This window comes from Gallinula chloropus (genome assembly GCF_964237585.1).
Source record: "Gallinula chloropus genome assembly, chromosome: 16".
Lineage (NCBI taxonomy): Eukaryota > Metazoa > Chordata > Aves > Gruiformes > Rallidae > Gallinula > Gallinula chloropus.
In genome coordinates, this window is record NC_140101.1 from 16,298,542 (window position 1) to 16,524,298 (window position 225,757).

Below are 225,757 nucleotides of genomic sequence, written 5' to 3' on the forward strand. Positions count from 1 at the left end.
GAGCCCCGGAGCTGCTCCCTGCTCCTCCTCCCCTCGCCCCGAACAGCCGCGGGAGTTGCTGCCGCCGCGCCGTGTCCCCGGCCTGGGCCCCGCGGGTGCTCCCTCGGCACACGGGTGGGTCCGGGTAGAGCGCTGCCCCGGGAGCCGGTGAAGGGGCTGGCTAATGACACGGCAAGGGAAGAAATCAGGGCAGGAAAGGTAGCTACCGGTTTGGATTTAGTTTTTAAGCTGGAAATCCCACATGAGGATTTAACATTTCATATCTCTAGAAGCAAGAGACCAAAACCACAGCATTAATACAGAAAGCAGCTAGGAAATAGCTCCAAAGTTTGGAGGGTATTTTTGTTTCCCTAAACATCAGCAGAGTGTTTCTGTCCTGGGGTTTTGGGGAGTACTGTGTTTCATTCAGGAGTTCTCATCATTTAAAAAACCCACAACCACCCAGCTCTTGGACTCAGACCATGAAAGATTCTGTCTGAAACATCTGCCATGGGAAGGCCAGTGTCAGAAAGCACTTCCTTCTCCACACAAATGGGTCTTTCTAGATCCCACTGGTTTTGAGATGTGAGAAACAATCCTTTGTTCCGCTGCTCTTGCTGAGAGCGCGCAGCCTTTGGCAGCCCAGGGATGTGGCTGTGCCAGTTTGTGATCTGTTTCCCCACGTGCATTGTCCAGGAATCCCATCCCCAAGGTCAGCGACCATGGGTAACGTTCTTGGGAGCCCTTGAATGTTAAGACATACCTGTCTGCTTTGGCTGGTGTCAGAGCAGCAGCCCTTCCCAGGGAGCAGTGTGCTGGCAGCCACAATAAACACCAGCACTGCCTCTGCCAGGTCTCGGCTGCATCTCAGATCCTTGCCCCTGACAAGTGGTTCTGCTTGCTCAGCTGGGTCAGGTGGGATCCAGTGTTTCCTCACACAGCAAGGAAACCAATACATTTGTCTGCAACTGTGGACTCGTGAAGCTTTGCAGCCTGGGAAGGGTCTGTGCCTTCTCCTCAGAGCAAGTCTGGGCTCAGCTGCGAGCCCTTTCTTTACGCTGAGCTCAAGCGGTGTCATGAACCCCCCACCCAGCTCACTGCCAGGGGTGGCAAGAGCGGGGTGCTGTACTGGGGCAGTGAGCCAGAGCTGAGCTGGCAGTGGGACAGGCAGGGCACTGACCCTCCCAGCACAGCATGGGCCGGGGTGCAGAGCAGGTCAGGGGCTGCCCAGAGGAGCACACGAGTCCCGCAGGGATGAGGCGGGGCTGAGGTCAAGGAAGCCGGTCCATGGGTTGGGGTCGGGGTCCAGATCGCTGGTGGGACTTAGACAGAGACCCGCGAATCTCTCCTGAGGAGCGGGGAGGAAGGTCCACCCCAGCCAGCTGTCCCCTGAGGGCTGGCTGTCGCAGAGCTGCCGCCGAGCACAGGCAGCCACAGGCTGCCGCGTCCCTTGCGGTTCGGGGAGCTGGGCCCGCGCCTCGGCCGGGAGACTGGGGCTCATGGCAGCGGCGATGCCGCCGGCCAGCCCGCGCTCCGCTCTGCTCAGAATCGCCTCTTGACTGTGAGCAGCAGCCGGAGCGGCCGTCTGCGCAGCCAGGCTGGAGGGTCCCGGCGCCGGCCACCCGGGAGCGAGCGGGAGAGGCGGCTGCGGGGCCCTGCGGCCTGCACAGGCCCGCTGCGGAGCGCCGAGGCCGCGGCTGCCTCCGCGCAGCCCACACGGGGTCAGTGCAGGCCGCGCCGCGCCGGGAGGGGCCGTGTGCGGCTCTGCGGGCCGCCGCCACGGCGGGGAGTAGACGGGACGGGCACGGGCCGGGGAACAGACTCATCGGCCGCAGTCCCCGGGCTCAGCACCCCAGTGCCTGCAGCCAGCCAGGGGTGGGGTTTCTGTGCCCGGCTCTCCCCACCCTTCGCCCTTGTCGTGGCTGCTTGCGGCTGCTGCAGCCGGGTGCAGCTCAGTCCCCGCGGGTCAGACTGACCCCCAGCCCCTCACAGCTGGGCAGCTTCGACCTTGGGAAGGATTCTTACCCCTTTGTTTGGCCAGAGCACCCAGAGCAGCTGGAAACTGGCTGCTGGTTTCCAGAGAAGGATGTCCACCCTCAGCCTGGGCCCTTGGGCAGGGCAGGCACAGCCCCATCCATGGAGCAGCATAGGAGAGATGTGCAATGAGCAGCCACTCCTGCCTCAATGCCCTGGCTGATTCAGAGGGGATGTGGCCCTCTTCACCCATCTCCTTGTCTTTTTTGGGGGTGTCTGCCTAGAGGTGATGGAGACCCTGCTCTATAGGGATCCCTGGGCTCTGGCTGTCCTGCACCCCTCTATATCCTCCCATGAGACAGCAAGGCAGCACACCTGGCAGGGAGATCCTGTCCCAGTGCGTGGGTGCTGAGGCCAGGTCACCTCAGGTTGCACCTTACTGCCCTCAAACAAGAGGGCCCCCCTCCTTCTCCATATTCCCCATGACCCACCAACTCTCCTGGTTACCTGTGATCTGACAGACAGGCTGGACCTGGCACAGATGGGATGGAGGAAATGGGGCTGTGAGTGGCAACAAGCTGACATAAACTGCTAGATCTCCTTTGGGAGAAGTGGTAGGTTGAAAGACTAGCCTTGGTCTTGGACTTCCAAAAACCTCCATGGATATGGGCCCTGAACCCTGCCAGCATCCAACCCCGGCAGCGGAGGTTGCGCAGTCCTCAGGTCCTTGGCCACAAGCTCCTGTTGCAGTATCACTAAACACAAAGCACTACAGATGTGGGATGGCTTTGACAGTGAGATAAGGAAGCTCCAGGTGGAGGTCGGGCAGGAGAAGTCCCAGGGAGATGCAGCTCCAAACCTGGGCAGTCTGCAGCTGGTGCCCCTGCTTTGAAAGGAGAAGTCTGATGGGACAGCCACTCCACCTGCTCCAAAAGTTCTCCTGCACAGCCACCTGGAAGCACTCAGCTCCACGAGGCCCATGTGTGATGCACCTCTGCATGCCTGGGCTGCTTTTCCCTGTGCTCTCTCCACGCCTGAGATGGTTCCCCAGTTCCCTCCACCCACACTCAGTCCCCTCCACCATTCACTGGGTTAACAAAGGCTACAGGACGCCAGGAGCTCTAAGAGCAGCAGGGCTCAGCAGCTCTATCAGCCTTCCCCATCTTATCGCTGATGGCTTGTCCCACAGACAGTGTGTGGGTGTGCTGCAGCCCAAGCCCTGCTCTGCAGAGTCCCAGCTCAGGGAAGTCTTCACAAGCCGGTTCTGCCAAACCCTCCAGTGCTTTGCTGCACCCACCCCAGACCTGCACTGGGGCAGCGTCAGGACAGGGACCCTCCCGTCTCTGTCTCCCTCAGTGCCACAGGGCTCCTGGTGCAGGCTTGCCTGTTCCTCTGGTCTCTCTCTTCCCACAGGGCTGATTTAGCACGAAGTTTGATGTGAAGATCAGGCCAAAACCCTACCCGAGGATTGTGCTACAAACTGCCCTGGATTTTTGGGGAGGTGGCACAACCTCTGGGCACCTGTGGCTTGAGGAAGAAACTGGGTATCATCTCCAGTGAGTCAGGAGGCAGAGCCCTCACATTTGCAAGGGAAGGAGACTGCATGAAGCTTCACCAGGAGGGGTGATGGGTGGGCCAGGCAGTTACCAAAGTTCAGTTCCACCTTCTTCCATCTCAAGTGGAATCTACAGAGAGGTCCAAAATCTACCTGTGATTTCCTAAACAGCTGCCCAGCCTCTTCAGCAGCTGGGCTGGGTCGTGAGCAGTAGAGCTGAGGGCACAGCCTCTACCAGCACCAGTCACTATCTGGGAGAATCACCTTCCCCATTTTTGGTTGCAGGTTCAGGACATGCTCACAAATGGCAAGAGGCTCACCCAGGTTCTGTGGAAAGGAGACTTCAGCTGGCCAGAAACTGAACAGCAGCAGAAGAGCACCCAGCACCTCAAGGATGCTGGCCCAGCAGGATGTTAACTTCCCCCAGGCAGGGCCAATCTCAGACAAGCTGCAGGTGCCTCCTCTCTACAAGGAGCCAAAGACAAGTGAGCTGCATGCCAGGCTGCTGGCTGGCACAGGGTCTCACCGTGCTGCTGGTGGAACCTGGGAACAACCCACAAGCTCATTACAAGCCCAGATGCTGATCTGAGTGTTGATTTTTCAAGTGCTCCAGGTACCAGTCCAAGGTGACTGAGGGGAAGAGCCCAAGTCTCTGAGCCTGAGCTGAAGCACTGGGCTTTTCTGATTTGCCCCAAGTCAGCTTATTTCACCACAAAGCCTTTGGGAACACACAAGACATCAGTCTGCAGACCCCCACCCAGGCAAGGGCTGCAGGAGGTCGCAATGCTATTGCTCTGTGTTCTGCTGTCCCTTGTCCTTGCCCCTCTCCTGCAGGCCATCTGCCAGCCCCCTGCCAGTAAGGCTGCTCTGAGCACCCAGTGACGTAGCCTGTACCAGTGATCTTGAACTGCTGGAGTGCTGGAGCAGCCCTTACCAGCTCTGCCTGAAGCCCACCGTCTTTTCCCAGTGTTGCCAGGACAGTAACTGTTCCTGGAGCTTCAGCAGCACCAGCCAGACCCCGGGGTGGCACAGCCAGCACTTTAGCCACAGCAGGCTAAACAGACTGGCTGCTCCCAGCTGCTCCCTGGAGTGGGGATGAAGGGAAGACCAGCAAATCCTCCAGTCAGAACATGAAACACCCCACAGCGTGTCCGTATGCGCAGCCCCCACAGCTGCTGGCTGAGGGACGTGGCGCAGTACATCCCTCTTACCCTCTGACTGCCCCTCTGGGGAGCTATTAAGAATCACTGCTTCCCAGAGAAGGTTGTTAGGGATTGGAACAGGCTGCCCAGGGAAGCGCTGGGGTCTCCATCCCCAGTGGTGTTTAAAGGACAGGTAGATGTGGTGCTGAGGGACATGGTTCAGTAGTGGATGGCAGGTTAGGGGGATGGTTGGACCGGATGACCTAAAGGATCCCTTCCAACAAAGTCAATTCTACAATTCTGTTTGCCCATAAACTTCTCTGATTCCTTTTGACCCTGAAAGTCTACAGGAGATTAAGCATTACTGTCCTGTATCAGCTTTAATCTGTTCTCTTCTGAGTTTCATTGAGTGTTCCATAGTTGCTGCCTGAGACTTCAGGGCACCAGAACCAGTCCCCAGCTTGGTTTCCAAATGCTTCTGTCATGCTGCTTCCCAAACATTATTCACACATGCTGACACCCAGGCCGAGACCTGCAGCTCCAGGCAGATGTGAACACGCTCCAGAAATTCACATGGAAGACAAAAGATACCCATGGAGATCGTATTTATTGTTATAACGAGAGGAGAGGCCCTTTAATGATTTATATTTACAAGTCTGTTGGCAAAGAAACCAAAGAAAGTGTCATTTCTCAGCCTACGTGACAGCCCTGGCAAGAAGCATCCCTGTGTGACAGCAGCAAACGTGGGTTTGATTGGCTGCAGCCTCGTGCAAGGACAGACACGGATCAGCACTACAGGCACCTGCAGCCCAGAGAGGGGGGTGGGCACCACAGGGCTGCCCCAGCCCCCAGGGGCAGGACGTGGCACCCTGAGCCCTGATCTGGCAGAGCTGGTGACCCCCTGCCCGTCTCTACAGTTCTGGGGAAGGAGCTCCACACCTGAGGTACAGGTTGATCAGCCCTTCAGAAGGCCAAACCGAGCTGAATGGCTCCAGAGCACTGAGAGGGGATGGGAGAGGGGATGGGAGAGGGGATGGGAGAGTGAAACAGATTCTGGTACGTTCTGGAGGTATGTTTGACAAAGCAAGGTTTCCTGGCCCACAGAAGTCTATGGTACAATTGGAAAGGAACTGTGCCCCTTGTTCAGCTGGGCACCAACCAAACTGCTGCAGGGCTCAGCAGAGCGTAAGAGTGCAGTGGGAACTGCACACACCCCCAGGATCTGAGCAGGCTCAGGGCACTCTGCACGCAGCACCTGATGCCCAAACTCTTGGTACAGATGCAGACACGAGCTTTAAACCTCACAGCTCCCCCTCCACAGCGCAAAGAACACTGAGCTGCCACCCAACACCAGCCCTGCGCAGCACCCACCACGCCTCAGCCACTCAGATTTGCCTCTTCCCTTCCTTGCCCTTCCCAACCCCTCTGCAATCCCTGTTGGAAGAGCATCAGTGCCACAGGGACTCCAGGCAGCACCAGTGTTCCCAGAGCTGCTGCTCTGCCTGGGAGGGCACAGCCAGGCACAGGAGCTGCTTACTGTAGGAGGCTTTCCCAGTGCTCTTTGGACCTGGGCTGAACCAGCAGGGTGGAAAAGACTGGTATTCAGTCCCCTGGTACCAGGAATGGGAGTGCTGGAGCCGTGGAGGCCAAGATGCTCTTCAGGAAAGCTGGTGTCAGCTCACAATGCCCATAGCAGAAGGAGCTGCACCCCCTCCAGAGGATACAGCCCTTGTCAGGAGGATGCCACAGAGATTGTTTGTCTGTCTGTCAGCAGCTGTGTGGCCTTCCTCCTATCCCCAGTCCCCACAGGGGGTGCAGGCTTTGGCTTAGCACAGGGCTGGTCCCACGTGCTGCCCACATGCTGCTGTGTGGCTCTGGGGCTGCCTGAAGGAGAATCTGAGGTGGATGCTGTGTGGATCTGGCCTGCCAGGGCTCTAGCTGGGGAGTATCTGCCCATCCAGCCACCCCAGAAGCAGCTCAAACACCTCCTCTCCCTGTGCTGCTCCATGCTTCCACTGACCAGGACAGTTCAAGGAACACCTCTGCCTCAGCAACCCCCCCCCACCTCCAATTTCCTCTACCCACAATGTCCTGGGGTGTCAGAACCAGGGAGAAACAGGCAGAGGGTTTATTACCAGTGATGCAGCACCTCCCACAGGACAAGCTCATGCGACAACACAGGAGTGATGTCCTCCTGCCTGAAGCCAACTCTGCCACCAAAAGGGAGGTGGGGGTCTCGCTGCCCCTGGTAGCAGCTTCTCAGGGATGTCACAGCCCTTTCAATGAGCAACCAGCCCAGCGGCTCCACAGAGGACACGCTGCCACCCTCTGACACACACTGGAAGGTCAGGAGCCGCTGAATCTGGCCTGGCCTGGCCTAGAACATCCGAGTGCTGAGCAGCCCCAGCCTTCCCAGGAGCGTCTGGTCCTCGTCCTCGAGGTCGTGTGCTGGGAGATGCTCAGGGCCTAACACAGGGTGTGAAAACAAGGACAGTGGAGGAAACCTAAGCGAAGGGGAGAAGACTTCAGGCACTCAGCAGTTCCCCAGCATGATGTCTTGGACCCGCTGGCAGCAGCTCAGACCAGCCCCTGGATGCAGCTGGTGTCCAGGTGCACGATCAGCAGGCGCAGGAAGGACATTTCCTTGCGCGTGTTCTCGAAGATGACGCGGGGGTCGTCGGACTGGCAGCGCAGGCAGTTGGGGGCCATCACCATGGCCAGGTTATTCACATCCATCTTCGTCCTGCCCACGTTTGATGGCTGAGCAAAGATCTGCAGACAAGAAGACACCATTGAGACGGAGCAGTGGAACAGGGACAAACTCTATCCACGTGGCCTAAGCAGAGCAGTGACACGGCCTCCCTGAAGGACAGTGCCCCATCAGCCACACATCCATAAGGAAGACCTCTGTGCTCTGACAGCCCACACTGTGGGAGCCTCAGCAGCAGGGAGCATCTTGCAGTCTCAGCCTTTGGGACCAACCCCATGCTCTGCAAGATTGGAAACACGGTTTATTGCTCTCAGAAGGGACAGCAGACACCCTCCCCACCTAATCAATCCCACCTTATAGACAAGGTGAGAGGTCCTAACGCCCTGCTGATGGCTGTCCTTTCTATGCAGGGGCTGCCTACCTGCAGGAAGTGTATGAGGTAACACAGCACCAGTCTGTTGAGCTCTGGCAGAAGCTGCACCACGGCCACAGCGGCGTCAGGGTTCTCGTAGTTGCTGATACACTCTTTGTAGAACTGTTGGGGGATCACGGGCTCCTCCAGCTCCCGATACCAGAGCTTGAGAAGAGAGGCTGGGCAGAAAGCAGGGTACATGAGAAGAGCCCTGGTTACCTCCTCACCATCTCCAGAGGCAAACTTGACACCAAGATTCAATGCTTCAGGAAACAGAAGGCAGAGAAAGGATTCTGCACTTACACTGTTTCACCTCATTTCAGTCTCAGCTCTGAAATGTTCAGGCAGCCAAGCTGGAAGTTAGAGGGAAACACTGGCTCTTATTTCCCTACCTGCTCCTCCAGGAAGCAGTTCTGCAGCTGCCTAAAGCAGACAACAGTGAGACCTTGGGGTGAAAATGCTGCTCCTGTGTGAGCTCCAGCCACCCCGCACGCCGCTCCGCTTGCGCAGCCTCCCAGTGCCGGGAGAGGCTCCCCACCACCCCCAGTGCTCTTCCCACTGGCCGTACTGGGACAGGCACAGAAGGAGAGCCCAGCTGCTGAGGAGCCTGGTACAGGTCTGCAGGCTGCTCCCTCCACACCATACCACAGCTGAGGCTGCAGCACAGGTGCCTGCCACGCTCCCCTACCTGGGATGTTGGGGTCACTGAGGCTGCTTGGAATTCTCCACTGATCCACCTGCAGCTTCAGTGCATTGACTTCATCTATGTCACCAGGTACCCTGCAAGCAGAGACACAGCGAAGGTGCTTAGGGGCAACGTGCCTGAGGTGGCAGCTGGCCAGCAAAGCCTGGCTCCAAAGCTGCTTCTGGGCCGCTGGGAGAAGGAAGCACACACCAGCAGCAGCAACAGAAGCAGTTAGAAGCAACTACAGACCCCTCAGAGAACAGGTCACCTGTTTTTAGACACAGCATTAAAGCCAGGGTAGAACACTTGTCTCCTTTCCACTAGCTCAGGCATCAACCAGTCCCTTTCTGTAGCTGGGCATCTCTGCAGCTGCTCAGTCCACAGCTCCAGCTAAACGTTCCAGGGCACCAGAAACCCTCCCGAGGCAAATGGTGTCTTTGGCCAGCTACCTTGACTCAAACTTAGCTACTGAAAACCAACACAAACCTCAGTAAATCACAAAATAAACCAACCCAAACCTGAATCCCCTATGTTCACCATGAAGATTCTTTGTTTCTCTTGCCTCATGCCTTGTGTCTCATCAAGGCTGACGTGCTGCATCAATGAACTGCTCTGCTCAGGACACAAGAGCTTGTCCCCTCCCCACACTGGCCAGCTACAGCTGTTGGAGTTGATGGCAGTTCAATGCCTTGCCTGGACACGTGCTGTCCTACACCTTTAAATCACATCTATGCCATCTCCTCTGTGCCAACACAGGCAAATGGGCTACTTTCAGAGGCAATTCCTGAACCTGGGAAAGGCCAGGTCTTGTCCAACCCCCAGCAGAGCACTATTCTCAGGGAAGAGGAAACATGTGGAGGGCCTATCTTCACTTCTCAGTTTGGAGAACTGAGAGCTCACCTGAAAATCCCCTCTGTCTGTTCTCCTCCCAGAGCCAGGACCTGCTGTGAAAGCTGGGTCTGCACCCAGGGCAGTTTGTTGCCCGGGTACATGTCCTGCTGCCGCACCATGATCTCCTCCAGAGAGCTGCCGAAGAGCGAGGGGGTCACGATAGCATTCCTGGCGTGCGTGATCTCCTCCACTGTGGGTTTACGAAGGCCCTGAGGACAGAAAAGAGCTCAGTGCAGCTGTGGCACAGCCAGCCCCTGGAGAAACAGCGAGCAGCCAGGATGAGCACCTTGCTGGCCTCCTGGCAGCAGCAACGTTCTCGCTCTGCAGCCTCCACCGCCTAAAATCTGGGGGGGGGTTCAACTTATCAGGACCCAGAGGAGCAGAGAAGCTGCTGCCTGTTGGCAGGAGATGGCTTTGGAGAGTTTGGACTGGTTTTCCAGGGATTCTGTTGCAGTGTTTCCCACACTGGGGACACTGCTGGCATGGCAAGAGGAAGGATGGAGCCCAGCCTGTCTCTGGCCATGGTGAGGTCAGCAGAGGGCATGTGCACGCTGGCCCAACACCATGAGAGCGCTCAGCTACAGGACAGCTGAAAAACAGTCCTGTGGACCCCCAGGTATGTCCAACTCCAGGGAAAGCTCAGCTCTCAGACATGCTGAAGCTCTCTGAAGAGCAGGCACTGGGACCTGTTCCTTCTGAAAGACACTGATGCTCGAAAGGGGTTTTGGATCCCCCCTGGCAGAGATGTGGCCAAACAAGAGGCTGCCCAGCGCGGTGGCCGTTCAGCAGCGACCCCACGGCCAGGGGCAAAGCTCCAGGCTCCTCCTCCCTGGGAGGGCGGAAGCGGCTGGGGCTGCACCGTGCGCGGTGCCTGTCCGGATGCTCCCGTCCTGCCCCGCAGGGATGCTGGGAGCTCTCACCCCTCCTGAGGTATTTCAGCTATTTGCTCACTGTACCCCAGGGAGGCCCCTGAGCGATCAGAGCTGCAGGACAGACAGGCTGGGGCTGCCTGCCAGCTTCCACAGCCCTGTGCAGAGCTGTGAGCAGGAAAGGGAGGCCGGGGCTTTCCAGAGAACCCAGAGCAGGGGCTGCCCTCCACACCAGCTATCTCTGCCATGTGCTCTGAGCTGAGAGTGAACAACCCTGCAGCAAACCAGCTGCCACGCAGCCTGTGCAAACTCTCTGTGTCACAGGAGACTCTTCCCTCACAGGAAGAAACTGAACGATGGGCATCCCCTGCAGAGGCAGCACCTCTTACCAGGGAGACAGGGGAACATCAGGTTTGCCCCTCACATCCCCACAGGCAGGGAGCACCAGCCATGGCTGCCAGCACCTTAGGCACTGCTGGCTGCCAGGGGGATGGCAGGACCCAGGCAGCAGCTTTCTCCCACATGCTCAGGGGGAGACAGGCGCTGAGCAAACCTCACCCGCTCACTCCATCGCTGCCTGGCGACCTCTGAGAGCTCTGGGACCTGGGAAGCAGAGTGCCACGCTGGCAGCCTGCAGGCCCTGGAGCAGGGGCAGCCACTCACCTTCTTGCCTCCAGTGACAGCTACTTTCTGGAGCTTTCTGTAGCAGTATTTGGCGTAGGTGCTGATGGGCAGACCTGGGGGGAAGGAGAAATGGGCGGTCAGCCCGCAGAGCTGCACACCCACCACACTGCAGCCCTTCAGAGAGCACCAGTGCAGCAATTCATCACACACAGCCCACCCTGTGCAGGGGCAGGGCACAGAGACTGCCAAAACCTGGCGCCACACAGCCCTGCAGCCACCCAGCCAGCAGTGCCAGAGCAAGTCAGTGCTTAGGCTCAGAGGGATTCATCTCCCAAGTCAAGGTTCACAGCACTGCACCTCCCAGCACATCTCTGCTGCAGAGATCTGCACAGGGAATCTGCTCCTGACTCAGCACCAGGTGCCCTTTTGGCATCCAGAGCCTGGGCACACATGCAAGTGTGAGTCTTCCCTCTTGGTGGGTATTACGTGGCTTGCAGGTACAAGGCTGGGTGTTTACCTATTCCCAGATCCCAACCAAAGAGCATGCTGAGCCAGGCTCCTGCCAGGAAATCTTTCAAAGCATTTTACAATCAAATAAATTGTGATTCAAGAACTGCTGTCCTGAGCTGGTAAGAGGCAGTGGCAGTGAAAGGTGTGTGGCGCTGGAGAGGCACCGTTGGCACCACGAGCAAGCTCAGGACACAAGAAGAGGTGCAGGAAGCTGGCAGGGTCACTCTCATCTCCCCCAAGCCCTGCAGAAGGCTTCCCCTCTCTTTCCCCTGCCTACAGCCTCCTCCAACCCAACACTGTGCCGTGAGGCTCAGGGGTGCTCTGGGATAAGAGGAAAAGCAGATGTGCTGGAGCTTGGGAACCTCACCACAAGGGCTGCAGCCCTCCCCAGGAGCGGCTGCTCCGCTCCCCCTTGGTTCAGCAAACCAAGTGAGAGGAGACAGATTCACAGAGCTAATCCCCCTGTGACACCAAGAGAAATGTTTGCACTGACACAGCCCTGATTGCTGGGAGAGTTCTAAAGCCACTGGCCTTTTGTTCTTTCCCCAGTGCAGCCGAATGGCTTGCTGAAAGCAGGGAGCAGATCTGCCCTGTCTGATTTCCTGCCAGGCTCAGAGCTTGCAGCTCACTTCAAAATACTTGTGGCTTTTACAATCTGCACGCTGCTCAGATGCTGTGTGCTGCAGATCAGCCCTTCACACACCCTCCAGCTTCGGGGAGCTGGTTGGGAGCCTGGATTTCCTGAAGCTCTCTCAGTGTAGAAGGAGGACAAGGTCTTCCCAAGCAGAATGACAGCTCACAACAGTGAGGGATGTGTTTCTCTCCATTCTCAGCCAGCAGGCAAACCGCAGCCCTTGGCTCCCCAGGACAAAACAAGCACTCCCTGCCTCCATAGATCTTGCCTGACTGTGACAACTGGAGCAGAGCCTCTCTTGATGCTGGAGCAGTGCTGAAGGAGGTACAAAGCCTCCCCCTCTCCCACAGGCAACAGGAAGGGAAGTCAGTTTTCAGAATTTTTCTCTCCTGGGAATATCTAAAGCAAAATATTCCCTGTATGCAAAAATCTTGCTAATCCCAGGCATGATTTATACTGGAAATGTCCAAGGATTAAAGAAAACAAACCCAAAGAACTGTTTTGTGATGCTTCCCTATGTCAGGTTACGGCTTCCACGGTTACAGTGTGGGGGGAACACGACAAGGACCGGGCTGTGTCTCTGTGTCACAGTTACACAAGAGGCAGCACATTCAAAACTAATAATAGGAAATGGTTTTTCACCCTGTAATTAGACCATGAAACCCATAATCACACTGAGAGTTTAACAAGGGTTGCAGAGGAACTGGCTGCCTTGAAGAGGCTGCAGGGCTGATGCGTGGGCAGCAGCCAGACACGTTTGCTTGAAGCCTGTTTTGTACTTTCCCAGAAAGCTCCCGGAACCCGGGAACAGCCTAAACCTCACATCCTGCAGAGAGGCATCCTGCTCCCAGGCTGCAGCCAAACAGCAGCCCCCAGCCCAGAGGGGCTGGTGAGGCCACACGTGGAGCCCAGCGACCTTCACCCCGCACAGACCGCGTGCGGCATCCCTGCCACGCAGCAGGAGCCACCCATCCCAGCGGGAGCGCTCCTGGCTCCCAGGGCAGGTGCAGAGCAAGGAGGGTGAAGGAGGTGCAGGAAGGCTGGGAGGTGAGCAGTGAACTGCAGAGGGAAGCGGGAGCAGGACTCAGCTGGAGCCTCCACCCTGCCGATGCGCTGACTGGATGTGGCCATCTGGCTGCTCACACAACGCTCGGCTGGAGACCGGCTCCTGGTGCTCAGCTCAGTGTGCAGGGTCAGCCCTGCACCAGCAGGAAGGCTCTGACCCTGCTCCCCAGTTCTGGAAGGCTCTCTCCCTGTGCTCCCCAGCTCGGGAAGGCTCTCTCCCCGTGCTCCCCAGCTCAGGAAGGTTCTCCCTGTGCTCCCCAGCTCAGGAAGGCTCTCTCCCCGTGCTCCCCAGCTCGGGAAGGCTCTCTCCCTGTGCTCCCCAGCTCAGGAAGGCTCTCTCCCCGTGCTCCCCAGCTCGGGAAGGCTCTCTCCCTGTGCTCCCCAGCTCAGGAAGGCTCTCTCCCCATGCTCCCCAGCTCAGGAAGACTCTCTGCCTGTGCTCCCCAGCTCTGGAAGGCTCTCTCCCCGTGCTCCCCAGCTCTGGAAGGCTCTCTCCCCATGCTCCCCAGCTCGGGAAGGCTCTCTCCCCGTGCTCCCCAGCTCAGGAAGGCTCTCTCCCTGTGCTCCCCAGCTCAGGAAGACTCTCTGCCTGTGCTCCCCAGCTCTGGAAGGCTCTCTCCCCGTGCTCCCCAGCTCTGGAAGGCTCTCTCCCCGTGCTCCCCAGCTTGGGAAGGTTCTCCCCATGCTCCCCAGCTCATGCCCCTTGCACAGGGACGGGTGGTGTTACTGCATGGGCTGGGAATGACGGACACTGAGGGCACATTACAGATCCATGAAATCCAAGCTGATCTGTTATTTCCGGTCCTGCAGGAGCCCCAGGAGCTCAGGAACACAAGACTATAACCCACACAAAGAAGAACAGTTTGCAAAGGAAAATATTTTTTCACATACTGGCCTAGAAACACACGCAAAGAGCTTCTTACAGAACCTCTCCTTTTATAACAAGTTACAACCCAGGCAAGGCACACACAGGAACATACCTTCTCAAACTCTCCTGCCAAAAAATGTCTTAAAAAATGCAGCAAAAAATGTGGATGCAGGACTCAGCCACAGGATATGTACTTTAGCACAGCAGAAGCTGTGCTCTGGGTATTTCTCTGATCTACTGTGGCCTCTCAGGGACCCCAGCACAGCACGGTCAGAGCAGGGTCTCAGAGCAGGGCCCTGTCCTGCTGCATGCCTTTGCACAGGGCAGGCATCTCCCCAACAGCCTGGCTGGGCTTTACTGTGCTGCTGCTCTCCTGGCTTAGATCTGCCCAGGCATCCTGCTCTCTGGCAGCAGTGTAGTTCCTCTTCCTCACAACAGCCCCTCAACCCTTCTGCACCCCAGCAGCGCTGCTCCATCCCCACGGGAAACGCTGTGCTGTGCTTCTGCAGCCCAAAGAACCATACTCAGCAGCCTGCATCTGCCACAGGAGGGTAAGAGACAGGTACAGGATGTCTCACAAAGGCACATTCCCCCAGGGGAATCTCCAGCTCGCAGCAGGTGGGAGATGCCCCAAGGCAGTGCTGCACCTGGACCATTATCCAGCACCTCACAGCCCTCCCTCTGAACTCATCCCATTTCTGCTCTGCCAGCTCGGAAGGGTTTGTGCTTCAGGACTCTCCAGCCTGCCTCCACACCACAAAACCAGCCATCTCCAGCCCTGCCACAACAGATGAGGAGACATTTTCTTCCTCTTCCTCATTGTGGGTGACCTGTCCACACATCCTGCCCTCCCAATCCCACTCCATCAGGGTTTCCCCTGCCTCCTCAGCCATCAGCCCCAGGCTGCAGCCTGGGGATGCGGAGCGTAGACAACACCGTTCGCGCTGGTTTGCGCTGTGTGTACACTTCAGGAGATTCCTACACAGGCTGAAACCACGTCTGCCCCTCCTTGGGACAGGCATGGAGGAGCTCGTGCTGCACACACAGTTAGTGGTCTCCCCCAGGTACAACACTTGGCTGTCTCAAGTTGCTCTGCTGCAGGGTTGCTCAGTTACTGGCCCTTGTGAGATCCCTCTGCACCTTCAGTTTCCACAGTTCTGAATAACTCTGTGCAAACACTGACCTGCCAGCTCATTATCTGCCTCTTTGTACAGACCCCAAGCTCAGAGAGCTTCCTGCAGGATCAGAAGACAATCCCCTGCTGAAAACACACCATTTCCTTAGACCTGAGATCCCTCCAGTGGGTACTGAGCCAGGAAAAGCTCTCGCAGCACCTTCATATTGCATTTCCTCACAGCAGGTTGTGCTGGGCAGCAGAGACTAGGAGGGGAGTGTGGGAAGCTTCCACGTGCTTTCTCTGGGTGCATGGCAGATGAGAAACGTTTACTCACCCAAGTGTTTACTTACAAGCCTCTACACTGAAGGGAAGTGGGGGTGTCACTGCTTTAACTCCATTTTTCACTGGCAGACTTGCACACGTGCAGATAAGTGTTTCAGAGCTACTAACTCACTGCCAACGACAGGCTCTCAGCCTCAGGGAGCTGCACCCCACCCACACCTCACACCGCCATCCCAAGGAGAAGCCTGACCTTTCCAGCCAGGAAGACAGAACCTGGCACATTCCCACAGGATGTCCCCTTACTGCAGGTGCAGCTCCATGCTCAGGGCCCGGAAAGAGTTCTCAGTGTCACTGGGCACTTACAGAAGAGATGGTCCCAGTGTCCCTCCAGCCCTCCGGCCTCCTTTGCTGCAGCCCTTGCTGTCTTTGCAGAGGGAGCTGCAGCCCAGACTGCTGGATCTGCAGCCCCTCTGCAGCCCCTCTGCTGCCCCTCTGCAACCCCTCTACAGCCCCTCTGCTGCCCAGCCTGCTGGCTCTGCAGCCCCTCTGCTGCCCCTCTGCAGCCCCTCTGCAGCCACTCTGCTGCCCCTCTGCAGCCCCTCTGCTGCCCCTCTGCTGACCCTCTGCAACCTCTCTGCTGACCCTCTGCAGCCCCTCTGCAACCTCTCTGCTGCCCCTGTGCTGCCCCTCTGCAGCCCCTCTGCTGACCCTCTGCAGCCCCTGTGCTGCCCCTCTGCAGCCCCTCTGCTGACCCTCTGCAGCCCCTCTGCTGACCCTCTGCAACCCCTCTGCTGCCCCTGTGCTGCCCCTCTGCAGCCCCTCTGCTGCCCCTGTGCTGCCCCTCTGCTGCCCCTCTGCAGCCCCTCTGCAGCCCAGCCTGCTGGCTCTGCAGCCCCTGTGCTGCCCTCCACGAGCCTGACGGGCTCCTGCAAGACCAGAGCCCCAGCTGAGGCACTTCTGACTTTCCCGAGCTTCACTCTGGGGACTTTATAAAGCTTCCCTGGCATGCCTTCCTGGTAACATTTCACACAGATAACAATGTGTAAGTATTTTATTTTCAGTTTGGTTTTAGGTCAAAGCCTCTCTCTCCCTAAGCACAACTCCAGCACACACAGTACGGACAAGCGACTGTGCAAAGAGCCTGCTCAGCCCACAGAGCACACCCTGCACAGGGCAATCTCTGGGAGTTGTCCCATAAAGGTATCAAAGTCCCTCCAGGAACAAGCAGAATGACTTGTTGAAGGCTCAGAATGGGCTAAAGTCTCCAGGGCCTGAACAGGAATGGAGAAGAACATAACCCCACCAGAAAGACAATCCCTCTGTGCAATTCCAGGTCTCTGTCCCAAATCCCACTGGAGACAGGGAAGCAATAGATGCTTTTACCACAGGGGCTGAGACCAAGGGGCCCCCTCAGCCGTGTCCCAGGCTTGCAGCTGCCCCTGGAAGCAGCGACAAGCAGCCATGCAGTGCAGCACTGGCACTTCCCAGGCCTGCCTGCGGGCGTCAGGCAGGGCTCAGCAGCGCAGGGAACCGGCCTCCAGCTCTGCCAGATTAAAACCACCGAGGCCACATGATCCCAGCTGCTGCCTGACAGGAATTCACTGGGTTGGCTCCAGTTTCCTGAAAGCAATATTAAAAAAAAATAATCAAATTGCCTGGACTTTGTCTAGGAAGACTTTAGCCAGAGAAATGATTACCCTGCAGCCAGCAGTTACACACAGGCTGCAGCAATACAGGAGCTCTTGTTCATTAGGCAGAGATGCTGTTTGCAAGCCCTGGGCTGCTGAGTCCCAGAAGCACGGGCAAGGGGAAGGCAAAACCAGACAGAAGAAGGCAGAGCTCTTTTCCAGGTACTGGTGTCCTCCCAAGGTCCTCAGGCCAGGTGGTGGTTTACAAAACCCAGTCCTGCAACTGAGACAGGTCCTTCCCAAGGCACTGGCTTGTGCAGCTCTTAGCACTGGAAGGTGCTGTAGGAAACTCCATGGCATACACAGACAAGTTGAATTACAGCCCCAGGTCTGCCTCCAAATTACAAGCCCTGCTCAAACAAAACTGTGAGCGAAAGGGGTCCCCCCACTGCCACACTGCTACCCATGCCTTGTGCTGCCCACCTGCCACCCCCACAGCTGATCCACACTCCAGTCACATGCCTCATACCAGTTTCCTAAGCCTAAGCCTGTGGTCTGATCCCAGCAGAGCTTGGCCCCCCTGCCTGCCTGAGGCCAGCACAGTCCCCCCTCCAGGCTCCCTGCACGCTCTGCCTCCCTTTACCTTCATCTTCAGTGTTTTGTTTCCTCTTCTTCCTGGATTTTGAGTTCTTCTTGTTTTTCAGATCCACAAGCTCCTTGATGCGCTGGGCAACTGCAAATTCGAAAGAGGCTCTGGATTAATAAGGTGGACTGATAAAACACCACAGCCCAGAGCTGCCCTTAGCCCTGGCACCAACCCATCTCCAGCACGACGAGGTCTGCGTGGGGAAGGGTCCTATACCACAGCCAGTGCCAAACACACTCCAGTGAGAGGCCTACAACATCACTCAACTCTCTGCATGGCCAGGCAGTTAAGAAGGGGCTCCAGGCAGCATGCTCATACCTGGAGGAATTTACTCCCTAAGTGCTGGCAGATACAAACCCCACCCATAGAGTTCAGTTTACTCCTCCTTGCTGCTCCGACCCTGGTGCTGGAAGGGTGACTTTTCACTCCTGGGTCAAACGTAGCTGGAGGAAATGGTTTTGGGGAGAAATGGCAAGGGGTCAGGAGCTTTGTGAAAACCCAAACCAGTGCTGCACATCCAGCAGTTCACCAAAGGAACCCCACAGTAAGGCTGCCAGCATGAAACCATTAGGCAAAGGCTGGCATCACACTACTGCTGCCCACCTCCACCACTGCACTTACTAGCAGAGCAGTGTCAGGGCAGAACTTCTGCACCTGCCCCAGGCATCGGGGGGGGCTTTAACCTGCATTTGAAGCCCCCAGTGGAAGCAGGTGCTCTGGTTTCTCACCAGAGACAGGACAAGACATGGAAGGCAGTGCTGAAATAGTGACAAACCAGCCAATAAACACTCTCCAGGCTGGTGTGGGTTTGGGTTTGGGTTTGGTTTGGGGTGTTTTTGCACAGGATGCTAGAACAATTTAAAATTGGAGGAACAGCTGAACACATGCTGGGCTGGTCCCTAAGGCTTCTGAAAGATGGATAAATGGCATCTATTCACAAGAAAAGCCAGCATCCTTCAGTACCCCTGAACATTTGCCCAGCTGAGGCCTGCCCGTAGATGTTTGCAATGGTGCTCAAAATATTATTGTAACATTCCTGTCTTCTGAGAACCTAAAAATCCTGTGCCCTTGGCAGCCCTGCATCAGCTCTTTCCAGTGCTGATCCTGCTGTGCTGATGGGTGAGATGAGCACCAAGTGAAGAGAACTGCAAGGACATGAGCTGGTGGCAGCCCAGGGAGGACGTCCCTGCCCAGCACACGGTGCTCTCCCAGCACTGCCTGGTGACTTAAGTGTGTTTTTAAAAACCAGACAATTCTGAAGAAGTGGCTGAACCCAGCAGAACGCTGCTGGGGACACAGGGGTGTGTGTGAGGTACTCACTGTTTTCATCACTGTCAAGGTGGCGATAAATGTACCCTTCCAGGTAAGACTGAAACTTGGGGGATGGGGAGAAAAAAGCCAGGCTGATGGCCATCAGTTCCCAGCCCCAGGCCAGGCTTCGGTAGCAGGTGTTATCCGTTGTCTGCCGGATCAGCTGGATGTAGAGCTCATCCCGCAAGCCCTGCACGCTCCAGCACTTGGTGACCAGGACCAGGGCCACGTGGTTGCGGTCCAAGCGAGACTGGCGATCTCCCATGTAGCTCTGCACCAGTTTGAACATCTCACAGGCCTCTTTCTTGACGGCGCGGCTGCTGGTGATCAGCATCGGCTTCTTGATGGAGCCGCCGTTCCAGGACAGCATGTTGGAGATGGAGATCCTCCGGCGGAAGATGCCCTGGGTGTGCATGTTGAGGTTCTTGGAAGCCCAGTCTGCCATGCTGCTCGGAGAGATGGGCTTCCTCAAGGTGCTGTAAGGGAAATGATACCCCCCGCAGCTGCTGGGCTGCTCGCTGCTCTCCTGCTTGGGGTCCAGCTCTATCGTCCCAGGCTGCAACGGAGAACAGAGGTTGTCAGAAGCTCCTCGCCCTGGCCAGGGAAGTTACTGACAGCAAAGTCACAAAGCAACTGCACAGTGAGGAGTCTGTGCAGAGCGTGGTCTGTGTGGAATTGGGGCTGATGGTCCTGGTTCTGCACCAGCCTGGCTGGCACAGCCACACCCTGATGCTGTCCCAAAGGGATGTGGTGGGACACAGAGGAACAGGGCTGATGTCCAAGCTGTCCCAGAGGACAGCCCGAGCAGGACCAGCTCCCAGAGCTGCAGTAAGCTCTGCGGCACCAAACACACACTAAGGAGACAAGCTGCTCCCTGCTCATCACCTCTCAGTTCCTGTGGAGCCACAGGAGCCCAGGAGGTGGGTGGGGGACACCAGGAGGTGGCAGAAAATAGATAGCCACAGGGTTGTTTTCTTCTCAGAGAACTAGGAACAGCTGCTCCCCACCCACTGTCTGCAGTAACCAAACTCATTTGCTCCAAGGACAAGTCCACTGATCACAAGTGCAGAGAGATAAGCAGCAGAGACAGAGACCTTCCTTCTTTCCAGACTGTGTATGCAGGTTCCACACACAGCCCTTGTCCATCCTTCTACAACACCTATGTCACTGGAGCTTGGGTAGTACTGATCCCAAGAAAATGATGTGTATTAACTGCTCATGAGTACAACACTTCTTTTGCCCATCCACAGTTCTGCTCTGGGTGGAAGTGGCAGCCTGGGAGATGGACTGAACTCCATCCCAAGTTTCTTTAGGGAACAGACCTTTTTGTTACACTTGAAATTCCCACATCCAGCAGCTAAGAGCTAATCAGCCCACACTTCCCTCTGCATTCCCCAAGGAGCTCTCCAGCAAGTAGGAAAAAGCCAAACATGATAATCTTGAGGTTTTGGGGGTTTTAATGAAAGACAAAGAAACAGAGATCTTGTAAAAATCAAATAAAACATATTTTTTTCCTTCTTTGCAGCTCACCTGTACAGCACATGCTGTTCCAGCCCTGGCCTACAGCCCACTCCAGAACACACATCAGGTGTTTGGAGCAGGAGTTTTCTCCTTAGCCAAGGGGAACTGCTAGCTCAGGACAGAGGCTGGCACAGTCCAAGCCTTCTACCTCGTGCCCAATGTGAACCTACGTGTGCATGACAGGATTAGCACACATCACTACTGCCAGCCCAGGGCACTACCATTTCTCCTCTTTTTCTACTTTATTTTGGGGTTTTACCCCTCGAGTTACCCCTCTGCCTCCTCACCCACTCTGAAGTCACACAACATGCTGCCCAACACCCCCAGCCTGCAGTTCTTCCCTGCCACCCCCATCCTCCGCCTCCTTCAATCCACCTTCCAGGCTGGCTTTCCTCCTACCACCCTAACTGCTCCTTCAGTGTGTTACTTCTGAGGATCTACCTCCTCACACTCACTAGAGGTTCAGCAGGCTCTTGTTTCTCTCCTCTCTCTGGAGCTAATCTCCCCAGTCTCCTTCACACAGCTACACAGCTATTACGTGTGTGCTGACAGCATCCTCTTGGCTCAGCCTGTCCCAGAGCTTCTCCCCACCTTCCTCAGATCATGAATTTCTCTGTCTCTCACTCCTCCTCTCCACCACACAGGCCCAGCACAGGACACCACCAGTGACTCAAGCCATGAGCTGCCATTTTTGGGTGAGGGGCAATTCTGCAGTGGTATTCTCTGGAACCTCCCTCCATCCTTACCTGGACTCTCACATCTCAGACTATTCCTGCAAACAGTGTTTATTTATTGACTCGTTGCCTTTACCACAACATCCATCTCCTTGCATCTTCCACCATACCCTCCTCCTCCATCCTACCACACATTCATTATGTTTCTTAACTTTCAAGGCCATCACAGCCTGTCCCCAACCCACCATCTCTTGTACATCACCCAGGCATCGAGTCTCAGCTCTCCCCATCGATGCTACAAGTGTGACACATCCTTGAGGACCAGACTACAGTGTTCCAACCAGCCTGAAGAGGCTGTGCATTGATACCACTGAACTATCAGCTGAAATGTATGAACTGTGTAAACTCAGCCTGGCCCTGAGCCTGGCAAATGGAAACCCAGGAACACACCATGAGTTTGCCAAAGGGTTTCAGGTGAAAGCCAGGCGCTGTGGGGCAGCACACCTGTAAAGATGAGACAGCTGGGAGGTGTCAGCCTGGCTTTCCTGGGAAAAGGACACCTCACAGGTCTGCTGGAGGGACCTGAAACAGTCAAGGAGTGTCTTCATGCAAGGAGGAGGGAAAAAGACAGGAAAAAAAGGGTTAAAATAGTCACTTTCCAGGCTGGAGGATCGTAGTCAGCTGTGCCTCACAGGAGAGGGGCAGAGACTCAGGCTGCTCAGGAGGAGGGAAATAACTGCAAGAAGGAGCAAAGAGAAACAGGACAAAACCTTCACAGGATAGAAAATTACCTCCACTAAACCATGAAGCAGGAGGTTCCTCCAAATCCCAACAGGACAAAAGATGGCCAACTAAACTCTGCAGCAGTGCTGTGCTACAGACAAAAATGACTCCACTTGTGCAGGCACCCTAACAGGCTTTAAAATAGCTGTTCCCAACAAGAAGATGCTGGAGTCACTGGCATCAGTTTTCTGAGTATTCACATTCAATGCTCAGAGGATCAGATGGGAGAGCAGACTGTGAGGAACCAGCAGAAAAAGAAGAGATGAGGAAAGCACTGCCACGTGGCCATGGACACTGAGATGGCCACATCCTGCACTGCACCATGGACACTGAGATGCCCACATCCTGCACTGCACCATGGACATTGAGATGGCCACATCCTGCACTGCATCACGGACACTGAGATGCCCACATCCTGCACTGCACCATGGACATTGAGATGGCCACATCCTGCACTGCACCATGGACACTGAGATGGCCACATCCTGCACTGCACCAGCACTGCCCAGTGCAGCACAGAGAGGATGCATGAGGGCACAGGCCACCAAGGGGACACAAGTGTCAGTGAAAGGATTACCCAAACACCACAGCAGAGGTGTGTGCAGTGCTGAGGGCTTGCTGGACATCAGCCCCTCCACCATTCCCGCCCCTGCCACGCCACTGGCCAGGAATGGGGTCTCCATCTGCAGAGCGATGAAGCTTTGTGACCCGTTTGCTGTTCTGCAGGTGGGAAACACCTGTGCCTGCAGCACACAGACCAGACCCAGGCAGGAGCAGACAGGGTGCTCAGCCTTGCATCATCTCACCAGTCCAGCAAAGGCCCGCGAGTTCGCGCGCTGGGGACGGGAGGTACCTGTGAGGAGCGGCGTGTGGCGTCTGAGGAAGCCAAACTCATCTGGCTGGTCACATTCTTCTCTAAAGAATCTATTTTCTCAAAAGTCCTCTTCTGCCTCACTGTGTCCTGTGGAGCAGCCACGTTGCTGGGAAAGCTGCCCCTGCTCTCCACCAGACCCTGTCTATACAGAGACCTGTTACTGGTTGAGATGTCATCCTTTGAGCTGGGGTTGATACACTTCTTCAGGTGGTCAGACTGAAACCTGACCTTGCTGCTCTCTGAGGGGATGCTGCTCTCCAGGCTCTGAGCATCCAGGCTGGCTTTGCTTCCTCTGCAAGCTGCTGACCTGCCCACCACGGCACGCATCTCAGCAATCAGCTTATCATTCAAAGCTGTGAGCTCACTGCTGCTGCCCACAGAGCCAGGTCTTCCTTGAGCTGTTCCTTGCCTCCTTCCTTTCCTTTTCCTCAAGCTTGGAGAAGGGCCAGTGGAATAACCAGAATCCTGATGGCTTATACCAGTTGGGTACTCTTGAGTTGGCAGGCTGTTCTGCCGACTGTGGTGGGCTTCCATGTTCTTGAGGACACTGACTTCCAAGATCCTCCAAGACTGCTTGAAGCTGTCCTTTGAGGAAAGCTGACCAGGCAGGTTACTAGAGGCATCAGTTGTTGTAGCAGTAGAGTGGGAAAGCCTGGAAGACTGGTCAACATTGACCATGTGTTTTATATACTCTCTGCCAGCCAGGCTGTACTCTGTGGAGGAGGGATTTCTCACGTGCTTCTTTGCAGCATGCTGCTGCTGCTGCATACCTGGGTGCTGCAGGAATTTCAGTGGGTGCAGCTGCTTTTTTAAGCTATTGCTTGGAGACCTTGGTGGAGACATCCCACTCACATTGATGCTTTCAGTGTCCATGTCTACTGGTGGCTCATCATAAATGGGAGACTCTAAAGATGGCTCATCGTATATAGGTGCAGGGGAGGCATACTGAGGGGATGCAGGCTGGGGGGTTCCTGTCTGGCTCCTTGGAGGGGTTTGAGAGGTTGAGCCATTTGTCAGCACTACACAAAACCCACCATTCTCTGTCTTTTTGACCTGCATAGATGCCTTTGCTTCTCCTGCAGGGATTTGCTTTGTGGCTCCAGGGCTCGGGGTCACGGATCGAGGCTGAGCATATATGGCAGATTTGGGAAGAGATTTCTGGCTGCTGGCCTCTGAAGCACTCTGAAGCTGAAGAGAACTGTTGGAAGAGCTCTGAATCTGTCTCAAACTGTTCACTTTGACCAGCATGGCTGCCTTCGTGCCTGGCAGAGGCTGCCAGTGGGTAGGAGTCTCCCTGGAGGCAGAAAGATAGAAACACAGGGAATTATTTCACAATTATATTAACTGAATATCTTCTACCTCTACCCAGATACTGAGTCTCAAAGTGCCTGGAGGCTCTCCAAGCAGTTGTATCAGCTCATTGTTGTTTATTCCTGGAGATCCCCCTTCCCAAACAGCAACACATGGTTATTACACACATGATAAATGTCTGAGTCATAAACAGCAGAACGAGACCAAACAAGTTCATCACACTGCAAACGTCTGGTCCCAGCAGCACTGAGAAGGGAAACAACCTACACCTCCCAAGGCTGCTCAGCTAGCACAGTGCCCAGAACAACCATAGGAAGACAGGTAAACTATCCTGGACCACAGTGAGTTGCAAAATAATGCCAAGGGTTTGCCTTTGGATTGTCAAACTCTGATGACAGGCCTGCCAGACAGGGTTATTTTTTGGATCTAAGTTTATGAATGCATGTTTATTTTGCAGAAAACCCCATGAGGTCTGTGGGAGGGGTACAGGGCAGACCTCCTCTGCTCACAGGATGTGTTACACTCCCACACAATCCACCAAGCTTCTCTGCAGAGCACACTCCCAGTTCAGTCCAGATGCCATCAAGTCTGCTTTCCTTGGCCAAATGTACTGCCCTGCTCAGCTCTCAGGGCTCTGAAATCCTCTTCTGCTGGGAGGAGGCTCTAACCCATGGTGGTACTTGGGATTCCCCCCCAAGCCAACGTGCCAGCTCCTACACCCTGGTCCCAAAGGCACGCTCTGCACTGAAAGAACCACCTGCTGTCAGGCTGCAGCTACAGCTGGTCTGTATTTGTGAGCTCTGAGGAAAAGGGAATGGAAAGGCTGTTAAACCAGCCTGAGCTTCCAGGTCTTTGAAGGCACTGCTGTCCCCAGAGAGCTCCCCTTGAACCTGGCCCCATTTTGTGCCCTCCATGTATCTGCTGCCAGCCATCACTGGGTAGGACCTGAAGCTGTGCTGTGCACACCACCTGTGATGGGAGATGTTCCTGTAACACACTTTATTCTCTCTGCACACTGCTCCCTATGCCACGCTGCCAACCTGCCCTGCATGGCCCCTGCACTGGCAGGCAGACCCCCCTCCACTGCAGGCCCAGTGCTGCCTCTTGCTGATGCCACTCTCTGCTTGTGCCTTCCCTGCTGAGTCCCAAAACACACAGGCATCCCAAACCCCCCTGCCCTCTGCTCCTGCTCTCAAGACTTCTCCCTGCCAGGTCCCAGCTGCCTCCTTCAGCGTGGCTTCCCAAGGTGCTCTGCCTGTCCTGCCCACCATGGCTCTCACAGCCAGGGTGCACCCACACACACCCTGCCCTCCCCACACCCCACTCCAACAGGTCATGGCTGCCCCACAGCAGCACTCCCACATCACTGTGGGTGGCCTATTTCACCCGCCCCACCCCCTGTTACCCACCCCACACCCAACATCCCACATCTGCTCCCGCTTCCTCTGCTCCTGAGGGGGTGTGGCACCCCCTTCCACCTCTCCCCTCATTTTTGGCCAAACACGCTCCCTGGTGATGCTGTGTCACTACACATCCCACCTGGGCACAGCAGCACCAGGCAAGGCCAGGGCTGTGGGTGCAGTGGCTGGCTACCAGCCAGGGTCCAAAGGCCCCAGTGCCCTCCATCTGCACCACACTGCACTGCTGCCTTCACAGGCCTGGCTCCTTCCCCGTGTCACACACCCCACTCTGCCTCATGTGACTGCTCAGGTGAACGGAGACAGCCATCCTCTGCTCCCCATCCTGGGGTCTCCTTGCTCCAAGGATCTCCCCCAAAATCTCTGACTAAGGTACAGCAGGTTTTAATTTAAGGGACCTCCTGATGTTACCTTGAGAGAGAGATGCCACCATCGTGGAGAAGGACAGTCCCCCAGCCACCACCCCCTGCTCCCAGCGTTGCAGCCCAGGACTGGCACCAAGGGGGTTAGGACTTGCCTCCCTCCTCTGCCCAAGCTGCCATCAAGTGCAGCTCCTGTCCTCCCAGACCTGTTTTGCCACCAGTGCCTTGCCTGGATGCAAACAGGGAATGGCCAGCAGTGACAGCAGGATGAAGACGGTGTTTGTGAGGACACGTGACCCTGCAACCCACCAAGCATCCCTCCCTGTGAGCCACAGGGACCACTCCTTGCCTAAGTGCATCCTGCTCCTTCACGTGGCCAAGCCCCAATCCCAAGCACGGGTGCTGAAGACCCGGGTGTTCCTCGAAGAGCTCCTGGACTAACAGGAAGAACCAGAGCAGCAGCATTTGGTAGGCTTTTGAGCCGAGCGTTTTTGACACCCTTCCACCTACCCCTTCCTTGGCTGTACCAGTGAGGAGCCACACCAAGGACACACAGGGCAGAGCGAGTGATTTTAATTCAACACTACAGCTGGACCAGCACCATCCAGCTGCTGGGTGCCGGGGGGGAGCCACAGCCCTGGAGCCCCTGAGCTGCCTTAAGAGACCCCCCAGCTACAGCAAGGTTGGAAAACTGCTCTGCAGGAAGGAGCTGGACCCTGCTTCCTGAGGTTATTCCTCCTCCTGACCTACACCATCACACCTCCAGCTCCTCACGCAGCCGAACCACCCGTGCGGTGAGGCTTGGCAGACTCACCTCTGCCAGGCCCAGCAGGGCCAGGCACATCCCCTCGCGCAGACCCAGCCTGTGTCAGCGCTGCCCGGCAGCAACAGGGCTCTGGGCTGACCAAACCCCCTGGTCCAGCGTGGCAGGAACTCGGCCCCTGCCTGGCTCAGCCTCTCCCGACCTGCGCAGCTCACAGTGGCACCACCTCCTGCCCCATCACTCCTATCGGTGCCGCTCCCGATCCGCACCCACACGGCAGCGCCGGGCACGTCCCGATCTGTCCGGGTGTGGGGCCAGGCACCCGAGCGGGACTGCCAGCCTGGTCTCCCAAGAGAGTCCTGTAGGACCCCAGCTGGCAACGAACTGCACCCCTGCATGTGTGAAACACAGCGAGGCCCAGGCTCTGGCACCGAGGGATTCGGTATCAGGAAGAAAAGGGGGTGCTGTGCTCGTGGCCTCCCCCATAGGACACGCTGCCTGCCACCCTACCTGTGACCTGGCACCAGCCAGAGGGTGAGGAGCACTGCAAAGCATGCCAGCTCCTCACCACCCGAGTTACTCTGCTGGGGCGGGAGGCAGCATCCCACAGCCGGGCCCTGCCCGCAGCGCCAGGCCGGGCTGGGCCGTGGCACGGGCTGGGCGCGGCAGGGAGCGGCAGGAGCTCCACGCTGGCACGGGGCTCCGCAGCGCCCGGAGAGCAGCCAGCACCACAGCAGGCTGGGCAGGCAGATGGCCATGGCAAGGGTTTGTGGCTCGGGCAGCAAGCCTCCCTGCGGCAGGTTTCTGTCACTTGTGGTCTGTACCCTGATGGGCAACGGGGCCAGAGAAATGGGCCTCTATAAACTCACATTCCCTCCTTTAGGCTGAGGGGCAAAGTTTGCTCTGGGACCCAGCCTACACCCCAGCCCGCCTGCACCAACTGCTGGAACCCCGAAGCCAGCAGAGCCCAGCGCTGAGCCAGGGGAGGTTCTCAGGGGATGACAGAGGCACTGGGATCTTTTGCACAATGGGGTGGCTGAGCAGGGTGGGCTGCAAAGAGATGGGAGATGAACAAGGCCACCGTGCCCCAGCTCCTCCCCAGCTGCGATGCAAGGACTGAGCCAGGTACCCAAGCAGTTGCCAGGGGTCCACTGGGTATTGATCCTTCCCTGGGGGACCCAATTCCTGCTGTGGCACTTCTACTTCAGCAAGAAGGTACTGCACCCAGGAGCTCACAGTCAGGGATGGGGTGGGACTTGGGCATGTTCCTCATGCACCAACAGTACCCTTGCATGGGGTGGGGAGGTCTCACAGCATCGGAGGAGACAGGGGAGATGTGCTGCTGCACCATCACCAAGCACAGAGGGAGTCAAGCTTCAGCATGACCCCAGCCACTATGCTGCCCCTGACCAGGAGCTCTGCAAGTGAACACAAGGGAGCAGTGAAACCCCTAAACATGTACCACATTCCACTTCACCGCTCAGTCTCATCTTGGACAGTGTGCTGTCTATGGCCTCCCTGGCCATCCAAGACCAGAGGAAAGAGGCACCACAGTAGAGAATCACACAGAATCACAGAATCTTAGGGGTTGGATGGGACCTCAAGAGATCATCGGGTCCAACCCCCCTGCCAAAGCAGGCTCCCTATCTCACATTACACAGACAGGCATCCAGACGAGACTTGAATATCTCCAGAGAAGGAGACTCAACCACCTCCCTGGGCAGCCTATTCCACTGCTCCGAAGAAGACAAGGCTTTTTTGAAAGGACCATCCCCACAGCCATGGACAATGGCTATCATTTCCCTCAACCCCAGCCCAAGGTTGCTGAAAAGACCAAGCAGAGGAGACCAGGGACTTCCTGACTTCCCAGCATGGAAAAAAGCTCATTCTTGCCCTTCTGAGGAGCAAAAGTCCCGACAGAAAGCAAAGCCAGTGGCAGAGAAACGTCCTGCCACCTCTCAGACGTGCTCTTCAGCCACCAGCAGCAGAGACCCTGTGAATCCCAGGATCATTCAGTCCAGGAATGCTTTCAAGTAGCTCCAGTATAAACACTGCGACGCAGCGCTGGCTTTCCCAGCACGCACCCAGCTCCAGCAAGCCCAGTGTATCTGGCAGCTCTTCCCAGGCTCCAGAGCTCCATTGTTTGCTCTTCCCTCCCAGAAGCCTACAGAAAAGCACCTCAGCTCTGTCCTTTCCAGCAGTCGCTTTCCTGGTGCTTTGCCAGGGGGGTGTGGGGTGGACAGGGGTGTCTGTATTCGGGGCAGCAAGAGAGAGGGTGGGATTGGCTCACTGAGAGAGGCAGCGGGCAGCAAGCAGCAGCACCTGCTCATCCAGGGAGCATCCCCACTGCAGGCTGTCCAGAGGGGTCAGCAGCACTGCCCCAGGGCAGCAGGCACAGCAGGTTAAGCAGTGCTGACTGAAAGCAGCAGAGAGGAAAGGGGGGGAAAAGTCAGCTGAAAGAAGCAAAACCCAAACAACCCTCAGCAACAAAGTGTTACTGAAGAAAGGACCAAATGCCTTCCCCCAACAACCCGTGGCATGTGCTGGCAGGAGGCCCCTCCTGGGGACCACACTTGTCTCTTCTGGCCTCTCCTTCCAGCATGGGATGGGAAACACAATGGGAAGGAAAACCCATCTTTTGTGCTGCTGTTAGAGACAAAAGTGAAACTGTCTTGGGCACAGGTACCCATAAGGACAACAACTGCCACCAACAGCACTCAGTGTATTCACCCTCTGTTCAGACAGGTGTACCCCTGCCCTGGGGAGGAGGAGGACATGATGTTTGCCCCTGGGAGGGCAATGCAGGCAACAGAGATGACCAGCTTCCTGTGCTTTTGCTGTTACTAGATGAGACATCCCAGCAAGGGCATCAGATGCCACCCAGGAACACTGGGTTGGGCTCTTTGCTCCCCATTTTACGAGCTAGCAAAAAGCAAGAAACTTCTCATCAGGTGCCAGACTCAGGTTCTCACACTGTAACTGCAAATATAACCCCTGCTCATGAACAGTGACAACAACACAGGATGGATGTGCAAGCAAACAGTGCTCAGCCTCCTCCTCCCAAGGAAGCAGCTTCCAGAGGCAAATGCAGTTGGCTTGCTGGCATGGGAGAGCGCTGCACAGACAAGCAGGCTGTTAGCCTGCTGTGAGCTGCCATCACACTTTTTCCAGAGCTTGCTCTTCAGTGAGGTTTGTCACAGGCTCCAAATGCCCCCAGTTTCTGTAAAACGTGGATTCTGGTGGCCAAAGGCAGGACCCCTTCCCACTATCCATAGGAGAGCCCGCAGTGATGCCCAAAATTCTGCCTGGCACCACCCCTGTGGCATCAGTCCCCATTCTCCTACACAAGGGGGCTGGGTGGGGACCTCCCTGTGGAGAGGGCCAGAGAGCCACTGGCAGGTCAGAGCTGGCACAGCTTATCCCAGGGCACTGGGATTCCCAGGACTGAGGCAGAAGCAGCAACATTCCCCTCCTGAGAGTCAGAAACATTTGTGGACCCTGTGGAGCTCAGGATAGTGTCAGCCCTGTGCCAGGCTCTCAGGTAACACAGGGGTGTTGGTGCCTGTCCTGGCTGCTCCAGGCCACAGAGGGACATAATAAACAGGGAAAAGGTGTTCTGAGGAGCAGCCAGGAACTGGGTTGTTTAGTCTGGAGAAAAGGAGGTTAAGGGGAGACCTGATTGCTCTCTACAGCTATCTGAAAGGAGGGTGTGGAGAGGCGTGGGCTGACCTTTTCTCCCTAGTGAAAAGTGATAGGACAAGGGGAAATGGCATCAAGTTCTGCAGGGGAGGGTTGTTACATTGGATGTTAAGAAGAACTGCTTCCCAGAGAAGGCTGTTAGGGATTGGATGCTGAGGGACATGGTTTAGTAGTGGATGGCAGGTTAGGGGGATGGTTGGACCTGATGACCTAAAGGATCCCTTCCAACCAAGACAATTCTACGACTCCATGAGAAGGGGAAACCAGTCAGCTCACAGTAAATGCCACGTGACTGAGGCTCACCTGTGGTCCATGGGGGTGACTGGAGGGAACTGGAAGCTACTGGGATTCAGCTTACAGCATTTCTCACTGTTTGGGTTTCTCCTGGCAGCACAGGGATGGGCCTGAAGCTCAGAGGGGCTTGCTCATGGGGCAAGAGGCACTGGAAGCATCACAGGCACCAGTAAAGCTCTGGGCTCTTTCACTTTATGTGCATTGCCAGCGTCTCCCAGTCACACAGATCCCAACTGAACAGAGAAGCATCTTGCCAGAGGAAGCAGACAAGTGATAAACATCAGTTTAGAGTGCTTCAGAGCATACATTTTCCAGAACCACCACCCCATGTGGTTTTTGTAACCTTGGCTTTTTTCTTCTCTCCCTGTCAGCATCAGGCACACAGAGAAGCAGCCCTGACCCAAAAAGCCAGCTGTGAAAGCAGTCTGGCTTGCTGTACTGCCCAAAACCAGGGACAAGGAGCACTGGTGTGGATGGCAGGAGTGCCAGGCTCACCCCAACTTTGTTCTGGTCCTTGGGTGAGGCATTTCTCTGCATGACTCAGCTCCACTTGCTGCATGGTCCACCCAGCTGTTGGTACCACCTTCTCCAGGGCAGAATGATGCCCAGACAAGGCAGGAGTGAGGCAGGGCAGCCCCACACAGTATCCCAGGCAGAGGGGCACAGGCTGGAAAGGGGATGCTTTTGTGCAGCTGAAGCTGGCAAAGCTTCAACACAAAACAACCCCAACAATTGTTGTCAGACTGGTTTGAGTGTAAGGAAATCTCTCAGCCAAACAAAACACTGGTCTGTTATGTTTCTTCATTTCAGGCTTGATGTGAGTAAATAACTGCCCAGCAGCTCTGTCCCTACAACCTCACCTCCCACCCTGGCTGAAGCATCAAGAACATGTCAGCAGCCAAGCAAGTGGGGAGAGCAGCAAGACTCACCTGCACTCCCAGAGCCAAACTCCATGCGGGTACCTCAGCCAGCCTGGCTAACCCTGCCACGGAGCCCCTGCCACAGAGCCCTCCTGCCTTTCCCCTCTTATTTCACTCAGCACAAAGGGCTCTGGAGCAGTTCATGATCTTTTCCTGTGTGCTTTTACAGTGCCTCTCACAAACGAGGCCCAGCCCAGGGATGCTCCAGTGGTGAATGCCAAGGGCTGTACCGCAGGAAGAGCGGGGCACGTGGTGATGACCATGGCCTGGCAGTGCTTTGCCCTGGCACTGCACCTTCCTGGGGTAGTACCAGCTGAAACCACCCGTTAAAGAGAGAAGACTGAAGCTCTCCTTACCTGCCAAGGTCTTTCCTCCTCTCCCCGGCGCAGTCCCCCTTGCCCTTCTCCATCTCCTGCAGGAGGGCCATTTGGATGGGGGTGTTTCTGCCATCGCTGCTGGTGCTGCCCCGCTGCTGCTGGCCCCGGCAGTCGGGCTGGGAGCTGCGCTTCATGGCCTGGAGCTGTGCCAGGGGCACTATGTCACAGCCCTGGGGCCGGTGCCACACCGTCTGCCGCGTGATGGCATTGTAGTAGTAGAAGCGGTTGTTGTTCTGGTCGAAGAGCTCCCACCACTGCTTCTGGTCCGACTGGCGCACCTTCAGGTTGGGAGGGGGCTCCCAGCCACACTCCCCTGTGGTCAGGTTGACATACATCCGCTCCTGGGAGCGGGGCTCGATGATCTCCACCCAGTCTGAGCTGCAGGGACATGAGAGCTGTGTCAGTCTGGGCCAGGAGCTTGTGGCAAACTTGTGGCTCTCTGGGAGTCCTACGGAGCCGCTGCCTCTAGGCCAGGCAGCCGTGCTGCAGATCAAAGCACTGCTTGGGGTCCTTCAGCACTCTCCCAAGCAAGTGGAAGGCAAGGGGAAGGGGTTGAGATGGGGCTGAACCAAATCAGCAGCTCCCTGGCACTGGGAAGGGAAGGTCAGCCCCCAGGCCAGCCCGACATCAGCTCACTCCACTCACCACCCCAGGACAGGTGGCACAGGGCAGGCAAGCATTGTCTGCTGATGCTCCAGGGCTGGTGTGACCGTAGAGACATGCAGGGGTCTTGTTCTCAAGAGCAGGGAGGATCTGCAAAGGAGGATCTGCTCCTTATGGGAGCTGCACCCTCCTGTTAACACAGCCTTGGGAGACCAAACCCCTGGCTCCAAACTCTGCGGGCAGCCAGTCCCTGACTGAAAGGCTCATGCTGTGGGGCTGGAGGGGACCTCTGCATCATCCAGTCCCTGCTCTAAGCCCATACTTGCTTCCCCAAAACATAAATGTGGGAGCGACTGGTGAATGACACCATCTCCATTGCAAGCTCTTCCCCTCCTCCCTTGGCTGATGGGACACAGCCTTTGGTGGCCCTTTGGATGTAAGGTGACCCAAAGGACAGGCACAGCTTGCTGCTGACCCATAACCCCTCGGTCACCCCTGTTTAACCCAAATTATTTTTGTTATTAATAAAAGCCATAAGAAGAGGACAGGGCCAGGGCCACCCCTGAAACCCACTTGGTGCCACAGGGGCTCACCCCAGCACAACCTCCTACTTGTCCCCAGCAAAGGCACAGCACAGCAGGAGCTGTTCCCAGAGAGCAGCAGCAGACAGGAGGTCCTGCTGCATCCCCCTCACACACAGCATCTGACACAGCAGCCTGGGTTGCAGGTGCTCAGCCACGGGAGGGGTGTTGCTGGCACAGCCCTTGGCTTTTCTCCGGCTTTCTGGGGAAGGTCAGCACACCCCCTCCCACCAGGGAAGTCTGGGAGGGGGGTTAATTGCACATTGCTCATCCCTGCTAGGAAAGCTGCAGTGTATTCAGTGCTGAGCAGCCTGGCATGCTGGCAGCAGGGAGGCACACGTGTGGATGAGCTTGGGAGAGACAGGACACAGTTACAGAGGGTTTGCTTGGCAAGGTGAAGACCCCCAGAGCCCTGCCAGACCCAGCTGACTGATCAAGACACAGTGAGTGACCAACCCTTTTATGTTCAAGAGGTCTGGATCAGTTTTGCCAGCAGCTGGAGTAGGGAAGCTCTGAAACCCTGAGGCTCCCCCAGCGCTGTTCCTCCTCAGGAGAGGTCAGCTACGTTCTGTCAAGTGGGAGCTAGAGAACAAGCTGAATTCTTCTCCTGGCAGCTGGCAGCCATGCAGCACGCCTTGCTAACTACAGCCTTCTGCTTCAACAGGCTCACATTTATCTCTGCATGCAAAGACACCCAAGTGAATGACTTGGGTTGGTGACCTTGTGCTCCCCTTAAAATTGAGGGGCTGAGGATGACTGAGGTGGAGTTTAACCCGGGGAAAAAAAAGTCTGCACGTACACTGTACCAAAGAGTTTGGTACAATCACATTCATATGTGAAGAAATAAAAAGGAAAAGCAAGGAGCACATTCCTGGAGCAGGGCCAGCCCCAGGCTGCCACATGAGCCTCAAACATAACATCAGGAACTCTGGAAAGACGTGATAAACTCAGGATTGCAGAGAGATAAGGCTGTAACTTGGACATAAAAGCAAGTTAATTCCAACTCCATAGGGTTAAAGAAGTTGTTTCCTGGGAATGCTTTGAATAATGCTTTGCCCTGTCCTCCCAGCTCTAAGTGCTGGGCAAGGCATCCGCCATGGAGCTGGCACCCACTCCCACCACTCCCACCAGCAGGATCACCAGGGTGGTTTCAGTCCATCTCATCTCCTCCCCAGCTCACTGTCTGCAGGCACAGAGCTCCCTGCAGGCTCCAGCTACAAACCCAGACCAAACACCCACTGCAGCCCAGGCACAGGGACACCCAGCCTCTGCCTGACAGCTCTCCAGCCAGTCTCCCCCAGCCTGTAGCACTGCAGGGGGTTGTTCTGTCCCATGTGCAGCACTCTGCACTTGGCCTTGTTAAACTTCACCCCATTGGTCTCAGCCCATGGGTCCAGCCTGTTCAGATCCCTCTCAGGAGCCTCCCTACCCTCAGGCAGATCAACACTTCCTCCTAGTTTAGTGTCATCTGCAAACTCAATGAGGGAGCATCCAATCCCTTCATGCAGGTCATTGATAAAGATGTTGAACAGAACTGGACCCAGGCCTGAGCCCTGGGGGTGCCACTCATGACCGGCCTCCAGCTGGATTTGGCTCCGTTCACCCTTTGGGCCCGGCCATCCAGCCAGTTGTGAACCCAGCTGAGGGTCCCCCTGTCCAGGCCAGTGGCAGCCAGTTTCTCAGTCAGAATGCTGTGAGGAACCGTGTCAGAGGCTTTCCTGAAGTCCAGGGAGACACATCCACAGCCTTCCCCTCGTCCATTAAGCGGGTCACCTTGTCCTAGACCATGATCAGGTTGGTTTGGCAGGACCTGCCTTTCATAAACCCCTGTGTGCTGGGCCTGATCCCCTGGCCATCATACACGTGCTGTGTGATAGCTCCCAAGATGACCCTCTCCATGATCCTCCCTGGGACTGAGGTAAGACTGACAGGCCTGTAGCTCCCCGGAACCTCTTTTGACCCTTCTTGTCTGTGGGTGTCACATCTGCCAGCCTCCTGTGAGTGGAACCTGCCCAGTCTGCCAGGATTGCTGGGAGATCATGGAAAGGGGTTTGGCAAGCACATCACCAGCTCTCTCAGCACCCTGGAGTGGATCCCATCTGGTCCCATTGACCTGTGGGTGTCTAACTGGCCAAGTAGGTCACTAATCTTTTCCTCCTGAGCCATGGGAGCTTTGTTGTTCTTCCCCTCCCTGTCAGCCAGGGCCTGAGGATGAGCACTCAGGGAACACTCAACTTTACTAGTAAATAGTGGGGTAAAGAGAGAGTATGGAGATTGAAGCACAACTCTGAGACCAGCCATGCAGTGACACGGTCTGGGGGCAGAGACATGGGGTCCAGGGCTCCTTGCTACAGCAAGAGGCTGGGCTGATCATCGGAAATGATCCATCCTGCATGGACAGGGAGTTCAGAGCCTCCTGCATTTGCTGATAGAGCATATGCTGAGAGGCCCATGAGAGGAAGCAAGAGTAGCTTTATGGAGACAAAGCCATATTTACAACTCAGAGTGCTCCAAAGGGAGGTCCCAGCAGCAGTCCAAGGCAAACCAGTTAAGGAATGGGAAGCAGGTACCACACTTGAGGTACCACAGCTGCTGACATCACTGCTGCTCTGTGAGTCCAGAGCCCTGGCTGGCTAAAGAGCAGCCTGAGCTGTGCTCAAGCACCCCACCATCAGCACAGCTTTTTTTAAGAGATCATGTGTGCCCCTTCACCTTCTGCACGACAGGCAAAGCCACTCAAGCACAGCATCCCTGCACGCAGGGTGGGTTGTCAGACTCAAGGCCTTAGAAGAACTGTGCCAGTGCAGATGCTAAGCAGTGAAGTGCAACCCCTGGGTGGCTCAAAGTGGCTCAGATTTGCACATCAAAGCTAAGACAAGGCTGCAAAACTCATCTGTACCCTGGAGCTGCAAAGGGCCTCCAAGGTGGTCTCTAGCACCAGCTCCTTGCAGTGATGCTCCACCAGCTGACTCTGTCAATTCAGGCTTCATCCACTGCCTGCTCTCAGCCAAGCCCAGAAATGCTGTAATTTAGATCCTGGGAGGGAGAACCCAAACCAGCCCTGTCCATCCCAGTCCCCCCACCAATATATATATAGCTGAACTCCTTTGGAACACACACTCATCCTTCTAACAAAAATTATAGAGGAACTAAAATAAATACAATGTCAGCTTGTTCCTAAAACTCTCCTGCTTCCGAAAATAAGTGTTATGCAAACAAACCACCCTCTGCTTCCCAGGAGACAGACCAGACTGTGAAAATATAGAACAAATGGCTGCACTTGCTCACAGCCAGAGTGTGTATGCTCAGCCCCAGCCAGAGCACGGGGGGGCAGCCCAGCCTGGCGACACGAAGCCGCAAGGACCACAGGGCACGGCACCACAGCTTGGGTAGGTTAGAGGCAGGAGAGAGCCTGGATAAGGTCTTATCATGCCAAATGTCTCACCATCACTGTGGTAGCTTTAATTAAAACTAAAATCCCCAAACAACTGAAGCCCCCAGCCTCCTGCTAAGGGCTGTGTTCAAAGGTGGAGATGTCAGAGGAGCAACTGGCTGGTTGATTGCTCAGACTCTGCTGGTTCTGGCTTCTTCCTCAACCATTCCCAAACCTTCCCCCCCTACTCCGTGCCAGCACTGCTGGCTCCTGTCTCAGTGCTGCATGTCTCCTGAGAGACCCCAGCTCCAGAGCAAACTGAGAGCAATGGGCAGCTCATCCCATAGGAGCAGGGCAGGGCCAAAGTTAACAGCAGATTCCTCTCAAATTCTTTACTGAAGAGACAGCAAGAAAGAAACAAGGACTCTGGGCACAGCTGAGATTTCCAGGGCTCTCCACAAGAGGACATGAGGAGCAGAGGGGAATCCCCCCTAGGGCAGGACAGACACCATTCTGAGTCACACTACAAAGCTAATCAACTTATTTTAAGTCCAGAACAGCCCCAGAGGCACGTGGTCCCACAGCCTGATGCCAGCACCTGAACCTTGGCTGGCATGGATGCACAGGCATCTTGGAGCACTGTATCTCCAGGGGCAGAAGGGAGGGCAGCTCAGCAGCTCCCACCACACCAACCTTCACGCTCTCCATCATCTCCACAGAGCATCACTCATCAGGCTTTGCACAACCCCACCAGCAGCACCAGGCTAGTACTGACCTGGACCTGAAATGACCCCAGACAAGGTCCAGCATCAATCACACAGGGAGCACCCTACATGGAAGGGAAGACATAGGGACCTGCTCCCACTCCATCCTCCACAGGCTGGGGGCTCTGGGAGAGAGAAGAGCATCTGTTTCACAGCTCTGGGACAGAGCATGAAGCACCCCCTGGATGGGCACTAACCCAGCAGGAGGCATCAGGGCACTGGGGATGCAGGGACATCACTGGAGCACAGACCAACACCCCAGCAAATGGCACCTGAGGGCAGGAGTAAAATCCACCACCACTAAAACCAGTGTGAGGATGCAGACTGGGCACAGCTCTGCCTGTGCTGGCACAGCCAGGGTAAGCACAGGCTTCTGCTGCAGCCTCTACCAGAGGTACCAAGCAGGGCTGGCTGCTGTGCCCAGGGAAAGGACCTGCTGCTCCCTTGCAGACCAGGGTGTCTCATCCCTCTCTGTCCTCACCCTCTGTCTCACCAGTGAGGGTAAGTGCCTCAGACTGAGCTATGGCTGGAGACCAGCTGTGGCTGCTGCAGCCTGGGCAGGAGTTAAAGACTTAAAATGTCAGCAAGCATTCAGTGTCAAAAAGGGTGCAGGTGCTTCCCTCAGCTCTTTGTAAAGGTCCCCAAGCTGGCCAGGGACACAGCTCCAGCCAGCAGCCTCTACTGTGTATCTGGTTCAGCCAAGCCAGGGGTTTGACATGACTGGGGAACAGAATCCCTTGCAGAGCTTGAGCCCCAAGCCACAACAGAGCAGCAGGCCAGTTTCCCTGGGCTATAGGATCTGCCTGGGCAAGCTGCTCAGCTCCTTGAGCTGCCACCATGGTGTCCCTGGATGTCTCCTACCACCTTGGCTGCAGTTTCTGTTTTGTACCTCAGAGCACAGCCCAAACTCCCCATCCTCAAACAGCTTCCCTACAGCTCCACTTGCCCCAGACTCAGCGGCACCTCCTAAGCTCAGTGAAGGCTTCAGCAGAGTCATTTTTCCCTTTTAAGGGCTGAGCATCTGAGAATGAGTTTCAGAAGAAAAAAAAATAGTTATAAAAAAATACTGTGCTGGCAGCTTTCATCCCCACTCTCTCCTTACCACACATGCTGTATGGACCCCCAGGCCTCATCCAAATCCCAGCTCCTGGAGGGGAGGCAGCTACAGGAGAGTCCAGGTGCCATCCCGTCCCTGCCCAAGGCCACAGGGTGCCCTGGAGTGGTGCTGAGGCCTGGTGCAGCGTGGTGCTTTCCTCCCACCTGCACAGCCACAGGCTGCATCAATCCCAGGATACACGGTCAGGCCACTGCTGTCTGGACTCTGAGCACTGCAATCTGCTGGGGACCCACATGCCACCTCACCATTCATAACCAGACTGTACCCAAAAATAGGATTTACTTGGGAAAACCCTCAGGTTTAGTACTATCCTACAGAAGAAACACTTCCCAGCTGCTCAGGTCAAGGCATTAGAGGACAACCTGGGAGGTCAGTAAGTGCCCACCCTGACTGGGAGGCATCCTGCCTGCACTCAGATGGCAGAAGGATCAAGAGCACACACCAAGGGCTGTCCCTGCCCAAGGCCAGTAATGTGACAGAGATGACATCCCTGCTATTTCCAGGACACCGCAGCACCCGCTGCCCCCTCTGTCATTCTAGGAATTACTGAAAAAGATCCTGCTATATCTGGCTGGCTACCCAGCTGCTTCAGTGCTGAGATTTGCTCCTCACAGCCTCCTATACCACTGCTACCAGTTTCAGGGATTCCTCCCAGCCATGAAGTCCTTGCAGCCAGGGACCCTGCAGCTGCTGCCTTGGCCAGTCAATGCCAAGCAGAGCAACCCAGCAACAGAAAGCTCCACAATCAGCAGCAGTTCTGGAAAAGCTGCCCCACCACATAAACCCAGCAACTGCTCCACTGCCCCAGCAGCAGCCCACATCACTCATGCTGTGCAAGGAAGATGACCCTGCAGCCGACTGGTTTCCATCATTTCTGTGCATCACTCCACCCAGGATGCAACAGAGTGATCTGGGATTTGTTCCACAGCAGCTGCTGGAGCTGGTTGTTCCAGCACAAGGGGCAGAGCCCACAAGCAGGGTAAGGAAAAGCCCACAGTGGAAGAAGAAAAGACTCTCAAGAAGAAAAGAGACAGTGATGAGCAGTCAGACTTGATGAGATCTTGTGGGAAATCTGACAGAGGAACGTGGTTATCTTGGGCTCAGTGAAACCACACGTTGCATGGGCAGACGTGCTGCAGTGCTACAGGCCATGGAGTTTCCCCATATAGAAGGGAGAAAGGTCAGTAATTCTTGTATTGTTTTCATGGACCAGGAGAGAGAGCCCACAGCAGCCATGATGGAGCTGAGTGAACAGCCAAGTGCCAGAGGCTCATCTATACCAGGCACAGAGATGTTCGGTTGCTACACAAGGGATCACTGAGCAACAAGGAGAAAACATTTAGAGTTTTCTGAATGATGTTAGCAAGTGAAGACTGGGAAGACAGGAGCAGAAAAGAAACCTACAAACCCAGGGAAGGGAAACCCATCCACTGGTACCTCAGGGCCAAGGAACCATCTTGGCACAAGCACGCGGGGATAAGGACTGAAAGGATCGCTTGAGACACCCACCTCAGGTCTAAAATAACTCCACCAGACCACAAAGAACTCACCCCAAGGTCCCCCCCTTGAAGGAGGCCTTGGAGCTGGCAGCAGTGGGGAGAGCAGACCAAGGCTGCAGTCACCAGTCACAACACCCTTGACACAGTGGGTGCCAGCTGCTGGCTCCCTATGAACAGCCGGTGGTGGAGCATAAGGCTGTCAAGTAGCAGTCTGCAAAGCTACATATCTGCAGCATGGACATTCCTAAATGCATGGCATTAGCAAAATAATGACCCTCTGTCTCTCTTCATTTAAAGGGCTGCCAGTCATTTATTACCCAAAACACAGAGTCCCTTGAAAACCCACGCACAACGCAGACACAGTTTGCCAGGGACCGGGTTCCTTCTCAGCTAGCAGAGCCCACAAAGCACTGGTGGCTGGAAGGACAAAACAAAGATAACAGTGTTTCATCACAACTTTTTCAGGCCAGTTCATTCTTCCCCAGATCTGCAGCTGTCTCTGCCAACTCTGTTGAAAAAAAACTAAGCAGGAACAAATGCAGAGAAGCTCTTGAAAGTGTTCGCTGTCCAAGCTTGTTAAGCGTGACTCAAGTTAACCACCACAATGCCAGGATGGCTGAAGAGTCTGGCAGCAAGTCAAAGGCAATAGGAAACACAGAGTCCACAAACAAGTCTCTCCCCTGCACCCTGAGCTGCCGTCAGGAAACTCATCCCAACAGGCTGCTTCGGAGTCATCATTTTCCCCAGCTCAAAGCACACTAATTTCCTCTGGCAAGGGAAGAGAGGCAGCAAATAAATAGCTGAAATCCTCAGCCACAGAGTTCATAAACCCTTCATAAAGCAGTAAGCAAAAAAAACCCTCTTTTCCATGAGAAATTAATTTCTTAACATTTGTTTTGCCCACAGGAATAGCTGGATGAAAACACATTGGACAGGGCAGAGGACAGATGCTGTAAAGCTGATGAATCCAGCAGCACAGCATCATCCCCTCCTGTGGCCCCGGAGCTTCCCCCTCCAGCATGCTCACCCCACAGAGTGGAGCATGGTTCCCTGCTCCACACACACCTGCATCCCCAAAGAGCTCACCTATCGATGAGTGAATTACCACTCTGGGATGAAAAATACAGGCTGTGTTTGATTTTTTCCCATTGTTTTTCATTCTGATGTAATAAACCATGAAAAAAAGCGCTTTCTCTGAAAGGAAAGACGTGTTTAAGCACTGCCCCAAACTGACATTCTCTCTCTGGTGTCTCCAAAGTGTTACAGTGTGGACATGCAGCTCAGGGGATCTGACCCCTGCCAGCTCCTCCTTTGTGCACTACACACTTCTCTGGGTAGATCAGCAGTGACTGTAGTAACACCCTTGGGATCCAAATGAAACTACTTGTTATGTACAGTGCTGATGCTCGGCCATTAACAAGATCTGCCTTGATTTAATGAGAAGCAAGGACTGGATACCCAGTGCAGTCACAGCCTCTTTAAAACCAAATCTCTCTGCACCCTCACAGCACAAAGCGCTGGTAGTGAAAGCCCACAGCCTGCCTTTGCTCTCAAAGGTGGGATTAACCTTCCTGAGAGTCAGCAAGAAGCCAATTATTGGGGAATAATCATGTCAGTCACCAAAGGCTCTCCAAAAGTGTTTCCTGGAGATGTCCAAGGAAAAACCAAACCACCCAGGCTGTGTGAACCCGCACGGTGCCAGCCGGACACCTCAGGGGTGCTGCCTCCTTGGGGAGCCACAGCCCACAGGCCCCCAACAAACAGGCAGCACGGACACGGCCGGAGTGTTTCTTGCTGCAGACCAGGCTCATTTCTCCAGCCTCTCTGCGGGGCTGGCAGGGCAAACACTGTGTGTTTCCCCCTGGTTATGAGGGCAGGCTGTCAAAGCAGCCCCTCAGAGGTGTGGGGAAGGATCACATCAGTGACAGAAGAAGCTGCGAGACCTGAGAGTGCAGAGAAGGGAAACGCTGGTCACAGTGCCTTCAGCTCTGGAGCTGGCAAGGAAAGGGGGCAGGGAGGTTTTACCATTAATGGGGACTGAGGGAGGGGAGATGGGTCTGGCCATACAGCTTAGACAACTGCACAGCAGCACAGTTTGTGTACAACCAGAACCAGAGCTGGGCACAAACCATGCCCCAGGTCCTCAGCCACTGCAGGGCATCAGAGATGCTCAGGCTCAAGAGGATCCATTGGCATGAGCAAGAGCCCAAGTCCCACCTTTTCCACAGCTCCTCAGAAGGTGCCAGAGGACCCTGCAATGGTATTTCTGACACTCCAACTCCCAGGAAGATATAAATGGACACAGTAATGTGGCTGGGATAAGGTGGCTGTGCACTGGGGGTGTTTAGACATAGCTACATTTAACGACTGCCAAGAACAGCTGAGCTGCAGGTTTGAATTTAGCATCAGTTATCTTGCTTCACTGACCAACCAGGAGATAGGAAATCGTGCAGACTGTCCCAGGTCACATTTCACTGGCAGGAGCCTCTCCCCTTGACCAAGTCAGCCTGAAACAAACACTTCTGTGCATAGCTGGAAGAGTAAATATGTGTTATCCATTTGTCCTGGTTCAAGGGGAAGAAAAAAACCCACCCCACCATAAAAACCAGAAAGAATTAAAAAAAATCAGACTGGGCTTTCTTATAAATAGCACAGGAGAGACAGCTCAGCTCAGGAGGTGGCTGCAGAGCTGGCAGCACTAGACAGGATCTCCAGAACAAAAAAAAAATCCAGGAAATCCCCAGTGTCTCCCCACAATTGATTTAAAATGAGCTTATCCCTCACACTTGGTACATGAGGAAGAAGAAACTTCCTGGCTACGAGGGGGGAAACACAGTTATTAATAGCAGCACAATGAGCAAGTATCAGAAGTTACGTTACAGCCCTGGAAGATCTTGGCTGGATCTTGAAAGTCTCTGTTGCCATGGCAGTAACTGCTATACATGGCAACAGCCAACAGTGGTGGGAGAACAATTTACTTTTTGATTTGGTGCCCAAAACAAGTTTCTTTTGTTTCCTCTCACCACCCCCCCCCACCCCCCCCCGTGTTTATTAGCGCGTGTTCAGCCCAGACCCCAGCTCTTCCCTTTCAGCAGTGGCAAGGCAGCAGAGAGGGGGCAAAGTCAGGATGCTGCTGAAGCAGGCACTGCTCCATCTGTCCTTCTACAGGGGAACTGGTACACTGGGGCCAAGATCTGGATGGCATTCAGCTTCCCTTTGTATTTGATGTCCACCCAGACAACACTTTCCTGCCTCCACTAGACAGCGTTGGCTGCTAAGCAAAAAACCCCAAACCCAGAGCAAACCCAGCAGAGAGAGGTACTTATTCTGCTTCCTGCAGTTTCAAGCAAGGACTTTTCTGAGGGGATGGGGTGACAATGTGACCACTGCAGTGTCGTGGTATTTTCATGCTGCGCACTGCTCACAACCCCCCCGCCTCCCTTCCTGCTGAATGCTGGCCAATGTTTACACTGAAATACATGTTTCCACCACCTCACTCCTGAATTTCAGCACTCAGAGGTGTCCATACCTTGTCTGGTCAGTGCCCATCACTGTGCACACGGGCCATGGCACGCTGTGCCCCAGCCATCGCTTTCATCCCCTCTTCTAGGTCACACAGAGAGGGAGCGGCTGAGCCCAGCTCCCTGAGAGCCTTCCCTCCACAGTGAGGGAGGTCTGGCAGCCTGCTCCTCATCCCCACGGCCATCCTTTCACCATTCATCCACCCATGCATCCCACTGCATACCCTGACCTGAAACCTCCCAGAGAGGTCCATTGGACCACCCCCTGCACCACCCTGCCACACGCTTGCAAACGCCTTCCAAGCCCCAAAGAAGTCAAGTGGCACAATTTTGGGCTACAAAAGCCACGATGGCTCTTCCACACAGCAAGTCACATCTATGTTCCTACTTAACTTCCAACCACATCTTGGGTGACAGCAGACACCACTCCCACCCTGCCTAAAGCTGGATAACGGGAGAGGTTTGTTAGGCAGAGCACATGAGCCTGGTCACAGCCTCTCACCACCTTCTTCCACATTCCTTGAGGACTCACACTGGTGTTATGGATGCTGAAGGCACATCCCTGGCTGTTCTTCCCAGTATCTGTTCTGGACTGGCTGCCTGTCAGTTTACCCAAATGCTTTTTGAACCTGCTGATGACTTTTGCATCCACAGCCCCCAGGACAATGCAACCAGAAGTTCAGCCCACAGTAAAATAAAAGTACTTCTTTCTACCTGCTGTGAACCCACCTCTTACAGGTTGGACCAAATGCCCCTCACTCTAGCAGCACAAGACTTGGTAGGTAAGTTCAATTTAACCAGTGCTGTCCAGATTTTCTATAACTTAATCCTCTACTACCCCAGACTTCTATTCCAAACCAAGGAGTCACAATTTTTTCTCTCTCCTCAGAAGGCAGCTGCTCTCTCCCTTGGTTATTTTCTCTTCCCTGCAGCCTCTCCAACACTTCTGCCCTCCTCAAGATGCAGAAACCAGAACTGCATGCAGCCCCCAAGACATGCACCGAGGCACTGAAGAGGGTCAAAATGACACCTTCTGCTATGCCACCATCTCCTTTCTGAGGGTAACCAAAATTTATTGGCTTTTGTGGCTACCATTGCACACTGAGTTGCTACTTCAGAGAACTGCTCATCATGACTCTAAGCTCCTTCCTGAGCTGTAACTACCAGTTCCAGGTTGAGCACCACACAGGCCTGGTACAGACAGAATATTATCTATTACCAATACCCTACAGGTACCCCACAGGTCCCTACACTGAAATTCACCTGCCACTAACTTGTCCTTTTGCTCAGTTCTGCAAGGTCCCTCTGGATTTCCTCACCTTCCATGAGGTACCTAGCCACTTGAAGGAACTGAGGATCCTCTGCAAACCTTAGGGTTTCACCTCCACACTCATGGTCATGAAAACCTATGGCATGAAAACCAGTCTCAGCAACAGGCTCCAGGCCCTCACTGCTGACCCACACTGAAAAACAACCCTTTGTATCCTATGCTTTCACCAGCTCTTGATCCACAAGACCTCCAGTCCGTGCCCACCCTGACTTAAATTTCTTAATAAAAGCCTTTGGTGGTGAACCTTGTCAAAGGCTGTCTGAAAACCCAGGTGTGAAGCCAAATGGCCCTGCTCCCCTCCCATGTTCCCCCAGCTCCAGCAGGTCCAGGAGGCAGGGCTTGCTTTGACAGGAGTCCTGCTATCTCTTTTCTAAGAAGCCGTGCTTGGCTGTGCCTTCACTGACCCTGTTCTTCACTGCAGAGACATGAGACCCAGGCATGGAGGTGAGACCTACCAGCCTGTGGTCCCCAGGACCCCTCTGCAGCCCCTTCCCAGCAGCTCACCTCTGATGGGTACATCCCCAGTTTCCTCACGATCTCCCTCTTTAACAAAATGCCACCGCATTTGCCACCAGCAGTATGTGCAATGCCAAGGGCACTTCAGCAACAGGACACACAGAGAAGTATCTCAGCAATTTCACATTTCAGATCCTACAGTACTCTCCAGTCAGTGCTATCTGTTCCTTACTCTGCTACAGCGCTTCTTATCAGTTCCTCTGTTTGCTCTAAACCTACTTCTACTGACATTCAATGCAACACAACTTCTCAGACAGCACTTCTGTAGTGAGCTTGTAGTCTCCAAAGCTCCTCCACTGGAGTCAAGATGGACAAAAAATGGTTTACATTTTTCTGTGATGGTTTTATCCTCCACACTTCTCACACCTTGCTCTTTCCTGCTACCTGTCTCCAAAAGGTTTCTGATGCATTTGAAAAATCTATCTTATTTGGCAAATTACTCTTCCAAGGTCTTATTCTGACCACCTTATTTTGATTTTACATGTAATCTGCTGAAATATATAAAATATATACTTTGTTTTGTCATCTTGCCTGGATACAGCTTCCCCTTTCTGACCATCGCCCTTCTCGCTCAACCAGCCTTTTCTCAGAGCATTTCCTTTAGTTTTCTGTCTTTCTTTAAAAGAACAAAAGAAAAAGAAAGTCTTTTGATCTTTTCTTCATGGTGGAGGTACCCATTCCTTGTGAGCTGCCAACATCATCATGACTAATTTCCACACCACCTCTGGTCCTATCAGCTGCTCTTCAGCAGAGGGACAGAGCCACCCAAAAGAGACAAACACCAGGGCTCTTACAGCACTGCAAGGACAGCCAGCCCCTTTTTAAGAGGTTCAGGACTAAACACCAGCTCTGTGGCAGGCATTCATTTTATTAGTGCTGCCCATCATAACCACAGGCCCAGAAGTGGGGTGACTGTTCCTGCGCACACATCGACTCAACTGAGTCTTTCTGGTTTCCAGGTGCCCAGACTGAGACATGTTTCCAGCTGGAAGCACCTTACGTGACCAAGGCACCCACCAGACAGGAGGCAAAGCAGTCAAGGCTTCTCCTTCCTGCAGGAATGCAGGGCCACAGCAAAGGGCAGGGAAGATCCCAAGCACAGCATCCCCTGGGCAGCCGCAGCCCGGGCTGCTCCTTGTTGTCAACACTGCTGAGTGCACAAGCTGCAGCCAAGGCCTGCACAGCTCCTGCCAGAGGCAAGGGGAGGGCCCAACAGCAACAGCTTTTAACTTCAAAAATAAAACGTTCACTAATCAATCTTTGCCTGAAGCACAAGCAAAACAAGGGGCTGTATCTCCCGGCTGCTCATTACTCTTCCTGATGTCTTCTGCTGCAGCTCAGCAGGTGTGCAGGCCAAAGAGATGCACTGGAGCAGGGTGGAAAGCGCTGCTGGGGGCTGCTCCCCACAACAGGGCTGCACCCAGTTTCCACAGCCAGATGCACAACCACGAACTGCCTGTCCTAAGGAAATACTTCCACAGGGACCTGCAGCGCAGTCCAAGCTCTAAGACAGACACAGCAGCCATTCCTGGTCCCAGATGTCATTTCCCAGGGGAAACAGCCCCAACATCGGGAGGGTTTACAGCTCTATAGGCAAAGCAGCACAAGTTCCTACAGCAGGTAACTGCCCCAACGTGGTTATTTTGGGAAATACTGCTAATTCATGTAAAGCCCCTCAGGTCTTCTCTGCAGTCCACAGAAACTCCAGGTTGAACCCAGGTCTGGGTAAGTCACAGAGGGCGAGAAAGGAGCACCACAGGCAGCCCCATGAAAGACACAACTGCTCTCTGACCATTCCCACACACCCATTGAAGAAACAGCTACTGCTGCAAGCAGTAGATGTCTGAGCAAACAAACAGGAGTCAGACACATGCCCCCCCCTTGCCTGCACCAAGGGCCTGCAGCGTGCCATTTCCAGGGCCAAGCTCTGCTGGGAGCAGGTGCTACACGCGCTGCCAGGACGGCAGCAATGCAGCCACCACCAGCTGCACAGGCTATCTTATTTCAGCACCCAGAGTACAAGATGTACGTGGTATCAGGAGATGGACACTCTCAAATAGGAAACCCTGCTCTTCCCCAGAAAGCCTCCAGTCAGGATGCAGCCCTGAGCACAGCTCCCAGCCCAAGCCGTCCAGGCAGGAACGAGCACGTCAACCCCTGCAAGTTGTCTGGTTTTACATTTCAAGCTGAACTTTGAGCTGCTTCACCGAGCTGTTTGGTGATCACCACCCTGCTCACCCTTCTCTACCTGCAGTCTTTCCTTCCTGCAAAGAGAGACAGCAGCCCAAGGTGAAGTTTCCTTTAGCCCTGCAGCAAACACACCTTGCACTGAACATGCGGGGTTACCAAAGAGCTTCTCCTCCCCACAAAGACAGCGCTCACAGACCACAGATAAAAGTGAGGGTCTTCATCCCTCCAACACCAAAGGATGTTCCAGCATGCAAGTGTTCAGCCGTCACTGGGCAGCCAATGGGGGACTCTGCCATTGCACCCTGAGGCCACCCTGGCACAGAGGAGTTACAGGGAGGCACAGGCTCCAGTCACCAACATCTCCTTTCCCGGACTCATCCAGCCCTCATTTCAACAAGGGAGCTCTGCCTCACAGCACCTCTCTGACAGCCCCCCTCTCCCCTAGTGAGGTTTTGGCCCTCAAGGCCAAAGTCTCACAAACATGCCCAAAGTCACCCCCACAGCACAGCACCCAGACTGGCCCCATGGGCTGTGGGAGCAGGCACAGGGTGATAATGTCCACACATGTGGAAAGCAGACTCGATCCAATGACTTGCTGCTGCTGGAAGGAGCAGGTCCCTCTGTGTGTGTCCCCCAGCGCTTCTCCAGCACTGGAAGCAGCCTCAAATCCCACATGGCAATAACCCAGCTAGGTATCCAAAAAGCAGCCCATTTTCTCTTGCTTTAGTGAACTCAGCCCTTCTGGTTATGGGAGCCAAGGCCAGAAGAATTAAGGGTGACAGTGTACAGTTTCACCCTCAGAAGATCAATGCTGTCTTTCTTATATCCCATCTGTCTGTCTTATACCCCATGCTTATTGCCACCCAAACCAGAATTCTGCTTTGGAAAAGGCTTCAGCCTCCAGAACCTCAAACACATTTCTTAGACTAATTTCACCTTACAGCTTCAGTGAATTTAGGCTGAGGTGTCAGACCACCACCTACTCACCAAGCATTTCCTCAGCAGCTTCTAAACCCACAGTAGAGAAAGCACTTGCTTCTCACCATCATTTTCAGGGATTTTAAAACTAATTGAAGTATCCTCTTTCAGCAGAAAGCTTTCTAAGGACCCTCCAAGCTGAAACTCCTCCAACTCTTCTGCCACTTGTGCTCAAGTGCAGACTGCAGCTGAGAGCTCCAGGTCAGCACCAGGCCGAAGCACAAAGCTGCCCTCCAACACCAGCTGCTTCACACTCATTTTCCTGCACCAACTAAATGCAACTCAGCTGTATCCCAGCCAAACTATCCACTGTATTATGATGGTAAAAAGTGTCCCTCCACACCACATCCCACCTTGCATTTGTCCTTAGGCAGACACAAAGCGCTTCTCCTACTGGCCATGCTCCTTTGGCCTTCTCTTTGCTTCAGTTGATGTTCATTCATCATTCAACCACTCTGAGCTTCTCCTCTCACTGTAGCTTAGAGCAATGCTTGGAAGGCCCAAATAAAAACCTCAAACCTAATACTGTAGTTAGGGAGCAAAGAAGAACTAGACAGTGTGACTGGATATTTGTAGCTGTCAAATGACTATCAAAGAACCACGATATATGTGAGGAGAAAACAGTCACCAAACCAGAATGGGACCAAATACAGTTTTAGGACAAACTGGCCGTGTTGAAACCAAGAGCTGGACCTTGGATTACTGTTTGAACACATACAAGGGAGTCTCTGAGCCTGGAGAGTGTGTGAGCACCTGCAGCTTGCCCCCATCCAGAACCAACCCTGCAACTGTCACTTCCCACACAGCACCAAAAGCACATGGAGGACAAGCCTGAGTAGACAGGGCTGTGTGGGGGAGCACAACTGCACCAGCACATTACTGGGCAGATGAGGACCAGGCAGGCTGGGGTCTCAGCAATAAAACCAAGCCAGGCACCCAGAGGGGCTGGCAGCTGGAGTAGAGGCACCAAAACAGCAGCCAACATCCACTGCCCAGTCTGGCCCCTGCCTCTGGAGAGCCTCTGCTCATCCACTGCATCCCCTGGGTCTAGAATTATTATCCAGCTATAAAGCTTCCTATGATAACTTTTCCCCTGACTTCATTTTGCTACTGAAAATATTTGATGCTAATTGACCCCTCTCTGAAGCTGAGCACTGGCTGCTGCTACACACGAGCACCCACACACGAGACACTGACCTGCCTCCAAGTCAAAAAAAACCCCAAGCTGGCTGAAGTCCACATGGTTAAGGAGATTTGCTGTGCCCACCTTGTCCAGCTGCACTGTGCAGGGCTTTTCTTGGTATCACTGGTGATGGAGACAGTAAGCCTCTCTGTCACTCTTCTGGGGGAAAAAACCCCTAAACCAGATACACAGAACAAAGAACTTAGCCCTGTTGCAGTGCATCTGGCCCATGGCCACCAGTTCATGATGGCCAAAACGGGCACAAAACCCTGCTACACTGAGTCTTTTCTACCTCTGAAAGGGGTTTCCAGCCAGAAAGCAGCAACCTTGTTTGCTAGGGTAGGAAACAGACCCATCTGCCAAACAACGTGCCCCGTGGCAATGTCCCACACCTGCCAAGTTACACAAATGAGCCCAGTGCAGGTTTGGGTTCCCCCGCCTGGACTTGTTTGTGTTTGGTAGAGCCTAAACCCTGGGGCTAAGAAAAAGGTCAGCTTAGAGGGGCCTAGGGCTGCTCTGGTCCAGGCTGAAACAGGAATGCACAGCAAATCCAGGGAGCATGGGGCACTCGTCTTCCTTTTCATCCCCCATCAGAGCCACTTACCTTGAGGAAGGCAAAGTGCAGCAAGAGCTTGGCTTGGAGAGCTGGACACAAGGGTAAGAAAATACATCCTCTATGCACAGCCAGCCCTCTGTTTGCCTTTGGTGGCTGATAAAGATGCCAATGGAGAATTTTATTCAGCCCTCTCTATTTTAAAGTTCCCCCATGCTCTGCAGCAGAATTCCATACAAGACCTTCAGTCCAAACAGACAAAAGAGCCCCAAAAAAACTCAAACTCTTCAGCATCTCCAGTGCTTTCATCTTTCAACTTGTTTTATTCAGAAGGGATTTTCTAAAGCTGATGTTGTCCAACCTAAGTCCCTTCTTTGCATTCAAAGCATGGCACTGCAGGAGGCCAGGCACACCCCGACTCCTCCAGCTGCTACACAAGCAGTACCAACACTGTCCCTGGGGATCATGGAGTTCTTTCCATCTCCCATGCTTGCCTGCTGACAAGCAATCTGGATCTTCAGCATCCTTGTGATAAGCTCCCCAGAGCCTCTTCTGGCTCTCTACATTACAGAACCAAAAATGGCAGCTGACAACACACAAAGAAAAAACCTTGGGAGAGTAGCTGGAGGATGGTTGACAGCAGCTACACTGGAATTCACTGCTCAACATTCAACTGGAAATATAAAACACTTACTCCTTACATCTGTAACCTCAAACACTTGGAACAGCAATTTGGATGAGAGATTATATCCCAGATAATGGTATTTTTTTCCATTGTCCCATGAGGCAAAGACCAAGTGCAACAGATTTTTCTCTTGACCTGCAATGTCTTGTTGCAGCCGTTGGAGCCAGACACCCTCACGGCTGCTGCTTCAGTTAATCCCTGCCTGCTACTACTCCAAAACCTGACTGCTTTGGGAAACTGCCCAGAGCAGAAGGCTTCTGTTCCCATGAAAGCTATGAAACAAATCAGACCCAAAGTCACTTCACTGGACACCTCTGACTGAACTAAGAAATTGCTTGATCACGAAAGCTCTTCCCTCCAAGGGAGATGGCTTTCTGGCTGGAATTAACATCAGATGTGTAAGCAATGGCAGCAGAGCTCAGAACTCCTCTACAAATCCAGCTAAAACCAAATCCCAGTGTCTGCTCTGGAATTCAGTTTTATTACAAACAAGAGGCACTTCACTAACTGTTCAGATCTGCCCAGAGGGCTGTTTAAAGGCACACGAGCCTGTACATGTCACAACAAGGCCCCGAGAACCGCGCTCCACCTGGGAAGGACGGACAGCGCTGAAAGGGAGCATTTCAAATTCTGACGTATTTATTTGCTGGGAGTTTGCAAGCATCTCCTCCTAATTACACCACCCACCCAGAAAGCCAGCTGGGCAGCACGACAGGAATGGAAACACAAGGAACAGAGACCACAGGGAAGGAAGAAACACTACTTCTTTCCTTTGAACTTCTCATTAGTTTCCATCAGAGGACTCCGGTGCGTCTGAAGGTGTTTCCCAAGAAGCCAGGCTTTCCCTGCAGAGTCTAACACCAGACCTGAAGGTACAGCCCCAGGAGCCAGCTCCAGGCCATGCTGGGCCTGCTGATGGCAGCAGCTTAAGAAGGATGTGGCAGTAGTAGTGGACTAGATGACTACCTTGTCCTCTGAAGATTGTCACCCCTCTTTGGCCTCTGCCAGCAGAGCTACCACAGCAAGCACATGGACCTGATTTCACTCACAGCCAGCTGGTCTTTCACCCCTAAACCACTGCACCCAAGGAAACTGCCCTGGCAGGCTCACAGACAGCTCCAGAGCACTTTCAGAGAAGGACACCAGGAGCTGTGGCTGGGGTTAGGCTGCCAATAACCCCTCCCAACCTGCACTTATCTGCACTGCCATCAGAGAGCAGAGACCTGCACTACCCCAGCTCGCTTGTTTTACCACAATGCTCATCCAGAAACAGGCTCATCCAGCAGATGCAAGCAGGACAACCCGCTGGGAGCAGGAGCTTGTCCTGCAGCCACAGCTAGCTGCAGCAAGGACATTTATGTGTCGCCTTATTGAAGCCAATGAAGAAGCTGGTAAACCAGAACAGGGCACAGGGACCCAGTTCAGAGGATGTGGGAGCTCTGACAGGCAAGGAGCCCATCAGCAGCTGATGAAGTGCAAAAGCTTTCAGTCATTCCTTAACTAAAGCTGCTGCAAAAGCACAGAAACTCATATTCAAGGACAGATTAAAGCCTGAATTAACTTTATGCAACAAACTCATAATCAAGATACTGAGACTCAATAATAAATTAAAAGTCTTCACTATAATCAGAACATAAAGCATGTGAACCCTTTGTACTTGGTATGCATCACAGCCAGACCAGCAGGTTTCCCACCAAAGAACACCCAGTGCTGTGTCCCACACAGCTAGCAGGATGCCAGCAGTGCCCCAGCACAGGCACTGCTCACATGGCCTTGTTGCTTTCAGACACCCAAAACCAGGCTGCTAAAATGGCAAGTCCCAACCAAAAAGATTTCCTCTCCATAGGTAAAGTGGCAGCCAAGCAGTATTCTTACTAATGCATTTACCTATCAACAAGTACAGGTCTGAGACATGCTTTTGCAACTTCAAAGGAAGGGTTCAGGAGTATTTATGCATGTTCCTGTGCTGCCAGGAGAAACAAGCATAGGGCAAGAAGCTGGAACGCTATGTTAGCTTTTATTATGGATGTGATTCCATTAAAGCCAACTCAGATCTTACACTCCTTCCCATAGTCCAGCAACAAAAATAATAGTTCTTCCTCCGTGGCTGGGGAAAAGGACAGGGACACACACACAAAGCCAACAAACTGGTCCCTTGTTTACAAAACTTTACCTGCAGCTGCCCCGGTCCAACTGAAGCTGACCTCAAAAGAATGGCAGGATTGATTAAAAGCACCTCAAAACTCAGACAAACACATTCAAATCTGCATTATTTCCTTACCCATTGGGCCATTCACTAGAGGAGTCTGTCTCTCCTCCTTTCATCTTTGCACCATAGCACATGACATTTTTCTAGAGACCAAGTAAACCAGTTGAATGGGAGGCATTTGCCTTTTGTGCCCCTAAAGCAGGGCAGCATTCAGTGAACCAGATTCCCTGTGCAATGTCCAAGTCTCTCATGAGGTTTTCCGCTGCAGATCCAGCAATGTCAGCCTGAGAGAAGCCCTTTGCATCACAAGGACAACCATACAACTCTCCTGATTACAAAATGAACCAGCCCAGTGTGCTTAGATCTCCCTGCAGCTTATGTGCTCCCAGCTGAGGCCAAGACATCTGTTTCAGCTAAGCAAACCTGTTGTGAATACAGAAGGCATGTGAACTATCCAGCCAAAAACCTGGCTTCAAAACCTGCATTCCTGTAATCTGCTATGATCTCAGCATCACTCCAGACAGCCTCCATCCAACCAAGAAAGAGCTGTCTCATCAACCAGGCAAACACCAAACTCAAAAGCACTAGAGAGACACTCAGTGGGGATATGCTGGAAAAAAAATCCTCCTGAAATCCAGCACAAGAAGCCCTGAGCTTGCTCTGCACTGCCTAGCAAAACAATAGCCCCAAATCTACGAGGCTTTGTCAGGTTGTCCAGTTTGTGCCCTGAAGTGAGCAACCTGCAGCCCCCATCCCTGTGTGCCCTTGGCTGTCACAGGCAGGGAGGCAGAAGCAGTGGATACAAGTTGCTGCTACTGGCAGACTAAGAACGTGCTGCTGTGCTGATCACTTTGCTCTGGATGAATTCTGACAGTCTACATCCACTCTCAAGGGGATTTGCTATCCCCAAAATGCTTCTTCTTACAGACTAACTCAGTCTGCTGGAGAAAATGCAGAAGAGACAGGAAAAAAAAACAATGAAAAAAGAAAAAAACACAAACAACTTCAAATACAAGAGAATTAAAAATCATTCCAAACACCTTGCACCATCACTGAGGTACAGGGCAGAATGCCAGCACAGCCCTCCCTCCTCTCCCCAGACAAAGAGAATGTGAGAAGCCAGCTAAAATCTTGTGCCCCTGGGGAGAGCAGCACTCGCAGGAATGTTAAGTCATTCTGAGCTTTTCATGAACGAAAAAAAAAACATGCTGGCAAACAGCTCAAGAGCTCCTGGCATCAGCTGCTGGGAGGACAGTGCTTCTGCCAGGCTCCGTACCTTCCCCTCAGCGGAGCCAAGTTTAATTCAACCACTTCTGGCCGCTGAGACGAGGCAGAGCCACCAGGAGAACTTCTCCCTGAATGGGATTATTCAGAGCAAGCCATAAAATCTGCCCTCGTTTCTCAGAAGCAGGATGCAGCCTGGGAAACCGGCCTGCCTACCTGGCCCTCCATGTTCCCTGCCAACAGGTGATCCTGGCTCCCCAGCCAGGTGAGGAGCAAACCCTCCCCTGGCCACCCCCTCCCGCAAACCAAGGGCGCTGCCATTCCCGTGCCTGGCCAGGACGGCACTGCCGTTTGGTAGCTGCGTTTGCTTTTACCAGAAGCAGAGAGCAGCCCACCTGAGCGAGGCACCCCAGAGCCGGCGGGCCTGCTCTGAAAGCGGCACAGAACCGAGAGCTGCTGCCGAGCAGCCGCTCCGCTGCGGAGCTGCGACGGCAGCACCCGGCGCGGTGCCCAGCGCCAGGCGACGCTGCCAGCTGCGGCTCTGCCGGACCCGAGGCCAGGCAGGACCGGCAGCTCTGGGTCTGGCTCAGGCTGGGTGGCGCTCGGGGCCGCAGCTGGCGGCAGCCGGCGCGTCCCGGCGGGGGTCGGGGCCTTCTTGCAGGGAGCCGAGCGGGTGCGGGAGCTTCCCCCGCAGCCAGGCCAGCACAGGCGGGAGAGAAGCGGCCCGCAAAGCGGCTGCGGGAAGGGCAGCTCCGCGCACAAGTTGGCCGCCCGGCTCGGCCTGGCCCTGCTCTGCCGCCGCTACCGACACCGGTCCGGCCCGGCCGACCTTCACCTGCCCGCCGAGCCCCGCGGCTCACCCAGCCCCGCAGCCTCCCGCCCCGGGCCGCTCCCCGCGCCAGCCCGGCAGGCCCCGAGGGCGCGGCGGTGCCCCCGTCCCCCGCCGGCTCCCTGCCGCCTCAACAGGTGCCCAGCAGCCGCACTCACCTCTCCGCCATGACCCGCTCAGCCGCGCTGCCCGCGAGCGGGCAGGATGTGAAACCCGATCCCGGCCCCGCCCGGGGGCGGCCCGGCCCGGCCGCCGGGACTCCCGGCCGCTCCCCGGGTCCCTCTGCTGGGGGCCGCCGAGCCGAGTCGCGTCTGGCCGGGCCGGGCCGGGCAGGGCAGCGGCGCCCGGGACTGGCGGCTGCGGCGGGGCCCGCGGGCCGAGGGCAGCCCCTGGCGGCGGCAGCCGCCGCGTTGCCCTCCCGAGCCCCGGCACCGCGGAACTCCTGCCCGGCCCGAGGGGAGGAAACGCGGGGCGAAGCGGAGCCAAGTCCTCAGGCTTGGGGAAGCTGAGGCGTTATTCGGGCGACAGGTCGATGGCGGCGGGCAGCTGCCGCCGGCAGTTCTGTGAGGAAACTCGCGGCAGGAGCCGGACGGGCCGGTCAGGGGCGACGGGTGCTCTTGGGAGCGCGGGCGGACCACACGCCTGCTCTAGGGCCACGGATCGCCCGGGACTCTGGTCTCAGAGGCAGCCTGTTCTTGCTCCTGGATCATAGCGGCCCCAGTCAATCATTTGTCCCCATCATGGGGATCCCGACCCTGCGTGCTGCTGTGCCTGGAGCTGGCGGGGGTGCCCAAACAGGCAGTAGCCCCCCACGGTGCTTCAGCGGCTCTGGTCTGCTCTCTGTTGTACCTGACATCCTCCGAGAGCAGGGAGGGAAAGTGGCGCTTAGTCAAGTGGGACTTGAACCAGCCTGGACCATCGAGAGAGGAAAATGTCTCCATCTGGATGCCGGGCTGTCTCTGCAAGGTCACGCAGTGGGACAATAAGCCTTGGGTCAGCCCTTGTGTAAGGCTGCCACATACCTGGCTTGGCCCAGACGCACCCTCTTTTCTTGCCCTGGCAATTTGGGCAGACTTTGGGGACTTTCTGTACTCGTGTCCTGGGCACGTAGCAAGCAGCACGCACAGAGCTGTGTCTCCCCACGCATGCACGGATCAACTGTCAGCATACAGCATTCAGAGGCCCCTGGGAAAAGGAGAGCCCTGCTCCTCAACCAGCATTGCTCTGAATAAAGAAGCCATGGACTGAAGGTCAGCGCTGCTAGATCAACTGTCAGCCACCAGCCAAGGGTATGTCACTTGGCGTGGCAGCACAGCAGAGCCCTGTTATCTCAGCAACTGCTGCCATGTGGCACTGCTCCCAGCATACGGGGTCCTGTTACTGCAGAACAGGAACAACCCCATGTGGAGGCAAGTCCTGGGCACTGAGCTGCCTGGACATCTCAGACTCCTCTAACTGAGGATATAAGGTTTGGCAGGTACTTGGTGAATTTTGCCACTAGCAGAGTGATTTTTGGCCCGTATCACACCGTGCAGCAAATTTCTGCTACAGTCAGAAATGAGCCTGTTCAGCTTATTAATCACCCCAGGTGTGCCAGCGGATGGGGTCCCCGCACAGAGCAATACTGTGCTTGTGGAGCTCTCCTGCAGACAGAGTTTTGGCACTACTGAAGAAATTCAGAGTAATTTAATCTGAAGACATTCCCATGAAAGTCCCACTGCACTTTTAAATAACAAATAGAGAGACAGTGAGATCATGGCCGCTCTGCTCGCTGGCTGGACACGCAGATGCATTGAGCTTACTGGGGGGGTCTGTGCTGTGAGGGCTGGCGCAGAGCTGGGCCACCACGGGAGCTGTGAAGCTGCTGGAGATGCCCATGGTGCTATGGGAGAGTAGGTCAGGGAAGCAGAGTTTCACGGGGCCACAGTGTTCAGGGACTGGGGCACAGATTAGCAGGGAAGGGAAGGAAGAGTTAAACTAGGTCTGCATTGGAAACAAAAGTTTGCTGGTGTAGCTCTAATGTGGTTAAATTGGCAGCTTTCCTTGTGGAGATGCAGATATTGTTTGCCTTTGCCAGTAAAGGCTATACCTGTCCTCAGTGGGAAACAGCATGTGGTGGTTTGACCCTGGCTGGAGGCTGGACGCCCACCGAAGCTGCTCTGTCACTGCCCTTCTCAGCTGGACAGGGCAGAAAATATCTACTGAGAGGCTGAGGAGTGGAGATAAGGACAGGGAGAGATCATTCCACAATCCGCATTATGGGCAGAACAGGCTCAACACAGAACAAAGGAAAGAAACCCCTCTGGTTTATGACACTGCCCTGCACCCCCAGGGACACCAGAGTTGGGTGATGAGAAGTGTGACCAGAGCTTAAAGCACCTCCCCACACCCCCCTTCTTCACAGACTGCACTTGATCCATGATTTCACTCCCTTCCTCCCCCCATTGTGGCTGGGGAGGGGCAGGGAATGGGGGAATGGGGGTTTCGGGCAGTTCCTCACCAGATGTTTTCCTTCTTAGCTGGGGGTAGGGTGGGGGGGAGCACATTCCTCACCCCCTTCCCCTGCTGCACCGTGGGGTCCCACCCACAGCAAACAGTCCTCCAGAAAGGTCTCCAATGTGAGTCCTTTCCCACGGGGCTTCAGCTCTTCCCCAGCTGCCCCAGCGTGGGTCACTGCTATGGGTGCAGTCAGCAATCACAGGATGTCTCTCAGTCCCTCAGGCCCAGACTGCTCCAGCCTGGTCCTACATGGGGTCACAAGCCTGTGCCCCAGCAAACCTGCTCAGTGTGGATCTCTCTCTCCCCGCCCCCTCTCATCTCTCTGTCTCTCTCTCCATGGGCTGCAAGTGCTGGCAGGGGCTGGCTCCAGCGCAGGTCACAGGCCTTCTGTCTGTCTGCCCCTGCTCCAGCGTGGGGCCTCTCCACGGGCTGCAGGTGGGGTCTGGGCCTTTTCCCTGGGCTGCGGGGGACACCCGCTCCCCCACGGCTTTCTCCACGGGCTGCAGGGGCATCTTTCTCTCTGCTACCTGGGGCACCTCCTGCCCCCGCTTCCCTGGCCTTGGTGTCTGCAGAGTTTCTCACATCTTCCCTCTCCCTTCTCTGGGGGCACAAAGCCCCTGCGAGCGGGTTTTTTCCTCCTCAATGTGATTTCCAGAGGCGCTGTGGCCGTCGCTGATGGGCTCGGCCTCGCTCAACAAGGGCTCCGGCCTTGAGTCGGCTGGTGTTTGCTCTCGGGCCTGCAGAAAGCTTCTCGCTGCCTCTCACAGAAGCCGCCCCTGCAGAACCCCCTTCTCCACCAGAACCCAGCTACACAACACTACCACACAGCACTAGTGAGAAAATGGCTGTAGCACTCTACTGTGCCCGTGCAAGGACTCTCACAGACACACACTTGGCATACAAAAGCTTTGCCACCTGGCTGACACTGCTGCACGAGCAAGTGCTGTTTGAAAAGAGAAGCTGGGGAGATGAGAAGCTGCAGGAGCCCCAGCTCCAGTGGCCCCTTAAAATGGGTGACCCAACGCAGTACACGAGAAGTTGGCTGCAGGAGAGACCAGACAAATGCTCTTTTTTGCCTGTGATTTTCTCATTTTCTTTTGCATATTTGAGGGTTTGGTGATAATGTGATGGCTGTTGTTAGCTGACCCCTCTGGCAGGCTTTCTGGAGAACCTGTGATGTCATGGCTTGGCTGCTGCAGCTAAAACGCTTGGGACGTGACTGTGCACATATCACACTAAGGGATCGACTCTCTTGAGGCCAGAGCAGGTGAGCTGAAGGCACTCAAGGCCACAGATGGTATCTCGGATCCTATTTGTGGGTGAGCAGCCCTGTGCTACCTTGCACAAAGTCATGCCTGCTGCATGGGGCATGAGGGCATCAAAACAAAGCACAAGGAAACCACCATGAAAGCAGAACCTCTGCACCAGAGGATGGCCATGTCTCCTCTGGCACCAAGATCGCTACTGGGAGCAGAGATCCCTGCTGCTGAAAGAGGAAATCTGGGTGCAAGGGGGTTCAGTTACCAGGCACAGTGGGTAGTTGTGAGGCTGTGACTTGCATATGGGTGCAAAGCTGCCGGACCAGGGTCCACCTCTTTGGCAGTGGTGGACATGACCTGTGTCAACACCAGTGTCTCAGGGAGAGGGAGAGAAATCCTGGGGGGTGGGGAAATAAGCAGCTAAGTGAAAAGCTTATTTTGTGGGACGACTTTTTCAGAGGCTGTCACAGCTCAGGCAGTCATGGGCTGAGGAAAACATCTGCACAAGGAGGTTCTCCTCCAGAGATACAAGTAGGTCACTTGCTGGTAAATACATGGGAGGTCAAGCCCTCCAGTCATGATGCCTGCCATCAATACACCAAGGATGGCAGCAGGAGGTATGAAGGAAGTCTCTCAACAGTCTTTGAGAGCATGGCAAAGATATCAGTGTCTCTGAGAACTATAAACTCTGGCTTTTTTGCTCATAACGAAATGACACTGCCTACAAGAAGAAACAACCTTCATGAATTGTGAGGCTGTGGACACCAGGTCACTGTAAGAGCAATTGAGATGTATGATCAATGTTTCCAGGGCAAAGTATCCCTGTGCTGCCTGTTCTTTGCTGGAGGACGTTTCCTACGACCGTTGCTGAAGAACTGCGGAAGGAGCCAGCTCCCATGCTTGAACGTTTCTTCAGATGTTGCTTCCAGGTGGAAGAAGCTGTACCTGGAGATGTACCCACCCCCTTTTTGTGACACTACTCAGCTGGTGTATGTTCATACTTTTGCACACAACCTTGTCAGGAAGTGGCAGATGGAGGACCTGCCTGGGGAGCCTTCCTCAGCTGTGGGTGTGGAAGAACTGGTGATGCTGAAGGTGGGGAAATCTCAGCATTGCACTGCTGTTGGCCTACCTGCTTGTGCCGGGCTGGGGAGATGGGGCAATGCCCCAGCAGATGTGCTACAGCTGTGAGTGCTGCCAGCACGCTGCCCTGGAGGCTTGGGCCAACAGGCACTGCCCTTGCTCTGCTTTGGCTAACAAACTGGACTGCACAGCCCACAGCCAGCCTAGCGCCAACCCCACGGTAATTCCAGATCGAGCAAGTTGGGAGTAACAGCTCCAGTCAGGTGTGAACACACCCTATCTTGAGGGGAGACTGGTGATACTGGGAGTAGGTACCTCAAATGCTTGGCAAGGTTTGGGTGTCTGGGCTTACAGCCAGCATTGACCCAACGCTGCTACAACCTTGAATCAGCCTTCAGGGCACCAGTGACAGTGAGAGGACTGAGTTTCTGTTCTGGCTTTCCAAGGCATCAGCTGGGAGATGCTTCCCCAGGGGATCCCAGCTCCACCTGGAGCTGCATTTAAACTCGGGTCTTCAGCCCCTGCCCCAGCTGAGCTCCAACGGAGCTTGTGCCAGGCCCAAAGCTTGTGCCTGAAGCTTCTGCTGACCCTGACCCAACCAGCTTTACCTGGGACCTGCCTTGTCACCATGGACCTATCAGAAGTCACTTGAGTGTGGCAGACCCTGGTCACCATCACTGAAGCTGCTCTGCTCCGTGTGCATGGTGGGTATGGCACTGATGTGCCACCACCTTGTCTCCTGCATCACCTGTTGCCCCAGCACCACAAGCCCCCATGGCCAGGAGGGAGCAGGAGCAGCTCCCTGCACTCTTGTACTGGAGAAGCCAGTAACACCAGAAAATGTTCTGTACTGTGAAAGATGAGTAGTAAATAGGTCAAACTGCTACCAAACTACTACTGGGTGCCTACATGGGCAAGATTTCTTGCTGTGGCAGCTCTTTGTTGCAGCTGGAAACATGATAAAGTGCTAGTTTGACTGGGGTTATAGTTGTCCCTCATGGGGTGGTAGGATCTCCATCCTTGGAGACCTTCAAGGTTTGGCTCTGCAAAGCCATGGTTGAGCTGATCTAGTGTTGGTCTCACTTTGAGCAAGAGTTTGGCCCAACACCCTTGAAACTGTTGCTTCCAATCAGCACATCTGTAATTCTGTGTCGGGGGCTTGAGTTTTGATCTGGGCAGGTAGATGTGGTGAATCCTCCATGATTTCAGAGCACAGACATCTTGTATCAAATGTCCCAGGAACCTTATTGGAGGGGACTGGGCTGACTGGGATGCAGGAGTTGCTGGCTGAGGCTCCCTGCATTGTGTACAACCTCACTGACAAATGGTCTTGCAGTGTATAAGGCAAAAAAACCTCCATCCCTGTTCTTAATGAACCCTGACCGTGTTTTAAAGCTGACTGATGGTGTGGAATAGCCCAGCACTGTCTTTGGGAAAGAGCTAGCTGGAGGTATTTGGCCATTTGTGAAAATACAGGGGTTTAAGCAGCAATCAGAAGTGGTTTTTATAGTAGGCATGATGTACATCTATATAACAATCCAGATGTTCTGCAGTGGGGCTTTTTAAAAATCACCCTATCCCAATTTTTTTCCATCTTCCTGTCTTTAGCCCCTTGCAAAGGGGGGCTGTGCTGTCACATCACCAATTGGCAATGGCAGGAGCTGGCTGCAACCCAACTGGAGCAGCATGGGATGCGGAAACAGATGGAGCAGCAAATGCTCTTTGTTTCCTTTCCTGCTTTCTAAACCAGATTGTGACTGAAAACATACAGCAGAGGCTTCTGCCATCTTCCCTGCTATCGTGGCTTTCTGGCTGCTGACAGAGCTTTGGGATGAGCTCTTGCAGGGATCACTACTCCCTACAGCAAAGGAGAGCCCTGCCTTTTTGGAGGGGAGCTGCAAAGAGGGGAAGGGCATCGGATGCAACAAGCCCTCAGAGGGGAAAGAATGGTGCAATGGGTGAGATGGCTGAACTGAGCTGAGGGCTGCCCATGCATCAAGTCCTGCTCCTCTGAGTCTTGGTTCCTTGCTCACCTGAGCCTGGGTGACCCATGTCAGCTTGTGATGCTGACACAAACAAGAAGCGAGTGGTGTTTTGCCGGGTTACTAATCCAAACTGGGCCCATGGATGATCTGGTAAGCACTGGGATGAAGGTGAGGAGCAGATCCACACACCAGAACAGGTAGGAGGAGAGAAGAACAGTGAGGAAGGTGGAGGTGGTAATGTCCCTTGTGAACCAGGAGATTGACTCTGCTGTCCTGGATAGTCCTTGTCCCAGAGTTAGGCAGACATGGGAGGGGAAATCTATGTTCCCAGGTCACTTTGTGTGAGCTCAGTGCTGGGGCTGCTAGCAACAAAGGTCAGGAAAACGTCCACAGCAGAGGTTTCCCCTCAAAATTCCTGTGGGACAAAACCACAGCAAAATAAGGTCCCTGTTACTACATCAGTTCCATGTTCCCAGGTGATTTTTACTCTGTCATAGCCTCTCACAACACTTTGTGTCTGGTAAGAGTTCTGCTGCTTTCAGTCCATGTCCTGTAAGGATTTGCTGCCTGCCCCAAAGACAGGAGCTCAGCGCAGGGCCGCGCTCTCCTCCACAGCAGACACCATGGCAACCATGGCCCCCAGCGGGTCAGCTAGGCCAGTCCCACCACCAGCTGCCCCGAGCCGGGGGCAGCTGCCCAGAGCAGAGGGTGGCCAAGACTGGTGACACAAGACTGAGCTGGCACCGCCACGGGCACGCACCTGGCAGCGGGGTGGGTGGGGACACAGCTGTGTCATCTCACCACATCTGTTTCCTCTCCCATGGGGCTGCCTGGCCTGGCTGGCTCTGCCATGGCAGCTCAGCTGTCTGTGCCAGGCAGCGGGATGGTGCTGTGGGTACTTGCCAAGAAAGGAGTTTATTTCTCGGCCACAGACAGAACCTGTAATTCCTCAAGCTAATTCTTCAGCCTGGTGGCTTTTTCTTACCAGCCTTGACAAATGAACACCCATTCCTGTGAGAAACCTGGGAGGAAAGTCCTACCGTCAGGATTCCAGAGTGGCAGACAGACAGTGATTGGTGAAGGCATCAGCACCATTTCTCACCCCACCCAGGCTCTTCTAGGGCTATTTTTTCTGGCCTTGTCTCCTGGGTGATCATTCAGACATCTCTCTGAGACCCTGTCAGGGTGTTTTGCATTACAATCGTACTAAGTTCTCCCAGCTTCATCTCATTATTCCTTGATATTTCTTGGTGACTATCACAAGATCTGCTCCATTTTGCTGTTTGCAGGTATGCCCAATTGAGCTATCTGCAGATTGTTATTTCTCACCATTTCTTTTCAGTGAAATAATACAGATTGGATTTTTTCAAACTGACCCTGAACCCCATTTGCCCTCAGATAGTGTCAAGTTCTGCCTGCACACCGCCTGCTCACTAATACATACTGAGAACAAAACGTCCTGTAATGACCTCCAGAAGTGGTTTTATTCCTCTTTATCTCTTATCCTTTCTCACATGGCCAAGGGTTTGGGGGCCAGCCGTGCTCCAGCAGCAAGTTCTTTGCTCTACCAGAGAGAAGTTAAGTTTTTGAACCGGTGGTTGCCAGCATTGCAAAGCCAGATGTCCCTGCTTGCATTTGCTGACTGGTCAGGATCAGACCAGCGATGGTCAGCAGGGTCAGACACAGACCAATGACAGCTGTGCAGGTCCACAGTGAGGAGGTAAAGCTGAGGCCCAGCCAGGCAGTCATCTGAAGGTCAGGGTCAGAGACACCCAGGCCAGGGCTGGATACAGGCACACCTCCAGTACTCCTCCAGCATGGGCAGTGAGGGCCTGGGGCTGGTCTGAACTGGGGGTCGTGGGCAGCGCTGGAGTGCAGGCTGTTATAAGGACTTGTTAGCACCCTTGGGGCCCTGACCACAGCTTCACTGGCAGGTGTGAGAACAGCAAGAGCACGGTCAGTCTGAAGGAAGGCAAAAGTCTGCCTCCCCCTGTGCCCTCATCTCCAGCAGTGGTCAGTAAAGGGAGAGCCTCCCCCTTCCCTCAGTCACAGTCCCGAGTGTTGCAGTTTTGTGAGGCTGTGCTGCTGAGACAGGTTTTTTAACCAGCAGTTACAGTTTTCTGCCAGCCTAAACTATAAACAACGAGCAATTCAAGGCCAAAGTCACTGCTGAGAGATGGTCGAGCGCCTCTGAGAATCACACAGAGGAGAAAACAACCCGGAAGCAGCTGCATTTTGCCACCGGAGAAGGAGCAAGAAGATGTAACGAGCTGCGCAGACACCAAGGCCGGGACAGGGCCGGGGAGGAGGCGGCCCAGGTGCCGGAGAGAAAGATGCCCCTGCAGCCCCTGGAGAAACCCATGGAAAAGGCCCAGACCCCACCTGCAGCCCGTGGAGGGGCTCCAGGCTGGAGCAGGTGGAGACATAGAGAAGATGCTGTGACCCTACGCTGGGACAACCCCCTGCCAGCACTTGCAGCCATGAGGAGAAGCAGAGACACAGAGATGAGCCAGAGAGAGATTTGCACCGGAACAGGTTTGCTGGGAGAGGCTGGTGACCCCACAGAGGACTGGGACTGAGAGACATTGTGATAAAGAGATAAAGCCCTGTGGGAAAGGATTCAAGTTGGAGAAGTTTTTGGAGGACTATCTCCTGTGGGTGAGACCCCACGGTGCAGCAGGGGGAGGGTGTGGAATGAATGCCCCTCACCCCCCATCTGAGGGGGAAACCAACTTGCAAGGGACTGAGTGAAGCCCCCATCTTCCAGTCCCTGTCCCCCTGTGCTGCGAGCAGGGGGAAGAAGGGAGCAAGATCATGGCTAAAGGGAAGTCTGCTGAGAACGGAGGGGTGGGGGGAAGGTGCTACTGAGAACCCCATTTTCCCCAGTCCCTGCCCCCCTGTACTGCGTGCAGGGGAGGAGAAGGGAGCATAATCCTGACTGAAGTCTGCTAAGAAGGGAGTGGTGGGGGGAAAGTGTTTTAAGATCTGGTTGCGTTTGTTTTAAGATCTGGTCACGCTCCCAACTCCAGTTTTCACTGTTCTTTGTAGTGTAGTGTAATAAATTAGGTAGTTTTCCTTCTTCACTCTATGTTGAGTCTGTTTTGCCCATGCTGTGGACGACAGAATGATCTCTCCCTGTCCTTATTTTGACTCCTGAGACTCTTAATATATATTTTCTCCCCTGTCCAGTTGGACAGAAGAGGAGTAATTGACTTTGGTGGGCATCTGGCCTCCAGGGCTGAACCACCACACCTAGGCAAGCAGAGGCAGAGGGGTGCAGCGGGCACTGCTGCTCCTTCTGCTGACACCTCCCCAGAGCTGCATAACGAGCATCATCCAGCAGTGGGACTAGAGGAGAAGCTGAGGACAGGCAGACTGATGCCTGGGAGAAGCTCAACTCTCACCACCAGTGGTGCCAAGTCCTTGGGGAGCAAATGTCGCTGAGACAGACTACGATTATCTGCCAAAAAAGCAGGGACCTCTGACTGGCAGCCAGCCCTTCCCCATGTTCTTAGCACAGACCACAGCAGCTTCACACAGGCTGCAGCTCAGACCCACTCAAGGAAATGAGGTCTGCTCACATCTACCTTGTGCAGTTACCATCAGGTCCCTTTGACACCTTGGAACATTCAGGACCTTCCCTGTTGGCATATGGACATAGTCTGCACCAGCTTCACTTTTTGAAGGGTGTTTTGTTCTTAATTTAATATTTCAAGAGCTTTACTTGCTGCATTTGATAGCCATACAGGCCTGTTTTTAGGGTTTTTTTTTTTCTCCTGGTCATATAAACTGTTCTGGGCCATTTTTCCAATCAATCTCCATTCTTCTTACAAGCATGTTACCCTGTTGGCTTATCCATTCTTAATAAGCTCTTTTGGGAGGGGTTTCTTTGTTGCTGCTGTTCTTTTGATAGTACTAGACTGAATGTATTACACTCCCTCTTACATGTGGCTGTCGGGGTAGCAGGGTTCTGCATGAAGACCCCGTCTCAGCACTTAACCCAGGCATTTCTTTATGTTCTCCAGCCAGCTGCTCCAAACACCAAGCCCCTGTGGCATCTAAAATGGAGCAGCTATGGCACAGGCTGATGTGACATTTCCTCACCGGGCGTGGGGGTCGCTGGAGACTCTTCGTTACCACGGTGCTGTCACCCGCCTCAGCAGCCTCTCTGCTCTCCCCCACACACCCCCGGCACCAGCACGGCCTCGGAAGCCTCTTCACTTCCCCAGTGCTAATCCTGCCCTTTGCCTGTTTGGGTGTGAACTGCAGAACTGTCAGGCCGAGCGCCTGGTTATGGGAATCGTTTGGGCACACTGATGCCCAGGGTGCTTTGCCGAGGGGCCCCCAGCCTGTCCCCGCCCCCCCCCCAGGCACCCGCGGCGGCTCTGCCCGTGCGGCCGCAGCAGCCGCCTCGCACGGGCTCTCATCAGGATGCTCTCAGCGCAGCTCAGTGGCCCAAGCGCTTCCACCGCAGTGTTGTGGTTCCCGGCTCTTGCCCTGAGGCGCGTTTGTGGCCGTCGCCGTTCTGGGACCTTTCCCGCCCAGGGGCTTCGGTCCCGCGGGCCGTTCCCTCCCCCCTCCCTCTCCCCGCCCAGCTGGGTGTCAGCGCTGCGGGGCAGGGTGAACCCCACACCTGAAGCGGCTCTGCCCGTCAGCCTCCGTCCCCTCGCGCGGAGGGGTGGCCGGGTGACGTCTCGGCCGGCCGTGTGACGTCTGGGGCGGCCGTGTGACGCCTGGGGCGGCCGTGGCCGCGGCTCCGCCCCGGCCGGGCCGGGCAGCGCGGCGGCGGCGCGGGCAGGACGCGGCGCGGCAGGCAGCGCTACCATGCGGTCCCACATGGTCTAGCGGTTAGGATTCCTGGTTTTCACCCAGGCGGCCCGGGTTCGACTCCCGGTGTGGGAAAGCGCCGAGCTTTTTTAATCTCGTTTCATTCGCTTTTGGTTACTTTTGCCGGCTCACACTCACCCTCCGCGGTGCGGGGCAATGCGGACGACTCCCAGCCCAGCCCCTCCGCGTCTCACATGAAGTGGATGCCCCGGTGCTTGTAGCAGAGCTGGGGATGCTGAATGGGGACCAGCCGGGGCTGCCCCGCAGCCAGCCAGGAGCACCGGTGTCTGTGTTACTGAGGGGTTCCCTCCGCCTTCTCCAGCCCCACAGATGACCCCAGTCAAGGCTGTGGCAACTGTGCCGGCCTCACGGAGCTGAATGGCCGTGGCTGATCGGGCAGAGCAGCTGCACCGCACAGCGGGGCCAGGGCTGGGGCTGACACCAAGCTGGGCGGCCGCCTGCCAGCACAGGGCCTCTGCTGGACACCCCTGCCCCGTCTGCCAGCACCCAGCCCCTCATCCAGCTGGCTCCTCCTTCCTCACATACAGCCTGGGGAACCGGCCAAGGGCCTGTTAGCAGGGGAGAAAAACCAGGCACCCAGCGTCCTCCAGAGCCTGGCTGCACAGGGAAACAGTGGGAGAGGAAACCCTCAGGGAAATCCATTAACAGGAGCCGAAGCATGCAGGCCAGTCCCAGTCCTGTGAGGAGGCAGCGTGGAGATAATGAGCCCAGCCTTGGGGGTGGCTGCCTGGGAGCCGCAGAGGATGCAGCTCATTTTCTCTGCAGCAGCAGCTGGTGCAGTGCTGCATTTGGGTTTGGGGTGAGGGTGATGTTGGTGACATGCTGATGTGTGCCCACGAGAAAGTGGCAGGCCCAAGAGGCTGGGAGCAGCCATGGCCAGGAGGGCTGCCCCTGGCTGCCCAAAGGATCGTGTACCCTGTGACATCACACTCCAGATAGAACTGGTGGGTGGGCTGCGAGGTGTGGCAGCTGGGGGGGCTCTTGCACAGCATCAACTTTGGGCAATAAGAAACTGTGCTGCACATCACTTGCTCAGTCGTTATTATCTTCTTTTTGTTTTTCCTATGAAACCGTTTTTCACAGAATCACAGAGTCACAGGGGTTGGAAGGGACCTCCAGAGCTCATCGGGTCCAACCCCCTGCCAAAGCAGGGTCCCTGGGACAGGGCACACAGGTCAGTGTCCAGACAGGGCTGGAATCTCTCCAGAGATGGAGACTCCACACCCCCTGGGCAGACTGTCCCAGGGCTCCCTCACCCTCACTGGGGAAAAGTTCTTCCTCATGTTGATGTGGAACTTCCTGTGCTCCAACTTGCAGCCATTGCCCCTTGTCCTGTCCCCACAGACACTGAAAAGGGGCTGGACAATTCCCCCTGCATCCCCTGCCTCAGATATTTATAAACATTAATTAGGTCCCCCCTTAGTCTTCTTGTCTCCAGGCTGAACAGCCCCAGGTCACTCAGCCTTTCCTCACAGGGGAGATGCTCCAGGCCCTTCATCATCTCTGTAGCCCATCTTTGGACTCTCTCCAGGAGATTCCTGGCTGTTTTATCCCAGGGAGCCCAGAACTGGACACAACACTCCAGGTGGGGCCTGACCAGGGCAGAGTAGAGGGGGAGGATCCCCTCCTGTGACCTGCTGGCCACACTCCTCCTGATGCCCCCCAGGATCCCATTGTCTCTCTCAGCCCCCAGGGCACACTGCTGGCTCATGGCCACCCTGTCACCCACCAGCACCCCCAGGTTTTTCCCTGGGACTTTTCCCACTTTCACTCTTGTGATTCTCTCCCCCATCCCACCCTGGGGGAGCAAATGGGGCTGAGCCACGACAGAGGGGCATGGCAGCAGGGTGAGGGGGACAGAGGTGGCACGGTGCTATGGGAACAACCACAATAACCCTCATCATGGTGGTGAGAAAATCAACCAACCTGTACAGGAATGATCAGGCTGGAACACACTGGGGCATGCTTTAAAAAAAACAAAATCAGCTCATTTTTCCTAAATGTCCCAAATTCAAATGAGTTGACCAGTTTAGCTCAGAAAGACTTGAAAAGTCTGCAATAGCATCAGGATCTTTTCAAGCTATTAAAGTTTCAGGAACTTTGACAGAAATGATGCTAAATGATTTTTGGAATTTCACAAGAACAGGTTTTTATTTTGAAATAATTCAATGGGCTTGAGTTTTCTATCTTAATTAGCTGACTTTTTCTACATGCAATAGCAAAATCATAATTTCAGGAGGCAAAGTTGGTTTAGAATGTCTTTTTACATTGTTTCAGACAACAAAGGAATCACCTGAACCCACAGCCATTACTGCTTATCTTGTGCTGACTTGGCAGGAAACCTGCTCAATGTTATCTGCACTGCACTAATCAACTGGCCCAAACTTGCTGCAAATTATTAAATTTAAATATAAGTGAGTGATTTCGTAGGCTCCCAGGGGAAAAAAAAGCACTGTTAATGAGCCAACAGCAACTGTGTTTGTTTCACAGACCACTACTCACTTTCTGAGTTAAATCACTCAGCAGGAGCCTGGGCATGACTTCCACCCACAGTGTGTTTGTCACGCCAGTTCTGTCAGTGTGACCTGTCAGAAAGGCCCCCACAACACGATCCACATTTGGTGCCACCACCCAGGTTGGAAAAAAGCTTTGAGATCGAGTCCAACTGTCCCTGTCCTGTGCTGACCCAGATCCCTGAGCACCTCAACTCCCCTCTGTTAAACACACCCAGGGGGGTGACTCAGCCCCCTCCCTGGGCAGCCTGTGCCACAGTCCCACAGCTCTGCCAGGGAAGAACTTTTCCCTCCCATCTGCTCTGACCCTGCCCTGGGGCAGCTTGAGCCCATTGCCCCTGGTCCCATCTCCTGTCCCCTGGCTGAAGAGACCATTGCCCACCTCTCTGCACCCTCCTGGCAGGGCAGTGGAGGTGGGGAGAAGGTCTCCCCTCAACCTCCTCTTCTCCAGGCTGAACACCCCCAGCTCCCTCAGCTGCTCCTCAGAGGATTTGCCCTCCAGCCCCTTCCCCAGCCTGGTTGCCCTTCTCTGGACTCGCTCCAGGACCTCGATGTCCTTCTTATGGTGAGAGGCCCAGAACTGGACCCAGCACTGGAGGTGCAGCCTCACCAGTGCCCAGTACAGGGGCACAATCCCCTCCCTGGGCCTGACACAAGCCAGAACCCAGCCGGGGGAGAGGAGCGCGTTATGTCTGCTGAGGGGCGAGAGCCCACAGCAGGGCTGCGGCCCCGGGAGCGCCCGCAGGGCGCCGGCACTCGGCTGCTCCCGAGCCGAGAGGGCCCAGGCGCCCCAAGGCCCGCGGATCCGCCCTGACAGGCCCGCGGGCCGCGGGTGGCCTCGGGCGCTGCCGGGCGGCGCTCGGGCCCCCGCGGGCTCCATTCCCGCCGCCGGCCCCGCCCTTCCCGCCGCGCCGCAGGCAGGCGCGCGAGCTCTCGCGAGAGCGCGAACCACCTGGCAGCCCCGCCCGCCCAGCCGAGCCTCGCGAGGGTTTGAGCCGCCGTTTCCGGGCGCGGTGTCTCGCGAGAGGAGGTGGGTGCTGGTGCGGGGGGGGGGGGGGGGTTCTTGTCCGGAACGGAGTCTCGCGAGAACCCCTGCGCGGGGCGCTGGGCGCCCCCGTGCCGTGCGCGAGCCTGCCAGCAGCGAGACGCGGCGGGCGCCATTTCGGGGAGCAGCCGCCGGCGCCAGAGCCGGGGCCCAGTCCGGGTTCGGACAGTCTCCCGCTGCGGTCGCGCCGCCCCTCGCCGCCTGCCGAGCCGGGGCAGGCCGAGCGGAGCTGCCCGTTTGAGGTTTAGCCGCCTGCAGAGGGCTCCGGAGACCTCGGGCCCATCCCCCACCGTCAGCGCAGTCAGCGCCGCCGCCGGATCTCGGGCGCCCGAACGAGGACAGCAGCCGCCCGCGGCGCAGGTAACCGCCGGGCTGGCGGGCCCCGCGCTGGGCCACTCGCGGCCCGCCCCGCGGAGCGCCGTGGCCGGAGCCTGTTGGCCGCCGGAGAGGCCCTCGCCCCTCCCGCCGCCATGGCCGCCTCGTACGGGCGGCCCGGGCCCTCCCTTCGGCGGCAGCCGCTGACTTCCCAGCCGGTGTCCGCCCTGCGCTTTGTGTGGCCCGAGCGCCCGGCGGGCCGCCCTCGCCTCAAGGCCGCGGCTCGGGTGTGCGGGGTTTGGTTGTTCCTATGGCCACGTAACGGGCGGATCCGGCTGCCCCCGCCGCGGCGCTGTCCCTCCCCGAGTCCCCCCACGATGGCGCTGTGTGGAGTGACCGGCCATGACCGGCGTCGGGTTTTGGGCCTTTCCGTCGCTAAAAGCGGCCTGAGTCGCCGGGACCCGAACGGAGCGGCAGGGAGCGGCTCCGGGGCTGTTTACGTTGGGAGATGGGGCGGGGACTGGTGGGGAGGCGGGGAGCGCCGGGCCGCCGCGGGCGGGTGGCTCTCGGGGTTCGGCGGCAGAAGGCGTCAGGGGAGAGGTGTGGTGCTCGGGGCAGGTCTGGAGCCCCGCGGAACGGGGCGGGCTGGTTCTGGTGCCGCGGAGCTGGTGGGAGCTGAGCAGCGGTGCTGTGCTGCTTGGAGCCGAGGCCCCCCACCCCAGCCCCGGCCCAGAAGGGTCTGCGTGCTCCCTAAACTTCCCTGGTGCTTTGCCACGAGGTTCCTTGCAAAGCAAGACTGGAATTGTCATTTCTCAAGAGTTTTCAAAGCAAACAGGTTTGCGGAGGTGATCTTTTTAAACACCTTTTATGGAATGCAGCACGGCAAAAAGAGATTGAATCTGCCCTCAGAAGACGGCCTAGGTCACTAGCACTAAATTTCATCTACCCCAAAGTTTCAAATGTACTTCATTTATTAGGTTGGGGGCTTTTTATATGCATGCTTTTAGTATGTGGTGGGCTTTTTATTTTGCTTTTTTCTCCAGAGATGTCTGGCATGAGGTGGTTTTATTAGCAGGCCAAAACGATTTTATAAAAATTACTTTGACCTTGTTCAGTATTTAATGAAAGGTACATGAAAGTAATGGATTTTCTGTACGTTTGAAATTAATAAGAGCCCTTAGAATTTTTTTAAAGATGTGTTATTATTTGTAGCATTATAGTATGCATTCCATGAGTTACAAAGTCGAGTGGTCTGTGTTATGTGAGCAGAAGGTATTCTGATAAAAACATGGTATTATGCCAGTGAGAGCCTTTCCTGCAGAGTACAAAGGGCACGATTGCGATGGGTGAGACCAAAGGTTTGTGTCACTCAGGATCTTGGCTGTGATGGTGGCCAGTAAATGCTCGAGAACGAACAGAAACACAGGGCAGTCCTCTCTGTGTGCCCCTAGTCATTAGCTAGTTGTGGTTCAGGGTCACAAGGCATGTCTTTGTTTAATGAAAAGCTTTTTATGTAAACTTGTGGTGCTTTTTTGTTTTGGGGTTTTTTTTGAATACTCTGTGTAGGATTTTTTGCTGTGTTGTGGTGTTTGGTTTTTTGTTTCCCCATCTCTGGTGATCTGTGACAGTGAATTCCATGGCTTAATGCTGTGTGAATAAGGACCTTTGTTGTGAACCCACTGGATGATAGTTCACTCTCTTCATGTTTGGGTGACTGCAGTAATAGTCATTCCCTGCCCGCTTTCCATGCCACATGGAATTCTGCAGTCCCTATTATGACACTGCCCCACCCTCTTTTTGGCCACCCTTTTTCTGGATGAAGAATCTCCCACCCCCAGGTGTAGCTGGATATACCTGCTAGCTGAATTACCTGTAGGGTTGTGGGTGGGGGTTCTCACTGACGGGAATTTTCTAGTAAAGAGCTACATGTGGCCTTGTACTTTTTCACCCTCCTTAACCATAGTGATGTATTTGTTTAAACCAAGCGTTGATAGTGGTGGTGGATTGTCATGAGTGCATGTAGATAGGTTACTTGAAAAGCTGACTCTAGTAGAAATAAAATCGAGCTATTGCACATCAGCTGAGGATGGTTGTGTTTGTAAGTGATAGTGGCATAGCCCAGGAGCTGGTAACTTCTAAATGAGGTTAGCATGGCTTGGTGAGTAATTGAGTAGGAACTACAGTGTTCTTATGTTGCTAAAGGATTATGTGTTATTCTTGATTGTGTTAATGGCTCATGGTCAGATGTGGGTGGCTTGATTCTTACTTGTGGTGTGGCTCTGGTGTAATAGTCTCAGTTATGTGTGAGTGGCTTAAAGGATCTTGAAATGTTGGAGCAGCTTCATTATGCTGGCTGGGTCTCTGACAGCTCAGCAATGGCTGCATCCAAGGTGGAAGAGCTAACCTGCACGTTCAAAACTCCATTTTATGGCATGCATGCAGGAAAATCTTCACTCTTGGGCTGTCTGACTTCAATCCAGACACCTGTCTGGGTTTGAGTTTCATAAAGAAAAAAGGAGTGAAACTGTTTCATTAAGAGATTTGAGGAGGCTGAATCTCTATACTTTAGTGCAGCCTTGAGAGGTTCTTGATAGCGTACCTGGAAGGAAAGAGAAACGGAAAGTCAAACAGATTCAGAGTGTAATACACACAAAATTACCTTAGGGGGTTGAAGTTGAAAAATAAGAGGACTAACTTTAAAAGTTTGTGGTGACTAGTGTTACATGACATGGTAGAACATTTTTGTCTGAAACCAGAAGTTCAGGTGTATACTTCAGGAGCTTTAAGTGCTTGAATCAACACTGCATCTTCTGTGGCTGCCATTATGCAAGAGGCTGTGTTTCTTTAAGAGCCACAGTGTTCACTTTAAGCCTTGAGATGAATGAGTGTGATGGCAGTGAACACTAGGGACCTGTGCCCAGGCTCTCCTGAATGTTCTGTCGTTCTTCTATGTCTCTCTTGGGTCCTTTGGTCAAGCTGCAGGACTTCTCTCCAGATAGCCACCAGACCTCTGTTTCTGTATCTACAGTGAGCTGTGCTCTTCCCTTTGAAAGAAATAGGTGGAATACCTCTGGGGTTTCCCCTGGCTCATTGTGTTCATTAGCATTTTGTTGCCCACAGCTATAATTGCTTTGTGTCATGTTGTTTATCATATGGTTGGACACTGCTTCATTCAGCTCTCATTGGAAATGTCTTCTGAGACAGTGTGCTGTGAATCTGAGGCAACACAGCGACGGCCTCATAAGCAAAGGGCTTTGCAATGTAAAGCACAGAGGTGTTCTCTGTCTCAGGTGGGTTTTGCTTTTCTTTCAGGTGTCCTGAAAAATGGCTGATGATATTGATATTGAAGCAATGCTTGAAGCTCCGTACAAGAAGGTGAGAAAAACATGCCAGTGAAGTCCTGTTTACTTGAATTTAGCATTATTCATGAAACTACTGCTGAACTGTAAACTAACATCCCTGGAGCCCTCGTGATTTATCTTATTGGAGATGCATTACATGTAACTTACAAGTAAATATATACTGTTAATGTAATTATATTGTGCAGTAGTTTCACTTCAGCGTGATGAATAAATGCCCATCTATCTCTCTTTGTAGACTTGCCTAACGATATCTCACCTCTACTCCCATGAATTCACCTTTGATTCCAGTGTGAACTGTCAATCATAAGGTAGTAATTGAGTGACGTATCGCTGTACCGTGGTCCCCTAGGTTAAAAAAAAAAAAAACACACCAAAAAAACCAAAAAAGCCAAACAAAAAACCCCACCCAAAACCATCCAAACAAAAAAGCAAAAATAACATTAATAAAAATCTATGTATTTTAAAGAAAACCCCAAAACCAAACAGAAAAAATCCCCAACAAACCAAAAACCTCTCCTAAAATTGCCAGGGCCAGTTTGGTATAGCAACAAGGTGAATACAGTGGTTTGGGATAACAGCAGGGTTCCAAGAATAACCTTTTCACCAGTCCCATGGCAAGTAAATATTTGAACAGTCTGCTCAGTGCAAGAAGAGTGAGACTGGCTTTTATTGCGGAAGACTGGTGACGGTTAATCTTTTAACAGGGCAGATGGAAATCAATTGCTGAGTGAACGAATTTATGGGAATTCTTGGATCCCTGAATAGAATGTTCTTAGCAAGTAAAAGACAGTATCACAGTCTGCGGTGTCATTCTAAAATAAGCTCTTGTATTCTTCTGTCCTAGTTGTTTAATGAGGAAATGTCAATTTTGATGCGAAAATTTTTATCAATTAGTGTAGTGATGTCTCTTGCCTAAACCAGCAGCAAATGAATACTGTCTTTTTTTGTTTTTCACCAAATGGTGGTGAAGTGTTAACATGCATGCTTTAGCACTTGTTTCACAAGAAATGTGTATGAAGTCGCTTAGGTATTGTACTTCTGATGTAATCGATGTGATTAAACTGTAAAGCAAGTATATAAATTATACAGCAGCTACTGTTAGTCTATTCTGCAGTGTTTATTACAACCGTCATGAATTTTGGATGAGCATTTGTATGTTTTAAGTGGTATATACTTAGTTTATGTAATATTTAGCAGTTACGTTAAAATCTTGAAGAGAAATGTGTAAATTGTTATGTTAAAAATTCTTGTGTCCTGGTTTAACATGGATATTTTCCATGTAAACAGGTATGGAAATAGGGAATGTTTAGGCTGGACTGGTGGATTATTGCTGACTTTCTTGGGAGTCGACGTTACTAAAGCAGTGTGAATCCCTGTTTGCTTCAGGGCGAGATGTGTGACAGAGGTGACATCAAGCTCTTACAACCCTGCAACGAAAATGAGCGAAGAGGAATGGCATCGGTCACAGGAAATCCATAGTGGCTGGCTGCTAGCACAGCCACGGGGGCTTAGGCAGAGATGTAGCCTTGGTACTGATCAAAGGGGCACACAAACACAAACCTGAAACTTCCTCTTACATTTTATAGAAATAACAATTAACCACTTGAGTGCTGAATTCTACAGGATAACTTGCTCTCTAAACCATGTAAGGAAGTATCTACAATTTAATACACGCTTTTAAATGATGTAAGTCTTGTATTTTGTAATTGTATGACTTAAATTTAAGCAGCAAAGTGGTTAAACATGCCTACCTAAATTTTCTAAAACTTTCCACGTTAAACTGTAAACAAGTAATTTAGTATTAAAATTTTTGTTTTGTATTTTCTTATTCCTATTCCCATTACCCTTTGACCACTTGAAATGTTTCCGCTTCGTCCTCACGATGTTCTTCTATCAACCCTGCTTAGGATGAGAACAAATTGAGCAGTGCCAATGGCCATGAAGAACGCAGCAAGAAGTAAGTGTTTTCAGAGTTCTCTGGATTTGAGGGAAGGCTGATGATTTTTGTAAATTCACAACTGTGTGTCAGGAGTGTTTGGGACATCAAATAGAAAAGTTTGCTGTCTGCAGTTGTTGCAACTGCAATAATTATGAATTTATTTTGTTTACAAATGTGGTTATGCTCTTTGCCACTTGTGTCATCAAAGTCATGGAAAAGCTTAATTTTAGCAACAGATAAAAATACAGACTTGATAGGTTCAGCATATTTAATTTGGTTTTGTTGCTTTAGCTGTGCAATTCATTTTGAATTTAAAAAGTATACTTGGTGTAGAATTTTATGTGATTTGGAACAGTTCAAAGCATTTAAAGATGCCAGTGCTTTCTTGAAAAGCTTTAGAGCATCCATTCCTTCTATTTATGCCCCTGTTTGAAAATTTACAGATTTTTTTTTGTTTGTTTTGTTTTGAATATAAACTTTATAAACCAGAGAACAAGCCCACCTTCCTCAGGAAGTGTAATTCCAGGGCCTGAACATCTGGCTGATGACCCAAACAGTCTGGGCGCAGATCAGAAATTTGAAGAAAAATGCCTTGTGTAATAGTCTTTTCATGACCCCAGATAAATGGAAGGTTCTAAGTCTAAAATAAATTTCTTACCTTATGAGCATTATTTGGATGAGATGAGGGAGAAAGAATGGTTCTGAATTTGAGAGTTGAGTAAACGGTAACCAGTGCATTTTTTGCAATACTCAGCTTGTAGGCATGTATGCTGTTGTTATCTTCTGAAATGATGCAGATGCACTGCTGAAGGGACCCAAAGAACCAGCTCTATAAATACTTGGGAAATAAAAAGTGTAATTCCAATTACACATTATAATCTGAAATTGTTCACAATACTGGGAGTGCTCTTGTAAATGCTGAGACCAATAAAATCCCATCAAATCCAACTGCTGGCATTTTTAAGTTCTGAATTTTTATTGCTTTAAAATATGTAAAAATCAGTACTGCTTTTTCTTCGTTTTGGATGGCAAGTCTCAAAATATAAACTGGGATCTCAAAAAAAACCCCAAACCAAAAAAAAACCAAACCAAAAAACCCCCAACCAACCAACCAAAACCGAGCAGTGGCTTTCAAAATACTAGAAGGTATTTCAGTTCATTTCCTTGATCCCTGTAACCTGGCTGAGACTAAAGCAGTGGCAGTTGCATTACTGTCCTGCATGTGGAAAACAGCAAACTTAAGCTTAGGAAAAAAATGCTGTTTCACAGAAATGCCAGGAAACCAAGGTGTTTCACTGCTGCTGTTCTTGCAGTGTGGAGTTTCACCTCTTTCTGTGTTCCTAATTGCACTCTTGTGTTTGGTGACAAATATTGCTCCTGGGGTATCTCCCCGTTTATGTTGGAGTTAGTGCTTGCTAGCAGGTCAGTTATTCTTGCACTGAGGTAAAGTGTTTTGTCCTGGTATTTTGATTTGATACAGCTCTTGTTCCCCATAATCTTCAAAGAACAACTGACACTGTTTTGTATGTGACTTGTGACAGTGTACTCTGCTGAAGACTAGGGAGTACGTAGGCTCTGAGACGTCTTCCTTATCTAGTCAGTCGTTTGGAGTGTCAGTATCTAGAGGATGTTCTTTATCTGCTTGAGTTGGACGACACTGAAAGGGCATTCAAACTGTCAGGAAAACCAAAATCCACAGCAACCCACGACAGCTAAAAATAACATTACAGTGTGTGCAGCTTTTAATAGTTGTCAAATACTGAATTTCTGTTGTAGAAATGGAAAGGATTCTGAATCTGCAATTGTCCTGAAGTCTGTACTGTATGTCCATTTTAATCCTGGATGGAAGGCAGAACCTGGATCTTGACAGTTGGAGGGCTTTGCATGCAAAGAAGCTACAGCTCACAGTTAGGGAGTGAACAGGTCCTCACCTTCACTGCAGGCTTGCTGCGGTTAGTTACTGGCACTGGCCAGTCTGGCAAGCCACAGGTAGTAGTTATCAAGAGCTGTTGCAATAGTGTTTGGAGGTTTTAACTTCGGGAAATGTTGGTAAATGATGGATCCTAGGAAACTGCGTGCTGAACTCTGGCAAATTGCCAGTGGGAATTGTGGTCAAGGGATGATGCAGATAGTTGTGGTTTTCTGTGTGGTGTTATCAGAGGTTTTTGCAGTTTGCCCCAAACATGTAGCAGCTCCAGACTGGAAAAGCAAGTGACTTAGGAGTGGGAGTAGCAAATAGGAAACAAAACTCACAGGTAGTGTGTTAATCCTGATGGCAGGTGTATCAAGAGCAAACAACCTTTCCTTTCCTTCAGACTTGCCTCTTCCTTTCTGTTCTTATTGTGTTTTGTTTTACTTTGTGGTAAAAATATAATTTATTCTTAGCATCCAGCTGGTGTATTTAAAGTATGCTTAAAAGAGACTTGAAGTGCTGCATTTAGTATGTATTAGTATGTATCTCCATCTCTGGAGATATTTAAGACCCGTCTGGATGCCTATCTGAGTGATATGTCCTAGGGAGCTGCTTTGGCAGGGGGGTTGGACCCGATGATCTCTTGAGGTCCCTTCCAACCCCTACAATTCTATGATTCTATGATTCTATATTAATGCAGGAAATATTTTCTCAGTCCTTTTATTCTTCCTGGAAGCATTCTATTACAGAATTTAAAATAAATTGCTTTAGAGCACTTTATGTTGCTCAAGATAAATTGTCAGAGTTTGCTGTTAGGTTTGACCAGCCATTCAGCAAAAGAAAGATGTCAGTACCAACAGGTAGAGGCTTTTCCTGATCAGTGTCTGTGACCTCAGGTTAGAGGAATGGTGGAATGTGGGGTAAATAACAGTGTGAGGGAAATAATGTGTGTAACCAAAGCAATGTCTTTCTCAGGAGAAAAAAGAGTAAGAGCCGAAGTCGAAGCCATGACAGGAAGAGGAGCAGAAGCAAGGAACGCAAACGGAGCCGGGATCGGGACAGGAAGAAGAGCAGAAGCCGGGAGAGGAAACGGAGCCGAAGCAAAGAACGCAGACGCAGCCGTTCTAGAAGCAGAGATCGCAGATTCAGAGGCCGCTATAGGAGTCCTTAGTAGGTTATTTCTCTAGAGTTGGATGTGTGCTGCTTCAGTGTGTGATGTGGAAGCTTAAAGTTTCACTCTGTGTTTTCTAAATTGGTCAGTAGTCATCTCAGAAGTGGTGAGATTTCAAGGTTAAAGATTATCCTTCAATACATAGTGAAAAAGAGGACAGTAACATAGCTAGTTGTTCCTCCTAGTTTTAATTCTTAATCTAACACAGAAATATGAATAGGCAAGTGAAAGCATGCGTACAGCTGGCTGGAGAACAAAGTTTAGCACAAAATGAAATTAACAAACAAGCTTTCTACATGTCCTGTGTTCACTATATGAACTTGACCATTCAACTGTTAAAAAAGGAGCAGTAGTCTATGACTTTGGTTACAGGCTGTCATAACTTGATGCTTGTATTACTAAAGGCTTTTACTGGGTTGCTGCACTTCAACACTTCCTGCATAAACACTTCCTGTGTTCATGCATCCAAACTGGGAGTGTTTTGGTAATGCCTACTCGTTGCATGTTTGCCCTGCTTTTTCTCTAACTTGTTCAGAGGCTGTGGAAGAATTCTTCAGTTTTTCTTGGATCTTTGGCTTGGTAGAACTTCTGCTATATAGGTAGTTCCTGACAGTTGTAAATCACTTCTCAGGGAAAAAAAACCAAACATTTTTTCATTGGTATGTATTGGATGTTTCTGCTGCTTTGTATTCTTGCCTCCTTCCTTTGCTCCCTATCACGTCTTTTTGCCTTCAAAGCAGCAGAAAAACCGGAACTGGGCTGTACGCTTGGCTTTTTTTGATTACCTGAGGATGGTCTCTGTGTCTGGTTTTTTTCTGAGCCTCATCTCAAATGTTGTCAAATCTCAGAATGCAGGATTGTGTCAGAAGCAGGCATTTGAAAACGGTGGTGTTGTATTTTAATTTGACATGTAACATCATCCACGTTGGAGAAATCTCTCAGGATCCTTGAAAAGACAATGTTGGCCTTCTGATAACTTGCAAGCTTGTACAGTTTTCTGTCCACTAATGTTTTTCTAGGTGGCTGGGTCCCCATCCAGGGAACACATACCTGTCTGTACTTGCGGAATGCAAACAAATTTCCTGAGGTCTCGGGGTCTCATTTCACACTGAGTTGGCTGGATGCTGATGTTTTCCTAATGAAAACACTGCAGCTTCTAGCTCTGCTGAGATGCACCAGCTGATTCCACCAGCCCTGTGTACTCAGGGATCATAGATCAGATCAGCCCTGATTTTACTTTGAAACATCAGGCCTGTCAGAGCCTCTGTAAAGCTGCTCTGGGCTTCGGCTCTGAAGATTGCAGCTCTGCACAGTTGGCATATTTCCTCCAGCTCTTTGGCACCTGCAGGATGGCAGCAGCTCGTTGTGTTGTGCCAGTGGCACCGTTGTGGCTCCAGACTGCCTCATAAACAGAGGAGCCTTGAACGAGATGGTCAGTATGTGGAGCCTGCCAGGCTTCTCACATCCAGTGTATTGCTGTGTGGAGGGGATGCCCTTCAGCTCGTCCCTTGACTGGGAGCTCCTGCATTCTTGCAGCTGCGCTGCAGGGTTTGGATCTGTATTTTTCCTTTTGTCGCTGGATCAGAAGGAGAAATTTGAGTTTCAGTGTTTTGGTCTTTCAAAATAATTTTCTAAAGGAGAGGTAGAAAATGCAGATGTTGCTACAACAACCCACACCTTTTTTAATGCATCAGGATATGCTGTGCCAGGAAGGTAGATGATTGAGAAGGCTCTTTTTCATTGTTTATCTCTTCTGAGCGGTTTCTCTGGTATTGAGAGGCTGAACAAAAAGGCATGTAATCTAGTAACTCCTAAGGATACGATGTTCTGCATATTGGTTTAGTGGTGGTGTGTTCTTTGCTTCACTTGCTGAATTGTTGCTTTCATTTAACCAGCTAGAATTTCAGTGTGTTTTAAAAAAGTTCAGTGGAGAACTGGTATAGGGCAAATCTTTGCATCCCAGGTGCATGGGTACTGACTGACAGCCAGCAGTGGGCTGTCATTAACTTGTAGGTAATGTTGAAGGGATAGACATGCTAATGTGATTCAAAAACTCTGGTTTTGCTCAGAAGGTATGAAAGAGAAGGAGCTCAGAAGATACAGGGGACAACTCTTCCATTTCCTGTTCAGGACTCTCCATTGCAGGGACTCGCCTTTAAAAGCTGTTTTAGCAGATGCTGACTTTCTGGGAGACGTAAGTTCTGGAGATGAAACCTCCTGGATCACCAGACTGCTTTGAACCTACCTAAAACAGTGCTTCCCTGTGAAGAAATGTCTCTGTAGCAGTGCCATGAGCTCAGCGTTTCCAAAGTAGATACCAAAATGTTCTTGCCAGTTAGAGAATTTGAATTTGGGATCTCATCTTGTGGATCTGCTCACACAGTTCTGAGTTGATGTTGCTGCAGGTGGTGGTGTAACTTTGTTACCGTTTTGTTGTTGTTTTTTTTTTTTTTTTAAAACTTTGTTTCTCCTTGGGATCTTACTTGATTTATAAAGGCCCCTTTTTAAGCTGCTGCCTCTGGACTGTTGGGGTGATGTGGAAGTGTCTCTGCAGTAGTGAAGGAAGTGTGCCACAGAGAACCTGAGGACTTTGAATTTGTGATTGTTTTGTTTTAAAACTGGATGACTGTCTCGTATTGCTTACTGCTCACAGGTGGGGGTTTTTAATGGGGGTGTTGCTGCATGTCTTGCCCCTTAAATGCCTTAGTTAAGCAATTACGTCTTGTAGGAGAAAGACGTGACAAAGTATTCTTGCTTAGACATCAGTGACAACTTCCTGCTGCTACTAAACAGAATTTGGGCAAAGCTGCTGGGAATACAGGGTTATTACCCAAGGACTGAAAGTTCATTGTGATTCTTCTGGACTTTGTTAGCCAAAGCCTGCCTTGTCTGAGATGTTATTTGGAGTCTTGGGTGTGACTGAGCAGATGAAAGCTGCTATTTAACTGGCTTCTGGGCTGACCTGTTGGGCCATGTGGCATCACGTAGGTTTACAAAAACACTTGCCTGGTTGTGCTCTGGGTGTATGTGAGACAATGTGTTTGGCTTACAGTGGTAACCCCCATGGCATAAAGATAAAGTGCTTGTGACTCAGTGCTTCCATACATGATAGGAGGAACTGGGTGACGATTGCAAAGAGTTGGCAGGCAGGAGGAAAGAATGAATTCCTTTGACACAGCTTTACAAGCAGGTTTCCTTACCAAAACCCAAAGAAATGCATCCCACTGAATACTGTTTAAGAAGTCTTCAGCAGGTACCGTGGGCAGCATCGTGCTCCAGGTGCTTTCCTGCTTGCTCTGTGCTCTGTTCCAGCGGCCTGGTACCACATGTTTGCTGTGGCTTTTGAAATGTTTCTCTAGTGTGGTCATGTAAATAAGATACTTGACAAGAGTTAAAATAGAAAAGAGATTTTTGGGGGTGTGTTTTTTTGGGTTGGTTTTTTTTTTTTCCCTTTGGAAATATGTTTGAAAACTTCCTGTGTCTTCCCAGGTTCTTTTCATTAGCTTTAGACAAACAATTAAAACGTATGGTTGGTACGATTGGATTCGATCTCAAAGGTCTTTTCCAACCTAGTGATTCTGTGATTTATTTCACTGATTTGTTAAAAACTTAGTCTTGATTATTAGCCATCATTTAGTTGGCAAGCAGGTTAATATTCCAGAGTCACTGTATTGGGTTTGTCTTGCTGCATTTGAATTGAAATGGAGAGCACAAGAGTTCTGCATCAGGAGGTGAGAAGGTGCAAGGTAGTCCCATCTCTGGTAAGAAGCTGGCCTCTGGAATTAACAGCATTTCCAGGTGCAGCTTTTGGCAGTATGTGTCATAGACATTGGAGAACCTGAATGGATGCTCACAGCAGTCATTTGTCTGAACTCAAGTAGAAAATTATCCTAGGCAAATAAAAAAGTCCAGTGTTAGTCACTGGTGATGTCATTTAAAGATATGCCTGGTTTTTATATCTTATTTTCTCTTAATAAGTAGTTTCTAAATGGTCTTGTTCTGTTTTGTTTCCCCCAGTGTTGTACCAGGGCAGTATTTCCCTTGGTTTATTGTGGCTAGCATGGTGTTGGATCTTGGCCCACTACTTCCACCTGTGTCATGACAGGATTAAAAATGGGCATCCTTCTCCTTGTTGTGGATGCTGAGTTTAACTATAAGCATTGCTGCTACGTGGAGTAGCAAGAAGATGTTTATCAGACAAATTGGTTGTCTGAATGGATCTAGTGGCAGACTACTTAATGTCCTCAGGCTCCCATGTCTTTCACGGTGTTTTCACATCAATTTTTAGCCACAGCAGAAAGATCAGTTCTGTGCAGATGGAAAGACAAAGCCCCTATCATTCAGTCTGTGCAACAGTGCCTCTGCCGGTCAGGGGATATGCAGGAAGGACATGAACAGGTGCTGGTCTTTGCCTTGTATCTACAAGGAGATCAAGTTCAGGGAGAACATGATAGGATGAATCTTGCTATTCATGTCAGTCATTTACCCTGGGCCACAATAACTAGCAGGAGCACTGTCCTTAGCATGGAAGCAACAGGCAGATTGCCATTTGTTGTAAGCTTCTGTGAAGCCGGGAGAGGTAAAATTAGATTTAGCCAGGAGATTGGATTGCTTCTGTGGTGACATGATTGAATAAGGTTAACTGCTGGCTTAAATGATTCTGTGTCCACTATTAAAATGTCGTGGTTTAGCCCTGGCTGGAGGCCAGATGCCCACCAAATTCAGTCTGTTACTCCCCTTAGTTGGACAGGGGAGAAATTATATATTAAGATGCTCAGGAGTCAAAATAAGGACAGGGAGAGATCACTCTGTCAATGGCGTGGGCAAAACAGACTCAAAACAAAGTGTAGAGGAGAAAAGCTACTCTACTTTAGTATACTACACTACAACTACAAAGAACAGTGAAGAAACAGGAATTGAGAGCATGACCAGATATTAAAACACTTTCTCCCCACCATTCCCTTCTTCGCAGACTTTAGTCAGAATTATGCTGCCTTCTTCCCCCTGCTCGCCGTACAGTGGGGCAGGGACTGGGAGAAAATGGGGTTCTTGTTTGCTTCTTCATGAGCTGTTATCCTTTTCCAGATCTTAAGACACCTCTAACCTCCCTCCCCCCTCCCTTCTTAGCAGACTTCACTGTAATCATGATTTCACTCCCTTCATCCCTCTGCTTGCAGTACAGGGGGGCAGGGACTGGGAGATGGGGCTGTGGTCAGTCCCTTGCAAGTTGGTTTCCCTCTTGGCGGGTGGGGGGGGCGAAATTTATTCCATACCCTTCCCCTGCTGCACCGTGGGGTCTCACCCACAGGAGATAGTCCTCCAAAAACTTCTCCAACTTGAATCCTTTTCCCAGGGCTTTATCTATTCACAAGCTGCCCTGGCGTGGGTCACTGCTATGGGTGCAGTCATAAATCACAATGTCTCTCAGTCCCAGTCCTCTGTGGGGTCACCAGCCTCTCCCAGCAAACGTGTTCCAGTGCAAATCTCTCTCTCGCTCATCTCTGTGTCTCAGCTTCTCCTCATGGCTGCAAGTGCTGGCAGGGGGTTGTCCCAACGTAGGGTCACAGCATCTTCTCTATGTCTCCACCTGCTCCATCCAGCGTGGAGCCCCTCCACGGGCTGCAGGTGGGGTCTGGGCCTTTTCCATGGGTTTCTCCAGGGGCTGCAGGGGCATCTTTCTCTCCGGCACCTGGGCCGCCTCCTCCTCGCCCTGTCCCGGCCTTGGTGTCTGCGCAGCTCGTTACATCTTCTCGCTCCTTCTCCGGTGGCAAAATGCAGCTGCTTCCAGGTTGTTTTCTCCTCTGTGTGATTCTCAGAGGCGCTCGACCATCTCTCAGCAGCGACTTTGGCCTTGAATTGCTCGTTGTTTATAGTTTAGTCTGGCAGAAAACGGTAACTGCTGGTTAAAAATCCTGTCTCAGCAGCACAGCCTCACAAAACTGCAACATAAAGGAAACTGCATTTACACATTCGTAGCACTTCAGTGGTTAGAGCTGAGACAACATTGGTCAATGTGTCCCTTGCAGGTTTCTGCAGGGAGCTGCTTTGATTTACACTTGCATCTTAAATGTCATGAAACTTTCAGTTTTAAAATACTACACTTGAGTAAATACTCCTGCTAGCACCGCTTTGCTCGAAGCTCAGGCTGAGCTCCTGGCCGTGAAGGTACAGCTTTGCAGTCATCAGTGGCTACAACATATATGTAGACACACACACAAACCCCAGCCATGTAAAGAAGATCACAGCAGTAACTGTAGCTCACAGGAGTTTGTACAAGTGATTGTGCAGGTCTGGCTGACTTATGGTTCAGTTCTTCCTTGGAGTCCTGTGTATTCTGTGATTGTGTGATGCAGATGAAACTGAGGAGGGAGCACATTCTGTGCTTTGTGGTTTGGGATACTGCATGTATGCATGCTGTGGGTGCTGCTGGTGGGAAATGTGTACAGGGTCAGGCGCAAGTGGAGTGTGAGTACAGACAGGAAATCAGGTACTCTGAGTAATGTCTGGTTTTGCTTTTGCCGTAGTTCTGGTCCAAAATTCAACAGTGCCATCAGAGGGAAGATTGGTCTGCCTCACAGCATCAAATTAAGGTTTCTGAGTTTTTTCTTCTTCTTTTATTGCATTGTTAATAGGTTTTGTTTAAAATCAGACTGATATATTTGAAAGCTTTCTTACCTTGTTAATTTTTCTTTATAGCAGGCGACGTTCCAGAAGCAAAAGTCCCTTCAGAAAAGACAAGAGCCCTGTTAGGTACTAATTTTTACACACATTTTAGTTTGTGGGGTTATTTTTCTGATTGAAACTGGAAAGGTAATGTTAAAATAATGTGTGACTACTTGCTCTCCAGCTTACACTGAGAAGTAACGCTGGAATTAATTCAGAAGGTCTGTGAGTGGAAAGCATTAAGAACATGTTGCTTTCTTCCTGTGTTGAAGTATCCCTCCTCTTCAAAAACAGTCTACAGCTGTAAATCATGTCAGTTTGAAAACACCTTGCTTTGCTGCTTCTGTTTCTATACTCTCAGGTTTTCCTGTGGTGATTTTAAATTGGCTAGTTTATCTGGTAAATCATACTTAATAATCTTAAGTACAGAATGGAAAACTACTGTACAAATGCTTCTTGTTCCCATTCAGTATGCATTGATGTTATTTATAGAGAAGCCAGGTACCTTTGAAATCCAGGAGGTGCTTATCCATCTGAAGCTTCTCATTTAAGGCAATTGGATTTAGATAGCTGCTAATTAGATTGGTTAAACTTAACTGCATTAATTTAGAGAATAGTCTTGCTTTTTAAAAATTACTATCAAATTCCTTCTGAGATAATTAAAATTTTTCTTGTATATTTTCAGTGACTTTTCAAAGACTTGTACGAAAACATCTTACATGACTGGGAAACTCAGTCTAGGATCCAGAATGCTAACTCTATCCTGTACTGAAGTGCAAGTCAGATTCGTTTTAATATTTGAAGCTTTAACACCTTAAAAATGGTGCATCCAGTTACAGCTAGTGATTAGTATAGAAATAACATTAATCTAGTGCTTCAGATGTCAAGGACAGAGTAATTATTCACACTTCTTTAATGGGTCAACAAGCCGAAACGTCAAGTAAGGGGTGGGGATTTTGTTGTCTGGATGTCAGTGTTGCTTATTCAGCTGCTGGAGTGACTCTGACATCACTGGGGTGTAGGTGTCTGTCTGAGAGTTCAGGCAGCTAGCCTGTGCTGATTCTCCTTTCCTTTCCTGTCCTTTCATCTCTTCTTTTTGACTGCAGCCTGCCTAGTGGTACTATTACCTCTTCTGGACAGTGCCAAAATGGTGTCTTAGTTGGGACTTCTGTACTCCTATTACAATTTTGCAGTCATATTTAATGCTTACAGTTAAAACAGGATGTTTAGTTGGATAAATAAGTAAATACATGATTACGTTAATATTAGATAATTCCCTTCAGTTCTTGACACTTCATGTCAGGTGTGTTTTTTTCCCCCCATCAAACTTAGAAGTACAGGTTATTTTAAGTTTCATGCATGGTGCATAGATGAGTTATCTTAATTCAAATTATTTTTTAACTGACCTTTCCTTTGTCCAGAGAACCTATTGATAACCTTACTCCTGAGGAGAGGGATGCTCGAACAGTGTTCTGCATGCAGCTGGCTGCCAGAATTCGACCAAGAGACCTGGAAGAATTTTTCTCTACAGTAGGGAAGGTAATTAATAGAGAAGTTGAAATGATTCTGAATACTTCCTCAAGGGGTCCTAGTACAGGGTGGATGTAAGCAAGTGGCTTTCTGGTGCTTCCTATGCAGGTGAAAAGGGGATGAATGATGACCAACTAATTCTGAAAGGCTCTGAAGATGACAATGTAGTTTATCAGAGTACCTTGTTCAGCATGTGATGCAATACAGTTCAGATCCAAACAACTTCATTTTTCAGAAGTTTCAGTCTTTGGTAGCTAGGCCTCCTTTGTTCAGTCAGCTGTAAGCTGCTGACGTGACGTGTTACAGTGCTGCCTGCGTTCTGCTGCTCTGTTCCTATAGCATACTGCATTTGGTGGTGGGTGGCAGCTTCTAGTGCTAGCTTGCTTCTGGACAAGCTTGTTAAGATAGTTTTAGGCTACTCTAGATTTGTAGCATAATTAAAACACGTTGGCTAGGCAAATAGTCTCACTATTAATGTGTAATGGACTGCCTTAGTTTTTCTCCTTTACCAGCATTTCTGTACTTGCCTTTCAGGTTCGCGACGTGCGAATGATTTCGGATAGGAATTCCAGACGTTCAAAGGGAATTGCTTATGTAGAATTTGTTGATGTTAGTTCAGTGCCTCTGGCAATAGGACTAACTGGACAGAGAGTCTTGGGTGTACCAATCATTGTACAAGCGTCACAGGTAAGGAGTTGTAAACCTCATTTGAACTCATGTTGAGTGCTGCTGCTTTTATCTTGCTGGAAAGCTTTGTATTTGAAAATTTGATTACCATGGAGGATTTGGAAAACCTTAACAGGAATGATTACTGAAGGTAATTATCAGTGGAGCTTTGTTTCCCATAGTTGAGAGAAAAAATAAAGCTTAACAGGATTGTAGTGTATATAAATTATGCTTTCCAGCAAATGTTATAAGTGTTAATTTCCTAGGCCAGAATTTGGCATGAAGTTGTTCAGTTTGGAGGCTTTTGGAAGCTGTGTGTCCATTTTTGGACATGGTCTTAGATTTTGTACACTTAACGTTAAAAATACAGATGGTATATGGTAGATTTAATCTAACAGATGTATGCTGCTTATGTTAATGGTTTTTCTTAAACTTGTACAGAAAGTGAGCTTTTTGGTTTTCCTTCTCTTAGGCAGAGAAGAACAGAGCAGCAGCAATGGCAAATAATCTGCAGAAGGGCAGTGCTGGTCCTATGAGGCTCTATGTGGGATCATTACACTTCAACATAACTGAAGATATGCTTCGTGGGATTTTTGAGCCGTTTGGCAGGGTAAACTTTACTTTGTCATGTCGTGTTATGGTAGCTTATCTGAAAAAACTAGACTGGGTCTGGAGCACTCACAGCTTTTGGAAATCAGCCTCACACCTGTAAAACATCTGTTTCTTTTGCTCAGTCTTCTGTGCCTGTACATCCACGTGGCTTTAGGTACTTGGTGTTGGAGGACAAATGAGAACCTTGATTTGTGATGTGCTGCAGTGATTAAGAGTCTTACTGAAGGAAAGCTGAGAGTTCTGTGAGTGCCTGAGTTTAGAGCCACCAAAAATATTCCTGCGTTACTTCCTGTTTGTGCAGCTTGTGAATAGCCCTCCCTGCCCCATTGTGAACGGGGGCCCATTCACAGGCTACAGCACAAAGCACAGGATCAGGTCAGAGGGCTGTTCACTGTGAATTGAGTAATTTCATCTTTTTTTGAGGCTTTTTGCTTGAGTTGTAGCTCATGTTAGCACCATGAATTAGCAGGATGTCCTGTGTTGCTCTGACATGGGCCTCTTGTCGCTGCTGCCTGATCAGTGGTAATGTTTTTGTAGAGAGACTTGGGGAAGGGAGCCAGCTGAATCTGAGCTTGCCAGGGGAATCATCATAAATGTAAGCCCTGGTGGAGGTGGCACTGCTGTGTCACTGTTAGGTTGTAGTATACTTGTTTCCTCATTAAGCAGTCTATATTATGGCCATTGATGTCTTTGCATACCACGTCTGGATATTAACCCTACCCCACCCATGCTGTAACAGTGCTCTTCAGATGCTTTATTCAGTATGTGTATCCCTTTAATTCTGTTGTGCAAAACCCTGGAAAATTGCAGCAATGTATGAAATTTTAATCCACATGGCTGTTTCTTGTTTTGTTTTCTCTCCAAGTCTGGCAGCAGGATCAGTGCAGTTTAGGAGGCTTACATGTAGAGCCATGAGGGGGTTTCCTTCTCCTCATTTGATATACTCTAGTGTTAAACAGTTCCTTCTCCTTTGTATTGCTGTCTCTTCCCAGAGCAATGTTATGGCTTGTAAATGACGTACCTTTCAAATTCAGTGACTGTAAACGTGTAGGAGTTCTGATACCCCAATAATTACTTAAATTTAGCACCTTTTTCTTAAAGCTCCATGTCAAAGTCATGCAAACTGCTTTTCTTACCTTGCAGAATAGAATTTTGTGGCAGATGAGATGCTGCAACTGTAGAGTTTCAGTTAGGGTTTGATGATACCTGCATGCTCATTGTCTGCTAGAAGGTTACATCAAGACCAAGCCTCTGCCTACAGCTGGACTTGGATAAATTGTACATCACCCTTGTGTTTACCTGCTGCTGCTTTAGTGTCAGTGTGTGTGTCTTGCTGCCTGAACACTCGTTCTGATTTGAGGAAAGAATGAGAAACTGATTTAAAAAAAACCAAGAAAGGTAGTTCTCATTCATAGATACTTGGCAAGGCTGTATTGAGGTTTTGTTTTGATGTATCTTTCCACAAAGTTTGCTGGTAAGTAACTTGTATTTTTATTTTTAGATTGAAAGCATTCAGCTGATGATGGACAGTGAAACTGGCCGCTCAAAAGGATACGGATTTATCACGGTATGACTCCAGTTGCCAGACTGAGTTTTTGAAGGAAGCCTTCCCATGCAGTAGTGTAGCTTCCTCAGAGGTCTCTGCAGTCTCATCTGAGAAATGCCATGTTGCAGGACATGCCACAGTGGCCTTTGTCTTTGCTTCTGCCAGTTCTCTGTGGGTATTGCGGTTGAGCACTTTGTGTTTGGAGTAGAACAGCATGCTCTGGGCAGTGCCTGGGAAAGGAATGCCCTTTTCTGCAGGCAACGATGCTAGTAAAGACTGGTATTTTCAGAGAGCTCTGAAAATTAATGGATTTGGGATTTTTGACCTAATAAAACACTTGAGGCTAAACCTTTCAGTTGAAAACATACTTCCTGTTTACACTCAGATACCTAATTTTGTGAACTTGAGATTCTTGACTCACCCAGCAATTTGTCATGGAAAAAAAATTATCAGGACCTCTGTTGCTTGGAGACCAATGAAACCAAACCAATGATATAGCTAATATTGATGGGTTTAACACTGACCAAGTGTTATGTATTGAATTTGATCTTAAGCCACATAAAGTAGATCATCTGTTAGGATTAGCCAGAAAATGCAGGGCTTTTTGTAAGGTTACAAATGAAGTGACTGCTGCTCTTGGAGAGTGTTGAAAGATGTCTGCAGCTGTGACTTCTAGTGATTGCAGTGTCTAGATGCTCTAGTGTCAATAACAATGCACACTTAAATTATCTGAGCAAGAGAGAGTAAATATCCAAACTTGGGGATGTTTGGTTCAAATGGAGAATACAGAGCCCAGGTTAGCTTGTAGCTATTGTTAGCTTAAATTTAGTGCTTCTCATGTTTGTGTAACTGGATATTTCATATAACAGGAGTGTTGTGGAATCCTACAGACAGTATTACTGAACTTCTGTTTTTCCAATCTACAGTTCTCGGACTCTGAGTGTGCAAAAAAGGCCTTGGAGCAGCTCAATGGGTTTGAGCTGGCTGGTAGGCCAATGAAAGTTGGACATGTAACTGAGCGCACTGATGCTTCCAGTGCGAGTTCGTTTTTGGACAGTGATGAATTAGAACGGACTGGAATTGACCTGGGAACAACTGGTCGCCTTCAGTTGATGGCAAGGCTGGCAGAAGGTACGTGTAGTGTTAGTGAGGAATGTGTGGAAATACACAAGTCTGCAGAATTTGAATTAATGCAGCCCACAGAATATCGTGCTAGCTGCATGGAATGGTAACTTTAAGCTTTTGCCAAGAGTAGCTTTCTGATGCTTCTGTCCCTGGATCCCTGAGGGAGTGCAGAGTGCTGGCTACAGAGTCTGTTCCTGCTCTGTTGTAGGGACGGGCTTGCAGATTCCCCCTGCGGCGCAGCAGGCTCTGCAGATGAGCGGGTCCCTGGCCTTTGGAGCTGTGGCAGGTAAGACACAGTGATGTGTTTCTTGTCCAAACATACCCTACGCTTTGTAGCTTTGAGATGAGAGGTGCTTCATTTTGTGCTGGTTAAAAATGAGAACACATGTATTGCAGCATGTTTTACAAACTGAAATTCTGCAAATCCATGAGCAGATGAGCAGTGACAGTGTGTGACAGCTTTGGGCATGATTCACGTTGATATTTTTGGCAGCTCTGTTGTAGTTCACTTAATTCATCCCCAGCCTTCATCTCTTTATCTTTACTATTCCCTGCAGTAATGGGACTTTTAACTGCACTGTAAATATTGACTGTTAAACATGGCAGGCTCATGATCAGAATGGGATTGCCCCTTCTGAAAAAAAACCCCAGGGCTCTCCTGGAGCAAGAAGGTTATTAGAGCTTCATGGGTGACACAGCAACTAAGAGTAGAGCAGCATTAGGTTTGTACAGTGTGTGTCCTGGTGGAGTCAGAGGCTGCATGTCAGGGAGCTCGTCTGCTGCGAGGAGCTGGCTGTGGTTTTTGTGTTCTCTAAGTGGGTATGTAGGAAGTGCTGCTGCAGCTCCTGTTGTGGGGAGGAATGAGACCGGGGATATGATGGCTGCTGGTAGTTCATAGCTGGCCTGGACAGCGAATTGCTGTTCTGCATCCAGAGTGATGAGTAACCTCTCCCAGGAGAGCAGGAATTGAGAGGGGAATTTCTTGTTACTTTTCATTAATACAAGAACGAAGCCATGAACTGTCACAGCAGTAGAAAGGACTTGAATGTCCCAAATAACTAGATGCTGGAATGTGTGAGAAGTGTCAGAAAATCACCGTAGAAGAGCAGGTATTATTTTGTTTGTCTTCCAGCAGTTTGTGACAAAAGTGATTCAGACTTAAGATCCAAACAACTGAATCACGTTACTGAAGTTCACGTGCAGCTTTGAGAAGAGCATGCACATGAGGCACTTGCTAAAATGATACAATAGGGTCTTTCTATAGGTACACCCTTGGAAGGGAGAAGAACTGGCTAAAAAGAAGGTGTGTGGACAAGTAAGGTTTTTTCCTACTTGAGATGAAAAGAAGAAAATGACCCAGTGGCAGAGAAAAAGTATCTAGTTCAGAAAGGGAAGGCAAGGTAAACAATGCTATAAAGAAGTCACCTGTACTGTAGATGGTGAAGTGGTGTGACAGTCTTGATTGGAAACAGGCATGGTCAGTGAGAAATGGGAGAATTGTTTTGTTTTATTGTAAAATACCAATCATTTCCCCACCCCCATGTTTGAACCCAGACTCCCCAGGCCAGGAAGATGTGACACAGCTGAGCTGTTAGGATAGCATGGGCTCAGTGTGGCACAGCGTGGCTGTGCAGGAGTCAGTGGTGAGGCTCAATACAGGACTTTGAGGAATGTGCATGTTTAGTAGCTGTAGAATGATGTGGTGGGAGTCTCATTGTTTATTCCACTTGTACCAAAGGAGTAATGCAGACATGTGCAACTTAAGTAACATTGGGAAAAGATAAGCTTTTTATTTCCATAGAGTCATGAGCTATCCCCAAAGTGAGATTTGGTTATGGATTGAAGATCTCTTTACTCTTGTTAGAGAAAATTACTACCAGGAATTATGTCATTATGGGAGACTTTAACTTCCCTGATACAGATTGGAGAAGAATTGCTAGTAATAATGGTGGGGCCCAGATATTCCTGGATGTGATATCCGACAAATTTCTTCATCAAACACTCACTGACTCATGAAGAGGGGATGCTATTTTAAACTCAATTTGGTAAGTAATGAAGATGTTATGGATGAGACTAGAAATTACCATTGACTTGAGGGATCATGAGTTACTCCAGTGTAAACTTCCAAGGATAAACAAAACACGTCTGTATCTAAGGCTTCTGATTTCAATAGTGCTGGTTGAAGAAGCCAGGAAATCAAATCATCTGGTCTGAACAACTTGGGTGTTTGAGCAGACAGGATATACAATGTTTCTTCAGTTCCAAACTCTAATGGTGTGTTGGACCTGTATTCTGCAGGAAGGAGGCACAGTCGTGTTAGAAACAGGCTCCACACCGAGCTGGGTGATGAGCTCCCTCTAATGAAATAAGGAATAAGCACAGAACCTGTGAAGAACAGGCAAAAGTACTGATAATAAACCAGTATTTTTAGTTTTGCAAATAGACAACATGAGAACTGCTTGCCAACAGCCAGAATAAGTTAGACCTGATAAAAGATATGAAAGTGTAGATGGAGGAAGTGGGGCTGAGCTTGAATGAAAAAATATTCCCAAGATGTTCCAAAAGAATCTCATTGTCTCAGTTTGTAGTGATGACACTGGTCATAAGGTTTGGAATTTGAGGAAAATCAGGTACTGGAAATACAAGGTCTGCTAGCTGGTGTGTGGATAGGTACACTGAGTCTGTGATATAACACTGTGCAGCTGGAAGATCTCATTCTAAACACCTGAGGAAGGAAGAACGTGAACGTCTGGCAGGTTTCCAGACTTGTTACTCTGACTTCTGTCCTACAAAAGCCATGCTAAAGATGGGTATATATCAGAATATTATTGAAGTACAGTATGCTTTCAGAGAAAGTTGCATTTGAAAGGCAGCAATCTTTAATAACCCTGGCTTTCCTAGACACAAGAGCAGGAGTAGAACTCTCCTCTAGGAACTTCTGACTTGGGTCATTTGGAAGCTACTAAAGGAGAGAAGTAGGTAGGACAGGAGACCCAAGATCTGTGAAGCAGCTGGTCAAAGAAAGAACAATTTTATTTTCAGGTGAGAAGTGGGAAGGTTGGAGGCTGATCTTGTTTAGTACTTAACATGAATAGCAATGTTCAACAAGAGTAGGAGCAAGGTGAGTAAGTACAGAGGTGCTGTCAGTAAGGGATTCGTGGGGTGTTGTGCAGGATTGAAGCATCCTAGTTGCACAGCCTGAGAGCTTAGCAGCCAGAGGTGGCCAAGGAGGAGGAAAATTCCTAAATATTCCAGTTCACCTGAGAGCAAATACAAGCTGTCAGTGTGAGGCATTTTTGAAAGGGCAGCTCTGTGTGTGCTACGTCTAGGAACACCTGAGATGTGATGTGTGATGAGCAGTTCTGGTCACCTGTGTCAGGATGGGCTGACTCAAACTAAAATAGGGAAGCTAAGCACTCAGTTTTACAGAAGACCTGAGAACTTGGATGTTATTCCACAGAGAAGGTCCCAACAGGAAAAAGAAACAAAGCTAAACAGTTGTAGCTGTGTACTTTCTGTTCTCTAAACTCTTTCTGAAAATAACCCATGAGGCTGTAGAATGTTCTTCTGATGCTTGGTGGGATAAATCCTTCCTTTGGGGAAGGAACTATTTGATTATGAAAGAGATTGAGATTGTATGCTGCAATGGACTGATGAATAGCTGGACCTGTCTTTGACCTGCTGTTCTCATAATTCATTAGAAAACTGAGGAATACTTGGCAGGCTTTTGTTTGTTTATAGTTAGCTGTGTTTCCTCATAAACATGCAATTTCATTTTGTTTTAAGACAAAGTGCTTTGATAGATATTTCTGTATTTCTGCTGCCTCTCTACTAAGCATGTACTTTCTGGTCATGCTAAACTCTGTACTCTTTGAGGTTATATACACTGAGCAGACTGGGAAAGTGACTTTGATCTTGACAAGTGTATTCTAGTTTCCACACACTATTTAAAATGCAGGTAGGGAAGAATAGAACAATGAAATTCTAAATTGAGGAGTGTAGAAGTGAGAGGAGAGGACTGTTCTTCCATCATGAGCAACCAGAAGACCCAGTTGAAAGATTTGGTGGATGAGGTTATGTTTCAGAGATGGTAGGTAACTAACCTGTGACACGTGTAGCCACAGGATCCTATTAGCTGCTCTTCCTGTGTTGGATGAGTGTGACCCTGGGCTGGTGGTCTCTGTAGCCTTGCCACATGTGGTGCAGGCACCCCTGGGGCCTTTGAGCTTGCTCCTTCCATCTCTTATTTTTCAATATGGGTGCAGGTCACTTGGGAGAGCACTTGAACATTTCTCTTTGGGCTTTCACTGCCTGATACTTGGAGAGAAAGAAAGAAAAGAAACCTCACTCCTGTTGGTTGCCCAGTGCTGTGGAGGAGGGTTTCTTAGGCAGGAAAAGTTGGTACTTCATGACCTCAGGTATTTCCAAGTAAGCTTCCAAGCTTCCTTGGTGCCCACTGCTTCACTGCTTTCTAAGCTAACTCAGGTGATGGCTGGTTTCAGCGTTGGAGCTCCCTGTGTTGGTGGGAGTTGCACTGGGACAGAGTGGGGAGGTTTATGCATTTCTTGCATTCTGGTTTTGGGTTTGTAGCAGTGGAGTCATCTACTTGAAATGGATAGATAGTCTGCATTTATCTGTGCTCATTACTTCAAACTGGGACAGATACATGTTATTAAAAGTTATTATTGGTGTTTTCTTGGCAAATTAAATGTTCTGAACACTTGATGCCAAAATGTGTGTAACTCGATATTCATGTGAAAAAACAACAGGTAAATTATTTCACTGCTCTTGAAATGAGATTTGATAACTGCTTTCAGAGTGTCAGATGGGGATGACTGCTTAGATGCTTTCTGTTAGTCAGGATGCTGAACCTCTGATGCCTGTAAGAATTGCTGTAATTATTTTTTCATGGAACAAAGATACATCTTGCAGAAAGTTCAAGCACAGCAAAGGCAAAGTGGAAACAATATGTTGAGTTAAAGGACATGGTCATGCCTTTACTTTTAAGGTATTGTTTCTCTTTGAAACGTGCTTAACCTTTGTGGTCATGGAATCTCTGTCAAATACAGAATATTCCAGCTGAGAAGCTGAAGTTAGTGAAACTACTCACAAGTAGAGAGGAGCAGAGAGAGTGGGTGGAGGTACTTTAACTGGCACAAGGTGTCCAGAGAGGTTGTGGAAGCCCCATATCTGGAAGTGTTCAAAGTCAGGTTGGATGGGGCTTTGGGCAATGTGGTGTAGTGAAGGGTATCAGGGTTGGAACTAGATGATCTTTGAGGTCCTTTCCAACCCAGATTGTTCTGTGATTCTGTGAACAAGCTCTTAACCACAAAGCTGCAGGTTAAACCGCCTTGCTGGCAGGTGATGGTGTGATGATGCAAGCAACTGTACTGATTCACTTCTGTGTATTTTTCTTCAGATCTGCAAACGAGACTATCTCAGCAGAATGAAGGTAAAGTGGCATTTCATGTAACTTGTCACCAGTGGGTTATGGGGCAGATGTTCCTCAGGGAAATGCTTCTGGTGTAAGTTTTCCATTGGCTTGAGAAATTGTCTTAGTGTTGATAGGACCCCTGAATGGAACAGGATGACAAACACTTTGCCTTTTCTTTTTAGCATTTTCTGAGTTAGCAACGTTCCCAGCCATATGTTAGACCTAGAAAATGGGGGGTGGGGTGGTGGTGTGGTTGTGTTTATGGGATTAGATGGTGTTTGGTGTGGGGTCTTCTCCTGCCTTAGAGGTAGGGACTAGAGGGGTCATTTGAGAAGCAGGAGTTTGGGAATCCTATCCCTGAGTTAGCCATCATCTTCCTCTGGCTTTGTAACCTTTCAGTGCCTGCATATGCAGGGGGAAGGTGATGGTTATTTCAGCTAAAGGAACAGCACCCTGGAGAAAGGGCAGCCTGTAGGACAGTGCTTATCTTCAACGAGATGGGCTGTGATGATGAGCAGTAAGAAATGACAAGTAATAATTTGGTAGTTGCTGGGTAAAAGTAAAGGTCTGGTCTACAGTTCAAATGCTTGTAACTTTAGTTGTCAGATATTTCCTATGCTTCCAAGGGACAGGAAGTGTGGGTATGTTTCTCTGAAGGGTGATTCTGTGTGCTTACAGTGCTTTTTGAGAATTCTCAAAAGATGCCTGTCACTTGCTCCATCCTGAGCTGCTACTTGTAAAACAAAGGGTCCTGCTGACATACAACTCAGCTTTAGATACATATATCTGCTTTTAAATGTTCAAAATCTGATAAAAATCAGTGTTCAGGGTTATCTTTCCATTTTTCAGCTTCAACTGTTGTTCATCTCTGAATCACTCAGTTCAAAATTTCTCTGCCATAGGCAGTGTCTGGTTACAGGGTTTGTTCTCCTGCCTTCAGTGTCGGTATTGCTGACTGTTGGGGTTTTACAGAATACCTAGAAGATCCTAATTTCAATTTGAGCCATGTGTTTTGGGTTCTTAGATGTGTTACTGTTCTTTTTTCCATTACAACAGTTCTGGCTGCAGCTGCTTCTGTCCAGCCACTTGCAACGCAGTGCTTCCAGCTTTCCAACATGTTCAATCCTCAGACGTAAGTGACGTATCCTTCTCTGTCTCTGTAAGGCATTTCGTGAGGGCTGCAGCATCTGAGGGAGGAATCTGAAGGTTGAAGGGGTTTTTTGATGGGTTTTGGGATTGATCTTTGACTGTGTGCTAATCCTGTCTCTGTCCTGTTCTTCCACCCCCTACAGTGAAGAAGAAGCTGGCTGGGATACGGAAATCAAGGATGATGTGATTGAGGAGTGTAACAAGCACGGAGGGGTTATCCACATCTACGTAGACAAAAACTCAGCTCAGGTATGTCTGCTTCCAGGGAGGACACTGGGCAGGATTTAGGAGTTCTGTTGCGTTGTAGGGCACAGAGGAAGGATTACAAAGACTTTTTCTAAACAGAATCTAGATTTCTTGATGTTCCTCTGCTGGTTTTGGAGGATGTAGGTGGTTCCCCTGTGGTTGGAGTCCCTGTGTGTCACTCAGGTGCAGGTGTGAGAGCAGTCTTCTGACACTGCCGCCTGCTCTGAGCTGCGTGCAGCCCAGGTTACTGCGGAGGGAGCCCTGAAGAGTAGTGACCTCTCAGTTCTGGTATTTGGCTTTTTCCTTAAGTTGTGCCTTTCCCAAAAGCCAGGGACTCCCAGTCCCCTGTATTGCTGGGGGATACAAGCTCTAGCACAAAGGAGCAGACTCAAGATGTGCAGTTAAATGTGTGTGAGAACAATTCCCTTGGCTAGGAATGCTGATTTGGGCAGAAGGAATGCCTGTCATCATGGCAGGGAGGGGAAGGGAAAGCATGCCTGCTGCAGGCTGGATTGCAGCTTCATGCCTGTTTGAGGGACGTTGGGCACGTGTCTTAAAAGGGCTGCTGCATTCTTGTGTTCGCTTTCCTTACACAATCCCCAGACCAGTTCTGTCTTGCCCTGTATATCAGCTCTTGGATTATAAATTGTGAAGAGATTTGGTTGTCCCAATCCCCTTTTATATAGAATTCACAGCCAAACTGAAGCACAGAGTTCTCAAACACTTTCAGATTGGTTTCTAACCACCGGGCCCTGGAGCTGTCCTGTGGTGTTTCCGTTCTGTCCTGTGAGGCTAAACCTGCTCTGCTGTGTGTCCATGTAGCATAGGTGCATGATTTGCCCTGGTAACAGGTGTGGCACACTCAAACCTCTGTCATGGTGCTGCTTCTACAGGAGACTTGTCACCTGAAACCCTTTGGTATGGAACACTGAGGTGTTAGATCAGAGATGAGCTGTGGTCTAGTACATAAAGCAACACATGGTCTTTCCTAGTGTGTGTTATAGTGGAGATCACTGCTGTGTTGGGCTTACTGGGCTGGTGGGAGCTACAAGCTAAGTCTACCTTAGAGAAGACTGTGTGTCCTTTGACCCCTCCCAAAATCCCAGCACAAGGCACCAAAAAACCCCATTGCCCTTAAACCCCACCAAACCACACAGCAGCCCTCACCATACCTCCCAGAGGGTCTGAGCACACAGTGCTGCAAACCTGCTTCACCTTAGCAAGTAGACTTGAAAGAAAAATCTCCAGGTTCTGTGTCAGGAGTTGGCTGTTTGTCCCTGGAGATCTGTGTTGTCCCAGTAGTGCAGCGATGACCCAGGAATGAAACACCCCCTGAGAGTTAAAAGCAGCCTATTGGAAGCTTCCACTGTGCAGCTCTGCTTTCCAGGCTGAGGTCATGGTCACGTTATCTTGTGTTTGAGCTCCCATCTCTCCAGGGCTCTTTCCTGAGGAATTCCCAGGCTAAGGGCTGTCAGTAATTGGCCTCAAAGACGTGCTGTGTTGTGGGTGCAAAGATTGCAGTGCCAACTGAACACATAGTCTGCGCTGGGGCATGTTAAGGAAAACTAAAGCTGTGCTGCTGTATCTCCCTTCAAGGTTTAGGCAGCTTGGATGCCTGTGCAGGGACAGACTGAGAGCAAAACACTGTTAGTTGCTCAGTGCCACGAACATCAGCCCTGGATCTCAAGTTTCCCCTGAGAAGGCCTAAGTTACCTCTCAGTGGAAGAGTTAGTGTGGGCTGGCACAGTCTGCTCAAGGGGAGGCTTTTTTTTTCTTTTCCTGTGAAACCTTTCAGCTGGAACCTGGTCTGGTTCAGGAATTACAGGCAGTAGTGTGTTCTGAAGCAGGCAGCCAGAACAGTGCCTGCACGTTACTGCAGGCATCTGCCCATGTGGCAGTTGCTGACTGTGGATGTGGTGGGGCTCTGGGTTAGGCCTGGTTTAGGGCTTCCTTTGCAGCTGGAAAGCTTCAGGTATCTGGTGAATCTAAAAGCCGAGTCTGCTGTTTGTGCTGGATACTGGCTGCCCTTCTCCTGTGGTCGGGTTTCCCCTGGCCTCTCTTTACAGACAGACACTGAAGCTCACATAGGAGAGTGTTTACACTACCAGTCTGGAAGGTCTTGGTGTGTGTCCTGCCTCGGTGTCCTGGTTTTACCCCGGCTGAGAGCCGAGATCCACGCAGCTGCCTGCTCCTTAAAGGAAAAGAGCAGGGGAAGAGGGAGGTGGGGGGTGAGAGGCAAGGGAAGGGAAAAGGAAGAGGAAGGGGCAAATAACCCCAAACCCAAGAAACTAAAAGGCCCGTGGGTTGGGATAAGGATAGTTTACTAAAACAGCAGAAAGATACAATATAACAATGCTGACAGGACTTTAGAGAAAGAAATATATGAAGCTGTTGCTACACAATGCAGTTTCTCACTGAACCCACAGCTCAGGCCCTGCCACCCAGAGCCGTCCCGGAACCCGACTGTCCCCCAAGAACCCGCGTCCTGGAGCCACCCCTGCTCCTCCTCCCATCAGCCCCCTTTGTACTGAGCAGGACGTAACTGGCATGGAATGCTCTCTTTGGCCAGTTTGGGTCACCTGTCCTGGCTTCGCCCCTCCTTTCTCATGAATAGAGAAATACAAAGAGCTGAGAAAGTCCTTGACTGTCTGACAGCAACTAAAAACATCAGGGTGTTACCAGCACTGCTCCCATTTTAACTCTCAAACACAGCATCCCACCTGCTGCCACAAATGGAGTTAACTTCATCCTGACTGAAACCAGGACACTCAGAGAAGGGGGGGTGCTCAGTTCTGCTCAGTTCCTCCTCCGACAGCCAGCCCACAAGCGAGCGTGTCTGGTTTGGTCCTCGTGGTCAGGGGTGGTGACTGATGGACTTTGGCCTGCTGGGGAGGTGGCCAAAAGCCTGGTGCTGTTCTCTCTTGCGTAAGCTTTGCACTCAGGAGCTCTCAGGCACTCCTGGAAGGGTGTGCACAGCCGTCCAGCGCTTGTTGATTTCCAAGGAAACTCATGTTTGGTCTGTCTCCCAAAATCTCCTTGGAAAGGCTTCCTGCTGAGGCACCGGTGACAGTGTGGGGCTGTCAGGACCCCGCTGCTCCGGGGTGGCGGCAGGAGCGTGGCGAGGCAGGTTTGCCTGTGTCACAGCTGCACCAGGGAGCAGGGAATGGGTGCTGGGGAAGGTTTGGGGCTGCTAACAGACTGTACCACTTGTGCATTGCAGGGCAACGTGTATGTCAAATGTCCCTCGATTACCGCTGCCATTGCAGCTGTGAACGCGTTGCATGGAAGGTGGTTTGCAGGTGAGTGGGTTTCATGTAGGGACCTACATCTGTTCAGTTACTGTAGCGACCAAATGCTGATGTGTCTCTCTCTAAATTGTTTGGATTAGGTAAAATGATTACAGCAGCATATGTACCTCTTCCAACGTACCACAGCCTTTTCCCAGATTCCATGACTGCCACCCAACTACTGGTTCCTGTTCGACGATGAAGATGGATTTAGTCAGTTTTGTACATAGTTATTTTTTGGAGGAAGATTGAGTTATCTTTTATTTAGATAAAACTAAAGGAAAGGATTTAATGTCATTTTGTGTACACTTCCTGCTACCTTTAAAAATAAAATGAAATAAGCAGAAATGCAGTGTGTTCATTTTCCCTAACTAGCATTTCCACTGTATACAAAGCTGTTGACTTCTTGTTCTGCCTTGTAATTCTTGTACATTTACTAAGGTGATCTGTAGGAACTGAGAAGTAGCTCATAGAAAACAAGTTCTCTGTAAAAGGCAGATTGACATTTTTAATGTTTCACGAGCCCTTCTTTTACTGCAGCGATGACATTTGACATTTCACTAAACGTAGGTGATCTGCTGAAGGTCAGTACCAGAGAGGCTTCCTGAAGGGACATACTTAGTGTTTTGTATAAATGGGAAATGGAAAAGGCTACTGAAAGCTGACTCTAGACAGCCACTCAGCTTGCTTTGCGCTGAAGAACTGGTAAGAATAGAAGGATTGAAGGGTTTTATTTCTTGATGGTAACTTTTGATTAATGTATCTGTAAAAGTTTCTTTGTAAATACCGTGTGAGGTGTGTTAAGTTTCCAAACAAAACGATCTCTGCATTTCCAGATGGGTTTCTCTGTCTGCAGTGTGGCACAGGCACAGGATTTCAGCTGAGGCTGAAAGTCGATAGGAAATACAGAAACGTGTTTTGTTCTGGGTGCATATAATCTTTGCTCTTTTAAGCTCTGTGAGCTCTGAAATATATTTTTGGGTTACTTCAGTGTGTTTGACAAGACAGCTTGATATTTCTATCAAACAAAGACTTTCATATTGCAACAATCTTTGTAAGAACCACTCAAATAAAATTCTCTTAAAAAGGCCTTCATGGAGCTTTATTTCCCCCCTCTCCTGGGAGACTGAAGTGGTGTGTGCTGCAGACTGGAGGAGAGTGACAGCTGTTTGGAGTACTGCTCCTTGGGAGAAGATGTGGGAGCTGGTTCCTGCTCTTCCCTCCCAGCCCCTGGGGGTTGCTAGAGGGGAAGTGGCAGGGTGTGCTCTGTGTGTGTGTGCTGCTCGAGGCAACAGCCAGCTCTTGCCTGCCCTCGGTGCTGCTGCAGGTTCAGTCCAGAGTGAACATCCCTCCACCTGCCCCTGGTCTCTTGCTGGTGGCTGCAGGGGTAATTGGCTGTTGGCACTGGGCCCGGGGGCTGCAGGGCAGCCACCCCCCGGGGCTGCCCTCTAACTGCTGGCTGGCTAAACCTGCGTCCCACAGGTAGAGATGTTCCACGCTGGTAGGTGGCAGGGCTGGGGTGCTGCTGGTGCTCCTGGGCTGCACAGTGGTAATCTGGCCTCTGGGTACTGCTGTTCTGCCTGTTGGTAGCCACAGCTGGGCCAAGCGGCTGTCCAGCCGCACTTCACACTGACAGTGTGAAGGCAACATGAGGAGGAGCTGAGAGCACAGGCAGGAGTGTGTCCTGGAATACCTCTCACACCTGAAGGCGGCTGTGCTTGTCTGCACTCAGTTTTGCTTGACCATGATTTTTAGTTGCCAGTACTAGTCCACCAGTGCCCCCCAGAGTGAAGCTCGAGCTGTTCCAGAGCAGAGGTTGCTCAGCTTCATTGTGCCAGTCTCTGAGGTTACTGAGCTGCCTGACTGGGCAGTGGGCTGTTGCTGCAAAGGTGTATCTGAAAAATTGGGGAAATGCCCCTTCTACTTGTAAAAGGCTGTGTGGGGGCTGCTGCTGCTCTGTCCTGTCCTTAGGTAGAGGAGCAAAGACCAACTTTGTTTCAAAACAACCAACCTGAGCTTGCAGCACTGAACTAGACCTTGCATGGTTCAGCTGCAGGCAGTGCTGAGCTCTGTGCAGCCATGGTAAGGCCGATTGCAGAAGATGCTGTTTGCAGCCTCGGGCTCCTGCAGGTGCAGCCCTTCGCCCTGCTGGGGCAATGGAACAGCAGCACTGCACCTTCCATGGCACTGGGCACGGCTGCTGCCCTGCCAGCTTGGGCAGAGGTGCTGGACTGCACCTGCCCAGCTGAGCTGCTCTCAGTCCCAGGGCAGAGCCTTGGCACAGCCCGTGCTCCAGGCCTGGCAAGAAGGGTACAGGCCGTGTCCAAGTCACCCTGTGACTCACCACAAAATGCCTTCGGTGTCACAGGTCAGGTGGACAATTCCCAGCTGTGTTCCCGGGGCAGCACTGCTGTAGTGAGTGGTCTGTGCTGCTCCCAGACTGCCTCCAGCACCTGTGTCCTGCCTGGCCAGTTGTGAAGGGCCTCAGCTACTGCAGTCTGGCCTGGTGGCAGAAGGACTAACCCAAGTCCTCCCCGGTTCCCTGCTCACTGTGGCCCTTTGCCCCACCCTCCCTAGGACTCCAACCCACCCATGTGTGCAAGAAGGAAACCTGGTAGTTGGTCTGAATTAGCCATGGAGTAACTCCTAGCCTGGGGATTGCAGTGGAGCAGCTCCACATCAACACATGGGGAAGGCAAGCTGCCCAGGTCCCGGCAGGAGCAACGTGTGTGCTGTGCTGCACGCCTGGGAAAGAGGAACTTGGAGTACAAAGGCTCATTCGTTCTCCTCGTCACGGGAGGACAGTAGAGGTTCGGTCAGAAGCACGTTTATAATCAGCAGGGGAGCACGTTCACACCCAGCACGGAGCTTTGCTGTTTCACCAAGAGCTCTCACTTCCAGGTATCTAAAGATTTTATTATGGTACAGAGGAGGGAGGGCTGGGCAGGGGCACTGCGAGCTCCGTGTTAGCAGCGGATTCCCATACCGATGGCCATGAACGTCCCGAACGTCCCTCCGCTCTGCATCATCGTTTTGCCAACTCCCCCCATCAGCTCCCGTCCTCTCATGCCGATCCTGCAATGGAGAAACACAGAGGCAGCACATGAAGGGCTGAAGCCTGACAGGTACCAGACACAAAGCAGAAGACATCTGACACAACCAGGCAGTGGTTGCTCAAGCACCCAGATCAAAGGTCTCCTCTTCAGCCTGTCTGAACCAACATCGCCCGCCCGCCCTCAAGCAGAGTGGCCGTGGTGCCCAGCTGCTGCAGGCAGAAATGAGCTGTCCTCTTCAGGGCACTGGCTGACCCACAGGCACCTCCTCCTGCAGCAGCACCAGCTGCCGCTGCACCCCATACCTGCTAGTGCCCCACTGGGGTGGGGGGAAGAGCCATCCAAGTATCTGGCCAGAGAATAAAAAGGGTCTGAGCTGTGGCAGCACCATCCTGCCTGGCTGCAGTGGAGGCATTTCTGACACCACCCCAACCACTGACATTTGCTACTGACACCCTGGTTTTAGTACCAGAGAAACCTAAAAGGTCAGAAGCGTCCAGAGGAGTTTGGTTCCCCAGTTCCAATTTATCCCAGGTCAGACCAGAAGCTCCTTCTCAGGAAGCCTTCGTAATCCTTGGCTTTCAAGCACTGCTGTGACTGCAGGGGCTGGGGGATTTCAGGCTTTCAGGAGGCTTTTCCTTCAGAATGGTGCAGCACAGATAACGTGGCTGCATCGTTCAGAGACGACAGAGCCACGGTCACTGCTGCTAAATACCCCAGATCTGCGTCTCCTGCTTTGTACTGCTTACAGACACCCTCCAGGATCTGAGAGGGAGAACTTTAAACTCTGCCCACGTTTAATCACAGATCAAACTCAAGCAGAAAGTGTTCTGCCAAACATGAAAGAGCTCATTTCAGTTAGTTCCTCTCCCTGGATGATGTGTGTCAAGCCCCGTCAGTGAGCAGCACAGGAGCTGACTTGGAGCTGCCAGTGTTGTTTGGTTCTGTGGTGGTGCATGGGGAAGGCAGAACACTGTCCCTCTGATTCACAAAGGGACCGTGCCCGTGGTGGCAACAGCCCTACCTAATGCTCCTGCAATCAGGACTCAGGGTCGGCGTGGCAATCGCCTCTGTGCAGGGGGATGGGACACCCAAAGCAACCCCGATGCAGGGTACCTCAGGCAGCTTTAGAGGGAGGAGATGGCAGCACATACATCTATCTCCACACACAGTTCACCCAGTTCCTCCTGGAGGCCCTCTGACAGCCTCAGCTTCCCCAGGGAACTGCCCTTAGGAGCAGGGGGAAAAGGTCTGTGACCCTGTGCCCTGACCATCACGCAGGGGATGCGCTGCCCTCACCACACTTCTCCACCCCCGGCCAGAGCCGCCAGCAGGTTCTCAAACCGCAGCTGACTTGAGGATGCAGGACTGGACCCCACCTCCCTTCCCAGGCCCCGAGGGGGGGGGGGGGGGGAGCATTTCTCTCCCGGGAAGCCCTTTCCCCGGCATACCTGAGGCAGGAAAAGGTGCCGAACAGCGCTCCGGCCGCCATGCCCACCGCGAAGCCCATCATGAAGCCCATCTTTACTCTGTCAAAGCAGCTGGGCTGCGACTGCCCGTAGGGGCCCACGGTCACAGGCATCTAAGGAAAGCAAAGCACAAACCCGGCGTGGATCGACTGCTCGGTCTCAGCGGGATGGAGAGCACCCCGGGAGATCCCCCCACCCCCCCATCCCCACCGCGGCTCAGCCCGGCAGGAGCCCGAGGCTCACGCTGCGGCCCACCCAGGCGGTGAGGCCTCGGCCTCCGGCACCAGGCCGCGGCGGGGCGGGGGGGGGGAGGTGGGGGGTGCTGCGGAGGCGCCCCGCGTCTCCCCCGGGGAGACGCGGGGCGCCTCCGCAGCACCCCCCACCCCCCCCTCCCCGGCCCCGCCGCGGCCCCCGCACCTCACCGCCGCCGCCTCCCGCTCCGGTCTCGGCTTCCGGCGCCCTCCGCCGCGTCACCGGAACGGGCGGGCAGCGGCTTCTGCGCGGCGCGATGCTGCTGTGGCGGCGCCTGGCGGCTCTGCGGGCGGCTCCCGCCTTGCGCCGGGCACCGGCTTCGGGTGAGGCCGCGGCGCGGGGCGGCGGAGGTGAAGGAGCCCATGGCGCGGGTGGGCCCGGCCGGCCCAGCGCCCTCCCGCCGGCGCCTGGCGACGGGCCGGCCTCCCGCCTCCTGCGGCCGCTCTACATGGACATGCAGGCCACCACCCCGCTGGTAAGGCCGCGGCGGGCCCGGGCGCGGAGGGAGCGGGTTCTCGGGGGTGTCCGCAGCTTCCCCGGGGCGCAGGGAGGGCCGCGGGGTCGCTCAGCGGTAGCTGCGGGCGGAGGCCGCCGCTCCCGGAGCCGGTGCCCCGCGGGGCGCTGCAGGGCTGGAGCCGGCCCCGGCCCCGTTAGTCGCCCCGTCGCTCTCCTGGGCTCCCCGGGGCCTTGTGTCTGCCCCGCTCGGGCAGCCCGGGCCGAGGCCGCGGAGCTCGCTGCCCGAGGGTGGAGTTTGCCGGGGGGGGGGCTCGGGTACAGCGTCCCCCGACCCCCAGCGTTTGGCGCCCCGGCCTGAGCCGAATCCCTTCGGTCCCTGAGCCGGGCGGTTTGTGCCCCGCAGGATCCCCGGGTCCTGGACCGAATGCTGCCCTACCTGACGGCGTACTACGGCAACCCCCACTCCAGGACCCACGCCTACGGCTGGGAGAGCGAGGCCGCCATGGAGAAGGCCAGGCGGGTGAGTCCCGGGCACTGGCAGGCAGCAGCAGCACAGCTCCTCCGGGCAGCTGTTGGCTGGATCCAGCAGCTTCCTCTCTGCTGAGCTGGGCAGGCTTGTTGCAGGAACAAACAGTGAGATTAGAGCGACTGAAATGGCAGAAAGCAGTGCTTTGGGCACGGGTGCCGCAGGGGGTTTGGCTTCCCGAGGTCTCAAGCGTGAAAGGAGGCTGTGGGGAGCTGGGCTCAGCCTCTTCTCGCAGGTAAGAAGCAATAGGACAAGGGGGAATGGCTGCAAATTGCACCAGGGGAGGTTTAACTTAGAAATCAGGAGAAGTTTCCTCTCAGAAAGAGCGGTTGGGTGTTGGAAGGGGCTGCCCAGGGAGGTGGTGGAGTCAGCATCCTTCAGGCTGTTGAAGGACAGGTTGGATGAGGTACTTGGTGAGATGGGTTGGTGGGTGATAGAGGTGGCAGGGGGTTGGTTGGGCTGAATGATCTTGGAGGTCTTTTCCAGCCTTAAAGGTGCTGTGATTCTGTGCTGCTGCAGCAGTTGGGCTAACTTCCTATTTTGTCACTCTCCCCATCTTAAGTATGGCTCTGTCTTTTTTTCTTGGAAGTCTTGAGTACTGGGGGTTTGTCTCCTGAACTTTCATCACCTTTCATGCCAGGCTAACACTAAATGCCAGTGCTGCTGATGCCTGTGAATTCCTGATGTATTTTGTACTCATGCAGATATATACAGTCCTGTACCTGTAGCACAGCTTTGTGAGGTACTAGCTGTAGTCCTTTCAGGGCTCAAGGAGGTACTCTTCTTGGAGACATTTTGTGTGGGTTTTCTGTGGTGAATTCCTTGTATTTTTCCTGTAACAAATCCATGTTCCTTTTTAAACAGCAAGTTGCAGATCTAATAGGAGCTGATTCAAGGGAAATTATATTTACCAGCGGGGCAACTGAATCAAATAATATGGCAATCAAGGTAAAATCCTTATTCTAGTAGTTATTTATTGCGTTAAAATGATACTTTGAAGAACTGTATGTGCCTTTCAGCAGTTTGAATGTCAACATCTTGGTCTAGTTTGCAAATATTGGCGTTCCTGGATTTACTCCTTGTGGTATTCTGCTACGTAAGCGGAGGAGATAGATACTGGGATGTTTTGAGGACAGAGTATAGTGCTCACTGTTTATCTTGCATGCACCAGATCAGTTCTGCTTGTGTGATTTAAATTTATATCATAAAATAGAGTGGAGACCCTGATTGTTTCCCTCTGACTGAGGCTAGGTAGTGTTTTAACCTCCAGTACATGGTGGTTCAGACTTCTCATTGTCTAGAACTCCAGTGAAAATGTTTTAGGGAAGTATTTCTGTTACTGGTGTCTAGAACTTACCAGTTCACATTTTCACTGGCGTTCTGACAAGTGAGGTGCTTTGAGGAGTGAGTGCTGATGGGAATGTGTGGTGTGAGTGCCATCACAGTACCTTCCAGATGCATGACTTTGGGGCAAACAGGGCAGTTCCAAATGATTTAATCTAAACAGTAATTTATTGTATCCAGTCATTTTGTGTAAAGCTTCCTTTCTTCAGTGGCCTAACAGCAAATGTCTTGTTCACCAATTGTGCCTGACAGGGTGTTGCAAGGTTCTATAAGTCCAGGAAAAGACACATCATTACTACACAAACAGAGCACAAGTGTGTGTTGGATTCCTGCCGCTCCTTGGAGACCGAAGGCTTTCGGGTCACGTATCTGCCTGTTAAAACCAATGGGCTCATAGATTTGAAGGTGGGTTGTTTACTGACAGAAAGAAGGTGAAAACAGAAAAAGGTCTTGCTTCAAACTGAGGCTCAAGAGAACCCCTTGGTGATAAGGGGAGAGGATGATGAACATCACAAAATGGGATGAGAATTGTAGTCAAACCTCCGTCACAAGTAGAGAAGGATTCTCTGGTTTGACTCTAGGATTTTCCTCAATCAAAATACCTGTCTCTCATCACCTGCTGTTGTTCATACCCGTGCAGGTGGAGCTGTTGTGTACCCTGTAGAGAACCCAGTACACAACTGGGGTGGAGCTGGCTTTTTTACAGGGGCCAATGGTGACATTTCCTGACCTGACCTCCTCGGGGCAGCAGACGCAGCTGCCCTGGCTGCAGTCCTGGCATTTTGCAGTTGCATTGGCCTATTCCATCCTTTGTGTCCTGTAATCCAGGGCAACATCAGCTTTATTCCTAGACCCATTGTCCCACCTGGAGAGATGTTCTGTGCTCATGGGGTAGAGGGATCAGTCCTGCAGGTTCAGGGGTGTCGGTTGCATCCTCTGAGAACTCGTCCGCAGCCGCCTCTTGGCGTGGTGGATGCAGCACGCGTCCCGTGCAGCCAGCCTCCCTTTGGCTGGATGTGGCTAAGCCTGGTTCATGGGCGCCTAATTCATGCAAGAAAACAGTTCAAGAGAATGTAGGAAAAGCCTGGGATTGATCCAGCTGGCTGGCACGATGGGGTTGGGATCCCAGACATGCAGTTGGTGACCCTCGTAATCCTGCGGGACTCTGGTGTTGGTGTGTGTCAGTGCTCTCAGCAGGCTGTGTGGCTGTGGTGTGGTGCTGGGTCAGGCTGTGTGGCTGTGGTGTGGTGCTGGGTCAGGCTGTGTGGCTCTGGTGTGGTGCTGGGTCAGGCTGTGTGGCTGTGGTGTGGTGCTGGGTCAGGCTGTGTGTCACTGTGTGGTGCTGGGTCAGGCTGTGTCAGTGGTGTGGTGCTGGGTCAGGCTGTGTGTCACTGTGTGGTGCTGGGTCAGGCTGTGTGGCTGTGGTGTGTGGTGCTGGGTTAGGCTGTGTCAGTGGTGTGGTGCTGGGTCAGTGCTCTCAGCAGGCTGTGTGTTGGTGGTGTGGTGCTTGGGGGTGCTGAGGGGGGTGTGCTGGGCAATCTCCCTGCTGCTGGGAGTCACAGCTCATCTGTTTGAATGCTCCACAGGAACTGGAGGCTGCGTTCCAGCCAGACACGAGTTTGGTGTCTGTAATGACTGTGAACAATGAAATTGGGGTAAAGCAGCCAATCCAGGACATTGGTGAGTATGCCATGGCTTCCCCATGGCACCTACAGCTGCTGCTGCTTCATTTTATTGCATATTTTCATAGCTGACTGCCACTGGGCATAGCAGCTGTGGTACAGTTGAGGAACAGCTAATAGTGTTGTCCCAAATCAAACCTTATTTTTAAAAGCAAATGAGGATGAAATTCAGTGTGTTTACAGTGAGTGTTGCAGCCTTGTAATACAGATTAACTGCAGTGTCTCCAGCTCAGTGCTTCACTTCATTCTGAATTGTACAATGGATGGAAAAGTTGCACAGAGTAACTGTCCAAATTGAGCTGTAGTGGCTTACTGAGTGCTGGTAGTGTTGAAGAGGAGGAATGTGCAGAATTTGGGGTGGGAAGGGATGGTGGGCACCACATTTGGACACCCCTTCCCCAGTATTGCCATAAACTGTTGTGAACAATAGATTTGGAGGCCACAGGCAACTGAAGAATCAGGTTTCTGGAAGAGGAAGCAGGGAGAGGGTGAGCCAGGCTCTGAGCCTGGGTGGAAGGACAGGACCTGAAAGCAGGTGAAGGGAGGAATGTGGCCTGCATGTGCAGCTCCTGGATCCCACAGTGATTCCTGGGTAACAGTTTCTAAGACAGTGACAAAACAGCCCCCTACCCCCTGTGCCCCTTTCAAATTCAAGACACCCTTTTATAAGATGTTTGAGTTTTTAGACAGGTTTTAGGCTTTGGCCTCTGCCCTGGAGTTTATACCACGTGGTTCTGGGGAGTATTGTTTGCCCAGGCTGTGGCAGGTGTCTCACCCTGGTGTGCAGATGGTTCACCTGCTGTGTGGTTTGTTCTTTTCTTTATGCTGCTCCAAGCAGCATTTTCCACAAAGCTCTTCAGGGGAGCGTTTCTTCTTCAGGGTAACATTTCTTCACTGGCCATCAGTGAGTTGCTTGAAGGTGTGAGGACTCCTGTTTTCCTCCTGTGCTTCTGTCAGGGGTTAGGGTTAGTGTTGTCCCATGCTTAAGTGCCAGAGACAGTTGGTACCAAGCTCTGGTTCCTGCAGTAGGTTCTCACTGTGCCCTGATGACAGGTCTGACAGGCACTGTGGATTTATCCTGAGCCTCTGTGGTGTGGGGCCTGTGCCTGGTCCTGGCAGTGGTGATGCTGTTCTTGCAGGGCAGCTCCTGTGGAAAACAAGGCTGAGCTGGTCATGCAAAGGCTGCAGCTGTGCTGGGTGTGGGTCCTGTGGAAGTCAGGCTGTGAGGGGTTTGATGACAAGAACTAGAAGCTCAGCTCAGTGCCCATGGGCACAGGGGTGGTTGGTTCTGTGGGGGGCACTGATGGCAGGCTTGGGTGAGTTCAGGGGGGAGTAATTGGCTGTGTGAGGGCTGCTGGTGCTCCTGGGAACAGCTCTGAAGCCAGGTATTGCAGACCTTGGAATACAGAGAGAATGGCTTAAAAAGACTCTGCAGCTATACATTTGAAAGCCTGGCTGGGTTGTACCTGCTTGTGTTGAGAAGAAAAAGAACCCAGAAAAGATCTTCCTTTTGTCCAGGTGTAGGGTCACCCCTGGGGGGAGACTTGGATGCCCCATCCCCCTTTTAACTTCTCAGCTGAAGACATTCACTGCAGTCTCACTGCTGCCCTGCTGAACCTGTGCCTGGCTCGCTGTCAGCCAGAATAGCTCCTGCACAGCTGCACACACTGACCTAGAAAAGAAACGTGACAGCACCAGTAACTTTCCTTTGTCATCTCAGAACTGGTCCCTGCTGTGCACTGATGCTTTAGGTTCAGTGTTGGAATCATTGAAATCATAACAACAGGATGATGTTAGATGGTTTTTAATAATGTCCTGTTTCTCCTGCAGGTGAGCTGTGCCGTGCACACAAGGTGTTCTTCCACACAGATGCTGCTCAGGCAATTGGCAAAATTCCTGTGGATGTCAACAACATGAAAATTGATCTAATGAGCATCAGTGGCCATAAAATTTATGGGCCCAAAGGTACTTCCTGAGGTGCTTTTCTAGAGAATGGTTGTTTCCATGCCTACCATTGTATAGTATGCATGAAGTTGTGGTGGTTTGACCCTGGCTGGAGGCTGGATGCCCACCGAAGCCGCTCTGTCACTGCCCTTCTCAGCTGGACAGGGCAGAAAATATCTACTGAGAGGCTGAGGAGTGGAGATAAGGACAGGGAGAGATCATTCCACAATCGGCATCACGGGCAGAACAGGCTCAACACAGAACAAAGGAAAGAAACCCCTCTGGTTTATGACACTGCCCTGCACCCCCAGGGACACCAGAGTCGGGTGATGAGAAGTGTGACCAGAGCTTAAAGCACCTCCCCACACCCCCCTTCTTCACAGACTGCACTTGATCCATGATTTCACTCCCTTCCTCCTCCCATTGTGGCACGGGGAGGGGCAGGGAATGGGGGAATGGGGGTTTTGGGCAGTTCCTCACCAGATGTTTTCCTTCTTAGGTGGGGGCGGGGTGGGGGGAGCACATTCCTCACCCCCTTCCCCTGCTGCAGCGTGGGGTCCCCTTCCTTTCAGGAGGAAGTCAGTAAGGGAACATCAGTGAATGAAATTCCTGCACGTAGAAACTTCAGTGCAGAATTCAGCTGTGCACAGGAATTGTGAGAAGTAAGGGAAGTGCTGAGTCCGTGGGTGGCTGAAGCACGTGGGGAAAACTGAGCTTCTCCCATGGCTGAAGCTCTGGGAGCCTGAAGGGGGAGAAGCAGGAGCAGTGGGAGCAAACACCCTGTTCTGTGCTTCTCTATGTGCTCACTGGGTTTTTTTTTCCAGTGAGGTGTCCAAATCCGTATCTACTGTGTAAATAAGGAACGTTTCTAAACCTTGAAGTCCTCCTCCAGAGTCCTGGGCTGTGTGTGTGTGTGCTAAAACAGCTTTCCCTGTTTCCAGGGGTTGGTGCTATCTATGTCCGCCGGCGCCCGCGTGTCAGGCTGGAGCCCCTGCAGAGCGGGGGAGGCCAGGAGAGAGGTCTGCGCTCGGGGACCGTGCCCACCCCTCTAGCAGTGGGCCTGGGGGCGGCCTGTGAAGTGGCACAGCAGGAGATGGAGGTATGTGGGAGAAGGTAGAGCTATTCCTTGTGAGTTCAGATTTACTGCAGGTTTGCAGCTGAGGTTTTGTTGCTTGTTTCTACCTTGGACAGTGAAGTTTCTTTGCTTGGTTTGGTGTCTAAGCCTCTGTGCTGCTCTGTTTGGGGACACCAGTGCATTCCTTAGGGTTGAAGTGTGACAAGCCTTTCATGTAGTGCCCATGGCATGCATGAGCCACGTATCTGTGCACAAAGTGTCTGGGTTCTTCCTGGGAGATGGGCAGAGATCCACCCTCTGATCTGGGGAGGTTATGGAAGAGGCTGGAGAGTCTGCAGAGCTTGAATTGGGATTCTCTTCCTTGCCTGGTGGAGTTTTGATGTTTCTAAACCAAATCAGAATCTCCAGAGCTGGAAGGGACCTGTAAGGATCATCAAGTCCAGTTCCTGGGTCCACACAGGGCCGGCCAAGCCAGAGCTGGGGTCATTGTCCAGATACTTCTTCCCCTCAGCCCAGCTCGGGGCTGTGACCCCTTCCCTGGGCAGCCTGTGCCAGTGCCTGACCCCCCTCTCAGTACAGAACCTCTTCCTCACATCCAACATAAACCTCCCCTGTCACAGCTTCACACCATTCCCTCGGGTTCTATCCCTGGTCCCCAAAGAGAGGAGATGGGTGCTGCCCCTCTGCTCCCCTTGTCACACAGCCACAGACCCCATGAGGTCTCCCCTCAGCCTCCTCTTCTCCAGGCTGAACAACCCCAGGGCCTCCAGCCTCCCCTCGTAATCCTTCCCCTCCAGACCCTTCCCCATCCTCGTTGCCTCCTCTGGACCCTCTCCAGTAATTTTGTGTCCCTCCTGTCCTGTGGAGCCCAAAGCTGCCCCAGGACTGGGGGTGAGGCCGCCCCAGCGCAGGGCAGAGCGGGACAGTCCCCTCCCTGGGCTGGCCGTGCCGTGCTTGATGCCCCCAGGATGCCATTGCCCCTCCTGGTGCCTGGGCACGCTGCTGGCTGGTGGGTAACTCTCTGTCCACAGAGACCCCCAAATCCCTCTCCCAGGGCTGGTCTCCAGCGCCTGATCCCCCAGGCTGGGCTGCGGCCAGGGCTGCCCCTTCCCAGGGGCAGGATCTGGCGCTTACCTTGTTAAACTCGGGGGGCTGGGGGTTGCCCAGCGCTGGCCAGTCGGGCTCTGGCTGTAAGGCTTCTCCACCCCAGTGCAGTCAGCAGCTCCTCCCAGTGTGGGGTCACCTGCACATCGACTCAGGAGTCTCCAGCCCTGAGTGCAGGTGGCTGATGCGAATGTGCAGAAGAGCAGGGCTGGGGATGGAGCCCTGGGCACCCGAGCCTGAGGGAGCCCCATCCCCTGCCAGCTCTGGGCCCCAGCTGACAGGCCTGTAACTACCAGTGCAGTTTGAGAACTCCTAGGAAACAAAAGGCACTTACTGTAATAGATGCCCATTCTTGTGTTGTGAAGTGCAGCATCTAAAGCACTGGCTAACTTGTCTTTAAACATAATAACAGTTCCTCACAGCATTCTGTAAGCTGGAGCACAGGAAGTTCCGCACCAACATGCGGAAGAACTTTTTCACAGTGAGGGTGACGGAGCCCTGGGACAGGCTGCCCAGGGAGGTGGTTGAGTCTTCTTCTCTGGAGATATTCAAGTCTCGTCTGGATGCCTATCTGTGTAATGTGAGATAGGGAGCTGCTTTGGCAGGGGGGTTGGACCCGATGATCTCTTGAGGTCCCTTCCAACCCCTAAGATTCTGTGATTCTGTGATTCTGACTGAGAAACTGGCTGCCACTGGCCTGGACAGGGGGACCCTCAGCTGGGTTCAAAACTGGCTGGATGGCTGGGCCCAAAGGGTGAACGGAGCCAAATCCAGCTGGAGGCCGGTCACGAGTGGCACCCCCAGGGCTCAGGCCTGGGGCCAGTTCTGTTCAACACCTTTAGCCATGAGCTGGATGAGGGGGTTGAATGTTCCCTCAGTGAGTCTGCAGAGGACACTGAGCTGGGAGGAAGTGTTGATCTGCCTGAGGGGAGGGAGGCTCTTGAGAGGGATCTGAACAGGCTGGACCCATGGGCTGAGACCAATGGGGTGAGGTGTAACATGGCCAAGTGCAGAGTGCTGCACGTGGGACAGAACAACCCCAGACAGTGCTACAGGCTGGGGAAGACTGGCTGGAGAGCTGTCAGGCAGAGAAGGACCTGGGGGTGTTGGGTGGCTGCAGGCTGAATATGAGCCAGCAGTGTGCCCGGGCAGCCAAGAAGGCCAATGGCATCCTGGCTTGTGTCAGACACAGCGTGGCCAGTAGGTCTGGGGAGGGGATTGTGCCCCTGTACTGGGCACTGGTGAGGCTGCATCTCGAGTGCTGGGTCCAGTTCTTGGCTTCTCACCATAAGAAGGACATTGAAGTCCTGGAGCGAGTCCAGAGAAGGGCAACCAGGCTGGGGAAGGGGCTGGAGGGCAAATCCTGTGAGGAGCAGCTGAGGGAGCTGGGGGTGTTCAGCCTGGAGAAGAGGAGGCTGAGGGGAGACCTTCTCCCCACCTCCCCTGCCCTGCCAGGAGGGTGCAGAGAGGTGGGCGATGGTCTCTCCAGCCAGGGGACAGGAGATGGGACAAGGGGCAATGGGCTCAAGCTGCCCCAGGGCAGGGTCAGCTCAGATGTGAGGGAAAAGTTCTTCCCTGGCAGAGTTGTGGGTCTGTGGCACAGGCTGCCCAGGGAGGGGGCTGAGTCCCCACCCCTGGGTGTGTTTAAAAGAAGGGTAGATGAGGTACTTAGGGATATGGTTCAGCTTAGGATGGGATTGGTTTGACTTGATGATCTTCAAAGGTCTTTTCCAACCTTGTGATTCTGTGACGATGGGTTTTATGAAAAGAAATTTGACACTTTGTGTATCTATCTGTCTATCTGAGTGGTTTGCAATACTTGTGGAGACTGAGCTCACTAGGACCAACCTGGTAATTCTCTTTTAAAACAGTTGCCAAAGTAGGAAGAGTTTGACAGGAGTTTTTTAAGTTTCAGACGTGTTCTTTCCCCAGTTTAACCAAACCCAGCTGCTTCTCATGGCTGGTGATGTAAAACAGTTTGAGTGACACTACACTGTGTCATATGGTTGACACAATGAGTGGAAGGGATGCCATCCAAATGGACCTTGAGAGGCTGGAGAGGTGGGTCCATGCAAACTGCATGAAGCTCAGCAAGGCCAAGGGCAAGGTCCTGCACAACGAAAGGCTGGGTGGAGAATGGGTTGAGAACAGCCCTGAGGAGAAATTGGGAGGATGAAAAGCTCAACCTGACCAAGCAATGTGTGCTGGGAGCCCAGAAAGCCCCCTGTATCCTGGGCTGCATCCCAGTGTTGTAACCAGCAGGTTTTTGGGGGAGGTTCTTCCCCTCTGCTCTGCTCTCCTGGCAGCGCTGCCTCCAGCTCGGGGGTCCCCAGGACAAGGGGGACACAGAGCTGTGGGAGCCAATCCCCAGGAGCCATGGAGTTGATGGGAGGGCTGAAGCCCCTCTGCTCTGGATCCAGGCTGGGAGAGCTGGGCTGGCTCAGCCCAGAGGAGAGAAGGCTGCTCCTGGGGAGAGCTCCCAGCCCCTTCCCAGCCCTCGAGGGGCTCCAGGAGAGCTGGAGAGGGGCTGGTGCCCAGGGCAGGGAGGGCCAGGCCCGGGGGAACTGCCTTCAGCTGCAGGAGGGGGATGGAGAGGGGCTGGGAGGCAGAAATCCTTCCTGGGGAGGGGGGAGGCCCTGGCACAGGGTGCCCAGAGGAGCTGGGGCTGCCCCGGGATCCCTGGCAGGGTTCAGGTCCAGGTTGGATGGGGCTTGGGGCACCCTGGGCTGGGGGGTGTGTCCCTCTGTGGTGTTCATGGTTTTGGTCTCTTTTCTGCTTCCCTTGCTAGTATGACCACAAGCGAATCTCACAGCTGGCAGAACGACTGGTTATGAAAATAATGAGTGAAATTCCTGATGTGGTGATGAATGGAGATCGAGAGCATCGCTACCCAGGTACCATGAGCAACACCCCGAGCCCGTTACACTGTCTGGCTCCTCAGTGTGAGTGGCCATGAGTGAATAATGCCCTTTCTCTTTGGCAAGTGCTGCTGTGGGGGTGGGTCAGGATTTGCCCTGGATTCCAGTTGCTGGAGGGTTTTTTTCTATTTCATTTGTTTGTGTGTAGGATGCATCAATTTGTCTTTTGCATACGTGGAAGGGGAAAGTCTTCTGATGGCTCTGAAAGACGTGGCTCTGTCTTCAGGAAGGTAGGTGGAATATATGGGCAGGATAGCAGTGTCCTTTAGAGAGACAAGAACAACTGCTGATGGAGGTCCAGGCTAAGGAGTGGGTCTGCTCTTTGCTCTGCATTGACATGTTCGATTAATGACTCAGCCTGGCATTGATTGCCTTTTGAGATGGTGAAGGAGAAATTTACTTGTTGTGAAAGCAAAGAACCCCTCCCATCCCCACATCCCCCCCAAAAAAAGCCCACAAAGACACAAAGCTAGAATAATCAACCTAAAAATTCCTACCTGCCAGTCTTGCAGGCTTGGTGACCTGTGATCTGAGGTAGCCTTGATGTGTAACTGCCAGTGACACTTTGATTCCAAAGGCTCCCAGCTTGTGAGCAGCTCCAGCAGCATTTCACACAAGTAACTAGAACTGAGCAAGATTGGAAAAGGTCCCTGAATTAAATTAGCTCTTGGTGCCTGTGCTTAATGAAAAGCAGAAGGTTGCACACTCGTCTTGGCAGCGCTGTGGGACTGGCTGGTAATGTTTCGTTACTGAGACAACCTTGCTGGTTCTGGTGGCGTTAGTGGAGTGTGAGGATTCCCTCCTTGAGTCAACTTTGAGATCAAAACAGTCAGCATATCTGAACTAAAATGTGTTGGTCCTCTGGAAAGGAAGAACAAGTCTCTACATGAGTCCCTCTGAAGCCAAACACTCCTGTCATTTGAAAATCTCTTTGAGGCTCTGCTTTGTGTGCCAGAGGGCAGTAAGCAGCTCTGCAGCTTGTCCTGCATCTTGCTGCCTATAAAGACCTGTAACATGTAACAACATGTAACCAGTTTTGCCTACTGCTCCAAGAGTTCTCTGTAGTGATGACTGTAAATCCTCCTGATCTGGATTCCTCTGTGCAGTGTGTTTCATGGATTTGTTCTGCAAAAGGGAAGCTTGTGCAGTATTTTAATTTTTTAATGTTTCTGTTGGTTGGTGCCTTCTGTGGCTCACTGTGTCTTGGCTCCTTTGTCTCTATTCCATGGCCTCTCTGCCTCTTAGTCTGCATTCCCGCTGCTTCTGTTTGGCATTGAGTTTATTGTTACAGCATTATGTCTGTGCTCTCTTCTCCCTCACGTCAGGGGAGGCAGTGAGCTGGCCAGCAGCAGCAGCCTGGCTCTCCTCACAGAAGGGACAGGCCCTGACAAGATCCTGGTGTTCCCATGAGACAGGAAAGTTACTCATGCTGAAGGGCTTTGTAATCACGTTCTCAGAACACAGCGGCCTTGAAGCCAGGGTTACAGACTGTACAAACCAAGGAGGAGTTGTGGGAAGGGATTTGGGAGTAAGGGAACATGTCATGAACCAGCCATGATGAATGGTTGGTACAGCAGGTGTGCAGATAGTTTTAGACATCAAAGGGAAACTAATAATGCTTAGCTATAGGATATTCTTACCAGAACCTGTTACATTTACTAACCAATCAACTTAGTGTGATCAGGGTGTTTTCTAGTTGCCATGTTTGCAGTAACAAATGTGTGTGGTCTGTGCTGTGTGCTTCCTCTCAGTAAATGGCTTCACCTTAATCCACATGGAATTGCGTGTTGCCCATCGCCCATCTCGGCACCCTCGTGCTTCTGATTCATTACCTTTGTTCCCTTCTAATGCCTGCTCCTTCCATACTCCTCCTTCAGTGGCAGAAATACCTCTCTCCTTGCTCGTATTCACTGGTGGTTGCTGAGAGGCTGGGGAAGCTGACCAAGGTAGCTGTAAGAGTATCAGTCATATGAAATGTCTGTAAGTGGCTGTTGTTGTCAGACTGACCTGTCACTTCAGTGTGCCCTCTGCACAGGAAGCAGAGTTTGAAGTGTGCCTGCCTTCCCTTTCCCCAGCGCCTGCACATCGGCCTCTCTGGAGCCTTCCTATGTCCTGCGGGCCATTAGAACAGATGAAGACCTGGCTCACTCGTCTATAAGGTGTGTGGAGTGCTCTTCCCTCAGGCTTCCAAACACTCTTCTGCTGTGTACCCCTCCATATGCCTGTTATTCTAGTCCTTAATGGTTTTCTTTTGGTTTAGATTTGGCATCGGTCGTTTCACTACTGAGGAGGAGGTGGATTATACAGTGCAGAAATGCATACAGCATGTTAAGAGGCTGAGAGAAATGAGGTGAGATATCTTACTGAACATAAAGACTTCTTAGATGTGATAATAATTTGAGGAGTTGAATTTAGTTGAAAGTAATTATTTGCTTCAAAAAAGTCATTGTTGACTCGGTATGTAAGCACCCAGTGCTGCCAGAGAAGGTGGTGGGCCTGATTTTAACAGTAGTGACAAGGGAACAAACCTGGGAATGAGCCTTCTCCCATGTCCTGTCAGGAGTAGGGCAAGCAAGCACACAGGGCAGTGCCCAGAAGCTTCTAAGCCAGAGATTGTATTACTGAGCTTAGGTATCAGTAAGTTGTTTTTTGGTGAAACTGCAAGACTGCTGACTCATCTGGTCAGCGTCCAGTTCCAAGGCTGGGTCTCAGACATGGGTACTCCATGCCCAAAGCAGGAGCAGGAAACAAGGTTGTGGGCTGAGGGCACAGTTGAGGACTGATTGTCTGAACCTTACCAACCTCCAGAAGGGAGGATTGGTAGACAGGTGCCTCCTGATTTCTCATCTCAGTGTGACATGATCTGTTGAGCTGTTGCTGATGTCCTCACTTTTCTCCTTTCTTTACAGCCCTCTCTGGGAAATGGTGCAGGATGGAATTGACCTCAAAAGCATTAAATGGACTCAGCACTGAGAAGACATCACTATCCATGGACTAGATGTGGATTAAAATGCATTTTCTGTACATTCCTGAACAAATCTTGCAGCACTTCTGATTTTTTGACACTTGTAGTTTGACTGGAAAACTAACCTCTCTGATCACCAAGTCTAAGAAGCCAAAAATGAAACTAGTCTGTATCCTAAAGAAGTGATATTGACACACAAATTTATGCTAAACTATAATATATTTGGAAGTGTATTTTCTAGTAAGAAAATCACAGAATCACTGTGTTACTCCTGGGCTAGTGGGATCCTGGCCAGAGGTGGTTGCTTCTCATCCTGTGTAGCTCTTCTTTCTGTTTGAGGTGGGTGTCCTACAGCAAGCAGCTGTTATCCTGCAGCTCAGATATGTTGCACTGCAAGGAGTCCTCAGATAGGAAGAAACTTGTCATTTCTAGAGGAAAAGGATTCCTCAGTGTGGCTACGTGCCTTCACACTGAAGTTATATGTGCAGTTAAGAACAATTACTTTTTCTAAAACAGTATTTTTGGCTCTTTCCTTGGTTTTGTCTTTTTTGGGTGATGCTTGTACAGACTGATGTGCATTAATCCAAAACATCCTGCGTTACAGAGTTTATGATACAGTGATGATGCACTTTGCTGTCTTCTCCGTTGTGTTTTTTCTAGGCAATTTTTTCTAAGGTAGGAAAGAAAACTTGAATGACTGGGGAGGGGATAGGCAGACTATCTCAGTATCAGCTCAGTTGGAACATGAGTGGTGGTGGTGGGGAGAGCAGGTAAAGTGCAATGTCTTCATGCAGTCTGGGTTTTTCCTCCTGTTGTGAGTCCTTTACTGTTACTCAGATTGCCTAAGGGCCTTTGGCTTCTTCTGCCCTAGGGACTCTTGCCCCATGGGGAATAGTTTGTCTAGAGCTAAGAATATGTGGCTCTGCAGTATTTCTCTGCATGACAGACTGTTCTTCTGTGTGACTGGAGACTTACATGGGAATCCCTTCTCTGCAAGCGCAGGGGAGAGTGTCTGGTAAAGGCTTTGATAAGACTCATTCCTATCAGGGTTGCTCTTACCATTGTTGATCTTTCCGGTAGGGAACTTAACCCCGTGTTACAAAGTGCCTTTGTTTCAGTTGCATAAGCAGACAACTTTCTAATTAGTGTTATTGATTGATTGGTGTTGTATTTAATATACCCTGTTGACAGCGTGTGTTCAGGTCGGGGTGGTATCTACCTCGAGGATGAACCATGTCATGTCAAAGCTGAAGCTGAGTCTCACAAGGTGGATTGTGTTACAGAACCTTGTTCTGCTTTGTTACCAAGGACAGCTTTGGTTGGTTGTAATGCAGAGCTAATCCTCCATGGTCCTGTTTGGAATGACTAGCTTTAGCAGCTTTAATGTCGTAGGGCTGGCACCTTATATTTCATCACGTTTTTAAACTACCAAATGCATAAATAGGTTTTAGAGGTGTTGTATGTACTACATTTTATCTTTGGGCCACGTGGGCTTTCTGGATTAAGCATGTGAACGCTTTCCTAGCATGTGTTAGAACTGTATGAAATTGTTCTGTGTATTTTGTGGAAGATAAAAAATACAGATAAATGTTAAACATGGCTACTTTCAGTCTTTTTGGGTCCACCCCCCTGTCTGAACTGAGCAGTGCAGCCAGTAAGCTGCTAAATTGCATCCTTTCATTAGAGAACACAGGAAAACAAACATCTAAATTTTCTGTGAACACTCTTTCTGTCATCAGGTTGACTTCTGATGAGTTGTTCTTCTCCAACAGTGCCTCATCTGAGCTAATTTTTAAAAAGAGCTTGATTGAGAAAAGTGAGCCACAAATCCTGAAGGTTCTGAGCACCTTTTAAGGATGAATTCTACATGTGAAGGCTTGGGCAGCACATGCCCACTGATAACAAATGTTTGTTGGAAAATGCTTCTAGGAGAAGATTAGGAACAATGGAGAGAGATTTCCCCACGACAGGAAGAAGAAATGCCAGGGGTAAATGTCTCCTTTTAGACAATGGAATGCAGTTAATTGTTTTTTGTACAGGAAAGTAACTTTCTTTGGGAAGAGAATATTACAAATGGAATTGCCTGTTAACTCAGGAGTGAGGGAGCTGTGGGGTTGTGGGGGTGACTCATTAGAGCCATCTGCCGGGCATTAAATGCTTGTGGAAGGTGAGGATTTAGTGTCACCATTTTGCAAGTGGCATAAAAATGGAACCAGTGTGGCAAACAGGAATGAAGTAACTGCCAGTAGTGCAAGATGGTTAGGCAATGCACCAGGGGGGAGCAAAAGATCCTCTGTGGTGGATTTTAGTATTTCTAACTGCTGGCAGAGCGTATCACCTAACTACAAAAATGACGAGTATTTCTTCAGGAAGGGTTGTGCAGAATTAGCCAGTTACCTGTTCTGGACTTGAGACAAAGGAAGACCTGTTGGCAATGTTACACAGCTGTGAGCCTGTTGGGGATTCTTCAAAATTAAAAATCAACAAATGCTATTGCCTCCAACAAAATACTGCCTCTTCAATCTTCTGTCTGCCTGATTGATTGGCTTGCTCTTCTCTATCTCTCTCTCTGGCGTGACTGAAGTCACACCATCGGCTTTCAGGCACAATTGAATGTGTATGTGCTTCGAAATGAGTTTCCCAAAGCTGAGTCCCAAAAAATTGGCCTGAGAGACTTCTTCCCTGCTAAGAACACTTTTGATTAAATTATAGGATGGCAAATACAGTTCTGCACTGGAAGAAAGCCAATGCCAGGTTTTAAAATGGACAAGCTGGCTGCTGGAGAAAGCTGAGTACTCTGGCAGCTGAATGTTCCTCCTGTCTATCCAAAAAGAGTAATAAAAGCTGGTACAAGATTTTCTTAGAAGAAAAGCTCAAACTAATGACAATCAAAGCGATTTTGTGCTGAGTAGATGCAGCAGAACAAGATGTTTAACCTGGTTGTAAAAAGTAACTATACAGGATCCATAAGGCATGAGTAAGAGTGTATCTGTGAGAATTCTTTCTGTTGATGTTTTTCTAAATGATCTAGAGACAGTTCAGCCTTGCAGTAAACACAGTAATCAGAACATGCAGAGTAGTACGAACCATTTACTAAACTGGGTTCACTTACTCAAACCACCTCCTTGTACAGTTGAAGGAATTGGATTAGAGGTGGTGTTTATGGAATGGTATCTCTAAAGTGCTGGAGAAGCAAGAAGCCTGGGATGATTCCAGACAAAACAAAGGTCTAATGGAAGGAGGAAGACATTCTGATTTCACGACTGCCAGAATGGGTGCTGGTTTGCTCTACTTTAAAATCTCCCATGTAATTATTGTTTTCCCCAGTGGTGTACCTAATGTGCCACTCCAGGTTCTGTTTCGGTGGGGGAGGTGGATAAACTGGCACACTCTCAGTACTTTCCTGGAGTCTAATTATGGCAAATCCCATTATTTTTCCTACCACCATTTTTCTTTGCCTGCCTTCTACCACAGGCATGTTACTGGGAGCATATTGCACGCTGTTACCAGTGATCCCTGTCTTAACCTCCTGCCTGCCAGTGTTTTGCTTTCCAGAGACACCTCTCCTCCTGCTATTGATACCCAACTGCATCGTGCTGCCAACTCCTCTTTGGTACCCTTGGCCGCTTGTCATGCTCCTCATACTTCCTCAGGGTTTTGTTCCTTCTCATCCACTCTACAGATTAATGTGCTTCTGTTATTAAGTGTTCTCTCCCCATGAAAATTTGGGTATGGCTGAGAAGAGAGTTGGAGACCTGTGGAAGTAATCTGTGCCACTGGCATCTGTTCCAGACTTGACTTGAGCTGAGTTGTAGCATCGACCAGAGCACCTGAGGTGCAAGGACGTGTGCTAGTCTGCAGCAGCTGTCCAAGGCACCAGGACTTGCTCTCCAGCATGCTTTTGTGGAATCAGTACAGAGTCTAGAGGCCAGCTGAGGATTGTGTGGGTTGGTCTTATTGGCTTGGTTGGATTTTTATTTTTGCTGGTCCACACCACAGCCTTCACAGATCTGTCCACCAGATTGTAATTCAGCAACAAAAAGCGACGTGGTGTCTCAACACATTGTATAAAATCTGACAAGTCTTAGTTTTCTTCTGAGCAGGGATACTCAATCACAGTACTTTGTTATCCTACACCTTCACCCTGCTGCAGAGCGGTGGGTAAGGCCTGAGAATTGCTGCAATGTGAGGCCCTGAGCTGCTGCTCCTGCTGCCCCTGGGTACCTTGGGCACACAGTTCTCCAGGGGGTCCAGCAATCCTGGCTGCAGATACCTCTGGTGATGCCAGCTGGCTGGGCTGAGGGGTGTGTGCTGACAGCTGCCCCTGCCTTGTGCCACACTTATAAAAAGATGAATTATTGGATACTACCTACAGCAATCAAGGAGTGATGTATAAGCAGATGGCACACTTTGCAAGACAAAACTGAGGGGTTAGCTTGACAGAACTGATATGTTTTCAGGGCAGCTGTTATAAATAGCAAACAGAGTACAAAAAATGTAAAACTAGGGATGATAGGGATAAGATAAACAAGCGTGGGCTGTTCATTGGGAGAGGATAAGGGTGGTAAAGGAGGAAGATTTGAACACAGAAAGAGGGTGTACAAGGGGAAACAAATCAGGGTTCTGGTGCTGAGCAGCCCCAAGCCTGAACCCGTTGCCTCAGGACAACACCCCCGTTATATATTTTGGCTGTTTTCTCTTAAGTGGTGGAAAACAACTAAGTTAACTGTATCACTGAGTTTCCAAACGTGCTAGAAAAATGTTAGCACCACAAAGCTATGATCTATTTCCATTTATTTCTTGCAGCAGATCACGTGGGGTGTTTTTTCATTGAAAATAGCTGCTGCAGCAGCAGTGCCTGTGTGCAGTGAGACATGGTGACACGGCCTCTCCAGAGGGGTGTCTAGCGGTTCTTCAGCTTAGGACACCTTGTAACTTGTATTGCATGTGTATTTAGTCAAGCAACTGACAAATACAGCGTTTTTTCAGTCAGAGTAACCTGACATCATTCTGCAACCCAGAGCTAAGCGAGTCAGGAACAGCCACCCTCCTCAGAGTTCTGTGAACGGGCAGTTCCAGGCCTCCTTTTGCGTCCCCGTTTCCTCAGCAAAGCCCCTCGGCTACGCCATCTAATTTCCACTAAATGTGTCGCTGTCATCGCACTGCTGCTCTACCAGAGGCAACTGTACGAGTCTCCTGTCGAGGGCCCGCCCTTCGCTCACGCAGCTCTGGCGCTGCCCCTGACAGGGCTGGACCGGCGGTGCCGCCTCCCTCCCGCCCTAGACGTGAGGCGCCACCCGCCGCGCTGCGCATGCGCTGTGCGCTGTGCTGCGCACGGCCCCGTCCCGGGAGGGGCAGGCGGCAAGAGACCCTGCGCGCCAGTGGGCCCCGCCCCCTCCTCGGCGGCGCCGCATCGAGGCGGCCATTTTGTGGCGCTGCGCGATCGGTGGCGCTGGGCTCGGCGCGGAGCGGGGCCCGGGCCGGTTCGGCTCCGTTCTAACCCTTTTTCCTGTACAGATCCCTCGGTAAGAGCGCGGTGGCGCCCGGGCGGGCCGGGCCGCCTGCCTTGCTCCGCGCTGCGGGCCCGCGGCGCGGCGTGGCGGCGAGGCGAGGCGAGGCGAGGGGAGGGAGGCAGGCCGGGCGCGGCGCGGCTGGCACGCGTCCCCGCGCACAAAGGGCCGGGCCGGGCCGGGCGGCGCCTCCCGCGCTGCGGGCCCGGGGCACCGAGCGGGGCGGCTTCCGCCTGGCCGCGGCCTGGCGCGCTGAGGCCGGGGGGGGGGCCTGTGCCGCCCCCCGCCCGCCTTCCTCCCTCCCTGCCTCTCGCCGCGCCTCCGCCCGCGCCCGGCGGCCCGCGGAGCTGCGCGGGCAGGTGAGTATGTGCGGGCCGAGCGCAGGCGCCGAGAGCCCGGCCGGCGGGGGCGGCCGAGTGACCTTGCGGTGGGGGCCGGGGCCGCGCCCGAGCCGCGCCCGGGCCGCGGGGGTCTCTGGCGGCGGCGGCCGTGGCGGGCTGCGGGTCGCGGCACCCGCGGGAGTTGCGCGCCCGGCGGCGCGGGGTCGTCGTCGTCGTCGCCTCGGCCCCTTGGCGCGGGAGGAAGCGGCGCGGGGCCGGCGGGGCTCGTCCCGGGGGAGCTCGTCCCGGCGCCGGCGGCTGCTCCTCGCCCGGCCCTGGGGGGAACGAAGCGAGGCGAACGCTCCGCACGTAGAAGGGAAGACGGTCCCTGGTGCCTGCGGCGCTGCCCCCGCGCCTCTGCGTTACGCGGTGAACGCCAACGAAGCGGCTGCTCAGTAACGGGCCAGTATTTCATTATTCTCCAATAATAATAAAAAAAAAACCTCTGTAAAAGCGAAAGTAATCCTTCAGTGCTGTAGCGGTCCCAAAAGTACGCGAGGAGCTTGTCCGAGCTTTCTTTAAAAAGAAAACCTTCACGAGCTCTTGGCTCTGGCTCTACTCACTTGTAACCATTTTCCTTACCCACCTGGATCTGTTGGTATTAGGCAGAGAAATCGGCAGGTTGTTTCCATGGCTGGTTTGTGTCCTGTGAATGGTGGTTCTTTATAGCTAGGGTGTTGTGGAGAGGCTCCGTGAAGAACCCAGAGGTGTGTCGGTGTTGTGTGGGAGCACCTGTGTCCCGGTTGATGCTTTCCTGGTTAACTTCTTCTTCTGGTGTATCGGGGTGGTTGGAAAGGATGTCTTTGCCGCCGAGGGTGATGGATGGCTTTCTGTACAGCTGAGAGAATCAGTACTTGTGACCAAAAGTATATGGTGTTCGGTGGAAAAGTTAAACGTAGTACAGTGGAGTTGTTGCACCTTCTCTGAAGAACGCTGCTTGGTTTTGTTTCTGTTGTTACACGTTATAGCGTGTTGTCTTAGCTCCTTGCAAACGTTCAGCTTGTTCTCAGTGTTGTGAAGAGAAACACTTGCAGCACTGTGGTGGTTGTGCTGGAAATGCATCACATGATTTGGGTCTTTCTTCCAAATGGAAATTCCTTGTGCATGAAAGACTTGTCTGTTTCTGAAGCAGGTGTGGTTTTTTGCATGAAACTTTTTCAGGTGTTTAAATTCCTTTCTGCCTTTAAAATACCGTTTGATGCCACTAGATACGAAAGTCTGTAGTTGGATCCTTCTAATGCAGGGTTGCTTGTCTTTCTTAAAGGTGTAACAATAATAAATAGTCTTATTGTCCAAAATGCATTTGTTATTTTAATGTAAGTCTGAAGAGTGTAGTTGTAACTTTCTTGCTTGTGTGCTGTTAATGCCCTGGAAGGTCTGTGAATATCTGTGTTTTAATTCCCTCTGTTAGGGAGTTTGTGGCTGGCTTGGCAGTATGTCTTTCTTGAAGCTGACTTTGATGCTTGTAACTGAAAACAGTTCATTTGGGCCGTGTGAGGAGGAAGCAGTTACTTGGTTTCGGTGTGATTCATTCCTGGATAGGTTTTCAAAGAATCACAATTTTAGTATGAGGTGGCCTACTGAGCAATGAAGGGTTCTCCATAACATACACATGCTGCTGCTTAAAATGTCTGGCTCTCTTACTGAGTTGAAATCCCAGGAAGACATTTTTCCTACAAGGATGAAAAAATGGGCATTTGATCAGGATGTGGATAATGAAATGACAGGGTACAAATGAAAAACACTGTGTCACAGTGAGGGGTTCTCACTGTGTGCTCTGCAGGGGTGACTGCCTGGAGGTGGCTGTGGCATGTCGATTTGTTTTACCAGTTTGTGTGGCTCCTGAAGATTTCTTAACGTGCAGCTGTAGGGAGGTTTTCTGAGGTTGTGTCTTTGTTCAAGTAAGATGATGTGCTGTTGGGGGAAGGAATTGATGGAGTGAGGGTTTGTTAAAGTGTTTTAATTTCAGCTCTCTGCCTTTGAGAGAGTGATTTCTTCAGTTTTTGGCGATGGAAAATTTGAAAGGTTCTTTACATGTTTTCTGCTTCTTTTTATACTCTGTATGGAAATGAAAACTGCAGTGCAATTGCTGAGGAATCATACAGGGATGAGGTATTAGAAAATGCACTCTTATGGTTGTTGTATGTCTCAGTGCCTTGTGGTGGTCGCAGGTTTGAACTTTCTATATATACAGTTCTTTGTGGACTGTTACTGCTGTTGTGTTGCCTGCATTGATTTTTGCCTCCATTTATTCTTTATTGCAGTCTAAAAGTTGGTTTTAATTGGTTGCCCACAGGATTGGCTTGGCTTCTGCTACTTGTTAAGAAAAAAACATCTGTCTTTGCAGGTAAGAGCCTTTGAATTGCAGACTTCTTTATATCCATATTGAGTATATCTTAAGAAATATTTGAAGTTTTTGGAATCTGAATTGGTTTTGGAACTCTTGGGTCAAATAATCTATAGCTAGTCGCTTTACTGTGACTCCCTCTGGTGATTGGGGTCCTGACAATATTGTTCCTGTCAACAGAATTTTCTGCCAAAGTAAAGTTTAGCTGTTTCATCAGCACGTGGTAGACCGGAACATTCTCCCAGTGATTTTGCACTGCTGGAAAATGGAGCTGCTTTGTTGCAGGCTACAGGTCTGCATGTTTCCAACTCTCCAAGTTTAGAAGAGTGCAGTAATTGATTCTGGTTAGGTTTTGCAGCATTTAAAGGGCTCAGAGATAACAATCTTATTCTAGCCGGATGGTTTTAGCCTTAAAAAAAAAAAAGGCAAAACTATAGTCTGTAGTTTTAGCTTTTGCTAGACAGCCAGCTTGGATACTTAACTCCTCCTGCAGTAGCAGTGCTCTAGTTGGTAGTCTTTGTCCAAGAATTGCAGATCTGCTCTGTGTGTGTGTACTGCGTGGGTCTTGTACTTCAATACTCCCCAGGGACTATGTTGAAACTCTTAAACTTTTCTTGATTTGAAAGATGCATGCATCTTCAAAGGCTGGTCTGATGTGTTGATCAGTTTATGCATAAGCCCCAAATTCTGCTTATTTTACTGACTAGCACATAGATGGAAGAAGTAGTGTTGTAATCCTGTACACCATGTACAGTGTAACATCAGTGTTTGTGAAGACACTACTCCTAAGACATGTACAGGTACTGTTAAGACTCACCAGATGAGTTGAACCAGTTGGATTCTCAAAAGCCCTTTGCTTTCCTTTTTGATCTTGGCTTGCTTATGGGGATGGCTTGTCTGTAGTACAACCCCAGGATTTTGTGCTTCTGGTCTCCAAAAATGCACTGAACATGGAAAATTAAACACGCACCCCCCCCCCCCCCCCTTTCTTCCTTAAAGGAAGTTCTGTGGGGGGAGCAGCCAGGCTGCAACACCTGTACCAGCCCAGCTAAAAGCCTTCCCTGCACACTTAGCATGTAGCTGTTCTGTGCCTGAAACTAACGTGGCCTCTGTATGCTCATCTTGACCAGGGAACAGTGACATACTTCAGCAGGCTTTGCTTTTTCATTGTTGGAAAATTTGAGTGGGTTACTGTCTCATGAGTGCAGTTTGGAAAAAAATGGGCTTGCCAAGAGCTTGGAAATGAGAAATTTGGCCCTTTTGGTCCTGGTGGTTTTTCTTTAAGTCACAGAAGCAAAACTAATACCTTGTTAAAGCACAAAAATGCTGGGAAAGTCAAAGCAGTTACGTTTTGAAGCAACCAATTTATCTTTTTGCTAAAACTGTTTAATGGAGTTAAGTCCTTGAAATTAATTTCATTCACACAATGGTGTTAGTGCTTGCTATTAAGCAAGAGCTGGCTTAGTATCATGCATGGAATTAACTGCACTGAAGTCATTGTAGCTGGCTCTTCTAGCAACTTCATGCCTAAGGAGCCATTTGGCTTTGGGTTTTTTTTTTTATCTATGGTGATTTAATGGACCTAAATAGAGTATTTAGTAACAAAACTTCAAGATACCTCTCAGTATTTATAATGAAGTTTTGAATTTAGTCCAAGCCTGGAATGCTTGCATTATCCCAGAAGTTATGCAAATATTCAAATACTTGAACTCTTCAGAATTCTTTGTGTCTTCTGGGCTAGATTAATTGTATTGGTAATAAAGGCAGTTATCTGATGATCTAAATGATCAGATGTGAGCAGAAGACCTTCCCAAGTTGCCTTTGTTCAGCTAATGGCCATATCAAATTGTCATCCTTTTGCATTAGTAAGGAAATAAGTGATCTTCCACTTAATAACATTTCAGATGTATAACTTGATGTATAAAAAATTCTGAAACTAATTTCTTTGTATAACAGATAATAGAGAAAATGCAAACCTCCTGGCGAGATTTGCTGTTGTTAGTTTGTTTTTCAGAGCGTAAGTGCAAAAGTGGGGATGTTTTTATACCACTGCCTTGCCTCAGGATGGTCTAATTCCAAAGCAATAATGTAGCAATGTTTGGTTTTACAATCCCCTTTGGTACTGCTTCCTGAAAGGAGGCAGAGTTTTAGCTACCTTTCATTTCAGAGATTGTAATCAATGTTAGGCAAACTTCAAACAAAACGACAGAATCATTGAGAAGTACTGCTGTTTGAAAGCAGTGCAGAAGGTCTGACATGCTTTCTTAGATGTGTGTGTAGTGTAGATAGTTCTCATTTGGACCTGGTTGTGTTTTTTCTGCATGAACCAGTTAATTTGCTGCTGGAAAATGACTGAGTAATGAACTGTATTCTCAAGTTCAGTGTGTCACTGCAAGAGATAAATGCAAGGTGTTGCTTTTGTTGCTGCAGAGATGGGAAAGTTACTTAAATCCCTGAGCCTTAGTATGTATTCCCCTTTGTGTTGCTGCCATGCCTTGGTGGAGCAGGAGTTTTCTAAGTGGTGTGTACTGCTGGAGTTCCAGACCTTCTTGTGCTCATCTGAAAAGTGACAGTCTCTCAAGAGTGTAGGTGTAGTGAGGAGCTGGACTTGACCTTGGAGCGGCTAGAGCAGCAGGGCTGGCTTTGTGAGTGGGCTTGTTTGCTGTTTCCTTGAAGGAGAAAGGTCCTCTGCTCTCCTAGTGTTAACTGGATGTGGGCCAGTGTCCTTTCATAGCCCAGTACATTGCTTGAGTTCAGGAGTGCAGGGAAGGGCAACAAAACAAAGTGCTGAAGCACCTGTTTGAGTAGCCTTGACTTTGAATCACACAAACAAAAGAATTGCTGTTTGGGTTGTCTGTCCCCGTCTTCCCCCCTGTCCCTTCTCCCCCCTACACAGAACAACTGTTACACTTGTGTTCATTAAGTGCTGAATTCAGCCTTACCCAACTCGTTAAATTGTTGGATAATCGCTTTCCCTGGTAGTTCAGGACTCATTCAAGGTGTGTCTGCTTGAAAGTGATTAAAAGACCTGAACAGGCAAATGCAAGTGACTTAGATTTGAGTATGCTGGGATACAGTACTCAGCTGAATGAAATGTTGGCTTGTGATTACTGATGGTAGTTGGGCCATGGCCTTTGTATGTGGCCAAAAGTCCTCGGTGGCATACTGCCTCCTGGTGTTGTGTTGTATCATCTGGTTCATCCTTGATTTCTAACCTGTAGTTAACAACATTTGTATGTGACTGATGGGAGCTGTAGAGGTCTTCTGTACAGGTACTAAACTGGCTTGTACTTAGGAAGTCAAGAAGTTTCAGATTTGAAGTGGCTGAGGTGAAACAGGGTGCTACTGCAGACTATTCAGGACGTGAGGCTGACTTCTGTGCTAGTATTAATATAAGCCTTTCAGTCTTTACTGAAGGTTTGTCAAGAATAAGTGAGAATTACCTAGTTTCCTTTTTTATCTTGAACTTCTCATGTGACCTCAGGCTCTTCTGTAGCATGTGTACAAGGTATCTGTCAAGATCTACCTGTTCAGAATTGAGCTTAAACTTCCACTGGCCTCAGCTGCAGAGGTGAAAGTTATTTATTTATGCCTGAGATGGAAGGTGTAATATTAGAACATCTGCAGCTGTTTAAAACCTGTACCTTGTTTTTGTATGTTGTACAGGCCAAATATCTAAATAAGATATGCATAGATGCTAAATGTAGTTCAGATGTGGTCTGTATAGTCGCCAAATGTCTGGGACTGGTCTTGTGGTTAGCTTCATGGTCACCTAGAGCTCTTGCCTTTGCTGGTGGAAAAACAGCACATCAGTATAACCTGGGTCATCCCTGTCAGATTGCCACTGAGTGTCAGCATTGATGATAGTTCGTAACCCACCCACTGTTATGTTCCTAGTCACCTTTGCCAGGAAGGAGATACAATCCCTTCCCAAATGAGACAACTGTTTATTTCCTATAGGTGTGCAGAGTTTTTCACAGTCACTTTGCCAGGTATAGTGGATACCATATCAGTGTGTGGTAAATTAATTTTGTTTGCTTGGCTAAAATGCTCATTTTTGCTTATGTTCCATTGACTATTCAACTACTGATACCATAGTTGTGATTTCTGCTGTTCCTTAGTTTGTGAGTTTTTGTTGTGTTTGTTTTAGTTTAACAGTTATTTTGGAATTTCTAGAGCAAAATGTATACTAAATCTGTTGGTAAATGTTTAATACTTCAATGTGTATGAAGTAAACAAATGTGAATAAGGAACTTGGAATATAAACGTGCTTAATCTTTGCAAGATGTTGCTAGGTGTATGTAATCAAATATAGTAGATGGTGTCTGTAGGTAATTGCATGGTGTCACAAACAGTAGTCTGACATAGCCGTTGCCTTTTCTCATCTGCAGGTGTGTGTTGTTTCAGCGCAGCATGGCTGTGGTCATCCGCTTGCAAGGTCTCCCGATTGTGGCGGGGACCATGGACATTCGCCACTTCTTCTCTGGATTGACCATTCCCGATGGGGGCGTGCATATTGTAGGGGGTGAACTGGGTGAGGCTTTCATCGTTTTTGCCACTGATGAAGATGCAAGGCTTGGTATGATGCGCACAGGTGGTACAATCAAAGGGTCAAAAGTAACGCTGTTGTTGAGCAGTAAAACTGAAATGCAGAACATGATAGAACTCAGTCGTAGACGTTTCGAAACTGCCAATCTAGATATGCCACCAGCAAATGCTAGCAGGTCAGGACCACCACCTAGTTCTGGAATGAGTGGAAGGGTTAACTTACCTACTACTGTACCTAACTTTAATAATCCTTCTCCTAGTGTAGTAACTGCTGCTACTACTGGACATGAAAGCAATAAAAACATATCTACATTTTCTACTGCCAGTATGGGGACTGCACCTCCAAATCTTGGGAATACCTTTGGTAGCCCAACATTTAGCTCAACTATACCTAGCACAGCATCCCCAATGAACACAGTACCTCCTCCACCAATCCCTCCTATGCCAGCTATGCCATCTTTGCCACCAATGCCTTCTATTCCCCCAATACCTGTTCCGCCTCCCGTACCCACACTGCCTCCCGTTCCTCCAGTTCCTCCAATACCCCCGGTCCCTCCTGTACCCCCAATGACACCTATGCCTCCCATATCAGGAATGCCGCCTATGAATCCTCCACCCGTAGCACCTTTACCCACTGGAATGAATGGGTCTGGAGCAGCAGTGAATATGAACAGCGGCTTGAATCCATTGTTTATTGGTCCCATGAATCCTGTAAATCCTATCCAGATGAATTCTCAAAGTAGCGTCAAACCAATTCCAATCAATCCAGACGATTTGTATGTCAGTGTTCATGGAATGCCCTTTTCTGCAACAGAATCTGATGTGAAAGACTTTTTCCTTGGGCTCCGTGTGGATGCAGTCCATATGCTGAAGGATCATGTAGGTCGAAATAATGGAAATGGACTAGTTAAGTTTTTTTCTCCTCAAGATACCTTTGAAGCACTGAAGCGAAACAGAATGCTGATGATTCAGCGCTATGTTGAAGTTAGTCCTGCAACTGAGAGACAGTGGGTGGCTGCTGGAGGCCACATCACTTTCAAGCAAACCATGGGTCCCTCTGGGCAGTCACACCCTCCTCCGCCCCAGGCTCATGCTAGGGCCAAATCTCCTGGTGTGCAGAAAAGGTCACGCTCAAGATCTCCCCATGAGCAGGGTTTCTGTGTTTATTTGAAAGGTCTTCCCTTTGAATCGGAGAACAAACATGTGATAGATTTTTTTAAAAAGCTGGATATAGTTGAAGACAGCATTTATATAGCTTATGGACCGAACGGGAAGGCGATCGGAGAGGGTTTTGTCGAGTTCAGGAATGAAGCTGATTACAAAGCAGCTTTATGTCATCATAAGCAGTACATAGGGAACCGCTTTATTCAGGTTCATCCGATTACTAAAAAGGCAATGTTAGAAAAAATAGATCTGATTCGTAAAAGGTTGCAGAACTTCAGCTATGACCAGAGAGAAATCCTCATGAATGCTGAGGGAGAACCAGGCCCACCCAAACTCTGTGCGCATATATCGAATATCCCATACAACATAACAAAGATGGAAATCCTCCAGTTTCTGGAGGGCCTCGCGGTAGAAGAAAACTCTATACAAATTCTCCTTGATAATAATGGACAGGGTTTAGGACAAGCACTGGTTCAGTTTAAAGCTGAAGATGATGCTCGTAAGGCAGAGCGTTTGCACCGTAAAAAACTGAATGGAAGAGATGTTATTTTGCGTTTGATAACTGTAGAAGAAATGAGAGATATTGAGAGAAACCCACCCTCTCAAGGGAAAAAAATACTGAAAATACCAATACAAGGAAATGCAGCTGTGCCAGGAGCGCAGGGCGCTGGTGGGGATGAGCATGCTTTCTTGGGTGGAAATTCTAAAGATGCAAACAATGGTCCTCCATTTAATTTCCCTGGTAACTTTAGTGGGTCTGGCACGTTCGGTCCCCCTCTACCACCACCTGGAATAGGTGGCTTTCCTGATTCTAGACCAGGAATACCTACAGTTGCAACTAGCGGTTTACCTGGTGCGGGTATTGAGGTCCCAGGTTTTGCAGGTGGTCCTGGTAATTTGAGTGGACCGGCGGGTTTTGCAGGGGGTCCTCAGAGTTTTGGTAATGGTCCTGGCAACTTAAGTGGACCCCCAGCCTTTGGAGCTGGTCCTCCAGGAATTGCTAGCGGTCTTGGACATTTAAGCGGACCTCCAGGGTTTGGACCTGGACCAGCAAATATACATATTAGTGGACCCCCAGGTTTTGGAACAGGGTCTGGGAAGCCAGGACCAACTGTCATTAAAGTGCAAAATATGCCCTTTACTGTTTCAGTAGATGAAATTTTGGATTTCTTTTATGGTTACCAAGTGATCCCTGGTTCAGTGTGCTTAAAATACAATGAAAAAGGCATGCCCACTGGAGAAGCCATGGTTGCATTCGAGTCTCGTGATGAAGCTATGGCAGCTGTTGTTGATTTAAATGACAGGCCTATAGGCTCCAGAAAAGTAAAACTTGTTTTAGGGTAGCTGTTGATATAAAGTAGATGTAGAATAGATACTCATAGTGCTGTGATAAATGCATCCGGATTGGTTTTTATAGTATTTCCAGGATAGAACCTGTGGATTGTTTAAATTGTCAAACAGATTGGCGGTGATATGACAGAGCACTGGGTAAGCCATTACACAAGAAGCACTGCAAGGATGGATGCGCAGTGGATGTTCCCGTACAAACGCGTGGAGAAGCTAGAGAGATTCTTACTCACCGTAGAAATTGGGTAACTGTACTGGACACAGTGCTTAGCAAGGAGTTTAGATTGGTTTTACGTAGTTTCAGGTAAGGGAAATAGATGAAGTCAGCGAAGCTCTTCAGTGGGTGCTCTTGCAAGCCATTGTAAAATAGATAGCTATTTCTAGGTTTGGTTAAAAGCTGGCTGAATTTGCTTTGTTTACAGGTCAAAGCTTTGTTTAAAGTTCTGATTTTCCTCTGCAAACGAATGACTTCTCAGTGTACACAGATGAATTGTTTTGTGTATGTATCTTTATTTTTCCAAGATTCTCACTGTATGAACAGTTGAATTATGCCCATTGCTGATGTGTCTACCAAACTAATTCCTATAAGTATGAACAGAATCATTCTGTAAAATTCAAGCTGTTCTTTGTGGAATAACCTTTAGTTATTTATATATTGCAATTATAACTGTGCCGAATAAGACTTTTGCCACAAGTATAGCTAACCTCAAACATCATACGAGTTTTATAGTACACTTACAAAACACTTGCAGTAGAAGTAACAACTTGAAAATTGTTCATTATTGTTTAAGTAGCTTGATTTGTTAGGATTACATGAATTGGTTGGGATAGGATCTTTTGACATTAGTTGGATATTGATGTTGTATTTCTGTTGTGTCTCTTGAGCTCCTTACATAGTCTCTGCTAAGAGAACCAAAGTGGTGATTATTAGTAGAAGATTGGAGTCCAGCTAAAGTTTTAAATTAGTTTACATATGGAAGAGACTTTTATCTTCAGCAACTCTGTTGTGAATTACTGCTATGGGTGAATTCAGAGATAAAATTTATTTTTCTCCAAAACTTGAAAATACTGAGTTTACTATATATTTTTGCAATAAAGTTGTGCTGTTGTATGCAAAGTCTGTAAAGAGCTGCCATTTTCTTTGCTGTGCAGTAAAACATTCCATGGAGAAACAGAGAATTGGAAAGGAAATAATCACACAAGTGACACGTAGAAATTCTTTTTTGGTTCATCCTTGCTTGACTTATGATAAATTTTAAGACTTGGACGTTTGCCTGAAAAATCCTGCTATTCCCTGCAAATCATTGTACTTAAACATAGTAAATGTTAAACTTTTGTTTTCTGGACAAAGAAAAACAGTGCCTTTTGGTGTTGCATATCATGGAACACTGAAGTGTATGGTCAGGCAAAATTGTGAGGTGCAAGTGGCAACAGTTTTATTCACGTGGTGTGTAGGAGAGCTTGGAAACCTGTGCGGTGCTGCGTTCCCAGAGGATCTCACAGTACAGGAATGTGTGGAAGGAACTGTGTAAAGGTGAACTTCAATAAAGAGGTGGTCGCATTACACAGATGGTTCTGTAATTCATTAGCATAATTTTCTTTTGACAGATTATTAGGTGGTCCCAACTTTGCAAAAGTCATGTGATTTGTATATACTGTTTAAACTTAAGCCTCCTGTTAATAAAACTGTCTGTCTGAAGCTTCATGTTATGCGTTTCAACACTCTTTGGGAGTAATGTTTCAACAGCAGATCTCTGTGGGTTTTTTTTTCTCTTTGAAAGTCTGAAAGTACTCTTGCTGATGTCAGAAAGATGTGTGATTAGGAGTCAAGCCTTTCAGTTTATTTTTAAAATTTTGCTCTTTGTTTTTTAAACACCTTTTATTAAAGTTTCATACTATATTGGAGTTACTTGGGTGCTTGTTTCTTCATGTTTCACATTAGAATAAAATTGCTGAAAAGGAAAACTTGGCTTCATTGTTCGCAGAATTGATTGAAGATACTAGTGTGTGCTGGTCTGTGGAAATTGGCGATAACTGCTCTCTGAAGTTCAAATGGATCACAACAATGCTTGCCTTGTTGTGAAAAGTAATTAAAATACAGGTGTCTGGAATTAGATACACAGTTCTGTGGTACTGTCCTTTGATTTAATGTCTCGCTCTTCTCGGTAATGGATACAGGGTTATTAGTGGTAGGTGTAGCGTATGCTGCAGAACATGCTTGTGTGCCTCCTCCTTTGGACATTGTAAAAGTGCAGGCTTGTTTTGGAAATCTTTCCTGTTCTGATCCTTGATTTTTCTGCATGGTTTAAAAGCTTATCTAAACAAAAAGTGCAAACCAATACGAAAAGCCATCAGTGTCAGGAACAGTGATACAAATGGAATGCTGAAGTGGAGGATTTGGGGTGGAGAAGGGACACTTCATCTTGCCAAGCAGTTGATGTTCCATATCTTTTAGCATAAATGAGTAGTAGATTAGTAAATACCTCTTCTTCCTTGAGAACTTTTGGAAAAAATACTACTATATGTACTATAAACAAGACACCTGGCCAGAATAGTTGCAGCTGAGCCTTTAAAGCACATCTAGAGAAGAGATTGTTACCAAGTGTCACTTAAAAGTATAATTTTTTTGGTAACAACTCGTTTTCATGGTAGAAGCAGCCTTAAAGTGTGTGTTGTGCTAAATCAAGGGATGCCCTTACATTAACAGACTACACAGCTAGAACTGATAAAATGGCTTACTTTGCACCTGTTGTGTTTGTGAATAACCTTAAAAATAAGGGTAGGACCACTGAGGTCCGTCTCCAGTGTGGAAGGCATGTAACTGCATAGACACTTCAAGGCTGGCTGCTCTCAAAGGGCAGCAGCAGAATCAGCCAGTGCACGCTGCTCCAATTCATGGTTGTTTTGTCCTTGGTGCTCTGAGTGTCAGGACTGATGCCCTGCAGAGCCTCCTTGGAACGATGCAGTCAGTGACACTGATGCCCTGATTTCCTCAAATTATGGAGAGAAGGTTCTTGTGTTTTACATAACTGGCTAAGTTGCTGGTTTTAGCAGTTCCTTCAGTGCTAGTGTCTTAAGTACAAATTGTTAGTGTTACATGTTCACAATGTGATTTCTATTAAATGCACGTAATTTTGATGTCCCATTCACGAGATTATGACCATAATGAATTATTCAATGATAAACTTCTGACCTACCTGAAAACTGCAGTGGTTAGATAAAAGTGTGGCTTAAAAGTTACCAAGTTTTCAGAGCTGCATGTGAAAGTTGCAGTGGGATTTTGTTTTTAACACAAACCAGCCCTGTAATATCACAGACAACATTAGAGCCAGCTCTTCATTCATGGTTTGTTGTTGCCACATCCTAAATGTAGGCTTATGAGAGGTTTGAGGCTGTATTGGTTTGAAGTCTTTTCTTTTAAGCAGTGTTCCTTTCCTAGCAGTTAATGTTTTTCTGATTGTTTATGCTCTGAATTTGTTGTGAGTGGAGAGGAAGATTGATGCAAAGAAATGAAGGCCAGTCTTGTGCCAGTTGGCGTTGAAGGGCTGCGTGCTAAGGAGCGTGTGTGCTGGTCGGGTCCGCTGAACTGCTCAGGCTGTTTGTAATGGAGTTGTTGCCTGGACTGTGTGAAGTCAGCTCCTTGTTTTGCTGAGACTGCTTTGGTGCACTAAAGACAGTAGACTCCAGGAAAAAAATGTATTTCTGCAGTTACTCAGGCACAGCAGTTGTGCAGTGCCTTCACTGTAAATAACAACTGCAGTTTCTGGATCCTGGTCCTCCTCAGTTTCCTACTGTGATAGTTCCAAAGCTGCCACTTCCCACGGCAAAGCCTGTCAGTCCTCACTGTGGTGTTAGGCAGTGCGCGCCTCTCAACTGTGTTGGCCTTCTGATCAGCTAAAGTGAAAGGACTGCATGTTGAGGACCACTTCAAGCCTCTGGTGGGATGATGGATCACTCTTTGAGAGCAGGTGGTGTAGGATGGTTTTTTGGATACATGGATTAGACCCTGAATCAAAGGATTGTGATTCCTGCTTAATACAGACTCTAGAGCTAGCAGAAAGCTGGTTTCACTCTTTGACAGGGTAGTTGGTTGGAAGGAAGTTGTTTTGAAACTGAGGAAACTCTTTGAGTCTAGAGACATACACAAATTGGGTTTGTCGGTTTGTCTTGAGAGATTGTGCACGTCTTTCAAAAGAAAAAGTAGAGATGCTGAACTCTGTTGGTGTGAGAGGTTTTTCAGAAACAGTGCCTTGGGCCTGGAAGCAGTGTTGCCAAATACACTTTCTTGCCTGTGCCCTTCTGCAGGTTTGCTCTTGTGCCCTTCTGTTCCGTGGCTGTATGTTCTTTCATGGCTTGGAGAAAACAGCTAATGTTTGTGTACAGAGCCAATGACTCTTCATCCCAGTGGAAGAGGAGGTGAAACTTACACGCTGCTGCAGGAAGAGTAACTCAGAGTGTTCTCTTCCATGCTGTTTTTGGCAGTGAGAACAAGATGATGGTTGAAAAACTTGGCTTTCCCATGGAATGAAAATCTGGTGGTTGGTTGTTTGCAGGTTTGTGGCTGTGTACTGAACACAGCTACTCTCTACCGACCTTTGGATCAGGTAGGTAGACTGTAGCTGATTCTCTGTACAGGGGACTTTGTCAGTAGTTTTCTCAGAGCTTTGTTACTATGTGGAATCTTTGTGTGTTACTTGTGTGGGGAGTGTTTTCTGCCTTCCTCGTTTACGTGCTCTTCACTCCAGTATAAACATATATGGGAAAAGCAGTCCTGAAAATGTTGCTTTTCCGTGTCTGGGTTTTGGATGGCTCGATTGTGACTCTTCACTCCCTGGCACTCACTTCTGTGCAGCTTCCTTTGTTACCTGCTGCTCTTCTGTTTGCATATACGTGTTCACAGCAGGGCAGCTTAGGGCAGAAGAAACCAGATGAATTCTGGCCCGAGTTCCTTTACTCCTCCTGCAGCGTCAAAGCTTACTCCTTTGAGGCTGTTTCATGTACTCTCATGTCTGCAGAATTAAGTTCAAATGTCTTACCAGTTGCCTCCCAAATACATTAGGGCAAGCTTTCAGAAACAGTGAATACATTTCCTTTTAACACAAGTCTGTTTTCCACAAAATGCGTTTACTACTGGCATATCAGCTTCACTGTTTCCTCCAGCTCTTGGGAGGGCTTTTGTTATGAGTTACCAGTGAGCTAGACCTAGATGTAGTTCCTTACTCAGCTGATAATAGATCCCAGCAAGGGTATCTTTACAGAGTGGAGTGGGGATCCCCTCTAAGGGATGCGATGGAGCGAGTACCAGTTCTCTGTAAAGTTTAAAACCAAAAATCTGAGACTTGGAGACCTGGCAGAGGGGAAACAGGAACTGATCCTGCCTGAAACTCTCTTGGCTGGCATAGTCTGGCTTGTTGGACCGGTTGCTGCTTCTGGAAGGCTGGTGACTTGAAATCTTCATATTGTGGTTACGCAGTGTTGCTAACCAAAATAGGATGGTACTGCTGTGATTTCTGACCCATCTGAAGGTAGGTGGAACTTCCAGCTAGCTATTTCATAGTTTCAAACAGTTTTCATTCCAGCTGTTTCCCATTAAATGTGACTCTGTGTGTCGTGTTGTTCTGTGGGACAGTAGGAAACTTAGGAATGCTTTCTAGCCACTTAGAAGTGAAGGCAGATTTTGGGAGGAAAAGAGTAGTATAGTCAGAACATAAATTACTTCAAGAGTTCCTTTTAGGTAACTGAATGCCTTTTATGATCAAATTTGTGGGACTACGGTCACTTACTAGGATATCAAGCCTCTGTGTAGCACCTGTTTGCTTAGTGACCTTCTTGCTGTGGTGGCATTTGCTGGAATGTACTCCATACCGTGACCATTGATGAAACTTGCTCTCAGCAGTGTGCCCAGGGCATTGCTGGTTGCTGTGAAGGGAGGATGGGTATGGAGTGTGCAGAGTTCCTGCCTGTTCCAACAGGGAGCTGAACTCACAAGTGAAAATTATGGTTGCAAATGTTTCTAATAAAAGGACAGTATTTATAAATCCCTTGTTCTTGAGGAACACTAAAGCAAAGAGCTGCAAAAACTAAGAGGCTAATTAAAGTTCAGTTAGGCACCGACAGTTCACTGGCTGCAGGGGAAGATCCCCCCTTTGAGGAGGGGAGGCAAAGTTGTTAAATATTACTGATTTGCTTGCCTAGGACTCCTCCGTTAAGTTCCACGCTGCTGCAGAGCCAGTCTTCTGTGTTACAGGTCCAGTCTCATGAATAAATGGAGTGTTTTTATAGCACTTGGAGCTCTTTTCATCAGTGGACTCAAATGCTTTTTAGGAGGTAAGTGTGGGTGCAGGGCGATGGTGTGTGGTTGATCTGCCTCCAAGTAACCACTAAGTCAGTGCAGAAATGTTCCTGTCCTCACTTCACAGGCACCTCAGCATTAACATCAGGGAGGTGGCTGGAAGGTTGGTGCCAAACTTCAGCACTTCAGTAAAATACCCAAGTCATGTGCTAATCTAACAAGATTGCTCGTGGTTCAGAAACCTCAGCACTGAGCTTGTGTGAAAAAGAGCAGAATAAAACAGTGAGCAGATGGTTAAATTCTTAATCTGAAACTTGAATCCAGTTGGTAATGATAGAATGTTTGAGATGGCACTGATCTAAATGGCTTCCTGTTAAACAGGTACACCTGAGCACTGCAGTCTTACTTGTTCTTAGATTGTAAATTAGAATCGGGTTTGATGGTCAAATATATTTTAAGGTTTTTGTAAGACAGCTGTAGTTGTTGTCACTTAGGTCAGTGATAACCCCTGTGTGTCTGGCAGTGCCTTCTGAGTTGGCTGGATGCATCTCTTAAAGCCTCTCCTGTATATTTGAAAAATTGCATACACAACATCATGATGTGCCACACAAATACCCTGCATTTGTTGGAAACCTTTTTGTCATCTGGACACTCATCCCTCCCTCTGGGTAACGGATGATGTGGGATTGTTGGGATGATAATCCAAACAGCGTTTCTTCCTTGCGACATGAGCAGTGTGTCGTGCAGTGTCTGTGGAGTAGAAGATAGGATGTGGCTATCCTGGTTCCTCCAGGAGCAGGAAGAAGAGCATGCAGACAGTGTTTTCCTGCTGAATGGCTTGTGATGAAGGTTTGTCCTTAATTGTGCGTGTAAGAATAACAGCAAGTAGAAACAACAGTAAGTTTTCTAAAACCAGAAATGATTTGGTTTAAACTAGAACAATAATAATCAGTGTAATATAAATCCTAATGTGAGTCTGTGGAGAAGGCTGTATCTCTTGGGTATTTTCAGTGCAGTGACTTGACTGAATATGGCCGTAGTGTCATCATTTAATTCTGTGACTGCAGAAGGTGAGAGGAATCCCTGGAATTGAGCTGTGTGGTGGTGCAGTATGTGACCTTCATCTGTCCTGTTTAATCTTCAAAAGGTAGTAGGAACCCATTGTTTTGAATGTTTGTGAGCAACCCACTCAAGGTCACTTGCATGTATAAGGTGAGAACATACTGTTGTAATCTTTTTGTGCTCTTCAAATCCTTCTGCTACTGCGTTAGACACACAAAGCCCTGTTGATGAAGAATCTGTGATGATCAACCTGGGAATGTGCTGAGCCTGTCTGATGATACGTCCTGGCTGCTGCCTGTCTTGGTTCTTCAGCTGTTCTCTTGCTGTGCCGATAGAGCTCTGCTGCCAAGAGAAAGCACAGTGTGGAACCAGTTTCCAGGTTCCACCAAACAGGGATACCTCCAAGCCTCTCTACTTAGAGTAAATGTAAATTCAGCTCCTGCTTTTACAGCTGTTAAATTTACTCTGGTTTTCATCAGATGTGGTTTTGCTCAGAGAACTTTTATCTGCCTTAGTTTGCTCTTATTTATTCAAAATGTTGGAACATTTCATTTGACTTTGAGAAAATGAAGATGCTCACCTGTGGGAGAATCTAAAGCTTACCAGCATTGGGCTATAGGGTTTTTCAGGCTCCTAACTCAGAGGCATGCTTTCTGAGGGGTGTGGGACACCTCTGTTAGCAAATCTGCACATAAACCAGACTTCTTTAGGGCATAGGTTGAACAGTATCGCAGTGTTCATACTATGGATACCAGATGTGGAAGAAGCACTTGAGGAAAGAACCGTCTGCAGTTGCAGAATCTCTTCCCCTTGATGCAGGGAGATGATTCAGTCGTCGTGGCCCACTTGGCGCTGAGCCGAGGGCAACAGCACGAATCTGTGTAATGAGTCTGTGCTTTTGGGAAGGTGTGCTGGCAGAAGGTGGATCTTGGAGAACAGAAGAGGGACACAGGTCAGTGTGGTGCTTGTGGCCTTTAAATACTTCTGTTGTACTTAACTAGACTGGGTGGGGGAGAGAAAAAAGCCTTTAAAATCTGTTGCCAAATCCTTTCTTCTGTTCTGCTTCCTTGCTGTCAGGTTCTTCTGGTGGTGGTGGTTTCTTGATAGGTTTTTCTGGCTTGAAGCATTGTTATTCTGCCACAGATTAGGATGGAAAAGTGAAGATGTTGATACTACAGATGGTAATAATTATGTGGCAGAGAAGTATTATGAGGGTGTGAATCTCTTAAAAAGAAGCAGATACCCAGACAAAGAACAACAGAAAGACTGTTGGTATAAGAAAGGCTAAACCTGCAATAAATAGCATGAAGAACTGAATTTCTTCTGAGCACTGCATGAGGGATATTACAGGATCCTTTCCAGATGATATTTCATGAGGAGCACGATTCAAACTAAAGTGCATAAAGAGGGACCCCTGAGTTCTGTGATGCAAAAGGATGGTTCTGTAATGAATGTGTGAGAACCTGAAAGGTCACTCCTGCTTTATGTCCTTAGTTATTTTCCGGGCAAGCCGTGTCCCTGTGCAGTAATAACTCCACAGCAACCAAGAGCAGTGAGGAACTCACCTGGGCTATTCCAGCCTCTTCTGGTGACCGCTCAGCAGTGCAGTTCAAACCAGCAGTGTGACAGGCTGCATTCACCGAGTGCCTGTGGTACTGTGAGCACCAGAATTCTTCAGGGAGGCAAATTCATTTGATAAATTTGCAAAGACTAGTAAAATGCAACATGGGCATATTTCCTTTTAAAACCTTGTTTTGAGCTTGTGCTGTTCATACAGTATGTAACAGTCTCAACAAATGGACCTTAAGGAGTTTCTCCCTTGAAGTCATCTGTGTAGTGTCCTGGTTACAGTTGGAGGAACAGGGGAGATCCCACGGGCTCCAGAGCAAGTACAGGATAGTTTAGGTTTCCAGCCTTGGGAAGAGTGAAGGTTGCTAAAGGATTTTGATGTCTCCTCAGAAATTGTGGATGAGTAAGAGAGAAGCAGTATGTTGTACTTGCAGGTGGAGCTGAGGTTTGGCTGAAGAACCAGAGAGTAACCTGTAGCAGTTTTCCATCTTGGTCTAAGGAGGTGGCACTGAGAAGTGGAGGAGGCACAGCCAGTTTGATTTACTTGGGCTGTGGGATGACAGTGTTTAGCAACTACATCTTTTTGTGCCTGAGATGGGAACAGCTGGAGTGTTAAGGGGAAGAGCAAGGCCTTATTTGAGAAGGGCAAAGATGATTTGCAGTTTGAAAAGGCCTGTTTGTGTCAGAGTGGCTGAGCTTTTAAGTCTGTTTTTCATTTAACTCACTCTTCTCAGGGGTGTCCAGTGACAGGACAAGGGGCAGTGGGTGCAAGCTGGAGCAGAGTACGTTTCATGTGAACATAAGGAAAATCTTTCTTCACCTTGAGGGTGGCAGAGCACTGGGACAGGCTGCCCAGGGAGGTTGTGGAGTCTCTTCCTCTGGAGACATTCAAACTGCAGGTTGGATGTGTTCTTGTGTGACCTAGTCTGGGTAACCCTGCTCTGGTGGGGGGTTGGACTAGCTGATCTTTTGAAGTGATTCTGTGATCTCTCTAATAAATATATGAGAATCATGGGGGGACAGGGAGGTGGGGGACACGATGACAGCTGAATAAATGAATATGAAAGGAATGAAAAAAAAAAAGTTGGTGGGAGAAGTCAGTGGTGCTGGGACTGCAGTTACTGCTCCAGCTTATGCCAGATGAGGGAGTGACTCCAAAGACCCAACTGGATCTAAGTTAGTTTTTCTGCTACTAAATGATAGGGAGAACTTGGGAATGCATTTTCCTTTGCATGAAACCTGGGCTTTGCTTAAGGTCAGGTGTTAATTTGAACCCTGTTGCAATTACTGCACTGCAAACTAATCTCTGATACAGGAGCAATGCCAATGTATTATTTTGTTTACTTATTTCTCAGAAAAGTGGAGTGGGTGTGTGCACAGGCCTTTGAGCTGTTGGTTGTGATTAAAGGGGATCTATATGGTGCATGAGTGGAAGTTCAGCACTGAACAGCTGAAAGGGGAACTCAGAGAATAAAGTTTTCTTTCCCTGGAATTGGGACTTGGCTTTTGTTTGTTGGCGTGGTGGAAGCTGCAGTCAAGATGATGAAATGACTGAAGTTCTTGTTAGCATTTTCTGCTGGAAATTACAATCCTGTTTGTTATTTTTGTGCTTGATTTAATTTTTTAAAAGTTGTCTTAAACTTTTCATTGCATAGATACTGTACAGATATCTATATGTAGGAAGTATTGTATCAATATTTTATTAAAGTGTTGATGTGGTGCTCAGGGATGTGGCTTGGTGGACATGGCAGTGATGGGTTACCAGTTGGACTTGATCTCAAGGTCCTTTCCCCCTCAAATGATGCTGTCACTGGGAGCTTTGCCTTCTCAGTCATTTTCCATGAAGGCCTTGGAGGTCGGGTGGCCACAGCTCCTGCTCCATGCTTGCACTCGCAGGTACAGAGCTCACAAACTCTCACAGTGGTACTGGAGCTCCAGGGTTTGTGTGCAGACAACTTGGTAAGTAGGTCTAGGTTGTGACTTTGATGTGGATTCAGTAGTGCCATCAGCGTGCAGGAGTTGATAACGGTTTAGAGTCACTCTTGGAGGTTGGAAAGGCTTGTCCAGGTTGATGGTTGTGCTGCTTCTCACTTTGGCCTTGGCTTGAAGGGGTTGGGTGTCCACACAGCCTCACTGCTGCACCCTGTCTTAAATATGGGCAGCACTTTGTTGTGTGCCCATCCTCCCTGGGAGCTTTTGTCCCTGAAGCTTTTGTCCCTGAAATTAAGACTGTGATGGACCACAGGGCACTCCTTACCAGGACTAAATCAATCTGCCTGAGCAGCTTGATTAGAAAGGTGTTCTCAGTAGTATTCAATATTCTGTATGTTTGTCAACAATCAGCCTTTTGTTTAAAGTCAATTTTGTAATAACAGTTAACACCCTTCCCACCGAGTTTTGATCAGTCAAAATGTATCTGGTGACAGGTAACTTACGATGCAGTGTAGAGAACACTGATTTATTATGTGCCTGTAGTAACGCTGGTGTTAACCGTCCCTACTCCAAACGCCCAGGAGTAAGGAAATAGTGGAAAAAATTGTACCTGTTTGTATTCTCTGCAGAGTTTGGGGACTGCAGGATGAGGCTCTGTGGCAGAGCTGGTGTGCTGGGAAGAGGCTTTCTCATGAGATTTCTTAGAGAGATGCTTTTTAGTGCATCTAGTGACACAAACCTAATTACAATTTCTGTTAGAGCCTTATATGGATCAGGGATGTAGGATGATATTAGGATTTTTGTGTTGATAATCTGTTGTATAGAATTGATGCTGATGTTGCCTGGGCATCAGTGTCAGCTTTGTAATACCAAAACCTGAAATATAACAGGTTGCCCCCTGAAAATCGAGGGAGTAATCTGAGCAAGCATTTCAATGGCCTGCACATTCAGGGGTCACAGCAGGAGAGAGAAGCTGTTTTGAAGAAAGTAGGGTGGTTGCTGCGAGATGTGGGACGTAACTAAGCAACCAACAAGGAGGAGGGGATGTTGGGTGTTTGGGAGGGGCTGGATTTATTCACCGTGATGCTCTGCTCTGTGTGTTGGGTTTGTTTCTTGAGTTGTTGGGTAGCATAAGGCCAAGATGGTGAGAACTGTGGTTGGTGCCTCATGCTGGCAGGATTGCTGGCACTTCTGTAAGCAGAGTGTAAGGCAGGAGCTGTGGTCAGCCCGTGTTGGACATGAGCTGTCCTTAAGCACAGTGTTAAACCCTCAAACTTGAGTTAACCAAGTCCTTAAATCAATGTGCAACACTGAAACAGAGCATATTGGATGTCAGCTACAGAGTGGAGTAGGTGCTGAGAATTTCTTGTTGTAACTAACTAAGAGGGGACTGCAGGGCTGTGTGAGCTGAAGTCTTGCCTGTCCTCAATGGGGCAGTGAAACCAAGCTGACCCACAGGACTGGAATCTGCCCTTGTGCTGGTGTTTCCTCTCTGGAATGACATCACTCCTGGTGTGGTGCTTGATGTCAGGAAGTTATTGGACTTCTCTTATCCTCCAGTGACTCTGTGGGCTCTGTGAAGTGCTGTAGTGGGGTGATCTGAGTCACAACCCTGTCACTCTGTGCTCCCCTTTTTCCCCATCCTCCCCAGCCTGAAGGGAAGGGGCAGCCCCTGGCTGGCAGGTGCAGTGTGGTACAGAAGTGCAGAGGCACAAACGTTATGTTCAGCAGTTCTTACCCTTAGGTGGTCCAACGCTTGGTCCTTACCCTGAGCCAGGGGAGAAGTACAGAAGAGTTTATTCATGTGCTGAACACCCATATGCACGTTGTGGGGAAATGTGAGACCCTCTGATCTGGGACAGCACTCTTCTTCTGGAGCTTGCTTCAAGCATAGGTGGCCAGTGCTTTTTTCCTCTCTTGGTTTTTGGCTTTGGTTAAGATGAATCCCTGGGATATTAATAAATTAATACTGTATTTGTCTGTGGAATTGATTTTGTTTACATTGGAGAATGTTCTTTTCTGTATGAATGGAAGCTGATTTTGCTGTGGAATGGTGAAATGGGTTGAGACTTCTGAAGGGCTTATCTAAAACTTCAGAAAGTATCAGGTAATTCTTCTGAGTGTGTAACATGGATCTCCTATGGGATTTTTCTAGAATGTAGCATTGTTTTGTCCAACTTTTAAGACCAACTTTTTTACAGATGTGCTTCAATTCAGTACAGCACAGCTGCTGTGGAAAGATGGGATTTCCCTTTCCTGAGTGTATTAGACAATCACTGGAGCTCATGATCCTAACGGGGAAGAGGTGGGATGCACAGCAAGAATAATGTTGACTTTTTAAACTGGACCTCAGTTTGTGTCTGAACATTTCTTAAAGCTTACTTAGCCCAGAGCTATGATGTGTTGTACTTGAACAGCTGGGAGTGATGTCTGGTTGGGCAGGGAAAGACTTCTCTGTTGTATGTGCTCAGGAACTTGGGGGCTTCTGGGGATTGTATTTTGCTCTAGAGGTTGTAGATATAATATGGGAGATGTGTTACTTCTCCTCAGTGTGTGTGGTTCTGAGGGCAGGAAATACAGGTCCCTGATGGGTGTGATGCTGAGCGTTGGGAGCGCTTCCCTTGAGTCAGGAATGTGTGGAAGTCGCTCCCAAGGAGCCTTTGCAGGCAGTGAGACCCCTGAGCCAGGTCTGTGTAGCTGTGCCCACCGTGTGGTGCTGCCTGTGGGGTGTAACACAGGATGAGCTGTGATTCCACAGGCTGTTTCCAACAGCAGCACCTGCCCAGTTGTTGCTTACGTTGCCTTCCCATCTGAACCCACTCTGCTGGGATGTGCCCAGTGGCCCTGTTCTACCTATTTTAAATAGCTTCAATTTATTGTTGTGTTTGGACTTCAGTTTTACTTGGCAAGATGAATTTCTGCTGCTAGATCTGTGGTTTCCAGGCCATGCTGTGCCTTGATTGGCTTGTGGCAAGTCAGTTGAAGAGATTTTGTTATGTTGTTGTTCCAAGCTGTTGTAAGATCAATTTAAAAGAAATCTTTTATGAATTGGATGTGGGTTAGTACCTTCATGGAAAGCAGTTTGCTTTAGCTGCTGTTTTTGTTTTGGAATGATCTATTTTCTTCTGTAAACCAGAATTTTCCAGTAATAGGCATCAATGTTAGCCATCAGGTGTGGTGGGGGGGGTGTGGATAAAAATTGGCTGAACTTCAGAATTTCTGGAGCTGTTGGAAAATAGAAAAAACACTGTGGTTGCAGCATATGTAAATAATACTTTGTCATAGTAAAGATCAGTTGTTGCTAGTCTTAACAGCTAAATTTGTGTGTCTGAATGGATATAAATGTAAGGTAGCTCCATGAAAACTCAGTGAACAATGTGAAACCTGTTTTTGAAATGCTGACCCGTGTCTGCCACCTGAAGGAGATTGGTGTTCTTGGAGTGCCTACCAAGGGAAAAGGACTTCATTAATAAAAACAACCCCCCAATTTTTCAGTTTAATGCCACCGAACTGTATGCTTGGCCTGGCATCAAAGCCTTGGTGCCCTGTTTGAACACAATAACCAGAGGAACCTTTTCCTCTTGCCATGTCTGTAACATGGTGCTGGTTGGTGACGAAGCGTTTCTGCTTGGGTTGTGGTGTCCCAGCTGTGCTGACCCTGTGGCACTTGCTGCCTGGCACTTACCTGAGCAGCTTTCAAAGCAAAGAGATACTGAGATGATGTTGCAGGGCTGTGGGGGTGTTCAGAGCTCAGGAGCTTAAGAGAGAGCATCGCAGTCTTCTGGTGAAAGAGAAAGGGGAGGGCAGGTTGGATTAGGCATGGGCTGGTTCTGAGTGCAAGTCCCAATTGATGGCGTGTTTGGAGCTTTTGGGGAGGTCTGTCCTCTTGGAGGTGGACAGAGGTTTTGTGGAGAGAGGTGGGGGTGAAAGTCAGCTGATGCATTTCATATGAACAATTCAGCTTTTCATAGTAAGGGAGATGCTATTTCTATAGTAAAATACACTTGATGAAGAAGGGAAGAAAACTCTAGGTAAAAGAGAACATATGAGCCAATGCTTCTCATAAATAAATGCTGTTCAGAAACTCCTGGGTAACTGAAATTGGGAGTAGTTTCCCTAGTTGCTGAGGAACTCAGCTATTTTGTTCTCTCATTCTATATGGGAGGATTTCTGTATTTTTGTGTGTGTTGGGAATGCAAATATATTAAGCTTTTCAGATGTTTCAGGTTTCAAGAGACTTACACTTCTCCCAGTAACTGCTTGAGCAGGATAACTGGGTGAAAGTACTTACTTTACCTACAGGCTAAGCAGATCTTCAGGCTTGACTGAAATGGATGTTGTGTCTTAACAGACCTCCTACTCCTTGCACTTACTGGTGGGATACCCAGACTCGTCTCTGCTCAAGATTTTCTGCTGTTGTTATTTGAGGAATGGATTGGAACTGGAGAACACTATACAGTATATTTGGAAAGCTGTGCAGTGGAAAAAACTCTTTGTGTGGGCTCTTCAAGGATGTCTGTAGGCAGCAATATATAAACAATTGCTGGCTGACATTCAAACCAGCGTTTTTCAGATTAAACATGATTTTTAAAAATCTGAATCTATTGAGGAGCTGTCCTACCTCTTGACGTAGGGGTTCTGCCTCTGGTTGTTAAATCTGCTTTCTTCTTGTCCCCTGAGTGAGGTGGGAGTCAGCCTGGTAGAAGAACAGTCCCTGCTCTAAACAACCAGCCTGGCTGTGCTCTTCTTCAACTGGGTTGTCATGTGCATCAGCTGGTGCCCTGCAATCTCCAGATGGGACAGTTGTGGTGGGAAAGGACCTTTTGTGGCTTGTAACTTCCCAGGGGTTTGGCAAGAGAAATGCATCATTACTAAATCCAAACTAGGAGGACAAGATGGTCCTCTGGATATCAGTGTATCGAAAGATAAACCCTTGAAACAGTGGAGTGTGTTTTGTAACGGGATTGTTGCTGATCTGGAGAAGAGGTGTGGATGGAGGTGGTTGGGTTTGAGGACTTGACCTCACCTCCTGGCCTTGCCATGTGGTTTAACAGTTCCCATCTCAGACTTTTCTTTTCCTTGGTGGTGCTTTGGCAACTTGAAATAAGTATGTACAGGCGACTTCTTGTGTGCAGCTTGAGACCTGTAGTAGTGCTTTCTTCCCAGAAAGGGACTGCTGCTGTTTGGAGATGCTGAAGCTGATGGGGAACTGTTTCTTTGCAGTTAATGTTACTCCTGATCCCTTGTGCTTTAGTGGGGAGGAAAGGTGGCTCCTGGTGCTGCTGTTAGTGCAGAAATCTGTGTTGCAGGAGAAGAAAACAGGAGAAATGCTGCTGTGGGGGCTGAGGCTGGGCGTCCTCATCTTGTCAAACCACTGGTGTGCAGCTGGGTACCGGCTGTTGAACCGCAGGCTGTGCAGACCTGGGAGATGTAACTGGGTCTGGTGGGATGGGGGGTGTGTGTAGGGAAACACCTGATACCCGTGATTGTAGAAGGAACGTGTTTATTAAAGGCAATGGCTGGTCCTGTGATTCTTCCTTAGGGTTGAGGGCAACCGCAGTTGAAGAGGGATGGCTCTCAATAGTAGTTTGAACTGTTGATGAGACTGCTTCAGATTTGCCTCTCTGGGAAGGCTGGCGTTAGAGCAGATGCTGCTGGTGGCCTGAGCGGGGAGCTGACCCGCGGCTGCTCTTTGCCTCAGGCCTCGGCAGTTCGTGCTGGGTTTGCCCCTCCGAGCGCCACGCAGCAGACCCAGTGATGCTGCTCGTATCTGCCAAGGGGAGACGGCAGGCTGGGAGCCCTCGGTGCTGCCTGATAATAGCATCAGTGCGATAAATACTGACACCCCGCAGCTGAGAGAGGCGGGTGGATGCTCAGGTCCTGGAAGGAGCAGTCGGTGGCTTGTTTCTGAACGCTGAAGCGGCTTCTCTCAGCAGTGTCTTTGGGGCTCTCATTAGAGGTGTCACATCTCTCGAGTGCTTTGGTGCCTGAAGGCTTATCGTCTCTGTAGCCTTCTGAGGGTCACGGCTGCCCCTGACCTGCAGCGGCTGCCGGCTGGTGTAGTTCCAGCCTCGGCACCGCTGTGGCCGCAGGCCGAGCTGCGGGCCGGGACCTGGGGAGCAGCTTCCGCCGCCGCGAGCAAACTCCAGCCTCTCCGGGGCCCGGCGCTGCCCGCAGCGCTGCCCTGTCCCCGGGCAAGGAGAGGCTGCGAGAGCATCTGCGCAGGCAGCGCCTCGGCGTCAGGGCTGGTTCCGCCACCGCTGCCCCGTGCGGTTAAAGGCGCCTTTCCCTGTGCGGGGAGGGGCCCTTGGCCCCGGCGCTGCCTCCCCGCGCCCCCTCCGCCGGGAGCGGCGGGCAGAGCCCCGGGCGGGGGGCGGCCAGAGCCGGCGCGGGAGCCGCGGTTCTGCCTTCGGCTGCGGGGGCGGGTGCGGCGGGAAGGGGCCGGGGCCGGGGCCGGGGCCGTCGGGCGGTGTCGGCGCCGGGGCCCCGCCCCGCGGCCGCGCGCGCCGCCGGGAGCAGCCGGGGCGCGGGGGCCCGGCGACCCCTCCGAGCGCCCCGCTCGACGCTCCTCTGACCTCCCGCTCTGCCCGCAGATGGCCGCCTGCGTGTCCCGGGTGGAGCTGTCCGTGTCCTGCCAGAGCCTCCTCGACAAGGACCTGGGCTCCAGGTCGGACCCCCTCTGCGTCCTGCTGCAGGAGGTGGGCGGCGGGCAGTGGGCTGAGGTAAGAGCTGCTGCCGGCCCCGCGATGCTGTGAGTGTGAGTCATTGACACCTCTTTGCTTGCCCAGCGAGTGCAGAACGTGTTTCCTTCAGATTCGCGTTTGATGAGCCGTCCCTGCTGCCCACACTCAGCCCTGTGGTTATGTTCACTGCTTTCATTAACCACTCGTGTCTGTGCTCAGAGTTGCATCAAGGTGTTTGTTTACCTGATGCCAGGCAGCCTGTCCTCCCCCTTACCCGCAGCACGCAGCCCAGCGTAGGGTGTTCACCAGCCTTTCCTCCCTCCACGGTCAGAATTGCCCTACCCAGCAGCATTGATCTGCTGCAGTGTCTTCCCTGGGCAAGCTGCCAGCCAGCCTGGAGGCAGTGACCTGGTTCAGCCCAGAACAGGGTCTGGGCTGCGGATCCCAGCCGGTGCCTGTGTTGAGCCAGCGCACAGACCCAGCGGTGCAGCCTGAAAGCTGCCTGGGAGGAGGAGGCATGGGTCTTCCTCATCATCACCAGCAGCTTTGCTTCTGTGTTTGTGCAGCTAGATCGCACAGAGAGGATCAAGAACTGCCAAAACCCTGAATTCTGCAAGAAACTGCTCGTGGACTACTACTTTGAGAAGGTGCAGAAGCTGAAATTCGGCGTGTATGACATTGATAACAAGTCCTTTGATTTGAACGATGATGACTACCTTGGGGGCATTGAGTGCACCCTGGGACAGGTATGTGTAGGGAGGGGTGTGTTAAGCCATCTACAGAGTAGCAGCAGGCATTGGGATTGCTGTTGAAAATGGGGTGAAAGACTCGCTTTATGTCAGGCTTTGACATGCTTGTGTGTGAAGACATCTTGTTGAGCACCTTAGTTTGTGTTGCTCTTGGATGTAGTTAGAAAAATCATTGTCCCAGTTCATTGATTAACTTAGATGCTGGTAGCACTAAAGGCAGTCTGGCAGTAGCATGGTGCCTGGAGAGCTCTAACCAAGTGTGCTTTGCACAGAACCACCACCAGGCAGTAAATTCAGGGAAATAAGGCTGTTGGAGACTCTTCATTTCGTGGGGGAGGTGGTGGTACAGCTAGGTAGAGGAGTGTGGGGTTTGTGCTAGTGAAGAAAGACTAGGTAAAGTATTTTCTGATTTTTTTAATAGCCTTTTGGCTACGTGTGATGAAAGTGCCTCTTGGGTCTCAGGGAGAGCAAACAAAATGAGGCTGAAGCTGATTTGGAGATGTGTTAGCAGCTAGTGGTTTGTGGATAGTGAGAGAAGGTAACTTTCAGGCTGTTCATCCATTCTTGAGCACAGACTGATGGCTGTCACTATTGGAAATGCATTTAAATCCTTTTTGGCCTTTTAGGAGAGTTTGAAAGCTTTGTCCCTGAAGAGTAGTTCTTTGCACATTGTCTAACTTTATATTATTTGGTTTTTAACCTCAGGTTGTGTCCAGCTCAGTGTTCACCCGACCACTGGAACTGAAGCAGGGGAAGCCAGCAGGAAAGGGCACCATTACGGTAAAGGAGGTTTTTCTCATTCTTTCATACGTTGTCTGGGACAAAGTAGCATTTCTGGCTTCCTGTCAGTACATCTTGAAATGCCCTGTGCATTGATATTTGTAACTACAGTTTCTTCCAAGGATGAAGCACGAGCAAACTCTGGGGTTTCTTTTTAATTATTCTTTTTTTCTTTGTTTGTTTTTTAATTTCTGTGGAACAGATTTCAGCAGAGGAGATTAAAGATACCAGGGTTGTGCACTTGGAAATTGCAGCCCAAAACCTGGACAAAAAGGTATTGATTTTTTAATGGCATTGTATGCATGGGTGGTGTTTCCAGGCAGTGCCTGTTGGCCAGGAATCCCTGTGCTGGCAGACATTCCATTAAGCCAGGCAATCAGCATATGAAAAGAGGTTCACTGTGTTGTTACTCAGAGTGAAGTAAACCAGAGACATAAATCCACATTGAAAACCACAATGTCAAACCAGAACCGTGACCACTGGGTTTGGTTTGGCTCTGGAATATGCTGCATGTTATATAATACAGTTCCAATTGCATTGTTGGGTCTGATTAATACCATAGCTGCCAACTGAGCTTTCTGTAATGTTATTAAAGAAGAAGAGGTGGAAACTGAGGTATGCCACCTCAATGTTACTTTAAACTAAAGACTCATTTAGGGATGTAGTGACCTTACAGTTCAGTCAGCAAAATGCCATGATGTATAGTGTCAGAAATAGTCTGAGGAGGTGCTCTGGCAATCAGAGCTGATAGATTTGGATGATTTAGGAACTGCAGCAGTTTAAAAGAGAAAAGTAAAAATGAAGAAAGCAAATGTATAGTTTGTTTGTGTCCTGGTTTTGGTCAGGATGGAGTTAATTTCATTTGTAACAGCAGATGAATGCTGTGTTTGAGAGTAAAATGGGAGTACTGCTGATAACACCCTGATGTTTCTAGTTGCTGTCAGACAGTCAAGGACTTTCTCAGCTCTTCATGAGAAAGGAGGGGCGAAGCCAGGACAGGTGACCCAACTGACCAAAGAGAGTATTCCACGCCAGTTACGTCCTGCCCAGGATATCGAGGGGCTGACGGGAGGAAGGCCTGGGGCGGCTCCGGGACGCGCGGTTCGTGGGGGACGGTCGGGTTCTGGGACGGCTCTGGGTGGCACGGCCTGAGCTGTGTGGTTTGGTGAGAAACTGCATTGTGTATCAGCAGCTTCATATATTTTGCTCTGAAGTCCTGTTAGCGTTGTTACATTGTATCTCTCTGTTATCTTAGTAAACTATCCTTATCCCAACCCACGGGCCTCTTAATTTCTTGATTTTGGGGTTATTTGCCCCTTCCTCTTCCTTTTTCCCTTCCCTTACTTCTCACCCCCCTTCCCCTTCCCTTTAACCTGCTCTTTTCCTTTAAGGAGCAGGCAGCTGCGTGGATCTTGGCCCTCAGCCGGGTGAAACCACGACAGTCTTTTTGGCGCCCAACGTGGGGCTCGAAAGGTTGGGATAACGGTAGATCTGACCCTGACTGGATTGTAATTAAGTCAAAGTTGTGATAAGTACTTTGATTTAAGCAGTCTCTGGTCATGATGCTCTGGTATTTACTGATATCGTTGATTGTGAACTTGTGCTGGTATGTGTATAAGATTTTGCTGCCCTGTCTATTCTTTAGACAGGGAGGGATTAGTAACGGCAGCTGGTATGGTGGGAGTACAGAAAGAAATATCTACGCTGCTTTCTCTTCCTTTGGGCTAAATACAACAGCTCTGGTAACAGTTTTTGAAAATTTCCAATATCCCTGGGATATTCAAACTAGCATTTTGCTGTTGTTATGTTTGGTGAATATGGTTCTGCTTTTGTTCAATATTAAGCAAAGGTTTATGAATACCACTCAAGAGTGTTCTGCGAGGCCAGATAATCACGAGTGGCAGGGTACGTGGCAGAGTATGGGCAACTACCTAGGCACTTTCTCACGTCCGATGTTTTGGAGTTTCACTCCCGAACAGTTACAGGACCCTGATAAAGTGGCTGCATATCTGAAAAGAAATTGCCGTAAGTTTCCCAGAGATGCACAGTTTACTGCACTGTGCTGGGCCCTGGCCACTATTTACCAAACACTGCTTGATAGCAGTCAGCAGTGTCAGAGGGAAAGGAAGGAAAACAGACCAGCAGAAACTGCAGCTACTGTAACCACTGGGACTAACACTGAGGCCACTGTAACTTCTATGACTAGAACTGTGGCTACTGCAACCTGCCCAACTGAAACTGCAGCTACTGTAACCACTGGGACTAACACTGAGGCCACTGTAACTTCTATGACTAGAACTGTGGCTACTGCAACCTGCCCAACTGAAACTGCAGCTACTGTAACCACTGGGACTAACACTGAGGCCACTGTAACTTCTATGACTAGAACTGTGGCTACTGCAACCTGTCCAACTGATGCTGCAGCTACTGCTGCCCCTACAGCAGATACTGCCGGTAAAACAAAAAATCAACCCACATCAGTGTCGGTTGCTCCTGTACGAAAGAGGAAATACACAAAGAAAGTTGTTCCTGTAGTGAAGGATGAGGATGAGGATGAAATTGAATCAGGGCCACCCGATGAATCTCAGGATAAGGCAGGGCCATCCAAGCCATCTCAACCATCCCGGGATAAGGTTGTTCCATCTCAACCATCTCAGGATGAGGTTGTTGTTACACGATCCCTGTCCCTGAGTGAGCTGCGTGAAATTCGAAAAGATTTCAGCCGCCGCCCAGGTGAGCACATCATCACTTGGTTGCTCCGATGCTGGGATCACGGGGCCAGTAGTCTGGAATTAGATGGCAGGGAGGCCAAGCAGTTGGCATCCCTAGCTAGAGAAGGAGGCATTGATAAGGCAATTGGGGAAAAGCCTGAAATCCTCAGCCTCTGGAGGCGACTACTGTCAAGTGTGAGGGAAAGGTATCCCATAAAGGAATACATTACATGTCAAACACCCAAGTGTAACAACCTAGAGGCAGTTATCCAGCACCTGAGAGAATTAGCTGTACGGGAGGTAATTTATTATGATCTGGACAACCCACAGCTTCCCTCTGATCCTGATGACGTCCTCTGCACTCCAGCTATGTGGCGTAAGGTTGTACAAAGTGCACCAGCAGGACACACCAATTCATTGGCAACAATGGACTGGAGTGATGTATATACTGTATCTGAGGTATCCGGCCACCTCCGGAGATATCAGGACAATGTTTCTCTCTCTGTCATCGCAGCAGTAGAGAAACTGGTCAAGCGACTTGACGAAAATGTGTCCATCTCCCAACCCGTATGCAGCCATGTTGCAGCTATTGGGAGAAAGCGTCCATCATCCCAGAAGGGAGGATACAGCAGGTACACACCGCGAGAGACGCTGTGGTTTTACCTGCGTGACCATGGTGAGGACATGAGTAAGTGGGGTATGAAGCCCACCTCAGCCCTTCAAGCACGAGTAAATGAGCTGCAAGGTAAAAGGATCGCACAACGCGATTCTGCCAGGAAGAACGCTGCACCAGTGAACAGCCAACACAGTCAGCAACAATAGAGGTGCCCTGCCTCCAGCCAGGTGGAGGAGAGGGATAACCGTGTTTATTGGACTGTGTGGATCCGATGGCCTGGCACGTCAGACCCACAAGAGTACAAGGCTCTGGTGGATACTGGTGCCCAGTGTACGATAATGCCATCGAATCATGTTGGGACTGAACCTGTTAGCATTTTTGGAGTGACAGGGGGATCCCAACAATTGACTGTGTTAGAGGCTGAAATGAGCTTAACTGGGAAGGACTGGGAGAAACACCCAATTGTGACTGGCCCAGAAGCTCCGTGCATTTTAGGTATGGATTATCTCCGTAGAGGTTATTTTAAGGACCCAAAAGGGTACCGATGGGCTTTTGGAATAGCTGCTTTGGAGACAGAAGAAACTGAGCAATTGCGTGCATTGCCTGGACTCTCAGACAATCCTTCTGTTGTGGGGTTGTTGAAGGTCGAAGAACAGCAAGTGCCAATTGCTACAACAACAGTGCACAGGAGACAATACCGTACTAACCGAGATTCCCTGATCCCCATCCATAAGCTGATTCATCAACTGGAGAGTCAAGGAGTGATCAGCTGAACTCGCTCACCCTTTAACAGTCCCATATGGCCAGTGCGGAAGTCCGATGGAGAGTGGAGGCTGACAGTGGATTATCGTGGCCTAAATGAAGTCACTCCAGGTATGAGTGCTGCTGTACCGGACATGCTGGAACTGCAGTATGAACTGGAGTCAAAGGCAGCTAAGTGGTATGCCACAATTGACATTGCAAATGCTTTCTTCTCAATACCACTGGCGCCAGAGTGCAGGCCACAGTTTGCTTTCACCTGGAGGGGCATCCAATACACGTGGAATCGTCTGCCCCAGGGGTGGAAACACAGCCCCACCATCTGCCATGGACTAATTCAGACTACACTGGAAAAGGGTGAAGCCCCAGAGCACCTGCAGTATATTGATGACATCATTGTATGGGGCAATACCGCAGAGGAAGTATTTGAGAAAGGAAAAAGGATAATTCAAATCCTTTTAGAAGCTGGTTTTGCTATAAAACAAACTCAGAGGAATGGACTAAGGGAAGAATACCTGTATGCACATATGTGCGTATACATGTGTGCACACATATATGTGTGTCTGAAACAAGAAATGGTTGGGTTTGGTCATGACGTAAATGGTATGGAATAAGGGGTGGATAATGTCCTGGTTTTGGTCAGGATGGAGTTAATTTCATTTGTAACAGCAGATGAATGCTGCGTTTGAGAGTAAAATGGGAGTACTGCTGATAACACCCTGATGTTTCTAGTTGCTGTCAGACAGTCAAGGACTTTCTCAGCTCTTCATGAGAAAGGAGGGGCGAAGCCAGGACAGGTGACCCAACTGACCAAAGAGAGTATTCCACGCCAGTTACGTCCTGCCCAGGATATCGAGGGGCTGACGGGAGGAAGGCCTGGGGCGGCTCCGGGACGCGCGGTTTGTGGGGGACGGTCGGGTTCTGGGACGGCTCTGGGTGGCACGGCCTGAGTTGTGGGTTTGGTGAGAAACTGCATTGTGTAGCAACAGCTTCATATATTTTGCTCTGAAGTCCTGTTAGCGTTGTTACATTGTATCTCTCTGTTATCTTAGTAAACTATCCTTATCCCAACCCACGGGCCTCTTAATTTCTTGATTTTGGGGTTATTTGCCCCTTCCTCTTCCTTTTTCCCTTCCCTTACTTCTCACCCCCCTTCCCCTTCCCTTTAACCTGCTCTTTTCCTTTAAGGAGCAGGCAGCTGCGTGGATCTTGGCCCTCAGCCGGGTGAAACCACGACAGTTTGACTTTATGCCTCATTTGAAGTAATGTCTCTGGATTAGCCAGCTGCTCTTTCATCTGAGTAAAATACAGGAGGTTTGTTACCTCTGATGGGTTTCTGTTTGCAGGATTTTTTAGGTAAATCGGATCCGTTTTTGGAGTTCTACAAGCAGACTGATGCTGGAACATGGCAGCTGGTGTACAGATCAGAGGTAATATTTATACACTGATGCTTTTCTTGAGCTGATCAGACAGCTTATTCCTACCAAAAGTGGGAGTCTCACTCCCAGACATGCTTTGTACCAGCTCTGCAATGTAAGTTGTCTTGTGTCCTAAAACCCCCAGGGATTCTGCTCACTGCCCTGGCAGAAAGCTGTTTATTGCTGCCTGGTGACTGGGTGGAGCTGGCTCAGTGGAGTCTCCAGAGTGGTAGGGCTCTTCTCCCTTTTGGTGGGGATGAGCTGTTAGGTTGGCTTGGCTCTAAAGTTTAACCTGCCTCTGAACTTCAAGCTCTGACAGCCATCCATATGCACATCAGGGATGGACTGAAGGCAACTGCTCTTAGCTGTGCAGAATCCTTGTGCTGTGTTTCTTTGTGACTTGCACATCCCTCACATGATGTTATGCTGTCATTTTTTTAAGGTGATTAAGAACAACTTAAGCCCCTCCTGGAGGAAGTTCAGTGTTCCCTTGCAGACGTTCTGTGGCGGAGACTTTAATAAACCTATCAAGGTAGATACTCTCTTCGTTTGTTGTTACAAGTAATCCTGTCTCTGTTTGTGTTAACTGGGTTATCAGGTTGTCTGGTCACATTTAAAGTTTTAGATTACCTTTCTGGAGTGGTAGATAAGTGATGATGGCTGAGGTCTGTGTTATTCCTGGAAAGAATCCAGGGATGCTGTTGGGACTTGCAGAGATGGGATCAGGAAAGCCAAGGCGCAGATGGACCTGAACTTGGTGAGGGATGTTAGAAACAAGAAGGGATTTGACAGGTACATTGGGCAGAAGAGACAGGCCAAAGAGAATGTACCCCCTTGGGAAATGAGAAAGGAGAATTGGCTGCAACTGATGAGGAGAAGGCTGAAGTACTGAATGAGTTCTTTGCCTTGGTCTTCTCTGGCAGCCAGGATTCTCATCATTCTCAAGTCCCAGAACCTTGCATCCCTAGAACTCTAGGTGGGAACTGGGGGAGTAAATCCCCCCCCACTGTAAGAGCAGAGCAAGTCCCTGACTGCCTCATGAGACTGAATGTCTGCAGGTCTCTGGGGCCGGATGACATGCATCCCAGGGGCCTGAAGGAGCTGCTGATGGGTTGCTGAGCCCCTCTCCATCATATTTGAAAAGTCGTGGCTGTCAGGAGAGGTCCCTGGGGACTGGAAAAAAGGTCCTGTCAGTCCCATTAATAAGAAAGGGAGCAAGGAAGACCCAGGGAATTACAGGCCTGTGAGCCTCACCTCTGTGCCTGGGAAGATCATGGAACAGATCCTCCTGGATGACATGTTGGAGCACATGAGGTTGCAGGCTGCAGGGGGACCTCACTGCAGCTTTCCAGTACCTGAAGGGAGCTTATAATCAGGAGGGGATTCAACTTTTTAAAAGGATAGACAATGGCAGGACAAGGGGGAATGGATTAAAACTAAAGGAAGGAAGGTTTAGATTAGATATTAGGGGGAAGTTTTTTACAGAAAGAGTGGTGATGAGGGGCTGGAACAGGCTGCCCAGAGAGGGGGTGGGTGCCCCATCCCTGAGGGTGTTCAAGGCCAGGTTGGATGGGGCCCTGGGCAACCTTGTGTAGCTCCAGGCCTGAGGTTAGTGTCCCTGCCTGTGGCAGGGGGGTTGGAGCTCTGTGATCTTTGGGGTCCCTTCCAACCCATGCCATTCTATGATTCTATGAAAAAAGGGGAGCTACAAATGGAGAGGTCAGGAGCTGCAGCAGTGACATACTTTCTAATGATTAGCTACAGGAAGAAACATCTGATCCTGTCACTGTAGTGCCCAGGGTTTCAGGTGGGGTTTTGGTGAGGTGACTCTGTAGCACTGTGCCTGAGTTCACTGCCAAGCTCAGGTATGATGGACCAGCTTGAGTTCCTTAGGATACTGACATGGAGAGGACCTTAATGCATCTGTCAGGCTCATCCATTCATGAGACTGGCAGACTTGTCCCAACTCTTAAAGTCTGTTCAACTAGAAATTTGGGTTTGAGTCAGAACTGCAATTTCTTGTGGCCTTTAATATGAGGATTAATTCTGGTCCTGCCTTATGGAAGGGGTAGCAGAACAATAACATCTTCTAAGAAGTTCCTATAAAAGAAAATCTGATAGCAAATGTATTTGTTCCTGTATGTTCTAAGCAGTGCATCAGTAATGTAAAGGCATTTAAATCCATAGATTTCAGTGAGTATGATCTGTTGGCTTATCAAGCTCCCAAACACTTTTAACTTCCAGAATCTTCCTGCCCCATCCTGCCTATGGAGAGATCTCATGCTGGAGATTTGAGCTGACAGGTGTAGCAAAAAGCATGCATACTGATGGTTTTATTTGTGCAGCATGGCAGGACAAAGAATTTCTGTGATTATTAACCTGGAAGTAGATGCTCAGCTGTGCTGGGCTTGTTGCTAATGTGACAATCTTCCACATCATGTTCCTGAGGTTTTACTGTTGGGGAATCAGCAGTCATAGGTCCTCTTGGTCCAAAGGTAAGCAGGATGTGGAAAGGAGATGGCAAGGAGGAGGTATGTGTTACTGCTTGTCCAGACTGGCCTGGCCTGGCATGGCTTACACCTTCCACTGCACGAGGCTCTGTCTGGTGGAGTTGAAAACCAGTTGTGTGGTTGGTTGATCTGGTTTGGTGTGTTGGTTTTCTCTGGTCTTTTTCTGATGTTGAGGGTTTTTTTTGGTGGTTTCTGGAAGCTTTCTGTGCTTTGGAGTCCACTTTGGAATGACCTGCTTTTTTAAAAGGCCAGGTGCTTGTTGGTAGTGTTTCAGCCAAATTTCTTGATGTGCCTGCAAATAATCCATGGAGTTTCCCAGTGTAGCTAGAATTGTGCTGTTCTTGTGCTTCACTGGTATGGGAAGTCAGCCAGAAAGGGGAATCCAGGCTGGGGAATCCAGTGAGAGGGGGAATCAGGCAGGAGTTTTCCTAGAAGCACTAAAGGATATAATACTGCATTTGCAGTTTGGTTCCATCTGGTACTTGCTGCTCTGAAACTCTGCTCTGAGGCTTCCAAAAATGTACATAGGAGCAGTGATGTGTGAAGTAACAGTAATAAGTACAGGAAGAACTTGTGCTTCCATACAGTGGAAACAGACATTTTGGCATGTCCCCTGCACATCAGCTTTGTGGGCTCTGTGTGAGGTCTGCATGCTGGACACTGGGGGTTTGATGGGATTAACAGTGCTACCCAATACTTCTGTAACTTCTTCTTCAGTCTGATACCAAGTGATGTCTCCTTGTTCTTTGTTAAGAGCAGCTCAGGTTTTTGACACAGCCTAATCTTGGCAGTTTAATAAAAATAGGGGCAAATGAAAATAGTGTCTTTCCCCTGTGGTAATTGAAGTGGAAATAATACAAGTGAAATCTGTGGGTGTTGGTATTGGGACTAAAGCTGCCAGTCCATGTGTGCAGTGGCATGATGCATAAAGGGACATCCAGCAGCTGTGAATTGTGAAAGTTCTGCCTGTAGATGAAAGGGGCCCTTTACCAGCTGACTGTATTCCAACAAATGCTGGATAGTTCCTTTGTGAAGGAACAGTCAGTTCTGCAGTATGGCTATAGGGTTTTCTCTGCAGCCGCACCATGCTTTGGGATTTATCTGGTGAACCTTGGCTGGTTGCAGAAGACTCTTGCAAAAAGAGGTTTGTTTTAGGCCACATTGTGCTGTGAGCTAATAACAACACTGGTCCTAAGTACAGTTCTATTGGCAAGGGGCAGCAGGAGCAATCAGGAGGGGAGAGGAGGTGTGTGGAGGCTCAGCTCTGCTGCTCTTTGGGCATCTTGGTGGGATCAGACCTAGTGCTGGGAGTTGCTGTCCCTGTGCTTGAGGCTCCTTCCTGGCCTCCCTGACATAACCCAGCTGCTTTGGGGTGATGGGTAAAGGTCTGAATGGTGGAGAAAAGTGGAGTGGATTCAGGCAGGAGGGTGCAAGTTGCTTTGTGGTGGAACATGCATAGGAGAGGAGTGGGAAGGCAGGGGGTTGGGAAGGATCAAGGGGAAGAAAGGAGATCATCATGTTTTCCCACTAAAACCCCAAAGGATAACAAGATGCTTCCAATTTAAGGGGCTTGATTAGACCATTAATCATCCAGCTTTTACTGGTAACAGTGGAAGATGCCTAGGAGATCCCCATAGTTGTGAAAGAACAGATACCCAACAATTGACTGGCATCCTTCCTGAGGTGTTACCCTGCCTGCCCCTGTGCCCTGGGGAGAAGCCTGTCCCCGTGAGTCGTACTGGAGTAACATCAGCTTCTTGCCTACTGAAGGCAGATCTCAGCAAGAGAGAGCTTTGCAGTCTCTGCAGCCTGGGAGCTTCAGCAGAGAAAGGAAGAAGGTTTCTTGCTTGACAGCTTGGGAAATTGGTGGTGTTCTGCAGCCATTTGTATTGTTTTACACATTTGTGTGTTATAAATGCTCCTTGTAGTTGCTTTTGTGGGGAGCTGTTGACAACATACATCTGGCTGTGTTTGCTCTAACCCATGGCTACTAGCACGTGTGTGTTTTGAAGTGCATGACTCTTGCACTGCCCAGCCCTGAAGCTTTCACACTGATGTAAACGTGTCTGGCTAATGATTGTGTGTACTTTGGTTGGGCTAAGATGCAGAAAAAGACAGCCAGTGCTCTGTGCAGATTGTAGGCTCTTTGTAAATCAGTGCTACTGCTGGGTGGTAGAAGAGAGTTTATTCAGGGAGTGCCCAGGTAACACACTCTTGTTTGCTTCTTCCCATTGCCCCAGCTGCATATCTTGTCCAGAGCAATCTGGCATTTATACTTGGTGGCTGTGAAGGGTTGGGGGGCTTTGGGGTGGTGGGGTCTTTCTGGTTTTTCTTTTAGAATCTCTGGTGTTTGAAGCATGGAAAGCTGTTAATGAACCCTTTCAGTGTGCACACGTGAGTGGGCAACTGAACATCTTCCTCTTTCTCACACCGACTCTGGTGTCTCGTACTGGGAGGTGTCAGCTGGGCACTGGGGTGACACCACCAGCTCGGGTGTGACACAGGAGTTCGTGTCGTGGCTGCAAAGCTGTGGCAAGCAGGGGGTGATGCTCCCTGGTGTAGTGTGTGTGCTCATTGCTTCCCCTTCCCTTGCAGGTCCAGTGTGCAGATCACGACAGCGATGGGTCGCATGACTTGATAGGCACCTTTGAAACCAGCCTGAGTGGGCTGCAGGCCGCAGGTGACTCTCCGGTGAGCTCAGTGCCCCACCCGTGCTGAATGGAACTCCAGGGACCCTTTTCATAGTGACTTCAGCCATAGATCAGTGCTTGCCTCCAGAAGTTCATTCAACTCTGTCTGTCTTGTATTACTAAGCCAACATCTGGGAAGAACAAAGCCTGGTGTGGGAATTGTATCGCTCTGTTTGCCCTCTGTGCTCTTACCATTCCTGTTCCTAAAGACATCCCTGAGCCCGTTGTCTGGTGGCCACCAGCCACTTTTCCAGCAGTTCAGCTTGGTTTTGCCTCTGATGATTCAAGTGGAGATAAAAGGGCCTGTCTGTGCTTTAACACTTGAGTCCTTGTGTTAAAACACATGAGGGCTTGTCTCAGAAAACATTGGTGCTTGAGCTGCTTGCTCTGTAGCTCCTGGAGAGAAGCAGTGCTGCTGCCCAGCGTGCTTCTTGCCTTGTCTTGGGCATCTGCTTTAGAGTGAGATGGATCATTTGCAGGTCTCTGTTGCCTACAGTGAGAAATCTGAGCCCTCATCTGTCTGGGCTGACTTTGGACAGGCAAATCTGCACGCAGGATGCAGCCCAGGACTGCATCCAGTTGCCAGCCAACCTGTTCTCGATGGCTGTAATCCTAAAGCTGCTGAAGATTCCTGTCTTCTTCCAGTGATAGTGTGAAATTGGAACTGATGCTGCCATTGGGAACCTGTGAGCTTTTAAAAAAAGCCTAGGGGCTTTTTTGGCCTCCCCCACTCTGAGATTTTGCCTCCTCATCTTCTGTTTGAGTGCATTTCCCTCCCTTACCCAAAAACCAACCTGATGATGTTGAGAGATGCTCACAGAATAGCAGTTATGTTGTTGAAGAGGGAGAATTTTCTGAGTTGTTTCCTTGTGTTTTGCCTGGTGCTGGTAGAAAAAGCATCCCACATCACTGGCCAGAGAGCAGCCAGAATAGTTGCAAATCTTTAGAAAAATAATTTTCAGAATTCTGCCAGGTATTTGGGTAATTCTGAAATTGTGTGATGTCTGACATCCCTGTTTCAAAGTTTTGCCCTGCTGTAAATGGGGGTATTTTGGAACTTGCTTCTTGTATGATTTGCTTTTCTGTAGGTGGAATTTGAATGCATTCATCCTGAGAAAAAACAAAAGAAAAAGAGCTACAAAAACTCTGGCATTATTAGGATAAAATCCTGCAAGGTAGGAAGATTTTTGTTGTTCTTTTGCTTTTTTATTCTCTGATCATAATGAAATGTGTTCCTCTGGGGACAAACTAACACTGTCTGTCTGCTCCTCTAGATTGAGACAGAATATTCATTTCTGGACTACATCATGGGAGGCTGCCAGATTAACTTCACAGTGAGTAGTTTCCCCACTGCATGTCTTGGTAGATGACAGGACAAGGCCAGTGCAGTTGTGATTAGTACTTTTATTTGCAGTGATGAAGGCTGCAAGAACCAAATGATACTCTATTTTTACCTTGTGTGGAAATGGAACTAGGGTTTCTTAAAGTTCTTTTGAGAACTGGGTTCAGTGTCTCAGTGGAAGGGACACATTAAACATGTGGTACATCAGTGGGAAGGGGCACACAGGCTTGTTTGCCTGTCCCTGTGTAGGGCTGCCTGTGTGCCTGGGGGGGGTGGAGCTGTGTGCTGGGCTAACCTGCTCTTCCTGGGTGCCTGTGGTGATGTATCAGCCACTTGCTGTCATAATTTTGACTGATTAGGTGGGTGTAGACTTCACTGGCTCCAACGGTGATCCCAAGTCACCAGATTCTCTCCACTACATCAGCCCAGACGGGATAAATGAGTACCTGACAGCCATCTGGAGCGTGGGAAGTGTAGTCCAGGATTATGATACGTACGTAATGACCTCAGCTGATCCAGTCAGCATAAAAGCCATGTCACAGCAGTGCCAGTGACCAAGGCTGGTAGCTTGTTCCAGAGCTGTAGTGTTTGAACTACTCCTTCCTTTCCTTGGGAGATACCTTCAGGAGCTGCTACTGCTTCCTCCTGCTCCTGGCACTGCCAGGGAGGGCAGTAGCAGCCCATCATAATTCAGCCTGTTTGCTTGATTGGTGCCTGTGGGTCAGCCCTGCTGCTGCTCTAGCTGGTCGCCAGTCCCTCGCTGCCGATGGTGCGTTTCCAACACCATCAATGGGAACACGTTTGTCAGCTCTGCCCTTCAGCCCTGCTGTGGTTGGGGTGGCTTTTCTCTTGCTACTCCAAAATCTCCTGAGCATCCTGTGGGATGCTGAAAGAAATTCTGAAGCTGTTAAGCCCAAGGATGCAGCCATGGGCAGGTGGTGGTGGCTGTGGGGACCCGGGCGGGGTGCCCGTTCCTTGGGGCAGGTATCGAACCTTGGTTGCCAGCTGCTTTCTGGGAATAAAGCAGGATAGTGAATTAATAAAAAACCTGCTCTTTCTTGTTTCTTCTTGTTGCCCTTTCTCTCCAGGGACAAGCTGTTTCCTGCATTTGGGTTTGGAGCTCAGGTTCCTCCTAGCTGGCAGGTAGGGCCTTCACAACACCCGGGCAGTTGCTCTGTCCATGTCTGCATTCCCTAACAGTTTGTGTTGTCCCCTTTCCTAGGTGTCTCATGAGTTTGCTTTGAACTTTAACCCCAGCAACCCTTACTGCCAAGGTGAGGACACCTCTCTATTAACAATTCCCTGAGAGGGATGGATGCTTCTATTTCTTTCATAACTGGTGGCAAACAGATGCAGCACCAAGATGCAGCAAACCAGATTTACTCTCACCAGGATGCTGACAAGAGCCCGTGTGTTGATGCAGACTTGTGTGTGGTCTGTGTAAGCCTCACTGAAGGGATACAGGTTGGATTTGATTGTTGGTCTGTGCTGAAATTGTTGTTGCTGCAACTTGGATACTCCTGACGTGTTAGAGGTGGTGGTGGATTTGGATCAGCAATGCGCCGGTGCGGCCGCGCTCCCGGAGTGCCTGTCTGCTCAGGCTGTTAGAGACTACTGTTACTTTGTCATCAGTGTGTGTATGTTTGAATGTTGTCCTTCCAAAGGTGGTCATAAAAGCGTATTTTCTTTATAGTCAGATGGTGACTTTTTAGGACTAGGAATTCTCCCAGCATGCAGCGACACAGAATTGCTCTTGAACGAGCATTTTTAACTCTGACCAGTTTTTCTTTCTGGTCTAACGCCAACAAAAAATGGAACCTTGAGATCCAGTGTACAAAGCAAGCGTTTCCTTGGTCAGGCTGGGCTGCCTGCCTCACTGGGGTCTGTGTCTCTGCCCTTTAAGGGGCCCTGTGCAGCAGTGGTGAGGGTTCCCACCCTACAACCAACGTGGTGGACAATGCAAGCAGCAGTGGCAAGTGAAGGTCCGTTCATACAAGACAGGTATAGGCTGATTTAGATGGAAGAATATGCACAGAAGAATATGCACCATTTAAAATCAGACTTTTCAAATAGATTTGAGAAGTTCTTGTATAGAAAAAAAAGATCTTAGGGCTTGCTGTTTCTGTTACAGAAATGTTTGAACCCTGAGTCAGGGATCATTTTCTAACTTCCATGCAAGGAATGTAAAAAGTTACTGTTCTTGACAACTTCTGACCTTGTTTGCTGCATAGACTGTAAGCACTTAAATAAGGTAACTTGGATGGCAGAGTAGAAAGAACAAGGTAAAGGTGGTCCTGGTGTGTCAGCTTGCCTTTGCTGGACTATTTTTCCCCTAAACTTCTATGAGCTTTGTGATGTTAGAGACACACAGAATAACGTGAAGAATGTAGGATGGGGGGTCCTGTCTCTGTGAGTGTCCTCTGGATTCAGCCCTGTGCTTTGTGCTGTATCTGCTGGTCTGTTTGTCCTGTCAGAGCTCACAGCTCAGAGCTGCTCTTGCCATACAATTTAGCCATGGTTATAACATGCTGACTGGCTGAGCGGTGAGGCGCTCGTGGCAGCTCAGCTCCCTTGTGTTGCAGGGATCCAGGGAATAGTGGATGCCTATCGCCAGGCCCTTCCTCAGCTCCGACTCTACGGGCCCACCAATTTCTCCCCCATCATAACCCACGTGGCCAGGTTTGCAGCGCACTCTGCACAGCAGGGAGCTGCCTCGGTGAGTGCCCGTCCTTCCCCGCGGCTCTGCTGGGTGTGGGCTTCCCTTCTTCCCCGTGGGATGGCTGGAGTGGAATGGGAAAGTGCTGTTGTCTTCCCACCTTGGGATCCCAGGTTTAGTCTTCTGCCAGTCCAGCAGGAAGCCGCTGGTCCTCTCTGGGTACATGTTGATACGGACTTGAGCTCGGCAGACAGGGACTGTGGTTTCCATGGCTCAGGTGATGTTCAGCTCTCCTTGTCCTGGCTTGCTGGCATCTTGCTTCACTACTGAAGTGTGCAGGGTGCTGCCTTAGCTTTTAGACCAGTTGGACTCTGTCAGCAGTGACCCTGCTGTAACCTCTCTTGTCAGGCTGCATCCCCTGTCCAGGATGCATTCACTAGAGAGGGACCCAATATCTTTTACTCCAGTTTTGCTCTCAGGGCTGTACACAAAGACCACCTCCAGGAAAAACACCAGCAGGGGCTTGCCTGTCTGTCCCACCATGGTAGCAAGCAGAATCAGGGTATTTAGAGTGCTAGATTAACAGGGGAGTCTGAGAAGTGTTAAATCAGTGTGCTAATTGCATTGCAGAGTGTGAGTTTCTGTAATGTTCTTATTAGTGTCATGGTTTAGCCCTGGCTGGAGGCCAGATGCCCACCAAATTCAGTCTATTACTCCCCTTCTTTGTTGGACAGGGGAGAAAATATATATTAAGAGGCTCAGGAGTCAAAATTAGTTAGAGTAAGAGCTCTGGTGTTGAGCTCCCTAACTGGATGTTCTCTAATGTTTTTCAGCAATATTTTGTCTTGCTGATCATCACAGATGGAGAGATCACTGATCTGGACCAAACTAGGCAAGCGATTGTTAATGCCTCTAAGCTGCCAATGTCCATCATCATCGTTGGAGTAGGTGGTGCTGATTTCAAGGCAATGGAGTTCCTCGATGGGGACAGCGGGGTGCTCCGGGCGCCGAGCGGGGAGCCGGCCGCGCGCGACATCGTCCAGTTCGTGCCCTTCCGACAGTTCAAACACGTAAGTTGTCTGTAGGTTGGGAAGAGTTCTGCTCCAGTTAGACACAGTTACCTCACCTGGAAAAACCAGTGTGGGCCTTGGCAAGCAAGCTGCACACTCCAAGTGCTGCCCACACTGCTTGTTCCCCCTGGGAGCTGAGGTGTTTCCTGCGTGTGAAGCTGTGGGGCTTCTTGCAGGGGTAAAACAGGAGAGGAGATGCTTTGTTTCCTGGAATGCAAATATTTAGGCACGGCACTGAGGTGATATTGTCAGGCTCTGATGTTGAGCCCTGTGACTGATTCAAGATGTGGTAAATCTTCCCTGCTGCTGGAAAGAGTTTTGTCATTGCCCAGCTCCTCCCCGCTTGTGCTGCGGGTGCTGGCACTCACCTGCGGCGCGCAGGGACTCGAAGAGTGGAGTCAAATGAAAACCCAAAATAAGAGAGATTCTTGGTGGCTGAGGCAGTTTCCCACCCAGGTCAGGACCATATACCTGCTGTGTGAGCCTGGAGCTGAGGTGGGAGCAGTGCATGGGGTGGGAGCAAGTGATTTTCATCAGCAGTGCTTGCTCAGCGTGCCTGGAAGTGCTCCTAACACTGCAGCAAGCACGCTTGGGACGAGGAGTGCCCTCTGTCTGTGGAGCTGTGCTCTGGATTGTGTGGGAGAGTGTGTCACTGGGCTGGTAACTCCTTTCTCTGCAGTATTCCTGATTTATCCTCCCTGTTCTCCTTGAAGGCTCCCCGGGAAGCTCTTTCCCAGACGGTCCTGGCTGAGGTGCCGAAGCAGCTGGTGATGTACTACAAGGGGCAGGGATGGCCACCTGTCAAACCACCAGAAATAAAGACGATGTAGAGTGCAGCCTGACCTGGCTGCCTGCATCACTGGGGTGAGAGAGCTGCCTGTGCTGCACACTGTGGTGCTCGGTGGCTTGAGCTTGTACCTTTCACACTAACTCTTCCTACCTGCTTGTGCTCTGTATCCTTGATCTTTCCTGTTCCTAGTTGGAAGAAGTGTAAATACAGGGCAAAGCCACCGCTGCTGGCAGGTGTTGTCACAGAGAAACAGACCTTCCTGGCCTTCTACCTTGCAGAAGGGACATGTCATACCATGCACCTCTGCTTGGCACGGCCCCTGCGCTGCCCACACAGCTGTGTGGCTGCTGTAGTGGTCCTTCCCATGTGCTCCTTGGTAGGCTGCTGCTTTCTATCAGCTGCCCTGGGAATGGGGACCCTTCTGTCCTGGTTGGTGTCACAGTCTGTTGGCTGGCTGCCTCTGTTGTGCCTCATAAAGTGCCAGTATATTTTTATACCTATATTTTTATTTTTTCATTTCAGTGACCATACTTTGCAATATTTTGTTAATCACATTTTTCTATTGGCAATAATTGCTTCTGTGATAACCTCTTGATTGGAGCCCTTGCTGCAATTTAAAGAAATCTGCACTTATTTCTGGGGAGGTTAATGAAGATTAATCACTACTTAATCAAGGGGGTGGGATTAAGGAGTCACATTAATGTGACTTTCAAAGTCCAGCAACTGGAAACACTGAAATAAAGATGCTTTGAGTGATTTCTTTGTGTCACAGAAGTTACAAGATGAAGATCTAAATGTCTGTGGGAGTGTGAGAAGGTGCTTCCCTGTCCCCTGAAGTGGGATGTATGTGTTGGGCTGGGGCCTGAGGAACAGGCTCCTGGTGGTAAAGCACAGTTGTTGTGAGAGACCAGAGTTGACAATTGAAGAAGAGATAAAGAAACTTGGGCTTGTGATTGCACTAGGAGTGGTTGTCACTTTCATAAATAAATAACCTGCCTTGATTTACATCCTGTGTCCAGACTCTGATTTCCTTTCTGGGCTTTCCCCTTTGCCCTCTGAAAGTCACAGAATCGCCTGGGTTGGAAGAGACTTCAGATGTTCTGGTTTCCAGAAGGTCTTTGCTTTAGTACTGGCCTGGTGGTGACACAGCCCCAGTTAGCCTGGGTTCAGTGGGCTCAGCTGCAAAAGCAGAACAAGCTCTCCATCATTGTTACTTCTGTTACCTGTTAATTGCTAAGACTGCAGCCCTGTCCAACAGTAAGATGAACTGTTTCCTTATTGTGAAATTATGAAAGAACTTCTCTGTTCTACCAGGTAAACCAGGAAATGGTGAGAGTGCCTGGGCAGACTGCCCCAGTGACTCAGGCAGTGAAACTGGTAGGTTACAAACGTGTGAAAGCAGAACCTGGCTTCTGAATTCACACCCTCAACTAGACTGGTTCTGGATGGAATCTGCCACCAAGCCAGTCTGGAGCCCTTTGGAAGGGCCGTGGGTCTAGGACCACTGCTGAGAAAAGGCAAATCTCTGTGAGTTTTCAGTTCAGACCTAGTTTTGACCATGTTGTGTTCTCCCAGGTTTCACAGGCAGCAGATGGCTTCCTCTAGAGACAGCTGGGTTTTCTCTCCTGAAACACTGTTGTGTTTTTGCCCCAGCTGGGAGCTGAGCACCACATGGTCACTCTCTCTAAGGATGGGGGGAGAAAACAAGAGGCAGTTCTCACAGGCTGGGATAAGGACAGTTTAATGGGACAGCAGAGAGAGAAAGAGATAACAACCATGGGAGTTGATAGCAAAATATACCAAACTGGTGATACACAATGCAGTTTCTCACTGAACTGTGGAACTCAGCCCACCCAGCTCAGATCCTGTCCTGGAGCCATGTGCTACTCCCCACCAGCCCCCCTTGATGCTGAGCATGATGCAGTTGGCCTGGAATACCCTTTTTGGCCAGTTTGGGTCACCTGTCCTGGCTGTGTTCCCTCCCAGCTACCTGGGTGTGACCCCCACCTTCTCCTTAGGACAGCATGAGAAGCTGAAAAGCCCCTGACTGCTGGGCAACACCTGAACCATCCCTGTGTTATCAGCACAGCTCCCTCCCAACGCCCCAACACTGCAACCCCCACTGCTAGAAGGAAACCCAGCTCTCCCAGCCCAAACCAGCACATGCACCAGCACCCAGCCAAGAAACCCAGCTCTCCCAGCCCAAACCAGCACATGCACCAGCACCCAGCCAGGAAACCCAGCTCTCCCAGCCCAAACCAGCACATGCACCAGCACCCAGCCAGGAAACCCAGCTCTCCCAGCCCAAACCAGGACCTGCAGCACCCAGTGGTTTTGCACTTGCTTAGATTCTTGAAGGAAACCAACCAACCACTCCTGTAGGTGCCTTGAACTGTGTGACAAGTGTGGGAGAGAGGGAGGAAGGAGGAAAACTGCCAGATCTCTAAGAAACTGCACCATGGTTGAGAGGACAAGTAAACAAGTTACAGCTACAGCTGCTCACAGCCTGTACCAGAGCTGTGTCGTGGTTACAAGCAAACCTCAGGCTGGCCTGTGTGTCACTTTATCTTCTCTTTCCTTTTGCATTGTGGTATTTAAAGGTTGTTTGCAGTGGTGGTGCTGAAGGGTCACCAACCCCCTGTTTGGACCAAGAAGTTCTGGTGGCAGTGTGTGGTGCTTGGCTTCAATGAATGGTTTCCTTGGCAAGGTGTAAGAAGCATATTGGGACTTCCTTTGCTCCAGGACAGAAGATGAGCTCTGAGATGGCAGAGCACACAGTGGGAAATCCAGTTCACCTCTGCTTTTTCCAACCTCTGCCAGTTCCCACTCAGAAGGCAGAGAGTGAATCGTCTGTCTCTCTGCCCTGGCCCTCAGGAGTGGAGTCACTGTTGTGCAGGTAGCTGAGGTGTCTCCAGGTGCTGGACTCATGGATGGTAAGAGAGATGTGCCCAGTTTTGGGGAGGAAGAGCACAGGACATGGTCTGAGGAAATCCTTCCCCCTGAAGGGCCACAGGAGAACACTGAGGAGATGCTGCTCACCTGCAGGTAAGTGGCCAAGATGTGAATGAGCAAAGGGACACGAGTTCCCATGGTTGTCCCTTGAGAACAAGAGCTGCATGGGTGTGGGCCTGGGTGAAGAACCATGTGAGGGTCAAGCTTGGAAGCTGCTGAACTGTGATGGAAGAGTTTTGCCTGTTTTCTCTCATTCTTGACTCTCCCCAGGGCTCCTGCTTTAGGGGCAGTGAAGGCTGCTGGGCACTTGGTGAGAGGCTGGGAGGTGTGTCTCCTGCCTTATGCCACCTTGTGTGTAGCTGGAATGCAGATTTACAGCATTACAGATTTACAGCTCTTTAGGTAGATGAGAGCTCAGGTATTTCTCAGGAGAAGGTGTGCTGTTCTTGTGTCATCCCAGATTGCTCTCACTTTAATCTCCTTGCTAAGTGTGGGGAACACCCCAGAAGTCTCTCTACCCTGGTTCTGGCTGAGATTGAGCCTTTGGTCCCTAAAGGTATTTCAGGCTCAGGGCTTTGTATGAATAAAAACGTGGGTCTGCAATGTTTGGTTCTTCTCAGTTTCACCAAAACTGAGGCCACAATCTTCAGGTGGAAACTCCAGGTGCTTGAGGAAACACACAAACTCCCCTGGGAGATAAGAGCTTTTGCTCAGCTTTGAGCAAATACTCGATTGACCTAGCAGCAGCACACTTTGGTGGTCTCAATGTCTCATTAAACAGCCTAAATTGCACCCTTATCCCCCCCCTCCAGCCATGCCTGGGTGTGGGGTCAGTGCACTGAGTGTCTGCTGCTCTGAACTGGTCGGTGCTCTCACCTGGGCCCACACACCGGTGCTGTGTGCTGCTGGCACCTCAGGTTTTGTGGCTGCACTGTGAGTGGCACCCTGGCCTCTGCAGCTCCTTTCCCCTGCCATGGGCACTGCCTCACGGGTGCTCCAGGAAGCTCCTTGTGCCTGGGGGAGGGAAGTGGCCGTCTGGCATTGCACAGGCGTGGTTTAGTTATTGTTTGCTGAGGCGATTTAGCCACCCTGGGCTGCTGCCAGGTACCCTGTATGGCGTGTGTGGGTGCAGGTGTTAATTGGGTGCTGGGTGTTAACTGTCAGAGCCAGACCCCCAGGAGGCTGAGGTGCTTTCCAAGTCCTGCTGAGCTCACCACACGTGATGGGTGCAGCCAGGGCTGCAGCATCCCTCCTTTGCCAGTTCTGGTGCAGGTGAGGCGAGCTGGATCAGGCCCAGCTCCTGGGAAGATGCACCCCGCATCTCCTCCCAGCTGCTGCCAGCCCTGGGAGCTGCTGCAGCTCCCACTCCTGCCCTTAGGCTTCTCTCTGAAGAGACGGGCACCTGGCCTGCAGCCTTGGCCCCGCTGTGCTCCAGCATCCCCTGCCCCAGCTCAGCCCCCGGGCCCGGGTGTTAGTGTGCTGTCAGCAGGGCCTGGGGCTGCTGAGCACCGCTCAGCCCTGGCAGAGTCAGGGCAGCCTGACCCCTCATCAGAGGAACCGGCCCGGCTGCCCTTCCCTCCCCACCCTCCCTCCGTTTGCTTGGGGGAGCCGTGACTCGGATGCTGTGGGCATCGGGCGGCCCTGGGCCCCAGGCCGTGCTCTGAAGCGCGGCCGTGGGATGGCTCCGCGGGGCATCTTCCTTTCCCCGGCCTCTCCCGGCCCCGCATCTGAGCTGCCCGGCGGTGCCCCCGGGTCGGGCGCTGGGCAGGATCTCCCGGAGCCCCCCGGGCCAAGCGCTTCTCCCCGCACGGGCAGCCCCCTGCCCGAGGCCAGCCTTCTGCCCCCGGGCTGGGGAAGGGCGGAGCAGCCGCGTCTGCCCGCCCCCAGCCCGCGTCCTGTGGCGGATGCCGCCGGGCCCGTTGGGCCCCGGGGCGGGTTAGGGGGCGGCCGGACCGGCCGGGGCTGAGTCAGGCCGTGCGGAGCGGGGCCGGGAAGGGGCAGCGCTGCCCGCCGCGGGCTCCATGGCGCTCAGCGTCGGCGTCCGCCGCCTCTCCCGGCTGCCGGGCCGCGGCGAGCGGCAGGTGCAGCTCAGCTTCCGAGGTGGGTCCCGGGCGGGACGGGGCTGCCTCACGGCGGCGGGCGGGCATGGCCGGTGCGGGCCGTGCCGGCCCCTCCGGCCCCTCACGGCTCCCCTCTCCTTCCCCAGGCTTCACCCAGAAGACCAGAAAGATCTCCTGTGGTCCGGAGGCCGAGTTCGGGGAGGTGAGGGCAAAGCGGCGGGGCCTCTCCACGGGGCAGCGATGGGCCTCGCAGCGTCTCGATGCCTGGGGAGGGTAACGGGGGAGAGGGGAGGGGGAGAGGGCCGGGGAGCCTTCCTCCTAGCGCCCTTCCTCACCCAGGTTCGTAAAGCCGCCCCAAAGCTGGTGAGAGCCCAGCTGTGCCGGGCTGGCTCCTCTCCCCACGCCTGGGGACTGGAGAGCAGGGTTGGTGGCCAGGGGCCAGCTTGGGGGTGAAGTGAATCACAGCCTCGGGGTGCAGCTTTGCGATGTGCCCAAGGATCCTTGGGCGATCCTTCCCCCCCCCCCCAAGTGCCTCTGGGCGCTCCCCTGCCCTGTGTCACCCCACAGCTTGCCAGCCAGGGGCCTCAGGGTGCACAAGCATCCTCCTCTTTCTGGGATGGTGATGCTGTGGCTCTGGCAGCCACCCTGTAGCTCCATGGTCCTGAGGGGCTCTCCCCTCCCTGCCCTTCCCTGACTTTAGCTCCAGGGTCTTCCCTGGCCGTGTCCCACTGCAGCAGCTTTTTGTTGTGCTCATTTGATCACCTTGCAGAGACCAAGCAGCCCCCAAACCTAACAAAGCGTGTCTGGGGTGGAATGGTCACCTCCTCCTGCCCTGTTTGCTTGTAGCTCTTCCTCTGGCCTCACTACGGGAAGCTCCTGGCAGGAGAGATGCTGTCTGTCAAGGTTTACAACTGCAGCAAGGTTTTCAGCGACAGGTAGGTCCTTCGGTTGTTGGGGTGACCGGTGGAAGTGGGGGAAGAGGTGTACTGGGCTTTAAAATTGCTTGTGGCAGTACAGAATCTTCAATGGAAATTTGATGGAAGGCAGGTGAGCAGGATGTAAGTTCTAGAAAGGGATAGAGCTGGTCCTTCTGCTGGGCAGCAGTGCTCTGTGTATGAAGTTAAATGAGGGGAATGATTTTGTTGTGCCAGCAATGATTCTACCTAAGGATCTGGATCAGGCTCCCAGGTGGGAGAAAGGTAAAATAGGGTCCTAAAAAGTAGACCTACAAGGGCAGGACTTGTAGCTGAGTGGGGATCTGCTCTCACTCTGCACTGACTCCCTGGTGGCTGTGACAGTGCTGGCCCAATTCAACAAGATAGTGAGTGGGAAAAAAAACCCAAGCATGTGGTAGTCTGGATTAACCTTTGAGAAAGACAACAGTTTAATGGATAAGCTAGAATTTAAAATGCTTCTGGGTGGCACAGACATGATACTGTGAGTTCACAGTACTTTGGGGAAACTCCTGAGTAGAGGTGGCAGAATGAGTAACGGTGGTGGGACAAGCAAGGGAGCAGGGGCACATCCCTCCATGGCACATGAAAGATGGGGATCCATGAGGGAAGGGTGCCAGCTCTGATGAGCCAAATGAAAGAACTGAAGGGAAACCAACAGGAACAACTTTCTAGAGGTAGCCAGTAGTACAAACCTTTTCATATCACAAGTCTGTGAGCAAGGGTGTGGAGGAAACAACCAAGCACAGCACAGGTGAAATGCTTGAAGCTTAGAGCAGAAAGTGTAGCTGAACTTGGTGGCAGTGTTCACTGTGTGCTTCTCTTATGGGAGCTGGATCAGGGGAATTGTCTCTGACTGAAATGTCAATAGGAACAGCTATAGAACAAGTAGACAAAACAATCAGCAACAAATCACCAGGACCTGATGGCACTGAGCAGAGAAATCCAATGGGAAATGGCTGGACTGGCACTGGCAGCATCTATCCACACCCCTCTGCTGCTGGGGAGTGGAGCAACAGCAGTGCCAGACACTACAGCTTGGAAGCAGTTGGTCAGCACACTGGGATGGTAAATAACAAATAGAAAAGGAGTGTAGAAGGACAGAGGGCAAAAATTTGTTAGACTTCTGTATGAATCTGTGGTCTTTGTACTTGGGCATGTGCAGCCTTCCTGTGGCAGCAGCATCCAGCTGGAAAAGCTGGAGCGGAGGGATGAGCAGAGAGACCCCTTCCTCAGGGGTGGGAGACAGACAGGCTCTGTGCCTTGGAGCAGGGGGAGCTGAGAGGGGATATGAGAGATAAGCAGCTTGCAGCTGGAGTGGGGATGACTGGGAAATGATTCCTCCTTGGTCCCAGGTGAGCAGTGAAATGCTCCAGTGGTGGTTTCCAGCAGGCAGCTCTGCTTCACGTGGGGCTGAGCTGCCATGGGGAGATGGAGACCAGCTCCAGACAGCAGCAACACAGGCTGTGCTTAGGAGCAGCTGAATGTCACCCTGCATGTGTTCCTGCTGCTTGCAGGGAGCCAGATGGCCCTTCACAGGGAGAAGCTCCTTTGGAGTAGGTCAATTTTGGCACGACTGGGGTGGAGGCACAGTCAGCTGCAGGGCCAGTGCCCCTGGGAAGCACTGCAGCAGCTCACTGCCTCCAGCACAGCTCAGAGGGGCTGTGAGCTGGGGAGCAGAGATCCTGGCACTCTCCTCCCCAGGATGTATGCTGCTGTATGACTGTGTTGCTGCAGCCTCTGGTTTTGTTCCAGGCTTCTTGGTACCCTTGTCCTCAGCCTCCAGTACCTGATGACATCCGGGAGGCTGATCCTGCGCGAGGCTCTTGTTGACAGGAACCACAGAGTCACTGGAGTAAGTCCTTCATGGGCAGCTTTGTGGGAAACCTGGTACAGCTCTTCCCAGGTGGAATTGGGGTGGAGGGGGAGTCTATGTTACTGCTTTAACCTGTGAGTGCTGCAGTGGTTTTGCCTTCTCTGTGCAGGGCTGCAGCCGTTTCACACCCATTGAGTGGTTCTAGGAGCATCCAAATTGCCTGAGGTGGGCTGGGGGCCCTGGAGACCTGCCAAAGGCCTGGATGAGCAGGGGGAGGCTTAGTAAAACCTCCCCAGGCTTGGATGTTGGGTGTATTTCATCTGCTTCCTGCACCAGGCAGTGTGTGAGCACAGGCTGCTGCAGGGTATGAAGCAGAGGGAAGCGGACGGGACGAGGCTGAAGGTGGCAGGGTGCCTTGGGACCCTCAGTGAGCTTTTAGGTTAAACACCAGTGCTAACCAGATAGCTTAGCAAATGGTCCAGGGCAGAGTGAGCAGCTCTGAAACCTGCCTGCCCCTCTGCTCTGCACCATGGGTCCCACTCACCTCCTACTCTGGTGTCAGGGCTTCATTGGACCTTTTGTGCTGGTGGAAAGTGAATGGGACCCAAAACCAAACTGTTTCCATGGTTCAGTGAGTGCTGGACAGCCAGGGCTTGGTGCCAGGGCTGCAGGCAGGGCCAGGAAGTGGAGAGGGACAGCCCTGTGATATGCTGCACCCCTGTTTGCTGTTCCCACAGACAGCCTGACTCACCCTGCAGGGCCACACAGGACTCAGCTCTGTGGCCACCAGACACAAGCCTGTGTGGCACAGGCACAGGCTTCCTGCACTGCTGGTCTGGCTGGATTGGGGTGCAGGTCCAAGTGGAAATAGCATTTCCAGGATGACTTTTAGCCCAGCACAACTCACTGCTTAAATGTTTGTGCCAGCAAAGGGACAGGGACCCTTGGGCTGGAGTCTGTGCTGGCAGTGGTTAGAGGGGACCAAGCCAGGGGCACTTACAGCACTGTGAGGCTTGAGCTGCTCTACAGCTGAAGGCTTTGCCCCTGGGCTAACAGCAGCACTCATGCTGATGAGCTGCTCCAACCAAACACCAACAGGGGTGCCCAGTTAGTTATTGTGCAGCCTTGGCCATGTAAGGGCTGTGGGGGATGGCAACAGGGATAGGAAGGCTGCATGCCCATCCAAGAGCAGCCTGAGATCCTCTCCCTCAGCTAAGCTGGGGAGAGATGTGTTCCCAAGGCAGGGAGGCTGTTTCAGCTGCTTCTCCTTTAGCAAAGTGGGACCCAAGCCCTTCCTGCTTCTCCAGATCCTGCTCTTCCCTGGGTTATTTGCACTTCTTTGGTGGTTTGAAGGGTTTTTTTCAGAGCCTTAGCTATTCACCCAGCTTTATCTCAGACTTCTGCATTCATTCAGTCTTTGCTGTTGCCTTTCCCAGCCACTGGACTGCTGCTCTCATGGGCTGTACTTCTCCCAGAAACATGTTTTCTGGGGATTGGCCTATGAGTCCCCTTTGTACATCCTGTTCAGCCTACTGAGAAGCAACCTCCACAGCTGTGGTTTTGGCTTCTGCTGGGAAATTCTTGTGCATGTGTGTTGGTTTGAGATCAGGCTGGTCACCTGAAGACCAAGTGTTTTCAGCCCTGTGCTGATACCCAGAGTGCCCCATGCTTCTCAGGCTGTCCCCTGTCACTGAGTCTCTTGTGATGCAGACCCTGGGTGTGCTTATGGCTTCTGTGGTGTTTTAAACCAAGCTGTCATGCCTGGGCACCCTGTCTCTCAGCCAGGATAGAGACAATTTTCATGAGAAGCTGGAGGGGACACAGCCAGGACAGCCCACCCAAGGTAGCCAAGGGGGTATTCTGTGCCCTGTGAGAGGATGTACAGAGGGGCACTGGCTGCTTGGGGACTGGCTGGGCCCCAGCCCCAGGGAGGTGGGCACAGTGCTCTGTGTGTCCCTGCTTTGTATGGTCTTTTTAACATGGTGTTATTTTCCTGTTCTGTCCCAGAGCACTGTCCTTACCCCAGAAGCTTCTGATTCTCCTCCTGTCCTGCCAGGGGAGGGGTGAGCAGGCAGCACGTGGTCCTCAGCTGCTGGCTAAACCATGACAGTCCCTTTTGGTGTCCCACTTGGGGCATGAAGCTCATGCCATGGTAATGACAGGCCTGACCAGAGGAGGTTGTTCTTTTGGCTCTAGATTTGCTGGTCACAGTGGTGGTTTGTTTGTCCCTGGGGCTGTGGTGTGTAAACCTGTAGTTGCTGTGCCCTGTGGTGCTGTTTGTGTTGATGCTGTGCTGTGTAACCTGGTCACCAGGTCAAGCTGGTGTTTGCATGTGGTATTGCATGTGCCTTGGACAGCATATCTCAGAGCTGGTTGATAATCACATCCAATCTGTGGGGAAAGTGGGGCAGGGGGATACTTTCTCCCACTCTTTCACCTCCCCTTTTCCCTTCAGGCTGGTTACAGCAGCTTCTTAGGGATGTTCAAGCCAAGCATGTTCTTATTGCTGTGTCTCCTCAATGTCTTTCAAGTCTTGTTTAGAGTTACAAGAAATTGTTTTAATGCTATGCAGAGATCTGTCCAGAGGTCAGATAGTCCTGGGGTCATGGCATGTGGGAGAACATGGGCAAAGAACTTCTCCCTCCCAATTGTTTGGAACTTCATTGCCAAACAATGCCAGGACCCTGATAGAAAGTGACAGAATGTTTGAAAGGGAAATGCTGTGGTGATTCTGAGGAGGCAAAACTGACTGTGCCATGCTGGGTCCTGGCCTGCCTCTACCAAATACAGTCACAAAAGGGGATTTTCCCGGTGAAAATACCACTTCAGTCTCCAGGGAGCAGTTAGAACAGAAAGCCTGGTCCTCCCTAGGACCCTCTTGAAGTGAATAATGAATCTGGTGGGCAGGATGAGAGGGGCCCTGCCTCCAGCCAGGTGGAGGAGAGGGACAACCAGGTGTGTTGGTCTCTGTGGATCCCATGGCCTGGCATGTCAGACCCTCAGGAGTACCAGGCTCTGGTGGTGGTAGAGGAGCTGCTGCCTGATACTTCACACTCTGTTCCTGGTGTCACTCATGTGCACACACACACCTGTTCTTGGAAGTGCTTCCTCCTCCTTCAGGCTCCACCCTAGGCTTCCCACAGCAGAGTCTCAGGTGTCAGATTAGATAAAACAATTCATCTAATTGAAAGGTGCAGCAGCCAGAACAGCCTGGGCTGGGAGCCCCCAAAGAGTTGCAAAGGATAAAGCAATTACTGGGTAATTATAGCCCTGGGACCCAGGCACCCACCCCTCACACACTGTCCGTGTGTCTTTCAGTCCAGTGAAGATTTTTGATCTGGAGTCTTGTAACATCCAGCTGGATTCTTCTTCCAGGTCCAGACAGGCCTTATCTTGTTAATTTTCCATTTCAACCAAGGGTTGGAGCCTCCTTATCTTCTGGTTAAACTCCTTGTGCACCTGCCCTTGCTGGCAGAACAGGGAGAATTGCAGAGTCCCAGGCTTGGGAAACAGACTATTTAAATATCAGTGTGATACCAAAATCCTTTCCCTTTCTAAAAGACCAAACACAGTGGTGTACCAGCTACCAGGGAAACTGCTAAGGAAAAAGAACTCTATTGCAGCCTAAAGGTTTCAGTGAATCCAGCTGCTCTGGCTAAGCAGAGCTCAGCAAACAGCACAAAGCAGGACCCACTATAACCCTGAGTAATTTATTCTAATTAAAACTTATTTATGTTAAACAACTAATGTCCCTCAACAATGGTGCACAGTGTTGCTATTGAGCCATGGAAAGGCAGAACCCATTGGTATTTCTGGAGGGAGAGGGGGATCCCAACAGTTGACTCTGCTGGAGGCTGAGGTGAGCCTAACTGGGAAGGACTGGAAAAAACACCCCTTTGTGCCTGGCCCAGAGGCTCTGTGTGTTTTGAGCACAGACTGTCTCTGGAGATGGTGTTTTAAGGACCCAAAAGGGTATTGGTGGGATTTTGGAATAGATGCCTTGGAGATGGAGGAAATTGAACTGTTGTCTACTTGGCCTGGTCTCTCAGAGGACCTTGTGCTACGGGGTTGCTGAGGGTTGAAGAGCAAGAGGTGCCAGTTGCTGCCCTGGCAGCACACCAGCAGCAATATCGCACCAGCAGACTCCCTGATTCCCACCCATGAGCTGATCTGTCAACTGGAGAGTCAGGGAGTGACCAGCAGAACCTGCTCACCCTTTAACAATCCCACATGGCCAGTATGGAACTCCCAATGGAGAGGTGAGGTTGACAGTAGACTGTAGTGGCCTAAATGAGGTCACAGCACCCCTGACTGCTGCTGTGCCCAGCATACTACATGTGAACCAGAGTCCAGCACCCAAGTGGTATGTTACAGTGGATATTGCTCCTGTGTGTTTCTAAAGCACTCTGGCAGCAGAGTGCAGGCCACAGTTTGCTGTCAGTTGGAGGGGCAGCCAGTACACCCGGAACTGAGTGCCCCAGGGGTGGGAACACAGCCCCACCATCGGCCATGGATTGTCCACGCTGCGCTGGGACAGGGTGAAGCTGCGTAGCACCTGCAGGACATGGATGATGTCAGTGCATGGGCAGCACAGCAGAGGAAGTTTTTGAGAAAAGGAATAGTCCAAACCATTCTGAAAGCTGTTTTACCCTAAAATGAAGCGTGGTCTAGGGACCTGCACTGGAGATCCAGCTTTGAGGGGTAAAATGGCAGGATGGACATTGCCAGATCAGCAATACAGTGGCCATGTCTGCACTGACCAACATAAAGGAAACACAAGCTTTCTTATGCATTGTGGGGTTTGGAAGATGTATATCCCAAACTACAGTCTCATTGTCAGCCCTCTCTACCATGTAACCCAGAAGAATGATTTCCAGTGGGGCCCTGGCCTTTGAACAGCTCAAACAGGAGACAGTCCATGCAGTGGCCCTTGGGCCTGTCTGCACAGGGACAGGGGTAGAGAATGTGCTGTGCACCATGGCTGGGGAGAATGGCCCTGCCTGGAGTCTCTGGCAGACAGCACCAGGAGACTGGAGGCTGACTGCTGGGGTCTGGAGTCAGGGCTACAGAGGATCCAAGACCCGTTACACACCAGCAGAAAAGGAAACACTGTCAGCATGTGAAGGGGGTTGGAGGTGACTGGGACTGAAGCCCAGCTCCCCCTGGCACCCCGACTGCCGGTGCTGGGCTGGATGTTGGAAGGGAGGGTCCCCTCTACACATTGTGCCACTGATGCTGTATGGAGAAGGTGGGTCACAGTGATCCCACAGAGGGCTCAGATAGGAAACCCTGATCACCCCCAGTGCCAGGAATTCTGGAAGAGATCAGGGACTGTCCAGAAGGCAAAGATTTGATTTTGGGTGAGAGTAGCCAATAAATTGTATGGTGTTAACCCTGCAGTTGTATGTCATCATTACTGCACTTGCCATATGCTGCATCAGTGGTGTTACCATAAGAATCACCCAAATTAATGAGGGCTGAACTTTGCTGAAACCAAAGAAGTGCTGTGATGGTGGAACTAGAGCTGAGTTCAGCACCTGCTTCCTTGAAACCAACTTCTTCACCATGCAGACCAGGGGCAAGGCCAGCTGTGAGCCCCAGCTGCAGCAGACAGCAATCCAACAGCACACAGCATTGCTCCTGCCCTAAGAGAGGGTTGTGACACATGGAGCCCACAGTCATGGACTAAATTAACTCCACAGACATTTTAGGGGCATGGCCTATGGACTAAGGGAATGATCCCTCTGTGTGTGTATATACACAGTATGGATATTTTGATGTATATATATCAAAGACAAGGAAGGTGGTGGTGATAAAGGGGCATGATGTGGATGGGATGGAATAAGGGGTGGATAACATCCTGTTTTTTGGCTGGGATGGAATTTATTTTCACAGGAAGCTGGGCAGGGACACAGGCAGGATGCTGGGGATGCTCTGCCAGCTGTCTCACACCTCCCAGAGAGACTGCACCAGGGCCCTGCATGTTAGTTTGTTCTGCTGCAGGGCCCTCCCTCCTTTCCTTGTCAAAGTGCTCCAAAATGGGTCTCTGGTTGTTGCATTAAATGGGTGCAAGGCAACACCTTTACCACTTCTCACTCTGCCTTTCTGACACTGCTTGATGTGCTTTGTGACTCTCTTCATCCTTCCCAACCTTCTGAGCCCACTCCTCTGCAGCCTGGGAAGGGCCATAGTCATCATTTTAGCAATCTCACTGACTTCATCAATTTTCTGTCATGTTCAATGGGTGTCATAGTTTTGCATGGCTGGGTTCTGGTGGGGAGGGGGACACTGGAAACTGAGACAATGAAGCTGTTGGAGAGCTCAAGTTTTGAAGCAATAACTCCAGCCAGGGGCAAACCACCACAATGGGTAAAAGAATTTGGCAGAAAATATACCCCCTTGTGTTCCAGCTGGTCCTCAGCTGTCAGGGGTGCTGGAGGCTGAGCCTGTGTGCTGGCCCCAGAAGCCAGCAGTGGTTTGTGACTTGTGGTGGTATCACAGGTAGGGGTTGGAAGGTCCAACCCAATGCATCTTCCTTAATGTCCCTCTGTTCTCAGGCCACTTTTTTAATACTGTTCTCAGCTACCAGGTGGATCTTGAGTGACTCTGGTCCTGCACACTTGTGTCCTGCTTGGTGTGGGTTTTCCTTGTGCCACGTTGGGAGGCACAGGCCAGCAGGAATGTGGAGCACGTGCTTAGTGAGGGGCAGTCACGGGTTGGAGGTGTGTAGATTTTGGGGTGGAGGTGTGTTTTTATATTATAATAGGATAATAATGAGCAAAGTTCACCCACAGGACACAACTTTGACAGACAATGAAGAACTGCTGGCTCGGTGTTGCTCTTAGCAGTCTGTCCACCTGATACCTGTGGTACTACCTGGCTCCACTAGCTTGGCTGTGCTGTCCCCTCCACTCTACTCCATAGAGGCTTCATGTGCTGCCCCTGAGACCTGCTCATGGAACTTCTGGGGACAGGATTCCTTGTGTGTCAGCCATGCTTCCTCTGGGAAGGTTCTTCAACGCTGTTCTTTTTGTAAAGAGTGAATAGAAGTTCTGAGTCACCTCCAGCAGTTATTCCATACAGGGGCTGCTCTCTGGTGCATTTTACATTTGGAAAAATTGAGCCAGCTTTTATTCAGAGAAACCTGGAGTTTGGGATGCTGTAGGGAAGGGAGTTTGCTCAACTCTGCCTTCTTGGTGGGGGCAGACAGGGAGAGTCCAGTGTAAATAGACTTCTTGTGGGGTTGTGACACCCTTTGCCCTTCTCTCCACCCGGATCTCACTTCATTTTTCTTCCACCCTGCATTTCCCCTGCCCTGTGGTAGTTCTGCAGTTGTTTGGGGCTGCTCACCTCTCAAGCAGTTTCATTCTCTCTTTGTAGATCTACATTGAGTTGGATTTGCGCTACCAGCCTCCAGATGGCTCAGCTGGGACCTGGGTTGAAGATGACTTTGTCTGTCAGATGAGAGACAGGTACTGAAATCCTGGGAGAAGCAAAATCCAGACAGCATGTACAGCTGCCTCTGCCAGTGGCCGCCTTGGGGATGCAATTCAGCCTTGTTTACTGTCCACCTCCAGCCAGGCTGATACATCTCAGCTCTACAGCAGCAATAAGTGAGCAGGGCTCTTGGAGAGAAAAATACCTTGTCTTCACAAGGACCCGATGACTGCAGCTAACCACTGCCCCCTGGGAGTTCTTTCAGACTCAAGAGCGTTCCTGCAGCCTTCCTAGTGATGGGACACTCTGGTTGCAAAGTTGCAGAGAGTGTAGCTTTTGACTGTAGGAACTGCTTTGACTGTAGGGCCTGGAGCATCTCCCCTGTGAGGAAAGGCTGAGTGAGCTGGGGCTGTTCAGCCTGGAGAAAAGAAGTCTAAGGGGGGGGACACCTTATTTATGTTTATAAATATCTTAAGTATGGGATGCAGGGGAAATGGGCAGCCGCTTTTCAGTGTCTGTGGGGACAGGACAAGGGGCAATGGCTGTGAGTTGGAGCACAGGGAGTTCCACACCAGCATGGGGAAGAACTTTTACCTGGTGAGGGTGAGGGAGCCCTGGGACAGGCTGCCCAGGGGGTGTGGAGTCTCCTTCTCTGGAGAGATTCCAGCCCTGTCTGGATGTCTGTCTGTGCAAATGAGCTGGGGAGCTGCTTTGGCAGGGTGGGTTGGACCCGATGAGCTCTGGAGGTCCCTTCCAACCCCTACAATTCTGTGATTCTGTGACCCCCAGGCACCCTGTCCTGGGTGGGTGGACAGGAGATGCAGCTCTCTGGGTGGACAGAATGACAGGCAAGGTCTGGGGAGTGTCACTCCTGGTGTGCCAGAGGCAAAAGCAGCAGGGTGGCAGGTCGGACAGCGGGAAAGCGTCGCTTGGGAGAACAGTCCTGTCCCTGCTGGGAGCCCAGCAGGAGCGTGGCTGGGGCACTCCTACCTCGGGGAGCAGCTGCCACACGCTTGTTTTTCCAGCAAAGCCTCTGTTCTTCTTGCAGCTCAGAGTTAATAATCCACAATCCTGGATTTGAGGAGCTGGAGTAAGTAGCCCCCCTTGAGTGCATCAACTCACTGTCCCGGCTGCAGGGGGGTGCACAACCCGCCTGGCAGGGCTGGTGGTGCCGCGTGTGACGCGGTGGCGGGCGGGTTTGCAGGGCAGCCGAGGGGCTGAGAGCAAGAGAACTGGACAGGAGGGCCACTGCGCTGGGCAGGAAGCTGGCCAAAGGCCTGGAGGCTGAGGAGGAAGAGGAGGAAGAAGATTTCTGTGATGTGTCAGAGGTGGAGGTCTCAGGCATTGTCTTCAGCCCTGTGAAGAGGTATCCATGGTGTGCTCTTCTCTCTTGCCCCTTCTTGGGCCCTGGGGTGGAAAATGCCAGCTCGTGGTGTGATTCTGGGGCAATCCTGCATCTCCTGGTGCTCTGCTTCTGTAGAGTGTCAGAAACCTTCAACCTCCAGTGGCCCCAAGCAGGGACTGCTTGGAATTTGCTTGTTCCCAGGGCAAGAAGCCATTATTTGCCAAGGTTTCTGTTGTTTCCCTTGGTGGGGGCTTGCTCAGATCCATCTCACTTGGGTTTTTTTCTCTGTGCAGCCGCTCCAGACTTTGCTGTGTGCAGGACCTGTTTGCCACCCCGACCCCACAGAGCTTCCAGGTACTGCAGCATTGGGTGCACATCCCTGCAGCTGCCTCTGGCCCCACAGCTGGCCCCTCACTATTTTGCTGCTGGCCTGGACTTCTCTAGTTGCTACAGATCCCAGCGAGGCCTCTAGCATGAAGACACCTCCGTGCTTCTGGGCAGGGTGTGAGGTTCCCTGAATGAGCTGTGTCCATGGAGGTGGATCAGCCTGGAGAAGGCTGTCACCCTGCCAGCCACACGTGCTACTGCACAATACTGCCTAGCAAAGCTTTGGAGAGCACCTGGGCAGTGCTGGTGCCTGCCAGCTTCCCCAGGGCCTTAACTGGGCCCCAGGGACATCTGTGGGACAGGGCTGGGAGTGGGGTGCTGCTGCAGGGACTTTCTCAGAGGTGCCAGGGGGCTGGCAGGAAGCTGTGGCTCTGGCTGATGCTGTGACATCAGGTTTCTTTGAAACCATTGTGAAGTTTGGAACTGGAGGTCACTCCCATCATTTGCCCTGCAGATTTTAGGGCAGATCTCCCAGCCTGGCTGTGAATTGAAATCCTTTCCTGGTTCTAAGTAAATGCAAGTTCATGCTTGAGTCTGCTGCTTTGCACAGAATCCCAGGCTGGTTTGGGTGGGAAGGGCCCTCTAAGGCCTTCTGGTGTCACCCCTGCCAGGGGCAGGGACACCCCCCCAGCCCAGGGTGCCCCAAGCCCCATCCAACCTGGCCCTGAACCCTGCCAGGGATCCCGGGGCAGCCCCAGCTTCTCTGGGCACCCTGTGCCAGGGCCTCCCCCCTCCCCAGGAAGGATTTCTGCCTCCCAGCCCCTCTCCATCCCCCTCCTGCAGCTGAAGGCCGTTCCCCTGGGCCTGGCCCTCCCTGCCCTGGGCACCAGCCCCTCTCCAGCTCTCCTGGAGCCCCTCGAGGGCCGGGAAGGGGCTGGGAGCTCTCCCCAGGAGCAGCCTTCTCTCCTCTGGGCTGAGCCAGCCCAGCTCTCCCAGCCTGGCTCCAGAGCAGAGGGGCTCCAGCCCTCCCATCATCTCCATGGCTGCTGGGCACTGGCTCCCACAGCTCCATGTCCCCCTTGTCCTGGGGACCCCCGAGCTGGAGGCAGCGCTGCCGGGGGGTCTGTGTCCCAGAGCAGAGGGGCAGGATCCCCCTTTCCCAGCCCTGCTGGGCGTGCAGCCCAGGGCACAGGGCACTGGCTGGGCTGCCAGTCTCATTGCCAGGTCAGGTTGAGCTTCTCATCACTTTGGTCCTTCTCAGGGCTGCCTTCCATCCATTATCTGCTCAGCCTTTGGGACTGGATCCTCACCACCAAGCAGGCTGGTTTTGTGAGGGGTGAGATTTCCTGTCTTTCTTTTCTTGAAGCTGCTGTTCTTCACCTTAACAACTACCAAGTTACTTGAACATTTCCCCCATGTCTTAGACCCATAACCACTCATGGCAAGTGGGACAATCACATTCTGGTTTCTCTGATCTTTTCCATCTCAGTAGGATTCAAAAAGCAGCATTTACAGAAGGTACAAAGAGTATCTTCTCCAAGATGCTCTATGAGCCCCACCATGTGAGAGAAGTGGGTTTGCATCCCCTTGGGATCAGGAACAGCACTGCTGAGGGAAGAGTGCAGCTGGGGAGGCTGCTCTTGTCAAACATGATGGGGCTTTGACATTTCCTGTCCTTGCTTGTTGGAAACAGAAACATTTCAAATGCCATTTTGGGGTTTCTTGGCTGTAGCAGGTTCCAGTAGCCATGTTTTTGTCTGCCTCAAGCACCCAGCCCTGCAGAAAGAGGGTCCTGCCTGTTTGCATCCTGGTATTGCTAAAATAAGCCCAAGATAGAGCTGGGAATGAGGGTAGTGCTGAGCTGAGGGTTTTCCATCGTATTTTCTCAGGTTGGGATTAATATCATTGAAGCACAGAAGCTGGTGGGTGTGAACATTAACCCCTTTGTGGTAGTCAAGGTTGGAGAGGAGAAGAGACACACGGCGACACAGAAGTCAACAAACTGCCCCTTCTACAATGAAGTATGTGAGGTGGACAGGGGCTCTGCCCTTGCCTTGCCGGTGCCCCGGTGACTGGGATCATCCTTGTGGAGGATGCTGGAGGTGGAGCTGCCCTGGGGCTGGGGTGGGGGTCTCTGCTTCTCTCTCAGTTTTGCTCTTCTCCTTCAGTTTTTTCTGTTTGAGTTCCACGAGCCAAGGGAGGTTCTGTTCCACAGACTCATCGAGATCTCGGTGAGTGTGTCCTCCTCTCCATCCTTCAGCAGCAGCTGGCACAACCCAGCACTTCTGCACGTCTGCTGTGCATGATGGGCAAAGCAAGGGCACCAGTACCAAGCAGGTTTTACAGCCAGGGACATCTACCCTCCTGTGGCACAGTGGGGCAGAGACCCAGGCAGATGGGCAGGGCTGTGCTGCCTTCTCATCACTTCCCTGTCAGGTTTCTCTGCACCTTGGTGACTGGAGTGGTGCCTCTGAGGCAGTTTCTTGCCTTGGTGCCCTGCTGTTTTGGGGGTGATTCCCTGCTGCTCCTTACCCTGGAGCCTCATCCAGCAGGTTGTGGAGGCGAATGATTGGTGTGGGAGGAGCTCAGCAGTGATTTGTGCTGGTAGAAAAGCCCAGGCAGGCAAAGAGCAGTCTTCAAAAATTCCCTGGACCAAAGTGCAGGGGCTTCTCCAAGACATGGGGCTTTTCTGGAGAATGCTAAACCCAGCCAGCACCTCCTCTGATGCACAATCTCCAGCACTTTCCCTGTGAAAGGCTGCATGTGTCATCTTCTGGTGTGGGTACAACAAGCACTGAGCAAGGCTCAGGTTTTGGAGAGACACTAGCTGGGTGGGAGCATGGCTCTGCCTTGACCCAGAGGATATGGACATGGGAGTCCTATGGGAAAGCAGGTCTGCCCTTGGTCTGCCACAGGGTTTGTCTTATCTGGGGCTGGCAGAAGCAGCTGAATTGGTTGCACATGAATTTGCCTTGCCCCAGGTTTGGGGGAGGGCTGTGGGCTGGTGGGCTCTGTGGGAGTGGTTGGGCAAGGAATGGGTTTGTCCCAGGGCTCACTCCAAGGAGTCAGTGTGTGTGAGAGGCTTGCACCTCTTAGCAGTCCTGTGCTCAGGGGATACCTGGATGTGTAGCCACCTCTCCTGGTGTTCAGGGGGCTTTCTGCTGGCTGCAGGTTTTTCACTCAAAGAAGATCCCATTCCTGGCAACGTGCATAGGAACATTCAAGATGGATATTGTGACAGTGTACAGCCAGCCAGGTAGGACTGCCTGCTGCTCCCTGACCCCAGCTGTGTCTGAAACTGGGGTTTCCTTCGTGTTCTGCTGGGTCTGGTGAGGGCCTTGTCTTTAAAGCACTTTGTTCTCATGAGGACCAGCACTCGCTTCGCCTCCTGGCTGGCTGAGGGCTGGAGGCACCTTCTGCACCTTCAGAGGCAGCGTCAGGGCAATCTGTGCAGGTGTGGTTGGGATGTGAAATGGTAACCTGGGCTCTCCACAGGGAACTCCTTCCCTTCCCTCTCAGATCACAGGTTTTTCCAGAAGTGGGCTGTTATCAGTGACCCTATGGACACCCAGGCAGGCGTGAAAGGCTTTGTGAAGTGCAGCATCGCTGTGACTGCACGTGGGGAAGTGGTGGGCTCCCCTCCCACCTCTTCCAGCAGCCAGGATGAGGACATTGAAAGGTAAGTGTGGTGCCATATTGCATGGCCCTGGGGGAAAGAGTCATGTCTCTCTTTGCACTACTTCTTTTCCCCCATTTTTCCCTCTTCTGATGGGGAAAAACTCAGGGAGAGAGGCCCGTGGTTGGGCAGGATCCAAACCTCCTGCCAGTCAGGGCATTTCCCAGCATGGTGTTTCCTGGGCTCTAGGAGAGAGTCAGACCATGAATACATGACTTTGTCTTTCAGGAACCTCCTGCTGCCTAAGAAAGTCCCTGCAGAGAGACCCTGGGCCAGGGTCTGCATCAAGCTGTATCGTGCCGAGGGTCTGCCCAGCCTGAGTGAGGGCATCATGGGTGGTTTCTCCAAAATCATAGGGGAGAAAAAGGTCTTTATTGACCCATATGTGCAGGTCTTGTTCTGTGGGCAGCAGGTGAGTCTGCTGGTGGCATCTGTGTGGGTCAAGCTGATCCTGCCCTGGTTATGTGGCAGCATGTGCTGGCCTGATGCTGCCAGGATCCTCCGTGGGGGACAGCAATCCCACTGGAGACAGGCTGGGAGAGACCAAGTAATGCTGTCTTTGGCAGTGGCCTGAGCTGTGGATGTGTGGTGTCTGGATGAGAAGACTTTTATGGGACTTTTGTCTCTGAAGAAGGCTGAACAGAGAACAGCCCCAGCCCTGAGCACAGCCACTGGCTGAGCTGCTGGCTGTGCAGGCAGAGATTTCCTACCCTGTCATGGACACCCTGCAGCAGCAGTTTTCTGTGGCAAACTGGACTCAGCCTGTGACACTCTTGGGAGAGTTTACAGAGCTAATGGCCCTTTTCTTGCATTCAGGGCTGGGGTTTCTGTTCCTGTGATATCCACTGAGATGACAGTCAGTTCCTGGGTAGCCTGGTGTGCTGTTGGGTGCTCCCAGAGGACCCTGTGACACCTCTAGGGCTCCTGGTGCTGCCCACTTGCTTTCAGTGTTTGCCTTGGCTGTGAAGGGTGCAGCCAGGGCAGTGGAACAGCTTCCCCTTTGTAAAGCACAGAGAGTTGGGATGGGGACGGGGCAGGAGCAGGGATATTTCCACCTCCAGAGCCTGCCCAGCACGGTCTGCAGGTGGAATGGGAGAACATGCCATTCCCAGGGAGGCTTGGAGGCATCCCTTGCTCTGGGTGCTGGGTGGGATGCATGGCTTACAGGCTTTCTCCTTCCCAGGGGGAAACATCAGTGGAGACCAACACCACTGAGCCTGAGTGGAACGAGCAGATCAGCTTCATCGAGATGTTCCCACCTCTGGCCAGGAAGATAAAAGTCCAGGTGCTGGATGATGCCAACGTTGGTGATGTGGCCATTGCTACACACTACATTGACCTGCAGCAGATCTCAGACCCTGGCAGGAATGGTGAGGCCAGGCACAGCTGCCCCTGCCAGGGTGGTCTCCTGGAGGAGGGAAGCAGGAGTGGCCAAAGCACACTCCCATCCTTCTGCCCTGGGGCTTCTTCCTGGGGAAAGGTCTCTCTGCAGCAGTACCCTGGGGTGTGCTCAGACCCTGTCCCTGTCACTGCAGGCTTTAACCCCACGTTTGGCCCAGCCTGGGTGAACCTGTATGGCTCCCCCCAGAACTCCACCCTGCGGGACATCCACAAAGACCTTAACGAGGGCGTGGGCGAGGGGACCTGGTACCGCGGGCGCATCCTCATGGCCATCGCGGTGGAAATCTTCAGCAGCCCCAGTGTGACAGAGAGAAAGCTTGGGGACAAGGCAAAAGGTGCCCTAAGCAAACTGAAGCTGAAGAAGAAAAGTAAGAAATCCAAGGAGAAAGCCAAGGAACTGAACCAGCTGCAGGGAGAAGAGGAGGCTGGGGACTCTCCGGAGGCTGAGCAGCCTGGGGAGGTCATCGTGGAGGTGGAAGAGCTTCACCCGCTCCCCAGGGTGAGTCCTGCCATGCCAGTGTGCTGACCCATACCAGCACAGGCTTCCCAGGGAGGAAGCAGTGGGATCACTTGGTGCTGTAGCAGTGCTGGAGCAAACCCAGCCTGCCCATTGCTGAGCCACCCAGGGCTGTCTGATCTTTTGCAAGGGCCGAGGCCACAGCCCCAGAACTGCCTCTTACAGTAAGGCTGGAGCATCCCCTCATGTGCTGCCTGCCTGGCATAGGGAGGACTCTTGCCTGGGTGCTATTCCCATGGCAAACCTGCCTTGGAGCAGGTATGTTTTCTCCCCTGAGCCAGGGAGTTGTTAGCTGGCTCTGGGCTCTATTTGGCCTGGAAAAGACAGGCAAGGAGGAACTGTGTTGGTACAGTAGCTGTCCCTTAGCTTACGAATCTCTGTGGTGGCTTCATGCAGGCATCAGCCATGCCCTGGTGCTCTGTGAATGTCTGCTGAGGCTCTGGGGCTGATTTCTGTCTCCTTGCTCAGAGTGCATTGGGGAGGAAGGAGGAATTCCTTCTCTTCGCTGCTTTCTTTGAAGCCACTATGATGGACTCCTCTCTCTGTTCCAAGCCTGTCAGCTTTGAAGTTTCTATAGGTGGGTATTTCCTGGAGCCCTGTGTCTAGAAACTGTGGGAACAGTGTAGCTTTCCTTCTGACAGCCCGAGTCAGCACTGTGACAGCCCTTTTCACAGCTCATGCCTCTGAAACAGGAACTCAGGAGGGGTGGGGGGTGAGTCTGTGAGTGTCCACGGTGCTTTAGTGACCTCAGAAATCTGGATGCTGTCCCATGGGATTGGAGACCTGCAGTATTTGTCTGAACTGCCTGTTGGGAGGAGAGTGGTTCAAGCTCTCCAGGGATGAGACAAGGAAGAAGGGATTGGGAGAAATAAAGGGAAGCAGGGGAAGGGAAACCCAACTAGGGTTGGCCATGCAGTGCTGAGGGGCTCTGACAAGGGGTGATTTGGAAACTGTGGTAGGAGAGCAGGTCCAAGCCCACAGCTGCTAAGCTGGATAGGTGAAGATGCTTGATGCTGACAAGTCTTCCTGGCCCCAGTGTAGGGGTGTAGGTGGCAGTTAGCAGGCACTTGGTGGAGCTGGTGGACCTGAAAGCATACACAAGCAATTGCCCAGCTGCCTCTCTGACCCCCTGGTTGTTGTGTGATGCTGTGATGGTTGGGTGCTACTGAACTGCTGGGTTCAAAAAATAGTGCATGCCCCTGTGCTTCTCTTGGCAGGATGATTGCACTGTGAATTTTCAAGCTGGTTTAGCAGTGACCCCACTTACCTGCTTACTGTTTGATGCTTAACTTCAAGGAAACTATGGCAAAGCTGAAGAGGCTGCGACCAAAGTGTGGAGAAAAGTGGAAAAGGGAGAAGTGAGAGAAGAAAAGCAGCCTTTGCTGGACCCTGGTTCAGATGGTCAGCTGGATGTTGATGTCCTGACCCCAGCTTCAGCAGCAGTGAACAAGTCGGTGACAAAGTGCCAGCAACCAGAGCCCATGGAATATGACAGGTGAGTCTTCTTCATCCTTCTCTCCCACCTGCCCTGGTCCTGCCTCAGCTTCCCCCATTAGTTGTTCCAGATGTTGTTAGAGGCCTGCTTGACAATGTGAGGGCTATGCAGGTGTTTCTGCTCTTCACACCCCTGCAGCTTGCCATGGCCTTGCTGCTGCCTTTGCTCATTATCTCTACAGGCCCCAAAGTGTCCTGGTATGGGGCTCAAAGCACCCAGTCCTCTGTGAAGAGGCTGGAGCACAGGTGCTGCTCCCTGTGCTGGGGGTGTGAGCACCCTGGTGTGACATGTTTGCTTTCTGCAAACAGCAGCCCTAACCTCCTGTGCCTGCTGCCCTTAGGTCATACAGCTGCCTGCCCATGGTGCATGAGAAACCCTGTGTGTATGTGTGGAGCTACTGGGAGGATCACACTTGGAGACTCTACATTTCCAACTGGATTGTCAAGCTGGCAGAGCGCCTGGTAACACGTTCAGGGTGTCTGTCCCTCCCTGCAGCACGTGCTGTTTGCTCAGTGAAACGTTTGCCTTAAATATCATCACCTCCCATGCAAGTCCATGTCTCTCTCCATGTCCCACCTGTGCTTTAGCCATGTGGGGCAAGGCAGTGAGTGCAGAGCCATTGTCCCTGCTGTGCTGCAGCCTGGTGCTGTTTCCCAGAGGTGTGTAGGACAAAAACCTCCTCTGCTCCTGGACGTGAGCTGTGTGTGCCCTGGGGAGATGCTGCTGCAGGCAGATGCTCAGCCTTGGGCTGTCAAGGCTGGGCAGCCTCTTCCCAGGGCCTTGCCTTTCGCTTTTGTGCTTAGAAATCCAAAAGCAGAGCGTTGCAGTGGTTGCTCAAGGACACAAGGTGGTGTGACAGCCAGCGGGAAGGTTGTCCCCAGGCTCTAGGGAGTACCTGGTGGCACAGTGCTGTGCTGCAGCACCCTCACCTTTCCCAGCTCCACAGAAGGGCACAATCCATTTATGGCAAATGCATCCTTGCAATGTCCTGCTCTGACCCTGTGGCCAGGCTGGAGCTCCCTGAACATTGTGCTTTCCCACAGGAGCAGGGGCTGGAAGATGTGGAGAAGCTCATGAGAAGGCCAAAAACTAAAGCTGAAGAGCGGCTCCAAGAGGTGCTGGAGGAATTTGTAGCTGGATGCAGGTTAGCATGTCCCTGATTTCCATGGGTGTCTTGTTCTTCTCAGGTTAGATTGTATCATGTTCTGCCTGGGCTGTGTGCAGCCTGCTTCCTCACCCACTTGAGGCAGATGAGCTTTTCAGGCTTGGAGAGGATTCCTCAGTCCTGGGACACACAGGGGTCACAGACAGCAGCCTCAGTTCTTCCAGACTCCTGGGTGTTTCCTCAGTGTTAGGACATGTCCTTCACTCTCTTCAGTTGTGCAGTCAAGAAACCAGTGCTTCAGTCACTGTGAGTGCCCAGTGGGGTCTGACACACACCTCAACCCCCAGCCTTGTGATGGTAACAGCAGAGAGGGTGCCTCAGGTGCTGGGCATTTCCCAGTGCAGAAGGGAGGGTGTAGCAGGGAGGGGGTTTTCTGGTGCCTCTGGATTTAGTATGGGAGACGTGGAGCTCGTGCCCCTGCTGTGGGAGCCTGCAGGGTGCAGAGGGTGCAGAGCCTGTGCTGCCTTTCTCATTGCAGGCAGTACTCACTCAGTGCAGGGAGGAAAACAATGGCACATCCCAACAGCCTGGACAGATGTCGGACAAAGTACTTGCTGCGCAACATCGTAAGCTGTGGGGCTTGGAGGTGCTTCTGTGGGCCCCACTGGAGGGGATGCTTCTGGAGGACCAGATATAGTTGATGCTAAGGAAGAAACTTGGGGCTAAGACTGATGAAATCAGTTATGGGAATTTACTGCAGCATCTCCCACTTCTGCTCAGAGCAGCACAGCTTCCAGCACAGGAACAGAGGCAGGGACTGGCCGTGGCTGCCTGCAGTTTTATGACATCCTTCCTCTCCTGAAGAGCTCGTGTGCTTGAGCACATGCATGTTGCTGCTCTGTAGGTTGCTGGAGGCCTTTTGGTGCAGGCCATTCCTGCAGGTGGTTGTGGGGGAGCTCGCTGGCCCCTGGAAACTGAGCCCACAGGCTGGGTACCCATCCAGCAGATCTACAACAACCATCCATCTGCATGTCTTGAAAGAGGGCAGCACTGAGGCTCTCAGAGTCCTGCAGACAAGGCCAGCTAGCTGAATGAGAGCACAGTTCCATGCCCTCTGCCAGCACAGCAGAGAACAGCTATAGTCATAGTCCCCAGCTTTGCTGGGTGACAAAATTACAATGGCAGCCAGTCTGTCCCAGCTCCCTTCCCTCTGCCTCCTTGCACATCATCACCTGAACTATGGTGAAGGTGCTCTCCTAAGTCTGGGGCTCTCTGAAAGAGAGAACCAGCCCAAGAGACAAGTTTTCTGGCCTTGTCAGTCCATGCTGGGCTCATGCCCTGAATTCCTTCTGGATCTCTTTGTTAGTTTTGGTTCATCACAAAGTCTGTCCTCAGCTAAGGGATATGAAGGCGCAGGTGTAACATCCTGCATCTTTGTATTCCCATACTTCTGAGCAACTTCCAAGTTGCTTCTTGTGCAAAGCCCCCTCCAGTTGCTACCTGGAGCCCCAGACCACCAGCTTCTGGAATGTTTATTCCTTACACATCTTTCTGCCCCAAACGATGCACGAGCTCATGGGCTCCCATCACCCTCTGGTGTGGGCAGAGCTGGTGAGTTCCTTGAGCCTCTAGCTCTTGGCATGTGTCCCCGAATGGCTTGTGAGAGGCTCCTGAAGGTTTGCTCTGGGGAGTGAGCCGTGCTGGGGGACAGGATGGGTGTGACTGGCCCCTGGGAGGGCCACCAGGCCATGGCTGCGCCTGAGGGCCCTGCTCTCTGCTCAGATCCTGTGTGCCAAGCAAGGGCTCCGCCTGAAGCGGCAGCTGACTCGGGCCAACGTCAAGGAGAAAGTTAAGGAGACAAGGAAGGTCCTGACAAAGCTACGCTTCATGGCTAAAGAGGTACCCTGTTTTGGGGCAGGAGAGGGTGCTGGGCTGGCTGCTGGGGTGCTTGCTGGCCTGAGTTGGGGGCTGCTGCTCTGCTGTCCTTCCTTGCTCTGTAAATCCCAAGCTCCAGCTGCCTGAAGTTCCCATATTTCATCCAATGGCTCTTATGAGGGATGAGGCTTGGTGACTCTGCTGGGCTGCTGGTGGCAGAGCAGTGGTCACAGCAGCTGAGCAGTGGGTTGGAGGCAGAGCTGGGTGGGCTGTGGGCCTGTCCAGCCTGAGGCCCTGCCTGCTGTGGGCAGCCTGCCTGGGAAAACAGCCTTGCCTGTGCTGCCAGCACTCTTACCTGGGACTGACCCTAGCAACTTACTGCAAATTCAAACTTGCATTGAAATAAGGTCTCCATAGCAGAGAGTCAGTTTTCAGTGGAATCACTGGCTCCAGTTTAAGTTGCTAAGGACAACCAGTGTGTTTGTGTAGTGAAAACCAGAATGCAATGTTTGCTGGGGGTCAGTGGACAGATGTTGATGCAGTTTGGAGAAGTCTTTCACTAAATGAAGCCAAATTGTTTTGACACCTTTAGCTGTGTGAGGACTTGTGCATAACCAAGATGTTGCTTCTTGCACCAATGGCAGAAGCTGTCCTCAGGCTTCAGCCTTGTAGGCTGGCTGCAGCTGATCCCCTAGAGAGAGAGGAACCTCCTCCCCTTTTGCCCAGTGCAGTTGGATGGGAATGTGGCTGTCTCTATGGAGTCAGCCCTGCACATACACTTGCCACTTTTAGCCTGCTTGGAGGCTGCTGGTCTTGGGCCAGTTCAGTAATAAATGGTTTCAGCTTCTCCTGTGCTGAAAAATTGCAAGTACCAGTGCAAACACTAATGACAGGGAGACTGAGCTGGGAAAGAGAACTTAGGTTGGGGTTTAAAAGAAAGCATTGCTTCCATCTCTACATTTGCTTTATTGCAGGTCCTGCAACTTTATACTGGGCACTCCTGTAGCTGGGGTGCTGGCTAATGTGGTTCCTTCCCATGGGTCAGCACTTGGGCTGCTGTCAAAGGTGTGGGGTAAAATGCTGCTTCTCCAGCCTCATATGGGTTTCCTCTTCCCCATGTGCCAAGGGGTTGAGTGCATCCTGGTGGTGGTTGCATTGAAAAACAAGACAGGGCACAGAAACCTTTCAAAGAAACCTGCAGAGCCATATTGCAGGGATGAGACTTCCAGAAGTATGTGCCCACTGCTAGCCCCTTCATTTGCTTCTGGATCTCCAAAGTACCATGTAGCCAGCAGCCCCTCCTGTGAGGGGCCAAAGCTGTTGCTGTGTCAGTAGAGCAAGGACAAGATACGTGCTGTTTGTCTGCTGTGACCTTCCTCTCCTCCTCCCTCCAGCCCCAGGGCACTCTCCCTGATGTCCTCATCTGGATGATCAGCAACAACAGGCGTGTGGCATACACCAGAATCCCTGCACAGAACATCCTCTACTCAGTAGTTGAAGAGGAGAAAGGCAAGGACTGTGCGAAGATCCAGACTGTCTTTATGAAGGTAGGCTGCATATGGATGTGCCCTTGCTGCACACTGCTTCTCTCCTTGCTTCCACCCTCCTTCCTGAAGTCCCAGAGTTCACAGGGAAGCACAGCTCTTGCTCCACCACTGCCTTTTGCCTCTGGTGGTGCTCTGTCTCCTGTGCTCCTTGGTCAGCCACTGGCTGGTGGTAGTTGTCTGGGTCTGATGGGGGCACAGCTAAGATAGGAAACCTGCTGAACCTCAGAATCACCAGGTTGGAAAAGACCTTTAAGATCATCAAGTCCAACTGTTCCAATCCATATCCCTGAGCACCTCATCTACCCATCTGTTAAACACACCCAGGGGGGTGACTCAGCCCCTCCCTGGGCAGCCTGTGCCACAGCCCCACAACTCTGCCAGGGAAGAACTTTTCCCTCACATCTGCTCTGACCCTGCCCTGGGGCAGCTTGAGCCCATTGCCCCTTGTCCCATCTCCTGTCCCCTGGCTGAAGAGACCATCGCCCACCTCTCTGCACCCTCCTGGCAGGGCAGGGGAGGTGGGGAGAAGGTCTCCCCTCAGCCTCCTCCTCTCCAGGCTGAACACCCCCAGCTCCCTCAGCTGCTCCTCAGAGGATTTGCCCTCCAGCCCCTTCCCCAGCCTGGTTACCCTTCTCTGGACTCACTCCAGGACCTCAATGTCCCTCTTATGGTGAGGGGCCCAGAACTGGACCCAGCACTGGAGGTGCAGCCTCACCAGTGCCCAGTCCAGGGGCACAATCCCCTCCCCAGACCTACTGGCCACACTATTTTTGATGCAAGCCAGGATGCTTGTGCAGGGCACACTGCTGGCTCATATTCAGCCTGCAGCCACCCAACACCCCCAGGTCCTTCTCTGCCTGACAGCTCTCCAGCCAGTCTCCCCCAGCCTGTAGCGCTGCAGGGGGTTGTTCTGTCCCATGGGCAGCACTCTGCACTTGGCCTTGTTAAACTTCACCCCATTGGTCTCAGCCCATCGGTCCAATCTGTTCAGATCCCTCTCAAGAGCCTCCCTCCCCTCAGGCAGATCAACACTTCCTCCCAGCTCAGTGTCCTCTGCAGACTCACTGAGGGAACATTCAACCCCCTCATCCAGCTCATGGCTAAAGGTGTTGAACAGAACTGGCCCCAGGCCTGAGCCCTGGGGGTGCCACTCGTGACCGGCCTCCAGCTGGATTTGGCTCCGTTCACCCTTTGGGCCCGGCCATCCAGCCAGTTTTGAACCCAGCTGAGGGTCCCCCTGTCCAGGCCAGTGGCAGCCAGTTTCTCAGTCAGAATGCTGTGAGGAACCGTGTCAGAGGCTTTCCTGAAGTCCAGGTAGACACATCCACAGCCTTCCCCTCGTCCATTAAGCGGGTCACCTTGTCCTAGGCCATGATCAGGTTGGTTTGGCAGGACCTGCCTTTCATAAACCCATGGTGGCTGGGCCTGATCCCCTGGCCATCACATGTGCTGCATGGTAGCACCAAGATGACCCTCTCCATGATCCTCCCTGGGACTGAGGTCAGACTGACAGGCCTGTAGCTCCCTGGATCCTCTTTCCGACCCTTCTTGTCTGTGGGTGTCACATCTGCCAGCCTCCAGTGAGTGGAACCTGCCCAGTCTGCCAGGATTGCTGGGAGATCATGGAAAGGGGTTTGGCAAGCACATCACCAGCTCTCTCAGCACCCTGGGGTGGATCCCATCTGGTCCCATTGACCTGTGGGTGTCTAACTGGCCAAGTAGGTCACTAATCTTTTCCATGGGAGCTTTGTTATTCTTCCCCTCCCTGTCAGCCAGGGCCTGAGGATGAGCACTCAGGGAACATCCAACTTTACTAGTAAATACTGAGGTAAAGGAGGAATTAAGGACCTCAGCCTTGTCCTCATCCCTTGTCACTAATGTTCCCCCTGCATCCAATAAGGGCTGGAGATTCTCCTTGCCCCTCCTCTTACTGTTAATGTACCTGGAGAAGGGCTTTTTATTCTCTTTTACAGAACTGGCCAGGCTGAGTTCCAGTTCAGCTTTAGCCCTTCTGACTTTCTTCCTACATGATCTCAGTAAATTCCTATAGTCACCCCAAGACACCTGCCCCTTCTTCCAAAGCTCATCTATCCCCCTCTTTTCCCCAATATCTTCCTGGATCTCCCTACTCAGCCCAGCTGGCTTCCTTCCTTGCCGACTCCTCTTTCCACAGCCTGTTCTTGTGCCACCAAGATTTCCTTCTTGAGGAGCAACCAACCCTTTTGGGCTTCTCTGCCCTCCAGGGCTGCCTCCCATGGGATCTTACTGAGCAGCTTCCTGAACAGACCAAAGTCAGCCCTAGGGAAGCCTAAGGTGCTTGTTCTGGTGTTTCGCTTCCTTACTTCTCCCAGTACTAAGAATTCTGTCAGCTCATGATCACTGTGCCCCAGGCGTCCTCCAACCTTCACATCCCCCACTAGCCCTTCTCTGTTTACAAACAACAAGTCCAGCAGGGCACCTTCCCTGGTGGGTTCATTCACCAGCTGGGTCAGGCAGTTGTCTTCCAAACACTGCAGGAACCTGCTAGACTGCTTCCTCCCTGCTGTACTGTACCTCCAGGTAAATTGAAGTCCCCAGTAAGCATGAGGGCTGGTGGTCCTGAGACTTCTCCCAGTTGTTTAAAAACCAACTCATCAGCTTCCTCCTCCTGGCCAGGTGGTCTATAGCAGCCTCCCATCACTATATCTGCCTGATTTCATGCTCCTCTGATTTTTACCCAGAGACACTCAACCCTGTCTTCACCATCCTCCAGCTCCAGGCTGTCAAAACATTGTCTGACACACAGGGTTACCCCACCTCCCCTCCTACCCAGCCTGTCACACCTGTATAGTTTACAAACAGCCACTGCAGCACTCCAGCCATGTGCATTATCCCACCACGTTTCTGTGATGGCAATCACATCATAGTCTCCTTGACTTACAAGGACTTCCAGTGCCTCCTGCTTGTTGCCCATGCTGTGTGCATTGGTGTAGATGCCCTTCAGCTGGTCAATTGATCTTGTTACAACCTCTTGTGCTTTCAGGCTCCTCGCTTACACACTGGTGAGATCTTTGCCAAACTGGAGATTTACATGTGGCTTGGGGTAACCAAATATGCAAAGAACTGTTTGGTGGAGCTGCCTGAGGAGTTCAAGTACCTCTCTGAGAATGGACAGGAGATAGCGCAGCTCTTGCCATACAGTCCTCCCAGCTGGCTCAGCAGGGATGGTGAGTGTGGATGCCACTTCATCACTTGACTGTGAGCAGGAGAGCAGAGGTGAGAGGTCCTGCCCCAGGGTCAGTGTCCAAGCACTGGGACCCGATCCATCATCTCCATGCTGTCTCCAAGGCATGACTGTGACAGGCAGGTCCAGTTTGCTCTCATGAGGATGTGTTTGCACACTCCCAGCTGGAGCAGCAGCTAGGATGGGCACTTTGTGGGGACCAAATGTGCTGCCAGACTGGCAGTGGGCATGAGGTCTGTCCTCTGCAGGGGCAGTGGTGCTCCCCCAGGGCAGATGCTCACAGCACATGAATGTCATGTCCTTCCCAGAAGTGTCTGGGGAGCCCCCTGAGCTTTTCTTGCTTGGCCAAAGTTTTTGAGATGTCCTGGCTTCCTGAGAACCACAGTGAGTGCCCCCACAGGTAGTACCCATCCCTTGCAGGATGTACCCACTCCTACCTGGTTGGCCCTCTTCTTCATGCATTTTTTGAGCTTGCACAGGGCTGTGTTGGGGGACTAGGACCTGTCTTGTCTTTTCTTTACCAGATTTCAGCTATTTCCAGCTCCGAGCTCATCTGTACCAGGCTCGAGGGATCCTCCCTGCGGGTGACAACGGCCTTTCAGACCCGTTTGTGAGAGTGGTGTTTTCAACTCATTGCCAGACCTCCAGGGTGAGACTGCTTAAACCTCTTCCCTCTGCTGTCATGGGGAGAGAAAACCCATCCTGTCCTCACTGACCTGCTGAAGGCCAGTGCTGCTGTAGGAATGCCACACCTCCAGACCCGAAGTGTTTGCTGTAGGGAGTGTGGCTGTGTTCAGGGAACGTGCCCCAGACCAGGCACATCACTCAGCACAGTCTCCAAGGCTGATTGGTCTGTGCTGGCTGATCCCAAGTGCTGACTTCACAGTTTTACAATCCCCTCCCAGCAGCTGTGTGTGGGAGAGGGGATCATCTCATGCTTCCTCAGTCTCCTTACAAAGTGCATGTGAGGTTTTTCCACTGTCTCTGGCCTGCTCAGGCCTCCTGTCTGTCTGCAGGTGCTGGAGGAGACACTGAGCCCCATGTGGAACGAGCTACTTCTGTTTGACCAGCTCATTATTGATGGGAAAAAAGAAGAGTTGAAAACAGAGACCCCCATCATTATAATCAACCTGTTCAGCCACAATAAATTTGTAAGTATGACTGTGCTGTCCACCTGCTGTCATTTCCAGGGCAGGGAGGGCAGAGGAGCTGTGTGTGGGTGCTGTGAGCTGCAGCTTCTGAGTCAAATCTCTGGTTTCCACGACTCAGCTTGACCCCAGCCCATGGGGAGTCCAGGGACTGTGGCTGAGGTTGAGACTTTCTGCAGACCCCTGTGCTGAGGTGGTGTGAAGCTGCTGGCTGCTGCATGCAGATGGCTTTGAGATGCTCTGAGCTAGGGTCTGCCAAGGGCTCAGTGGGTCTGAGATCTCTCCTTTTTGGAGAAGCACTGCGCCTCTCCCAGCTGCCTGTCCTGCTTCCTTGGCAGGCTCACATTGCAGAGGGCTCGTAGTGGGGAGGGGACAGTGTAGCTCTTAGGGCTGTTCCATCACCTATGACCCCAGGTGTCTTCTTCCATCCCTCCTCAGTCCTCCCTTTTCTGCCTTCATTAGCACTTTGAGGTCACACTCGTCTCCTGGGGCCTCTTTGTTATGGGAAGGCAAAGAGCAGAACTCGCTCAGCAGCTTCCCTGGGTCCATTTCTGGGTCCCAGTACAAGGCAGATTCTGACACACTGGAGTGAGTCCAGAGGAGGCCACCAATATGGTTTGGGCTGGAGCAGAGGACAGGGTGAGGAGAGGTGGAGATCTGGGTATGTTCAGCCTGGAGAAGGTGAGGCGACAACAGCGTCTTATTGATGCCTGCAAAGGATAGAAAAGGTGGAGTTGAGCTTCCCTTGGAGGGACCCAGGGGCAGGATGACACAGCAGTGGACACAAGTTGGAAGAAGAATAAAGTCCAACTTGATATAAAGAAGCAATTTTCACCAAGAGGGAATTCAAATGCTGGGTCTGGAGCTCAGGGATCTCCAGACTTTGAGACATTCAACCCTGACTGGAGGAGACTCTGAGCAACCTCATCTAGCTTTGATGTCCTCTAGTGCATGGTCCCAGGCTGTTTGCCCAGTTCTACATGGAGACAGGCTGGGAGTTAAGAGGAGCAAGTGTGTCTCATTTCCTCCTAGCTCTGGATGGAGCAGAGTAGATCAAAGGATGGGGTGGGGGGCGGGGGGAGAGCAGTCATGTGCTGTCCTAAATTAGTGCTGGTCTTTTCTCTGAGGTGATGTGAGAACACAGTGATGCTCTGACCCATTCCTCCTTCTCCATAGGGCTCCCCTGAGTTCCTTGGCCAAGCCTTCGCTGTCCCACAGGTGAAGCTGGTTGATGAGCAGTACACCAAACCTTCCCTGCAGTTCTTCGATTTCTACAAAAGCACCAGAGCAGCAGGAGAGCTCATTGCCACTTTTGAGCTGATTGAGCTGGATTACAGTGGCTATTTAGAGGTAACAGGCTTGTAGGAAGCTGCATGTGGTTGCCAGCTCACTGGGGAAAGCTGTGTGTGAGGAACTGCTTGCATGGGGCCCACCAGAAGATTCCCTGTTGGAAGTCAGGTTTGGCTTTCAGCTGGAAGGAGACTGCAGGGACAGTCTGGGAGTGGAGATCAGGAGGGGAAGGAGAGAATACATGGCATGGAGTAGAAATCACTTTCATTGCTTGGTGTCCATCTCACTGGGCAACGAGGTGGGATGAGAACTGGCTGACAGCAGAGCCCAGAGCAGAGCTCAGTGGCTCAGGGCCTGGTTGGAGGCCTGTAGCCAGTGGTGTGCCCCAGGGGTCAGTGCTGGGGCTGGTCTTGTTCAACATACCCATCAGTGACCTGGACAGGGGACAGGGCATACCCCCAGCCAGGCTGCTGAGGATACCAAAGCGGGAGGAGTGGCCACCACACCAGAAGGCTGCGGTGCCGCTCAGCCAGGCCTGGGCAGGCCGGAGAGCTGGGCAGAGAGGAACCGAGAGAAGCCCAGCAAGGGCAAGTGTAGGGTCCTGCCTCAGTGAGGAACGACCCCAGGCACCAGTACAGGTGGGGGTGACCTGCTGGGAAGCAGTGCTGCGGAGAAGGACCTGGGAGTGCTGGTGACAACAAGCTCTCCATGCCCAGCAGTGTGGCCTCGTGGCTGAGAGGCCGATGGGCCCTGAGCAGAGCGTGGCCAGCGGGTCCAGGGAGGTTCTGTTCTCCTCCCCTCTGCTCAGCCCTGCTGAGCCACAGCTGGAGTTGGGTGTCCAGTGCTGGGCTCCCAGTTCAGGACAGACAGGGAGCTGCTGGAGAGAGGCCAGAGAGGGTATGAGGCTGAGGAGGGGCTGGAGCATCTCTGGTGTGAGGGAAGGCTGAGAGAGCCAGGGCTGGTTCTGCTGGATCTCCTCCTGGAGAGGAGAAACTGAGAGGGGATCTGATCAGTACTTATCGGTATCTAAAGGGGGGTGTCCAGAGGATGGGGGAGACTCTTCTCAGTGGTGCCCAGTGACAGCACCAGGGTCAGTGGGCACAAACTGGAACAGGAGAAGGTCCATCCCAACAGGAGGAAAAACTTCTTCTTTCTGTGGCTGCCTGAGAAACTACCCAGAGAGGTTGGGGAGTCTTCTTCTCTGGGAGGTTCCCAAACCTGCCTGGACACTGTCCTGTGCAACCTGCTCAAGGTGATCCTGCTTTAGCTGGGGGGTGGATTAGTGATCTCCAGAGGTCCCTGCCAAGCCCCACCAGTCTGTAATTCAGTGTGCTCTGTCTCCTCATGCTCAGCCATCAGTGCCTCTGGACGTGGAGCCCAAGGACCCTGCTTACCTGGGAGACCCCAGTGCTGGACGGTTCATCATCCCTGAGGGCATCCGCCCGGTGCTGAAGGAGTTCCGCATAGAGGTGCGCTGCCTTCCACGGGGCTGGCTCCCCACTGGGCTCCCCCACATGGACAGCACCACTGGTCTGTGCAGAGGGCAAGGGCTTGAGGAAGTGTTTGGAGCTCAAACATGCCTTTGAGATCTGAGCACATGCCAGAAATGGAGGTGCCTGACATGAGGGAGAAATCATCTCAGCAGTTTAATAGCTAGAGCTGTTGGGTGGATGGGTTTGAGACATTGGTCTCATGTCTCTCTTGGGGTCTGTGTGCTGTGGGTGAGGGGGAGGCAGGTTTTCTGGCTGTGCCATGCCTGGCATATCTTGATCAGTCCAGCAGCTTCATGTTGTGCTTCAGATCCTGTTCTGGGGCTTGCGGGACCTGAAGCGGGTGAACTTGTTTGAGGTGGATCAGCCCCAGGTGATCATTGAATGTGCTGGCAAGAAGGTGGAGTCAGAAGTAGTCATGGCCTACAAAGAGAACCCCAACTTCACAGAGCTGGTCAGATACATGGATGTGGTGAGTGGGAAGGTGGGTCCTGCTTTGCCAGGATACACTATGGTCATCCTGCACCTCTATACTCCCTTTCTGCGCGGGGCAAGGTCACAGGAGGAGAGCTGCCCTGGGGTTTTGCTCTCCCATAGCCACATGGTGCAGCTGCAGAGTGAAACCTTTGTGAAACTGCCCACCAGGAGCTGTCTCAGCCATCACGTGTCTCTGCAAGGCTTTGGGTTTTGGGCAGAACTGCAAGGTGACATCAGACCTCCCTGCAAGTGATCAGGCTGCCACGGGTATTGCCCTTGTTCCTCTGAATGCTGTGTGCTGTTCTCTTGCAGGAGCTCCCAGAACAGGTCTACCTGCACCCTCCCCTCAGCATCTTTGTGGTGGAGAAGCGGGCGTTTGGGCGCACTGTGGTGGTGGGTACCCACGTTGTGTCTGACGTGATGAAATTCTCTCCCAGAGAGGTGGAGGAGGAACCAGAAGTGCCCAAAGGTGAGCTGCTTGGCAAAGTTTCCATGGAGGCAGTAGGCAGGTTCTGCCAGTGGCAGAGATCCCTGGTGCCTCTACTCCCTCCTAACCAGGCAGCAAAATCCTGTCCCAGAACCCATAAGATTCCCAGTGTGGGGCAGGGCAGGTTGGAGGCTGTTTGAGTTTGTGGTCTGTAGCAGCAGGCTCCAGACTGGTGGTGGGAAGCAGCAGCAGCCAAGTGATGGAGTACTGGGTAAGGGCTGGCATCCCTTGTTGGGGATGGCAGAGGGCAATTTACAGGCAGTTTTCTCCACAGTTAGGTTAATATGTGCCTCCTCACTGCATCAGCCTCATCTGTGGATGTGATGCATCTCCTTGGGGTCTCTTCCATGGGCTTTGTTTGCCTTATGTTTGTAGAAACCAGAGGAGAGAGACTGGCCCATGAAGACATCTTAGTCCAGCAGGACATACAGCTTGACCTGGATACAACAGTAAATTATCCCTGTGGAAAGTTTGTATCTGGAATCAGGGATGTCTGGCCAGGAGGGACTGTTGTGTTATCCATTTCAGCCCTCTGTGTAGCTGGGCTGGTCCCCAGTGAGACCTCCATCAGGCTTTAGGAAGCAGGTTCACTAGGACTAAAGATAGAAAGGCTTGTGCTTCTCACATCATTGAATCAAGGTCTGCTTGTTGGGAAATGGAGGCACTAAGTAGCTCTGTGATAGTGACAGCCAGAGCTCCTGGTCTGGAGGTGTATAAATCAACACAGCACAAAGGAGAAGCAGCAAAGGATCAATCGCTCTGTGGTTGTTTCTGAGGAGGGAAGGTGTATCTCAGAAATCTGAATTCCTCAGAGGCAGCAATAAGCATGTTGATGATGGTGACACTTGGATTTTCAGTCATATTTTTGTAGGGTTTGCTATCAGAAGCTTTCAAAGCAATCACACTTGAGTAGGGGAACAGGGCGGGGTTTCCTTTGGAATAACAGCTGGCCAAAAAGTAGGAAGCAGTGAGCAGAAATAAATACATGGAAACCTGAAACACTTTTCTCCTCATCTCAGCTGGGAAAGTCTCATCCCAGCATCTTCCCTCTCAGACTGTGGTTAACATTGGCCCAGCAGCGAGCGACCCAGGTCCCAGCACTCTGCCCCTGAGTCTCATGAAGGTGAGTGGTGTGTTTGGCACGGCAAGTTTTGAAGTTTGGAAAGCCAAACTGAAGGTTACAAGTTAAAAAGAAAGTCCAGGAGTTCAGAGTTAGGCTTCAACCACTGTTTGTTGCTCTGGATCCAAACACCCCTCTCCCTGCCTGTTCTTCACTACTGCTGTGCCTGGGCTCTGGCAGAGGGGGGAGAGCTGTGGGGAGAGCTGTGCTGCCTCCTGCCTTGGAAACCACTGCTTTTGGTGCACAAGGCTGGGGAGACAGGATTCACTTTGCACATCCTGTGCCCTGCCTGGAAGCTGAGCCTCTGCCAGAGGCTCCCTGGGCACGAGCGCAGGGTCGCGTGGGTGCCCTGGGTGATCAGTTCCTCCCTCCCAACTCTTCTCTCTTCTAAGGCTCCTTTGAAGAAAATTCCTATCAATAAGCTTGTAAATAAGGAAGGTGAATATGAAGAGCAAAAGCCAGAGCTGGAAGAAATGGATTGGTGGTCCAAGTACTACGAATCCCTGAAGGACCTGTATAACCAGGTAATCTCTTGTGACATCTGCCAGGAGAGGGGAAAAGTGGCTGCACTGCCTCAAGTAAAGTGTTTTTAACAGTACATAGGAGCTCTCTTAGCGTGGAACTGCTGGAAGATGTGGGCTTATATATGTCAAGATCACTTAAGGTAGCCAGGTATCAAGTGGGTGGACTGATTTCAACAAGGAATGGGCTTGAAGGATACCTGAGGCTTGAGAATGCAACTGTGCCTGTATTGAGGCACTCCTGAAAATGTGACTCTGCTGATTTTAGGGGGCTTTCTTCCTGCCTCCTCTCTGTCTTGGCCATCTTCCCAGGATGTGCTGTGGGAGCAGGTCTGCCTCAAATTTCCTTCCTTGTCCTATGCCCATTAAATCCCAATCAAAAAAGCCAGCAGAAAGGTCTGGGGAGAAGGAAAGGTCATGAAGGCACTCACAGGCTACCTGCCTGCAATGATATTAATGCTAAATAATCTGAGAGTGCTGGCAGGAAAGCCTTGACAGTGTCCTGTGCTTGGATGGAGAAGCCTTTCCTGTCAGATCTGTGGGGTTTGTGTGTGTTTCAGGCACGCAGTGATGAGGAAGATGCTGAGAATGATGACCTGAATGATGCAGGTGAGTCCTCATGCAATTACCCATATCTCCTGTGAGGAGAGACAGGACTTGCACTGTCCCAGAGGGTGCTGAGCTTGTGGGAATGAGGTTTGAGCAGCAACAGCTTTGCAATATCCAGCAAAAACAAAACAGGGAGCAGAGAGACTGGAAACATTGGCAAAGGTTGTTTCAAGTTGAAAGTGACAAACCTTCCTCAGAAAAGTTTGGGAAATTGTGTTGAAGCAAGATCCATCCTGAGAAAGCAAAAACCTGGAAAAAGAATAGCTGCAAGGATGATGGGACTGTCAGGATGAGAGCTGGAACCAGAGGTGGGCTGCAGGGAGGTGCTGGTGGAGATGCAAAACTGTCCAGGAGCTGGGGCATCAGTGTGTGTGGAGGATTCTCACCTGGGCTGCAATATTCACCATGGGGTCACAAAGACAGAGAATAAATGGATGACCTGAAAATGGTGTTGCAGCTGCAGGCTCAGGTTTGTGGAGGTAGAAGCAGGGACTTGCCTAGCAATGACTGATACAGGTGGGGCAGTGAGGATAGAAATTATGTAAATCCTACTTCAGGAAAGGGCTGGAGGGTGCCCACATGCTGGTAGTGCCCAGGGAATCTGGGTTCTTGTGAAACACAGCATGGACACACCCTGTCAGTAACTGGGTAGCTGGTGCCCCAGGAAGGTTTAGTTGTGCTCTCTCCATGCACACTCTCTGTGCCCAAAATGGTAGTGATGCTTCTGTTTGACATGCACCATCAGACAAGTATCCATCCAAAGGAGAGGGTTAGTTCTCACTTGTGCCTTCCCTGAGAGTACCTGTGGGCTGGTCCAGCCACCCAGCCCTTTTGGTCTCTGTCCATGTCTTTCCTAAACAGCAGCCATGCAGGCAGGCAAGTCTGTGCCAGATTTTGTCCCCTCATCCATCCATCCATCCATCCATCCATCCATCCATCCATCCATCCATCCATCCATCCATCCATCCATCCATCCATCCATCCATCCATCCATCCATCCCTTGCTGGGAAACCTGAGCTGCTGTGACAGTGGTAGCTCCAGTTACCCTGACACAAGTCAAAGCCCTGGGTGAAAGTGAAGGCTGTTGCTGGGGTCATTGAGTTGAGTTATGGGAGAGATCAGAGCATTTCCTGATCTGTTTCCTTTTCTAGATGGAGAGAATTTCAATGCATCCTCCATTGATGTGGAAGCTGAGGATGAGGCAGTGCTGGAAACTGAACTTGCTCGACCCAAGAGGAAGCTCATCGCCACACTCCAGGTGATTTTTAGGGAGACAGACCTTAGCCCATGTCATCCTCACCTCCCTGCAGTGGAGGTTAGGGGAGAAGAATCTGCAGTGTGCACTGAGCCCCCATTGTTGCTGGGCTTTGAAGCAGCTAGTGAGACCTTGGAGCCAAGCTGGGATGTGTGTGCACATCTGAGGGTGGACCTGGGGGAATGAGGGGAAACCATAACACCCTACACTGGCTCAGAGAGGGGTAACATAGGACCAGTTGAAATGCTTGAAAGGATGGTCTTTTCTGACTCCCCCCCCCTTTAAGATGGCAGGAAAAGGTCCAACATTACTTTCTATTTATTTCAGATCTACAACTCTGAGCTGGAAAATGAGTTTGATAATTTTGAAGACTGGCTGTGTATTTTTCCCCTTCATCGTGGCAAAGCAAATGAGGATGAAGATGGAAATGAGGATGAACACTTTGTGGGGAAGTACAAGGTACTGTAACATCTGCCTGACATCTGTGCTGCTTGTGTAAGAAAATCCTTAGGACAACCTGCATTTCACAATGTGCTGACACCAGCAAAGCCTTGGAGAGTGTGTGTGTGTGTGCAAGGTGAGGCCATGGTGTGGCATGGCTGGGGTACTGTGAGTGCCTGTTGAAGCACTTGTGTGCTGTGGGCCTTTGTTAGTTGATAAATGCACCTGATTTAGCTTTTTTCTTTTTGCTCCTGCAAGGAGAAAGTGTGAAGAATAAGGAACTCTTACTCTGGTTGCAGCCTCTGAATACATTCAGTATGCAGAAAGGAACTTGTGAGCTTCACTGGTTTTAAAATGAGTAAAACTTGTTTAAAAGAGGCATCATCCCCCCACCCAGGAGCTCCTGAAGACTGAAATAACAACTACAGAAGTGGACATAAGAAGGTCCCTATAAAACCTTTGATGTGCTCTGCCTTTGGCAATCCAAAGTGCTTGGAGATGTTGAGGCCTGGCATTAATGGTGGTCTGACAGGCTGCAGCCTAACTTGTGAACAGGGACTGCCTGTCATGTGGACAGGACAGTGCCTTTTGGAAAGGAGTGTCCCCATGGGTACAGGCTGTCTGTGGTCTGCATGGGGCAGTGGCTCAGATTTTCCAGCTGGCAGGTGAAGCTGGTCCTGGTGGCTCCAATCCCATCTATTTTTTGTATCTAGTTACTTGAAGGGTTTTTTTTTTTTCTACAGGGCTCCTTCTGTGTCTACCCCACTGAGGAAGCTGGCATGGAGCCCAGGGTCTCCCAGGGCATTCCAAGGAACAGGCCCATCAAGGTTCTTGTGAGGGTTTACATCATTAAGGTATGTCTCTGGTGATGGTGGCAGGAATGCCACCTCTCTGTAAAGATGAGGGGTGGCACTTGTGAATAGCTCTGTGCGGGCTTGAAGGCACTGCCAGCCCAGTGGCATCTTGCCCTACGTTCTGTCAGTGGGGAGCCTTCCCTGCTTTGTAGCTTTGGGAGGTGCTAAAACATCCAGACAGGCATTTCTCAGCTCCTCTTATCTGCCCTGAGACAGTCGGTGGGCCAGCAGCTGAAGGCACTGATGGCTTGTTGAGTAGGGATTTGTGTGGGAACAGGTTTCACTGCTGGAGGGGCCTGACCAGGGGACTTGGTTGGGTGATCTTGGGCCCATGCAGTGTTCCCTGCACAGGGTGCTCTCTGCAGCTGATGTTTGGCAGAACCTCTTTTGTATTCCAGGCTACGAACCTGTCTCCAGCAGACCCCAATGGCAAGGCCGACCCCTACGTGGTAGTGACTGTGGGGCAGGAGCAGAAGGACACAAAGGAGCGATACATCCCCAAGCAGCTCAATCCCATCTTTGGAGAGTATGCAGGAATTTTCCTTCTAGCAAGTTCAGTAGGAATAGTGCAAATCTGGAGCTCAGGCTGTGGTCCAGCATGTGGGGTCTTTTGTTCCTTTCTGCTGTGAGGCAAAGGCCCTGGGCATGTCTCTTGCCTCTGGCTGATGCAGGAGCCATACCTGTCTTGGGTTAGGAGGGGAGCACTCTAAAAGGCTTCATTTAACAAAGTGGGAAGCCACTCAGCAACAGAGCATTGGAGAGCTTTTTCCAGAGCTTCAGGACCTCTGTTCAAGGGCATGCATTCTTGGAAAAGTCACTCCTGTGTTTGAACATGCACACTGAGAACTGCACACACTGAACTTGTGGAGAACCAAACTCTCTCAGAGGTCTTTGAGCTGTTAAATACAGTTCTTAAATAGGATGATCAAAGTAAAGCATGTATTTCATTCCCATCTTCTTTGCTAATTGAACTCTGCCTGTCTGCTTTTGTCCAGAGTCGTGGAGCTGACAGTCTCCTTCCCCATGGAATCAGAACTCACTGTGGCAGTGTTTGACCACGATTTGGTTGGATCTGATGATCTGATTGGGGAGACCAAGATCGACTTGGAGAACCGATTCTACAGCAAGCACAGGGCCAACTGTGGGGTGGCTTCTCAGTACAACATGTAGGTGCCAGATGTCACCTTAGGCCCATAAGACCCTAAGGCATTCTTCTTTGTACTGAAAGAGTTGTCAGGGCCTGGAACAGGCTGCCCAGGGAGGGGCTGAGTCACCATCCCTGGGTGTGTTCAAAAAAAGGGTAGATGAGGTGCTCAGGGATCTGGTTTAGCACAGGATGGGAATGGTTGGACTCAGTGGCCTTCAAAGGTCTCTTCCAACCTTGTGATTCTTGCCTACCATTTGGGTGAATAGCAGAGCACCTCTAGTTCTGCAGGCTAGAGTATGCCTCCAGAGTATCCTTTGAGCAGATGCCCCACATCTCCTTTAGACTCCCACCAGCTTCCTGTGACAGCTCTATTTCCTGCTGCAAACATGTTTTGCATATAGCAGAGAATTCTTTAGTGCTTTCATAGTGATGTTCTGTGAGAAAAGTGCTCACTTGCCACTAATGGGGTTTTGCCCTCTTTCAGAAAGTAGGGTGGTTTCTCTTGCAGTATCTGTGGGTAGTGAGACTTGTGACATCTGCCCTCTTCTGGCCTCCTTCAGTATGGGTTCTCTGGTGGTTTTGGCCAGTTTTCTGTAAACTTCTACCTTGATATTGGAGAATCAGCATGGGCATGGAGTTGAGACTCCACCACTGCTCAAAGCTCAGTCCCACTTAGGAGCTGCAGCTGGGATGGATCCTGTGCTGCTCTGAAGCTGATGGTTCTGTGAGCTGCAAGTGTGGCTGCTTCTGGGAAGAAGTTTTTAAGCTTTTCATTCATTTTAGCTTTTGTGTGCCTGAGGTTTTTCCCAGTGAAGAGCTGAGCAGGGATCTGGTGGCATAGCCTGTGCTGGAGGGAAGGCTGGGCTTTTCACAGCCTGGGAAAAAAATGTGTCTAAGCTGAAGATCCTCTCCTTGTTCTTCCTCCCATGCAGAAATGGCTACAACATGTGGCGAGACGCTTTCAAGCCCACACAGATCTTGGATAGTTTATGCAAGAAAAACTCACTCCCTGCAGCAGAGTACAGATGGGAGGACGTCAAAGTGGACAATAAAATATTCAGGGTCCCTCCAGAAGCTTTTCCTGAAGGTACAGAGGGCTTGGAGAAGAGTGGCTGCTCTCTTACAGCTCCCTGTGTTCAAGGAACCCACCAGCATCTCTTCCCTGAAGTGTCCAGGCTGGCTGCCCCCACTCTCTGCCCTTCCTGCATGGAGCAGCTGTCTGGATCTCCATGGGGAGCATCCTCAGTGCTCAGTGACCTGGTGTCAGTGTCAGTGGTGTTGCACTGGGTGAAGATGTGATCCATGCCATTAGGTCCCAAAGTGGCTTCCCAGGCAGGGGGTGGAGCAGAATGCACCTGTTTGCATGGCAGTGTTGTGCATGGGGGTGTGATGGCTTGTGCAGTCAGAGAAGGTGCAACTTGTGCTGGTGGCTGACCCTGGCACAAAGCTGTACCTCCATCTGCTTGTGATCACCATCAGCAAGATGCTGGCTTCCTTTTACCTTTATTTTTTGGGGGGTGGGTGCTTTCCAGACTCCATTCCTGTTTTCAGCTGGCTTTGTCCTTCAGAGTGCTCTCTTTTTCTAGTGACTGGGGTGACTCCCCACTGCTCCTTTGACCCTTGTGACCTTGTGGGCAGCTTCTGCTTTGCTGTTTTTCTTCCCTCCTCACTGGCATTACAAATCCTGAGCCAGGGCCATGGATGTCCAAGGACACAGCAGCCTTTCCTGCCCTTCACCAGCAGTGATGGAGAGCTTCCCTGAGCACAGGCCATCCCTGCTGTGCACCTTCCCTCCAGTGGCCAGCACCTGTGGGATTGAATCCAGCCTGGTGGAAGGGATGGAGCAGATGTGTGGGTGGCTGGGTCCTTCAAGGCAGTGCTGTGTAGGGAGGATGATCCCTGTGCTCAGCCTGCCTTGAGAGGAAGGTCTGATGTGTAGAGCCAACTTTATCTTCTGCTCATTTCAGTATTGCTTTCCTCAGCTTTCTGCTGGCCTCTATGCCTTCTGTCATGAAGGGGAAAGAAATCCTGCTCAGGAAAGGGCAAGGAGCCTCCAAAGCACTTTCCCCCTTTTCTCAGGTCATGGGGTAGCTGGGAGAAAAGAGGTGCTTTGCTGGTGTTTCCCTGAGAACCAGCTCTGGTTCAGGCATGGCTACAGGTGGTGCCTTGTGGACACCCACTGTGCTTGGGAGCTGCTGGGGAAGGTTCTGGTCTCAGGTGATCTCCAAAGGGCACCAGCTTTCCAGGGGCTGGGTGGTCATTGTGTCCTCAGCCTGTTGGTTGCTGCTTTTGTTCCCACAGGCAGAATTTTGTCTTGAGCTGCCATATTTGGCTTCACAGTCCCAAATTAGTCAATCACACATCCTGTTAATTAATGGTGAGCACAAATTCATGTCACTGCCCAGAGACAAGTGGTGCTTTTTGTAAAGCCCAGCCACCATGGGTTTATGAAAGGCAGGTCCTGCCAAACCAACCTGATCATGGTCTAGGACAAGGTGACCCGCTTAATGGACGAGGGGAAGGCTGTGGATGTGTCTACCTGGACTTCAGGAAAGCCTCTGACACGGTTCCTCACAGCATTCTGACTGAGAAACTGGCTGCCACTGGCCTGGACAGGGGGACCCTCAGCTGGGTTCAAAACTGGCTGGATGGCTGGGCCCAAAGGGTGAACGGAGCCAAATCCAGCTGGAGGCCGGTCACGAGTGGCACCCCCAGGGCTCAGGCCTGGGGCCAGTTCTGTTCAACACCTTTAGCCATGAGCTGGGTGAGGGGGTTGAATGTTCCCTCAGTGAGTCTGCAGAGGACACTGAGCTGGGAGGAAGTGTTGATCTGCCTGAGGGGAGGGAGGCTCTTGAGAGGGATCTGAACAGGCTGGACCCATGGGCTGAGACCAACGGGATGGAGTTTAACAAGGCCAAGTGTGGAGTGCTGCACATGGGACAGAACAACCCCCTGCAGCGCTACAGGCTGGGGGAGACTGGCTGGAGAGCTGTCAGGCAGAGAAGGACCTGGGGGTGTTGGGTGGCTGCAGGCTGAATGTGAGCCAGCAGTGTGCCTGGGTGGCCAAGAAGGCCAATGGCATCCTGGCTTGTGTCAGAAACAGTGTGGCCAGTAGTTCTGGGGAGGGGATTGTGCCCCTGTACTGGGCACTGGTGAGGCTGCACCTCAAGTGCTGGGTCCAGTTCTGGGCCCCTCACCATAAGAAGGACATCGAGGTCCTGGAGCGAGTCCAGAGAAGGGCAACCAGGCTGGGGAAGGGGCTGGAGGGCAAATCCTGTGAAGAGCAGCTGAGGGAGCTGGGGGTGTTCAGCCTGGAGAAGAGGAGGCTGAGGGGAGACCTTCTCCCCACCTCCCCTGCCCTGCCAGGAGGGTGCAGAGAGGTGGGCGATGGTCTCTTCAGCCAGGGGACAGGAGATGGGACAAGGGGCAATGGGCTCAAGCTGCCCCAGGGCAGGGTCAGAGCAGATGGGAGGGAAAAGTTCTTCCCTGGCAGAGTTGTGGGGCTGTGGCACAGGCTGCCCAGGGAGGGGGCTGAGTCCCCACCCCTGGGTGTGTTTAAAAAAGGGTAGATGAGGTACTTAGGGATATGGTTCAGCTTAGGACAGGAACGGTTGGACTTGATGATCTTAAAGGTCTTTTCCAACCCTGGGATTCTGTGATTCCTGGAGCACTTCTAGGACAAAACCTCTCATCCATGGATCTGTTTGTACTACCACAGAGACATGGGGACTTAAGCAGCTCCAGAGGGTCACATCCTCCTCAGTGTCCCCTGGATCCTATTCCCAGGACCATCCTTAGTTCTCTTAGCTTCTTTGTCTTTCTACCTACAGTTCTCCTCATCACTGCAACGTATTGAACTCATGCCCTTCATTTTAGCTCTCCTGCTTCTCCCCATTTTGTTTTTGGGAGGGGTATTTGTTTGTCCCATCAATCATCTTCCCTTACTTGTGCCTGTGACTGATGTCCCTATGTGGCCCTTGCCTTCCTCTTCTTCCCGACTGTGTCCTGCTGCAGAGGCCTCTGTGAGGAACAGAAGAAGAGTGACAGATGAGAACTGGTCACTGGATGATGAGCATAAGGCTTTGTACGTCCTGCAGCACTGGGAAGAGATGCCAGGGTATGGGTACAAGCTGGTACCAGAGCATGTGGAGATCCGGTCCCTGTACAACCCAGAGAACCCTGGACTCGTGCAGGTGAGACATTGCTCTGGAGAAGGACCATCAGGGCAGCTGGTTCCCAGCCCCCTGACTGGTCCCTTGTTGGCTCCTTATCATGGCGCAAAACCCATGCATGGCCCCTTCCTGGGTGGGCCACTGGAGTTGTGTCTGAGGATATCTGACCCTGCTGTGAAGTGAGGACTGTTGGTCTTTGCTCAGATCCACCCTATAACCTCTTGTGCTTCTGAACAACCTTTACTCAAGCAGCCCTTGTCCATTGAAGTTGTGGTTGTGATGCTGGTGGCCCAGAGTCATTCCTGTCTCCTCAGGCCTTGTGGCACTGCTGTGATGAGGATGCAGTGTGGGTGGCAAGAGGCTGGCTCTGCCTTCTCAGCACTGCTGGCGTGCACCATAGTGGGTGGTAGTGTCCTTGCTTATCCCTGCCTCTTCCTCCACTTTGCTTCTCTACCAGAACCCTGTTCTGCACTGTGGCTTCTCCCTGGGGATGCAACATAATGGCTGGATGGGGGAGAAATGTTCCTCCTGAGTTCTGTGCAGTGCAGTGGTCTGAGCTCCACCATTTGAACGTTCTGCCCTGACCCCTTGGGCACTGGGGCTCTGTAACAAAGCAGAGCTCTGCCATCCCTGTCTGGCTAGCACTGGAAATGTTTGGGGGGGATTGGCAGACCAAACCCTTCTTAGTGGTTATGCTGGAGCATAACATCTACTGCTGATGCTGAAGCATCCTCACGTGCTCTTTGTTAAGGCAGGGGGGACCCCTACCTGTTTGAAACATTCAGTTCAGCTGAGATGGCATTTTTTCCTTGGGAAATGAGCAATTTTTGGTAGTTTTGCCCTGATCTAATACCTAGTCATGCATCACACTGAAGTGCTGGGGATTGGAGAGTGCTGAGTAGTGATTTCCTGGTGAGAGCTTTCTTTGCAAGACCAAGCCCTTGGTCCTTGATGAACTGGAGGGTGGTCAGTCTTCTGAAGCCTGTGTGCTGTTGTCTCCCATCAGGGCTCCCTGCACATGTGGATCGACATGTTTCCAACTGACGTCCCTGCACCACCGCCTGTCAATATCAGACCACGACTGCCTGTCAGGTAGCACCCATGGGAGCAGGGCTAGGGATGCTGAGCCTGTGTGGAGGGTCACTGGCCTCTCCATGCCTGGTGGGATGTCCCACAGAGTCCTGCACAGGCTGATGGTCTGTGCTAGCCTGACATGCTGCCCTCTCTCAGCTTCAGCTCTGGCCATGGGATGGGCTCTTGGGTCTGTGTGGGGTGTAAGTACTTCAGCTGCACAAGTGTTTGTGAAGGGCAGAGAAGACTGGACACAAAGGGGATAGAAACTTATACTCATCTGTGTCTGATCTGGTGGAGAGATGTCCTCTGGGTGCCTGGCAAAGTGGAATTGTGGGAGGAGATCTGTTTTGGGTGATGTAAGGAGACTATTTAGATGGAGGGTCCAAATTCTGGTGGTGGTGCACGTGGAGGTGCATGTGAAGGACAAGAGGCAATGGACACAAACTGCAGGAAAGGAAACTTCAGCTGGATACGGGGAAAATACTTCACCAGTGACAGGGAAGCTACCCAGGGATGGGGACAGAGTGACCCAGAGAGGTGCTGGGCTGTCCTTCCTTGGAGATACTTAATACTTGTGCAGACAAGGCAATCTGATCTAAGGAGTTAGAACAAGAGCTTAGAGCAGAGACTGCAGAAGTCCCTTCCTGCCTAAGCCTTTCTGTGCTCCTGTAGCTGAGGGCTGCTGGACCCATGTCCTGCACATCAAGGATTTGTTTTGCAAAAGCTGCCTCTTTGGGCCATGGATGTTTGTCCTGGGGGGTTGTAAGCCCCTGGGAAGGGCTTTGTGCTTGGCAGCAGGACTGCTCTGGCCAGAGGAGCCCTGGCAGGGGACCACAGTGTTAGGAAAGCTCCAGTCCTGCTGTGCTGCTGGGATGGGCACTGCGGGCAAGAGCATGTTTGTGTCTCCCACCCTGTGTCTTCCCCACAGCTATGAGCTGCGAGTGATTATCTGGAACACAGACAATGTGATCCTTGATGACGTCAACCCAGTCACGGGGGAGCCTTCCAGCGACATCTACGTGAAAAGGTCTGAGGGAGCCAGAGGGAGGCCAGTGCCCTGTCCCACACCCTCACTACCTCTGCTGAACCTCTGCTCTCCCCTGACTCAGCCTGTGGTGCCCCTCTCCAGTCCCCTGCATGGGCTGCACCCCCAAAGATTCTGGTCAGGTGTTGGTCTGGTTTTGGCTCTTTGACCCTTCCTTTCCTACTACCCCATGGGGTTCATTCTCTATCCTTCTGCTCCATCTTTGGGGCTGGCTGATGGGCCAGCCAGCCCAGGGAGGGGATTGTCCCACTCTGCCCTGCGCTGGGGCGGCCTCACCCCCAGTCCTGGGGCAACTTTGGGCTCCACAGGACAGGAGGGACACAAAATTACCGGAGAGGGTCCAGAGGAGGCAACGAGGATGGGGAAGGGGCTGGAGGGGAAGGATTACGAGGGGAGGCTGAAGGCCCTGGGGTTATTCAGCCTGGAGAAGAGGAAGCTGAGGGGAGACCTCATGGGGTCTGTGGCTGCCTGCTAAGGGGAGCAGAGGGGCAGCACCCATCTCCTCTCTTTGGGGACCAGGGATAGAAACCGAGGGAATGGTGTGGAGCTGCTCCAGGGGAGGTTTAGGCTGGATGTGAGGAAGAGGTTCTGTACTGAGAGGGGGGTCAGGCACTGGCACAGGCTGCCCAGGGAAGGGGTCACAGCCCCGAGCTGGGATGAGGGCAAGAAGTGTCAGGATGATGTGCTCAGCCCCATCTCTGACTGGGCTGGGCCTGTGTGGAGCCAGGAGCTGGACTTGCTGATCCTTCTGGGTCCCTTCCAGCTCAGGAGATTCTGTGATTCTGTGTTTTCCTGCAGCTGGATAAAGGGTCTTGACCATGACAAGCAAGAGACAGATGTTCACTTTAACTCACTGACTGGGGAGGGCAATTTCAACTGGAGGTTCGTCTTCCGCTTCAGCTACCTCCCAACGGAGAAGGAGATTACCTACAAGAAGAAGGACTCTGTTTTCTCCGTGGAGGAATCGGAGTTTCGGGAGCCAGCAGTTCTGGTCCTCCAGGTCTGGGATTACGACAGGATTTCAGCTAATGACTTTCTAGGTATGGTGTGACCTGTCCCTCACCTTGCTGGAGTATCACAGGGTTTTCCCCAGGGCCCAGCTCTCTGAGAAGGGATAGCAGGTGTGGCAGGTGGAAGACACAGACTCCAGCGGGTGCAAGCACAGGATCAGCTTCATTACATACACTGCTGCTTTTCCTTACTCTAAAGGGAAGCTCCAGTGATCACTCTACTCGGGTCTCTGAATAGCACAAAGCTAAACACTCCTCTTTCTCCCAGGCTGGTGTCCAACAGTCTCCCTCCAGTTCCTGTTCATTCCCAGATTCATGCATATCTTGCTGTTCCAGACTCTTGCTCATCACACACTCCCATGTTCTCTGTTTAAACCTTGCTTCTTGGCACGTTACCTGAACTGGTCCTACCCAACATGATCCATTCTGTACAGCCAGGAGCATCAGGTCAAGCTGCCAGCTCAGCAGTCACCTGGGCTGGTTGGTTATGTGTGAGCTGTAGTCAGAGCCTGCAGACAGGCACCTCTCAGACGCAGACATGTTCCGTTTGCGTGCTTGTCCCAGGGCTTTAGTGTCCTTTTCAGGGCTTGTCATGCCACAGGACCTCCACACATTCTGTTTCCTCACAGCCTTACTGATAAACCTGCTCATTTTCCCTGCTCTCATTTAGATCTGCAGATCCCAAGATGTGGCCAAAGAGCAGCTTTCCCAGGAACTTAGTTATGTGCACAGGGATTTTCAACCTTTGTGAGGCTGTTTGCCCTTGAGTTGTGGCATCCTGTTGCTGGGGCTCAGTGTTCCACAGCTGCTCTGGTAGTTTCCAGCAGCAGCAGGACTTGGGGATGTGGCTGGGCTGGTGGTGACTCCCCCACACTACGCTGCCATCCCCAAGTTTGTAACACCCTGCTCAGCTTTGTCCATCCTTCCTTGGGCCTCCCTGGTCAAAAGCAGCCCCTTTGCCCTGCTGTCTCTCAGGCAGGATAAAATTCTCTTAACTCATCAACCTTCCCTGGTGTATTTAAAGTGCTTTACCTCCACAAGGACTTCCAGTGGGGGTTGGTTCAGCCATGCTACTCAGGCACTGAAGAAGGTGTTAGAAGTCCCAGGGATTCCTGACTTGTACAATCCCAGAAAGAGAGGGGTTTCTGCAGCCTTTGTTGCAGTCTTGTGCTCCAAGCAGGGTTAATTGCAATGTAGGTCAGGTTGCTTGGGGCCTTGTCTAGTGTTTTTTGAGTATGTCCATGGAGGGGCATCTCTGCACCCTTCTGGGCCCCTTTTCCTGGCTGCACCATTCTCATAATTCTCTTTTTTTAACTTGCAGCAGCCTTATGTGCTTTCAGCATCCACTTCTGGGCTGAACATGCCTGGGTGTCTCAACCCATCCTGCCACAGCACACATCCTAGCCTTGACTATCCCAGCCACTCTAGTTAGTTGACACCTTTCTTGTTTTGGGGCCCCAACACTGGACACTGTATCCAGGTGCAGGCTGACCAGAGCTGAGCAGAGAACACCCTCATCCCTTGTTTGCTGGCTGTGGTTTGACAGTACAGACCGGTGTGTGGAATGACTGATTGGCTGCAGGAGCTCAGTGCCAAAGAGGGACAGGAGCTGCTTCCAAGGAGGACAGGGATGCAAGGCCAGGCAGTGAAATGAGTGGAGGCTGTTTCAGCTGTAAGACAGGCATGAAACCTTTGAAGAGATTCCCATATTTTTGGGGGTATGTGGGTTTTCTGGTTTTTGGGGTTTTTTTGACATTTGCAAGAATGAGCAGAGCAGAGGAGCTTGGACATGTGAGAAGAGCAGAATGGGACATGGTAAGGGAGTGAAAAGAGCCCACTACCTCACACAAACCACACTGGCTCTGTCAGAGACAAGACCAGACCTGCAGCTTCTGCTTCTTGGTCTTCAACTCTTGGGCTGGTCCTTTCTTGTGCTGAGCTTCAGTCTCTCCACCTGTAAATATGCAGGATGCTGTTGGGTCCTTGCAGTAGCACGGACCTACTTGTGGTGGGCGTGTGGCTGAGACAGAAAGCCAGATGGTGTGTGGGACTCAGGTCAGGGTTTTACTGTGAGCTTCCCTCTTCACTGTGTCTGCAGGCTCCATTGAGCTGAAGCTTCATGACATGGTGCGGGCAGCCAAGAGCTCAGAGCTCTGCACCATCAAGATGGCCAGGGAGAATGCAACACCGCGCTTCTCCATCTTCCAAAGCAAGCGCACGAGGGGCTGGTGGCCCTTCATCAAACTCAAAGGTCAAGAAGATGAGCAAAGAGAGGAGAGGGAGGACAAGCCAAAGAAGAGGAAGAAGAAGTGGAGCAGCTCAGTCAAACCAGAGGACGTGGAGTTCACAGACCCCAGTGGGAACACATACCTCCTGACGGTAAGGCAGGACACTGGCACAGGGGAGCAGACAGGCTTTGTCTCTGCTTTGACATGGCAGCCTGTCCTGCATGCACACAACCTACAAAAAGCAGCAGTGACCCAGCTGCCCAGGACTTTGTGGAGGGTCCACGAGACTTGTCTCGTCTGCTGCAGCTCCAGTACTTCATCCCTCCAGGAGCGTCAGCTGCGGTGACATGCAGCAGGTATCCAGCTCTGTGTCTTCCCTGAGCTCCCCATGGAGCAGTGCTCAGTGAGGGGAGCGAAGCAAGAGGCATGAGGCTCCACACCAGCCAGATGGGACAGCAGCAAAAGCTTGTCCCAGTGTCTCTGCCTGCCCCAGACAGACAGGTGCCACCTGTCACAGGGCAGACTTGCTGCTGGTGGCCCTGCTAACAGACCATTCTTTGTCCCCAAGGGTGGGTTTTGCTCAATGCCAGAGTAAGAGGCAGCAGGCAAACCCAGGTAGCTGGGGAGGGTGTTACAATGCAGTGCCTGTGCTGCCCAGCAGTTTCTGGCCTGGTCACAGGCACAGGGAGAGACCCTGTAGCCAATGCCTGGAGAGAAAAGTGAATTGCTCTGAGCATCTGTAACGGCTACTGGGAGAAGAGCACCCATTCCTGGCAGGCTGGTCTGTGGAGCAGTGCATGTGGTGGTGGCTCAGACATGTTCCCCCTCCAGGGCAAGGTGGAAGCGGAGTTCCAGCTGCTGACTCTGGAGGAGGCTGAGAAAAGTCCTGTCGGTTTGGGCCGAAAAGAGCCTGAACCCCTGGAAAAGCCCAAGTGAGTGTTCTCCCAACTTTCTCATGGGTGGGCAGTGCTGTGTTTGCAGCAGCTGTTGGTGTGGGGACAGGGAGCATCTGCTGAGAGCAGTGGATGAGGCCCCATGCTGTGGGCTCTGCAGGATGGGGACTGCCAGGGTTCCTGGAGCTCAAGCAGGTTCAACAGGACTTGTGGCTGCAGCACTTGGGCCAGGCCTGACCTGGTGAGGTACTCAAGGCAGCTACACTTAACACGGTGTGTGGAAAAGGGCAGCTCTGACCTGACAGTGTGAATGGAACCCTTGAGCTACATGGGTGCACAGCAGTCCTCTGGGGGCTTTCTTGAGGCTCAGGTTCTGCTGTCTCCAATGCTTTTCAGGCACTGTGGTTATTACAGTCCCATGGGTAGTCCTGTGTGGAAGCAGCAGGAAGAGCTGGCAGCCCGTGAGGGTGACAGGGCACCAAATCAGAGGGGCTGGTGTAGATTGAGCCTGTGCTTATCTGTTCTTCCCTTCCTGTTCCAGCCGGCCAAAAACTTCTTTCAACTGGTTTGTGAATCCCATGAGGACCTTTGTGTTCTTCATCTGGAAGCGGTACAAGAAATACATCATTGTGCTGTTCATTGTCACTGTGCTGACTATCTTCCTCATTCTTTTGATCTACACCATGCCTGGATACATCAGTGAGAAGATCATCAATGGATAAATGCTCTCCAGCACAGGATTGCTCAGACAAGGGTCATTACTGCAGGGCTCGAGACTGGAGCAGGAGGCTTTAGGAAGTCCTGCAGGTGCAGAAGCAATCCTCAGGGTGAGAGACCCACAGAAGTGACCTCTCTTTGGGGAGTCACCTTTCATGCTGAGTACCTGTGAGATGCTGAGAAACCAAGTAACCAACCTACTGAATAAGGGAGACTCTTTGAAGGACAGTTACAGCTTTGGGGAAAAAATTGTTCTTTTTGGGACTGGATGTGGGAAAGCTGGGGCCTGCTGGTGCTGTCCCCACAGACATGGCAGCTGAAACCAGCTCCTGCAATTCAGAGTGATTCTGGCAGAGGTGGGGACATGGAGCTGACTGTGCTGTGGCTTGGCAACACTTGGTGCTTCCCAGGTCTTTACCTGGAGAATTCAAAACACATCGTGTGCAGGGGGAAGGCAGGTCTGCTGGAGAGTCCTGATGGAGGTAGGACCTGGAGGACCTTTGAATGGGGCTCTCCAGGGAGAAGGACAACAGCCAAGATAGCCGTGAGCTTCCTGCAGTGCCAAGAGACAGAAACAGCTCTGAAAGGTGGATTCAGCTCTGGATGTGGTAGCACTCCTTGGGACATGGAGTTTCTGGTTATTGCTCCTTACAGGCTGCTTACCAGCTCTTCCTGCATGTGCTGGGTTAGATTCAGGCTTGCTTCAAACTTAATTTTGGCTTGCTGTTTCCATGGGAATTAAAACTCCTTGGCTGCTCCCCCCGATGCTGCCTGTGTTTTGTAGCTGCTTTCTGGAGCCAGGGCCAGTCTGCTGTGGGCAGGCCTTGTTGATACCCCTTTTCCCTTCCTCCTGGGTAGCACAGTGCTGCAACACCAGCACAGGGCCATCAGCATGAATGTGTGTTGTGCTGTTGGGCTGATGTACATGAACTGAGGCTTGTTATCAGCATGGTTGCTGGTGCTCCCAGGTTCCTGTCTCCTGAACAGACAAGCCCTGATGTGTTCACTTCATCCTGGGTTTGACAGGACAGATTCCTTCTGAGGGGACTCACCCTGGCACAGGGGGTGATGCTCCCAGGAACTGTTGTGTTTCC

At 51.2% G+C, this 225,757-nt stretch overlaps 7 protein-coding genes across 9 annotated transcripts; 5 read left to right on the forward strand and 2 right to left on the reverse strand.

Annotated features, from left to right (window-relative positions):
• Positions 1 to 5,250: 5,250 nt before the first annotated feature.
• Positions 5,251 to 53,116, reverse strand: LOC311197902 (rho GTPase-activating protein 39-like; the record flags this gene model as incomplete). Its single annotated transcript, XM_084271742.1, has 10 exons — positions 5,251 to 7,422; positions 7,782 to 7,951; positions 8,461 to 8,552; positions 9,358 to 9,557; positions 10,881 to 10,954; positions 17,589 to 17,678; positions 18,912 to 19,458; positions 22,734 to 24,048; positions 31,878 to 32,276; positions 53,073 to 53,116. The coding sequence occupies 10 exons, from the start codon at positions 53,114 to 53,116 to the stop codon at positions 7,228 to 7,230; spliced, it is 3,126 nt and encodes a 1,041-aa protein (XP_084127868.1). The 3' UTR covers positions 5,251 to 7,227.
• Positions 53,117 to 70,350: 17,234 nt separating this feature from the next.
• RBM39 (RNA binding motif protein 39) lies at positions 70,351 to 102,332 on the forward strand. Of its 3 annotated transcripts, none has more exons than XM_084271569.1 (17): positions 70,351 to 70,645; positions 73,913 to 73,975; positions 75,870 to 75,919; positions 78,789 to 78,983; positions 85,509 to 85,574; positions 85,681 to 85,734; positions 87,069 to 87,186; positions 87,712 to 87,864; positions 88,316 to 88,453; positions 89,957 to 90,022; positions 90,928 to 91,132; positions 91,335 to 91,412; positions 96,546 to 96,578; positions 97,617 to 97,692; positions 97,853 to 97,958; positions 101,176 to 101,254; positions 101,344 to 102,332. In XM_084271569.1, exons 2-17 carry the CDS (start codon positions 73,925 to 73,927, stop codon positions 101,442 to 101,444), a joined length of 1,569 nt encoding a protein of 522 aa, XP_084127695.1. In that variant the 5' UTR covers positions 70,351 to 70,645; positions 73,913 to 73,924; the 3' UTR covers positions 101,445 to 102,332. The 3 variants fall into 3 exon arrangements, with proteins under 3 accessions (XP_084127695.1, XP_084127693.1, XP_084127694.1); XM_084271567.1 differs by lacking the exon at positions 70,351 to 70,645 and adding an exon at positions 74,198 to 74,270 and having other exon boundaries at positions 73,935 to 73,975; positions 75,870 to 75,923; positions 78,792 to 78,983; XM_084271568.1 differs by lacking the exon at positions 70,351 to 70,645 and adding an exon at positions 74,198 to 74,270 and having other exon boundaries at positions 73,935 to 73,975; positions 75,870 to 75,923; positions 78,792 to 78,983; positions 85,684 to 85,734.
• A 1,805-nt stretch (positions 102,333 to 104,137) lies between these two features.
• On the reverse strand, positions 104,138 to 106,238 carry ROMO1 (reactive oxygen species modulator 1). Its single transcript, XM_084271619.1, has 3 exons — positions 106,182 to 106,238; positions 105,747 to 105,877; positions 104,138 to 104,317 (listed from the first exon to the last, which is right to left on the reverse strand). The coding sequence occupies exons 2-3, from the start codon at positions 105,875 to 105,877 to the stop codon at positions 104,209 to 104,211; spliced, it is 240 nt and encodes a 79-aa protein (XP_084127745.1). The 5' UTR covers positions 106,182 to 106,238; the 3' UTR covers positions 104,138 to 104,208.
• Positions 106,239 to 106,882: 644 nt separating this feature from the next.
• Positions 106,883 to 121,627, forward strand: NFS1 (NFS1 cysteine desulfurase). Its single transcript, XM_084271780.1, has 11 exons — positions 106,883 to 106,992; positions 107,863 to 107,946; positions 108,595 to 108,747; positions 109,929 to 110,022; positions 111,855 to 111,989; positions 112,910 to 113,067; positions 116,936 to 117,041; positions 117,214 to 117,295; positions 119,141 to 119,224; positions 119,326 to 119,415; positions 119,975 to 121,627. Exons 1-11 carry the CDS (start codon positions 106,897 to 106,899, stop codon positions 120,036 to 120,038), a joined length of 1,146 nt encoding a protein of 381 aa, XP_084127906.1. The 5' UTR covers positions 106,883 to 106,896; the 3' UTR covers positions 120,039 to 121,627.
• A 3,840-nt stretch (positions 121,628 to 125,467) lies between these two features.
• Positions 125,468 to 171,956, forward strand: CPNE1 (copine 1). The gene is made up of 16 exons (XM_084271564.1): positions 125,468 to 125,555; positions 152,775 to 152,903; positions 153,431 to 153,610; positions 154,319 to 154,393; positions 154,596 to 154,667; positions 159,826 to 159,909; positions 160,340 to 160,429; positions 165,003 to 165,098; positions 166,186 to 166,272; positions 166,372 to 166,431; positions 166,799 to 166,932; positions 167,528 to 167,582; positions 167,662 to 167,713; positions 169,022 to 169,155; positions 169,929 to 170,165; positions 170,879 to 171,956. Exons 2-16 carry the CDS (start codon positions 152,775 to 152,777, stop codon positions 170,993 to 170,995), a joined length of 1,602 nt encoding a protein of 533 aa, XP_084127690.1. The 5' UTR covers positions 125,468 to 125,555; the 3' UTR covers positions 170,996 to 171,956.
• On the forward strand, positions 128,204 to 135,537 carry RBM12 (RNA binding motif protein 12). Its single transcript, XM_084271376.1, has 2 exons — positions 128,204 to 128,267; positions 132,659 to 135,537. The coding sequence occupies exon 2, from the start codon at positions 132,681 to 132,683 to the stop codon at positions 135,321 to 135,323; it is 2,643 nt and encodes an 880-aa protein (XP_084127502.1). The 5' UTR covers positions 128,204 to 128,267; positions 132,659 to 132,680; the 3' UTR covers positions 135,324 to 135,537.
• Positions 171,957 to 175,928: 3,972 nt separating the features above from the next.
• On the forward strand, positions 175,929 to 224,668 carry LOC311197736 (fer-1-like protein 4; the record flags this gene model as incomplete). The annotated part of the gene is made up of 45 exons (XM_084271532.1): positions 175,929 to 176,007; positions 176,114 to 176,169; positions 176,814 to 176,902; positions 178,676 to 178,775; positions 186,117 to 186,208; positions 187,222 to 187,263; positions 187,378 to 187,539; positions 187,812 to 187,872; positions 189,735 to 189,866; positions 190,014 to 190,076; positions 191,017 to 191,101; positions 191,365 to 191,524; positions 191,750 to 191,933; positions 192,705 to 192,891; positions 193,057 to 193,421; positions 193,908 to 194,016; positions 194,736 to 194,934; positions 195,275 to 195,395; positions 195,978 to 196,078; positions 196,578 to 196,665; positions 197,822 to 197,938; positions 199,309 to 199,461; positions 202,484 to 202,667; positions 203,209 to 203,333; positions 203,701 to 203,835; positions 205,009 to 205,182; positions 206,475 to 206,591; positions 206,923 to 207,084; positions 207,402 to 207,558; positions 208,596 to 208,699; positions 209,089 to 209,220; positions 209,778 to 209,826; positions 210,979 to 211,085; positions 211,410 to 211,541; positions 212,267 to 212,377; positions 212,776 to 212,903; positions 213,373 to 213,543; positions 214,457 to 214,611; positions 217,539 to 217,717; positions 218,703 to 218,788; positions 219,699 to 219,797; positions 220,614 to 220,855; positions 222,924 to 223,204; positions 223,885 to 223,985; positions 224,488 to 224,668. 45 exons carry the CDS (start codon positions 175,929 to 175,931, stop codon positions 224,666 to 224,668), a joined length of 6,057 nt encoding a protein of 2,018 aa, XP_084127658.1.
• Positions 224,669 to 225,757: the final 1,089 nt, after the last annotated feature.

What these genes read in the sequence shown, in the direction of transcription:
- RBM39 (XM_084271569.1), top strand. Translation starts at nt 73,925, where the DNA reads ATGGCTGATGATATTGATATTGAAGCAATGCTTGAAGCTCCGTACAAG. An exon ending in TTGAAGCTCCGTACAAGAAG is followed by an intron (nt 73,976 to 75,869) that starts GTGAGAAAAACA and finishes AACCCTGCTTAG; the next exon opens with GATGAGAACAAATTGAGCAG. An exon ending in TTTTTGAGCCGTTTGGCAGG is followed by an intron (nt 88,454 to 89,956) that starts GTAAACTTTACT and finishes TTTTATTTTTAG; the next exon opens with ATTGAAAGCATTCAGCTGAT.
- NFS1 (XM_084271780.1), top strand. Translation starts at nt 106,897, where the DNA reads ATGCTGCCCTACCTGACGGCGTACTACGGCAACCCCCACTCCAGGACC. An exon ending in GTGGCTCTGTCTTCAGGAAG is followed by an intron (nt 117,296 to 119,140) that starts GTAGGTGGAATA and finishes CCCTTTCCCCAG; the next exon opens with CGCCTGCACATCGGCCTCTC. An exon ending in AAGAGGCTGAGAGAAATGAG is followed by an intron (nt 119,416 to 119,974) that starts GTGAGATATCTT and finishes CTTTCTTTACAG; the next exon opens with CCCTCTCTGGGAAATGGTGC.
- RBM12 (XM_084271376.1), top strand. Translation starts at nt 132,681, where the DNA reads ATGGCTGTGGTCATCCGCTTGCAAGGTCTCCCGATTGTGGCGGGGACC.
- ROMO1 (XM_084271619.1), bottom strand. Translation starts at nt 105,877, where the DNA reads ATGCCTGTGACCGTGGGCCCCTACGGGCAGTCGCAGCCCAGCTGCTTT. An exon ending in GGCACCTTTTCCTGCCTCAG is followed by an intron (nt 104,318 to 105,746) that starts GTATGCCGGGGA and finishes TCTCCATTGCAG; the next exon opens with GATCGGCATGAGAGGACGGG.
- CPNE1 (XM_084271564.1), top strand. Translation starts at nt 152,775, where the DNA reads ATGGCCGCCTGCGTGTCCCGGGTGGAGCTGTCCGTGTCCTGCCAGAGC. An exon ending in AGGCCGCAGGTGACTCTCCG is followed by an intron (nt 165,099 to 166,185) that starts GTGAGCTCAGTG and finishes GCTTTTCTGTAG; the next exon opens with GTGGAATTTGAATGCATTCA. An exon ending in CAGCAACCCTTACTGCCAAG is followed by an intron (nt 167,714 to 169,021) that starts GTGAGGACACCT and finishes CTTGTGTTGCAG; the next exon opens with GGATCCAGGGAATAGTGGAT.